The sequence below is a fragment of the Hippopotamus amphibius genome, chromosome 1, assembly GCF_030028045.1.
Source record: "Hippopotamus amphibius kiboko isolate mHipAmp2 chromosome 1, mHipAmp2.hap2, whole genome shotgun sequence".
Lineage (NCBI taxonomy): Eukaryota > Metazoa > Chordata > Mammalia > Artiodactyla > Hippopotamidae > Hippopotamus > Hippopotamus amphibius.
In genome coordinates, this window is record NC_080186.1 from 39,464,094 (window position 1) to 39,750,646 (window position 286,553).

At 51.8% G+C, this 286,553-nt stretch overlaps 1 protein-coding gene and 1 pseudogene across 1 annotated transcript; one reads left to right on the forward strand and one right to left on the reverse strand.

Moving 5' to 3' along the window:
• Nucleotides 1-15,470: 15,470 nt before the first annotated feature.
• On the reverse strand, nucleotides 15,471-225,076 carry TRABD2B (TraB domain containing 2B). The gene is made up of 7 exons (XM_057747975.1): nucleotides 224,891-225,076; nucleotides 222,229-222,789; nucleotides 49,773-49,919; nucleotides 43,025-43,199; nucleotides 27,974-28,064; nucleotides 24,504-24,773; nucleotides 15,471-16,096 (listed from the first exon to the last, which is right to left on the reverse strand). The coding sequence occupies exons 1-7, from the start codon at nucleotides 224,990-224,992 to the stop codon at nucleotides 15,877-15,879; spliced, it is 1,566 nt and encodes a 521-aa protein (XP_057603958.1). The 5' UTR covers nucleotides 224,993-225,076; the 3' UTR covers nucleotides 15,471-15,876.
• Nucleotides 225,077-256,825: 31,749 nt separating this feature from the next.
• Nucleotides 256,826-267,632, forward strand: LOC130858042 (nucleoside diphosphate kinase B-like; annotated as a pseudogene).
• Nucleotides 267,633-286,553: the final 18,921 nt, after the last annotated feature.

A 286,553-nucleotide genomic window follows, 5' to 3' on the forward strand; every position in this document is an offset into this window, starting at 1 on the left:
CTGGGACACATTGTCTTTAGCTTTGGTGCCCCAGCTATGACTCTGCAGATATCAGGAAAAGTTTCAAGTAACATTGTGTTATACTTTACTTTCTTTGTCTCAAATGTTCAAAGAGTGGATAAGTGTGCAGGTTCTGGAGTCTGACACTGGCGACCCATGGGCAAATCATCTAACTTCTTGGAGCCTTAGTTTCCTTATCTGTAAAGCAGGAACAATGGTTTTTACTCTCCAGGACATTGTGAGGACTGAATTGTTCTTTGTCTGTCAGGTGGCACATCGCAAGCCCTCAATCAATAGAAGAAAATACCTGCATTTCTGAGGAGTCTTCGCTTCCTCCAACCCAGCCTGGGTGTCCGTTCTTCTCGCTAACGCGGGGGCGGCTCCCTCCCGCCACCTGCCTGGTCTGCAGGGCTCTCTCTGATGAAACACTTAGCATATCTTGAGCATTGGTATCTTATTGACATCTCGTACAAAGCCTGCAGGACAGATACTACTATCATTCCCATCTACAGATAACGAAACTGAGGCTCAGAGAGATTGAGTCCCTTGCACAGGGTCAAACAGCTTGTAAACAGCAGAGCTGGGATTCCATTCCAGGCCGATCTGATTCCAAAGCCTGCAAGTGTTCTTCCACTCATTTTACCTCCCTAACCTCCTTGCTCTCTGTCCTGCCTCTTTGTTCCCTCTGCCAAGAGCTCTCCTTCATTCTATGCATATAACAGGGCTTCCCTGTGAATAAGGACACTTCCTGCCTGGAGTGCATCCTGGAAATAGATCCCTCACTGCTCAGTAGAATGACACTTCCTGTGTTGCATGGTAACAAATCCCCACGCAGCTGCTTAGAGGTAATATTAACATCATCCACTTCCTGTCTACTATTATTGAAGTTAAGTTACATTTTCATGAAAAGCGTCTAGTTAGCATAGAGTCAGCATCAACCTTGTGTTTAACCCTGGATTAGTCACAAAAGGAAAGGTGTTTCCTGATATTAAGCCTAGAATATATTTTGGGAGATTGGATATGTAGAAAAGCTGCCAGCCATGCCAAGATGTAGGCGGTAGACCCTGGTGAAGGGGTGCAGGGAGTCAGTACACCAGGAGCTCAAAGGCAGAGCATTCTGGCAGCTGGCTGGGTGGGGAGGTGTCAGGTCCGGGAGAGGAAGTCACAGAAGGTTGCCTGGGAACTCTGGGCTGGTCTGAGCCTTGAAAGAGGGGAGGATTTGGATGGGTGAGGGGAAGGAGGCATGGTTGGTCTGTTTGCGGCAAAAAGCGAGCACAAGCTCAGAGAGGCAGGAACCCAGCATGGGTGCTGGTACAGTTCTTCCAAAGGAGCCTCTCTTTTATAACCGTGAGCCTCTTTGCTCCCTGCTTGGAGGATTTTTATGACCTCATCCATCTGTTTGCAGTCAGCCTCAGGTTTGCTTTGAAATTCAAAAGCTGAAAGGGACGTGCTGCGCTGAGCCAGAGCAGTGGGCTGGGCAGATGTCTCTGAGGAGGGCGTGGCCTCATGGAGCATAAACCACAGCCGGCAAAGCACCTCTCCTGGTGGCCTGAGTCCCTGGGAAGCATGGGACCAGGAGTGCTCGGGGTGGGGGGGTATGCTGGATGATTTGTCGGCTGGAGGGACCTCTACTGTGGGTCTGCGCTGGCAGCCCGTGAGCCCACCGGCAGATGGCCCACAAGGGCGCTGAGGCTAAGGGTGAATCTTCCAGGGTCCCCCAGCAGGGCTTTGTGCCTGGCAGGGATCTGCTGGCCTGTGTGTGTTTCTCCGTCACGCTCTGGCAGGCGGGCCCAGGCCGGCTGTGAGAGCTGGCTCAGCTTCTGTGCCCCCCGAGTTCCCTGGCCCAGCTGCACCCCTGCATCCCTCAGGAGCCTCAGTATCCCAGAGAGACAAGATTTTTTCCATCTTCTCCAATAAAAGAACTTTAGTGACAGTCACTGATCAAATCCAGAATAATCCACTGCAGAGACTTCCACGTTGTGTCCCAGACCCTTAATTCCCTCAGCCCCATGCCCCCTAAGACCACCTCCTGCTCAAATCCTTTGCCCAGGCCCCAGACACCCCCTCTAGCATGTCTCTCCATGCCCTCCTTCCCTGTTATTTACACAGCCAGCCACCAGGGGGTTCATATCCACCTCTTGGGGAAAAATCCTCCTGAGTGGCTCCCTCTTGCCCGTCCAGTCCATATCTCACACTCCCATTGCTCTCCCCGCCTCCCATTCCAAACACCCGCTGAGTCTGTTCTCCACGCTACAACCAACCACCTTCGCTGGGTGTGCCTTTGGACCTGTGTAAAGATGGGCTCTGCTGGAATGTAGTTGCAGTTCTTCTAACGTGGAGCTAGAGCTTCTCGCCAAGCCCTAAAAAAGTCCAATGCCCCTTTAAAAGCCAGTCAAGCTGCTGAGCTGGGAGCGGCAAAATGTGGCATTGAGTTGGTGAACTTTAGCATTTGATGCAAACCAACTTTTTAGAGGGGGTGGTTTCAAAGCCTGGGAGCTGAGCTGAGAGGTTGGAAGCTGGAAAAGGATCCTGACATTCCAGCCTGTCAAAGCTAGAAGGTTCTCTAAAGCTCATCTGCTCTAATCCCTGCCTGCTTCAAATGGGGAAGCTGAACCTCAGAAAGGGAATGCCATTGGCCTGGTGTTATTTATGAAGTCAGTGGCCGGGCAGGCCTGGAACTCAGCTTGGGGCTTGAGTTAACCATAATCTCCCATTTACACTACTTGGGGTTCCTGAGTGAAGGTTGGGGGACTGTGAAAATTCAGGACACCTGCTTCTTTCCTCTTCCAGCAACCATAAAAACCTGCATTGCTGTGGTGGACTTTACATATGAAGCACTTCTGACCTGTTGTCTCAGGTAATCACCATTCCAAGATATAAAGTAGTTATCTTTATCCCGTTTCCCAGATGAGGCGAATCAGACTGAGGGTTAAGTCACATGCCCAAGGTAAGATAACCAGTAAGTAGCAGAGGAGTCTTCAGCCCAGGCCTGCTGCTCTTTGCAATATATCACACTACCTCCCTATCCTTTGAAAGGTGCTAATCTCTTGGCAAATCGTACAGAAAAGACTGGCGTAGAAAATAGGATAAAAGGTCTTTATCTCCAGATTCTAGAGACTGGTCCAACATCACAGGACTTTTCACTTCCCAGATTTGAAAGACACAGGTAGAACAGGAGTTCTCAACCAATGTCCCCTTTTATTACAAGTACCCTATAATGCTTCTTTCTCTACTGAAATATCTGGGTAATATCACACATCTACACATGTGATTTTAAAAATTTAGTTTAATGCCTTCACTGTAAGGAAAAAGAGAAACGAAAGGAAACCAGTTAATAATAAAACAATATGTAATTTGGTCTGTTAACGCTGGGCATAAGAACACTCACAGATGTAGTGCAATAGTCAAAAGTTCGCATCTGTTGACTGGAAAAAAAACGTACAAGCTAAAAGTTGAGAATTATGTTTTATTCAGCAGACAAACTGAGGACTTAAGCCTGGAGACAGCCTCTCAGCTCTGAGGGACTGTTCTGAAGACGTAAGTGGGGAGCCAGGATACGCAGGAGTTTTTGCAACAAAAACCAGGTAATCAGAACATCAAAAGATTACTGTTAATTAAGGAAAAACCAGACATCTCAAGTTAATGAATTTAGCACTTCTCTCTGTATGGGAAGATGCAAGCGTCTGGACTCATTCCTTTGATATGCACCTTAACTATGTAGGGCCAGTATCCTGCTTTTTTCCCATCCTGAGTCCCTACAGGGTGCACAGTTGGAGTGGCTGCAGTGACTGATGGCCTGAGGGTCAAAACATCCTTTGTTTACTGATATGGCAGGAGACAGTCTTTGTTCACACACCTCTTTGTTGAATCACCACGAATGTGCCAGCTAAAATACAGAGGAGTAGACAGGTGTATTGCTCGGGTACCTCAAATGCACAAGCAGTGTTGTCCATAAGGTGGCCTTCAGAAGTGAACAACTCTTGGTAAAGTTTGGAACAAAACAAAGTACATTTTTCTTTCAATGTACAGGGCAATTGCATTCCTGTAAGATGCAGTGTATATTAAAACTTTGCAAAAAAACCAAAAAAAAAACTTTATGTTTACATAAAAATGTTCTAGGCTCAGATAATATAAATGTTTTTTTCTCCCCCAACAAATGTCTGGCAAGATGTGCAAAAATTGTGCAGGATGGGGAATAATTCTTCCTGTGGGACCCTTTATAGGATACCAAGCGTCCGTGACCCGTGATCATAACCACTTCCCCAAAAATGTATACAAGCCCACATCCCCCCGCAGATTTTCAAAACACCCTGTGGGTGGTGATATTACCCCTGTTGAAAAACACTGACTTGGAGGATTTCTCTTAGAAACCATGCCTACAAGAGGGAAGGCTCAGACCTGTGTTGTACCCAGAGTTTTGTTTTTCTTTCAGTTTTGCTTTTGATGAACAAAATTCCATAGTAATCTTGGGTGGTGTTTAGTTTTCAGATATAAAGTTAACAAACTAGATATCAGTGACATGTCCTCTATTTTAAAGACTGTTCACTCAGGGAATGAAAGGATGAGTAAGGTCTCTGCATCGTGGGATTTTCCTTTTTTTTTTTTTTTTCCAGGTCAGTAAGACATAAGAAAACCATAATCTGAGGCTGCTTACATATGAAGCATGGCTTGGACTTCAGAAGAAGTGTGAAGCGTGAAGCTGGGGGACCCGGACAACTTCTATGAGGAGCTGGAATTAAACTAGGCCTTGGAGAGCAGGAAGGAAAATTTCAGGTAAAAATAGGGAGAGTGGGGAATTAGCTGTGGAGGGGACAGTGGGGGCTGATAGCTGGAGTTAGACAATTGGGGGTCTCTGCAGGGAACCCTGAGTAGTTCTGTGTGGCTGGAGTGTGGGTTTGTGGGGAGGGCAAAGGACATATGGCTGGAGAGATTGACTGGGTGAACTGGGCAGTAGGATTGATGGGGAGGGAGGGGGAAGGGAGGGATGGAAGCGGGAGGCCAGCGTGCTTCCAGACCCACTCTAAGTCTTGAGAATGGCCCCTGCCCTCAGGGTAACCATCACTGCTGTACTGTTACTCCCCGTGCCTGCCTTCTGCTAAACGGTGGGCTCTGGGACAACAAGGAGGACCAGCTCTCTAGTTGGGAGCTCAATGCACAACATAGTGTAGACGCTCAGTAATTCTTCATTGGGTGAATGAATACTTTTGACCAAATCTACACGTGTCCAATTCTGAGCATAGGGCCTGCTGCCCCTGCAGGTTCAAGTTTTTTGGGGGGAAGGTTTTGGAAGCTGAGGTGAACCAGCCTCCTTGGCCCAATGCCTTATATCCAGGTAAGCCTCCGTGTGCTGAGGCCAGAAGGGCACCTAAGAGTCTGGAGACCAGGGCTCTGCTTCCATCTTGAATGTGCCAACAGGACTTGGGCAAGTCTGCCCTTGGTGGTCCCCTTATCTGTTCCCAAGCCCAAAAGCAAGCTTGGTCCTCTCCAGCTTCCAAATTGAAGCCTTGCTCCTTCAGGTCACCTGTTCGGAGCCCGAGGTCCCAGCCCAAGTAGCACTGCCCCCTGGTGGCAGCTGTCAGATGGCAGGAGAGCCTCCAGCAACCAGCACCATGGAAGTCCAAATCCCTGCTGAGGTTGCCAGGGGAGGTTTCCGGTTCGGTGCCTTTGGGTTTGGCTCAGGTGGGCTGATCCAGAGAGGGTGGGGAAGGCGAGCTCCGCAGTCAGTCATTGTCAAGGTGCTTCCAGTAGAGCTGCCCATGCCCTCCCACACCGCTCCATCATCATGGAGGAAAGTCCCTGGAACCAGGAGATTTCATGTATCATTGTGTCGCTGGGACCTGGCACGGCCTTGGGGGAGATGGGGCTCAATAAATGCCCTTCTTCTTCATCACCTTCATCGTCCTCATTGACCACCACCACAAAGCCCCCAGAGCACTTAGGGTCTACAAGCACAGGCACTTTATCCTAAAGTCCTCATGGGAACTCTGGGGTTGGGGTTTTCCTCTCCCAGTTTGCTGATGGGAACACTGAGACTCAGCGGGAGGAAGCGATCTGGCCCAGGCCATCAGGCTTTACACCACATCTAGCCACTTTGTTCTAAAACGGCCCGTGGCTTCTGCTGCCCACAGGGCAAGGTCCCAGTGCCTCCCAGGTTGCAGCCCCTCACACCTCACCCTAGGGCCCGCCTGAACCCAGCCTCCTGCTGCAGCCTTCCCTGCATCCTCCTATTCCGAAGGCAGTTTTGTCTCCTCAGGTAGGCCCCCAAGGGCACTGATCCCTGTGGCAGTGGGCACATCTCCCACCCCACTCTGAGAGATTAGGGTCAGGGCCTGTCTCAGGCACAGGCTCCTTGGGATGCAAATAAACTCCTGAGGGTCAGCCTTGCCCCTCCTCCAACCTTGCCCTTCCTGCCCTCATCCAGGGCCCACCCACCCCTAAGGCTCCTGCACAGGACAGCCAGGGTGATTTGTAGAATCACAGACCCATCAACTGCCATAATGCCAGGGGAACAGAGAACTTGGGTGATGTGCTCAGGGACACACAGCCAGCCTCAGTGGCTCCCATTGCCTTCCTGACAAAGAACCAAGTCCTAAATGTGCGCAGGGAAGTGGTCCAGGCCGGCCCCTGCTCAGCACCTGGGGAGGCAGTCGCCATTGGCTGCGCCTGGAACCTGCCCTCCGAGGCTGAAACACTTGCCCGCCTCCAGCTGCGGGGGGTCTGCTCCCCTCCCCCCCACCTGGCTGCTGGTCTCTGCTCCCCCCAGGGACAGCAGTGACAGCTAACAGGTGTGTCGGGCCTTGGTTTCCAAAGCATTTGTACGTCCACTATCTCATTACAACCTTATTGTAACCTGTGCCAGGACGATTTTTATATTATCCCCATTATAGAGGCAAAGAAAGTGAGGCCAAGAGAGGAAGAGGACTACCTGGGGGCAAGTCCAGGACCAGGCCCCAGGACCCTGACGACAGCCCGTGACCGGCGCTGAGCCTGGAGAGCGTTTGTTAGAGGGTAAAGGGTAGAGGACTGCTCTACTTGATGTGGGAAGACAGGCAGGCAGTTCATGTTTTCGAGCTTCCCCCGGAGGAGGAGACAGCTTGCTCCCAGGAGTGTCCCCAGAGGCCTGGCCATCTTGGCTCCTGGTCCCAGGCGTCAGCCTGTGTTGGGACCCCATGCTGCGGCCGTCTTACTTTCCCCGAGACCCTGCAGTGTTCTGACTCCAGGCAGTCCTGTCCCTCCCTCTGGACCCTCTCTCATCTGCGTTTTTCTTTCTCTCCACCCAAGCCGCTTCAGACTACTCTTTCATTCTCCTCCTCATCGCTCTCCAGTACAGTCTGTCTGTCTCTCCCTCCTCGTTCTCTGTCTCTTTCTTTGTGGATCCCTCACCCGTTCTGGACGCTCATCCATCTTGCTGTACAGTTTTCTTTCTTGTTCACCTATCTCCTCCCGCATTCCTCTCCTCCATCCCTGTGACCATCCTGCTCAGCCCCCTTTCCATGCTTCCTGAGTCTCAGGGAAGAGGAGGCCGGTAGAAACTAGGGAGGGATCATCTGGGAAGCCTGTGAGTCTCCAATCTTTGTCTGGGGACTTGTGTCTTCAGGTTGGAAATTTTATCATTCCTTTTTTGTGACTGATCAGGGAAGAAGAAATGGAAAATACAAAGAGAGAAAGCACAGGAATGGTTTTGCAAGCCCAGAACTGACATAAAACAGGGTTTTACCAATATTTTCTGAAAATAATTTCTTTTTATGATGCCGTAACAGTGGCTGGCCGGCTTGCCTGGCTCCCTGGCTGCAGCAAGCTGCAGTTGGAGGCCCCTACGCTCTCGCCCCTCCCAGCCCCGCCCAGCCAGGAATTGGCTAGGCCAGGGAGCTTCCGCCCGCCCGAGGCAGCCCTGGAAAGTAATGATGAGGTGGGGGGTGGGGGTGGGATAGGGTGGTTCCTGGATGGCTCAGTGAGCCCTGGAACTACCCAGATCCTCAGCTCATGGGAGCCCAAGGCTGGCAGGTCTAAGCTTGTGATTTCTGTCTACTGGTAACCGAGCCACGGCCAGGGCATTCTGGCTCCAACACCCCTGGTTACGATGGTCCCTGACTCCAGCTCTGTGGCTGGAGTCCAAGCCCTCCCAGTATTGGTAGAGTCACTGGGGCTCACACTCGTGTGATCTCCTTGGCCTCCAGCTCCCTGTCATTGACCTTGCCACCGCTGCTTCACCCCATGTCAACTAGGCAGTGCAAATCAGCACCTCCATGGTATGCCCCCCTATCCCAAATCTTCACGAGCGACGGAGAATGTACTGGGGATCAGCACAGCAGATGGAGTTAGGGTTCTCCCTGCAGCCAGGAAATGACTATTATCTGCAGGTTTTCTCCCCACCCAGGAGGTGCTGTTCCCCTCTCCTTCAGTTTCTCTATCTTTCCAGCTCCTCACTTCCCTTCCTTCTCTTGATTCTTTCTTTCTCTTTCCTTTCCTTTCAGAAGCAAAATGACAGAAGTTCTCCCCTGGTCATAAAGATGATCTTCCCTCCACCTCCTTTGAAAGAGGAGAGGGCGGTGGTTTTCCTTCCTATCTCAGGTGTCCGCGGAGGCAGCCGTCCAAACGAAGATGGAGGTTGTTCTTTCTTAAAGGAATTTTAGTGACTACAATTGGCTCCATCTCCTTTCATGCAAATAAGGAGACAGGTCCAGAGAGGGGCAGAGTTTACCAGAGGCCACAAAGCCAGCAGAGATCACAGGGTCACAGGCCACAGCAGGGATCTTTACGCTATTGATATCAACCCTAAAGACCATCTGGGTGGGGTGGGGAGCAAGAGACTTCTCCTCTGAAGCTTCACCCAGAGTTGGTGGGTGGGACAGAGGTCTAGGCTGGCTTCGGGACATGGAAGAGGCTCATTGCATTGGGCCTCAGATGGGACCTAACCTCACCCACCTGGTCTGTGAAATGGGGATGCAGAACCCCCCTTGCCCACCTCACAGGCCATAACCCACATGTGATAGCACAGCATAGCTGAGTTAAGGTTAAGAGAATAGCCCTGGAGCTTAACCACTGGGGTTCCAATCTGGCCTCAGCATTTACAAGCTGTGTGATTGTGTACAAGTTACTTAACCTCTCTGTGTCTCAGTTACTTCATCTATAAAATAGAGATAAGGATGAATAGTTGTGAGAATAAAATAATTTAAGATATAAATGCTTAGAATGCTATCTGATGCATAATAGATGCTCAACAAATGTTAGCTCCCAGTTGCATCATCACCTTTATCTGGGGAGCAGGCCCTCCATATGCAGTCCACATTATTCTTCGCAGGAGCCAGCAAGGACTCATTAACTGTGGCCAATGAATCACCTCTGGTGAAGGCTCCAGGGTTTCAGAACAAGAGACCTCGCCCACTCCAAACCTTGCAGTGACCTGTGCCCCTTCCTCCACCAAGTCCCAGGGGCTATGTCTCTTCCCTGGTGGACCCTGCAGCACGGACACCTTGTGCAGATCCTAGCCAGCTAATACTTCAAGTGTGATGTCTGATATGATATAAAAGCTCCCTATTTTAACTGAAGTCTTCCCTCCCATTCTCATTTCTTTTCTTCTTCATTGACTTTGTCTTTCCTCCGTGGGCACCCACTAGATGTCAAATCCTGTGCTGACAATACGGAGATGACCAACCACGGTGCTGGCCCCAGGGAGCCAAGGAAGGACAGGCACATGAAGGTCATTTCTGCACAACCCAGATACACAACAGATGGGGTGCTGTGGGGACAGAGGGGAGGAGGGGCTAACTCGGCTTGAGGAGTTACGGAAGTCCATGGAGCAGATACTACTGCAGCTGGGTCGTGCAGGATGTGTAGGAGCAATGAGCGAGGGGTGGAGATGCAGAGAGACAAGGGGCGCCGGGGGAACAGCGTGTGCAAAGGCAGAGGATGGGGGCGAGCAGGACAAAATCGGAAAACACCAAGGCAGCCAGCAACCTGGGGTGTTGAAAACCGTGAGAGGAATGGGTAAGATGTGAATTTCATGCTGGGGACATTGGCAGGGGCCAGGTCTCAGAGCACCTTGTGTGACCTTGACCTTTGTCCTGGGAAAAATGGGGAGACATGGATGAGTTTTAAAAAGCCAGGGAGGTTCATGGTCATTGTTGTGGTTTACAGAGCTCGCTTTAGCTGCAGTGGGGAGAGTGGGCTGGAAGGGACACAGCCCTAGGTGGAAGGGAGGGTGAGGAGGCCTGGAGTAGGGTGGTGCAGTACGGGGAACAGATGTGGAGGGATTAATGAGGTTGAATCAGTAGGTGTCGGTGAGTGAAGACTGAGAGAGAGGAGGCCCCAAGGGAGAAGCCAAGTTCTAGGTTGATTGCTCAGGTGAACATGGCTGGAGAGGGCTCTCCGGACCCCACCTGGCATGAAGCCTCTGGACCCCTGCTCAAACCACCCTCCCAGAACCTGCCAGTGTTTTTGCGTGGAAAACAGGCCCGTGCCAATTCCTCTGCACCACCTCCTCAGGTCCTGGCCCTCCCGGCAAAGGTGATTTCCCACAAGTTCCCCAGTAGGAGGAGAGGAGACATTGGCACACAGAGACACCATCGTGTTGAAGTCATCACGTCTTTTATTAATATATTATGCTACAAAAATATTTTTGGCAAAATAACATTAATAGCATCTTTCTTTGTCTTCTATCATATTCTTAAAGAACTCTTCATGATAATTCACAGAGGTGAGGGGAAGAGGTGATGAAAAGGAGAACAACATGAATACCTTTCCAATACATTAAAATCTGAAGCTTGTGTCACACAGTGAGAGTCAGGCCGGGACATCCTGCAATCTTTTTGAGGCCCAGGAATGGGGCAGGGGCTCTGGCTTCCCCTGCTCTGGGCTAGAACATCTCTTGGCCAAGAATCAGCCCCTGCCACCCCAGCCACTGGGGGCCCAAGATATCTGAGAGCCCCGTTGGAAACTTCTTAGACTTGGGTCTTGCTCAAAGCCCACTTTCCCTGCAGTGGGACTTGGGGTGGAGGGGCCCTTCAAGGTGTGCTACCCTTCACCTTCCTTGCCTGCCACAGGATCCCCACCCCATGGCGGCCTGCTGGGCCTGGGAAGAAAGCCGAGCACTGGGCCTGGGGAGGGGCGGCACCTCACTTTTGTGGAGCTCCAAGATTGCACATGGCATTCCCCCAGACCCCTAGGACAGTCCAAGCAGGAAACAAAGTCCCCGTTTGACAGACGAGGAGATGAAGGCTCAGAGAGGTGCAGGGACTTGCCCAAGGTCACCCAGCAAAGTGAAGGCATATCTAGAGTATCTTTGGCAAGGAAGGACCCTCGTTTGGAGACAGAGCAGGGAGAGCGGAGGGTGTGCTGATGCTCCTGGGAAAGGGCCAGGCAGGGCTCCGTTGGTTCTCTCCCTGAGGTTCGGGGCGCAGGGACAGAAGGAGCTCTGGGCTGGGAGCAGGGGCCTGGGTTCCGGTCCAGCCCTCCCCCACCGCCTAGAAGTCCCCCTGCCTCAGGGCAGCAGGCAAGCCTGCCAGTTCTCATCAGGTCCAGATGGGATGTTGAAGAATGGGGGTGGGAGGCGGGAGGTAAGGGGGGGAAGGTTGAGCCTGGACTGATTTCTGAAACTTACTGGTTTAGACAGCCAGACCGGGTGATTTTTTTGGCTGCTAAGATGAATTTTTGGAAAAATAACAATGTTCAAAGAACCTGAGCACTAAAGAGCCAAGAGGGACCCTACCCGACTCCCTTGCCAAGATTTCAGCTCTCCTACCACATCTCCAGCCAGTGGGCCTACTGCCCCTGCTCACACACTGCTCCTGACGGGAAACTCACCACTTCTAGGGGCACCTGCCGTCTTCCAACAGCTTTGGCTTTGCAAAGACTATTCCACTAGCAGAGCTAAGGTCTGCCTCTCTCCTCCTTTCCCTCATTCCTTTCTTCCTCTGTCCCTCTCTACACATCTCTTGAGTACCATCTCTGTGTCTGATGAGGATACAAAGATGAATTCATGTGACCCTTGCCATCAAGAAGCGCACAGTATGATAGGAGAGCAGTGACACAGACGGTCTCAATGCAGAGAGCTTCCTGGAGGAGGTGCTATCTGAGTTGAGCAGTTAAGGCTAAGAGAAGGGCATTTCCAGGCCTAGGAAGCAGCATGTGTGAAGCATCCTGTCTATGCCGGAAATGACAAATATGCTTCAGTCCTGCCAGGCCCAGAGCGGGAGAGATGAGAGGCAAGGCTACATGGTCAGCAGCGCCTGATCGTGGAGGGTGTAGAAAGCCAGGCGGAGGAACACGTTACCAGCCCCAATTCTGTTCTCTGCCACACAGGGTACCAGCAAAGCTGCAATTCCTAGGTGGAACCTCTCTCGACCTTCACGGTATTTTCCTACACTTTCCTTTTGGTGGAGGACCTTTCTTTGGGATCCCTTGTGACCAGGGCCCCAGGCTGGAGACTGGGCAGGTGGGACAAGGCTCCTGAGTCCCTAGGCTTGCCCAAATCTAGCTGAGGCCAGGAATTGGATGACAGAACATTTAGTGTGAGGAAAATTCACTCACAGTCTTTCTGTGCAAAGGCAAATTTGCCAGTTGGCATAAGCTTCCACGCTTCGTAGACTCCAGATCTTTGACTCTCAGAGCTGGGGGCCCTTGGTGGCCCTTTGCAGCTCTCTGCATGTGATTCATACACCTTCACCATCCTTGCCTTCATCCGGCCGAGGGTGCTCAGGACGGCCCAGAGGGAGATTAGGAGACAGGGCCATGCTGACCTGACCCAGAAAGCCCCTTGGTCATTTAGTCAGCTGTCCTGAGAGACAGGACCCAGGGCCACCACTAACATGCTGGCTTTCAGTCTGTGATCTTCTCTGCCTACCTCAAGGTCAAATGTAAAAGTCCTAAGACATGGACACATTCTCAGAGCAACAGGGGCATTTTATGAGGCAAGACACATAGAATACGCTGGAAAACATGTCAGCAGTGGTGGACTCCCTTGCCAAGACTTCAGCTCTCCTACCATATCTCTAGCCAGTGGGCCCACATCATTCCAAAACACGTGAGTGGCTGTGGATGGGATGATGGTTCCCTGGCCTAGGAAAAGAGAATTAAGTGCCCCAGCCATGCAGATTTCCATCCATAGGTCTTTTGCGACGTAAGTCAGTAAGCTCAGTTCATTTCAAACCCTGGCCAGCGGGTGGTCCTCAGGGACCAGTGAACTCAGGCTGCAGACGTCTGTCTAACTTACACGGGCTCTGGTTGTCCCATCAGCACGTGTCTACCTGATCAGTCGGCCCATGCATCTGCTGCCCATGTGGCTTTCTTTAAACACTTGGAGTGCTTGGAGGAGGGAGAGTTTGGGATCTCCCAACCCGCCCAGAGGAGGGATTTGGGGCATCTGCCTGTGATCACGGGCCTGGACAGAATGACCTTTAAAGTTCCTTCTAAGAACCTAGGCTTAGGCTGCTTGTTGCATCTTGAGGATGAGTTCCTCTAGGCCAAGAAAGGTGGCTAGATTTGGCCCCAACACAGAGCCTGGCACTGTGTGTGTTTGATAATCACACACTGCATTCATTTACCTCTTTGGCCCTGTGCCTGGCACAGATCTGGGCATGCGGTCAGGTGCCTGGACTGTTTACCAAATGCTTCATCTTTAATTAACCTCAAGCTCCATCTCAATACATCTCATGCCACACTCTGCCCTGAACAGAGGGAAATCTGGCCTGTGTGTTTCTAATTCCTTTACACTTATCTCATCCAAATAGCTCTCTGCACGATCTATTTGATGTCCAACAGGCCTTCTGAGCCTGCTTTATAAGTCGGCTAAGCCCCTTCCTGCTCAGAAATAGGAAGTCACATTTCTGCCAAGGCTAAACGGACTCCAGCCTTGGCTGGGGTCAAACTCAGTTTACACTGTGGTACCCATGGGGCTGGCTGGACCCTCTGAAGCAGAGCTCAGGGCTCCTGCCAGATCTCAAGTTCAAACACATCCATCTGGGTCAGAGCTGAAAAGAATTCAGCTGCCCGCCAAGATGCCTGTGGGACTTCTGACCATCCAACGAGCTGCCCAGAATTCTGTCTGAGAAGGGAGACAGTGCCAAGCTGGGCACAATGGCACTGATTCTAATCAGACACTAGCAGGCCTTCCAGGGAAGCCCATGGTGCAGTGATGCTGGGGAGCACTGAGCTGGGGGTCAGCTGACCTGCCCAGCTGTCCAGCCTTCGGAAGTGCCTTGCCTCTCTGGGCTTTATTTTTACTCTCCCTGATATTATTTGTCAAATGAGGGGCCTTTTCTGCTCTTGGGTTCCAGGACTCTGTAACTGATGAGCTGCCAACCCAGTGAGGGTTTCGGGCTAGGAGGCAGCCGCCCTGGGTCCTCTGCCTTCTCGGCCACCACCTTGGGGACAGAGGAGCTGGTCAGTTTCTTTGAGTCTCAGTGGCCTACCTGCCCCCATTTGGCTGCTCTGCCTCTGCAGGCCCATCACAGCTATCCTCCAGCCTCTCTGATTTGGCGGGAAAGCCTCTCATTGGCTCCAAGATAAGACAAGTTGGGGCATGGGACACGTGGCAGAGCCTGTTGCCAGAGCCCTCTGGCCAGAGGAACCAACATGATACCTGTAGCCAAGCGGTCTCTTTGGCTGGAGTAAGAAGTGTGAGTTGGCCCATCTGGGTGAGATCTGCCTCCCTTGGAGATTCCTTGTGCAGAGAGAACACCACAGACGGTGGCCCAGGAGACAAGCATCGCTTTTGAATCACACTGATCTGGGGCTGTGTCCTGGCTGGGTGACATTGAACAAGTCCCTTTATCTCTTATGGGGACTCAGTTTCCTCATCTGTGAAATGGGGATGATTACTTCTCATAGAACTGGCGTCAGGATCCATGATAAAGTGAGTGTGCAAAATGCCTGCCACACAGCAGGCTTTGGACCGTTGGCAGCTCTCATTACGGGTATTTTTACCGTGGGATTCCTAGAGGCCCTGTCCCTAAAACTGCCCTTCTGTGCCCACTCTGTCCTTCAGCTCAGCTCACTCCATTTGGCTGTGACTTCAACAGCCTCTCCTATAAGCCAAGCTGGCTTAACGATACCAGAACAGGGAGGTCTGGACTCACGCCCGGATCTCCCATTTGCTTTGTGACCTTGGGCAACCCCCTTCCTCTCTTTGGTGAGGTTAACCACCTCAGTTTAACCATCTGTCACATGGGGCTGAGGGACCACCTCCCTCAGCACCAACATCCCTTCCCCCACCCCAGTGCTTTGGTCAGAACACTTCCCAAGAGCTCTGGAGGGCCAGTTCACAGACACTCAGGGTTTTCAAAATAGCAGCATTCTCTTTCCTAAAGTATCTTCCCAGCCCCAGGATGCATCCAGGGGAAGGAAGGACCGTCAGCGTTCACATCTCTGGCTCCCAAATCCAGCTTCACAAAAGCTAAGCCTGTCTGCCTGCCCCTCCCTCTGAGGTCCCCGTGGCGGGAGAAGCCAAACCCGGACGCTGGAGGCTTCCGCTGATCCAGGAGCCAGCCAGTTCAAAGCCACGGTCACCATGAGGTCCCAGATGTCCTGGCAACCTGGGTTCACCTCCTGGGTTGGCAAAGGGGCTAGTTACGGGGTTATCAACATTGGCCACATAAAAATAGTTTTATCGGTAGAATAAATACATTTTTCTTTTTTTAATATGGACACGTATTTTACAAAAAAGCCCCATAGCACTATGGGAAATTAAGATCCTTCTACAAAAAAGAAGATGTAACTCAGGTACAATAAAGCTCTAGTGTTCTAACGGATCCTGTCTGGACTGCCCGTGCGGTGTCAGGCACCCCTGGAGGTGGTGGCAGGGGCAGTGGGTGTGGCCGCAGACCCTCCCATTGGTTTCTCTGGCTTCTTTCTCTGCACTGGGCAGGCGGGGGGCCAAGGTCAGGAGGCCCCAAGGATGTGCAGCAGGAAAGGGGCTGTGATGCTGGCAGCGACGGCGGGGAGGAGGCCCAGGGCGGGCTGTGAGCGGCTGGGTGCTGAGCTGCTGGCCGGACCCAGCTCTTCCTGCTGCTGGAGCGGGTCGCAGAGCTGGAAGGGGGGCTTGGCAGTCCCAGAGCTGTGCGTGGTCTGGAAGGGCAGCGGGGGTGGCGAGGCGGTGGTGCTGGAAGGAGGAGAACACATGGAATGTGGGACGGCCGCTCAGTATCCTTGACCTGGGCTGTGGTCTTAGGGTTCAGAACCAGCTTTTCATTGAGTCTGTTTTTTCCCTCATAAAATGGAGACGGAAACAAAGCGCTCAGACAGGGAAAGGGAGCAGCCCAGAGCCACACAGCCAGCCTCAAGTGCGGCCACTCAAGAGAACTGGGCCCCGGGCAGAAAGAAATGAAGTGTTTCGGGGGAGATGCATCTGGGGTCACACTGCGGCAGGCAGTCCCCACACCTATGCACGCAGGTGCCCCCAGCCTCCTGCTGCCTTCCCCTCCCCAGTGTGAAACAAACAGAAAACAAAACACACAAACAACCACCCCATGTCCCTGTCATTGCCACGGCTACCGCTTACTGAACACCCACTGGGAGTCCACACTTTACAAGCAGCATCTCTGGTCCTCAAACAAACGTTCAGACAGGCCTCACCACCCCCTTTCACTAGATGGGAAAACAGAGGCCCCGCGAGGCTTCCTGGGGTCAAGTCATAGAGGGCGCAGGGCGGCACCTTTTGGGGCAGGGGCCCTGGGGGCCTCACTCTGTGTAATCTCAGGGAGTGTTGGTGAAGGGGGTTCCGCATGGACTTATAAAAGCAGAAGCCAGTTTGGGAGGTCATGGTGAGGTTCTTGGCTCAAGGAAGCCTATGAGAAAGAGGGAAGGACTGAGATGGGGAAATAAAAAGAGATGACATGCAGAAGGAACTGGCAGGCCGAGACTAGCACCTGGCGGCATCGGGAAGTGGAGGGGAGGGCAGGGGCCAGGACCAGATTACCAGCTCAGGTCCTGGAGAGACAGATTGGAAAGGAACACAGAGAAGGGCAGAGGGCAAGACAGGGACTGGGGAAGAGAGGGGACAATGATGGAGGTATAACAGAGAGAGCCCAAGGGGTAGAAGCCTCCGGGATGAAGGAGAGAGCTGGGCCCCAAAGCAACGGGCCCATGCCTGCCCCGTGTAGCCCCGGGCGGCGGGAGGCAGATGGAGACGCAGGCGGAGGATCCGACAAGCACATCACCCCAGAGGGGCAAGGCTGGGAGGGGAAGGCCAGGGCAGGGGACACACAGAGGGGCCCCAACCCCGTGTGGAGCCAGGATGGCCTGCTGGAAGAGGTGACACCACAGTCAGCTGTGAAGGCAGCGAGTCCAGCTTGCACACGGTTGAGGGCTCTCCTGGCGGCGAGAAGCGTACTTGGAGTAAGGGCACTCCTCCAGCTCTGTGACCAGTACGTAGGATACCTTAACCTCTAATCCTCATGACAACACTATGGGGCAGGTAAGACTATTGTCCCGTTTTACTTGTGAAGAAACCAAAGCAAAAAGAGGGTAACTTGCTCCAGGACACACGGCAGGGAAAGGATTTGAACCGGTACCCAGCGAATGCTCACCAGCAGCTGATGGCTGGGCAGGAAGCTCGCCCCTCCCTGCGTGTCTGCAGAGCGGGCAGCCTCCTCCATGTAGGACACTGCCCGCTCCCCAGCACTTACTCTCCCTCCCTGATGAGCTGTCCCTCCCCAGGCCAGCTGGGAGTCCCTGCCCCACCCTGGCCACATTTCCAACAACTGGCCGTATCTCCATGGTGAGCCCTGTAACCGCCACCCCTGCAGCCCATCCCCAGCACTGGCCTGGCCGGACCCTCTCACACAGGCTGGCTCAGCCTCGGTGGGGGGCTGGGGGTGGAAGTGGTGGTGTGGGCAGGGACGCCCGGGGGTCGCAAGCACATCCCTGCCTGCACACGGGCTGGGACCTCTGCTCTGCCATCGGTGTCCGTACGTCCTCAGAAAAGGAGGGGCTTGTCTCTCCCTGGCCTGTCCCTCCTTCTCTGCTCTATTCCTGGTCATGCTGTGGCCTCAGGAACCCACCACACCTTTGTGTGAGGTTCTCCTCACCCTGGGCTCTACAGTTGTGACGTGTGTGTTCCTCTGTCTTTAGAAATTCCCAGAGAAGTAATCAGGAGGGGGGGAGCAAATGCTTGTCACACCAGAGATGGCAGGAAGACATTCCTGAACAGAGATCGTGTGGGAGGCACCAGAAGGGAGGGGGTGGACCGGGGCTTGGAATGCCCCTTATGACCACCCCCCCCACACCCGGCATGTTCTGCCTCCCACCCCATGCCGGCCTCCCACATGACCTGTGCGGGCTGACCTCACCTTTGCAGGCTCTCCCGGCACACACCACCCTCCCCAGTCACCTCTCATATCCTGCTGTCATTTTCTGACTCACCTTTGAAGGCCCGATTCAATGTCTCCCCACCTGGAGGCCTCTTTGATCTGTCCTCCTGCCCCAAGGACGCCTGGCCGAGCCGGGCTCCCGTGAAGCCTCGCCCATTTCTCACTGACCACGCTGTCACTGGCTCCTATGTACGCACAAGAGGTTCGAATGGGTTTCATACGTAAGGTGCTTAGAACAGTGCCTGGCGCACCGGAAGTGCTGTATGGTGTTGGCTATCTTTAGCACCACTATTCATAGGCTTGTGTCCCCGTCTCTTTCACTAATAGCATCCTCCACTTATGGAGCATTGCCCGTGTGCCGGCAGACACTCTGCTTGATGCTATGCATGTCATCATGACTCCCATTTCCAAGATGAGGAAACCGAGTCTGAAGATGTGTACCAGGCTGTCTGCCTCCCCAGCCCCAGCTGGGCTGAGATGCCCTCCCTAACTGTGCAGACAGAGAGCCCACGAGCGAAGCATGCTGCTTCCTGCCGAGACCTTGCACCCCCGTGGGTGGAGGGTTGCCAGGGTCCCCTGTGGCCTCAGCCCCTGGAGGGGATCGTACCCACACCCCGTACGGTCACCACGACAGCCCCTTCCCTCCCTTTCTTTTCTAATGAAGAGTTCCTCCCAGCTGCTGCCCCATCTTTCCAGACTGAGCAACCGGGAGGCCAGGAAGGCTGGCCTCAGGAAAGGAGACTGGGCTGCCACGTGGGGTGCCCAGAGCGGGGGCTCAGGCTGGCCGCAGTCAGCCCCTGTCGTCAGAAGGAAGCCCAAGTAGGAATCATGAAAACTGTTCTCACAGGCGCCCGATGCATTTGCTTTCACACTTTGAAAACCAAAGATGCACACTCCCCATCGGAGGCTGAGTGGGGGTTTTATTGCTTGGAAGGAGTCCCAGGGAAATGGGATGAGGTTGCGGTGGGGATGGGGTGGGGACAGAAAGCCCCTCCAAATGCCCCCACCTCTGGGGCCCGCTCTGCTCACGAAGCCCTGTCCTCCGGTCCAGATCCCAGCCCCACCCCCGGGCCCACGCTGGGGAAAAGCGTCTCATGGCAAAGCGGCCTCGAAGCCAAATCAAACACTCTGAGTGTTCCCAGGCTCCACAGACGGCTGGCACCAACGGCCGAGAGCACGCGGAGCTGATGGGGCCCCTGTCGTGGGGAAGGGCCCTCTGCCTGGGTGGAAGGCAGAAGCCCGATGTCCCTGTTTGCTGTGTGACTTTGGGCGGGTCCTGCCCTCTAGGCCTCAGTTTCCCCATGTGTACAACAAAGGAGCAGGAGCAGACCCTTGGACTCTAAAATGTTTTCTAGCAGCAGAAGCCAGAAGTGAGATCATAGGCAGAAGCCCAAGGTATAAAGCACAGGAAAGCAGGGCTGGTGCCTGAGATGTGTCAGCTGGCTGCCCTTCGGCCCCTCAGTAGGGCTTCCTGGAGCAGGGCCCCAATCCCGGCACTAGAGGGTCTGTAAGAGCCATTCAGGGCTGGGGCTGGGGCGTCTTGGGGCTGTAGCTTTCTTGTAATACAAGGGTGGTGGGCTCCTCAGAGGGTTCCAAGGAGACAAAGTGGAGATGGAGCTGGCGGCATGAGGGCCTGGTTGACGGGTGGCCCTGATGGCTGGGGTGGAGCTCGTGATGTGATCCGGCGGGAACCATCTGGGCAGACGGGTCAGACTGTCTGGGCAGGCAGAGATCTAGTGACCAGCACACCCACAGCTCCCCATCCTGGCACTTAAGGCCCATGCCAGCCTCCAGGCCTTTGGCCACAGGGTCTTCTCTGCCGGGACTGCCTTCACCCTCCCCTTGCTGGGTGACTTCGACACTCAGGGCCCCCTGACCGTCCAGCCCTTGCTGGCTGGATCCTTTGCCGGGCACAGGCAGAGTGGCCATGGCTCCAGGGCTCTTTCAGCTGCACCGTAGCAGGGAGCCGTCCCTGTCCGGCCATGACCCCAGCCTCTTCTTGCTCTATCCCCACCTGCACTGGACGCGGGCTGGGCACCCTGCATGTGGCCAACTCACTCCTGTTTGATGGTTTGCTCACCCAGGGTCTCATTTAAGCCTAATATGCACTGAAGGCCCAGGAGCCGCTTCCTGTTGGGAGACGGGGCGTGTGGCATCCTAAACCAGACTCTGAGAGTCAGCCACCAGCACTGGGGACCACTGTTACAGAGTCTCACCAGTGGTGTGATGCCAACTCACCACTTTACAAGCACCACCTTTTTATTCTAAGGCTCAAAGCAAGTACAAGGCGAGGCTGGGGATTCTGCCTGAATTCATCTGTGCTTTTATCCACTGAGTGACCCTGCTCCCCACTTCTCCTGGGGGCATCATCCTCTAATCAGATGGGGGCCTGGCCTTATGAAGAGATGCTGAGCACGCCGTACGGTCCCAGGAGAAGGTCTGGCTGTGCAGAGAGACAGCTGGGCTGGAGAACCAGAGGGCAGAACGGCAGGTCAGTGGGAGGCATGCAGAGCTCTCCCAGGGGTCCCAGTTCTCTTTCCCTCTGCAGGGGCTCAGGCTGTCTGCTCAAACCTCTGGAGACACTGAGGCCCAGGAGGCCAATGACCCCCTGCACGTGTGTGTCCTGCCTGCACCCCCAACCCTGCATGGTGGCACCTACAGGGCTCTGTGACCACCACAGGTGGATGCCCACCTCTGCGCCTGGCTTTCGGCCACACCCAGAGCTCAGGAAACTCTCTTCCCTGCACCTGCCCCCTCGTGACTGTCCTTCCATCCCGATGGCGCAGTGCTCTGCTCCCTTGTTTATCCAACCCTCCACTCCCCCCTACACCCCAGCTGTGGGCTGGGAAAACAAAAGAGCAGGCATGATCCTCAGAGGCCAGTAAGGCCCTAGCTGTGCCAAAGGAGAGACTGAGGACTGTCACAGATCTGACTGCTTGGGGCGGCGCCCTGCAGACAGCCAGCGTGGGAATGGCCTCCACCCTGGCACGCCCCCTGCTCACACCCCTACCCTGCCGTCCCCTCCTGGCTCTCAGACGCGGAGTTTCCCTGAGCACACTCCATCTGCGACACACGCCCGGCCCCTTCTTCAGGTCCCCATAGATCATCCTGCCATGGGCTGCTGCTTCTCTACACCTCCTTCACTGTGTTTACACCTGGGGTAACGAGGGGCGAGGGGAGGCCAGCCTGTTTCAGGTGGCATCTTGGCCGGGCGCGTCAGCCCCCTCCCCACTCTCTCCCCTCGTCTCTCACTCATGCATGCAGTCAGCAAACCCTCAGCGAAGCCTCCAGTGACCCAGAGAAGTCCAGCCCAGCTCCGGTCCCCAGGGCCTCCTGGCCTGGAAACATAAGCGAGGAACGGCCACTTGTGTGACTGTGCCGGGACCGGAGCACCCAGGGGGCATCCATGACTGGCCGGGGGTGCTGCGGGGGAGGGGAGCACAGGGAACACACTGAGGGGAGGAGGGGGAGCAGGGAGGAGACGCTTGCCAGGCGAGGGCAGCAGGGGCATCTGTGTGGTGCTAGACGAATGTGACCCTCAGCATCAGACAGACCGGACTCTGCAGGTCCTGACCCCATGCCTGACTCGCCGCATGGTCTTGGGCGAGTTCCCTGACCTCGCTGAGTCTCAGTGTCCTCCTTGGTCAAGCGAAGCCTACTTCCTGACTCTTGGCAGGACTGGGGGATATGATAGATGTCAGTGGCTGGCACAGCTGGAGCTCAGCAAACATACACTCACAGCCCCCTCCCCTCCAAGAGAGGAGCAAGGACAAAGGTGGGGTGGGCCGTGCCTGGTCCACTGGGGGGCAGCACACAGCTCGGCCGGGACAGGGCTCAGGTATCCCGCAGGAGGAGGGCCAGCGGGTGAGGTGGGGAGGAGGCGGGACCTGCATCCAGGCTGAGCAGCAGGAAGTTGACCTGGCGGGGGTGGGGGTGGCCAGGGAAAGCACTGAGAATCTCAGGCGGAGAAGGGTGATGTGCTGGGGCACGACTGGGGGCCAGAGACCAGATAGGCCCCCACTGCAGGATCACAGGTGGAAGATGACCTGGGCCAGGGGATGGAGGGCATGGAATGGATCCAGTGGGATTCAGGGGGAAGCAAATGAGAAAACTCTGAATGGAATTAAAGCTCCAAGGAAAATGGTACTGTCAGAAGGGCTACGGCGGGCCCCAGGTGCCCCTCGGAGAGCGCCCCTCTGCTCCCTCTCAGAGACCCGGAAACTTGGGAACAGTAGGAAGATGGGTGAGGAGCGACAGAAGCTGCGCCCTGCACCAGGACCCCTCCGGGACCTCAGGGCCGGCTTTTCTGCGATGCAGAGAACCTTTCAACAGACAGTCTGCCAGTTGGTGGACATTTCCTTCTCCAACCCAACCAGATGGAAGAGAGTTATCCAACCACAGTTTACCTGTTGGGACTGAGAAGGGGTTCTCTCTTGCCAAAGAAAAGCTGTTTTCTTCTCCTGAAACCAGGCTCTGTGTTTCAGAGAAACGTGTTGTGAAAAGGAAACCGTTTGGAGTCATTTGCCGAAATTTACCTTTCAGACGTGGTTAGGGGCTGGGGGTCCGTGGCTGGATCTGACAGCCCAGCCTCCTGTCACCCTGTGGGCTGGACCCACTGCTGGCAGGGTCTGGTCGCCTGGCGGGTTGATCGGGGCCCTGGGTGAATGGCCTGATTGGAGTGCTTTATGGGCTGCCAGTGACTCCCTGGCAGCCTGCGAGCCCTCCCCAGGCTGAGAAGTGGCTCTCGGTAACTCTGTGCCCTTACTTCTGGTTGGAAGGAGGCATCGCATGCCGGGCACACGAGCCAAATATGTCGAGGCCAATATAGCTACAGCAGTGCCTCCACCTCGGGCAGGCCAGGCCGGTGGGGCCCCTGCAGAAGTGCGTTTCCCAGTAACCCAAGTCAGGTGCTTTGAAGCCAGCACAGAGCCAAAGGAGCAATGGACTCTTACTTGTTGGAAGTCTTTTTAAGACAGCACACACCTCACACTTGAAGACAGTGGATTGGGCTATGTTAGTTCTTTGTCTATGACTCAGAGACCTGGCTGAGGGAGGACCATGAAGGGGATTCCTGGGCAGCCCTGGACAAGCCCCCACCCCGGGCCTTGGCTCACCACCTATAAATGCAGAGCTGAGTCCACGTTTCCCAAAGGTGCTCAAAAGGTTCCAGTGCACCTTCAACACATGGCTTCCCAGGCCCCTGTGCTGCACATTCTGTTACATGAGGTCTACGGTGGGGCCTGGGATATTGTTTAACAAGTATCCAAAGTGATTCTTTCTGGGGATGCTGAGGAAAATCCCAGATGATGATCTTTAGGGTCCAGGTGGAGACCCTGAGTCTCCAAGGGCCCAGTGCTGGCACACAATGTCCAGGGCCGGACTACCACAGTGGGCAGAACTCTGCCCTTCCCTCACAGTCACTCCCTGGGATATCCCAGGTGCTCTGGTGACACTGTTCACCAGATGTGGAGATTTCTGCCCAAAAGTGGAATCAAGGGAGACCGCTCTGTGCTGAGCCTGCAGGTGGAGGTTGGAAGACGGCACCTTGGTTACAGCCGGAGCTTTGGTGACAGACAGGCCAAGGGAATGGTGCAGGAGGTCACCCAGGCAGAGGACAGAGATGTATCAGTACCATAGGATGATTTCTGCACCTGCCCATCTCCAACAAGGCTTTATCATGAACTCCCCAGCCCCTCCCAGGACAGAGCCCACGACCACCAAGTGCCACACGTCTCTTGCACACAGGATACCTCCCTCAGCCTCCCTGCCAGGGGGTCAGCCCCTCAGATGGTCCAGCCCCAGGGAGCTCACAGCCTTTGGACATAGTTGGCCTGTTCCACTTTCTCCTGCTTTCAGCTCTGGCCCACAGGACAAATGGGGCCCGCTGTCCACCCCATGTGCCTCCAGGAAAGCTAAGCGCACAGCAGGCTCTGTCCACTGCACCTGAAGGAAGCTTCTATTTCCTCACCTTTAAATGGCACAAACTGAACAGTCAGGTGGGCGCGTGCTCTACAGACCCTGAAGGACGAACAGGAGGACCCTCTGTGAACGGGGACAAGCCAGCTTCCAATCGAGTAGCCACCTGCCACGCTTCCTTAGGGCCGGGCTGGCGGATAACGGAGCGTGTCCGGCCCTGGGTGGGTCTGAGGTGACCAGAGAGAGGCCCAGCTCTGGGCAGACCTGTCCCTCCCAGCTCACCTGTCCTCGATGCGGACCCAGAGGTCATTGAACTGCCGCGGCCGCTGGTGTTTGTTCTGCCTCTTCTGCCACTTCTTCTGCCGCCCAAACTCCTCCAGCTGGCTGAGGCTGTCGGGGAGCAGGAGGTGTGGGGACAGGGCTGGGTCCTCCTCCTCAGGCAGCGCAGTGGGGGCTGCCGAGGGGGCCGCGGGGACGGCAGCAGCTGGGGTCGCTGGGGCGGGGCTCGCCGAGGTCCCCTCGGGTGGAGCGGCTGGGCTCTGGGCGACAGGGCTGGAGAGGGGGCAACAGCACGTGAGGCCTGCGCGTTGGAGCGTGTCATTCCTGTGCGGCGGGCACGCGATTCAGTGGGAAAGTCGTCACGGTGGGAGAAGATGCCCGGGTGCCTGGCTGAGAGTCCCCCAGGAAGACCATCGCCTCGTGTTGAGAGATAGGGTTTGGTTCATTCTTTCATTTATCGATTCAATAAATATTTACTGAGCATCTACCCTGCACCAGGAAGTTTTTAGGTAATGGGTGTTAGTGTTGACCAAAATAGACAGAGCCTCTGTCCTCTTAGCGCTTCTGTTCTGAGGCGGGACACAGCGAGTAAGAAGTGCAGGATGTCAGATGGTGATAACTGCTGAGGAGGAAGAGGCAGGAGGGAGAGCGCGGGCCACAGTGGGGCAGTGCGGGGGGGGGTTGTTGGCAGGGAGGACCGTCGGGTCCCTGTTGGTGACCTTGGAGCCCAGACTAGTAGGAGTGAGGGAGTGAGCCCTGGGTGGGTCTCTGGGAGCATATCTGATCTTGGTCAAGGTCTTGTTCATTCATCAAGCTCTGGCTGAGGGACTTGAGGTGAGTTACCTAACTTCCCTGTGCTGCGCCTCAAGTCTCCTGCTCTGGAAGATGGGGACATTACAGCCGGCACTTCATAGAGGCATCATGACGATTTTGTGCGTTAACACAGGCAAAGCACTCAGAATGGTGCCTGGCAAATAGCAGCTGAAACATTTCAGGAATTAACATTCTTAAATATGAAATACTAACATTGTTGCTATGTCATTCTCCAACCATCCACTCATGCGTTCAAAGTCTCCTGAGCACCTTTTCTGGGGAGGCAGAACAGTGCTGAGCGGGGTAGAGCTCAAGGTGGAGGCAGACAGACATGGGTTCACATCCTGGCTCTGCACCTTCCAGGCTGTGTAACTAAGGGCAGGGACACAAGCGTCCAAGCAGCAGCTGGCTGTGAACAGAGTTCATGCTACTCACTTCACAGGGTTGTCGTGAGGATGAAAGAGATGAGGTCTTAACACAGTGTCTGGCACAGAACCAGCTTCTCTTTAATGTCGCCCAAGAGCGAAGGGAGCTGGCTGCAGCAGGCACGGACGTGCGGCTAAGTGCGTGCCGTGGACCCCACAGTCCAGACAGCCGTGCACAGACACCCCTCAGCCTGGGAACACCCTCCACTCCTCTTCCTTTTATTCTTCTCTCTCTGCGGTCCAAATGGAATTCCTTCTGGGGACATCTGACCCTGGGGGAAGTTGAGCATGGTCCCAAGAATTGTAAAAGCAAGGTGGCACCCAGGAGAGCCCGTCCCCAGGCTCCACTCCCACGTGCACAGTGGGCTGAGGGGCTTCTCTCTCCTTGAAGGACAGAAGGCCATCCACTCGGTCTGTCCTCCCCCCGCCCCCACGGCAACCCCAGATTCCCAGGGTCCAGGAGATGCCGCAGCTGCTGGGAGATAATTCAAAACAGGCAGACAAAGAGATGGATCCAGGAAGCACCTGTGGCCCATGATGGCTTTTATTGTTGGGGCCTCCTAGGCATCCCCGCCCCTCACCCCTCCCGCAGGATTTCAGCCTACACTCGGAGACTCGGCTGAGAGCGGGGCCTGGGGGGCGTAGGGGGATCCCTGCTCTAATGCCTGGGCTCTGAGATGAATAGGGGCCGAGGCAGCCTCGCAGGCCTGCGCGCCCCGCTCCCCAACCCCGCCCTGTCGGGACAGACACAATGGCTTTGACGTGAAGGTCCTTGGGGCTGTGAGGGGAGCTTGAGGAAGGCCTTGTCCCCGAGGCTACCTTGGGTCCCCCACCCCTCACACTCACGCCTACCCTTGGCCCAGTACAAACGGATGTGTGCTGGGCTCACATGGTCAAGAAGAGCAGTCTGGTCAGGCTGACTCAGAAGATGAGAAGAGGGAGAGTCCAAGGTGAGAGCGTTTATAGGTTCCTCCAGAAGTGCCGTGGAGACGCGGACGGCATCGGCCCGGAGCTGGGAGGCCAGAGGCTCAAGGCCCCAGGCCTCGTCTTGCCGCGTGAAGAGTAAGGCCGCGGTCGTCTCGGAGCACCCCCGCCCCTGGGCCCCACCTCCAGCCCCCGAGGCAGTACAGGCTGTGGTGAGGACCTTGGGAAGGCCCTAGAGCTAGACTGCCATTGAGTTGAGCTGTGTGTCCTTCTGCAAGCGGTTTCACCACCCTGGGCCTGTTTCCTCAATTTTAAGGTGGGGATACTCATAGTTCCTGCCTCACGGGGTTGTTGTGAGGATTTAATGAGTTAAAAGTGCTTAGAGCCCAAGACACAGTGAGCAGTCAATAAACATTAGCTATGATTACTCAAGCTTCTTGTGGATCTGGGCTTTATAACATCACGGACAGGGGCTGAAATCACACTTTGGCCATTGCTTTGAGGAAGGGTCCTGCATAGGTTGCTGCACGAGCTGCACGGAACCCCCAGGTTTGAAGATTCTGTCTTTGTTGTCCAGGACCGCCCAGCACATGCCGACACCTCTCCATGCCCGGCCTAGTGCCGGCACTGTGGACCTCAGGTGGATCCAGGTGGCCCCTGCCCGCAGGCAGCTTCCAGCCTAGAAGGGGACAGGAAACCCCTACAGGAGGAGAGGATGGCCTCTATGTGGCTCTTTGGGCAGAGTGAGTATGCCCTGGCAAGAACGTCAGGGGTGACGGACCCAGCCAAGAGACAGCATTGAGGAGGTGAGGTCAGAGGAAGGTGAGGACCAGGTGTGGGCGGGGCTGGGACACAGGGAAGAGGCCTGGCCACTGCTTGTCCTAACCATGGCCCCCTCTCGATTCAGGGCCCGGGCACCCACTGGGTCCTCTAGGGAGCAGCCCAGGAGTCCTCCAGAGTCCTTGCCCCCCACCGATGACCAGTCTCCAAATCTTGAACAGCTCTCGACACTTAGCGCTCCTCCCAGTCCCACATCTACTACCTCCCTGCAGCCCCGACCTCCTGGCAGGATTGCACTCCAGCCTCCTTCCTAGTCTCCCCACCTCCAGCCTAGCCCCCACTCTTGGGTGGCTGGTGAAGGCCGGTCCCTAGGAGGGCCCATCTCACCAGAGGCTCCTTTCCGACTCTGCCCTACAGGTCTGAGTGGGAAGGCAGGGCACAGCCCGCCATGCAGCACGTGGTCAGGCATAGTCCGCGGACCAGCAGCAGCAGGCCAGGCAGGCCCGAGCCCCCAGAGGCCCAGCTGCTTACCTGTGGATGGTCTGCCCCGCGGGTGTGTGCTCCACCTCCAGCCCTGCCTGCCGAAGGACATCGATGACTGTGTTGTTCCCCAGAAAGTGACCTGGAACACAAGAGACATAGTGGGCTCAGCCACAGAGGCAGGTCACCAGCAACTGGGGACAGACTCAGGCCAACGACCTACACGAAAGTCAAGGGCCAGTATCCCTGAAAGGCAGTGTGGTATAGCTAGAAGATGGGCTGGTGCCGCTCTGCCCGGGTCCAAATCCTGGCTCTGCTGTTCATTGGTTGTACCGCCCTGTGCCTCAGTTTTCCCATCTGTAAAGTGGGAATGATTGTACTAGCAGCCTCTAGGGTTGCTGTGAAGACTCCGGGAACTGTGGCTGGCATGCAGTAAAGGCTCACAGTGTTTCCTATTGCATCACTGTGCCCCACACCATCAAGCTGACCCCAGCCCCGGACTGTCCAGGCAGAGATAGCCTCCAGTAGTCACACAACGTCCAGCTCTGAGAAAACCTCCTCCAAGAAGCCCTCAAGGGCCAACAAGTCTGTGGCTCATTTTTGTCAGTTCCACCGGCAACTCGAGTCTCCCTCCCTTAGTATGGGAACAGAGCTCTGCGTGTGCGTCTGTCTCCTCACCAGGCTCCATGGGGAGGAGACCGCGTGGCCACGGCGCCACCCACGCTCCGTATGTGTTGGTTGATCTAAGACTTTGAAGATTCATTTGTTACCATCTATCCAACATTTATCGACCACACACGATGACCCAGGGCCTGGGGTGGGCCCTGAGGACCCCTGAGGTGTAAGATTCTGGGGAAGGAGTGACTAATAGAACCCTGTGGGGGGGGGGCGGGGCAGGGAGCTGGTCTCCATCTCATCCTCTACCCACTAACCACTCATTCAACAGACATTTATAATCGCTCTGTGGCCAGCCCTGGGCTAGAAACTGAGAATAGAAAAATGAACCATTGGGTCCACAGCCCCAGGTGAGACCAGGCACAGCCCTCGGGCAGGATGTAGGCGTGAGGTCTGAGAACACGGAGGAGGCTCTCCATCCTCTCCAGGCTCCAGTTAGGGAGACTCCTCGGGAGGCCAGTCACTGCTGGGAGTCGCCCCCCGGGCAAGCCCCTCCTCCTCACTGGGCCTCAGTCTCCCCACTCTTCAACATGGGCAGAGTGGTGGTGGCCCCTGCGCCCTCCCGGCCCGTGTCCTGCCCTGCAGCCCCACTCCCACGGGCAGTTCACTCCCCTGCTGCTCTCCGCTCATCCCAGAACCTGGGGGGAAATGCCTGCACCATTACTCTAATTGCTTGTGACGGGTGGTGACAGGTGGGAAGCCGGAAGGTCAGCATGCTGACAGCCCCAGGGAGGTCTGAGCAGCACAGGCGGTGGACGAGCTGTTGGGGAGGGGAGAGGCTCAAGCACAGGGGAAGGGAGGCTGCGGCAGGGCGGTGACCCCCGCAGCCCCCTGCTGGCCAGCCGTGCACACCTCTGGGCTGGTTTCAGGAGTCCTCAACAAGTCCCCCATGCAGCAGTCTCTCTCTCGGTGGCCTGCCACAGTCCCTGAAATCCCACCTTTGGATCACTGCAAAAGATCACAGGTCTGGGAATGGAAGACTTGAACTAGAAGCCACCACACTCACTCGAAGACCTTGGGCAAGCCCCTTATGCCCGGATGCTCTTGGTGTCTGTCTGTGTACAGCGAGGTACTGGGCTGCACCATGGGGCTCCCCAGGCTCTCACATTCATGGGGAAGGCATTTGTTTGACTCCAGAGATGTTTATGAAATTGTACTCTCTCTCCCTCTCCTCCTCCCTCCTCCTCTCTCTCCTTTTCTCTACCTATTCATTGCATTTATCTGACGAACACTGAGTGAGTGCGTATCCAGTGCTAGATGGTGGTGAACAGGTAGGGGTTCATTTGAGGCACTCACAGTCTTGAGAGTCAAGGTCTTTTGATCCAGGGTAAGTACTATGCCAAGGGAAGCACGCGAGGTGGTGAGGGCGCACAGGAGGCCTCTAATCCCACCTGGGGGCAGGGTAGACTTCCTGGAGGAGGCATCCCTAGCTGGGGGATGGGATCAGAGTTAGCTGGGTGAGGATAAGAGTGGGGCGGCACTGCGGGTGGCGCGTTCCGGGTATTCCAGGTAGGGGGAATGGCAGTGCAAAGACTGGGAGGTCAGTGAGGCTCACCTGGGAAGCCAGCTGCACAAGACACACGGACAACGCCCTCCCAGCTCCAGCCCTGACCCAGTGCCACAGAGGACGGAGGACCCAGGCTTCTGCCAAGGCTGTGAGCCTCCCGACGTGATCTAGAGCAACCCGCTGCGCGGGTGCCAGCCTCAGTTTCCCTGTGTCAAACAGGCCTGGATCCCTGTGGCCGCCTCCCTGGGGAGACTGTAAAGTCCTAACAAGGCAGGAGTGAACGTCCTTTGGAAAAGCCCAGCATGCACTCCCGAGTGAGGGGCTGAGCCGTGCCTGGCTGGGCTGACCAAGTCAACCCCACTCTTGCCTGCCCCCGAGTGTGACTGGACTAGAGGGGCACCGGGCATGGTGGCCTCCAGTGCACAGGCTACAGCAACTCCCTGCCCACAGCTCTTGGAATACACTCCTGGCAGCAAAGGCAATTCCTACCCTGCCTCCACGGAGACCCGTTTAAAGACTGGGGCCTCTGGGCCCAGCAGTGGTCCGTGCAGATTTCAAGAATCTGAGGGAAAACAGGCCACCTCAGGCTGTACCAGAGCAACACGAATATTTACTGATGGCCGTGTGGCCGCTCTAAAAGGAGCATCCCTGGAGCTGGCAGAGGGGGCATTCGGAGGGGCCCAAGCCTCATGAGATGCTGGCTGGATTCTGAGCACTGCCTGGCAACGTTTCAGTGTCTGGTCTGTACTGAACCAACCTCAGCAGTTCCAGGCCCTTACTGGGTATTTTAAGACCCTAAACAGAAGACTTTAGATACTTTGAGAAGTAACAAGCAATCAGTGGGCTTCCTAGGTGGCTCAGTGGTTAAGAGTCTGCCTGCCAATGCAGGGGACACGGGTTCGATCCCTGCTCCAGGAAGATCCCACATGCTGTGGAGCAGCTAAGCCCGTGTGCCACAACTATTGAGCCCATGTGCCATAACTACTGAAGCTCACGCGCCTAGAGCCTGTGCTCTGCAACAAGAGAAACCGCAGCCATGAGGAGCCCATGCAGCACAATGAAGAGTAGCCCCTGCTTGCCACAACTAGAGAAGGCCCGTGTGCAACAACAAAGACCCAACACAGCCAATAAATACATAAATTTATAAAAAATAATAATAGCATACTTTAAAAAAAAAAGAAGCAATCAGCAATGATTTTCTCAAATTCCCAACCCCTCCTTCTCTAAGCCACACAGGCCTTCATCTCATTCCCTCCAGGGTGGGGAGGTGTCTGCTCCCTGCAAGGGGCAGCTCCTGCAGGAGGCTTTCTCACCTGAGGTTCCTGCCCCAGGACTGTCCAGAGCAGCTGCCACTCCCGAGCCCAGGTTCCCATCGTCACCCACCCCTCACCCTCTTTGGGGCTTGGTTTCATAGGACCCCACGACCCTGTTCTGTCCTGTTTTCTTTATAGTCCTCTCACTGCCCCCTCTCTGTCCTCCTGATGAGTTCCTCTTTCTCCTGACTAATAAATGTGGGTGCCCCTGGGAACCCTTCCCACAGCCTTCTTTTCTTCTCACTCGATTCACAGTCCATGGACTGTGAATCCATCCATTCACATGGTTTCAGCTGCCTCATACTGTTGAACACTCTGGACCCACTGCCCTAGCCCAGACTCATCTGCCTGGCAGCCTCCTGGGCTTCTCCACCCAACATCCTCCAGAGCCTCACCCTCCCCTCCTGGAAGTGTCTCAGAGGAGCTCCGCTATCCAAGTCAGAAGGGTCCATCTTCACTCTTCCTCCTCTCTCCTCATTCTCATCCAATCAGTCACCAGAGTCCCCGGATTTTACCTCCTAACCATGCTTGACCTTGGCCCAGGTCACCATCACCTTCTGCCGGAATCATGGCAGACAGCATCCTCCTTGCTCTCTCTGGTTCACCCTCTTCACCGCAGCTGGAATGAGCTCCCCACACCCCAGAGCTGCCTCTGTCAGAACCTGTCCCCAACAAGCCACTTGAGGGGAGACCAAGAGCTTTTCGAGGGCAGGGGCCATGCCTGATCCATCTTTGTTCCCAGGGCTAAGATCAAGTCTGGCGCAGGGTGGTGGCTTCATGAATGTTTGTTGAATGAATGCGTGAATGAATGACGGAATCGGTTACTCCCTATCCTTTGCATGATCTCATCTTATCCCCAGGAGACCTGAGCTCAAGGATCCCCTCCCCTCGTAGCCCCAGCTCAACCCCTTGGTGATGCTCCTACACCCATCTCGGGAGCTTGGCTGCCGGAGCAGCCCTGAGTCAGGGCCCAGCGCACGCCATCCCCAGGGGCTGGCAGACAGGGCTCAGGCTTGCCTCCAAGGTCACAAATCCTGAAAATGGCACCACACCTATCCTGGAACCTGCAGGGAAGGTGTGGAAAGCTTCCAAAGGGGCCCCTCAGTGTCGGAGCTCAGCCTGCGTGGCTTGCCCAGGCTCCCGGGGTCTCCTGGCCACCGCTCAGCAGTTCCTTCCAGGACTGACAGCTGCTCTCTGGCCAGCTCTCTGCAGGAAGGCACGTCCCATTTCATCTGCTGAGGCCGCGTGGACCAGGAGAGGAGGCAAGAGAGGGAGGACGGTGGGGGCAGGGCACACAGAGTCACAGAGACAGTGGAGGAGAGGGACACACGGAGAGAGGCAGAGAGAGGGGAGACCCTCAGAGACAGACAGGGAGGAGGAGAGAGCTCCAGAACACAGGGAGACAGAGAAAAGAAAGAAGAGGGGGCGAGAGGGGTTGGGAGACAGGCTGCAACAGACACAGAGACACAGAGACAGCGGTAGAGAGAGAGGAAAAAGGAGAGACGCCGGGACAGAGAGAAAGAGATACAAAGAGGCAGAGATAGAGAGGCAAGGAGAGGAGGGAGAAAGAGGAGAGAGGAGAAAGAGAACTCAGAAACAAACACAAAGGGCGTGGAGGAGAGATCGATACACCAAGGACATCAGGGAAGGCTTCCTGGAAGAGGGGCCCAGGAAGGGTGGATTCAAACAGATATATTGGGGGTGGGGATGAGAACCAGGCAAGGGGAAGAGGATTATAGGTTTGACAAATGGTAAGGCCAGTTTGGTGGCTGTGTCCCCTGACCCTGCAAGCCAGAGTATCACTTAAAGGCAGGGACAGTGTTCTCCTCTGACTGGGCAGAGCCCCGTAATGTTTTAGTGCAGAGACAAAAGCTCCTCTTCTTCCAGGCATGAGGCGGTCTGTGCCAGGGCACAAGGCACAGTTAGTAAAGCACAGGCTGGGTCTTGTCCCTACCCATCAGCTGGGTACAGCCCGGTAGCCCCCATTTATCCTCCGACATGAAAAGCAGGGTAGGACAGAGCTAAGAATCCTGTCCTGTGGTTAGCACAGAAAACCTGGCTCAACAGCCAACCAGCTGTGTGACCTCAGGCAGTTTCCTTCCCCTCTCTGAGTCTCAGTTTCCTTACAAAGGTCGCATGGGTCCTCCCACCTCTATGAGTCCATCATGTGATGACCTGAACATAAACTCCTTCTCAGTGAGTCTCCTGGGCACACGATGCTTTTTAAACGCTATTCATTTCATCCTTTCAGCAGCCTTTCCAGGTACCCCCAGTTTACAGATGAAGGAACTGCAGCTCAGCGAGGGGACAAGACTCGCTCGAGGTTACACAGCCGGTAAAAGGCAAAGCTTGGGCTTCCATCCAGAGATATCCTAGTTTGCTGCACGGCCGGTACACCCACTCTGAAGCACTGGCAGTTGCGAGGGATCCGGAGCTCATGTTTTGGGGTCAGGGCATCGTCAGAAACATGTGTCCCTTCCAGGATTCACCAGATCGGAGAGGGAAGTGTTCGAGGGTTCAGAGAGAAGAACACACCAGTTAACAGGGTCATTTCAAGACAGTGTTGGGGGGCCCGCTGGAAGGGAGGAGGGGGGAACCAGATGTTCCCACAAAGGCTCCAAAGTAACACGGGCTCCCCTCGGCCAGCACACATGTTTTCTCTCCAGAGAGTCCAACGGGTTTCCAGTTTTGTCTTCCTGGAAGAGGGAGTCCAAGCCCATATTTATGTTCCGTCTGAAATTAATGCAAGGGGGCCTTTCAAGTGCTAATCTTGCTGCCAGGATCAGCCGCCGGATATCAAGCAACAGCAGTGTTTGTTTACTGGAGGAAGTGTGACAGGAGGGCTAGACAGATGGACCCAGGGGTGGATGGACAATTGGGGGTACCTCGGGGCTTTGGATCTCCCAAGGAGGGTCTGCCTGGGAAACTGGTAGGGCCGAGTTTTCTTTCTCCTGCCCTGCCAGCCAGGCAGGGCTGGACCGGGGCCTTTTCAGTTCAGCAAGGACGGAGATGATGTCTCCCCTGTACCCAGTTTCGTGCCAGGAGCTGAGACACATGGTCCCCCGCCCGGAGGACATCACAGGGTGGAGGCGAGGCGGGCACGCAAACAATGACAGGACAGAGTGAGCTGTGGTTGAGGGAGCGCTGCCAGGGGCTACGAAGCCGAAGAGGAAGGGTCAGGACACAGACCAGGGGGTCAGCCTCGCCCTCGGGCCCCGCCCTTGTCGCACAATGAGGACATAAGCCCTGGGGAGTCTGATGAACCTGCACCCTAAGGGCCTGGAGCCGCGGAGCTTCCTCCACAAGCCTCCCCTGGGCCCTCCTACATGCCAGGCATGTGCCAGGCTGGGGTCGCTGAGATAGGTCAGGTGTGACGCCTTTCCCTCTCGGGGTCGGGCACCACCCCGGACCCAGGCAGTGACTGTGCAGAGGGACTCAAGGTCAGCGTGAGGCGCTGTGAGGACAGCCCTGGAGACGGAGCTTGTGACGGGTTCTGTGACCTGCAGGGAGCCCAGCGCAGGGTCCGCTGCAGTCATGGTTACCGCTCTTTACAATATTCGGAGGCTCCTCTCCTAGAATGTCAGCACCCAGGACCCCAGGAGAGCACCCTGTTGGCCAACCACTGTCCTGAGCCTCACTGTCCCTTGGGGCTGAGACCAGCCATGGGGGGGTCTCCCTGCAGGGTCCCAGCTGGGTTCTTAGAGGCCACCGAGCACTTCTGCCCTGTCCCCTGGACAGCCCTGCTCTTCCCTGCTTGGCAGTCCTGTTCTTGGAGGACCGTGGGCTCTGAAATAATAATGATGATGTAAGAGCTCACACGCACCAGGCCTGAGCTGCACGTGTGCCACCCACTGGCGCCAGGCTCCTCTGAGAGGGACTCTGAGGGCCAAGAGAAGCCAAGTACCTGGTCTGCCCAGGCTCCTTCCTGTGAGGAGAGGTGCTGGGCTGTCAGGCTCTGAGGCCCATGCTCTTCACCCAGGACACTCTATTCTCCCCAGCCTTCCCCACATGCCCAGTAAGAGTGCTGAGCCCGTGGATGACGTTCCGGACATCCTGACTCACAAACACAGGTCCAGCCTGGTCCAGAGGGCAGGGCTGGCTCTAGTTAGGGACAAGCTAACAGATGGGACGTTCCTCTGGCTGGCTGGATGTTCTGGGCTGAAACAGGAAGGGTGACTCTGGCCAAGGATCGCAGCCCGGAGCAGGCGTGCCAGCTGCCAGATGTGTACATGGTGGGGTGGCAGGGCTCTTTGAAATACCATCAGAAACTCTGAAACAATTCTGGACGCTGTGGCCTCATGTCCCAATGTGGGGAGAATGGCAGGCCATGGGCGTTTGCCCGGGAGAAGAGAAAGTCCTGGGTGCGTGCTATTTTCTGGGTCCCTCATTTCTAAGGTTACCAGGGCCCTACATGGGCTGTGGCTGCTCTTCTGTGCTCAGCCATGAGCTCTGAGGAGTTTTTGTTCTGATGCCCCAGAGTGGAGAAACGGAGGGGAAGGAGGTGGTTGTGGGTCTTGCCCTGAGGACTGTGGGGATGATGAGAGGAACTGGAAGGCAGCTGGACTTGCATCAGGGAAATTTCAACCAACCAGTTCTCACCTCCTCCAGGAAGCCTTCTCTGACTTACCCTCCTTCCTAGACTAGGAGGTGACAAATGTGCTCAGCATAAGCAGAACTGTGATAGGGAAATCCTATGGGACTGTGGAATCCCAGAGAGGAGGTCATGGAAGGCCCAGGCAAGAGAGGGGAAGGTCATTCTCAGGAGAACAGAGGACCCAAGTAGCAGCTGGATGGCTTTTTAGGGAGACTGGCATCAGAAAGAATGGCTTAGTCAGTGTTGACCTTTGGTCCACTCCAGTTCTAAGATTCTCTCACTTCTCATCTCCACCTTGATTTACCCATCTGCCAAATGGACTAATAAATACCACACTGTCTCCCTCCAAGAGGCGTTGAGGACGTGAAAGCCACATGAGCTGATGGATATGGTGTTCTTCAAGCAGGATGCTGCCCACAGTCCAAGGAGCAATTGCTGCTGTTATTAATTTTTGAATGTTACTGGCATTCGGTGTATTGGGCTTCCATCTCTCTCTTCTCTCAAGCCCGGGTTTTCACCATGAGTCAAACTCTGTGCCCCAGCCCCACAGGCATGTTCCTGATTGCGGGTCCATGGCACTTCAGCTGGGGTCCGAGAGAGGCTGGCGCAGCCTGCAGGCTGGGTGTGCTGGATGTGCAGGTGCTTGGGGCAACAGCTACAGCACCTCTGTCTCTGATGCTCACACAGCCTGGCTTTCAACTCTTCAAATCCTGCTTTATGCTTGGACTTCTGCTTCCTGTGTGTGTGGCGGGGTGGAGGGTGGGGTGCAGGGGCAGGTTGCAGCAGTCTTACGTGGAGGAATTTCCAGGCCCTAGAGGGCTTTTAGCACCATACTCCTCCCAAGGAATCCAAGAGTGATTGAAGCAAACTCTGCTAGAGGGTTGGAATGCTATGATGATGGAGCGTTGGGATATCAGAACCACACAATCTTAGAGTGACAGGCTGTTAGGGTTAAAAGACTTGGGAAGGTCAGAAGTTAGAATTATATTCAGATTGTAGCATGCTGGGGCTACAGACTATATAATAACCACTGGCTCTCAGAGTTCAAAATGAATGGGCCCTATAGTTAACTGGTCTACCCTTGAGCCTGGCTTGTGTCTCCAACCCAGCTCTGCCAGCCCCCACATTATGCATTTTGTTCCAGACTCCAGGATTGCTGAATAAGTAAATACAACTTAAGAAAGCCCCAGTTCCCTAGAGCTAGGGACAAAATTGCCATTTTCTTCTAGTCTCTGGGACAGAGACCCCCCTCTCCCTCCACGCCAGAGGCCTGGGATCCAAGAGATCTCATGTGACTGAATGGAAGGAACTTGTTTCTGGGTGATTTGGTCTAGTATGTCTTTAACGAACATCTCCTGGGTGCTGGCAATTCAGTGGAGACATGGGCCCTGCCCCGGAGTAGTTCCCGGTCAGTGGGGTGCTTACGGAGCGGGGAGTGCTAGAACAAAATCAGGAGAAGGCCTGGGGGACTGCATCTACATTTATACCCCAGACGTCCAGTGTTGCCGTAGGAAATCTTACAGCCTGTGACTTGGGACCACTGCAGGTTCACAGGCCCTCAGTCACCAATCAGCATGGTCTATGTTCCCAGCAATCAGAGCAGATGTGGGACAGGCATGTGGCCTAATCCAGGTCCAAAGCAGACATCACTAATCAGTCAGACCTCCTCTCTGGTGAGCTCCAATGTGGTCTTGTCATCCTTTATGTACCACACTCCAGGCAGCCATCCCAATCAATCACAGTTGGCTCATGATATGAAATTCATTTAAGAGCCTGTCCATGTCAGTTCTTATGGCCAGTCTCTCTTAGATTTATATCAAATGTTCTCCTGTCTTCAAACCAAGAACCAGTCCCCAGACCCGTCTTTCTCTGCACATGACTTCAACTTCCACTTTATAGAGTGGAGCTTTGATTAGAAGCCATCAGGTCCCCTTTCCACCACCAAATCATCTTCCTGCCAGCCATCTCCCTCCTCCGATTACAGGTGAGGAAGTGCCCTTTTCTATCCAAGCAAACCCTCTGCCTGAGCTCTGGCCCCCACTTTCCTGCCTTCGGATTAGTCCTTTTTTCCCACTTTCTCTCCTGTATCATCGCCTCACCCCTCCTATTGTACTCTTTCCATCATGTTTTAGGCTTGCTCAATTCTCTCCCACCTTAAGAAAAGGTGGGTGAGTGGGAGAAACAATACAGTTACCAACTTTTAATTTTGCCAAATAAGGGTTTTGAAAGCTCTGTCTCATATTACCATCCTTTTCTTTTTAAAGCAAAAGAGGTTTAACTTCAAACACAGTAGAAAGAAGATAGTTTCAGCATATAAGCCTGTAAATTGAATACATTTCATTAATAAAAAATTCACCAACTTGTGCTTACTTTTCTCAGTTATTTGTAGACCAGAGGAAATCCAAGGACACACTTAAGGTCTCTGAGTACCCTCAGGCTCAGCGTCTCAAATTGCATGGGCCTGGCAGTTGGGAAGCAGCCCTGCCCCCACCCTGGGCTGGCGCAACCCTCCATGGCAGTGGCCTGGCTCCTTCCAGAGCATCCCAGTTTGCACACTGGCCACAGTCACCTCCTGGGGGGGCGGGGCTTCCACCTGGGTCCCCAGCTGTCACCCAGGCCTGCTCAGAGTTGTCACACATGTCCACACCCCAACTATCCCAGAACCTGCTGGATAACCTCCAGAAGAGGCCAGACAGCACCTGGATACAGAAACATCACAGATGCTAAGAAGTGTACTCATCTGTGGGATTTACCAGCTGAAAAGATACTTTCCCACAAAATCGTCAATCTTTCTGGAAGTCTACAGCAAGGGCACCATGTATGGGGGGAAATGACCCAGACCAGGACCCAAGAGGCCAAGATTCAAGTTGAAGGGCTGCCTGTATGGCCTTGAAGAAGCCATTCATCCTTTCTGGGCCTTAGTTTTCATCTACAAAATGATTATAATAACCCCCAGGTTGTGGGGTTATTGTGAAGATCAGAGGTAATGTAATCTAAGAGCCTGCAGTGGTGGCTGGCCCACAGTAGGGTCTTTATGGTAAGGATCCCTCCACCATGATAGAGAGTTTAATGCTATTATCTAAAGTACAACTCGGGACTTCCCTGGTGGCGCAGTGGTTAAGAATCCACCTGCCGATGCAGGGGACACGGGTTCAATTCCTGGTCCGGGAAGATCCCACATGCCACAGAGCAACGAAGCCCATGCGCCACAACTACTGAGCCCACGTGCTGTAGCTACTGAAGCCCATGTGCCTAGAGCCCGTGCTCCACAACAAGAGAAACCACTGCAATGAGAAGCCCGCGCACCACAACAAAGAGTAGCCCCACTCTCTGCAACTAGAGAAAGCCCGTACGCAGCAGTGAAGACCCAACACAGCCAAATAATAATAATAATGATAATTTTAAAAAGTACATCTAGCACAATCCAAGGAGGCAGGTGTATTGTCCCCATTTTACAGATGAGAGACTAAGGTCCCTGAAGGTGAAGTGGCTTTCCCAGGCTCTCTTAGTTAAGAGTGGTGGAGCCCGGCTTTACACCCAGGCATCCTGACTCCAAAGCTCTGACCCTTTGCATAGAATCCCCCTGTAGAGCAGGACAGAGCAGTCAGCCTACAGCACCGGGAATCGCAGTCCGTGCTTGTGGGCTCTCAGGAGGGGTCCGGAGCAGGGGTGGGCTGGGGACGGATCTGGATAGGCATGGGGCAGCCAGGCAGGTGGAGGCACGTTCTCCTGCTCACTCCGGTGAACCTGAGCTGGCCCCTGAGGCTGGTCTGCTGTAGAATGGCAGACACTCAGGCTGTAGAATGACAGAACCGGCAAGGCCAGGCCGGGGGTGGCCGGGTGTCTCACGGTTATGTTCCTGTGTCCTAAGCTAGTTCATAGAGACACTCATGAAACTGGATCTGAGAGACTGCTGCGCAAGCAGACACCCGCTGCGGGATGGTGGAGAGTATTTCCAGGGGCACAGACCCTCCCTCCCTCCCTTCCACAGCCTCGGGAGCCTTGTGCCTTCCCTGGGGACTGGACAGGGGGTGGGCAAGGAGGCACCCCTCATGTACGTCCTCAGCCTGCCACAGGACGTGGCACGTGGGAGCCACGTGGCCATAAAGACACAACGAGGTAGGCGTGGACTTCCGTCTCCACGGGTTGTGTGTGGACCTGTCCCACGTCGACACACATTCCCTGCCACAGTTCCACTTGGCTGGCTTCCTGACTGCACGTGAGAACAGACCCGTGACCACAGCTCCGGGCCTGGGGACCAGTCCTGGCTCTGTCCCCAACTTGCCATGAGCGTCCCCCGTGTCCTGGTCTCTGTGGATCTCAGTCTGCCCGTGGCTATGATGAGGTGGGCAGGCTCGAGCTTGGAGGCTGTGTCCAGCTTTGACATTCTCAGGTTGAGGGTAGATTTGCAGCACGGAGCAGGCTATTTGCTCCAGGTGTGGCTGAGCCAGAAGTGGCAGCTGCCCACAACCCTGGGCCTGTTGCTATAGGACAGAGGGTCTCTAAGAGCCGTGGTGGGGCTCCCATTGCCCTGACTTTACTGGTGGCCTCTCCTAAGCTCTCCAGGTCCAGGAGACCAGGACTGGAGGATCTGGTCAACATTCATTCATCTGTTCCTGCCTTCACTTATTCATTCTTTCATACATTCACTGAGCTCAAAACCTATTACACATTAGTGAAAACACAGGGGTGATTAAGTGAAGCCTGCTCTCCTGGAGCTCAGAGTGCTGCTGGGAGACAGACCCAGCACCATCCACGGGCTCCACTGTGGGGAAGAGCCTGGAAGCAGGGAGAGGACCAGGAGACTGGAGCTGATGGACGCTTGGACCAAGACAGTGGCAGTGAGGATGGACGGAGTAGACAGGTGTGAGGCCTTTTTGGTGGTCTGTCAAAAGGATTTCAACTGGAATTCAGAGATGGGGAAGAAACTGGAGGTGGGTAGGAGGCCTGCGTGCTGGCCTGATGCCTGAGTGGACACGGGTGCCCCCATGGACTTGGGGTTTCAGTGTCAGGGGCTGCCAAGGCCTTTGTGATTTTCAGCTCTAGGCGCTCCTGTTTCCACACCCACAGGAAGCAGCTAGTGTTAGCTACCCCCAGCCCCTGGGTGACTAGTCCTGAGCCCTGGGGCAGGCGAGGCAGGTGGGACAGGTGGAGCATGCAGAATGCTGGACCTCTTACTGGCCTCCCTCCGTGACCGGGCTCTCTAGGGGCTCCTCTTAGGCTGGGGGAGGAGCCTGGGGGCAAGCTGAGCTCTGAGCGGCTCCCCTTCCGTGGTCAGCTATGGGCCATTCTAGCACAGGATGCACTGCCCAGATGCCCACAGGAGGGAGGACTGGGGAGGCTGCTGGGATGGTGAGTGAGGGAGAGGGTGTGTTGGGGAGCACTTACTTTCTTGCATGGTCCCCAAAGCTGTCCTGACTCATGCCAGGTCCCCAGCAGGTGTCCTGCAGACAAAGTCCTGCTTCTACTGTCTCCTTCAGGAAGCTTCTCCCACCCCTAAAGGAACCCCTCTCTTCTCAGAAATCTGTTTGAATAGCCCTTGGAATCGCAGATGGCCCAAGTGAGTCCTGGCTCTTTCTGCTCAGATGAGTGTACGGAGGCTGCCAGAGGGGAGGGAAGGGACTTGCCAGAGGCCACATCAGGCCGTGGCACAACTCCACCGCGAGCCCAGAACTCTCCGTCCAGCTGCAGGTGTGGTCTTCAAGAGGCTGTCCCAGAGGTCCTGCGTTTCCGAGGCCCTCCCACGTGCCTCTGCTGTGCTGAGGTTGCAGGGGAGGGAAGACAGGTGCAGACACACACAAACCCTGGATCTTGCCCTTGAAGTATCTGGGACTGAATAGTGGGGGGCGGGTGAGGCAGACCTCCAGCAGTGGACATGCCCCATTATGAACAAAGACGTCCATACAGGCCCTTCTGTGCTCAGCTGCTCAGCTTGATCCAACTCAGCATGATGCAGGCAGGCAGTGTGTGGGGAGCGAGGCAGGGAAGGGAGGGGAGAGAGGACAGCGTCAGCGAGCGCAGTGCCCACGAGGGCGACACCCACCCACCGTCTCATTTAATTCTCACGTAATAGGAGGTGAATTTGTTCAGCCCAAATTACAAGTAACATGAGCAAGAAATACGTTCGTTCATCATCGTAGCTCTGGAGGAAAAGCTGTTGAATAAAGGAGGCAAATGCAGCATCTCGGTCCCAACATGGACAGCACTGTCATCAGGAGAGACAGCCATGGAGAAAGGAAGAAAGAGTGAGGGAGAAGAAGCAGGAGAGAGAAGAGAGGAACAGGGAGAGAGATGCTGAGCAAGTCCCATGCCTGCATGTCTGGACTTCCCAGAGCCCCAGAAGGAGCATCAAGTTCATGGTCCTTCGAGTTAATGGTGATGATGAAATTTGTATTAATTATCATCATAATGATGCCGATAATTGTGGCTGCCACTTTGAGTTCCTATTACGTGGTGCTAATCTTTGCAACTATTCTACAAGGTAGGTCGTTTCAATTCATCACGTAATTATTCTATCACTGCCCATTCATAGAAGAGGGACTTGAGCCCTGGAGAAGGTCCCCCCCAAGGCCACGCAGCCCAGAGGGGGCTGGGCTGGGATCTGGAGCCTGGGCTGTGGGATGCCAGAGCTGCCTTCTCTCCATTGGACCACGTGGCTCTCACTGACCCGGCCTTGGCTCTGCGGGGTGGGCCCAAGGCTGGGCTGGACACTGGGCGCTGGCTTCAGTTCTGGGCTCTCCATATGGCCTCCTGGGGCATGAGGGGGCCACAGAAGTTGTCCTGGTTTTGGCAGGGATCACTGCGCTTGCCCACGGGAACTGTCACAAAAGAAGCCTTGACCAGAAGCAGGGCACTTGCTTTGGATCCCATCTCTGCTGAACACTGTGTGGCTTTTCCTGCTCATTCTGGGCCCCAACTCTTCCCTTTATGAAGTAGAGGTCAGGAGAGGGTCCAGCAAATCTCTCAGCTCTTAAGGATTCGGCCAATAATCCCTTCCCCACTCCGGCCCAAACCTGCTCCGAAGGCAAAGAAGCAGATCTTGTCCTCGTTCTCCTGCAGAAGCGTCATGACCCTCTTCCCCATCCGTTCATTTCTTTTGTAGATGAGCTCCTGGCGGAAGTAGCTGTCGATCTCCTGGGCCGTGACCTGCTCGTGCGGCGGGAGGGTGGTGTTGATAAAGTTGGGAAGCTGTAAAGGCAAGACAGAGACGGCCTTCAGTTCTCTCTGGAGCAGAGTGGGCTTCCAACAAACACACACAGCCCATTGTGGGGCCGGGTAACTTACCTTTATTAAGATAATTGATGTTTTTCATCAATTCCAAGATGCTTTGAGATGACTGTTGTTATCCCAGTTTTACAAATAGAGAAAGAAGAGCGAAAGATCCAGAGACAGGTGCAGAGTCACACAGCGAACTAAACGGCGGAGCCAGGCTGAGAGCCCTGGACACAAGTATCACTCCTGCGTCTCTGCCTTGTTGAACCTCAGCTTCCGGACACTGAGGTCTTGGGAGGCTCTTGCTGTAGCACTGACCCTGTCACTGGCACATACAGGGCATCTGGTTCTGCAGGCAGGTGTGGAGGGTCAGCTGAGCTGCCTGCCTGGTGTAGCAGAAAGGCTGAACCTGGGCCCTGTCCTGATACTGTGTGACTTTGGCCAAGTTACTTAACTGTTCTGAGTCCTGGCTTCCTCATCTGTAAGATGCGGTTGACAGGAGTGTAGGGGATTGCACGAGATGACGGGTGCTGTCGTGGACACCTTTCAGCCCATCCCACCCTACAGAGGTGAGAGGAGGGGTCATAACCTTTGGTTTTCCCAGTGTATGAGCCCTGGTTGGCCACTTTCTGTTGCCACCACTACCTCTCCATCCCCAGCTCTACCACTTCCCAGGACGTGACCCAAAGCCTCCATCCCTTCTTAAAAACTGTAGGGAATTTCCTGGCAGTCCAGTGGTTAGGACTCAGCACTCTCACTGTCAGGGGCCCAGGTTAGATCCCTGGCTGGGGAACTAAGAGCCCGCAAGCTGTGTGGTGTGGCCAAAAAACCCTAAAAAACCTTTCACTCCAGGACCAAGGCTTCCTCCCATGATGATGGCTGGTTCCACAACCTGGCTTGGAACTATCCATATTTCCTGGCTCTCAGCCCCATGTTGGCACCCAGCCACGTGGCCTGGGGCCAGCATCTCGGACGTGTGCTTGACCAAGGCAGACAGCTCCTTGAGTTCAGGGATAGCACCTGTGTCGTTCCTGGGCCCCTGCTGCCCGGCACAAAGTAGATGCCTAGCATAGGTTTCTGGAGCCTTGAACATAAAGATGTGCTGTCCTTCTTTACCACATCACCTCTTCCTGTTCTTCCATTCCCAACCTGTTGTCTCCCTAACCTGCTCCAGCACTGTGGCCTCCAGCACGTGGGTGGGGTGCAAGAGGAAGGCGTGGACCACTGAGGAACATAAGGCTGTGAGTCAGAACATACCCTCTATTTCCCCACAACCCACCAGTGTCATTCTAACCTCCAAGCCCTTGCTCACAGGATGTCTTCCACCTGGAGTGCCCCCTTCCATCACTCTGTTTTCACCAACCCAGGCCCAAAGCACAGGACAGAAGGCCTAGCTGACTGGTGGACTAGCCAGATGGAGACTCATTTCCTGCAGGTTTTAGCCCAGCCACATGGCTTCTAGAGCCGCTGACGAGTTGTCAGCCCTCTTTCTGAGGAAAATGGAGGTGTCAACAGAGGCTGAACCGGGAGGGACTCTGGGGAGGTTGGGACATCCGCCTATGCTATCTGTTGGCCAAGGGCCAGAGCATTCCCCAAGTGAGAGAGAGAGGCTCCTTTGCCAGAAAGGCCAGATATGCTGTTCTTGGAGGAACAAGACAATGATACGACAGATGGTCCCTAAACTTGAGCAGTGCACAACCTGGGTAGCTGTATGCAGCTGCTCTGCCAGTGTCCAATCAGGACCAGCACAGAGTCAGTGCTTGAGGACTGTTTGAAAAAGGGATATATGAAGGAATAGAGTTCTTACTTCCTCCCCCAACGGTGGAAGGAATGCTTGGCAGCCCTGATAAAACAGGTCACACTTGGACCTGATGCCGCTATAGGAAATACTGCAGGCTTCTGAGTAGGGGAGCACAAGAAAGGCTGCGACTCAGAGGAGTTATTTCTGGAAACATGGCCCTCACAGTCTTCTCTCCATTCCTTGGGTATGGAAGAGAATATGGGACGATGTTGTACCAACAAATAAATATTTGTTCAATGGGTGAATGAATGGCTGGATGGACGGGCTTGCAGGCAGTAGCTCTGGAGGTTATGAATGTAAGTCCTGAAGTCAGACAGCCTGGTCAGCTCGGGTTGGAATCCTTCTTTTGCTGCTTACTAGCTGGGTGGCCTCTGTAACTTGCAAGTTACTTGGCCTCTCTGAGACTCAGTTTCCAAATTGGTCATATAGGGGTTATATATATTACCGTAGGAATTAAACAAGATCAGTTTTGGGAAGTGCTTAGCATAGCACATGGCACAAAGGAAGTCTTGACTAAACATCAGCTTTGTACAGCTAGCCTGGAGGATGGAACTGCCTCTGTCATCTTTCCCCTACAATGGCAGAGGCTACAGGAAAGGGTGGCCTTGGACGGGGACAGAGATGGGGATAACAGAGAGATAGCCTTCAGAACCATCAGAGAGCCCTAAAGGCAGCATTCTGCTTCCTTTCCCTTCTTCCAAGCGTCCCGGCAGAGGCCTTCTCCCTGGGACCTCTGATGTGTCCAGCCCTCCCTCCTTGGTTCCCTGACCATGAGTGTGCATTTGTGGAAGATGAATCTCCATTCAATCCTTAGGGAGTATTAAAAAAAAAAAAAGGAAAAAAAAGAACCAGAAAGTTCAATGTCAAAGCTGCGAAGAAGCTGGGCTAGCCACTCAGTTCCCTGGGCTGCCCAGCAGCTGGCTGACATTCTCTGCATGTTTCATGCTGATGAGCCCTGGCTCCATGCCGAGGATGAGGCCTGGCTGGATGGAAGCAAATTAATGATGTCATTAGACTTGTTGGGAACTTTAAATCTGCTGTGACAAGTTCAAGTGCAGGACGTATGATAACATTTTAAAGAGGACACATTGGGTCCCCAGGGCCCTAGAGTGCTGGGTCCAAGATGGAGTGATGAGAAGATGGGCCAGGCAGAGCTGGGGCAGGCCTGTGAGGCTCCCCTGACCCCCAACCAAGACTGGGTCAGCTCTAGTGGTCAAGCGCTCAGGTCCGCTGATGTCACAACCTCAATGTCCTCACCTCTTCTCTTTACCCTGTCCATCCAACAGACACCTTCTGAAAACTTCCATGGGTCCAGCCCTGTGTCCAGCTAGGAGGCCACAGAGAACCCTCAGACTGGGTCTGCTGCCCTGGATAAGGTTCACGGCCAGTGGAGATCAGAACACTGGGGACCACGTGCTTTCAGAGGGCAGTGAGGGATGTGGGAGGCTGGATGAGGCCCCTAAGAGGGTGACCACGTGTCTTGGTTTGCCCAGGACAGTCCAGGTTCATGGCTAGGGTAGATTGCTGCATGCCTGTCAATTATTCTGACTCCATTATATTTGACCTTTCACTCGCAAAAGCATCTGAGTATGGACAATAAATATACATGGCTATTCTACACCTAACGCAGGTTGGGGGCTCAGAGAAGGCTTCCCAGGGGAGGGGCCTGTGGATCCCCCTGCTGATTTGAGGGCATTGACAGTGCTAGTGACCGGAGAGCTGCAGAAGGCCAGGGCCTCAGCCATTTCTGAAGGTGGGATGGGGTGGTAGGGTGGAGGGATGAGGCAAAGCAGACCACATGCCTGGCCCCTGTCTGCCAGTGTTATCCTCCTGGGCCCTGTATCTGTCCAGCCCCGGTCTCCAGAGGCTGTTCCAGCAGCCTCAGCATTGCAGCCCGAGGTATCTTTCTGACCACATCCCTCTCTGGCTTAAACACCCTGTGGTGTCAGCCTCAGCGAGCATTCGCACCCCACATGGTCTGCCCTCTGCTTTGCAGATCATTCCTCAGGACCTCCCACTTTCCTGCACCCCCAGGCACGTAGCTTGCTCTGCCTGCCTGTCCCTGCCTTGGTCCACATCTGGCCGACTCTACTCGCAAGCCTGGTCCAATACCACCTTCACCTGCAGCCCTCCCCAGCTGCAGCGGTGACTGCCCTCTCCAGCCCCTGTATCCTTCGAGGCCTCCGGCTGCAGACCCCTTCTCTGTTAGCACATGGGTACTGAATTTAGCCTTGCTACCCTGAAACTAGGCTTTTCTATGTCTGGGGGTGGGGCTGCCTAGTCCCTCCCTTGAGGGCTAGACTCTGCCTGTGCACCCCTGGTGCAGCTGGGTTGCTCTTTCAATCTGGGTGAGCCAACCTACCTGTGCTCTCTGCCCCACTTCAAGTATAGGCACTACCAGGAGACCCCCGATGTAGTTCACCTGCCAGAGTCACGTCAGTGGTTCTGGACACAGGAGCAAAGAAAATCTGAGCTTGTCATCCCCTGAGGTCACCCCATCCTTTCCTCTCTCAGCTTAGTGTCCCGCCCTCCACGGTCAGGGCCTTGTCCTGCACACCCTCGCCCCAGCCCGGCCATGCCATGGCCAGACCATCCCGAGTGGTGACTGGATCTCCCTTGGCCACACCGCTCCCTGGCCGCTCAGGGCTTGCCAGCCTCTTCCCAGCAGCGCCAGGCTCCATCACTTGGTGGATGGCTGGTGAAACACCTGTGAGCCTCGTGCTGCCAGGGTTCTCCTCTCTCTCTCCTTTACCAGTGAGACCGAGCACCCAGAATCCCAGCTTCCTGTGCGAGGCCTCGGAACCCTTCCTCCCTCACCCCCTGCACTGCACTGAGCACAGCGCACCTGCGCTTGCCCATGTGGCACTGCTCACTGCTACTCACTCTGTGCCACGCCCCACGCTGGGCCCTGGGACAAGAGTGGGCGACGCATCCTTGCTCTCGAGGAGCTTAGGGTCCAGCGGGGTCCCCGGCCATGCCTCCGGCCTAGACTTTCACCCTTCCTCCTGCTGCCTCTTGCCTCCAGCTCGTTCCCACCGTTTCCTCTGCTGGAACGTTCTTCTGCCTCCTGTCTGGGACCAATGCAGGTTCTTCTCTGACCTCTCATCTTGCAGGCACCTTTCCTTCTCTTCCCAGCCCTGCCCCACCCCTACCCCCAAGCCCTCCTAAATTCCCGCTCCTGCCACATGCTCCAAGGGCCTCCTCTGCTCTCCCTCGTAGCAAGGATCGTGCTTTGGTGCAATTGCTTGTTGAATCTCCCTTTTTCTCCTGTGAGACCCTCAGCCCCATGAGGGCAGCTCTCTGAGGCTCCCCCCCATATCCCTTTCCATAGCTCTGTGCCTGGCATTTATAAACTGTTTCCTTCATTCACCCAATGTATACGGAGTCGTGCTCTATGCTAGGTGCCGCTCCAGCCAATTATCAGTGAATAAAACAGACCCACATCCCTGCCCTTAGGGAGTTTATGCTGTAGTGGGAAAGGACAGACAATAAAGAATCACTGATCAGAATCAAGGGATAAACGTGTGCGAGAAGAGGGTAGAGGCCAAGAGGGGAAAGTGGAACATAACAAAGGGGACAGGTGCCAGGGGTGGGGGGTCGGGCTGCAGTTCTAGACCAGGAGGCTGGGGCCTGCCTCGCTGAGACGACGATATTTACGTCTTGAAGGCAGAGGGGGGGTGAGTCATGGTGACACCTGGGGAAAGGCCTTCCTGGAAGAGGGAACAGCCAGTGCAAAGGCGACACGTGTGGTGGGCTCACGGGTCAGCAGGGAGGCCCGTGGGGCTGAGCAGCCTGTGTGGGAGGAGGCAGAGGACACGGGCTGGAGGCTGGGGAAAGACCACGGGGCCACGCAGGCCGTCGTGGAGACCCCGGCTTTACCCTGAGAAACATGCAGAGCCGTTGCCGTGCCCTGAGCGGGGAGGTGGCCTGTTCTAATTCAGCTGCCTCTTGAATGGGTGGGTCATCAAGCACCAGACGTGGAAAGCACCAGGGGGCCTAGCGGTGCCCAGGAGAACATCTGACGCCTCCCAGGGCTTAAGAGGAGCCCGGAGGGAGGAGCCTGCACAAGGGCTGAGCAGTGGGCAAGGGCAAGGTGCGCGGGGGAGGTGCTGCAAGCGGCAGAGGCCAGCGGGACGAGGTCTGAGTGGCAGGGCACCTGGGCTGGGACAAGGTCTGTGGGGGGCGGGACATGCACGGGGGTGGGGGGGCTGGACTGCCTGCGAAGAATCTTGGAATTTATCCCGAGGGCACCAGGAAGCCTGGTGGGGCCATGCTCAGCTTGTTGGCTCCCATCCGCTGTCGGCCCAGCCTGCGGGTACTCTTTCCTCTAGGACTCGAACGGCGGCAGAGCGCCCTGCGCTGGACTCAAGCCCAAGCTCTGAGCAACTGTGGGCTTCCCCTTCCCCGGGGTCTAATCTCCCCAGATGCTGGTCTGAGCCTCAACGAGACCTCCCTGTTCGCACAGGCTAAGCTTCCACGGTCTAGGCCCCCGAGCCTGGCTCAACTGTTGCTCTTGACAACTTGATAACAGCCAACAAGTTGGTGGCCTTGGGCAAGTCTCTATCCCTCCCTGAGCCTCGGTTTCCCTATCTGTAAAACGGGGATGCCAACAGCTCCTGCTTACCATGGCTGGAGAGAAGATCACCTGCACCCGGCAAACAGGAGGTGTCTAATAAATGCCTTCCTATGGGCCTGGCCTTAGGACCTGGTGCCCCAGAGGCTGCCCGGGCGGGACAGGGGGGCCTCACCTGGGACGTGTCGTGGTTGAAGATGACGGCGTTGAGGTCGCCGCAGTTGTAGTGCTTGACGAGGTCCTCGGTGGTGTAGGGCGCCTGCAGGCTCCCGGCCCGCACGCTCTCGTGCTGCAGCAGCGTCTGGTTCAGGGCAAAGAGCACCTGCGGAGAGGGAGGAGAGGTGTCAAGGCTGCGTTCAGGGACCCTGCTGAGGTCCCTGACCCCTCCAGGACTGGCCCTCCTCCTGCTGGACTTTGGGGCAACAGGCCTGAAACAGGGTGTGTGAGAAAGATGTGGAGAGCCTGTCACCAGCCGGCGCCGCCTGAATGTTCCGTGTCTCTGCTCCTCCCTAACTGGCCTCTCATCACGTTCAGTGTGCTCTCATCTCCACTCCATTGCCCTCACAGTTCCCCAGTCCAGCTCTCGGTATCAACAACTTATCTAATAATGAGGCAAAGAGAGCCCTACTTGTGTCTGAGTATTGGCATAATGAATGAGTTTTTCTTTTGACTCCTTTCTTCTCCTGTGCTTAGAAAAGTTCTAGAAGGAGCACAGACTCATTTTGGAATCAAGAGCACCCCCAAACAAAGCAAAACAAACAAATGAACAAAAACCCCACAAAGCCCATTATATGTCAAGGCGCAACCCAAACACCACCTTCTCTGGAAGCCATCCTCACACCAGGCAAAGGCCTTAGGAGCTGGGCCCCAGAGTCAGATCCATTCTTCCATTCAGCGTGGGTTTCCTCCAGTGCCTCTGCGCTCTGGGCCGCTGCGCCAGGCTCTGGGGACACAGCTGTGCCCAGCCAGACCTGCCAGGCATCAGGATCACTTGGAGTGCTATACAAAAATATCAGAGAGTCCAGAATTGGAATCTCTGAGGTAGAGCCCAGGATGTGTATTTTTAACAGGCTCCCTGGGAACCTTCTTAAGCAGTCCAATTGCTTCTGGCATTTGAGGACCATGGCTCTAGTGGAACATGGCCAGACAAGGAACAAGGCCCTGAGAGATGATCTAAAACGTCCCATTTTAGATGGGGAAGCTGAAGCCCAGGAGGAGAAGGGATGTGGCCAATTCTGCATGGCTGGGACCGGTGCCAGCTTCACACAACTATGCATCCCAGACTCCCTTGGCCAACACAAGGGAGGAGCTTGACCATTAAGTGGGTTGTTTAGCAGAGACAGAGGGATAAACAACTGCAGTTCCTGTGTAAAATGTCAGGAGGTAGTCTCAGGCCACCTGTCTTTGCTGTTTCCCCAGCTCCAGCCTACCTGGCGTCCCTCAGGCCCTGCTCATCCTGTCTGTACACTGTCTTAGACAACATACCCCCAGCCTCTTAGTCCACACCAATTCAGGCCCAAGCATCTCTCTCTGGGTCCATTGCAACCCATGCTCCTCCCTGCAGACCCCCTCCCTTCCCACCTATCCCATATTCTTCTGCCACAGCAATCTTTTAAAAACACAAATCTGATGGACTTTTTCCTTTTTGCTCAAAACTTTCATGGACGCCTGCTGCCCCAAGGATAAGAGCCTAGCTCTTCACTGGAGCTGCAAGGCAGTGACCTGGCCACTGCTGTGGTCAGTGACCTCGTTTGCAGCCCTTGTGTCTCCAAATGCTCAACTACTCAGCAATCTTCTGTCACTGTGCTTCGTATATGCTGTTCCCTGTGCGTGAGAAACCTCCCGCCTCCATTCTGCACTTGAAAATCAAGACTTGGCCTTCCAGGCTCTGCTCAGATGTTTCCTCCATGAAGCTTCTCTGAGCACCTGGGGGCTGGGCGAGGCCCCTCTCCAGAGCTCCCGTGGTCTCCCTTTGTGGCAGACTGATACAGCAATGGCCCCAAACCTTAACCCCTCCCTGTAAACATATGTTTGGCCGTGGACCTCTGCAGCTCCCTCGCATTCTGACTCTGGACTTGCTGCGTTACAGGTGGAGGCCACCATTACGAGCCTCCATCGCCGAGTGGAGGGAGCGTTACACACGCTGCTCTTACACGTCCACATTGCCTTGAGAGCAGCCCAGCCTGGGCTCCTGGAGGGGGAGAGGTGTGCAGGGCAGAGCCCAGCTGCTTCCGTTGTCCCACCAGGGCTGTCCTGGTCCGGCCGACAGCCAGCCGGCTCCCAGACAAGCAAGGGAGCCCAGCTGAGCCCAGCTGAGCCTGCTTGCCTGCAGCTGGGCCCAGACATTGCAGCAAATGCTTCACAGCACAGCTGTGGAGAGAGATGAGTGACACACTCTGCTTCCCTCCAGCAGGGCATGAACATTAGATTATAACCGCAGTTTAGCTACCTGTCTGCTCCCTTAGGCCGTGAGCTGCTTGAAGACAGGAATTGCATCCTATTTATTTTTTCATCGGCAGCACTCAGCACTGTACTTGCTAGAGGATGTCACCCATCCTTCCTTTAGCACTTTTGACACCTGCTGTGGTCAATTCATAATCCAACGTTACTCAGTAAGCCCTTCAGACTCGCCCCTAGACCTCTGGCATTCTGTCTGCACTTGGGGCACGCTGCCACCACGTGGCAGAAGTTTCCACCAAGTAGCATTAGCCACGTGGTTCCAGAACACATAATCTGAACAGAAAAGCTCAGGCAATAGGTACACAAAGTCTGGCTAAAATACTGTCTTGGGCGACGGGGCCAAGCTTATGCTTGTGAGATCACCTCCACCCGTCCCCTCCCATTTTTGTTTCTGGCCAGGCAGGAGAGCCGGGTTGCACTGAGCTGTGGCAGCCCAGCCTGCTCCCCATAATGAGCTGGCAGGAGATGAGGTCAGACCCCACCGTCCCACCTCTGGGCCTTCTCCAGGCCTCCAGGTTCTGGCTGCCACCCCTGAAATCCGACCTGCAGCCACCTGGCGCAGGGTGTCGATGGCAGCAGGGTGGTTGGGGATGGATCACAGGAGGCAGCAGCTCTGTTGCCACGGACATCGCTACGGCAACAGGCACTTCCTCCCACGTGGCACATGCCTGGGATGAAAGTGTCTGTGGCGGGCTGGAGCGCTCTCCTCCTCTGGGGGCCGGGACACGCAGACTTCCTGTGACCACAGCCTGTGCTGCACACACCTGCCCTGCAGCTTCTCCGCACCGGCACCACCTGGCCTGTGCTGAGGTCATTGACTCAGGCGCCCAGAAGACCCGGCTGGAGGGGAAATGGCCCCCTGGACTCTCTTAGACACACGGAGTCACTTTCACAGTCATGTGGAGCTGGGAGGTGTTCTAGTGAATGAAGCACGTTACAGTCTGCAGGGCACTGAGAACAGTCCTGGCATGTAGTAATTGTGGAATAAATGCTTGTTGAATAAAACTTGGAAGAAAATAGTTAGACCTTAACCCTCTCGGATGGGAGCTGGAAGTGCCCTAGGGTGCAGTGGTTTTTCAAACCTTTTGTAGCCATGGAATCCTTTTCTTGGTTGTTACTCTTTTCCAAAGGAAAACAAAATGGAACTCAAAATGTATAGCAGATAGAAATGGAAACTTCCCTGACTGATGTAAAGGAGGCAGGCTCTCCGCCCGAAATCCCGCTGGCTTGACGCCCCTGCTGCGACAGGCTCCCAGTGCTTCCCTGCGGAACCCACAGGTGCCCTGGAGCGTAGTGTGAGAACCGCTGATCTCTTCCTATGCCCTCTTCACATGGAAGAGGAGAAAAGACAGGGGTCCAGAGAAGGCAGGATGAAACGTGCCCAAGGCCACACAGTGAGCCGGGTGCAGAGTGGGCTTCCTGTTCCCTGAGCCCCCAGCCTCAGCCCTTTTGTTGTGCTCTGGACCATGTCTGAGGCTGGATGGCTGGATGTCCATCGTCACAGTCCACATTCATCCCCTACACCTTGCCACGCCCTTTTCTTTCAGGAGCCTTGTGAAAGAGCCAGAAACAGCCAGGGAGAATTTATTATGAACACATGAGAGATAGAACACTGAGATCAGATTATTCAAGAAGCACCCCTAGTGTGGCACAGCTGGGGTGTGGTGGGCCAGGACTGAAACCCAAGCATGTCTTTCCAGACTCCCCTCAACCCCTCACCACAGAACCCCTGAGCTTCCCTTGGTTTTGGCACTTATCCCACTGAAGTGTCCATTTCCGGTAATTCCCTGTTCTTTGCCTGTCTAGACTGAGAGATTGGTGAGGGCAGGGAGCCTGCCTCTCTGGTCACTGCTGAATAGCAGACACTCAGGAACTACTTCAGAGGGAAAGATGTCGATCCTGAATCCTGTGACCTTTCCCCTCCACCTCCTGCCTTGTACCCATCCTTCGCAATTTGTGAAGCGGTCCTCATCATTCATTACTAGGGTGACTATGTTTATTGAGCACTTACTATGTGTCAGAAACCCTCTAAGCCCATATTAATTTAACCTTTACAGCAACTCTGAGGTAGGTCTAGTATTAGCTCCATTTAATAGATCAGGGGTGGGGGTGGGGAAACAGTTGCAGCAAAGAGATATTAAGTAACTCACTAGAGGTGACAAAGCTGGAGCGGGGCAGGATGTGCATTCAAACCTGGGCCATCCAGCCCTGGAATCCACCCTCTTAGTTCACCACTGCCCTCGGGGCTTCCCTCTGCTCTTCCCGGGAGAGACCCGGCAGGGATGTGTCCCTGTTCACAGATGGGAAAACAGAAGCTGAGGGGAAGGGGACCCAAGGTCACATAGCTTGTAAAGGACAGAGCCAGGCTATGAAATTACTTTTGTCTGGCTCCAACCAGGTTCCCACAGCCAGGACTTCAAAGTAATACGTGCTTCCTCACGAGCATTCTTGATGCTTCCGGCAGACATAGGGAAGTGACACTCATTCATTCAGCCATTCAACAAACATTTACTTTCTGTTGATTCTCTGCAGGCATCCGGGGTTGTTGGATTAATTGAACTTGGTTTCCAACCACACAGAACTCCTTTTAGGGGCAGATATGCCAACCGGCCGTTACAGTGAGGATGGTTGATAAGTGGGGCCTTCAAGGCCCAGTGCACAGGCGTGGATAAAGGCCTTGCTCTGATTCCTGCTTCCCTGTCATTCATCCTGAGTACTCAAGCCTGGCCCTGCTCAGACCCCCAGGCCTCAGTGCCTTCTGCTCCTCACCACTTCAGAATAATAAACCCTCCTCGCCCGTAGCCACGGTGGCCCACTCTAGGATAATGTTTATGATAAGGCTTTGACATGAAATAACAAACACATGGCGAAGGCGAGAGCCGCCTCACTCCCCCGGATGGCTGTGTGTGGAGGCCCGGCCACCAAGAGCCCCTGAGCATCCCGGCAGGCCCCGCTCACTGGTGCTTGCAGCCCAGGAGCTGGCCCGCAGCGTCCGCTGAGTGTAGGCCTGGAATTTAAACACATCTTCAAACACGGGCCTCGGGTGGAGGGAGGCAGGCGCCAGGAGGGTGGGGACAGGTTTATTGTTCCAGGTTAGTCTAGTAAACAGTCCTGGATGGGCTGGAAGGGTGAACACGGAGGCCTGTGTTCACTTGTCGGGCGAGCAGCATCGTCGTGAGGAGAAGGTAGGACCCGCTCTGCCAGGAAGCGTGTGTGAGACAGGCCTGGCTCTCGGGGCGGGGGGCTGTCACCTCTCACCCCCCCTGAAGCACAGGGGAATCACAGCAAAGGCCCCACCCCACTCAGTGGTGCTTACTGAGCACCCTGCATGGGCCACACACTGTTCTAGGTCAGGGGATTGAGTCAGGGACAGAACAGACCCAAATCATGCTCTCATTGAGTTCATCTGCTAAGGAGGAAACAGAGAATACATAAAATAATTAGTCAAATATGAATGTTTAGTGTGTTAAAGACACAACAATGGCTCCATTGAACTGGAAGTTCAGACTGCCCCCAGTCATTTTGGGCTCCCCACGCCTCTAAATCAACAGGCAAAGCAGGGAGTTACTGTGCTGGCCGGGGGACTGGTCCTGACGACCACGGGGGACCTGGACCGCTCCTCCACATGGGGGTGAGGAGCACGTCCACAGTGCAGGAGGTGCCTTAGGGCATCTCTTAGTACTACCAGGCCCTGTGGGTCACCAATGTCAATGCAGACTACAACGACCCAATGCAGGCAGGATGTCTAATGGCCCAGACCCTTCAGGAATGAAGGTTTAGGTCATCCTACAAGGTAAAGAACCACAACCAACTGAGGAGCCTGCAGAAGGCAAAGGATATACGTGGTGGTGGTAGTTATAGAAGAAAGTAGTTATAAAGACCAGTTCCGACCACATGACCAGTTACAGAAACAAGGACTCTCCTTGTCCAGAGTATTTTTTCCTTCACTTGTTAAGAATATGTGTGTGTGTGTGTGTGTGTGTGTGTGCGCAAAATCTTTGTTTTCGTCTCTCTCTCTTTTTTTTCTTCTCTCCCATCATGTACCATAAGACATGTTGACTTCATATCATAGTGTTTAAGTATCATTAACTCAAGTACTTTTAAGTATTGTATATTAAGGAGAAGAGTAAATAAGTACCACCCAAAGACTTTGCTTCTTCTTTTGGGGAAGGCATTTGTGCGTTTTGGTTGTACGCAGAATTGTTGTAATTGTTAGGCATACGTGTGGCCTCCGGATTACCTATTTGGAGATCAAGTATTGTTTAAGGAGATACTGTATGAGTGCCAACTTGACAAGGGGTGGACTTGTGATGGTTAGTTTTGCCAACTTGACTAGACCACGGTACCCAGACACTTGGTCAAACATTCTAGATCTTCCTGTGAAGATACTTTTTAGGTGAGATTCACATTTAAATCAGGAGACTTTGAATCAAGCAGATTATGCTGTATGATAACTGGATGAAGGTGGACCTTATCCAATAAGTTAAAGCCCTTAATAGACAAGACCAACCTCCTTGATGAAGGGAATTCTGCCAGCAGACTGACTTTGGATTTGAACAGCAACATCAACACTTCTTACCTGGATTTCCAGGCTGCCAGCCCACCCTATAGATTCTGGACGTGCCAGCCTCTGCTATGTGTGAGCCAATTCCTTAAAATAAATCAATCTGTATGTATGTGTGTATGCATGTGTATATGTGTCTATCTACCTACCCATGCTATTGGTTCTGCTTCTCTGGAGAACCCTAACAAATACAGTATGTGTTACAGGGAAAAAAGAAGCAGAAAAGAAGGGCAGGGAGTGATGAGACAAGTGGCAACAGCAGGTGCAAAGGCCCTGTGCATGTGCAAGGAGGAGCAGAGGCCCGGGTGGCTGGAACCGAGTAAATAAGGAGAATGATAGGGCAGAGCTGATTGGCATGGCAGGTCCCATGGGCTATGGTAGGGATGCTGAGAAACCCTCCCACACCTTTCAGAGAATGGATTGCTATTCCCACACGACATATGAAGAAACTGAAGCCTTGAGGATGGTGAAAGCACCTGCACAAGGTCTCACATTGAAGAATTGGAGCTGGCATTCAAACTCAGGTCCAGCTGACAGGTGCTGGGTTCTTTCTGCTGCCCCTGGGCTTGATCCGCCAAGCTGCCTCCAGCCAACCATTGGTAGGAAGAACAGACAAACAGACAAATAGCGGTCAGCATGTGAAGCCCAAACTCTGAGCAGTCAGCTGGGAAGGAGGAGGGGTGCTGGGACCTCAGCCATGGGGCCTGCTCAGAGCTGACATATGAGGAGAGGAAAGAGGTCACCTGGCCGAGGAACCCCACCTGGAACGTGGCCTCCTGCGCTGTTTCTACTCTTTGCCCTGCCTGATAGAACTTCGTTCTGCTCCTCCCTTGTGCTGAACTCATGCTCCCAGCCTCAGGACCTCCCGCCCTGCTCCCCCTTCTGCCTGGAACCCCCTTCCACCCACCAGCTCCCACTCCCCTTTCACTTGGTTGCAGAGCCTCCCTTCTTAGGAGGACTGTCCTGGGCCTGGGCCGGGCAGGTCCCCTGCTTAGTGCCCCCAAAGCATTGTCGTCTCCTGGACCATTGCTGCTTCATTGCCATTTAATGCTCGTTTTTCCTGCTTCATGGTGAACCCTCCAAGGGGAGGCAAGTTGCCTTTCTTGGTCATGGATGATTCTCTAGCAGAGGGCACAGAGCCTGACACTTACATAGTAGATGCTTAGAAAGTACTTGTACAATGAGTGAATGGATGGATGGATGAAAAGCTGGACCACTTATCCCAGGACCCCCATCCTGAGCAGCTCCCTGCTAGGACCCAATACCCCCAGGGCACAAAGGTGGCAGCTGAGCCCCCTAGACCCTGGACCTCATGTCTGTCAGCCCTGATGTGGGTTGGGGTGAACGGCAGCTCTGCTTCACAGGAAGGTTTCTCCAGCCTGGGGGAGATTTCCTCAAAGGTTAGAGCTTGCCAGGCTCTGGCTGAGGTTTATTTATTTATTCTCCTTGCTCCACTGATGGCACCAAAGCAGTGCTGATGACTTCCCTGCTTCCTTCTCAGTATGTTGAGCCCCCCGGTCCCCAGCACAGAATCCTGTCTCCGGACACTGCGCCACTGAGCAGAAGGCCACCAAATAAACACAAGGTTTCCTGGAGCCGGGGACTAGCTCTGGGCTGGCAGGTAGGACCAGAGCTCCCATCCCCATCTGAATCTCCACCATAAAGCCCCGGGCAAGCCATTTTCCTTCCCTGGGCCATTTACCCACCTGTGAAAAGGACCAACTCACACATTCATTGAATAAATACTTATTGAGAACTTATGTACCAGATGCTGTTCCACACCTTGGAGGGACAGCAGTAAACACAGCAAATAAAGATCCTTGTCCTAATGGAGCTTTCACTCTAGCAGGAGGGAGTGGACAATAAACAAAAACAGCCAGGAAAATATGTCAGAGAGTGATAGCTGTTAAGGAGAAAATAAGGCAGGAACATAGGAAGAGTGTGTGTGTGTGTGTGTGTGTGTGTGTGTGTGTGTGTTGGGGGTCGACATTTTAGATAAGATGCTCAGGAAAGGCACAATGAGAAGTGACATTTGAGAAGAGATCTGAAGGAGATGAGGGAGGTGGTCATGTGAATATCTGAGAGAAGGAAGGATGTTCTGGGCAGAGGCAACAGCAAGTGCAAAGGCCCTGAGGCAGAAGTGAGCCTGATGGGTGTGAGGAGCAGGAAAAAGGCCAGTGTGGCTGGAGAGGAGTGAGCTAAGGGGAACTCGTTGATGAGATCTGTCTCAGGCAGAGACCCAACAGAAAACAGATGGTGTACTGCCACAGTGCAGTGAGCTCCAATGAAGTAAGTTCAACTGAAAGGGTAATTGAAGCACATTGAGCAACGGGAATATTCACAGAGGTGTGGACAGGAGAGGGTGGAGCGCTGAGGAGCAGCGGCAGTGGGAGGCTTTCCTGCCCCTAAGCCTTAAAGAGAAAGGGGGGTCAGGGACCCGAACCCGGCCAGAGCCACAGCCATCAGAGGGGACCACAGCTACCGCGCCATGGCCTGGCCCACAGTGGCCAGCAGGGAGGAGGGCACGGGTGGGGGCAAGAAATATCCCAACTTCCTCCCCCTCCTGCCTGGTCATCCCCTGCCAGGGCTTCCCACTGAAACCAGGGTAAGGGAGGCAAGGTGATGCTGTGTCAGCCCAGGGCTCAGAGCTGGGAGGGCAGAGGGTCGACTGGAAAGGCAAGGGGGATTTCCAGGACGTGGTCAGAAAAGTAGTGGGGTTGGTGGGGAGCACATCCCGTGGCGCCTGTGGGCCTTGAAGGCCTCTGGTTTCCCCGGAGGAGGACGGAAAGTCCCAGAGAGGCTGAGCAGAGGTAGCTGCGGTAGCTGTGTTGATATGGAATCCGCGGAGGCAGGCGTGAAGTCAGGAGATGAGGCTGAAGGTGAAGGCAGCGCTCTTCCTCCTGAAGAGGAAACTCTGAGCATGCGCCTCCCTCCCCTCCCCGTACCCTGTCCCAAAGCCCAGCCACAGCCCAAGAACTTGGACTTGGCTTCTAGCACAGACGTTCCCTGCTCCATGGACGCCCACCGGTTGGACCTCGGCGGTGTGGCCACATCCTCCAGCTGCCCTGCAGTGTGGGCTGGCTGAGCCTTCTTTACTTTCCTGGGCAGGCAGCAGAGGCTGACTCACCCTAGCTTTCTTTGCTTCTTTTCTCTGAATGCCTAGTTTCTCCACCCAAAGACCACCCTTAAAGATCCCAGCATTCCTCTTCTGTCCTTCAAGTCATGCCAGGAAATGCTCATAAATCCGGAGCCACCCACAGGAGGAGATTAGCATTCTGCTGGGTAGAGAGGCTGATAGCCGGGCTGGGGCTGGGGCTGGGAAGGGAGTTTGTATGGGGGTCTGCCCTGTTGGATGGCAAAGGGGCTCCTTGGTTTTCAGTTTTAGGCACAGATAAGCCCAAGGGAGGCTGAAGACCTAGATTCCGGTGCTGCAGGCTCTGACCCCAGACCAGTTGTGGGCCCACTTTCTGGTCACAGGGTCCCCATCTGAAACACGAGGATGTGGGAGCACTTCTCAGCTTTGCTTGTCATGTTCCGTAAGTCCAACATTTTAGGACAGTGACACCCCACTATCTCGTGATTTAAACTGTCTGTGGTTCTAGGCACTTGGCATATGGAAGCTCATTTATTCATTACAACAGCCCTGTGAGGCCAACATTATTGACCCCATTTTACAGACAGGGAAACCAAGGCGCAGAGAAGTAAGTGATATCACATGCTCCCCCACTGTGAGGGCTTCGTGGTCCCAGCCTTAGCTGTGCCCAGGTTTAGTGTGCCAAGTCCTCCCTAACTCTGGCGTCGACTCTCTGCCATGATTTTTCTTTTGCTCCCCAATAACCCCTTCTCACTACACACTGTGAATAGAGGAAAAAGCCAAAATGTATCTGAAGGTCCCAGAGAATCATGTAGGCTGGCCTATTTTCAGTTATAAAGCTTCAAGGAACTTCAAGGTGGTGGAGGAATTGGACAGACAAACAGGTAATTACAAAACCCAGGGATAAGTTAATGATAAAAGGGAAAAACAGAGGCCTTTGAGGTCTCAGAAGGGGTTTGTGATGCAACCTGGGAGTTGGTGAAGGAATCAGGCTTTAAGCTGGGCTGTGCAAGATGAGCGGGGTTGAGAGAAAAGTGTGTTCAAGGTAGAGGGGCTCAGAAGTGCAGAATGTGTTTGAAGATGCGTCAGGAGTTAGGCCCAGAGGGGACCCAGTGGCAAAGGGCCTTCAGTCTCAGGCCACAGTCTCTGTGCTCCGTGCTCCACTCAGCCCTTCCCTGCTGGACGTTTTTTTTTTGTTTTTTTGTTTTTTCCTGCTGGATGTTCTGACAGTGGGCTGGTCACCCGTGGAGGTGGAAATGGCTGGGGAGCCACAGATGAGCAGATTGAGACTCTCCGAGGGACAACGGTCTACACGGCAGGCGATCAGTTGGCGGTGGCCATGGTTACCTTCACCATCACCATCACTGCAAGCAGCTGCATCCATTGGGTGGAAGTATGTAGTTTCTATTTTTCCTGCTGTCTCAGACCTGCCTGCTGACACAGCTGCCTAGACTTCAAAAGACACGTCTCCATTTTCATGTGCAAAATCAGTATGAAATTCCTAGAGGGCTTGTCTAATTCCTTCTGGTCTGACCACACAGCAATTACCAGTTTGCAAGGAGGAGGGGGGAGCCTCACGAGCCCTCCAGCAGGGAAGGGACCTCTGTTCTGCCTCGGGCCTGGGCAGTGGCCAGGGAGGATGGGTTTGGGGCAGGCAGTTCCAGGTGGCCCGGGGTGGGAGGTGGGGGGCTGGCTCTGTGAGCCCTCGGTGCTGATGAGTGAAATCGTTTCTCTACTAAGTCACAGGCTATAAGTGCTTCAGAGACCAACCACCTAGAGCAGCAGAAGGGGCAGGGCTCTGACCCTGTCTCAAATCTGGGTTCAGTTACCTACAGGCTGTGTGACGTTCCTGTTCTGGCTCCTTCGGTGATGTACTGCCATAGGAACATGGGTCAGGCCCTTCTCCTCTCTGGGCCTCAGTTCACCCATCTGCCAAGTGAGGAGAACTGTACTTGTCCTCCCTGCCTAGGGAGCTAGCACTCTAAAAACCTTGGGAAGCATTCCTGTCCTTCCTTAGGGCATGTTAAGAACCTTCTGTTCCCTAAGCAGCAGTGAGGTGGCTCTGTGGGGGGGGCAGGAGCTATGTAAATGGAATGATTCCTATCCACCCCTCAGTGATCAGTACGGATTTGTGCCAGGCCTGGTGCTGGGTGCTGGGGCTGTAGAACCCCATCAGCACCATTTTTATCCTCAAGGAGCTCAAGGTCAAGGGTGGGGTGGAACCAGGCAGGATGCACCCAAGGAAGGCTTGCAACCGGATGCTAACATCACTTGTGAAGCGGGGCACAGGGATGGACACAGTGCTGTGGGAGCCAGAGGAAGGGGGGATCATCTAGTTGGGGGAGGATCGCACACGGGACTCACAGAGGGGGCGTTCCACAGTGATACCTTTTTGGGAGCACATGTCTGCCACACAGAAGAGAAAGAAGAGGAATTCCATGCAGTGTCAATGCCCATGCGAAGTCTGGGTGAAGCTGGCCAGTTCAAGAAGGCGCTGATGATCCCCTGGGCTGAGTGCAGTGTGTGTGTGAAGGGCGTGAGCTGGGACTGGAGCTGGGAGCCGGGGTGAAATCCAGAGCTTAGACTTTATCCGAGGGACTACAGGAAGCCCCAGAAGTTGTAAAGCAGGGAACAACCAGTCAGACTTTGAATTTCCAAGCTGCACTCTGGCTGCTTCACCGAGAAAGGATCAGAGGAGCACAGGTTGCAGGCAGGAGACAGTCTTAGCCCTCTTTGGGCTGGGAGAGGTGAGGAGGTCCCCCCTGGGCCTGGGGGGCTTTGGGGATGCACAGAGGAAGTGAAGTCAGGCTAGAATTCCAACTTCTTCTTGGCTTGGATGTTCTAGAAGCCTACAGCTCAGGGCTCTGAGTCTCTCCCCTTGCCCAACACTGGCCCCTCTCCCCTGCCCTGAATTGCAGGGCTAGGTCCTCACCCTCTCCTCTTCCACTTCAGGAAGGCTTGAGTCCCACATTGGGGAGCAGCTGGATGGAAGAGGAGCAGACCCAGAATGGCAGGAAGGAAAGAAGACAGTGGGACTGGCATGGGACCCGTGGCCTTGACAGCCCAGGGGGGATGGACACTCTTGCTAGAATACATCAAAGGCGACAGCTGCATAGAACTTGGCCTCACATACAAAACTAAAATATAGTCCCAACCTCTCTTGCTTTTTGCCTGTTTAGTCACAGGAGACACTTCTTGGCAGCAGGATGGGAGAGCTGGAGACTCTGGCTCTGCCAAGAGAATGTCAGGTGAGGGAGGGTCCTTAGATCCTGTGAGGGATCTCACTGTCTAGAGAAGACGCTGTGGCCCAGAGAGGGCAGGAAGGTCCCCAAGGCCACACAGCAAGCAGGCGGATACAGACTAAGACAGGAATGAGGCTTTACTTGGGCAGCTCGGGTCTCCTATGCCCCCTTATCCCTTCCTTCCCCCCACTACAGAAAAGGAAAATGTTTTTAGATTCGAGGCAAAAGAATGTGAGCCTGAAATCTGAGCCTTGGGTCTTGGGAAAAGAATACAGAGAAGTCAGACGTATTCTGGATGAGCCGAGATCTGCTTACCCTGCAGACGGGAAATACTCACGGCTGTCCAGGGCCTCCTTGTGCGCAGGTCTGACCCGGGAGGACAGGCCGAGTGTGAGCAATGGGAACAGAGAAGGACCGCCCAAAGTGCGAGGTAAAGGGCCAGTCCACCATGGGCAGAGGGAGGAGTGCTCAGCCTCTTAGCTCCCTGCTTGTAACCTTCTCCTGGGGCCTCAGGTCCACGCTGGCATATTCCACTGCCTGGCCTAGACCTGCCACCAGGGCCCTGCCAGATCAAGGGCAGGGGTCCTTGCTGGCCCCCACCTGTCCACGCTCACACTCTTCCTGCCCCGCCTAGAAGCTCATCTCCGCTAAGAAGGCCTCCCTTCAGCTCCAATCTTTGTCTGTCTCCTCCTTTTGGGAGCTTCTGCAATTGAGAAGGGAAGAAGCAGGCCAGAGTTTCTTTCTGCCTTGCGGTGCCCAGGGTTCTAAGAGAGTGTGGGCTGTGTAAGAATGTGTGTGTGTGTGTATGTATGTGTGAAAGGGAAAGATGAGATGGAGACAGAGATAGACAGATGATGGAGAGATTCAGGAGAGGAGCAGGGCCTGCCCCGTGCACTATACATGCCATCAAGAGCCTAACCAGACTTAGGTTCACACATGTAACAAGCACACCCTCTAGGACTTCCCTGGTGGCGCAGTGGTTAAGAATCTGCCTCCTAATGCTGGGCACATGGGTTTGAGCTCTGGTCCGGGAAGATCCCACATGCCACGGAGCAACTATGCCCGTGCGCCACAACTACTGAGCCTGTACTCTACAGCCTGTGAGCCACAACTACTGAGCCTGCATGCTGCAACTACTGAAGCCCACATGCCTAGAGCCTGTGCTCTGCAGCAAGAGGAGCCACTGCAATGAGAAGCCCGCGCACTGCAATGAAGAGTAGCCCTTGCTCTCCACAACTAGAGAAAGACTGTGCACAGCAACGAAGACCCAATGCAGCCAAAAAATTTTTTTTAAATTAAAAAAATTAAAACAAACAAACAAATATCCCCTCTAGACCAGGCACTGGAAGGGGAGTCGCAGGAAGATTCAAACTAACATGATTGAGCTCTGCCCCTTCCTGACACCAAGGGGCGCCATTGATCATTCTCTGCGGTTTAGTCTTCAGCTAGCCCGCCCAGGCTCTCTGTGATCTGGCCCCTGCCATGTTTGGGTCTGCACCCTCATCCTTCTCCAGTCTCTCTCTGTCACTTTTATTTCCACTTGCTGTCAGAGGGCACTGCACAGGATGATCTCGGACCTTGAGGCCCAGGGTCCAGGCTGCACCCAGTACCCTGAGCATCCCTGACCTGATGCATGCCCACTGATTCTGGGCTTAACAGGGAAAGGGAAGCTGTGTATGGGCGTGATCTTTAAAAACTATAAATGAGGCCACAGCACTCCCAGGCTTAAATCTTTCATGGCTCTGCTCTGCTCCAGGAATAACCTTGGACACCTTCAACATCACCTCGCTTCCTGCCCTCCTTGCTCTGTGTTTTCAACATGCTGCCTTGTCAGGTTTTATGTGATTGTGTTCTTTTGTTCCCGGGGCCTTTGCACATGCTGGTCTCTCTGGCAGGTGTGCCATGCCATCACTCCTTTCTTTTTTCTCCACATTAACTCCTACTTATATTTTAGATAGTAGCTCAAGCTACTCTTTGAACTACTTGATGAACAAGTAGTTCATCACCTCCTGAAAACATCTTCCCTGATGCCCAGATCAGTTCAGGGGCCCCCGTTCAAGCCTCTGCTATACCCTGTACTCTTTCTCCAGCATGCTCATAATAGTCTGTCTTCATATATTGACACATATAATCATTTGTTTAATGTTTGCTTATCTTAATAATAATTTTAACTACCACTGATGAGCCATTTGTTCAATGCCAGACACTGTACAAAGCTCTTTACAAATATGATTTCATTTAAGCCCCCAACAACCCTCCGAAGTAGTTACCATTTTTATCACATTTTACAGATGAGGCAAAGGAGGCACAGAGTTGCTAAGTGACTTGCCTGAGGTCACACAGCCAGTAAGCAGTGGATGAATCAAGATAGTCTGGCCATTTTAGCCACAGACCAAACAGTCTTCTGCCCGCTGCTATGGAGACACGACGAGGGTGGCGACCACGTCTGCCACGCTCATTCTCACATCCTCGGTCAGTACCTAGTTTGGGACCCGCCACTCATAGCCACCCATGAAAGGGAAGGAAGGAAGGAGAGGCTGGGGTGCCAGGTGTTGGAAAGACATCCAGAAGCAGCCTCCAGAGGCCACGTCTTCCCTGCCTCCTGGCTCCTGAATTGGGGAGAGTTAGTGTTCAAAACCAGGAAGTGTGCTTTTGCTAAAGAGATGGAGCCCGCAGAGAAAGCAGACGTGGAGCCAGAGCTGGGCAAAAGCCCAAACGTGGACCAGAGCTTCGGGGTTTGGAGGGACCTCAGAAATCATGCAGTCCAAGTCTTCTCAGCTGCAGGGTTTCTTTCCAAAGTCTGCTCACTCCAGGCGCCTGCCACATTTCCCTGGAGACATGCCGCAGGTCTGGGAGGAGGGCTTGTCGGTGTAGTAGCAGTGGCTCATCTCCTGTCCACAGGCAAGCTCATCGCAGGACACGGATGTGGACCGTGGAAAGGGCCTTCCTTCTACAGTCCTGATGTCTGCCTCCTGGAGGCTTTGCCTCCCACTGGAGGAGCCGACCTGCTTCTGAGACTGGCGTCTTTTCTGGAGATGAGGGCCCAGTCCCTTCATGGGACATGAAGGGGGCCCCTCACCGCCCTCCCCCTCAGCTGCACCCAGTCCCAGCAGCCTGTGGCCCAGGAGCAGGCCTGGGAGGTCAGTAAGCCTGGGAGGCTTCCCCTAGCTCCCCGGCCCCCCTTTGAAGGGGATCAGGTTCCCCCACAAACATAATTGAACAAAAATATGAGAGAGAAAAGGTCTTTGTTCTCCCATTTACAGCGTCAGAAAATATGTAACAAATTAGCCGTTTATGAGGTAAGAACGGGCTGTGCGCTGCAGCCAGGAGGCTCAGCCACCGCACAAGGGGGCCTTTCAGCGCACCGCGCGCGGGGGGCAGCCGGGCCGGGCAGGGCGGCTCACCGGGCCTGGCACCCGCGGAACAGACGGAGGCCCCACCTGACCCCTGGTTCGGACGGGGTGAAGCCTGGAGAGTAGGCACAGGGCGCCAACCAGTCAACGATGAATGCAGCCCTCGGAAGGGCCAGGCAGCCGGCGGAGGGCAGCGGGGAGCTCGGGAGGCCTGGCTTCCCAACCCGCCTCTGACCAGCTCCCCTGGTGACCCTGATGACTTCCTCCCTTGCTGGGGACCTGCTTCTCCACCCCTAGCAGGAGGGCCTGTCCGATGCTCTTGGGGCACACGTCTACCTGCAGAAAAGCCTAGTGATGGCTTCCCTGCCGGTTCCTTGGAACCTTAGGAGTGGGGAGGTGGCTCTTGGCAAAGTGCAGGAATCAAAAAATCAAAATATCTTTGATTTTCTTTCAGGGTTTGATCAAAAATACCAGCTGAAGCACCAAACAGAGGATGTTGTTAAGACCAAGGGGAACCAGTGAGGGAGTGACGGGCTGAGCAGTCCCCTCAGCGGGGAGAGGGGAGAGTGCTTTTTCCTGCGACCTTGCCTTGGTCGTTGTTTGCTTCAGCAGTGTGTCCAGAAGAGCAAGGGGTGAGCTGAGAGCATTTGGAAAGAGCTTCTTGGGGCTATCCTGCTTGGTGATTCTCAGAGTTGGGATTTCACACGCCTTACTTTTCGCGCTGTGGTCCCAATGCCCTGTGACCTTGACAGTTCACTTGTGTTCATCACATGTGTTCTACGGCTTTGGCATCTCATGATTTGGGATTACTGATTCTGTAGTTACCATGTGTTCTCGGGGCCTGTGCTTCCCCCTGTCCTTCACGCTGCCACAGGGCTAGCCACAGGGCAGGCCAGTAAATGCCCTGCAGGCCTGCGGGGCTGGAGTCTCCCCTGCCGCAAGCCGGGTCTGGGATTCTTGGAGTCACACTGTCTGTGCTCACACTGGCCTGCACTTTCCTCTCCAGTCACAGAGGCAGGAGGCTCACGACAGCCCCAAGTGTCTAAGAGCACATGCTAGTGAGATCACGGGTCCATGCCAGTCTGGTGTAAGGAATCCCCGCGAAAAGCGGGGTGCTGAGCTTCGGCATGAATATCCTGAGTGTTTCGTCTGCAGTCACAAACACATCGCTTTCCTGGATCTGATTTTATTTATTTTGATTGGATCTTAACAGTTCTTTACAAGGCTGAAACCGAAGCCGCCTGCGGTCCCTGGGAGACTTGCTAAAACTTCAACTGCACCCAGTTTAGCAGAGCAACTTGAAAGTCAATCAGTGGTGAGGGACAATTTGCCTCATTATTTCCAGCCCTGGAATTTGGCAGCGGACGGAATTCTGGGCCTGGTGTGGACTCAGCGCAGGGCGATGAACACAGCAGGGTCTGTCGCCCTGGGCTATGTCTGTGCAGGGTCTGGGGCTGGCTGGGCTGATGTTCCCTCTGAGGGCGGGTGGTGCCAGGAAGGGTTTCCCACTTGGGGAAACAAGGGCAACAAGCCCTCCAGACCCCGGCTCAAGGCTGCTGCTCCAGACCTGTGTGGATCAATCCTGTAGATACAGGATTCCGAGCACCTATGTGGTCTGAGCCCTGGCTGGGTTCTGAAGAAGCACAGACGGAATAGGACAAAGTTGCTATCCTCCAGGAAGCAGCCAGGAGACACTGGGGCAAATTCTTACAGGAGGGAGTCAAGGGCCCTGAGAGCACCCAGGAGGGAACACCTGGGGCTGACGCCTTCTCCATTAGGCCTCAATTTCTCTGTGAGGTCCACGCCAACCCCCCAACTTAAAGTGGTCACCCCCCTTCCCAGGCACTACCATTTTCTCCACTCACCACCTTCTAACACACAATGCTACTCACTCACTCATCACATCTCCTCCCACTAGAAAATAAGACGCTCAGTAAATGCTTGGCATATGAATGAATGAATGAATGAACCTGGTGGCATTTTAATGCCAGTGACCATTCCCAGGGCCTCCTGTGCAAGTCCAGTGCCCCAGGCCTCCATCCTTTCAGCAGCAGGGTGCCAGTGTTGGGGAGAAGCAAAGGTGGGGCTTATACACCATCACATCCATCTGCTCAGAGAGAGGCAGGGGCCTGTCCAAGGTCACACAGCGCAGGAGCAGCTGTTTGGACCGATCTTAGTGTGTGTCTGTGTATCCTTCTGCTCCCTTGCTGATCAGTGAGGGCCTGGCTCACTCCACGCTCACCAGGGTACCAGGAGAGAGCCCGTGCAGGGAAGGAGGACCAGAAGCTCTTGGCAAGGTCAGCAGCAGTGGGTCCCACCTTGCTTCCCACCCATCCTGCCCTGCCCATCTCACTTCCTGCCCTCCCTCCCAGCATGGGAATGACAGTAAGTCAATGGATACCATTTGTTACACACTGAGACCTTTGTACATGCACACACATAGGAAATCTCAATTAATCCTTTCCCCAATCCTGCAATGATGGAATTTCAGTTTGAAAAATAATAAAACTAAGGCTCAGGGAGGTTGAACAACTTGCCAAAGTCACACAGGGAGTGCGCGAAGCTTTGAGCTGAGTGTTCTTTCCTTGCTCCTGGGTCCCTCCACCCCAGGTGTTTGCGGTGCCCCTCCTGGCATCCCTTCCCCCCTCACCCTGCAGGAAGCCCCCGTGATGAGCACAGGTTCTCCCCCTCGGCCGACAGGGGTCCGTGTGTGAGAAGATCCAGGGCATCACTTCCACACAACGGTGCTAATCTCAGGCAGGAAGGGAGGCAGACGCTACCCGGCAAGTGCCGTCCTATGTGAGGCTCTGCGCTGTGAAGCCTTGGCAGGCAGAGAATCACAGCAGTCAGAGGCTCTGGGTTTGAGTTATGGCAAATCAATTCACCTCTCTGAGTCATCCACGTCCTCCTCTGGAAAACGGGTAGAGGAAAGAGACTTGGGGGACTCATGGGAGCCTGAATCCACACAGGACTCGGCTTTGGGAGCAGGAACCACGGCTCCAGCTCTTGGGACTGGAAGGAGCCCGCCTGTCTCCCAGGCCTGGAGGTCCTGGCAGTGCTGCCACCTGGCAGGCATGGCGAGGGGTGGGGGGGAGGGACTGTGTGTCACACCTCTGCGCAAGAGTGAGAGCTCCCGAGCAGCTGCACGCCACCCCAGACCACTGCAACGTCTAGAAAGTGCTTTTCACACTGAACCCGACCCTGCCCACCCACCTCCGTCCAGCCTACCGGCCCCCAGAACCAGCGTGTGCTCTGTGACCTTGGAAAGGCAGCTGAGGTTTGGGGCGGCCACCACCCCCTGTGCGGTCAGCCTCCTCTAGATAGACGCCTGGCCTGTATAGCCTGTCCCCTCCAGGCCTGCACGGACTGCAGACCTCCCAACCCCGGGCGCCCTCTCTGTACACCCTCCAGGCTGTCAGCATCCCCTCCAAAAGCAGAGGCAGACACCTGAGGAAGAGAACATTCTGCAGGGGTTGCAACAATGAGGCGCTGCTGATTAACTCTCAGCCAACCAGAAAACGTAACTAACCTCACTGCCCAACCCCAGCGCTGGGCAACGTGCTCTCTCTCTCTCTCTCAGGCCTTCGCACGGAGACGTACGTGCACACGCACACACACATGCACACACACGCACACACACGGGAGTGCACATGCACACTCCCACTCACGTCCACACTCCAAAGCACACCACAAGATCCTGCATAAAGTCCCCGTAGACACACACCTAGATGGACACAGGTCGCCAGGCACACAGACACACAGTCACACACACACAGACATGCAGTCACACAAAGTTATACACACACACATTGTCACACTCACATGCAGTCTCACACACATGGTCACAAAACACACACCGTCATACACATACACTTACAGTCACACACACATTCATACTGTCACTCATAGACACAGTCACACACACACACACACACACACACACACACACTCCCTGGGGGAGATCCTGCGTGACCCTAGGCCTGACCCATCTACTCTGCATTTCTCTGGCTCTTCCTCCCTCCCACACAACTGTGGGCCTGCCCGGGGGAGAAATCGCTCTCTCTCTCTCTCTCTCTGCTCTGGGCATCTGTGACCCCTCAAACGAGGCCACTGCTTAGGTGTGCAGCTTCTGGTGTGAAGTGCAGATCCCACCTCAGCTATCTTGGGCTCAGATAGTCCCCTTCTGGTACACCCCCCGCTGAGCTTCCTCGGCACAGGCAGGGTGGGGGAGAGGACGCACAGACAGACTCCGACTCACTCAGTGACCTTGGGCGGGCCCCAGGATCTCTCCAGGGCATTTCCTCATTTGTTAAATGGGGACATCTTTCTTGCAGCGTTGCTGTGAAAGTTAGAGATAATGTACAGACTACACTTTTCATTTAATTCTTTTAATTCCCTTAACACCTTTATGAGAGGGGTGCTGTTATTATTGCCACTTTAAGATGAGGAAACTGAGGCACACAGACCTTAACTAGCAGACACGCTTGTGATTATTATTGCAGCATACCCGTCCCTGAGGTGCCTTTATGATTTTGTTCTGGTGCTGAGGGTCAGGAAACCAATAAGAACACACTAGTGGGCACTGTTTACCTCTGACCCAGGTGGTCCTGCAGGAGGAGGCTGTGGCCCCTTCAAGCACATCAGACAGAGAGCGTGCCACCCTGGGCCACACCCTTTGGTCCTGGAGTTGGTCCCCTGGGCCCCTGGTTTCCCTGGTGTGGATCCCAGCCTCACTCCCCTATGCTGCTGTCAGGGCCATGTGAGGGCCCAGGGTGGGTCTGGTGGTGGAGGAGCAACCCTGATGAGGTCACCAGAGGCTGTGCTGTCAGCATCTCAGCAGAGACAGTCCTGGGGCGCAGGGTCTGGGGACACCTGTGACTTCAGAGCCTGGGGCTGGGACACTTGGCCCTCCCTCAGTATCTCCAGGGTGTCATCTGCCCTCAAGGCCTTCATCTCAGGGGTGGAGTCCTCCATCCTGAGGGAACAGTGATCGTCGGGACACAATGCTGGGGAGGCTTTCAAGAGTGAAGTGGAAGCTGGGACTGGCCAGGCAGAGCCATCACCGTGATTGTCTTGCGCTGTTCTCGCAACCCCTGGGGTACTGGGTTCTCCCTGGGGCCTGCTCTCTGGTGCAAGCCAGGCAGGCAGAAGTCCTGGACGTGACGCTGCACAGAGGAAGCAGGTGGTGGAAAGCTGGCCAAGTTGGTGTAGCGTCAGCACATTCTTGGACCAAAGGCACTGAAAAGCGCATGCTCCGACTTCACTTCCGAGTGGGAACGGATGCCTCACTGCCCCGGTAGGGTCGTGCCCAGTCACTACTCGGGGGTGGAGGCTTTGGAGGGTAGGGGAGAGGCCTCAGAAGCCCCCCAGACCTCCCCGACCCGGAGCGCCGGCCTCTGCATGCATTCTCCTTGTGACGGGGGGCTTGCTAAGGCCCAGGGCTTCAGGGAGGATGGGTCTCTGGTGGTGGGTGTACTTGGTTCTTGGAACGAAAGTATGTGTTTTCTGGTACAGAGGGAGCAGGGGTGCTGCTGGTCTGGGAGGAGAGAAGGAGGCCTTGCCACAGCCTGAGAACAGAGTGGCGGGAGAGGCCTTCAGCCCAGCTGGACCAGGAAGAACAGCATCAAAGCTGCAGAGGCCTGTGAAGATCTTCCTTCTGGTCCAGTCCTCTGGATTTCTGCAGCAGTGGGATGTAGGCCCAGAACCGAAGCCACTGAGTTCCTCTTCAGAACTCCCTCTGCTGGGAAGCCATGTAAAGGGTGAGATCAGAAGGGCTCCAGGAATCACCCCCACCTGCAGGAGGGCTCCCCAGAGCCGACTGAAACGGCACGCTCCTCCGCCTTGGGAGGGTGGCTGGTGTAATGCAGGCAGCTCCCTGGGCTGCCCCCCTGGGTGGCCAAGTCCTGTCCTGGAGGTCTGGTCCCTGCGCTGGCCCTGGGCAGGATGTTGGCAACTCTCTCATCCTTCCTGCGCCTGGATTTCCTCATCCGTAAAGTGGAGGCTGTTAAACTGCCTCGCAGGGTCACCGTGAGGGTCAGCGACACACAGGAAATCAGCCGGCCCGGGGCCCGACGTGCACGACTGGCTATGGGGTCAAGGACCGAGAGGAAGAGGGCAGCCCCCCAGGGTTTGCTGTAACTGGGAGAGGAGGGGCTCCGAGCCTGGCCATTCTTGGTCCTCTTCCCTCACTGCTCCTGTCCACTTGTCCAGGCAGGCGACCTCCTTAGGCAACACAGATCTGTTAGGTCCAAATCTCTCCAATGCCACAGAGGCAGGGCTGGGGTGGAATCCTCCAGCAATGAGGGTTATCAGCTCCCCCTGAACATTCCACAAATTCAGTCCTGGACTCTGGTGACCACCTACTGACCACCCACTTTGTGGGGTGTGTGCTCTCCAGCCCACGATCTCGCTGGTCATCACTGGATCCTATGGGGGCACAGGGTTGTCTCCCCACTTCTCAGATGATGAAACTGAGGCCCAAAGAAGTGTAGCAATGCGCTCAGACATAGCACACCTAATAGGTGGGGGAAGTGGCACTTAAACTCACGTCCAAAGTCCATGCCCTATTCACTCCCTCCTCAAACTTGCTGGAGGCAAGGACGAAGGTAAAGGGCTGTGTGGCAGAGAGGTCCCTGAAACTAAGAGGGACAGCACAGGTGCAAGTGATGGGATGAATTCCTGGGGGAGATATTTGAGGCTCCTGGACCTTTAATAGTTTCTTCCCTTCCACTATGTTCCATCGTTCCCAGCCCCGGAGCTGCCTGTGGAGTGGCTAATCGTGGGCAGTTACCGCAACGGCACATCATAAACAGTCTGTAAAAGGCCCGGGAGCTCAGCTCACACCACACACAGCCAGAGAGCACCACCCCCCCACCCCGCCAACACACACATACACACGGCTGCCCACGGGAAGAGGCAAGCCTGGCCAGCACCGGCCCCAGGCTTGCTGTGTCCTCACTTTGGAACAAGGCCCCATGAGGAAGATGGATGGCCAGCCCAAGTTTTCCCCCGAGGGCTCTCAGGCTCAGAGAAAGTGGGTAACTTTTCCAAGGTTACAGAGTGGGCTATGGGCAGAGCCGGACTAGATGTCTTTGTTTCAAAACATGGGAGCAGGAATAAAGGCTGACCCCATTGGTACTGCGTTTCCAAGGCACTTCCAAACCTGGGTTCTCATGAAGTCCCACAACAGCTGTCTTGAACATGCAGAAAGTGAGGCTCAGAGAAGGAAAGCCATAGTCCATCCCCAGCCCAGTCACTGGAGTGGCCTTTCCACAGCACAGGTCTGGCCACACTACCTCCCTCCAGAGCCCACCATGGCTCCCCACTGCCCCCTCACCCACACACCAGACACCTCCTTCTTTAGATTCACCTCCCACTCACCCACATTATGGTTCTGAAGAGTCAACTAACTATTCATGAGTCCCCATGACACCATTGTCTTTCACACCTCCACACCCTTGCTTAAGCTATGCCCTTTGCCTGGAAAATCCTCCTGCTACTCCTGCAGCTGGCTGACTGCACCTGGATTGAGCATCTATTCCTTATGAGTCTCCACTGAAGAATTCTTGCATCTCTGGGATTGGACGCTGAGCTCTGCAAGGTCAGGAATGCCCAGCCTGGTACAGAGCAGTTGAACAGAAAGGGAGCTCCTTTCTGGGAGCACCATCTATCCTATGGAAGACCAGGAAGGACCCAGCCCCTCAGCCCCTATGAGAGGACTCCTGATGGGCTCAGGGAACCCCCTGGGGGCACTAAGTAGGAGGAAGCTGCAGAGTTCCCAGCATGTAGCTCCACCCCTGCAAGGGAAGCCCAGTCTCTGAGGCTGTCATGGTGGGCGGGGCTGTGGGCTGGGAGACAGGAGCCTCGTTCATGTTCCGCCTCCACCACTGACTTGCTGTGTGGCACTGGGCCTTGATTTTCTTGTCTGTTCCTTGGGGAGAGGTCTGAGGCTCCAAGATAACAGAGACCAGGTCTGTGTGCCCCTCAGCCTAAGTTTGGTGCCCGGCAGGTGGTAGAGCTCAGCAAACACCTGGTAACCTACCAGCTGGAATTCTCAGTGGGGTGGGCGGGGTTTCAGACGCTTGCTGCGGGTTGGGTGGAAGGTCACAAGTGCTTAGAATGTTAAACAGCCCGCCTGGCTTCAAGCGGCCTCTGGTGGGCTCCCTCCATCACACACAGGCCAGGGCAGAAGGGCAGCAGAGCTGAGCCCACAGACTTCACTGTGGTTGACGGAAGAATACTTGTCTTTCTAGGTGAAAAGATATTCTTAATTTTACCATTGCTTTTGGTTGTGGTTGAACTCATGATATATAATCTAATATAAAATGTATTTAACTCATGATATAGAATGTATTTTACATATGTCATTTATTTCAAAATATATATATTGGGTTGACCAAAAAGTGCCTTCGGTTTTTACATAAAAATAAAAGGCACATTTTTCATTTTTACCAAGGCCTTTATTGAACAACGTATTCACCCTTTTGTTCCACTACCTTCTGCCATTTTCCAGGCAACTTCATAATTCCATCTTCCCAAAACTTTTCATCTTTTTGAGCAAAGAACTGTTCCAGGTGCCTTTTACACTCTTTCAGGGAATCGAAATTTTTTCCATTACGAGAATTTTGTAAAGATCTAAATAAATGGAAATCCAAAAGTGCAATGTCTGGTGAATACAGCGGATGAATCAGAACTTCCCAGCCAAGCTGTAACAGTTTTTGCCTGGTCGTCAAAGAAACATGTGGTCTTGCGTTATCCTGATGGAAGATTATGCATTTTCTGTTGACTAATTCTAGACACTTTTTGTTGAGTGCTGCTTTCAGTTGGTCTAACTGGAAGCAGTTCTTGTTGGAATTAATCATTTGGTTTTCTGGAAGGAGCTCATAATAGAAGACTCCCTTCCAATCCCACATTATACACATCACCTTCTTTGGATGAAGACCGGCCTTTGGCGTGGCTGGTGGTCGTTCATTTCACTTGCCCTATGATCTCTTCCATTCCACATTGTTGTACAGTATCCACTTTTCATCGCCCATCACAATTTGTTTTAAAAACAGAACATTTTAAATACATTTCAGTAGAGAACTGCATGCGGAAATATGATCAAGAAGGTTTTTTTCACTTAACTTATGTGGAACCCAAACATCCAAGTGATTAACATAACCAATCTGGTGCAAATGATTTTCAACGCGTGATCTGGACATTTTGAGTATATCGCCTGTCTCCCCATGTGGTATAACGTTGATTGTTCTCAGTACCACAATTTGATCACTGTCAATTTCAACTGGTCTACCTGACCGTGAGCATTGTCCAGCGAGAAATCTCCAGCATTAAACTTTGCAAGCCACTTTTGACATGTTCAACCAGTCACAGCATCTTCTCCATACAGTGCACAAATCTTTGTGCGTTTCAGTTGTGTTTTTATCTTTCTTGAAATAATAAGGCATAATATGCTGAAAATGATGCTTTTTTCTTCCATCTTCAATATTAAAATGGCTACACAAAAATTCACCAATTTTGATAAGTCTTTTTTTAAATGCACGCTGATATGACAGCTGTCACAGACAATCTAACAAAATTGTTTCAAATGAAGTTAAGGACAACTAAGTGCTACTAGAGCCATCTCACGGAAAAAACTGAACGAACCTATTGGGCCAACCCAATATTTATTTTGAATAAATAAAAGAGGGTCTGAAATGTTCATGTTGAGTTAGAAGGAGCCATGGTATTCAAAATACAAAGAGTTGAGAGACACTGTCCTGAGTCAAGGGATGGCTCTAGGAGGACATTCTAGTAAAGTGCGCTCAGGAAGCCAGCAGGAAGCATTTGGGCAGGGTGCCTGAGTTCTGTCTCTGGAGTGCCCTCACATGCTGGGAGTCCCTGGGCAAAGCTGGGAAAACCTTGGGGCCTCGTTGTCCCACTCAGTCACGGGTCCAAGCTCCAGGCAAGACCAGGCGGGGTGGGTGTGTGACTACAGGGTGCGGAGGGAGAGGGTGGGGCTGCCCAGGGTGCCGCCCGGGCGTCTTGTCCCCCTTTACCACCATCCATCCCAACAGGCTCCCCAAAGTCAGCCTCTAACCTCTGAGAACCAGGAGGCATGTGACGGGGGAGGCAGCCAGTGAATTCCTCGATCTGCTAGCGCGGGACTCAGGAAACATGAACTGATCAGGGAAATCGGCAAGCGGGCTGCTTGATTTCTCAAATCAGCAGGCAAATTTAGAACATCTGGACATGCCGCACAGCCAGACCCCTGCGTCTGAACGCTCACGTCGCCGCCTCTGTCTCTGTGGCCTCTGGCAAGTCCCTTGGGCTCTCTGTTCTGTACACATGGCCCTTCAATTGCCAGGACAAGAAGCACAGGGGGTTGGAGAAGGCTGAGGGCACTCCCAGAGGGTCCGGAGCCTGGAGGAGGCATTTCCCACTCCTCAGATTCCTGAGGCACCTGACTCGTCCTGTGGTGGGGAGGTCAAGGCTCTCGCAGCCCAGAGGAGGCAAAGGGCAGAGGCAGAAGGGGCCTATTAGGGAAAAATCATCCCAACAGCCACTGATCACTGCTCAGAATGGGAGCTGAGGCCCCAGCAGGGGGACAACCACCAGCACTTTGGCCCACAGAGTGGTCCCCACCTTTTTAAGTAGGAGGGATTTAAATCAGCGATTTACTAAAGCTGGGGCCACACTACCTCACCACAGCCACTCCAAAGGTGCCACTTCAAGGCTTCATCAAGAGAGCTGGGAGGCTGGGGCTTAAGGAGGTGGAGTCCCAGCAGGGTCAGACAGGCTGTGTCCTCAGGCCAGGTCCCCTGGCCCGGAGCCTCTTTTTCTGTGTGTTAGCTCGGGGACAGTGAGCCCTCCCTCACAGGCTTGCATCTCACAGGAGGTGCCCCAAAGGGTAGATGCTCCCTCCTTCTTGCTAGGGCTCCAGGGCTCAGCTCCCATCCCCTGCTTCCCCACTCCAGTGGGGCAACACTTCCCCCCTTGCTGGCTGGTCCCCTGGAATTCTGAAGTCTTCCAAACTTCATCTGCCAAATAGGCCCCTGAATTGAAAATCCCTCCCCAAGGCTGGATGGGCATCTCTTATTCTCTAATTTGGCCCCCACAGCAAGGGAGAGACAGTGCGCACAGGAGCGTGGGCACAACCATATCAGCATCCCTCCTGCCCTCTCACCCCCTCTCCTGCTTGGGAGAGGGTCGCTGTGAGTGGAAGGTGCGCTCAGGCCAGCCGCTGTTGCCGCCTCTGAGGGGATAGACGGCCTCAGTTCACAGAAGAGACATGAAGAAAGTACAGTCGACGAATGGTGCCCTTTAGTGTCTGAGCTTGCAGAGGCCAGAGGCGCGAGCCCCCTTCACCAGGGCCTCTGTCTGAGCGGCTCCTTGCCAGGGGGTGGGCTGGGCTCCCAGAGGAGCTCTCTGTGCTCAGGCCTCTCCCCAAAGCCGCCCGTGGTCTTTGCGATTCTAGATGGACTGAATATAACGCAATGACAACGTGAACCCCAGCACCAAGAGCCTACATCCTAGAAAGGGGGGCCCTTTGAAGGTCAGGGAGCTTCAGCCCCTCACGGGACAGATGCCATCTAGAGAGGTCTTGCAGCAAGTGGGCAGCAGAGGCAGGGCCAGAACTCAGCCCCCTTCCTCCCTGGGCCCTCGGCAACAATAGGCTGCTTCCATCCTGCGCCTGCCTGCTGCGGTCTCGTCAGGTGACACACTATGGACATGACAGCAGTGCTGGTGGGGACTGTGGTTGGAAGGTGGTGTTCTCATCTGACCCAATGCCACCCTGAGCCCGTGACATGGGCAGGACAGGGAGGGTCATTACTGCTGAGGAAGCCGGGCCCTAGAGAGAATGACCGGCTCAGGTGACCCAGCGAGGCCCTGTGCCAGCCTGGTCCCTTATGCTCGGACATCAGGACTGACCTGGCCTTGACTTTCCAAATTCTTATAAGAAGCTAATTTTAAATATCCCAGGGGGGCAAAACACAAGGAATGTGCTGGCTTCTCAGACCTCGAAGCTACCCACAGAGCCCTATTTGGCCTCGAGGAGAAGTGTCCCGTTCCTGGGGGAGCTCTAGGGGTTACGCTCTCCCTCCCTGGGAGAGGGGCCCAGCCTGGGCAAGATGGGAAGGGGGTGGGAGGAACTCAGGGGCCGCGGCTCCAGGGACGGGGGGCTGCAGCTCAGCTCCTGCCCCGACGCGTAGGTGGCTGCTGGAGTACACCTCCTCTGTGCCTGCACGTCCTCAGCTGTCACACGGGGCTCACCATCCAAGTCCACCTGCAGGAGCAGATGCCCTGGTCTGGGGGTCATGGCCACCCCCCCCCACGGGATCCCCAGGTCCACCTTCCAACTCTTCAATCCACCACTCCTCTCAGCCTCTGCTCTCCTGTTCAGGTCCATCTTTCGGGTCCTCCCTCCCTCATCCCTGTCCCCGTCACTTCATTCTCCATCGGTTCTGAGTTCCTAATCAGAACACAAACACTGGCGGTAGAGTCAATGAATATTCCATGAATGAAATCATACATGACATTTAAGACACTCCTAAAACACACTGACAACAAAAAGTCCTTTGCTGTACCCCAACTTTCTTAGGACAAGTCACGTTGTCACCCAGCATCAGGGACCCTGACCTCTCCCTTCTCTTCTCTCACCACTGCCCATCCCATGGTTACGCTCTGCTGCTCTTTTAAAACGTAGGGCCCTCTCTGGCCTCTGGCCCGTGAACCTGCTTTTCTCTTCTCTGCCCTAACTTCTGTCCATCTTTAGACATCCCAGCTGAGCGTCACACCTGAGGCCTTTCCCTGCCTGGTCAGAAGTCCTCCTGCGCACCCCGCGCTCTGACTGGGCTTTCCGGGATCTCACTAGCCCACCCCGGGCTGGCCCTCTCCCTAGACTGGACCCTAAGGGCAGCAGCGTGCCTTCCTCATTCACCCCTGACCTTGTTCCCAGCCTCAGGGACAGACTTGGCCCAGAGGTTGCCCTGGATGCATCTCTGAGGAACAAATGAAAAACAGATCTCTTCAATGACATCACATGTGACACCCTTGGTGGACATCCGGGACGAGGGAGCTCAGGGGTCACACACGCCAGGCATTTGCTTTGCTACTGGGAAATGAAGCGGCTTAATACACTCTCTTAGGTGAGAAAAGCCTCCAGGCTGGTGATAAGAAGGAGGTGGGTTCGAGTCCCATATCTGCCTCAAAGCCAAATCACCTCCCTTCTCCAGGGCCTCAGTTTCCCCTCCTAACAAAAAGGACATGACCCCACTTTGCACTTTTTTGAAGATCAGACAAGATAATGGTGGTGAAAGAGGCTTTGACAGGTACAAAGCTCTAGCTAGACGTATAGGGTGACGGATATTATTCAGGCACAAAGAGAGGTTTCTCTGAAGCCTGTTATCTCATCTTGTTTTTCTTTCAAGGAAATCAGACCAGCCCGCCTGCATTATTGTTGGCACTGTGCGCCATGGGGAGAGGGAGGCAGAGAGGGAGAAGGAGTCTTTAAGAGAGACTCTCTGGGGGACACTAATATTTTTAATAGTTTGTGGGTTATGAAGCAAATCTCTGTTCTCTGTATTATATATCTCGGCCGAGCCTGAAGAATGTTTCCAGAGTCTTTAATGAAACTGAAGCAGTAACCCAGCAGAGAGAGAGAAAGGAAGAAAGAGGAGATTTATTTGCAGAGATGTTTGCTCAGAGAGAGGAGCAAGCAGCCGGAGGCAGGGGGCTCGACTCAGCCACATTCCCCCGCCACCGAGTGCCCAGATCCTGTCCCTGGTCACCGCCAGACCACCTGTCCTCACCTTTGAAGAGCATAGGTGGCGGCCGAGCGAGCGCAGGGCCTCCTCTCTCCAGGGCTGGGGGGGCGGGCTTGCTTTCCCCTCTAATCATCTGGAGAGGAGGGCGAGCTTGCCAGCACTGGGGGGACTGGCTTTTACTGCACGTAAGGGAGCCGGCTGCAGCCCAGAGCCTTGGTGGGAGAGCGGAATTATTAATAGGTCCTACCGAGGCCTCGGGAAAAATGTAGGACTGCGAGGAGTTTAAAAGGTCAGCGTGAATAACAAAAACAGACTTTCTGGGGAGTCAGAATGGATTTAAAATACACTCAGAGGAGCCCGGGGCTCCTTTGCCACGGCGGGCGCAGCATGACCGGCTTTGTGTGTTCACGGGCGTGTGTGCACACCTCCGGGTTCTGGAGACATTTGTCAGCTCCCAGGGTGCTTGCTGGAGATTCCTGCCTCACAGGGTGTGTGCTCTAGGCAACTTCTGAGTGCCAAGAATGGCAGCCCGGAGGCTGAGCTGCTGTGCGCTGGGGCGACCACTCACCTCTCTCTCTCTATAAAGCAAGGAGAGTGGATTAGCTGGGCCTAAGAGCATGCCCCACGTGGATAGTCCAAGCTGTGGAGGATGGGGAGGCCCTGGCCCTGGCACTGCATGGACCAGGGTTCAAATCATCAGCTGTCACCTGACTGGTTAGAGGACTCTGGGCAAGTTTGTCCCTTCGCTTCAGCCTGTGTGTGTCCTTCCCCGCCACAGGGTGCTGCAAGCCTGAAGTGAGCAGAGTGTGGGATGCACCTGGCACTCTGAGGTGTTCAAGACACGTGGTTTTGTGGTTCTTTCTCTTCATGCCAGGCCTCTTTCAGTCTGTCATCACTTGTCCTCCTCCTGCTTTTTAGAAGCTTCATTCATTCGATTAGACCAGTATTTATTGAACACCTCGTATGCTGCAGGTGCCATTTGAGGCCCTGGAATATGGTCAAAACCTCCTGTGCCCTGGAGCACACTATATGATCCCTGGTGTCCGCCTGTCCTGGGTTGAGGGAGTCAGACTCTTACAGAAGGGGCTGGAGGTGGGAGCAGAGACCGGGAATCCCAGGACTTGGGTCCATCAGATTTACCTCATCGTGGTCCCAGATCAGCAGGGAAGAGGACACATTACAGATGAGAAGATGGTGCTAGGTTTTAAGATAAAGTCTCAGGTCCTACCTGGCTGAGCAAGTCAAAAGCTAAAGCGTAGGAGAGAGGTTGAAACTGTAAAACCAAAAATGATTTCCCCAGGTGCAGCAGTGGCCTTTGGTTGTGTTCGGATACCAAAGACCCGAGCCAAAGGTCTGGGCAGTCAATGAGCACTGGCAGAAGAGGTTGTCAGGTGACAGAAGATGCTGGGATGGGTGAAGGCACCTTCCCTCTTGGTAGTCATAGCAACCCAGCATCTCAGCTCCTCCAGTGACATTTACTTGTAATTCAGTCTACCTCCATCATACCTTTCTGAGGACTCCTATGACCCTCATTACAAACATGCCTTTTGGCACCGGGTATTGTCTTCTGTGTTCTCCTAAAGCCAACTCTCGCCTTCATGCCCATGGATCTTTCCTCCAGGCATACATGCAAGGAGTTGGATATCAGTGAGCCACGTGGTGGAGTAAGGACCTCTCAAAATTCTCTCTTCCACAAAAGTAACAAGAATACTAGAAAAAATGATCAGAATCAACTTTTACAGAACTCTGGGAATTAACCAAAGGCTTGCAGCAATCCAGGGAGCATTTATTCAAGAAAAGCAGCTTAATTTTGGTAGAATACACACTTTCTGGCATTTTAACTTTCCCTATTCCCATCCCTTACACTCTCTTGGTGGTCACCTTGAAAACTAACACCTGCAATCAGAGTGAAAACTAGCAGCTTGGCAGCCTCTGGAGGGTACAAAACAGCATCGAGGGAGCTCCTTTATGGGCCTCATTGCTTCCTTTATTTTTTTTATGTATTGGTATTTATTGGAAAGAAACATGCTCCTCTCACACACCTGAGGGCAGGAATCAAAGGCAGGTTCTCAGGAGGATGGGGACAGGGCTATAAGCCTCATTTCTAGAGAACTGCCACTCTATGACTTGCCTGGTAATTCCTTGGAAGGCCCCACTCTCAGGGCTGTCTGTATTCAACCTGACTTGGAGTACTGCTAGTGCTAACAGCCTTTTCCCCAGGGATGTTTACTGAAAAAAATCAGAGGCAATTGCTTAACATCAAAGCAGCCTGAGGCAGTGGATAATAGTTGCGGCAAATAAGAGCTTACCAGCTGACCATTACAGCTATCTTGAGCAAGGACTTCTGTTGACCACACGTGACAAAGAATACACACTTTACATAATTGGCTCAGAAAAGCCTCTAGGGAAACAGTAATAACAAACAGCAAAGACATGCCCTGAGGAAGGCAAGAATCTGATTTCCAGAGTTGTCATCTTCCATTATTTTAAATGCACAGTTTTCAACAAAAAAATTACAAGACATGCATAGAAACAAGAAAGTATGGCCGATAAACAGAGGAAAAAAGTGATCAGTAGAAAGTATCCCTGAGGAAGTGCAGTAGTTGTACTTACTATACAAAGACTTTAAATCAGCTGTTTAAAATATGTCTAAAGAACTAAAGGGAAGTATGGGAATCATGTCTCATCAAATATAAATTATCAACAAAAAGACAGAATTATTTTCTGAAAAAAGAAACAAAAAGACATTCACATACTGTATAGCTGAAAAATGCAATAAATGAAATGAAAAGTTCACTAGAGGGACTCAGCAGTAAATTTGAGCATGTAGAAAAAAGAATCTGCAGCCCTGAAGGTATATCAACTGAAGATATATCAATTGAGATTATTCAGTCTGAGGAACAGAAAGAAAAAAGAATTTAAAATGAACAGAGACATGCGGAACACCATCAAGGTACCAACACAGGCATCATGGAAGAGTCCCAGAAGGTGAGGGGGTAGAGAAAGGGGCAGAAAGAATATCCAAGAAATAATAGTTGACGACTTCCCAAATCTGATGAAAAACATTAATCTACACATCTAAGAAGCTTAATGAACTCCAAGTAGTATAAATTCAAAAAGATGCACACTAGACATATCATAACCAAATTCTTTAAAGCCAAAAATAGAGAATCTTGAAAGCAGCAAGAGAGAAATGACTCATCATATATCCGAATAAAATTAATAGTTGATTTCTACTAGAAATCACAAAGGCCAGAAGGAGTTAGATGACATATTTAAAGTCCTGAAAAGTAATGAATGTCAATGAAGAATTTTATATCCAGCAAAACTATCCTTCAAAAAGAAAGAAGAAATTAAGACATTTGTAACAAGATAAACAAAAACAAAGAGAATTTGTTGCCAGCAGACCTGCCCTACAAGAAATACTAAAGGGAGTCCTTCAGGCTGAAATAAAAGGACACTAGACAGTAACTTTAATCCACATGAAGAAATAGAGAAGTGGTAGATAACTGTACAGGTAAATATAAAAGATAGCATACATTATTCTTTGTAACTTTTTCCCTACTGTCTGATTTGAAAGGCAACTGTGTAAAACAATAATTATAAATCTGTGTTGATGAGCTTTATAATGCCTAAGGATAAAATGTGTAACACAGTAATGGCATAAAGGAGGAGAGAAAGAAGCTATACAGAACAAAGTTTCATATATGATTGTAATTTAAGTTGATATTAATCTGAGCTAGGTTGTTATAAATTAAGATGTTAATTATAATCCCCAGGGAAAACACTAAGAAAATAACTCAACATGCAAGTAGTTTTAGACCTAGGTTGTGTGATCAGGCCACATAAGATGGCTGTTCTCTTGCTCTCCATACAGCCCCTGCTTGACCGGTCCCTGTTTCACCTGCACCCTTACTCACATGACTGACCTTCCCTGTTAATCATAGAGCCTGATCAGGAAATGCCTACATACTTGCCCTGGCCCCAGCTAGAGACTGTTCTAATTATTAGATCAGAAATATCTCCACGATAGTTTATCAAAGGGGCGATGAGGGACGTGCCCCTCTGCTGGTTTCCCTGGTACCAATGAGCCAACCTGACATCAATTCTCTCTATAACTGGTAACATCCCTCTCCTCCCCTGACCTCCCTCCCCTGGTAGGGAAGACTGCTGCCGTGTCCTGCTTGCTCTCTGCTGCACAGGGTGGGCCATCACTCCAGAACCTTGCTTCAGTCACGTAAGATCCCGCCCCCCCTGCCCCCCCCCCCCCATATTAAGCCATTGATGTTTCTGTCACTGACTCCAGGCTCTTTCTTCCATCTTGAGGCTGAGCAAGTACAGGGCTTGCCGGCCTGTGGGGTGCAGTCCAACATGGGTTCACACAACAGGGCTGTCACTTTATTGCTGGATGACCTTGGGCAAGCTGCTTCCCATTTTAGAGTCTTAGTTTCCTCAATGGCTGTAGTTAATCCACAGGTTTATCCATTCCCCCAAGACAACAGATGTGCTGTGCATAGTGAGGGGAAGAGGCTGATCCCTTCCAGCGGATCGCGGGGCCACACTGGTAGCCTGGCTGTGAACTTGCTCCTTAGCCTTCTTAGCTGTATGACTTTGCACAAGTTATTTAACTTCTGAGAGCCTTAGTTTCTTCTTGTGTACAGTGGAGACACAACAGTCTATATGGAATTAAATGGGGCTGTGTGCACTGTCCTTATTTGGCAGAGTGCCTGGCATATAGCGTTATAGGTAACCAATAATTGTTGGCGACTATCCTGAACGGTGAGCAATCTAAGGGTAGGGATGCTCCTTAATCATCTTTGGGTCCCTGAAGCCTGGCATAGAGCAGCTGCCCGGTAGATGGAGTATTCATTCAACGGAACTGAAATTCGCTGTCCCTTTTGTCAACCAGACAGAAGTCTAAGATCCTGTGAAAGTTCACACCATAGGGAAGAGGCCTGGGGTTCACGAGGCCAGGGTTGAAATTAGGAGAGAAAAGTCACTGGTGGGATCCATTTCTGTCCCCTGCTGGGCTCTGGGAGTCCAGGGCCAGGCTTAGCAGGAAATGTCATAACCTCGGCACCAAGAGGGGGCGGATTTGCGTTTTTCCCACGTTAGGACATCTTGCTAAGAATGGGTTCCTGGCCCTGAAAGATATTTGGGATTCAAGGGTGACCAGACCCATTTAAAATTTCTTAAAGGGACCACATCCTCCCTCCTTCACAGCCGCCCTTCCTGACAGTCTCCACTTGCTTCCTCCCCTTCTCTGCCCGTGTCACTCAGTCTTCCTCCCCAGGTCCCCAAGAACCTCCTCATGACTGAGTCCAAGCCAAGTGCCTGGAACCCACCTCCTGCCCTGCTGTATCACCTGTACCATCAGGCCTCTGCGGGGCGTGGAGGGAGGTTAATTGGGCTTCCGGAGAGCTCACCTTCCATGGGTCGAGAGTCCCCCTGGAAGCTCTGAGTCACGAGTTGAAAAGCATCCCTGGGGCAACAGTGCCCAAGCCGCACACCGTGGGCAAGGGAGCAGGACAGCAGGAATCACCTGGCTCCTTATGAGCCCCTTCCAGGCCCTTCCCATGGGCATCCTCACTTCATACTCAGTGGCCCCATAAGGCTTACAATCCCTTGAGGAAACTGAAGCCCAGAGAGGTTCAATACCGTGCCCAGGTCGCAGAGGGAGGGAGTGGATCCGGGACTAGCATCCACGCGGTCTGAGGGCAAAGGTCACACTCTCAACCAGAACCCACGTGGCAGCCAGAGGTAAGACATCTGCCCCGCGCAGGCCAGGGAGGGCAGCAGGGCCCATGCTTTTGCTTAACTGAGGGCTAATTCACAACTTGGGGTTGAGTTTCAGGAAAATGATCAGTTTCAAAGAAAGCAGCAGCAGGAGAAGCAGAATGAGAGAGGAGGAGAGGATGTAATTTTGTTTGCAACTGGCTTTGTCTTCCTTTCCCACCCTGCCAGGACTGGCTTCCCTTTCTAGAAGGCATTCGCCCAGGGACCTGGAGATGTCTTAGCAAGAAAGAATGTAACTGTCCCACTTGGATGATGGGACATGTGCAGGGAAGGCTGAGGCCTCTGAGGGAATCATGCAGCATCTCTGAAGAAGGGGCAGCCGTCTGTACCCCTGAGCAGTGAGGCCACAGATCGCTGGCTGAGACTCTGAGTGCCTGCAGCTTACTGGGCATCCTCGGGCACTTCATTCACCTCTCTGCAGCAACCATTTCCTGGTTGGTAACATGAGGGTGTTGAAAGATGCTTTCTAGGGTCAGTTACAGCTCACAGGGTTAGATATTCGCCCCCAAGTCATCCCCCAGAGAAAGACAATCCCTTGGTAGCCCTTTAAAGAGACACAGTGTAACACACAAACCAGCAGCACTGGAAGGGACCTGACTATCCGCTGCTGCGACCCCACAGCAGACAGATGGGAACAGAGGCCCAGGGGACAAAGGAGTAAAAGAGGGCCACACAGCAGACTCGGCACGTTGGCACCTTAACTGAATGTGGGGGAAGGAGATGGAGGAAAGAGTGACTCAATCAGAGAGTCAAGACGGACCCCCAAGTGCTCCCCAAAGGGGAGCAGGGAGGAGAGCAAACTAGGGGCTCCAGCAGGAAGGGCATGTGGCCTGTTGCCCGAGGTGGGTCTCTGTCGACCCCCGATAGCCTCTGAGAGCCTCATGGGGTGGGGCGCTGGCCAGGCATGGAGGCGGTCTGTCAGTCCTGCTTCACCCTCTGCCTTGAGCGGGTCACCCCAGACTTCAGGCCTTGGGAACTGGCTGGGCTCACGGGCCAGTGTGAGATCACAGATGTGAAATGCTCTGGTGACAGGACGTGCCACACAACGGAGTAGGTGTTACCTGAGAGGCCTCAGCCCCACCAGAGTCTGTTTTCAAACAAGAGCCCACTGCATAAAGGGCAGGGCTCTGACAGGCACACCCGTGACCAAGTGCAGGGGTGGCAGGGGACATGGGGGTCCTCCCTACTCAGACCATCCTCCACTTCACGTGCCAGGAGCCTGGCCTCTCCTTTAATCCTGTGCCCCTACACACACACACACACACACACACACACACATACATACTCACTCACACACGCATACAGACGTGCACACACACTCACTCGCCTAACCAGTTTCCTAGTCGGGCTAAGCTGACCTCTTGACTGTTTCTGGATGCCAAAGCCGACACCGCCCGGTGCCAGATTTCCTCACCGGGTCCCTGCAGCCCATGCTCCATCCAACCTGCCGCCAGAGGGAACGTGACAGAATGCAAAGCAACACCTCTGAGGGGAAGGGAAGGGAAGGAAAGGAAAGGACGAAGGACGTTCGCGCCCAACAGCTCGGGAACAGGCCCAGCTCCTGCGTGAAGTGCTGGGTGACTCAGCGAGGCGGCCAGTGTCCCCCCACCCCCATGACTCCGACTGCCAGCAGCGCGACGACTTTCTGAGCACGGTCGAAGGGCCACGTGCTCAGCAGCTGTGGCACGACTGAACCCCTGGCAGGCTCTGCGCAGCTGCGGAGCGGAGGCCCTGTCTGCCTGGTGGTATAAAGGTGAGGATGGTGAGCCGACAGGTGGGCCGTGTGGCGTGCGGAGTCCAGCCCTCCATCCACGGCCAAGCTTGTTTCTGTCACTGCCATCACCCTTCCTGTAAGTCTCGGTGTGTGTGGGCTTCTCCACTGTGGACTGTGAGTTCCAGGCGGGGGGTTACCTCCTCAGATTCAGCTCTGGGCCCCGGCTTGCAGTTTGAGCCTGGCCAGAGACCAAGTCTGCTGAATGAGCAAGTCAGCTCATCAGAGCTCAAAGGGGCAGAAAGAGACCAGAGGGCAGGGTTGGCGAGTCCATTTCACAGATAAGCAAAGTGAGGCTCAGAGATATTTCAGGATGGATGTGCGCTTCCCCTAGCAGTTTTTCCTTATAGGGAGGGCCTGCTTTATCCTTTTACACATGGGTGCTCCCATGCCGGGAATGAGGAGGTGGGGCAGGCCTGCTCAGGGCCGTCCTGTCATTCACCGTGGGCACCCACTGTGCGCTGAGCCCTTTCATGAACATTCTCTCCATTAGTCCTCAGTACATCCTCTCCATTTTCAGAAGCACCGACTCAGAGGCTCTTGAGTGTTTCAATAAGGTGCTCAAGAGCACATGAGTCAGGCTGGACGTGGTAAGAGCCATGACTCAAACCCAGATCCCCCCCGAGCCTACCCTTCTTTTCTTCTGCTAATACAGAGCCTACCTCCCAGCTCCTAGGCCCTCCTGGAGACGAGACGGGGTCTCGAGCCGGCCCCAGACTCGGTCCGCAGCATCCCCCAGAGCACTCGTGTTTGAAACAGAATCTGGCAGACCCACTGGGATTCATGAATTACAGGCCTATCTCCAGGGTGGCCCTGTCGGCTCTGGCGGCTGCCGCATACCTGTTGATTGCCCGATCCATAAAGACGCTTGACGTCTTTAATTGGAATCAGGCCCCCCGGCCCTGCCCGCAGTTGAGTTACGAGCTCCAAACTCCCTGTTGGCAGCCTTGAGCTTCTGCCTGAATCCGGGCCCAGGGAGGAGGAATCCACGTGGGCCCTGATGACATTTCTCCAGGATTAGGAAGCAGAGAAAAAACTCCCTGCTCTGGAGTAAGGAAGGGGATCTTCCTCAAGCTCTGCGGCTGCGGGTCACCTCCAACCCCATCTCCCCGCACCCCGGGCCTTCCGCACCCTGGGCTGCTGGCCCCACGTGGTAGTAGAACAACCATAGTGGGTTTGACGTGTGGGCTTTCGGGGCCTTCTTGCTGGAGCCCCACAGTGGGCGGCTTACCCATCTCATCTCCCAAGGCAGGCCCAGCCCCTGCCCAGCCCCACACACAGATGCTGCAGCCACCAGGGGAGATGCCCTGCTTGCCCAGACACTGCAGGGGCGCCCAGGCTCGTCTGATCCTTGAACTGTCACCCATCTGCACAAGTGACACAACCCATAATGGTTTCTTGCACTCATTCATTCCCTCCCTCACTCAGTGTCACTGAACGTCTACCGCCTGCCAGGCTGTCTGAGGGGTGTGACACCCGGGTGGAGGGGAGCTGTACTTGCTGAGCAGAGTGCTGTCTGGAGGAGTCTACAGACCAGAGGGCAGAGTATGGACAGAGGGGCTGGGTGACGCAAGGCTGGGGCGACCGCCTCAACTTGGGGAGTGCTGGGTGGAGGAAGAGAGGTTCCCCAGAGCCGGGGACCCAAGCTGAGCTGGTCTTCTTGGACAGATCCTACAGGGCCTACCCCACTGTCTCCTCTGCCTTGCTATCTTGATAACAAAGTGGTTGTTGTGCAGATTTAAACAAAACGCTTGTAGAAAGTTCCTGCTACAATATAGCTGGATTGACATTGGGTTCCAAGCTTTTCCCATGTCATGTGGAAAATGACAATATTGGGCACACGAGGATAAAAGGAAGGTGCTCTGGTCACCCCAGACCTTACAGGACCACCCAGAGGGCTTACCTGCTGGGACGCTCTGCCCCAGGGCATGGGATTCACACCCCCCTAGTCCGCCTCTAGGAGTTGACCATCCTCCCTAGAGCATTGCCTAAGCTCCCGCCTTGCTTTCTCACACTGCCTGGTCCCCCACTGGGGCTAGGACCTCCCAGAGGGAGGGGACTGGTCCTACAGACACCATCTCCTCCTCTCCCTCAGCACCAGCTGCTGCAGAAAGCTTCCAGGTGACGTGGTATGGAAGCCCAAACACCGGGAAAGCGAAGGTGTGTTCCACGACGGGGCACAAGGGCAGCGGGGGCTGGATGGACTTCCTACCATGGTTGTGTGCTTGCTGTCTGAACTCTGGCAGTGGTTTACTTCTCTGAGCTTCCTTTTCTCCTCTACAACCTTTACTTAATGGTTAACCGGGTGACTCATTCCTAGGAATGTGTCTACTCCATTCAGAAACTGTTTTAGATCCTGGGGACATGGCAGTGAACAAAACAAATGCTTCAGCAGCTGAAATTACATTCTCGTGGAAGAGGCAGGAATTAAGAAACAAGTAAATATTTTGGATGGTGGGTGGTGATAACCACCGGGAGAACACGAGGCGGGGGAAGGGAGATCAGGAGGGTGTGTGTGGGGGGGGGCTGGTTAGTGAGTGTGGTCAGGCAAGGCTTCACCGAGAAGGGGACGTTTGAGCAGAGATCTGAACGTGGTGTGGAAGCAGCCATACGGGATATCTGAAGAACATTCTAGACAGAGGGAGTCTCCAACATGAGGACGGAGCACTTGCTGGCCTGTCTGAGGAACAGCAAGCAGGCCTGCGTGGCTGAAGCACAGTGAAAGGGGGTGGGGGAGGAGACGTGTTAGGTGCAGTAAGCTTGGAAACATGGGGTGATTATAGAAGTAGGACCTCAGGCCCTCATGAGGACCTTGGCTCTTCCTCAGAGTGAGCGGGGAGACACTGGCAGGTTTTAAGTCAGGGGTGGTGAGACTTGACTTGCATTTTAGAAGCTGGCTGACTGCTGTGTGGAGAACAAAATGCAAGGGGACAAGGACAGAGAAGGGAGCCCAGGAAAGAGGTGACCTCACGATGGGGGTGGGGATGGGGTGGGTTCAGGGCCAGGGAGGTAGAGGACAGACGGCAATTGCTGGGTGCTCTAGACCCACCATGGCGGTGGAGCCAATAGGATGTGCTGACCAATTGGACATGGGATGTCAGGGGAAAAGGTGAGTCGAGAATGAGGCCAGTTGTTTGGGCCTGAACACCCACTGGAAGGGATGCTCCATTTCCTGGGATGCAGAAGGATGTGGGAGGAGCAGGTGTGCGAGGGAGGGGAAGACTCAGTGTTTGGGTGGTTAATTTGGGCGCGCTTGCCAGACAACCAGATGGACGCGTCAGCACACAGCTGAACACGCAGCTCTGAGGTTGAGGAGGGAAGTCTAGGATGGAGATAGACAACTGGGAGATGACTTCAAAATCGAATGGAGATGGAGAAGAGGTTTGAAGATGAGCCCCGCCCGGAGCCCTCGATGTGCAGAGGTCAGAGCCGTGAGGAGGAGCCAGGCCACTGGGAAGGAGCACCAGTCGGGCAGGAGGCGAAGATGGGGCTGCCCAAAATTCAAGCAGACACTGCTTCAGAAAGAAGAAATTATCAACAGAGTCAAGGCTGCTGACAATTAGACACCCTCGCAGGAGGAGACGGATGAGGCGTGTGTGGAGCCCGAGAAGCAGAGGGACCCGAACACCAGGTCCTTCACCTCCCTCCCAGGATGCACGCTCAGAATGGGGCTTTTTGGAAATGGAATGGCAAGGCTGTTGAATCTCCCTCGATGGACTCCCAGCCCTGGACCCATAGCCGTGGAAGAAAGCCCCAATAGAGGCCAGTGTGAGCCCTAACTTCTGGAATGTCTTTGAACCCCACAAGGAAAAGAGGGAGCTCGGAAGCAGGTAATTTTAGCCAAGTGCACAGTGTTTGCTTAGAGTTTGGGTGCAGCAACAGGTTAATTACGCAAGTAAATCATGTCACGTCCCTGCAGCCACCGTGCAATTACACCGTGCTGACCACACTTTCAAGGGTGATAGAAGCCTCTGAGTGCGAGCTAAGAGGTTTTATAGGCCACCCTTGAATGGGCCTCTTTTTCACAGAGCCCACAGGAGTCGTGTGTGTCCACGCCTGCTCAGCGGTGGCGCTGGAAGGTGGCTCTTGGGGGCCACCTTCTTAGACAAGGTCTACAGGGCTTGGGACCAGTCCAGGGCTGGTTGGTAGCCCAGCAAGGAGGTGAAGAAGTCCATCTCGTGTGTCCTCTGCTTACGTCATTGTGACGTGTTTCCCCCACTGCCCAGACTCTGCCCAACACTCCAACTCAAATCCCTATCAGGTCAACAAACACTGCAGGGCCTGGCCCTGTGCTGAGCGCTTAGAAGCCAGGAGCCGAGGTATGTCCTCACCTCTAGGTAAATGCAAGAGGTGGGCAGAAACTCTGCTCCGAGGGGATAGCAGGATGACGTCGGTGCTTCACAAGAGGCAAAAGCATAATGCGATGTGAGCACCCAGGTGGAGGTGATGGATTCGGGCACATCTGTTCCTACAAGGCCCTGAACAATAAGATTTCAACAGGCAGGATTCGGGGATAAAGGACTTGCAGGCGGGAAAGCAGCGTGAGCAAAGGCCCAGGGACAAGCTCAGGGCCCTTGACTCAGACACTCAGAATTAAAGACTCTCAGGTTGCTCCACAAGTCACAGATTGATGGGACCCCAGAATGCAAGAATTTCAGCTCTTTGAGGAAGACAGAGGCACACCTGGTCAGATCTCTCCCCCCAAGGCAGGAGATCCCTCCCCCAGTCACCAGCAGGTGACACCTTCCCAGATGGGTGGACACACGGGTCAGTGTTCCATCCTGCACAGGCATCTGCTTAGCATCTTTGTCCCCATCCATCAATCTCCAGACATTGACCAGGTGCGGGCTTATGACCACCTTTGTCCCATGGTGTTCTAACATCTCTGTTCCGACCCTTCCTCCCGAACGCATAACTCCCCTTCCCACCAGGGCTGGCGTTTCTGTTGCAGGTCAGGGAAAGGGCTGAGTCCATTAGTGTGCTAGTAACTGATAATAGTCTAGGACCTCCGTTGGGAGCTTGGTCTCTGGTCTAACAGAATCTGGTCTAGACATATTTGACCTCCTTTTCCTTAATATTAGGATAATAGTGGGCAATTATTTTGCTCTAAGTGTTTGGCACTGACAAGCGCTTTGCAGGCATGATCTCTGCTAACCAACCTGTGACATGGTCACTATTGTGCTCTTCTTTCATACTGAGAGACAAAGGCAAAGAAAGGTAAAGTAATTTGCCCATGGTCACCCAGCTAGTAAATGGTGGAGTTGGGATATAGACCATGGAAGTCTAACTCCAAATGATAATAATAATAATAATAACAACAATAATATTAATAATAATACCCTTTCGCAGGAATACGAGTGAGTGTTTGAAGTCTTTTTAGGGGCTTTAGATATAAAGTATATGAGCATATGGCCTGAGACAGTGTGACTGCTGAGAAATTATTTTTTTTGTCGTGAGAAATATATTTTTATAGTCTGAGTAATCTCCTTTTAATGTGTTTAGTCCCCATTAAACTGTGGGCTTCTTTGGGGAAATAAACATGCGATAGTCAACTTGAAATCCCCAAAACAATGCCCATCACACAGTAGGTGCTTAGTAGATGCTTGCCAAATGAACGGAACTTCCTCCCAGACTCGCAATGGGTTTCCTTTCTCTGGTGCTGACCTGCAGGCCAGGCACGTCAAGGGGCGGAGAGAGTGCGTCTGTCCTTACGCATTTGCACCGGGGTTCTGGGTGCATGGCCAGGCGTATGAAGCTCCCATGTCTGGCTTTATGGCAATACTTTAATAGCTGCTGTGCAAAGACTCCTCAACCTCTCAGGGCAGGAGTTAAAAAAAAGACCCAACATACAGCTAAGATGTGGTTAATATATTGAGCATGCCTCCCCTTCCAGTTAATTAGACAACTTGATTACAGGAACGTGGAAGTGGCTTTTCTTTCCAAGGGAAATGTACCAACTTCTGAGAAGCAGGAAAGAGGGATACCAAGAGCTGCTCTGTCATCATTTCCATCCCCCGCTCCTCTGGGTCTGCTGATGCTCACCCAACCACCTGTCCAGTCTGGCTCATCTGTGAAATGGGCTCAGCTCCGCACCTGGACCATAAGATGGAGCAACCTGGTAAAAATGATGTATGCCCATCCAGGAGTCAGAAAGCCTGAGTTCTGATCTTATTTCTCCAATTTGCTGCATGGCCACAGCAGGGGGTACAACTGTTCTGGGCGTGGATTCTTCACCTGTTGAAGGGACCGCACCTTTGAGATGCCTGGGAGGTTGAGTAAGACAATGAGAGAGGCGCATGAAATACAGAGGCTGGGTCTCAGGAATGCCAGCATATCTGGTCACTTGAGGGAACAAAAGAATAAACTCCCTGCAGGGGCTCATTATGTCCTATAGACTAAGCATATAGGGACTCACTGGGTTTTTCACAGTTCAGACCACCGTTGAGCTGGTACACAGGCAAGGGGTGACCAGAGATGGCTGTAACACCCACCTAGACTGGGAGTGATTCCCATCCTGTAAGACATTCTGGCTTCACATAATGCAGGCTAGGTTAGGTTAAAGCACACACACTCACTCAAAAATGAGGGCTGGGTGCCCTCTGACCCTCAGTTCAATAGCTACCTCCCGGGCAGTGATCTTCGGGAGATAGGAGTGTCCACATCAAAGGATGGAGATGGGCGGATTTATGGGTGTGCAGAGGCTTCTCCCAGGTGTTTCTGCTCCAAACCCTTCCCCACTGGAGCATCTGGAGAAGAGGCGTTGGTCTTGGGATGGGAGACAGAAAAGGCCTTTTCCTGGAGCCAGCTCCTTCTCCGGAGTGTCACCGGGGACCCTGGAGGTGGTCCTGCACGCGGGGAAGCTGGGCCTGCTGCCAAGGGGACATCACCTCAACTGAGAAAGCCTGAAGTGTGTCCTTCTTGGCCAGGCAAAATGCCTCCCTTTCATTGCTGCTCTTTGCAGGCACCTCCCCCATGAAGCCTTCCCTGGTTCCCCGCAGAAAGGACCAGTCACCTCCATGTCCTCGAAACATGCAGCTCCTTTCACAGCGCTCCTCTTGGAGGGAGGCCCGTATTTCATTCATCCTCATGTCTGCAATGCCCAGCACAGCGTCTGACACGGGGCAATTATGCACGAAATAAGTATGGAGCTTCAATGAATGCGACTATTCTTGACACTACTCTGGAGGCTGATCTAAATAGTGCCTTCTCACTGGAAAGATGGGGAAACTAAGACCCAGAGGGAGGAAACCACTGCCCAAGGCGGTTACCAGCAGTTAGCAACTGATGCGGGACAGAACTCAGGACTCCCTCATGCCTGCTGCAGCGCTGGGCAGCACCTGCGCTGATCTGGGTTTCAGAGGAGACTTCTCCCTCCTTGCTCTGCCTTAATCCGCTCCACTAGGCTGTGCACAGCCCAGCCAGAAGGGGGAAACGTCCGCATTACAAAAATCATACGAAAGAAATTATGGATGGAAAAATCATTACCTTATAAATCGGCCGAGCTGTTCAGAACGTGCAGGAAACAGGGCATATAAAATTCACGTGGCACGGTGGGGCTTTGATAGCGCCTCATGACAGCCCTCCGACTCCAGTGAAATATGTCCTCACCCAGAGAGGGCTAATTTTCCTTTCTTAATGACACAGGGCGGGGCTGACACCGTAAATTCCAGCTACCTGAGGGCCCTGGAGCTTGGGACACACTCTTTTGAGTCACGTATCTCTCAAGGCTGTACTGCCCCCACCACACCCCTTGACTCTGCCACACCCACAGGAAACAAGACGGGGGAGACGGCCTCCCACTGCCCTAGGTCCCCAGCCCGCGGATCACAGAAAGACAGTGGAGACAGATGGAGGTTGGAGGCTATCTTTTCTCTGATGAGGGCCCGACCTGAAATCTTAAATAAATCAGCCCCTTAATGGGAGATGGAGTCCTGAGAAGGGGATCCACATATTACCCCCAATTTTAGGTGTGATTCTTGTAATGGGAGCGGCATGCCTTCTGCACCCCTCATGGCTGGTCAGTCTCAGGCTGTGACCAGGGTCAGCACTCAGGCTGTTCCAAGTGGGCCCACAGAGGATCCAAGAATGTAGAGTCCTAGACATAAGATTAGAGAACAGTCAGCCAAGCCTGGTCTGTGGAAGCAAACTTGGCCCCTAGCCTGTGGTTTTGCCTTTGTTATAGCTGTGGTCAGCACCCAGGGTTACACAACTGAGAAATCTTCTAGGTTAAATTCTCCCTTTGCTCATGATACAAACGAGGAAATGGAGGGCCCACCAATATTCCCTGAATGCACAGTGGCCTGCAGGGCCAGAGAGAGGGAGCCCTAACCCCCCAACCCAGTGTGGTTTCCTGGCCGCCCACACTCCCTCTCTAGCAGAGAATGATGGTAAATGCAGTCACAGCCTGGCCCACAGTCCTGGCTCCTGGCTCTTCTTGACCCTGTGCCCCTGGGTCAGAAGGAAAGGGAGAGTTTGTCTTCCCATGTAATCAATCATATGTCCCAAAACATCTCCTCTACGGCCACGGCTTCCTGAAATGCCCCAGCTGCCTCTGTCCCTTTGGGTCCACAATTAGCGACCTTCACACCTGTATGTGGTGGTCACAGCTTGCCTAGTCTGAGCTCTAGAGCAGTCTTAGACCTGGGTTACAGGTGGGAAATTTGAGGAGCAGAGCAACTGGGTGGTTGTTATGGGGTGAAGGGGGGTCCCCCCTACTTCGTGTTGAAGCTCTGACCCCAGTACCACAGAATGCGACTGTATTTGGAGATGGGGCCTTTAAAGCAGTAGTTAAGTTAAAATGAGGTCTTTAGGGTGGGCCCTAATTCAATCTGACTGGTGTCCTAATAGGAAGAGGAGATTAGGACACACGAGAGGCAGCACATGTGCGTGAGCATGGCGCACACGCGTGCACAGAGGGACGGCCATGTCCAGAGGCAGCAAGAGGGCAGATGCCTGCAAGCCCAAGGAGGGAGGTCTCGGAGGAAGCCCCCCTGCCAGCACCCTGTGACCTCTGGCTCCATGAGAAAATAGACGTCTGCCGTGGAAGCCCACGGTCTGTGATATCTGTTACGGCAGCCCAAGCTCACCAAGAGTGGTTTTCCCAAGGTTTACCAAGATGAGAGCGGAACCGAAGGCTTCTGACTGCCGATTCTGATTCCTCCCTATTGACAAGTAGGCACCTCACGACGCCCCAAGTAGCGAGAATGTGAGTTCTGAGATGACAGAACTTGGATCTTTGCCTTGATCTCTCTAGCACCTGGCAGCGGGCCTGGCAGGCAGCGGGAGCTCTGTGAGTCTTTGCTGCTTTGCCGAACCATTTGTGAGCCTGTGAGGTTGATTTGCTGGATGAGGAGATGGACGGGGCTGCCCTGGGAGCTGCAGGAGGGGAGGAAGGGCAGGGCATGCCCGGCCCCTGAAGGCAAACTTGGCCCCCACCCGGTGCTTTTGCCTTTGTTACAGTTGTGGTCGGCACCCGGGGTTACACAACCGCCTTCTCGCTCAGTCCCCACCCCCGCAGCAGAAAGCGGAATCCCTTGATGGGACATTTGGCACAACGTGGGGTTTCACAGGCCTGTTCCTTCCAGAAGGAGCTGCAGACCAGGCCAACGCTGGCCCACAGACTCACAGGAGAATTGCAAAACCAAGGCGTTCACCCCAGATCAAATTCCCTGGCCTTGGGTCTCTGAGCTACTTGTTTATACAGAAGAAAATCTATTTCCCACCCTCAGCAGAGAGGCAGCTGGACACACACAGTTGTGTCATTGGGCCACGGCAGAGGAGGCACAGCTTCTCAGGGAAACTTCTGCCATTGCAAGTCCTCAGAGGATGCTGCAGGCTTCTCCCCAGAGCTGGCCCAGGGCCCTTGGCTGGGGCAAGGGCCAAAGGCCTGGACACAGAGTCCGTGGACACAAATGACAGTGATGAAGGACTTCCTCGCAGCCTGAACTGTCTCATGATGGAGCAGGCTGCCCCTGGCAGTGCTGAGATTGCAGGAAAGGTGGTATGAAAGCTGCTACTGGAAGTAGAGGAAAGGACCAAACATCACATGGCAGGTTGGCCAAATGACCCCAAAGGCCTCTTTCTGCCTTGAGAGAGTAGAAGTCCAACAATCTAGATTCATCTGTTCAATGAACATTCATCCAGTACCAAAGTCCTGCATTGTGACAAATGAGATTCTGCCCCAAGGAGCTGGTGGGAGACAGGGAAGTGGATGACCACAGTCCAGAATCATGTGTGCAGTAGTGGACATCCAGGACACGTCCGTGGTAGACACTGCCCATGCCCCACCATATCCCCTCAACCTTTAACACTTTGGGCTAACTTCCAACCTCCAGCTCCTGTATTTCTTTGCCTGAAGCCTTCTTTAACCACCCGATCTGCCTCCCCTTGAGACGGTCAGTGCTGGGGAACGAATGCTGCCTCATGGGTGAATAATTGTGAGATGCGTGTCCTATGCCATTCCCAGGGTATCTCAGCATATTGGGTTCCCTCTGCCAAGCTCACTTCCCCATGCTTCTGGGTCCAATCTCAAAAAAATGACTCGTATTCAAATACTTCACTCAGGGTCTGCTCAGAGTTTAGACTCACAGACTGGGGGCAAGGCAGGAAGGGAGGGGAAGAAAGAGAGAGAGGGAGAAGTGACTTTTTGACATTATGCTCAGCAAGAAATGTAGGTCTTCTTCTGAGTGACACTTAAGCTGAAGAAACGTCAGATAGTTTTCTAGAGCACAGATTCTGGAGCTTCTGGTCAAGTCCTTCTCTGTTACTTGCCGGGTGAGTGACCTTAGGTGATGATACTCAGTATCCCCAACCGTAACGGGAGTGATACTTCCAACTTCACAGGCACACAGAGAGAATTAAATGAGAGGAGCACGTGTGTGTGGATCTCACGGATGCTGGCTTACTAAGCACCAAATGTGAGCAAATTACTCCACAAGCATTGCTTTCCTAATTCCTCTCATTGACCCTACAAGGCAGGGACTATTATTATCACTATTTTACTGATGAGGAAGCTGAGGCTCAGAGAAATCAAGTGACTAACCCAAGATAGTTCAGCTAATACATGCTGGAGGTGGGGTGGGAACCCAGGCCAGGTGCCTCCAGAATCTGTGCTCTTAATCAACGTGATTAACACTGCCGGTCCTTGAAATGACAGAAGAACAACCAGAAGCTGGCCTGAGCCAAAGCAGGGCAAGTTATCAAGAGCCGTTTCAGAGCTCTGTGCTAAGGGCTGAGCTAGGAAGGCTAAACAGAGAGATGGAAACCGTCTAAAAAATAACCCCAAATCCAAACATCCACAAAGCCACAGTGGTGGTCCCTGGCATGGCTGGGCTCCTAAGAAAGCTCGGGGGCTCTGCAACTAGAGCTGGGCCCAGCCTGTGGCCCGAGTCAGATGGAGGAGGGAGGGCAGTGGGGTCCAGGGCAGAGCTGCTTAAAGAGGCCTGAGGGGCTCTCTGCTCCAAGAAGCCCCACTCATTAGGACTGGAAGGCCATTTTGTTGCTGTTGGAGACCAGGAATTCCAGGCCAAAGCAGGCTAACCAACCATGAACAGAATTGAGTTTCTGTCTCCCCACACCTCCTGACCCACCATGGAATTCATTTTCACCATCCCCTTGGAATGATGTGAGCTGGAGAGAGCTGGAAATGGGGCCCCAGGGGGCACACAGCACTAGGAATCAGAACTGTCGCTGTGGCCCACCAGGGCCTCCACTGCCAGACAAGTCGGGCCAGACATGCCGGGAACCTGAGCTCTACACGGAAGCAGCAAACTCTCCAAGCACACTGTGATGGCCCTTACTCGCCCTGGTTATCAAGCACCAGCTATGTTCCAGGCACTTATATATTATTTCACTTAATCTCAGAGGAGATGACTATTGTTATCTCCACTCTGCAGATGAGGAGATCGGGTGGGAGGTGATGATGTTAAAGTTAAGTAATTCGTCCAATGTCACTTTCCCAAGTGTCTTTGACTCAAAGGCTCTTAACAACCATAATACCTGTCCCAAAGCTGAGAGACTCAAAGTGTATTGGTCATCTTTAAGATGGGAATGATGGGACTGAGACCTCTCTGAGGGCCTGGCTGACTTGTCATATTCTCTTTGATGTTTAAGGGTTTTACTTCCATGGCTTCGCAAAGGCAGCCAGAACCGGGTGGGGCAGGCAAGGGGGGTCGGGTGGGAAAGCCCCCGTACACCCTGGAAACACGCCAAGCAGAGAAAAGCCTCTTCTAATGAACAGAGGCTAAGCAGTGGGCCCCTGTGCAAATACCCTGCATGGGGGCTTGCTTGGTGCTGGGACCGAGGGCCACTCACTGGGGGTGGTCGAGCCAGGGATGTCAAGCTCTGGGGAATGAGCAAACAGATTCCTGCAGAGTCCACATTCCTCAGCCTGCAGCCTAGGGCCCAGACCCACCAGTGCGCCCTGGCATTGTCTGGCAGTGGCCCGGTTTGGGCAAAGGGGCAGGATCAATATTTGCTGGTACATATTGGGTCCCACCTTCAGCAGCATCTGTGTTTGGACAGCCCTGCCTCCCACTGCCCAGCATCTCCTTCTTCACGCACTCTGGGCCCAGCAGGTCCCCACAGGAGGGTGGAGGGTGGGCATTAGACTTGGAGCCTGTGGGTTGGGAAAACTCTGGTGGGATTTCCTACAGTGTCTGACCTCTAACCTTTCACATATTTCAGAACAAGGAAAGTCATGCAAGGAAGAGTCTAAAAGGATCTTGGGGCACCCGGCTCAGGGCCTGCTGGCAGACCTTGTTATTTAATATGTTATTCCTCTTCTCTCCTTCCAAACCCTTCCATCTCTCCATCCATCTGTTGGTCCATCCATCCATCCATCCATCCACCCTTCCAATATCTATTAAGCTCTAAATAGCTTTGAAAGTTTGTTTCTTCTCAACAGTCATTGAGCCCTTCTTGCCTTGGTAACTAACCACCTCCTACCTAGACTCCCTGCTTGCCTCCTACCTAGACTCCCTGCTTGCCTCCTACCTAGACTCCCTGCTTGCCTCCTACCTAGACTCCCTGCTTGCCTCCTACCTAGACTCCCTGCTTGCCTCCTACCTAGACTCCCTGCTTGCCTCCTACCTAGACTCCCTGCTTGCCTCCTACCTAGACTCCCTGCTTCCCTCCTACCTAGACTCCCTGCTTGCCGCCTCCCACCCTGCAATTTATGCTTCATGCACCCGGAGTGGACTTCTGAGCCACCAGGACCATCACATCTCTCCCTGCCTAATCCCTGTAATGGTTCCCATGCCTGCAGGACAAAACCCTGCTCCTCAGTTGGCTTACAGAGACCTTCATGCTTTCATTACTACTTCCTTCCTCTGGCCTCATTCTGGCCTCCTCTCCACAATAATATGATGTAATAGGACTTTGGAATCAGAAAGACATGGCTTTCTACTCTGCCACCTAGCCATGTCCTTTTGGGCAAGTCGCCTAAATTTCTGAGCCCCTGTATAATGGGGATGGACTCTTGGTATTTCAAATTCTTAGCACAATGCCTACCACCTACAGAGCTGGCTACCAGCCAGAGAACAGCACCTCACCATCTCCTGGGCTCTCTCTGTGAAAGGAGACCTGCACAGCCTGGTTCTCTTCCTTCTTCTGATCTCTCCACTCCAGAGATTCTGGTTCAGTTTTGATTAGGGAAGGAAATCATCAGGGATGATGCTTGGGTGTCTGAACTAAGATTTCCTTCCTTTGAAGTTGCATAATCAATATGCAACCAGAGCAGAAATGTTTTATCCAGCCAGCGAAATGGAATCATTTTGCTAATTGTTTAGAATGAGCCACAGTCCTACACGAATTGATGGTGAGGCTCTTAGCTTTGAATGTCAGGCACCACAAGCAAACACTTTAACGCATTTTAACAACATGGACAGGGCAGGTTAGGTCCTGCTAGGGAAGCCATGGCATAATTTGCATTTTGCCCCAAGGGCAAGTGAAGCTCCAAGGGGAGAGTAGTTCTCAAAGGTCACAGCCAGCAGGTAACAGAGGCAAGGTTCAAGGTCAGGCTCTGAGCTGGTTTTCATTTTGTTTGGTGTTTGTTTGTTTGAGCTGATTTTATTTTATTAAGAAAGGCAGCTGTATAAGTGGTGAGAGGTGGAGGAGAGAGCATGGCTTTGGGGTCACATCACCAGAGTCTGATGCTCAGATCTTCCACCTAATAGCTGTGTGACGTTGGACAAGTTACTTGCCCCCCCTGAACCTGTTTCCTTATTTGTGAAATGAGGATAACAAGCCCCCTTCTTGGAATGATGGGCAGATGAAATGTAAAAAGGTTTAATGGAGCACCTTGCACAGGGCTGGCACTTCAGAGGCCCTTAGACTGTGGTTCACGAGGATTTCTGAGTCAGACTGTCTGGGTTTTGTTTAAACATCTTTATTTAAAATGAAATATTTCAAACCAAAAGAAAAGAACAGAGAACCTAACAAATACCTATGTATTTGCCACTGAGATTTAATACACATTGATCTTCTACAATCTTTGCTTCAAGATGTTTTAAAATAAATAAAATTATAGCTTCAGAAGTCCCCTTGCCCCCTCCTTGATCCCCTTCCCCTCTCTTCCCCCTCAGAGGTAATCACTTCTGTCTGCAGGTATCCTTTCTGTCTGCATTTTCATTCATTTATTACATGCACATGTGTGCATAAACAATATGGAATATTGTTCTGTTTTTAGATTTGCATAAGTGGTATAAGACTGCACATATTGTTCTCTGATTTCCCTTTTTAACCCGATATTATGTAAGTGAGATTTACCCGTGTTGACACATGTAGGTCATTCCTTCTAACTGCCACGTACTGCTCCATCACATGGATAGAGTATGCTTCATTTATCCACTTGATGGACAGCTCCGCAGCCCCCTGCCCATACTGTTTTCACTAAACTATCACAAGGAAGAAAGACGGGAGAAGGGCAACCACCTTCCCTGAAGAATGGACAAGCCACTTTTTGAATGTGCGGTGGACGTAAAGTTCCCTTAAATGCTGACCAGTCTGGGTGAGGGTTACCAAGGCAGCACAATTTCTCCTTCCACTGTTAACACAGGCTGTGGCATTCTCCACTGGGGGAGGGAGGGAGAGAAGAACAGACAGGACGCCTGTCCCCTCTGTTCACACCCCCTCCACACGCCTTGCCCCTGCTCTGAGGTCTTTCCCTTGCTCCCCATGGAGTCAGGTCCACCCTCTGCCGCCCTGCTGCAGGTTCCATGCTGGGCACACAGTAGGTGCACAGTAACTATTAGTGATGGATGCAGAAGAGAGTGAAGTAAAAATGAATAAATGTGTGAATGATGAAAGGACTAAGTGGAGAAGCGCCATTAGTTCCTGTGTTTAATTTTGGGCTTAGGGAGCTGTCTCTATCGACCTTGAGAAGGCAAACTGGAGCGGGCTGAGATTCCATTGTTGGTTCCAGGCCCAGCTCTGCCGCCGATGGCCAGAGCTCTCCGCACAGCACGGCACCCAGCTGTGATGTCCAGGGCTCTGAGCCGATGCCCTGCTCCTGCACACCCACCCTCATGCCTGGTTGCACTGTCCTGTGTGCAGTCTCTGTTTTCAAGAGCACAGTCTGGGATGAATTCCTTGTTCACCACCGACGGTAAAGGAGATTTATTACCCGGCAAACTCTTTTTATGCGCCTCCTCCCCAGAGACTTTGATGGATTTTATCTAGATAAATGATGAGGCCTGGGCCCTGTGGGTGGGGACAGAGGTGGACGGGGAGCTGTGAACCTGGAAAGGAGAAGGGAAAGTAAAAAGTACTGGAGGCCTTCGCTGTTGATGTGCAGGAGGCGCCATCACTCAGAGCTCCTCCAAGGAGCTGAAGAGAGTTTTGGACACTTCTGGCAAAGTTCCAACAACTTGCTGGGTGACCACCATGGTACTGTCTTCCTTGTCGGCAGCTTTTGTGCTTGAGACTTGAATGTCATAAAGGCACCTTCTGCATCTAAGTGGTCAGTCTTGGTGCAAAGCAAGGATTTGCCTCAAGTGGCCTCTCCTCCTATCAGGCCTGGGCCTGATTCTGAGCTTGAGGCCAGACCACAGTTGTAGCTTTGGTCCTGCCCTACTGTGTGCATCCACCCAGCACCTGCCTTTCCATGCTTCTAGGCGCAGGGCCACAGACCCCTCCTCAGTACCTACCCCGGGTATCCCTCCAGCTCCCTCCTGACCAGTCTGCTTGAGGGCTGACCGTTCACCTGTCTGTCTCCTTGAGTAACCTCCTGGGGCATCAGGGCTGATCCATGTCAGTGTCCCAGGGCCCAGCACAGGCAGTGCACAGAGAAGGCCTCCAAGAACACATCAAGGAGGGGAGGGTGTGAGAGAACTCTCCCTGTGATCCTGCCCCTACCTCTGAAGGCTCAGCTCCCTGGACGTGGGGACCGTCTCTACTTCTCCCAGCGTCACGTTCGCCACGTAGCTGGTGCTCAGTCAATGGTCACTGCTGCTAACAGTGTCTGTGCGCCAGGCGCCACGCCAAGCACTTTATTTCTCATTTAACACTCTAATAGCCTGCAAATTAATATTTCTCCTCCCCAGTGTCAGTCAATGAGGGTGAGCCTGAGCAGGGGGGAGCGACTTCAAAAGTTCACACAGCTCGGAAGTGCAGAGTCAGATTCAAACCACCCCAGCCCTGAGGCCTCTGGGCTCTCCACTCTGCCTCATCCTGCACTGGCGGACAGTGAGTGCTGCGGCCTTTCCAGAAGCCTGCCAGGAACGAAGGGATTGCCTTTCCAAGGTACCCTGGAGAAGGGCCTCAGGCTGGTGGCTTGGTGGGGACTAGAAGGGTGACGGGGCACAGTGGGGAGCTCCTGACTGGGCACGGGGACCACAGTGGCCCTGTCTGCTCCCTTAAATGCAGCCACAACTACCCACCCCTTGCTCTCCGTCCACATACATATACTGTGCCCCCCAACCCCAACACACACAGCATCTCGATCCTGCTGGGAGGAGGTCTTTGCAGCCAAGCAAGCTCAGTGAGGAGCCGTGGGGCTCCTGCTGGGAGTTCACCATTTTCTCAGACACGAGGCTGCCCGTCCCTCCATTCCAGCAGACCCAGCTTTGCGGGCCTGACCCTTTTGCTTTCCATCCTTCTTTCCTTTCTTCTCCTCCTGCCCTCTCTTCCCCATCTTGCCTGCCCCTCCTACCTCTGGATGCCCCCCTACTGCCAGCGCTGTGGTCCAGCTGCTTACCCAGAGCCAGCCACACCCGGCCGGGAAATGGATGTGGTGACCAGGGGCCCACCTTGCCCAGTCAGCCCATGTGAACTCTCGTCGGGCCCCAGGCCCTGCAACCAGAATCAGCCCTGCAGCCCCGTCTGCCCCCCACCCTCCATTTATAATACCTCCTCCCACTCCTCCCAACGACGGTGTCTGAGAACAGCCTCCCGGGCTCCCAGGCATTACCTGCCTAGGTTTTGACTTGTAAAGCTCTGGCCATGGAATTCAGAAGCCTGCCTGCAGCAGCCCCTTTCTGGCCTGGCCCTGGGGTCACGGAGGCTTTTGCATGCACCAGCAGGGACTTGGGCAGGGCCCAGGCAGGGGTAGAAGAGCCGTCCCGTAGGTGGAGAAGCAGGGATCACGCCACCTGGCCCAGAGTGGCGGGTTCCACATCACCCCCACCTGCCCGGGTGGGACAAGGCTCCACTCAGCTGCCCCCTGGGACGGGGGGTGGGGTGGGGTGAAATCCTCAGTCCTTCCAGTGCTGGCACCTCTGTCTCAGTGCTGCTCTCATCCCACGCGGGGTGATGATCATTCCTCACGCAGGGCAGCTCTTCGTGGTTAACCAAACCCTCAAGGGCTCCTGAGCTCACTCAGCCCCTGCACGACCCTGCCAGGGGGATGGGGGGCGGTTGTTGACAGGCGGAAACGCAGCTCGGGGAGGCGTGGCCCAGCTGGGGGTGTAGTGGAATGAAGACGTGAATCCGCCTGGTCATACGGCATCCCCGTGAGCACCTGCTGTGTCCCGGCTGGGGCCGTGATGCCGCGTGAGACAGGCCCCGGTCCTTGGTGTCCGGCGGCTCCCACTCTCCCGGAGAGCTAAATGCTGGGGGAATCGAGCTAACTCAAATCGCTGCCTCCACTCCTTCGTTCTCGCTGTTTCCCTCTCCTTAAACTCTCCTTCCTCTTCCCACAGGCGTAGCTTAAGTCTCCTTTCTCCAAGAATTCTTTTCCGCTGAGACCCATGGCCCCTCCAGGCCTGCACAGCCGCACAAGCGTGCAGCCAGCCTGTGACTGGTGCTGAGCTGACCCTCCTGGAACAGCCCTGTTTCCTCCTGTCTCTTAGCCAGCACCTCCCGGCACCTGGCACAGGGCTGGGCACTCAGAAAGAATGCCTGATAGACTAGCCAGGCACCTGAGTCTGTGAGGGAAGTGATTCCAGCGGCTGAATCCTTGTTACAAATGATACGGCGAACGGATGAGTCCTGGACTCCTGGGTGACGGCAGGCACCCTCCTTCTCTCCTCTGGGCCCCAGCATCTTCTTAGTAAACTGAGCGTCTCATAGTCCAATGGAATGCTTGCCATTGAGTATCTCTTTCAACCCTCCCGTGCTACAGCGGGTCTGACCTAGGTGACCCCAATAATCCCTTCCAGGTTTAAATTCTTCGATTATCTACAGCCGTGGTTCTCAATCTGAGGGCATTTTTCTGCTTCCAAGCCCCTAGGAGACATTCAGCAATGTCTGGGGACATTTTTGGTTGTCACAAATGTGGGAAGGAGTGCTACCGGCATCAAGTGGGTAAACGCCAGGGATGCTGTACAACATGGTACACTGCACAGGACAGCGCCCACAACAAAGAATGATTCAGCCCAAAGCACCAATAGCGCTGGAGCGGAGAAGTCCTGGCCTATGCTAAACAAAATTACATGATTTTCTCAAAATTTTCTCCCTCTTGTCTGTGGCTTTTTCCCAGAGTGGTTTGAAGCAGTCTCTGTTATTTTCTTAGGAACAGATGGTACCTTACTGGATTTTTTTCTTCCCAGGAACCTCGTTCAAAACCCACGTGGCAGCGTCTCCTGGCGATGTGGTGAGGTGGCCCAGACAGAGACACAGCAGCGGGGAGAGGCCCTGCTGCCTGAGAATCAGTTTCCAGCTGAGAGGGGGCAGGACTGGAGGTTTTGATGGGGGTACTTCACGAAGGCAGTGAGGAGCCAGACCTCCAACCCCTGTCCTCACCCCACTCAACACTCCCACCCTACCCCTGCATTTCTTACTGAGTAAAGAATTTGCAAAAAGGCAGTGACCGAGGCATCACCTTCACCTCTTCCCTCTCTTCCTGGTCTCCAGCCAGTTCACTGGTAGGTTCTGAGGGTTTATTTTTCTCAGAAACGCTGTGTGAGGTCGATCTCTCCTCTGCTGTCCCATTGCTACTGTCCTGTCCAGGCCCGTGTCGCTCTGCCCCCGGCTGTGAGTCCCAGATTCTCCCTCCCAGTTAACTCGCAGGCCTTCCTCCCCACTCCTACCATCAGGCTACACTCTGAAGGTCCATTCTTCTTTCCTGAGAAGAGCTCCCACTCTGCTCAAGAGCCTCTGCTGGCCGGCCCCTCGGTGCCCGCAGGACAAGGTCCAAGTGCTCTGCTTGAATCCGAGGCTCTGCCCTCCTCCTTCGGGTCTCATCGGCCCAGCCCGAAATGCGTGTGGACAGCCCTGCTGCATGTGCCGGCAACTCCCCAGACATCCTTCACATCTCCCAGCACTGTCAACAGGCAGCACCCCTGCCCGGAGCACCCGCCCCCACTGCCCACGGTCAGGCTCCGGCTCACCCTGCAGCATCCACTCCAATGTCAAGGATGCTGTCAGCCCCCAGCCCTCTCAGGCCCACAAGGAGATACCACTGTCACAACGACCACCCCGTGTCCTGAAGGGTCTAGACTGTGAACTTTCCCAGGGCATGCGCTGTGCCTTGGGTGTGCCCAGGAACCATGGAGAACATGACATAGTGCAGGCTGGAAAATGTCTGTAACAGTGGCATGAGTGTGGACATGAACCACAAGTTACATGCTCCACCACGTAGCAAAACCACCTTCCACCTATTCTCTTTGACCCTCACAAGAGTCCTGTGCTGGGCGTTTGTTATAGAAACTACACCAAGGGGAAGAATCAGGAACTGTTTCCAGTGATCAGAAGTGATGCTTCTTTTTTGTATCAAACATAGCTCTCCAACAAAAGCCACCCAGGAGGCCAAGGTGGCACTGAGACCTGGCATTGAGTGACCAATAACAGCAGCAGCAGGCAGGAGCCCACTTCCTGAGCCAGACATCCTGCGTCTTCTCATCAGCTCATGTGATGGCCCTAGCAGCTAGGCAGCACTGTCTCCATTTTGCAAATAAAGAAGCAGAGGCTCAGAGAGGGAAAGAGATGTGCCTGGGGTGACACAGCACATGGAGCTGAAGGGTCGAGGGGAGTTGCCCTTCCCACTTGATACCTTGACCCCAGAGTGGCAAGTCTGCCAACTCCAAGCAGAGGATGTCACAGACTTGTCCCAAGTGGCCTTTGCCAGAGCAAAGCGTGCTGCTGAGGAGGAATCTGTCCATGAAATCTGCCCAGAAGGCCTGCTCTTCTCCTCCCTCTCCATGGGTTGGGCAGATAAGTGAGGTGCCCCAGAAGCCTCCAGGCCTCCCCTTTCCTGTCCAGCAGCCACTCTTGAACTCCACCTCCATGCCTGATGAACACTGCCTGAAGATGGACACCTGGCCTCGGCCTCGATGCTCTCAGATCATGGGGGCAGGCCGGGTCTGCAGGAAGGCCCCACTGCTGTGGGAGAGGAGATTGCAGGGGGGCCTGGGCACAAAGCTTAGCAATCTGCTCCATTCCCCAGAAGCGCCTCTCCTGAGCAACACTCCTCTGTGCGGTCCCAGCCTGCCCTCAGCATCACACTCTGACCCAGGCCTCCTCTCTGACAGGTCATCCCCTTGGCCTGCAGCGGGGACCAGGAAGCCAGGAGGCGGAAAAAGGAGGCCCAGCCTCTTCCTCACTGGTGGGCTTCCCACCACTTCCAGGCCTCCCTGGCTCACTACCTCTCTTTCTGTGAACTGACCTAAGGGCCTCTCTCTCTGAAGTTCAAGTTTATAGGGACTGAAGTCCACCCAATCACTGGCACTCAGGGCCTGCTGGTAGACTCTCTATTTACTAATGCTCACATCAAAGTTTCACCCAAGGTTTAATGATTAAATGGAATTTCGTTAGACATTTGATGGTTCACCTTTATGGGAAAGAATAAAATTTTATGGCATGGGCAGTGTCCCAGAGTCCAGGAAACATGACTGTGGAAATTCAGAAGAGAAGTCAGGACACTGGTTCCAGCTCCAGTCCCTGCTCCCTCTCTGAGCCTCATCTTCTCACTGGTGAAGGGACAAGTTTGCACCAGTTGGTTTCTAATGGCCCCCCAGCATCCTGGGCCCCTGTCACTTCCTTCGCATGGTGGTGATAATTCTGGCCAGACCACCACTCTGAGATAAACATGCAAACCAGTGAGAGAGGCTGATGCTCCTGGGAGGTGGAAGCACGTTACTGTGCACACAGCAGATTAGGAAGCTGTCAGGACTGGGGCTCAGATCTCGACTTGCCACTTACCTATGCAGGTCTCTTCATTCCTTCAGTCTCCTTGTCTGTAATAGGAGGTGCTAAAGACTGTGTAGGGACTAAAAGTGAAATGAGGTCTGGACATAAAGGGCCTGGCGCAGTGCATGAGTGATTATCACCATGGTAATTGTTAATCCTCATCACAGGTCAGGGTACTCGTTCGCATCAGCCCTGTTCTGGGCCCTGTGTGCAAGCTGGAAGGTGAGCCCTGCCTGTGTACTTGGGAGCATCTAGCCCCGCAGGAGATCAGCCTTGAACAGAGAAAACATCAGGGCACGGGCAGGACTGTGCAGATCCAGTTCTGACTTTAGCGTCTGAAGTGCTCTGTCCCTCTGAAGTCAGTCTGAGGGAGGCAGACACAGGCCAGTTAGCTCAGCTCAGGGCTGGCTAAGAGTGTCAAAAGCAGAGAAAACCAATTTCTAGGTCAGTCCCAAAAGGGAGCTTTAATTCCTCGAGGATCAGAGAAGGCTCAAGAGACATAATTTGACTCTGGGGGTCTTGACCGTTTCTCTATACCTTACTTCCTTCAGGGGTGCTGTGAGGCAAAGGGGGCCCATGCTGCCTGCTTCCCAGAGAGGAGGGCTCCTGCTCTGGGAGAGGGACGCTGGTTCAGTTTCCATGAGACTTCTGAACCAGGGAGCAGCCCAGCCAGGAGAGCCAATCTCACTATCACCAGCACAGACCTCCCAAACCCTTTCTAGTCCAGGAGAATTCTGGAAAATTCCCAAGGCACGTGCTGGATGAGGGTGAAGGATAAGCCAGAGGAGGCCCCTTGGCTGTGTTCCGCCTATGCTTTAGAACTTGGCTGCGCCTGTGATGCAATTCAGTGGACCCCTCTCCACCCCACCCTTTCCGTCCAAGCCTGTTCCTCCCTGACTTTCTAACAAGCGCCCAAATGAAGGCAGGCTGAAAGGCCCCGGGGGCCTCGACGTCCAGGAATGGGCTATTAGTGGATTTCAAAGGCCCAGATCTGACTGCAATGCTGCAGCCAGCTAGACCCTCACTCTCAGGCCCTGTCATAGCCAATCGGCCCCTCACCCGCTGGTAAGAGGTTTCCCTACACTCAGCTCTCCCGTCAGACTTCAGAGCCACCTGCCTGTCTCCTGCAAGGAAATAAAATGTGTAATGACAACTGCATTTACGGAGCTGCCCTGGATCGTGGGCCCAGATGCTCTGAAATCATTCTTGGCTGTAATGTCTGCAGTGGCACATCCGCTGACAAATGAGAAAACAGCATCTTTGGCCGAGAGGGAACGAGAAAATGTCAGTCCTTTCCTGGCTTACACCAACATCCTTTTCTACAAAATGGAAAAAAATGGTGTGGCATTGGGGTGTAAAACTAGCAGTCACTGGTGGTGGTGAGGGAGCCACACGATAAAGTTGCAGCAAAATGAAGGCTGCATCTGGTGTTTCCAAGCTGGGCAACCTGGGTCAAGTTCATCAGCTTGTCTGAGCTTCAGAAGAGGCTGTTGGGGGGATTAAATAAGATCATGTTTGTAAAGCACTTAGCATTACATACATTGGCTTCCTTCCATTTTTCTGGAAGGAAGCGGGAAGGATGGAGGGAGTGAAGAAAGCAAATGGTGATCCCTTCCAAGGACAGGCAAACATGCCCAGTGGACATCAGAAGTGTAAAACTGTGTTTTTGCAGGCTCCAGAATAACTTTCCTGTTACATTTTGGGTTTTAATGGATTCCAGAAATCTGAAAATTTTTCTACAGTCAGAACAGGATGTTTAACTTTCGTCCTTCATGAAAAAAAAAAAAAAAAAAAAAAAGCCTGATGCACTCTCTAATCTCTCCATTCACTGGAAATATGTGGGAAACAACAAGAAATTGGGCTTAAAAAAAAAAAAGCCAACGTGAAATGTTCTGTTTTTAAATACGAGCAAACAAGAGTGTTGCAAAACGTGGCTGGAATCAATAACAAAACTTTTGGAGATGAACCATTGAAAGTGATGCTTTATTAGGGGCAAAATGCTTGGGAGGCTCCAATTCTGGAGGCTTTAAATGGAGTTTGACTTCCTTTAGTACCTCAAGGGCAGAGAGAGGAAATGCTTTTATCAGAAAGGGATCGGAGGTGGACTGGCTCCCCAAGAAAACACCATCTCCTTGCTCCTTTCTCTCGAATTCTTTCCTCATGTGAAGTGGGGATAAGGAAACTATGTCACAGAAAATGTCAGTGTGGAGAAATTCAGCCATCCCCAAGCACCGGTGGCATTTGATACCTAGAGGGATAGTATCATTGTTTAATTTAAAATAATGTAAATTCCTGACCCAGACGCTTTGTGAAGCCTAGACCTGTTGACCATGCGCATCACTGTTCCCAGAATCTAACAGCACTGGACACAGGGCTGGTGCTAAGGAGACCCTTCTGAATGAAGGACAGAGGGAAGAGGACCTCACTGAGATCACAGGTGGGACAATGCTTTGTAAACTCGAAAACATGATCCCAACTGGGGGACACGACTCTGCTCAGCTGCCGTCGGCCTGGAAACAGATGGGGATTTAGAACGGTGGGGCCTCACCTTCCCCAGCTTGGCAGAGGTCCTCGGTCATTTGTGTATAAATCCAAGTGCCCAGTCTCATTTGTTGGTAACCGGGTGACGCGTGGTCCCAATCACTCCCGGTCTCTGGGGTCTCGCTCTGGACTCTGCCCGTGAGCATCATACAGTGGTCAGGGAAAGGTTCCACGCCTCTGGGAAGATTCCTGATCGGTCCCCCTTCCTCGTCCTTCCTTCTCTACCTCCCCCGAATGGGCTAGGCTCATCCTCTTTCTGTGCCTCCCCCAAAAGAACTCCACATTGTGGAACTGTCTCTTAAAGCATCCATTTCTCCCACCTCGAGGACAGGAACTGTTTTATATATACCCATATCTCACTGCCCAGAATTTAGTTGGTTCTCAATAAAAGTTCACTAAATAAATAGACAGATACTGCTATGATCAGCAGAAGAAAGAAAAGGAAAACTCTCAAGATTTGTCAAACATAAAACACATCAAAATATTTTCTCATTTTGAGCTATATACCTACCATGCCCTGGAGCATGAATTGGTCATAACCACCAGAACAATCAGCCAAGACAGGTGTGTTCAGTGTGTCTCCAAGAGAAAGTGATGCTGCCCTGGTGTCACCCTGGCCTCTCTCCTGGATGTCCACAGCCTCCTAGGCTCAGAGATGCAGCCAGGGGCTGTTTTGCCAACTCTTGGGGCTGTGGAGTTGACCAATTCTTGGCCAGGGCTGCTTCCTCTTTGTCAAGGGAGAAGGCAGGGAGAGGGCAGGAAAAGAAGGCTTAAAGAACATATTTCTGAATCTCAAAGGCCATCAGATATCTCTTCAAATCACACTGCCTTTGAGCACAGGGGAGCTGTATCAGAAACACATGGCACACATTCCCTCCCAGTCACATACAGTTTGAGAAATCAAGGCAAACCAAAGAGCACTTGGAGGCCACGGAGGCAACCAGAGCTGGGTCCCGGTGGCTGTTCTAGGGAAGGCGGGCAGGGTGTGGAGGCGGATGTTCCCTTTAGACCTGACCCATCAGACCAACAAGAAATGGGGCCCCAGTATAGCAGTTAGGATCCAATCCGGAGACAAATAAGGTATAGACTGAATGTTTATGACCCTCCCCCAAATTCATATGTTAAAACCTAATCCCCCGTATGATGGTGTTTGGAGGTGGGGCCTTTGGAGGTGATTAGGTCATTAGGCAGAGCCTTTAGGAATAGGACTGGAGCCCAGAGAGCTCCCTCACCCCTTCCACCAAGTGAGGACACAGTGAAATGACAGCAGACGCCGACCCAGGAAGCAAGTCCTCGCCAGACACTGAATGTGCCGGTGCCTTGATCTTGGACTTTCAGAAATGTGAAAAATGCATTTCTGTTGTTTAAAAGCCCCCAACCTATAGCAGTTTGTTGTAGCAGCTCAAACTGACTAAGAGAGAAACCACAGAGAAATCTGAGCAGGTGTAACCGGCACACAGATGAAAAGTCTGTACTAGTATCTGTAGAACAATTTACACTTTTAAAGCATAAATAGCTGAGAGCCCACAACCTCACCTCATCCTCTCAGTTTCCTACCTCCGCCCTCCCCACCACCAATCAGGATGAGTCCCTCTCGTGAGTCCCCAGCTCTGTCCGCCCTCACTGTGCTCCTTGCTGCCATGCGTTAGAATCACATGTGCACGTTGCCTCCTGTCTTCCGGCACACACTTAAGGAAAGAAACAAACGTTGCTCACATCCCCTGCCCCAGGTCTTGTGCTTATGTAGGAGACACAGAGGTAGGTGAATCACTATGGAGACAGGCAGGTGAGGAGGTAATGTACAAGCCCGCATGATAGACACCCAGTGCAAGCCAGGTGCAGCAGGCATCACCATCAGGACTTGGTCAATGGGTCCACTTAGGGTGTCAGAGAGGATGGACCAGCCTGAGCTGAATCTTGAAGGGTGAGTAGGGGTCTTCTAGGCAGATCAGATAAGGAAGGGCATTTAGACAGAGAGGACAGCATGGATTTCACCAAGTATCAGGACAGCAGGGGGATGTCCCTTGGGGTTGGAGCACACAGCATGTGATAAGCATAATCACGGTGGTAATGATGGCTGCACTCAGATATTTTGTATTGTGTTTTCTATGAACCAGACAGGATTCTAAGTGCCTTACATGTGTTAACTCTTAATCCTCACAAACAAGTCTACAAGGTAGGTACTATTATTTCCATTTTACAGTTGAGGAAACTGAGGCACAGTTGCTCACCCGAGGGGACACCAGCAGTAAGGGGCTGAAGTTACCAGGGCCAGAGCTAGAGAGGTGTGCAGGAGCAGGGGGGTGGGGTGGGGGTGAAACCTGAAGGACCCAGGAAGTCCCCGCACACCAGCCGATCAGAGAAGCCCCTCCCAGCCCCTCCCCTGCCAGCTCTCCCTGCTCTAACCAGGACCAGACCTGGATGAGGTTTGAAATCTGATAAGAGGCAAGATGGCTTGGAGTCAGCAAGGAAATAATTCACTTCCAAGAAAATTACAGTGTTGTTAGGAAAGGGAAGGGAAGGGAAGAGAAGGCCCCCCCCCCCCCCCCACCCAACACACACACACTGATATGGCTGAAGGGAACGACTCGGATCCTGGGATGAACTTGCCGGCCCCCAGGTGAGGCCACTTCACCCTAGTTGGGCTGCTTCCTGCAAGCCTCACACAAACTGCTCTCACACTGGGAGGGGAGGTGGGCAGGGCAGGTGGGAAGATGTGCCAGAGGGGGCTGGTCCTGCACCCTTGCTGCTGCTTCACAGGTGGGGAGAGTGAGGCCTGGAGAAGGCGGTGGCCCCCTTCTATGAACTATGAGCAGATTCACAGTACAGCCTGCTCCAGGGGCCTGGTCCTCCGACCTTATTCCAGGCTCTTTCTTCACCTTGTTCATCCATTCCCTCCTGGCCCCTGGAAGTCAGCTCTCAGCACCAGCAATCCTGGATCTTGGTGCAAATGAAAGTGAAATGCCCCTGCAGTGGTCAGGGCTTCTCTGGGGCGGGGGGTGGGGTGGGGAATCGAGGGAGCCGAGAGGTGCTGGTGCCGCGTGCACCACTGTGCCCTCAGGGATGCCACGTCCACCTCTGGGAGAACCAGTGTCTCTTCAAGACCCTCCAGACTGTGGGCTCCTGGGAGGCAAGGCAGCTCCGTGTTCAGGGCATGTTATACCTGTGATACGTGGACGCTACGTACCACAGGGAGGAGAGCAGCGCACAGGGGCCACAGCAGTGCTCTTCCTATGCTTTCAGGGGAAGCTTGTCTCCGCTGGCTCCTGTCTGTTTCACCATACGCTACCTACCTCCCTCCAGCCCCGCTAGGCCTGCCTCTGGCCTCCTGGGGTGACTCAGGCTCTTCTAGTTCCTGATGACCCCGACCGGGCTGCTGCTTCCCTTGAGCTCATAGACCCCACCGGCGGCCACCCCCCTCCACCCCCGTCACCCTAGGGAGATTTGGAAAAAAAAAGATAAGGGATGGAGGATAAAGAATGGATAAAGAGATCAATGGCAGGTCCAAGGCCCCACAGGAGCGGGGCAGGCAGCCGAAGGCCCCGGCTCCCGGCCTGGGCACCTGCCTCTACTCCCCGTGTGTGCTCCAGGGGGAGCAGAGGGGGCGGGTGGTCAGTGTGGCTGGCGCGAGAGAATGGAAGGGGGGCTGAGGGAGGGATTAGGCCGCAGGACGAGCCAGGGGAGAGCTGGAGAAGGACGGAGGTGTCTGCTACGCATAGTCTTGTAAAGCATTCGGCCTGGTGTTTGTATCGGCCTCAGCGGCCAAGCTGCCCAGGTTCGCGTACCAGCCAGCGCTTAGCAAGTTATCTGACCTCTCAGTGTCTCCATTTCTTCCTTTCTAGGTTGGGGATAATGTTGTTGCCTACCTTGTGGAGCTTTATGAGGTCAAATACACTGATATATTTTAAGGAACTAAGACAAAGCCTGGCACCTGCGCCCCACGGGCGCGCACTCTTGTGATGAGCGAGGTGGCGTGGAGCACCCGTGCCGAGTCTCTGAGAGGCGCTAGAGGGTGCGCATGAAGGTCTCAGCCCACACCTGTGGTCCTCCTGTGCTGAGTCGATCCCTCTGCCATCCCAGCCCTGCGGACTGCCCTTGGAAGGCCACACTGGCTCTGGGACCATCCCGAGCATGCCTCGCTGGCGCTGGGATGGGCTGCGTGGATGCCGGGCCGCCCACTCCGACATCACTGGTAACCGCAGGCATTCACACACTTCCCTCCATTGGTTTCCCAACAAGTCCGTGAGGAGGGCAGGGCATCGTGCCATCTACACAAGAAGAATGTGAGGCTCTAGAAGGTCAGACAGCTTGTTCAAGCGCAGCAGCACTGTAAAAGCCCAGTACAGAGTGAAGTTTTAGTGCAGTTTTGAAGGGCCCAGGAAGGCATCACAGAAGTCTCATGTGAACGGATTCTTAAAAGCTGTTTTCCTGACCTCAGAGGAGAAGATGAGGCTTGCAGAGAATCTGGCTCCCTCAGGGGATAGAAATCCTTGAGTAGCCTGAAGACTGGAGGAAGGAAGGTCAAGGGAGGGGCGCGGAGGGTTGGGGGCCTCAGGGCTCCCGTGCCTGCCAGATCACACTGCCGCCTAGGTTTCAGCCCAGCACCCGGGACGGGGAAGAGGGTGGTGTGCACCTTGTCTGAACTCCACGCAGGAAGCTTTCCCGAGTGTCCGCGACGCTGATGCCAGGCTCCTAGTCTTCACGTGCCACTCTTCACTGGATTCACTGTCTAAAGAGCTCCAAACACATATCCTTTACAACCGAAAGGGGCAGGAGCAGCAGCGGGCACGTGGCCGGAGAGAGGGGACCGTGCTGTGGGAGCAGGTGTGCAAGGGGAGCGGGAGGCCAGCTGTGATTCGACACATAGCATCGTGTTCCAGATGTGTCTAAACTACCAGATTTTCCTGTCTAGACCATGCGACTGCTTTCCCACTCCCGGTGGGAAACTATGAGAAGATCTGAATGCGTGTTGAACAGCGCAGGGCCTCCATGGCCCAGGGGCTCCTGAGAGAGCACCACACCAAACCCCTACTGTGCACCAGGTCCTGGGACTCAAACGTTCCCCAGCACGGGATTTCTCGAGGTCAGACCCTGCGGGAAGGAATGCAAAGGACAGGACCCTGGCGCTGTGCTTGGGAGCCACTGTGACACTAACTAAGGTTTGTCTTTGCTTTTTTCCCTTTTAAAGATAAAAGCCTGAATTTCTACGTAAGAACATTGGCTATGAGAGGATGCTGATGCTGGGGAAAGGGTGATGGGGAGCGTGCTGTCACATGTCTCAGAGCAGGCCATGGCCAGACTGTGACCCTGTCTTAGAGAAAGAAGGCTGCCTGCCTAGTAAAGGTCAAGACAGAGTTCACAACTTGTAAAACTGGAAACTCGCCAAGATAGAGTCCTTGTCTAGTGTGGGGCAGGGGGTGCGGGGCGGGGGGCGAATTCCCAATGGGCAAACTGGATAATGAATGAGCAACTCAGCAACTCATCGGGCAAAAGAGGTCAGAGGAAGTGGACCTGTGAACTGGACTTTACAAGACAAAGAATCTACCAGCAGATAATGAGGTGGACTGGGGTCTAGGCCATTTGCAAATCAGGGTGCACTTGAACGAGAACCCTCGCAGGCTTAATGCTTGGCTGGATTGAGACAAAACCACAGATTCTCTCAGCTGGGGTTTTGCCTCTGGATGCTTCAGATGGGTATTTAGGTAGCCTGACAGTACAGAGGGCAGGGATGGTCAGGAAGACTGGCGCCAAGCCTAGCTTCTGTCCTAGGAGCTGTTCCAGTGCAGAACCTCAGTTTTCCCAACCACAAAATGGGAATACAGTTCTGTCCCTTATACCTCATCCTCACTACAGGGTAAACACAGCTCATTAGGATCTTCTGCCCCCAAAATTAAAAGAATAAACACTACGATGGGAGATCTTTGCAACACTTACACTTGCTATTCAGTCTAGTGAGACATGGAGTAGTTGAAACCAGAGCTGCAAGGAACCCCAGAGGTAAAATATTGGTAGTTCAATCCTCCTCACCTTCCATTTCAGAGATGAGAAGACTGAGGTCCAGAAAGGAAAGTGGTTATTCTTGTCTCTTCATCACTGCTTCTGAACCCAGGAACTCCTCACACAGCTGCTCATAGTGATTTCTGTACTGAGGGGAGGTCAGTGCTGAGGGCTCAGGGCTCAGGGCTCAGACAGAGAGGTTTGCAATGTGTCTCTAGGGTGGGCTGAGCCTTAGGTGTTAAAAGGAGATCAGCTCCTCCCAGATAAGAAATAGTCTCTGCTGCAAGTTGTTAAAAGCCTGTAAGCACTCCATGGAGACCTCTTCCTAAGTCCAGAAACGCCTAACATTTTCCTACTACGGTGAGGGCTGCAAGCACTCTTTCCTATTCTCCCTCTCTCTCTCTCTGTCTCTCTCTGTCTCTGTCTCTGTCTCTGTCATACACACACACACACACACACACACACACACACACAGCCCTGAATACATGGCCCTAAAGCGTAAAGCTTATAGCTTAGATGTTGCCAGGCTTTCTCTTCAGCTAAGAAGCACAGTGTGACTGATTCTGTCCCTGGGGAGGTCACCATACTTCCTCAAGGTTCCAAGCCCCCTAAAAGTTCTGACATGACCCCCAGCTGAGATGTGCACCTAGTCACAAACTAGCAGTGACCCTGGCCACAGTCTTGGCCTCTACATGCATTCACATCTAGCCATGTTTGTGTTTCCCACTGAACTTCCTACCACGCTTTGCACGGCATAGGCACTCAGTGTATATATTTACAAAATGACATGTTGAAAGCCTAATCCCACAAATCAAATCCAAGACACATGGACATGATGTATGGAAGACGTACGGAACACCCAAAGGAAGCGGTGTTCCCTGCAGCCAGAGAGAGCTGCAGGAACTGACTCCATCCCCTCACTGCCCCTACAGTACCAGTCACGATGAGACGAGTCTGCATCGGACAAGCCCTATTTTGTCAGTTCATAGCTGTGTAACCTTGGACAAGCTAGCCACCCTCTCTGAGCCTCAAGTGGGGAGAATAGCCCTGAGATCGTAGGACTGCTGGAAAAAAACTCAAAATGACCCACGGGGAGCCGTTCGAACCCTCACTCAGAACAATGTGATGTCATTACTTCCATGAGCATGCGCGCACAAAGCAGAGATCCAGCACGGGGCACCCCAGCCCAGGTGACCTCGGAATTGTAACGATTCCTGCCTCCTGGCCCAGGACACAGGCTCTCGTGTGGCCATCGGGTCCTATCTCTAGCGCACTCAATCATTAAGTCAGAGGCTCAGGAGGCCATGTGTGGGGTGAAGTGAGGCGGTCGACAATGCCTGGATCCCCAGGGGTCAGACCACCCTGCAGAAGGAGCCACATGAAGCTGTAGTCCTGTTCCCCAGAAAGACCCCTAACCCAGCACTGGCTCATGGCATCCAGCAGGGCTGGGAGGGTCGTGGGGGTCAGCGAGTGTTGCGTCCCCTCAGAGAAGGCTGATGGGGGCACTAGGGCCTTTTTTCTGTTTCCTCATTGCACACGCACACATGAAGCATCAGCTATGTGTCGGGCACTGGGCTACATGCTCGGCCATCCTTCACCCATTCGTTCATCTACCATTCCTTCAATAACAAGCCTCTGTTGAGTCCCAACTGTGTGGCAGGTATCCAGCCAGGCTCCGGGGATCTGGTAGTGGATAAATTCTGCACGGCCTCGGTTCACACGAGGATCACAGCCAGTAAACTACATGGTGATGAATGCAAACGTGCATGGTGACTATAGTTAATACTGTACTGTATATTTGAAAGTGGCTAAGAAAGTAGATCTTAAAAGTTCTCATGACTAGAAAAAAAGGTATAACTATGGTGCTAATGGACAGTAACTAGATTTATTGTGATGGTCATTTCACAATATATACATATAACAAATCATTATGTTGTACACCTGAAACTAATAACTGTTACATGTAAATTATATGGCAATAAAAACTCCAAGTTAACTTGGGGAAAAAAACTTATATGGTGATGTATGTCAATTATTTCATAATAAAAATGGAAAAAAATTTTAAAAGATTATAGTTGGGGGGAAGGGAGACAAAATATATGTTATAAATTGTGATAAGTATTGAAAAAAGAGAGCTTATCAAAAAATACACATACATATAAATATATATCCATTGGAAATGGATAGAAAAGCAATACATCAAAATGGTAATAATTATTTCAGAACAATTTTATAGGATCTGTATTTTTCTACTTCCACAATAAATTTATATTTTGTAACTAGATTTAAAGAGAGATGGCCAATCCAAACACTATAACTTCTCAGGGAGCCCAACAAGGGCCAGGCATGGGAGTGGGAGACCAACTCCGTAGCCCAGAAGGTTGATGAGGGTGGGGGCGGATATTGTGGATGCAGAGTCACAGGGAGGCACCCCTCCTCCAGGCTGAACTTCCCTCTTGCACTTTTTACCTCCCATTTCAGGTATTGGTGTCTGTCTCACACCTTTCCCTCCCCTCAGCCTCTAGAGAAAAGGAGGTTCCTTCAAGATGTGAAGTGAATAAAGAAACAAAGAGATTTACCAACCCATGAATCAATCAGGAAATCCCTTTTGGGTGAAAGTTTTCATTTTTATTTTTAAATTGGGAAATAATACAGGCATACCTCATTTTACTGCACTTTACTGTGTTCTGCAGATACTGCATTTTTTTTTTTCAACAAATTGAAGGTTTGTGGCAACCTCGTGTTGAACAAATCTACCAGCACCATTTCCCCAACACCTTTGCTCATTAGGTGTCTGCGTGTCACATTTTGGTAATTCCTGCAAATATGTTTGTTATGGTGATCTGTGATCAGTGATCTTTGATGTTACTATTGTAACTGTTTTGGGGCACCACCAGCTGTACCCATATATGATGGCAAACTTAATCCATAAATGTGTGTGTTTTGACTTCTCCACTGTCTGGCTGTTCCCCCTTCTCTTTCCCCTTTTCCTCGGGCCTCCTTGTTCCCTGAGACATCATGATACTGAAATTAGGCCAGTTAATAATCCAACAATGGCCTCCAAGTGTCCCAGTGACCGGGATAGTTGCATGTCTCTCACTTTAAACCCAAAGCTAGAAATGATTAAATTTAGCAAGGAAGGTATGTCAAAAGCCAAGACAGGCAGAAATCAAGGCCTCTTGTGCCAAACAGTTCGCCAAGCTGTGAATGCAAAGGAAAAGTGCTTGAAGGAAATGAAAAGTGCTGCTTGTGAACACACGAATAATAAGAAAGCAAACTGGCCTTCTTGCTGATGTGGAGAAAGTTTTAGTGGTCTCTGGATAGATGACCAAATCTCCTACAACACTCCCTTAAAGCCAAAGCCCGATCCAGGGCAAGGCCCTAACTCTTCAATTCTGTGAAGGCTGAGAGAGGTAAGGAAGCTGTAGAAGAAAAGTTTGAGCCTATCAGAGTCTGGTTCAGGAGGTTTAAGGAATGACGCTGTCTCTATAATGCCAAAATGCGAGGGGAAGCAGCAAGTGTTGGCGTAGAAGCTGCAGCAAGTTATCCAGAAGATCTAGCTGAGATAATTAATGAAAGTGGCTACACTAAACAACAGATTCTCAATGTAGACAGAACAGCCTTGTATTGGAGGAAGATGCCATGTAGGACTTTCATAGCAAGAGAGGAGAAGTCAATGCCTGGCTTCAAAGCTTCAAAGGACAGGCTGACTCTCTTGTTAGGGGCTAATGCAGCTGGTGATTTTAAGTTGAAGCCAATGCTCATTTACCATTCTGAAAATCCTAGGGTCCTCAAGAATTCAGATTTAAATCTACTCAACCTGTGCTCTATAAATGGAACAACAAAGCCTGGATGACAGCACATCTGTTTACAACATGGTTTGCTGAATATTTTAAGCCCACTGTTGAGACCTACTGCTCAGAAAAAAAAGATTCTTTTCAAAATATTACTACTCATTGACAATGCACCTGGTCATCCAAGAGCTCTGATGGAGATGTACAGTGAGATTAATGTTGTTTTCATGTCTGCTAACACAACATCTCTTCTGCAGCCCATGGATCAAGAAGTCATTTCGACTTTCAAGTCTTATTTTTTTAAGAAATATACTTCATAAGGCTAAAGCTGCCATAGATAGTGATTCCTCTGATGGATCTGAGCAAAGTAAATTCAAAACATTCTGGAAAGGATTCACTCTTCTAGATGCCATTAAGAACATTCATGATTCATGGGAAGAGGTCAAAGTGATAGCATTAACAGGAGTTTGGAAGAAGCTGACTAATCCTCATGGATGACTTTGAAGGGTTCAAGACTTCAGTGGAGGAAGTAACTGCAGATGTGGTGTAAATACCAATAGAACTAGAATTAGAAGTGGAGCCTGAAGATGTGACTGAATTGCTGCGATCTCATGATAAAACTTTAACAGATGAGGAGTTGCTTCTTAGGGGTGAGCAAAGAGAGTGGTTTCTGGAGATGGAATCTACTGCTGGTGAAGATGCTGTGAAGATCATTGAAATGTCAACAAACATTATATAAACTTAGTTAATAAAGCAGCAACAAGTTCTGGGAGGATTGACTCCAATTTTGAAAGAAGTTCTAATGTGGGTAAAATGCCATCAAATATAGTGCATACTACAGAAAAATAATTCACGAAAGGACGAAACCATCGAAGCAGCAAACTTCACAACTGTCTTATTTTAAGAAATGACCACAGCCACCCCAACCTTCAGCAACCACCACCCTGATGAGTCAGCAGCGACCAACATGGAGGCAAGACTCTCCACCAGCAGAAGGATTACCACATGCTGAAGGCTCAGAGGATGGTTAGCATTGTTCAACAATATGTATAAATTAAGGTACGTATGTTGTTTCTTCAGATATAATGCTATTGCACACATAATACAGTGTAGTGTAAACTTAACTTTCATAGGCACTGGGCAACCAAAATATTCGTGTGACTCGCTTTATTGCAACACTCGCTTTATTGTGATGGGTGTTCTGGAATCGAACCTGCGATATCTCCAAGGTGTGCCTGTACTCACACGGACACTGTGAGAGAATCGGTGTTGGGTTCCGTCACGAAGCTGTGGCGTACTGTTACACAGCCTGGGACACGGATGCAAGGTCAGAACTGGGGCCAAGGAAGGACAGAGCAGGGCCAGTGCATGGGGAAGGGGTCCGGGGAAACGGCACGTGCACAGGCTCCCTGCACCTCCACGCCCTCCACATGGGGGGCCTGTCCCCCTTTAGCCCTGTCTCCAACTGTGTGGGACCCATTCTGCCCCATGCTGGGACCCAGTTAGGAGGCCTCTTTGCCTCTCACAATAAGCTGTGAGCTTCAACCTGAACTTTCTCAGCATCGAGATTCTCTTTGGCCCCCATCTGCCATCATTCTCAACGGTTCACAGCTCGAAGGGCACCGTGGAGAGGGAGGCAGAGGCAGAGCATGGAAGTCGTGAATTTCAGGCTCAGGAGGGGAGACTGGACTTGGCCTGAAGGTCGTGGGGAGCCATGGAAGAGTCTATGTTCTAGCAGCTAGCAACCACACCCGCACCCTGTGGCCCCTCAGCCGGGAAGGGCTCTGGCTGGCTCAGCCCTGCACGGCGGTCACGTGCTGCCCTGAGCTGGGGCTGGGCGGGTGGCGGTGGGAGATGAGAGAGTGTATGAGCACAGGGCTGCACGGGTCAGGTTCAGGCAGGTTTATTTGTGAGCCCCAGGGGATGCCTCTGTGGTCTCTCTGTGTTCCCACGTGTCACTTGGTCCATTTGTGCTTTTGTGTGTCTGAATACACACATGCCCACGATTCCAGTGAGCCCAGGCCTGGGAGGGTGTGGAGAGAGACTCCTTTCAGCTCGTGTCTGTCGAGGGCTTCGCGAGTACCAGGAGCTCTGCTGAGAGCTTCTGTTCATTTCCTCTCCTTTATCCTCACAATGACACCATGAGATTGCTACCATTGTTATCTCACTTGACAGCTGAGGAAACAGAGGCACAAACAGATGAAAAAACAAACCTCAGGTCACCATCACGCTTCTAGCAAAAGGTAGATCCGGGAGCAGACTGAGGGTTTCTGATTTGGAAGCCATGTCCACGTGTGTCCCCGTGGGTGTGGGTGTGTGACCATGAGCCATGGGTCCCGAGTGGCACACGTGCCAGGTTTATCTGAACGTAAGTGCCAGGCCGTGCTTGCTCCAGCGAGTGCCCGTGAGCACCCACGGGTCCGTGCGCACTTCACTGCGTGTGGCTCGCTGGGGCGAGGCTGCCTGTCAGGAACCAGCGTGTTCCCGTGTGCCTCTGGCCATCTGGACGTGCCCATGTGTCTGCACACATCTGGACGTGCCCACGTGTCTGCACACATCTGGCTCTGACACGCTGCCTGTGGGAAGAGTGGCAGCCGCACTAATCCCGCAGTGTTTGCCTGCGAAGCCGGGAGAAATCTGACAGACGCAGGCAGGCGGCGCGCTGCTGGGGGCCTGGCTGGGTTTATTTTCAGCAATCGAGGAGGCCCTGCGGCACTGAATTAATTCCACTCCCTGTGTAAACACCAGCAAACACAGGGTTCCAAAGGCAGAAGCGTGTCCCGCCTCGCACCCCCCGCGGCTGCCACTGCTCAGGGACGTCGCTGTGGGGACCGCATGTGTGTGCCTGAGCGCCTGCCGAGAGGGTCTCGGTGCTTCTGCCGCTGCATCTCCTTAGGATCTGCTCCCGAGTCTGTCTCCTCAGCCTGTCTTCCCGCCTTGGCTCAGGACTCACAGCTCTGGCCTGAACGCCTGCAAAATCTGGGGTTGGGCAGGGTGCTCTTCTTCTCAGCTCCTTCCCGTGGTCTACCCTCCTCACAGGAACCAAGAAGGGACCAAGCTTTTAAAATGCACATTCGTCCAGTGTTTGGTTCAAATGGAACAGTCTGTTGACCTTGACATGCGTGTGGGGTGTCTGCAAGTGAGTGAGAGTCACCTTGTGTGTCACACAGAGCACCACCGGAGACGCGGACAGGGCCCCACCACAGCCCCAGGGCTCCGGGTCCCAGGGCTGGCTTCACCCCGACGAGCTCTGTGAACGCTGAAATACTGTGCAGTATAGGAAAGCAGGGTCGCACAGGTCTCTAAACCTTCAGGGAACACAAGTCATTGGGTAGCAGTGGGGACATTTTTCTTTTGAGGAGTGAGGAAGGCGAGAGTGAAGCAAGGGGCACCTGGGGAGCCAAAGCACAGGTGGATATCGGGGAAGAGGCGGGTAAGGGGTCCCTGGAGGGAGTCAGGGACCCAGGGATGGAGAGGAACATCTCAGGGAAGAAGCTGCTCTTTCTCAGCGCTCCCGGGAGGTCCTGCCCCATCGCGAGCCAACAGTATGACCTTGGGCGAGTCGCTTAGTAACCTGGCATCTTCCCCCAAGTGTGGGTGCGTCTTACAAACATATAGATGACGACAGTCGCTCTAGTAGCACTCACTTCCTAAGACATGGAGCCAGTGCTTTCTACGCCTCATCTCACTCACTCCTCACAGCATCCCTATCAGCTCTCTGTCTCCATCCTCCGGGACGCAGATGAGGACATGGAAGTTCAGGGATGTCAACTCTCTAATCCAAGGCCACACCCCATTTAGGCAACAGATTTAATCCCAAACCAGGCTTCTCCTAGAGCCCCTGCTCTCACACGGCCTCAGATCTCTAGCTCAAAATATGAGTATCCCAGACTTGAGGCTCATGTTCGTGTTCAATCACCTTGGGAACTTTAATTCCACTGATTCGGAGATCTACTGGCAACAAGACAGAGACCTCAGTAGAGGGAAGGGAGCAGCAAAGGAAGGCTGAGAAAGGACAGAGATGGGAGAAAGTGTGGCTCGAGAGGGAGGTGTCTTTGGGCTGCTTCTCTGAGATCCTGGAGGGACCAGGAGCCCGAAGGCCTTGGCTGTGTCACAAAATCAGGACTTCAGGTTGGTCAGCCAGACCTAGAATAAATGAAATGCCCCAGGGCATATGTAGTATCTACACCAAAGCAAGGCATTTAACAATTATTTCGTTCCAACTACAGGGAGGCCGAATGCTCAAACTTCTCTGACAAAGGGCTGCAAGTGAAAACCCACTGTTCAGTCTCCCCAGTGTCTCACATAGATGTGCAAATGCCATCGGCTTTCTCTTTACTTAGTAAGTTGCTTTTATTGCTCATTTTAGTGAAAGTAAAACATATGCAAGAAACATTTGGGAGGGCCACACCCATCCCAACTGTCCCAAGAAGCTCTGAAGTCCCCAACCCATTCATTCTCTCTCTGGGGATTTTAGGGAGCTGAGCCTGGTGACTTGGAAGGGATGACTGTGCGTGCCTCCCAGGACCGGTGGGAGCATGAAATGTGACCAGCTACATGGAAATAAATTCTAGAAACAGCAGACCATTGTTTGTGACGTTATATAATGGGAAAGCCGCAGAGTCACCACCTTCACAGTGCTGGTCGTTAGGGCCACCCATAAATTGTCTGGTTCTCCCAGAGTGGGTGGCACTTTCCTTCCTTCTTTGAAAACAGAAGTGGCCATTGGTTTGGCCAGTGAAATGTGAATGGAAATGGTATGTGTCACTTGTAGGCAGCAGCTTGAAAACCAAGTGAAATCTGCCTGTTCTCATCCTCTCTCCACGGTCCACACAGTGGCTGCTCTGAGGCTCCCGGCTGATTTGTGACAGTCACACAGTAAGGTGAGAAATAAGCCTGTGTTGTTTGAAGCCACTCAGAGCTTCAGGGCTTCTCGTTGTGGCAGCAAAACCTAGCTATCCTGACTCTGACCTCCTGCAGCCCACACACCTGCTGGTGGTCCCCAGGCATGGTGTGAAAGGCATCTCGTTCACCCCAGTCCCTCTGATGGTGTCAACTCTCAGCCCTACTGTCCATTATCCATACAGCAGCCAGGGCCACCCCTACTCTCCAGGCCACTCAAAACCCCCAAACAGGATAAGGTTCAAGGACTTTACAGAAGTAGCCCCAGCTCACCTCTCCAGCCTCAGTTCCTGCCACCACTTGCTTCTCACTCTACGCCTCATTCAGCCCACAATTATTTCCATCATTCAAAGGGCCATGCTTTCTCTCCCCTCCACAACTTTGCACACGCTGTTCCCCACACCTATAACACTCTTCTCTGTCCTCAATCAATTCTTACACATTCTTCAGGCTTCAGCTTAGCTTTCACCTCCTCCAGGAAGCCCTCCCTGACTTCCAGGCCAGGCTAGGTGCCTCCTTGTTGCCTCCACTCTCACAGTTTGGACCACTGCATACTCTCTACTTACTTGTGGTCCCCTCATTTCGGGCTGTGGACTCCTTGAAGGCAAGGGTTGTGTCTGTTTTGTTCCCCACGGTATCCCTACCACCGGCACAGTGCTGGCCACTTGGTATCAAGCAATATTAAACGCATGGACCATGAGTCCCCCCATGTGCACGTCCTCTGACTGTGGGAGGGGGCAGCCATCTAATGATGCAGGGGAAGCGTCCGTGTGCACCCTGCCTCCTCTCCCTTCCCTCCTCCCCACCCCCCTGCCCCCAGCTGGCTTGAAGGGGAAGGCAAGGAATCCATGTGATAAACGGAGGCCTTCCAAGTGGCTCAGTGGCTGGAACACTTAGAGGGTAGCAGCCTGGGGAGTGATGGCTTTCAGGAGCAGTTTAGAAACAAGTCCCACAAACAGCCAAAACAAAATATAACCTCTCCAGACCCCCTCTGTCCTGTGTGCTCAGCTCAGAGAGTGCTCAAAGGGGCTTCATGAATTATTATGTCCACATTTCTTGCTGACAAATGACAGTCTCATGCTCCATTACCAATTGCTGGTTGTAATATTTAATCAAAGTCTAGTTTCATGCATCAGTTGGTTTTGGAAATAATATTTATGGTTCTGGAACGCCTTCAACTTTCAGGCATACAGCCGAAAAGAATCATTGTGTTGTAGCTACTGGTCAAGAATATAAGGAGTGAGATAAAGAAACTTCTAAAGATCACTGTTGCCTGCTCAATGCCAGCTCCTCTACTGGATGTCAGAGATGCCAGGATGGAGACAAACTAGTTCCTTCCCACCCAGGACCCATCCTCAGATCCAAGCCTTTGCCCCTAGGTGCTTCCATCCTCTTCCAAACCTGATTCTTCATCTAACCCATCAATTCAAGTCCCCCTCCTCCAGGGAACCCTCTATGAGCAGCCCAGCCCCCAGGGAGCTCCCGTCCTCTCAGCTCTGTCTCCTCTGCTAGCCACACAGGCACGTGCGCTGTTCTGCACCCTGGACGAAGTTTACCCCCGGAAGTCCTGGCCATCCCACTGGACTGCGGGCTCCCCCAGGGCAGGCAGGTTTGCTTCTGGTCCCTCTCTACCTCTCTTCACGTTGGACACCTATTGATGTTAGTGAAAGTCCACTTGATTGGACAGATTGAATTTATAGCCTCTGGACCTTGCATGCAAAGGAAGTTTAAAAGTTATCTGATTCTATTATAAATCACTCTCTGAATCTTGCTCTTTTCCCTGTGCTCCCTATTTCAGTGACTACGCCAAGCCAGACACCTGGAAGTCATCTGTGAGTCCTCCTTCTGTCACTTTTAATCATTCATTCATTCATTCATTCATCCATTCACTCATTCCTTCAGTGATTACAAAAGAAAAAAATGTAATATCTGCTTACTCGCTGTCAGGCCATGTGCTAGGGGCTGGGGACCAACTATGGTGAATTAGCCAGAACTGGTCTAGTGGGGATTTCACCTTCTAAAGAGCTATTCAAGTCATTTTTCTCTTCTACATCCCCAAGGCCATTGATGTGGTCTAGTTCTCTTCATGCCTAACAGACTTCTAACTGGTCCTCTGCCTCCTGCCTCCAGCCTTCTCCATCTCCACACCATCATCGTCATACCTGGTCAGAGTTTCAAGAACATGAATGTGGAAGTAGGGTGGAGTAAAGAAAGCACTGAGTGAGGGCCCAGGAGGGCTGGCTTCTAGCTCCCTATGTGAACCTGGATAAGCCTTTCCCTTCAGTTTCCTCCAATGCAATGTGGACAAATAATCTACATCTTAGTGTGGACCTACCTTGGAGGCAGGTCTGGATCATAGGAACTCTTTACTGAAACAGCCAAGTACATGACGAATATTAACTCAATCCTCCCAACAAGCAGAGGTGAGCAGCAGTTCCTATTATTGCTCTTCCCATTTTGCAACAAAGAAACTGAGGCTCAGAAGGGTTAAGTGGCTTACCCCAGGTCACACAGCTCTAAGTGCTTAGAATTGAGATTTCATAAACAAGACTGAGCCCGAGCCCCAGATCTTAACCTGGACATTTTACTAGCTCTCTGAGTCCGTGAGGCTGTGAGGGTGTACTTACTATGGCTAAAGGCTTTATCTGCGGCTTTCAGTGGAGTGGGTTTTGGGAGTCATGACTCAGTTTCCCCTGACTAGAGAACTAGAGATATCCTGTCTTAGGAGGTAATCACACTGAAATCTACGACGTGTCAAAATAATTTTGGATTCTTCACCATTAAGTGAAAGGTGGGAAAGCCCCAGGGGGTGATTATGTGATAAAGCCAATAAAACAGCCTTAACCTGAGCAAAGCCTGTGGTTCTTGCCAAGGTCACGAAGGGCCAAATTGTATCACTGCAGATGGAGGCTGCAGAGTGGTGCAGAAAGGGTCAATCTTGGCGGGGGGCGGGGGGGGGGAGTTCCCATCTCCCAGAATTGCCTTTAGGCTCCTCCCCTCAAGCCAGCTCAGGGTGCTCCCCGCCACCCCACCCCAGCCCAGCAGCTTCCTCTCTCATTAGGATTTCTCTGACAACCCCCAGGATTTACAACGTGAAATGTTTCCATTTCCCTGACATGATGTCTCCGCTTCAAAGCGCCCGCGCCTGCCCTCTGGAGCCCGGGATGGAGGTGATTTTGAGAGGGAGACAAATGAATCAAGGGGCTGACACCCATCCCTTTCTTTTCCCCCCATAATACATCTGTTTATTATTGAATGGGGGCTTGCACGGTCCGTGATGAATCATCTTCTCCTCCGTAGCCATGTCCCCAGACGGCTGGGCAGGCTGAAGTGTCTTCCAGGAGCATCTGCTTTTGATCTCTGGTCCTTTTAAATCTCGGGTTAAAATCTTTAGCCTGACGGGTCTGAAAGGCAGCTTCTCGCGGCAAAGAAGCTTTAAAACCCTCAGAGAGGATCATCTGGGTTCTCTCCAGAGAGAGCCCTACAGGATTCCCTCCAACAGGCTGAAAATAGAGTGAGGGGCCTTTCTGCTAGGAGGGAAGCCCCCACTTTGGGCTCAAAGGCACAGCTCTTGGCTGCAGGCGCCATGCCCCCTGGGGCCCCAGGAGGAGGGGGGACTCAGGATGCTCTCCCACCTGGGCTGTGTGCTGCCTAGAGATAGCCTGAGCCTGGTCCCTGGATGCCTCTGAAATGCCACTTCTTTGGGGAAATTGCTCTCGACCGCCTCCAACTGGACACCTGCCCACCAAATCATGCCCTCTCTGCCGGGCACCAGCTAGACTGCCATTTCAGCCTCCCCTGCAGGTAGGCGGGGCCGTGTGGCTGGCACTGGCCAATGGAACTTGGGCCACTTGCAGGCCTGGCCCTAAAACCCTCCCCTGTGTCATCCCAACTTCTCTTCCCACAAACGCTGCCTGGGTGTCCCCGCCCAGGGTAGAGCCTCTGTCCACCTGGGTCCCCTGACTTTTCCCTCAGCCCACCGCAAATACCCACACTGAGGCTGTGAAAGCCACTGAAATCTGGGTTTTGTGGTCACAGTGGTCAGTGTCGCCCCAGGTTTGGTCCATGTGGTACCCTGCCCCCCTGTCCCCTGTGCTTCCTGGTTGTACCTGGCACTCTTGATACCATTTCATTCTCTGGAGGAGTTTGTGTGATGTCTGTCTCTCCCATAAGCCAGTGTCCTCTCCCAGGTGGAGACAGTGTCTCTCCTTCACCACTGAAGATGCGGGCCTAACACAGCACCTGGCACACGGCGAGAACCCAGGAGGCTGCTGTAGGACAATGACTGACTGGGTGACGGTAATCCTTCCGACAACCACGAAGCTCCTTGGTGTCAAAGCAGAGGTATCTGCTGTCGGAATGTGAAGCCAGGGGCCCTGGTTTAGACCCCAGCTCTGTCCCGCAGGAGCTGAGTATCTTTGGTCCTTTCATGTCACTTCCCTAAGCCTCAATTTTCCTTATCTGTTAATTGGGAACAGGCAATATTCTCACCTCCTAAGGTTTTGGGGAGAATAAAGGATGGAGTGTATATGACAAGTCACATCAGCACAGGTACCTGAATCTTAGAATGCCAGGGGGTGGATGGGACCTTGGAGGTAACCTGGTCCAGTGTTAGTTCTCCCTAACAAACAGTACAGAAGGTAAGGCAGGTGTTTTCAGGAGATGGTCAAAATAAGACCCAGAGAGGCAGAGCTACTAGGTCAAAGGTCCGCAGCTGCTGAGAACTGGTGACCAAGGATTCTGTGGGAGAATTACTATCAAGGTCTCCAGAATTCTGGACCAGGGCAATTTCACATCAACACACCTTCCCTGAGCCCTGAGTCATGGGCTTTGGAGCCAGGCAGTGCCCTGCCTCTGACCAGCTGGGCAACCTTGGGCATGACCTCTGTGCTCTCTGAGCCTCAGCTTCCCTGTGTGAGGAATGTGGGAGATGATAGTTACATCTTAAAGACATCATGTGGATTAGAGGGGTTAAAATTCATGTATTCGCCCAGCACAGTATCTGATCTGGAGGAAGCCCTCCGTAAACTCAGTTATTCACTAGCTTTGATCTCTGGGTTTTTTATGACCTGGACGTCATTGTCTGAGTTTGCTCAAAGTCTCTGCCTGAGTCTCCTTTCCCTTATCAATACAAGATGCCCTGCCTACCTCACCTGCTGTGACGGTCAGAGGAAGCATGATGTCACTGTTTATGAACTGCATGGTATCCTACATGTGTTAGCTGTTGAGAACAACAATAACTACGCGTAGTGGGGATAATGCTCTCAGGAGCTGGGGCTAGAATGGCAGAAGTAATTGTACCGGAGTTGCGTTACAACATCAGAAGTTGGGCTGGTACCAACAGCAGTGGTTGCGATAGATGGAACAGCAGTGAGGGTGACAAACAAGGGCTGGAGCAATGAAAGTCCTGGAAGGAAGTGGCAGTGGTAGTGGTGGGTGTGCCATGGGCAGTGGAGGTGATGGGGGTGGCAGTTCCAGCAGGAGTGGCTGCAGTGACAGGCTGGTCACTGTGCCCAAGCCACACTGGCCTCCTTTATATTACCAAGCCCCTGGCAGCCTGCTCTCCCAGGAGATGCCCGTGTCCCTGTGGCCCCTCCTGAGGGTCGTTGCTCTACAGTGTGACTGGGTGATGAGAGAGCATTCCTTCAGGCTCCAGCTGCCAGGGGACCCCAGGTGCCCTCAGGTGACTAAGCACGGGCAGGTGGGCCAAGAGGTCCACGGGTCTGATGCTCCAGGTCTCTGGTCTGCCAAATGCCTCCACACGTGCTCAGCCACAGGGACCTCCTCTAGGAAGCTTCGAGAATCCCCCAAGCAAATTTACATGTTCTGTCCTCCACTGTCCCTTAACACTCATGGATTTATTCAATAATTATTCACTGGGGCCCTACCATGGGCCCTGGAGAAGAACAAGGTGGTTGTAGGCAGCTTTAAACAGGCCACAGTCTAGTGAGGCATCTCTGGTGCACTCAGGTCCAGGAAGTGGGTCGCTGCATTAGGGATGCTTACAAGGCTGTCCTCAGTATTCTCAGAGTCTGGTACACAGCAGACCCTCGGCGGCTGGTCTTCTTTCATCCAACAGATATTTTTGGAGCAGCTACCATGAAGAGGCATAGGGTTTAGTGGTTACGAGCCATTGCTAGGTCCCGATCTTGGCTCTGTTTGACCTTGGGCAAGTCTCTTAATTTCTGCCTCACTTTCTTCAACTGTAAAATGCAGATAATTAGAGTACCTAATCCACAGGTTTGTTGTGAGGACTAAATGAGTTATTCTTACAAATAAAGTATTCGGAATAGTGCTTAGTGCACATGGTGATGCTGTAGGAGTGTTAGCTGTAAAAAGGTGCCAGGGATCATGCTGGGGCACTGGTCACAGACCAATGGGCAAAACCAAGTCCCAGCTCTCATGGAGCTTACAATTTAGTGGTGGAACAGATGAGAAACACACATATATGTATAAGTCAGGTGGTAAAAGGCGCACTAAACAATGAAGCGGAGTGTAGAGATGGAAAGTAACGGGGGCTGCTGTGTAGGCAGGGACAGCTTCTCTGAGGGTGTGACACTTGAGCAGAGGCTTGGGTAGGGTATAAGCCATGTGACTACCTGGGGAGAAAGGGTTCAGGGCAGAGGGCACAACAAGTGCAAAGGTCCTGAGGTAGAAATATGCTTTGTGCGTTCAAGGAAGAGCAGGGACCAGTGTGGCTGGAGTGAGGGGGGTTGGAGATAAAGTCATTGGGACAGCTGGCCAGATTAGGCAGAAGGTTTCAGGCCATGCTAAGGATCTGGATTTTACTAGGAGTAAAACTGGGAGCCAGAGGAGAATTTGGAACAAAGAAGTGTGAATTGATCACATTTAAGTTTTCAAAGCATAACTCCAGCTGCTGTGTGAAGTGTAGACTCTGGGGTAGGAGAAGGGCAACAGGAAGGGACCAGTTAAGATGCTACTTACTACACGTGACCGGGCTTGGTGGTTTGGCCATGGGTCTGGGCGGAACAGGCGGTGGGAAGCAGTGGGATCCAGGACATATTTAGAATGTGGAGACGACAGAATCTGCTGATTGGTCGGATGTAGGGTGTGGAACAAAGGGAGCATTCAAGGAGGACTCTAAGACTTTGGGCCTGAACACCTGACAGAATGAAGCTGCCCCCTGCTGAGCTAAGACGCCCAGATGAGAATCAGGACTGGGATATAATGACGGAGAATCCACTGTTGGTTTTAAAGCTGTTAAGTCTGAGATGTGTGCTTGCCATCCGAATGGAGATCTGTCAGATAGTTGGATATCTGAGTCCAGGGAATGCAGATGAAGGGAGAATTCAGGCTGAAGATATAAAGGTAGACCTTCTCCGGACAGACATAAGAATGGGGACGTGCAGATAAAGAAGAGAAGAGGGCTAAGGATTGAGCCCTGGGACCCTGGGAAGTTCAGAGGTCAGAGAGAGGAGGAGGAAACAGTAAAGGAGATGAGAAGGAGTGGCTGGTGAGGAAGGAAAAGATCCAAGGAGGGTGAAGTTCTGGAAAGTAAGAGAAGGAAGTGGTTCAGGCGTGCTGATAGGTTGAGTAAGATAAGGGTTGAAAAACCACCTCAGGATCTATCAATGCCAATGAATGGGCAGGAGGTGATAACAGCTGGGGGAGATATCACATAACCTGGAGGACATAGAAGCCGTGATCGGGGCGCAGGCCATCTCGGTGGCTCCTGGAAGGCCAGTGCACTGGAACAGCAGATATGAACCACATCTCCAGCTTTAGGACCCTGAGAAGCACAGTCTGACATGCAAACCGTTTAAAATTTTATGAGGGCATTCCGAGGAATAGGAAGGAGAGAAAAGGCAAGCTGGTGGGGATTGATTTACGCTCACTGCAAAGCTACATAAAACACGCTGGGGTCCTGGGCACCCTGCACCAGCCACCTCGAGGTCAGCGGCAGAGAGTCCCATGGAGCCCGCATGGAGTGGCGTCTGGCCAGACGGCTCCTGGGTCGGGGCATGCGTTTCATCTCCCCAGGGTTACCAAGAGGAGGGGATAAAGTTACTGACTTCTTTAATATTTTCTGTTTCACGATTGATTCAGTTGTTTGTATATACAATTTTCAAATACCTAAGAAAACTTGCTTTCTAGGAATTGTCCTCCTCATGCCAGCTCCTGGCTTTACACAGGACAAGAATGCTTCCACGTGGCCGGCCGGAGGGAGTGGCCGGCAACAGGTATTTTCTGAGCACCCGACAGTTGTCTAAGACTGCCAGGGCTGGTGGGGCCTCCGGGGAGCAGGACGACAGGGGTCTCTGTCACATCCCCAGCAGAAAAGGCAGGACTCCAGGGTCTTGGATTTGAATTCCAGCTCCACCACTTCCTCGGTGTGAGCTACTGTGTGAGACAGCTTCCTTCTTTGGGCCTCAGTGTTCCCATCTGGAAAATGGAAGCAATGATAATTCCTGCCTCAAGGAATGGAGGGCTGATGAAAATAATGATGAGAGTGACACTACCTGTCCATATCTGCCACAAGTGTGACAGCCTTGTGTAAACTTCACAGGCCATCGGACCAGAGGTTTATTACTGCGTACAATGACTCTGGGGACAGAGACCTCAGTTCCAGATCCAGCCCTACCACCTGCTAGCTGTGTGTTCTTGGTTTGATCACACGTTATCTTTGAGTCTGAATTTTAGCATCTATAACGCGGGCTCTTGGGGCTGCTGGAAAGATTGAGAACCGAGTGCGAAGTGCTTCTTCCTGAGCCAAGAAAAGCCTCACATGTTAGCGGCTATTATTATTGTAGCGGATCATCTGACATAATTGACAAGAACGGCTAATGGGGCTGCTCCCTCTGCCAGGGGATGGATGCTGAGACACCAAAGCGCCACCAACACAGCACAGTGCCTGTGGGATGTAGGCACTTCCCTCATTTAGGAATTAGGCTCCGGGGCAGGGGTTGGGGGGGTACCCGGCACTAGGAATATTTGAAGTTCTATATCATGCTGGCTTTGCATGAGATACACGACAAATTCTGTCCCTGCAGACAAGAAGCACCACGGGTGCACAGAAGGAGCTTATGCAGAAGGGAAGGTAGGATGTAGAGAATTAGAAAAAGAAGTGTGTCTTTCTAGTTGGTCAGCAGATATTTCTTAGTACCAGCTAGGAGGAGACAATGTGAATGCCATAGGTGGAGGTTTGGTCTGCCTTGCTTTGGGTTCCCCCAAAACAGACCCTGAGATAAGGACTCAAGGAGTTAATCTGGGACATGAAACCAGGAACGCTGGCAGAAAAGTAAAGAATTGAGACGGCGGAAGTGAAGAGCCAATAGAGAGTCCATTATGCAGCAAGTTACCAGAGTGGGGAGAACTTTAATCCCACTGGGAACTCGGGGAGCCCGTGGAGAAAGTGAGTCTCCAAGGTATCTTACTCTTGGGGCCAGGGGGCGGGGGTTCTCACTTGCCAACCCCCCTCAGTCACTGCATGAGGGCATTCCCGGGGGCCTCTTCCTCGGACACCCCCAGCCTGCAGCAGCATGTGGCAAAGCAGACTCTCGTGGCACAAAAAGCGCTCAAGTGAAGAAATGCAGGTGGAACAGTTGGACATCAGGTCAGAATGCATGACAGGTGAGGACAGGGCTGCCCCACTGTCTTCAAGGCGCATACCGCCTACACAAGTTAGAGACACAAAGCCGTGATGGAAGACTGCAGGCCCTTGACCATGGAATCAAACGTACCGCAGTAATCCAGCCTAGTTTCAGGGTAAGGGCAAACTCAGATGCCATGTATTTATTAGTTGTGGTTTCTCTCTTAAATCTATCATTTTTAAAACACTGTATTGACATAGAACATACATAAGAAATATGCAGAAATTACAGCTGGATGACGATATTAAACCAGTACCAAGATCAAGAAACAAAACATTAGTCCACCAAAATCGTTTCCCCAAGCATAACCACTATCCTAACTTCTAAAGCCAATGATTAATGTTTCCTGTTTTTAAACTTTATATGAATGGAACTGGAGAGTGTATATTCTTTTGTACTTAGCTTCTTGAAAAAAAAAACCTCAATATTCTCTTTGTGATTCATTCATATTACTGTGTGTAGCTGTGGTTCACTTGCTGTCACTGCTGTATCACATCCATTGTGAGAATCCACTCTACTACTGATGAGCATTTGGGTAGTTTTTAGCTATTAAGAACAGAGGTGTTAACAACATTCCTGTATGATCTTTTGGTGAATATATGTAAGTTTTTCATTCTGAGTGGACATCCCAGGCTGAAGGGGACACTCAGCTTGCCTTTGGTAGACCCTGCCAGTTCTCCAAAGCAGTTGTAAGAGTTTGCACCCAACCTCAGCATGTAAGAGTTCCAGCTGGGAAGGAGGACACTACCAGTAGGAGAAAGAACAGAACGGGAACAAGGTATGTGGATATGGAAGTAAACATGGCATGTCCCTCCTTCAGCAAAACATTGGGGGCTTCGCCTTGATGATGCCCTTTGACATGTGCTAAGGGCACAGATACAGTTCACATGAGACTCTTGAGCTCAAGGCCATGGCCAGACATGACCACAAAGAAGCAGAACATCAGGTAGGAAGACCTCAGGGCAAAGGGCTGGGTCCATGGAAATATAGGAACAAGGCTCTTGACCTCCTGCATTCTCATCCACCAGCTGGGTCTAGCTCAGGTTCTTCCTATCTTAGGAGGCACCTAAAAGTGCACCTTAAAGATGCTGGCAGATAAAGAGCCCTCAGACAAAATCAGCTCCTGTAGCCCCTGCCCCATCCCAAGGTTGGCGATTTGACACTCTCCAGGGAATTCCCAGGAGAGGGAGACTTGAGTTTCAGTGGATAATCCTCATCACAGCTTGAACCCTGCGCCTGGACACAGAGGATGAGCCTGGGGAGAGCAGATGGCTTCATGCAGTCCACTCACCCCACCCCAGCCTGGAGGCCCAGCCCCACATCCGCTTCTCACCGGAGTTACCATAAAGCCGCGCCCGGACCTGGTCACTCCATGCGAGTGCTACAGGGAGCTGTGGGTTGCTCTGTTGAGCCGAGGGAAGCACACGTATTTCCAAGTTCAACAACCTTGCTGCCTGGCAGTGGGTGCCCTGGGACTGCCTGGTCCTGGACCCCACTGGCCCCTCCCGCCACAGCCAGAGAAAGGCTCCTTGTTAAGGAGAGGAGCTGGTAAGGCTGCCTCCACGTCTCGCTCCCCCAAGGACCAGGTGTTTAGCTCGGCAGCAAACCAGACCTGTCCTAGAATCAAACCTTTCCAGACTTTGTCACCCCGTCCATCACCCAGGCTTGGCTGCAGGACTAAAGGTGCCAGAAGACAAGAGTTCTCTCCTCATTTATTTTCAGCACTCCCCCCTGGGGAGGTTGGAGGAAAAGTCTCTTGCGATGACAGTGCCAGAAAGCCCTTGGGTGATCCTCTCTGCTGATGGGGACCCAGAGGTCAAAGACCTCCACAGGTCCCAGGGCTGGGGAGGGGACGAGGATGGAGCTGGAGAAGAACCTGTGCTCCCCCTACCTTCCAGCCCTGCCCCCTCCTACCATGTGTGCCTTTCTCCAGGGCCTGCCCATATTCCCCATCACTGGGCCTTGCCGCGCCAGTGGAGGGAGAAAAGTTACCTGGTGCCTCGGCCCCAGGCCGGACTCATTCCAGCGATGGCATTTGGGGCCCAGCGCCCAGCACTGGGACGCAGAGGCACACATCGTGATCTCCAGCCCCAAACCGCAGGCCGTCCCTGCATCTGTCAAGTGCGATCTCTCCTGGGCTGCTGCTGGCCCCTCCAAACAAGCTATCTTTATGAAATGAAATGACTGCCCTTCATATATTAAAATAACACCTCCCCAGGAAGGACCTCGCGTCAGGGCTGTGCACAAAGGGACATTCACAGGCTGGCAGAGGGAAGCCGGTGGAGGCTTGGCCCAGGGCCCAGCGGGAAGAGAGGATGGGGAGTCGGGGCTCTGGGGTTACAGACAGGAGGGTGGGTTAAGGGGAGGCAGGGCTGGGGACTGTGGAGACTCAAGGGTAACAAAGAGACTCTGGGTTCAGCCAGACGGCGCAGCCCACTCCGGGCCAATGGGCAGGGCAGGGCTCCCTCTGAGTGTGGCCCCGGGTACCACCCTTTCCAGACTCGTCCCTAATGCCACGGTCTACACTGCCTACACCGTCCCCAGGAATGCACGCAGAGACCCTGGCAGAGAGATTGGGGTTGACGAGGTCTCAGATGCCAGGACTTGCTTCCCAAAGATGTTGCAGCGGGAGTGGGCACAGAGGCCAGCCTGTGGGACCACAGAAACCAGGCGGGCTTGTCTGCATTCTGCCCTTGGGCTGGTTTGCTGTCTCTGAGGTGCCTCCACCTCTCAGCCTGGGAATGCAGCTCTAGATTCAGACTGATCTGGGTTTAGGTCTTGCTACTGCCTCTTTTTGGGCAAGAAGTTCCACCTGCCTTGGCATCAGTTTCCTCATCTGGAAAATAGGGATCATGGCAACTAATTGAAAAGATTGGTCATGAAAGTTAAGCAAGAGAGTGCGTGCCATGAGAGCACTGCATGCAGTAGGCACTCAATACTGGTTTTCTTTCCTTACGCTCCCCCATGGATCAGGATTTTTAAATAAGCTGAGATATTTAATTCAGCTCCCAGAGCTCCCACCCTAGAGCTAGTTAGCAAGGTTGAAAATTTAAGATACACACACACACACACACACACACACAGCATTAAAAACACAGAGGAGGAAGGCACTAGGTAAAGATCCTGAGACATCAGAAGAGGTATCATGCATGAATCTGACAATATTTAGAGTCCCTACTGAGCCCTCTTCCAGGTATTGGGATAGTCAAGTACAACAGACTCAAATCCCTGCTCTCCTGGCTCTTCCAGTTTATTGTGTGTCAGGGGGTGAGGCAGTGAAGAAAAGACATAAGTCAATTACATACCATGTGAGAAGTGGGAAGTCCTATAGACAAAGGGAAAGGTGGAGGAGGAAGAGCAGGATTAGAGCACTGGGGCTACAGTTTTCAGTAGTGTGGTCGTTGAGAAGGTGACATTTGAATAAAGGCAGGTAGGAGATGAGGGAGTTGGCCGTGCCACTTTCTGAAGGCAGTGTGTTTGAGCAAAGGCCCCAAGGCAAGACCATGCCCACATATTCAAGAAACAGCAAGAAAGCCAGTGCAGCTGGAGCGCAGCCTGCAGTGGCAAGAGGAGACCATCAGAGAGTAAAAGACAGCTGGGGGCAGCTGAGCGTTTTGGGCCTTGAAGACCACAGTACAGCTTCTCACATCCCATTAGAAGGATGCAGAATGGCCTCTGATGGATGAGGAGGGATTCACTGGGCCAGGAGGCAGGGAAGCTCAGAAGTGTGTCCAGAAAATACTCTTCCACGGGTGCGAGTCCCAGGAGGGAGGCTGGAGAGATAGAAGTTTTTTGATATGTTTTAACAAATGTCAATTTGCGTCTGAGGAGGAAACAGCTCTTTGTCTTTTAGAGGAGGTGGCCCACCACATCTCAGACGCTGCATTCACTACTTTGCTTCCCAAGTACACCCCTGCCCTCACCTTCGTCACAGGCTTGTTGGTAAGGATTAAAGTGACACTTGCAAACCACAGCATCCTATACAAACAAAAGTGTTAGATGTTGACCTGACACAAGAAAAAAAATAACTGAAATGTACCTTTCTCCAAAAAGGGTTTTCCTTCAGTATCTACACTGCCTCAATTCACTGAATACTCTCAATACCCAGTCGTGTGAGCACATAGTACGTGCTCAGACATTTTTTGTTGAGTAAACGAATGGGTAAAAGAAGGAAGGAAAGAATCCACGTATGGAATCGCACAGTCTCCTACCCTGGGCAGGTATACTGGTGAGTGGTGTGGAGGAGGGGCTATGATAGTTCTGAAGCCCTGAACCCTGACCACAGCTTGAAAATCAGGCACAGCCGCCCCCAACCCCTGAGCCCAGGCTGCTCCGGCTGCCCTCTGATAAAAGCCACCGCCCTCTCACTTAGCAGGTGCCATTAGAATGCTAATGATATGTGGCTAGACCTGGCCTGAGACTCCTTTCTCACTGACCTCAGGATGGCAGAGATTTGCCCTGGAGGCAGAGAAGAAAAAAAAAACACAGAAAGAGGAAATAGGCAAGAAACTGGGGCCCTGCTCAGGGTCTGAGGGGAGCCAGGGAGGCACGGGGAAGGGCAGTCAGGGGTGGGGTTGGTGCTCTGCATCTTCAGGAGGCCTTTTTTGAAGCCAGGAAGAACCTTGCTGGTTAACACAGCCCTCATTCCCTTCTTGGCAGTTTTGGAATCCAAGAAGCTCTGAAGAACCACAGGTCTTTGGCAACCTGGCCTGAACCCACATGAGGCTATAGAGAATCTTGATCTATCCCACTTTTCATGAATTTTCATGTTTTTCTGGACAATTATTAATGCATTTGATCACGGATGCTGTTTCAGGCCCCAAATGAGGTGTTAAATGATAGATGGATATGTACCATCTTTTGCCCTCTAAAACCCCAAAAATATGGACTTCTGAAACAAATATAGGTTCTAGGGTTTTGCATCAGGGGTTGGGAACCTACTCAGTTGCTTTCATTAATGGAATTGCTTGTCCATTCATTCACTCACTTTTTCACTCATTCATTCAGCAAGTCTTCACTGTCTTCACCACACACGTCTATCCCTTTGCTGCTGGAGACGGAGGCCCTGACCATCCACTCTCTCAAGCACACACTGAACCAGCTCGGGGTGAGCCCCTGAGAGTGGCCCCGAGGAGCTCATCTTGCACTTCTTTCTGTTGTTGAACTTGCCCCACTGAGCTACAGTCCTGTTTCCATCTGACCTGCATTCTAGGCCAGGGTTCCTATGCTCACAGGGCTGAATCTTCTTCTGCTTTGCCCACCAGAGCATGGCATGCACCCAGATCTCAGCAAATCAAGTGCCCTCGAGGGCCCCCCATAGAAACGAAGAAGGCTCAGGCTCTGCTCTGTAAGGCTCATGAACACCTGGGGAAGCAGGTCACCTGGAGCAGAACCTGGAGAAATCACAGAGCAGCAGAACAGGGAGGACCTGCCAAGGCCACTTGGACACTGCTGAGGCCCACTCCATCACACACGAGACTGGTCACAAAATGCTCTGCTACCTGGTAGAAGGAAATCCACCTTCCTGGCATTCTCCCCATGAACCTCAGGAGTAATGATAGATGCACGTTGTTCCAGTGGGTGGGGGGAAGGACAGAAACCAAGAAAGACTTTCTGGAGGGGGCAGTATTAGAGCATTTTGAAGATAGAAAGGATTTTGATAAGCCTAATGTGTTTGTGCGATGGAGGTCCTGTGTTGTGTGTGTGTGTACGTGTGCGTCTACGTGCCGGGTAGGTACAGTATTCTAAGGGAAGCACGTGGGGGTAATCACGAGTCCTGGTCATGGAGGACAAGCGTGATGCAGCCCCCAGGCCCCACCTCAGTGAAGGACTTGCTGCCCAGCTGCTGGCATGGCTGCTGGACGGCAGCCTTCAGCCGTCAGCCCCTTCAGGGCTTGCCTCGGCCGCAAAGTCCCCTCATTCAAGGTCCTGCACTTCTAGGAGCACTCACGCTCAATGACGGATCGAGGGACGTGTATAAAGCCCCAGGCAGCTATTTTAGATCCAAGCTTTCCCTTGGGAAGTCGTTCAGACCTGCATCTTCTATGCCCAACTTTCTTCCTCCCCTGACCCCTTTCCCAGACAAAGCTTGATCCCAAGGGCCTCCTTAATTAACACGGGGCACACGAAACTGTCTGAGTCTGCTTCCTGGTGACCTCACCTGTGACCCTGTGGGGCTCAAAAGAGGGTGCATGAGGGGACTGTTGGAACCTAAGGCTGGAGAGGCAGGCAAAAGGACCCTGCCCTTCCAGTGACAGGACCCAGACAGCCCGGAATGCCCCCATCTCCAAGCAAGCTTAGGGTTCTTAGCAGAGAGCCAGCCTGCTCTAGGGGCTGCCTCACCCTGTGAATTGGCACTAGCCAAGCACTTTGCCAGGCACTGCACACCTGTTATTTAAGGGGATCTTCATAATGGCTCTGCTGGTAGGTATTATAACTTCTTATTCTTTTTTTTTCCTTTTTTGGCCACATCGCGCAGCATGTGGGATCTTAGTTCCCTGACCAGGGATCGAACCCACGTCCCCTGCAGTGGGAGTGTGACGTCTTAACCACTGGACTGCCAGGGACATCCCAATAACTCCTTATTCTTAATAGATGAAGAACCTGAACACGAAGTTCAATAACTAGCCAAATGATACAGCTATAAAGTGGTGGAGCCTGGACTTGAATGCAAGTCTATTCCAAAGCCTGTGTATTTCCCCAAAGGTGACCTCCACCCCTCTGCAGAGCAAAAGCCCTGTGATCTCGAAGGTCCAAACCTGTTCTAACAGTCTGTGTTCTCTAAACTGAGGGAATGGAAACCTAGTTTTCTTCTCTCAGTTCTAAGAGCTCAGACTATGGCCAGGGTCAAGGCTGAGGCTGCGGCTGGTCAGGGCTCGGTCCCTGACCTGGGGCTGAGCCCAAGTGTGTGTAGGAGTTCAGGTTCAATCTAAGACCATTGGACAACATTTCTGTCTCTGTAAAGTTAACAAACCGTGACTCTACTGGAGCCATCCTGCTCTCTCATCCCAAACACTATCTTTTAAGAGCTGAAGAAAGCAGAAAAGGGTGGGAGTGGGCACCGGAGAGTAAGGAGACAGGTTCGAAGGGGCTCTATTCAACCTTTCATTCACCATTAAAACCCTCCATCATTAGGATGGCTGCGCCCGTCTGTCCCATAACATTTACAGACAATCATAAAAGGGGGGGTAATGACTGCAATTACAGCTGAAGGACTGGCTTAATGAATATTAAACAGCTTTGAACATCAAAGTATCGGCTGAAGTGGAAACCTGATCTCTCTCCTTCCAGCCCCTTCCGCCCCGCGAGAGGGCAAGGCAGATGGCCTGGCCTTCTGCGGGGCTGTCAGGAACAATTTGCGAGAGTCACCAAGTGGCACTTTGAACAAGCCTTTCTACCTAGGGGCCGGCCCAAGACATAAAGGGATCTGCCATTATCTTCTCTGCAGCAGTCAAGCAGCAGGGCAGGAGGGGGCCCATCTCACAGAGGCAACCTGGAGCCCAGGAAGCGGACGGGGTGTCCCCTCCCAGGGGAGGCCGCTCAGGTGGGTCCAGGGGCCCCAGCAGCAGGGAGCGGGGGCCATGTGCCTGGCCAGCCTCCTCTCTCCTCTCCCTGCACCCCCAGGCCCCTTCCCGGTTCTGTCTGCCCGCAAGTCCTCTGCCTCCAGGCAGGGCTGCCACAGAACCGCCTCCATCCTCCTGCTTTCGCTCACTCGTTCAGGCAATTAGGGAGCTAAACTAGTCAGATGGCCCCTGCGCTCAAGGAGCTCATAATCTAATGGTGGATACAGAGGTACAAACAGGTAATTCTGATGCAGAGGGATAGCAGTGGTGGCAGATTCATGGGGAAGAAGCACGGTCAGGCCAGCGAAAGAGCACAGTTAAGGCAGGTCTGAGTCCTCAAAGCACCCAAGGTTGAGTTAAGGTGGCGGAAACGTCAGTAGTCTGTCGGTGAATCAGTCACGAGTGCAATGTGGAAATCTAGAAGGAGGGCTAGTTGGGGCTCTTTAACCAATCAGGGAAGGCTTCTTAGATGAGGTGACCTTGGAGCTGAGCATAGAAGAGGCAGAAACTGATCTGTGGGAAAGGAGGTATACAGCACCCCAGGAACAGGCAGCCACTCTCCCGTGCTAAGTCCTCCCCTGATCACTTTCACTCACTCCAACACCCCCAACACATTCTGCATTTGGCTGGCTCCCCATGGGGGCCCTGGTATTTGTTGTTCATTAACTGCCATGAACTTTAACCCAGCCTCCCACAAGCTGCATCTTCTGGTGTTGGTCCTGACCAGCCTCTACTGAGAGTTTCTTGCCAGGGCTGGTGTAATGGACAGGTGCTGTGCTCACTGCTTTCTCATAGACACTGGCAATCTCATAGCCTTGACATCACTGAGGAAGCATCTGATCCTTCTCCAGAGGCCAGGTTCCTAGGTATATGCCTCTCTTGTAAATGAGGGATACAGGGCACAGAATAAGACTTCATAAAAGATTGTGGAACGAAGGGGCAGCCTCTGTGTTCCAGCACACAGAGGTCCAGGGAAGAGCTGACACTCTCCCTCCCCTAGGAAGGAGCCTGGAGTCCTTCGCTGTTCACTCAAGGCTCCTCGCAGTATGACCCCAGTGACCCCGCAGGCTCGTCTCTGTGGATCCCTGGCTACTCTACACTAGAGCCAGATCTGGAAAATCCAACGTTCTCTGATGATGGAAATTCTTTAATACATGGGCACCACTGGCCACACCTGGCTGTTGAGCACTTGAAACGTAGCTGGTGTGACTTGAAGGTTGAATTTTAATTTTGTCTGATTGTAATGAATTTAAATTTAAACAGCCACATGCTGCAGGTGGTTACCATATTGGAAAGCACCAGTCTAGCCACAAATGCATCATCGTCTCTCCACGTGCCAGATTTTTTTCCGTGCCTCTGGACCTTGGTATATATCATTCCTGCCTGCCTAAAAGGTCACGTCCCTCTTCTCTGTCTGGTTTCACAATGCAGCTCGGATCGCCTTCTTGGAGAAGCCTTCCCAGGCTGAGTGAGGGGCCCCTTCGATTTCCCACGGCCCCTGGGCTTCCTCTGATCACAGCACCCACAGTACCCACTTCCTCTGTGTGTAGTGTTCCTATTTATTTGTCCACCTCAGCTTCTAGCTTTGTGATGTCTGCAGAAGGGTGCCCTCTGAGGGTGTGCATCAAATGACCTGGAGGATCCTGCACCCCTACACCTGGGGGTTCCACACACCCCTGTGCCCTGCCCTTCCGCAGAGACCTGGATGTGCCTCTCCTCCTCCCCAGTTGAGCCCCAAGGCCTTGATGACTAGCTGTGAAGTGCTGGGCAAGAAAAAGGGCTGGGAATCATTTCTCAGGTTAGCAATGAAAAGTGAGGGGGCTCCTTGTGGGGAAGGAGCTGCGTCTGCTCAGGTCTGTCCCCATTGCCCAGCACAGAGGCAGGCACAGTGATAGGGTGAGGATTCGGTGAGGAGGGAGGGACTAGGGTAGAATCCATACATGAGGGCCCAAGAAAATAATTAGAAGCTGAAGCTCCACCTCCAGGAGGTTTCTGGGGCTTCCTGGTTGGAGCAGTTGAGTCTGGTAGGGGGTGGGGCTCTGAAACTTGTCTGAAGGCAGGTGGAGGGAGTTCCCTCCCCAAATCCTCCAGGGTAGCACATGCCTCCTATTACCATAAATGAGAATGGCTGCTAAATCCTGCATTAGGCTAAAAACTTAACACCCAGTAAATATTTATTGGTCACATGTACCCCTGATTAACCCCTGCTGCACCAGAGGCTGCAGCAGGCCAGGCTACAGGGTAGGCCCGCCTCCTGGGGCTGCTCTCCCTCACCCACACTCACTGTGCACACCCTCTGGCCCAGGCCCTCCGTGATGAACCCATGACTCAGAGCTCCCTTGAGGAGCTCACTCTGGGGAAGGAGAGGGATGGGTTCAATCCCCTCAAACCTAACTTAAGCATAAACAGCACGAGACATGCAGAAGAAGCTGCAACGGAGCACTGAAGTGAGGTTGGGTGTTTGCAGTGGGGAAATGAGGGAAGGCTTCCTGGAGGAGGAGGGATCTGAGTCTGACCTTTAAGGATGGGGAGGACGGATGTGGTAACGGGTCAGGGTCAGGGAGGCCATTACAAGAGATAGGAACAGGGTGACCCAAGGCTGGGATGGGGGAGGCACAGGGTTGGCGGGGGGAGGCAGGAGGAAATGAGGGTGCAGTGGTCGGCAGGGTCCAGAGGAGTTTAGACTTAATTCTGTAGGTGAAGACACCTCTGTGACGAGTCCTTTCCCATTCAGGGCAAATTCTTATGGGGCAAATCCCCACCCCCAGCAGGAAGCCTTGTCACTGTGGTCACAGCATTAGAGCAGGAAACCACTGCTGCACAAAAAGTCCCCCATTCAAGTGCCTAGGATGTGTTGTCACCTCTCTCTCCTCCAGGATGTCCACCCACACCCCAGTGGACGATTCTCTCCCAACACATGTCCCTGCCCTTCCCTCTGAAAGAACGCACCCCCCATCTCCCCATCACACCTGCCTCGTGCCAGAGGTCCCACCGTCAGTGCCAATCTTCCACTTGTGTAAGCGTTGCCTTCCATATATCATATATTCCGCTTTCAAGATAGGATTTCCTCCCTCCTCTCTCTCAACAGAGCTGACTCTTAACTCTGCAAATCACATAAATTAAATTCAGTAAGCTTCCCTTCAGATTAATCAGATTTAACTCAACATAATTTAATTCAACAGAAACCCGTCCACATGCCGAAGCTGGAGCCTGGGGCTTGGAGGACACAAGGGGGACGGGGGCTGAGCCTGTCCTCGAGCAGCTCACAGTCGATGGGGAGGGGAGGGGACAGGGCGCCAATAACCGCAGATCTAAGGAGAAACCGTGAGTGCCAGGTGGAGATTCATGGGGCAAGGGAGCTGGAAAGATCCAATTAAGTGAGACAAGGTATGTGGAAATGCCTGGCGCATTCATGCCTGGAGAGGGTGAGGTTCTCAGTAAATGGCTGCAAAGTTTAACTTTTTTTTTTTTTTTGGCCAAATGGCATGTGGGATCTTAGTTCCCCAGCCAGGGACTGAATCCCAGCCCCCTGCATTGGAGCATGGAGTCTTAACCACTGGACTGCCAGGGAAGTCCCAGTGGCTAAGTTTAAACTCCAACCTTCATTTTTCAAAGGGTCCACGTGTTAGAGGAACATTATGGCGGGAGGAGCAATGAGAACCAACTTCCCAGAGGAGCAGGCCTGGCCAGGGCCTTGGCAGCTGGCGACAGGGAAGGCGCTAGCTAGATGTCGGAAACAGGAAGAGGTCTGAAGAGTCCCCCAGCTCAGCCTGCCTCTTTGGGCCTGCTTCCTGTCGGAGTTCTCTGGGGAGTAAGTGCCATTGCCTCCCCATCCCAGGCAGCAGAATGAATCAGCACCCTGCACCTACATGGTTTCCCCAGCCTCCCGTGGCTCTCTCTGCCACGTGTGTGTGAGGGCATCAGACAGCCACATCAGGGAGGCACACATCACATGTCTCCAACACTGAGCCAGTTTCAGGGGTTAAGAGAGGGGGTCAAGGAAAGGCTTTAATTCTGAGGAAGCCCTACCTACCGGCCGTCCAATCCTACCTGGAATCCTGCCAGCCCCTGCCCCTGCATCTGCCACTCTTAGATCCAGACACTCCCGGCTACTCCTGGGCTTAGAGGTCATCACGGCACTACTGCTCTCTCTCAATTTTCCGTGGCTAGAAGAGAGTTAACAACGGCTCAGACAGTGACCCAGACTTGCCTGAGGTCACATGAGGGACTGTGTCAGAGGTAGGATCAGAAGCCAGGCGTCCTGACTCCCAGCTCTGAGTGCTCCCGACCCTCGAGGCCCTGCCTGCAGCACTAAGACCCCATGAAAGAAACATCTGCGTGGTGCTCTGTCACCGTGGACCAGGCACCAGCTCAGTGCTTTGCATCAAAGAAGTTCATAAATCAGTTCATCTTGAAAATGACCCTATGAGGTGCATACTGTACTCGGATTTCCCCCATTTCACAGATGAGGAAACAGGCTCAGCAAGGTGAAGGAATTTGCTAAAGGTCAAGAGCAAGTACGTGGTAGAGCTGGATTCGGCACGGGCACCTAGCACCATGCTCCATGCCCTTGGCCATGGGGCACTAATTCCTTTCTGATGGTGGTCTTGAGCTGCCCTTCTTCCCCAGCTCTCAGCTCTATTCTCCCTGATGGCGTTTGAGCGCAGAGGGCTCCATCAAACCTCCCCGTGGGACAGGACCGATTCCCCAAGTCTGGACCTGCTTCGCTGCAACCCCACTCGGTAGTGGCCTGGCTGGGGGCTGTCAGCCAGCTGTCACCCACCCTGAAGGGAACGCGGGATTTCTCCACAGCTGCCCCTGCAGTTCAAAGGAACAGGGGCCCAGAATCTTGGCTAGGATGGCCTGTATTATGACAGGTCCCGGAACCTTCAGAGCAAAAAACAGCTTAATAACACAGCAAAGAAAACAGGTCTCTTGGCCTGGCTCTCGAGGGCAGCCAGGAGCCTGGGAGGTAGGTGTTGGCGGAGGCTGCCAGTGCCAATCCCTTGCGCAGTCGGTCCCCCTCTGGCAACAGGCGCGACTGCCCTAGGAACACAACACACAGTGGCCTGCCTCGTTTCAGCCCCTGGCATAGGCTTGCAAGGCTCTGGCCTCCACAGGGACAGGTCACTAATGTGAGCACAGGCCAGTGCTGGTGTGGGGAGGAGGTGGGCGAAGTCTGGCTCCAATAATACACATGTTCCAGGCACAAAAGTGTGGCTCTTCAGGCAAAGATGCCATAACCTCCAACAGCTGAGGCTGCAGGGCCCAGGCTGCCTTGGCAAATACGCTTTCCTGCTTATTGGAAACACTTTCTTTCCTGATGGGGGATTTGTTCATTAGATGGGCTGGGAAACTATGGTCACCAGATTCTGATTTCTAAGCTCTCCTTAGCCACTGAATAAAGGGGATATTTAACCAAGAACAGGTGGCCCCACTTCTCGTAGAGAAAATTCTCTGATAGAAACATATATGTGATTTCAAAAATTATCTGTTGAGCACCATTCTATTCAATGTCATATGCCCACCAACCACCCTTCACGTTCCCTGTATCCCTCGCACTTAAAAGATGAGGAAACTGAGGCTCAGGCATGAACTGGGGCTGGAAGGTGCCCCGCAAATATGGAGGGAAGCGATCTGAACCTGGTTCATCTGACTCTGGGGCCATTACATCATGTCAGGGAGGGAGCAGCTGGCGCCGCGGTGCCCTCGTGTTTGTTCTTGCTCCTTATCCACCTGCGACAGGAGGGTCACAGGCCCCGGGAGACCATAAGAAAAGCAGAGGAAGGAGTCCTTATCACAGAAAGCAAGTTAGGAGGAAAAAACTCACAGTGTTTCCTTTGAACTTGTTTGCCTTCTCTGTAATAACTGATTGAAAGAAATGAGCTTTAAGCAATAAAGTTAAGTAATTGCAGGATTCACTGGAGACACCCTGCCTGAGAACACACCCAGTAAGTCTGGTCGGGGTGAAAGGGAGCTGGGTGCGTGCGGGAAAAGGAAAGAGGGACTGGGTAGAGTTTTTGCTTCTTCTTTCGTTCCAAATTTTCTGGATTTCTTTTCCTTTCTCATTAAAAAGTCACCTTGATGGGTGCTCTCTCCTAGGTGACCGTGGAAATGTGGGAACGATCTAAATGTGTTCTGTGGCCATGAAAAGGATACCATGGATATATTCTGACTGCAGTAGGAAGATGTTCATGACATATGATGAAATGAATTAAGGAGGTTTCCACACAGGAAGTGTAGTAATGATCCCGTTTTTATAAACGTATTCATCTACGTGCACATACATGGAGATGCAGGTGGCATGGGGAAACGTCTGGAAGGATCTAATGTTAGTAACAACAGCTACCCCACCAGATGGTAGAATTTTATAATTTTTTGTGTATGCCTTTTATAAAGATTACATACTCTGTAATAATACATACTGCTATGATTTCTTTTTTTAAGAGCAGAAAAAGAAAAAAAAACCTTTGGAATCAGATCACTGATTGGGTGAACTTAGGCAAGTCACAAAGTTCTCTGAGCCTCAGCTTCCTCATCTGTCAGTGGGGCTCGTACCGCCTACCGCCACTGTGGCTTCTGTCCTGAGGATGGACTGCTCAGAGTGTCCTGGCTCCTGTTCTCCGGCTCCGGCCCCTCCCTCTCTTCCATTCCCAGGCTCCTCCCTCCCCTGCTCTGGCTCCCCCTTCATCCTGTCTGCAGCCTTCTCTCCTCCGCGCCTCTCTGGCCTTCACTCCAACTGCTGCCATCCTCCCTTCTGTGACAGTCTTGGGGAGGCAGTCCCAGCATTCTGGAACACTGCCCCTTGCTGCCCTTTTCTGTGCCTGCTCTGCAAGGAGGTCATCTCTCGGCCGACTCCATCCTGAACTGCAGCTTCCAGACGGGAGGAGCAGTCTCACTTCACTGCAGGCTGAGGGTGAGGGTGCAAGCCGAGGCGGCAGAGAGGGGCTGGATGTGAGCGAGGTCTTCCTGACCCCTCTGCCGCCTCTCCTGCCCGCCCCCCCCCACATCCCATCTTCCAGTCCAGCCTCCCGAGGGGACTGTGCGTTGGTCACCACTCTGCCTTTGCTCCAGACATTCCTTCTGCTGGGTGTGCAGTGGGTAATAATTAACATCTGTTAAATACTTACGGATACTTGTTATAATCCCCATTTTAATGTGCGAGGTGGGTACTCTAACCACCCCCATTTTACACATGAGAAAACTGAGATTCACAAGCGAAAGGGTTAGGAAATAACTCCAATTCATCCACCAAGATTGACGTCCCAAAAGCATGACTCCTCAGAAGGCCTCTCCTGAACTGCTCTCAGCGCCCACAGCTCTGTCCAGTGCCCACAGCTCAGTATTTGCAGAACCCGCAGTAGTAATTAAGAACAACACCGTTCTAGAATGGCCATGGGAAGCAGAGAGCATCCTGTCACTCAGAGAGCACAAGGATAGTTAGCAACCCTCCGTCACAGCTTTGCATGGAAGCACACGGGTGGATGTACCTCCCCCTCCCGAGCCCAGGAGCCTCCTTCCTGAAGCCCAAACCCCAGGAGCAGGACAGTCCTCTGGTGCACAGAAAACACCCACCCGCAGGCCGCACGACCTGGGCAGAGCCAGTTCTCTCTCTGAGCCTGTGTCCTCCTCCGCCGAATCGAGATAAAAAATACCCACCTCATATGGCATAGACAGCTCTTTCAACCCTAATACCTATCCTTTGACTTTTTTCAACAGTAATATAGCTCCTGTCCATTTCCCAGGATCCCTTGCAGTGAGGTGTGGCCGAGGTTCCAAGTTGAGGTTGATGGGATGTGACAGCACGGACAGGTCTAATTCCGTGCCCTGCCCTTCTCCTTACCCAGAGGATCTGGAACGCCAGCGGCAGGAGTGTTGCGCCACCATGACCCAAGGCAGTGCCTCATGCTGGTGGAGCAGCAGAAGGAGGCCGGGCCCTTTGCAGCCTCCTGGAGCAGAGTGCCCACCGGCTCGGACTCTACACGAGAGAAGATGCAGCTAACAAACAGTGACTACGCTAAGGTTGACTCCACACGGCTTCTAACAGCCTTATACGCTCATCGTGAGGACTCAACGAGACGATGGGCATCAAGGGACACCTCAGTGGGGTGCAACGCGTAGGCGGCACTCTGATGGTTAAGATGAACTTTCTCCACTGCAATGACCCCCGGAGACCCCCCCGCGCAAGCTTGGGAGGGACACCCACCAACATGAGTCTTCTCAGAAATTAACGTACCCGTTACCCTTTACATCTCTGGGCCATTTTAGGATAGAAAGATACAGACACTGGGGGGCAAGTGTCTTTTATTCTTAGGTGAAGAAAAGGCCAAAGAATCCTCTGGAATCACACAGGACAATGCACCATCACTTCTCTATGGACAAACATCCATTTGACAAACACCAGCCACATGTGGGCAAAGCCCTGGTCTTGTGTCCAACACGGCCCCTGCCTCAGGAAGAGATCAGGATTTCTTGTGAGTGCCATGTGTCCCCTACAAGGCCACACACTCCCAGAGGGCAGGCCCTCACCCCCTCTATCCCTCATCTCTCCTCCAGGACCAGCTCCCCAGTTTGCAGCGCCCGGTGCAAAATGAACATGTAGGGCCCCTCGTTCATAAACTATGAAGAATTTCAAAACAGTGACAGCAGAGCATTTAAACAAGCACCGAGGGTCTCATGCCTGTGGAGCTGGCCTGCCCACTCAGTGCCCAGGCCCCTGCCCTGCACAGAGCAGGCCGTCAGCATGCAAACGTCCATGGAAATGAATGGAATCTGTGTGGCTTGTGTAAGCCCAGAGCACTCTGGCTTCCTTATCAAGGCAGTTGGGCTGGAAGTGGTTTGGATTTTCTTGTTTCCAGTCTCAATTCTTCACATCTCTTGGAGGAGGGGGTTGAGGGAGGCACAGGGTTCAGGGGCTACAGTTCACACAGAAAACACACTTCCCTGGATGAGCGAGGGGGCAGGAGGGGGCAACAGGCATTTCTGAGCCATGCTCCTTCTTGTTTCTTGCCACAAGATATAAACTAATCTATTTAGTTAGAAAAACATGGTTTATTGCAATCTAAGTAATTTGTATTTCTTTTTCTACCACAAGATGTAAACTAATCTAGTTAGCTAGAGCAAGTTGGTTTAACTGAATTCAGAGTAATTACACTGCAAAGTAAAGCGATGTGTGTGTTTTTTTGGTTTGCCGGGCTTTTTTTTTTTTCCCCCTCCTTTCCAGTTTTCAAAGGTTGGGACATACATGCACTTATGATTAAATAAAACCCAGCCGTCTTTTGGTTTGCCGGGGCCTTGGCCTTTCTGGAGGGTCTCAGCCCCCATCACCACCACCTGGGATTTCCCGAAAATGTGCTGGAGGTGGTATGGAAAATCTAGTATGTGCTCTGGTGGAAAAACAATTTGTAACAACATTTCCTGGAGCAGTTGAGTTCCAACTCATTGGGAGGGTATTTACCATACGCTGGGAGGGCTGCCGGGGCAGCTCAAGGCTGGGGAGAAGGGACACTGGGCTTTGTCCTGGTCACTTCGGGGGGGGCGGTGCTCCAAGGCAGCCCCTCTGGGTGCTGGGCCCTGAACTCCACCTTCCCAGGCCTGCCACGTCCTGGGGCTGCCACGCTCCCTAACCATCACCCCCCACCATGGGGCAGGGAGAGGATGGAGGCTCACAGCTAAAAAATGACCTGTCAGAGCCCACGAAGCTGGGAATAACACAGGCCAACCAGGCAGCATTGCTAATCCCAGAACCCCCCACCCTCCTATCAGGCCAGGCAACCCACGCCCACCATGGCACCCGCTGTGGCAGGTTGCTGACCAATGCCCCGAGGGGCTGGGCAGCTTGACTGTGAGAAGTTCTTCCTTGCTTCCATTCTGCTTCCCCACCAGGCCAGCTCCGGCTTTTGCGACCTGGTCTTTCCCTGCTGCTGCAGGACAGCCTTGCGGGTATCTGGGGAAAGCGACTTAGTCCTCCCCAAGCATCTCTTCTCTGTGCTAACTCCAGGTTCTTTCAGTTCCCCGTAGCTCCCCTGCTTCACTCCCACCACCTCCTCTAGACACGGATGCCCTCTCTCCTCAGCACCCACAAGCGCTGGGAGGGCACAACTTTGTCTCCAAACTACCCTGTGGACTAGAAACAGGATGTGGCTGGGATAAGCCAAAAAAGTTTCCAGTGGTTATCCCATAGGAAGAGGGGCACTTGGGAGTGACCTAAGTGATGCTCTTATGGTAGAGAGACGCTTAATAAAGTCACTCTGGTTCTGGCAGATCCAGCTAACGGCTTACCTGGCATTACTATGCCTGTCATCTCAGACCAGGTGACCCCTTCCCACTGGACTTTAAACAGATGACATTCTAAGTGGCTGCTTTTTGTCCCCTGAGGCCCTAGCACAGACCCAGGTGGGAACACACAGGGTGGCCAGCACCCCATAGATGTGAACCCTTATCAAAGCAAGTGGTTCAGGGCAGAGTTCCCACTTCCCTCTCCCCTTCCTGTCCTCCATCATGCTGCCCCATCACCTGGCTTCAGGAACAGAGCAGATATGTCCTTTCTGGTTGAAAACCTCTGGAGAAGAACAGTACACAGGTAAGTAAAGGAACCAGGGAGAGAAGGGGAAAGAACCTACTCTGTGCCTGCACAGGCCAATGTTCTCTCTTAATCATCACATCATCCTTGCTGCCACTTTATAGACGAGGAAACTGAGACATGGTCCACCAATTTGCCCAAGTTCAGCACGTGCATGAATGGCAAGGCCAGGCTGGAACCCAGCCCTGCCTGTCTCTATATCCTGTGTCATCTCCACAGCCCCATGAGGCCTCCTTCTTCGGGACAGAACTCCTGACTGTTTCCAGGCTTCTAGATTGTTTTGTATATTTCCAGTGCTCCCAACACACTCTACAGCAGGGTCTGGATAATTGGAAATGAGGGGAAAGTCACCCACATTTTGAAAAACTTCCAGCACCTGGCAGGTGAGGCTGAGCCCCAACCCCTGCCCATATCCCTGGAGGCCTGCCAGCGATCGCAAATACCTTCCTTTGCAGTCACCTTGACAAAATGACTCCTGGGCCAGGCCTCTGAAGGCCAGAACTAGCCCCAAGAATGCAGGCGTGAGGCTGACATCAGAGCATCAGGAAGGGGAGGGATCTGACCCGAGACGTCTCACAATCACAAAGGCTTTTCTTATGGCATTTCCTGCCCTTCTCTCGGGTTCCTGTCCTGGTGACCTGGACAGACTCTGCTGAGCCGGCCGTGGGAGGGGAGCAGCCTCCTCGGGGATGGCGAGGGTGCTGGGTGCAGTGTGATGGACGGTTGGAATTAATGAAGGAAGAGGCCCGGAGCCAGCTCGTTTGCCTGTGGGCAATTCTAGCAGCAGTGTGCAATTGGATAATTGAAATCAGGGGTGAGCGCTGGTATGCAAGGCGTCGGCTTCCAATACAAATATCGACGACCGCTCCAGCACCCACCCGGCCTCTCTCCCGCCATCGCCAAACGTGCCGGGGTGTCTGGCCCGGTTCCTGCCGTGGAGAGAAAGTACTCATGTGTTGTCGCTGATGAGGAGGCCGAGTCGGAGGAAGACGAAAGTGGCCTTGGAGGGAGGATGGAGATGGAGTTATCCCTCCAGCGAGGGCCGTCGGGAAGCCGAGCCTGCTGGGAGCAAATAGGCACTGGCTGGGCTTGAGCCTACCAAGCCCTTGGCTGGATGCTGGGTGCTGGGGGGGGGGGGGGGGGCCTGTTGTGACCCAGACAGTCGTGGCCCTCTGTGCCCCGTGCTGAGGGTACAGATCTGGTTAGACATGGTCCCTGCCCTCCAGGAGCTCGGTCATGGGAGAACAGACTCTCAAACAGCCCATGCCCCCCAGTACCGTGAGATAAACCACAAGGCAGAACAGGGGTGCCTCAGGCAGACGGGGCCTGTACAGCCGTGTATTCTGAGTCCTAGAACGCTTTCCCGTGCAGAGCAGCTGCTCAGTAAGCATGTGTTGGGACTGAGAGGAGTGAGACACTGGGAGAGCATTCCAGGCAGAGGAACATCTCACACAGAGGCTGGGAGGTGCCAGAGACCTGGTGACCTGTGCTGGAGACTAGGAGCGACTCCCTAGAATCAGGCTGCAGGAGGTCAGGGAAGGGGACGGAGGCTACAGTAAGTCCCCTACGTACAAAGGAGTTCCATTCCGAGAGCATGTTTGTAAGTCCAGTTTGTTCGTGAGTCTAACAAAGTTAGCCTAGGTACCCAACTAACACAATCGGCTATATAGTTCTGTACTGTAATAGGTTTATAATAGTTTTCAAACAAATAATACATAAAAACCAAACAAAAAATAAACATTTTTAATCTTACAGTACAGTGCCTTGAGAAGCACAGTAGTACAGTACAACAGCTGGCATCCAGGGGCTGGCATCGAGTGAACAGGCAAGAAGAGTTACTGACTGGAGGAGGGAGGGGAGGTGGGAGATGGTAGAGCTGAAGGATCGTCAGCAATAGGAGACGGAGGGCAAGCTGCAATGTCACTCACACCTGACACTGATGGCACAGGTTCTGGTTCCTTGCTGGATTCAGTTCTATCTACCCTTTCGCTTCTAGACATCCTGCGCTTGAAATAAAGATACTGTACTACACGCTACTCTATACAATACTATACAGTAAAGTATACAAAAGCACAACCACTTGTAGAGGATGCAAGCACGTGACAATGTATGCCAGACACGTGAACTAACTTACATGACTGGACATGCAAATGCATGTTCACATCTTTGAAAGTTCGCAACCTGAAGGTTCGTTTGTAGGGGACTATGGTACAGACAATTCTTCAAGGCCCCGGGAAATTGAAAATGCCCTGCCCAAGTTCAGACAGTCCCTTAGGGATGGATTTGGAGCCAGAGGCGTGGGGCTTACTTTTAATCAATGTGTATCATACTCCAGGCCCTGCACTGGGTCACCTGAACATGTGCATGTACAAGCCACCTCCCCCTGCCCATTCCCAACCCACTGAGGGAATCTTTACTGACCCATTTTACAGGTGAGTCAAGTAAGACTCCAAGAGGAAAAATAAGGTCCCTGGGCTCACAAAGCTTGGAAGAGGCTAAGCAGGGATTAAGGCCAGGTGATTAGACACCAGCGCTCTTTCACTCCCTGGAGTGGAGCTGAAGTTGAGACAGTGCAGAGGGAATGAGGGCCAGGCCTTCGTTCACACCTAGCTGTCCTCTCCGGGCTGGCCCATGTGGAACTGGAGCTCCCTGGCTCTGCTTGCTTGGGAGGGGGAGGTCCCGGCAGTTACAGTCTCTTGGGAAAGGGGCATGAGACGGCCACTGTGCCCTCTGCCGGGCCCTGGGAGCTGAACACTCGGGGGAGCCCTGCGGAGCCCCCACCCCTCCCCTGACCCTGAGCTGCTGCACAGCCATGGCTAACAGGTCTCTGGGAGACACCTGTTTTTCATTGCAGCCCCTGTGGCTCTCTGGCAATGACTGTGTTTGTTTTGGCCGGGGGTGGGGGAGTGGGGAGTGCGGGGTGGGGGAGTGGGGAGTGCAGGGTGGGAGGGGAGAGCTGTTTCTGCAGGTCTGCAAGGCCCTGGGGTTGCTGGGGAAGCCACAACCGGCCCTAAGGAAAACGAGCGTGGGGAAGGCATCCCCAGTGCGGCACAGACCCTGGCCTTGCTAGCAGAGGGGCTTGCTGACCTGGCAGGAGGTGGGCGGCAGTCCGCAGCCACAGGGAGGGCGGGAGGGAGACAAGACCATGGAGGCCAGACCCTTAAAGCTGCCTCCCCTGCCTCCCTGCCTCCCTGCCTCCCCTCACAGTCATCCACTCATCCGTCCATTCAACACTGGAACATTCACTGAGCCTTCACAAGGAGCCCACGACTGTTTGGAGCCCTGAGTCAGAGGCCACTGGCCTCAAGGGGCTCACGGTCTGCCTGATGGGGGGACAGCTAAGCAAACAGACCAGCTGTGTGATGAATGCTGTGAAAAGGGCAGCAACCCAGGGGGCTGGGAGAGGCTTGCAGGACGGAGGGGTCAGGGACAGGGTCAGTCAAGGAGGGCTTTCAGGAGGAGGGGGCACTGTACAGAGCCTGGAAGATCAAAGTACAGGGGAAATGACATCTCACACAGGGTGAGGAGCAATGGCTGAGGGAATGGAAATGGAAGAAAATTTTGCATGAACAACAAGAAATTCCACATGGCTGGAGAAGAGCCAGGACTCAGGGATGGAAGGAGAAAGAGGGCAGGTTGGAGGGCTTTTTAGTCCCTCCTTTAATGCCCTTCCATCTGCCCCCTCTCGTCCCTTAGTCAAATCCACTTCCCTTTTTTCTTCTGTTTTCCTTTCCATTCTCACTTTTCAATCCTCTCCTTTGCCCCATCCCAGCAGTGATAATCAGTCACATCTTGAAAGCCTCTACTGTGTCTCAGGCACTGGCTGAAGCACTTTACAGAGTTTAATGTTTGCACTAAAACTTTTATGGATGAGGACAAAGGCTCTAAGAGGTTAAGTAACTTAACCAAGATCACCTCGCAGCTTCTGCAGAGCAGAGTCAGGGTAGCACCCAGAAGCCACGGCTCAGGTGTCACAGACTAAGTATAGCCCACAGAGGACCAACCCCAAAACTCACCTGGAAGACTGTGGGCCAGGATGGTGAGAAGAGAGAGTTCCACAGGCCCTGGGCCTGATCCCGTGATGAGCACATGGGCCACACGGGAGAAGACCCAGCACCAAAGCTCCCCAAGTGCAGCCCATTCACTGGAAAGGAGCAAGGGTCCTGAAACAGTGCCCAGCCAGGGTGGGGCCACCTGGGTGAGGCAGGTTGGAGCCTGAGCCTTCATGTAGAATCTCCAAGTAGGGGCTGGGGAGGTCAAGGAGGGCTTCCAGGAGGCAGGGGCACTGGCCCCAGACTTTGCAGAGCCCAGATGGTGAGCCTGAGACGCTAGATGCCTATGTCCAAGACGGTCCTCTGAGCCTTCCTTTCCTGCCACAATGAGAATCCATTCCCTCATGTCAGGGAAGCAGCAGGGAGAGAAGCCATTACCTCCATCACTCATGGAACATTCCACCCAAGCTCGAATGGGGGAGAAACATCACTGCCTCCCTCCTGGCCTTTCCTGGGCAGATCCTCCTGAACTCCTGTTAGGATGTGTGACATGCGTGTTGGCATGCACGTGTACGCTGTGGGGAAGAACTTCAGGGTCTGGATGAATAGGTTTTGTCTGGTCGGTGTGTTCATGAAGAGTAGCTCTTCCCCACTACAAAGCCTGTTAACACGCATTGTCCTGTCTTGTTCTCACAGCAGTTATTATCATTCCCCTTCTGCAGTGAGAAGAACTGAGAGTCAGAATAAAATAACTTAATAGTCAGAGGTGCTGCCTGGACCCAGAAAAGAAACCTCCTACTTAACTCAGCTTTCAAGTCCCAGTTAGAATGTTACCTTCTCTCTAGAGCCTCCTGTGGACTTGAGACCTAGGCTCTATTGCCCTGCATGGAAAGCACAGGTTTGGGGGTCTCTCCCAATGGCTGGGCCGTGAATACTTTCTTTTTTTAAATTTATTTATTTATTTTATTCATTTATTTATTGGCTGCATTGGGTCTTCGTTGCTGTACACGGGCTTTTTTCTAGTTGCAGTGAGCGGGGGCTACTCATCATTGTGGTGCGCGGGCTCCTCACTGCGGTGGCTTCTCTTGTTGCAGAGCACGGGCTCTAGGCACACAGGCTTCAGTAGCTGCAGCACATGGGCTCAATAGTTGTGGCGCATGGGCTTAGTTGCTCCATGGCATGTGGGATCTTTCTGGAGCAGGGATCGAACCCATGTCCCCTGCATTGGCAGGTGGATTCTTAACCACTGCGCCACCAGGGAAGTCCCTGTGAATACTTTCTTTAACTGGATCCCCAGCACCTTTCAGGCAATTGAACACACAGAAAGGGCTCGATCAATATGTACCAAGTAGATTCACTGTAAGACATTAGCCACTATATTTTGAGAACCTACAGTGAGTTACGATGGGCATATAAATGCTACCATCAATCCTACAAGTTAGATGCTATTACATTTTACAGAGAAGGAAACGGGCTCAGAGGAACCCATCCAAGGTCACATAACTAGCAGGTCGAGCAGAATTTGAAACCAGGTCTGTCTGATTCCAAGCTTGGCGGCCTTGATTGCTCTCCTCCTGGATGAAACACTGCTGTCGACTTCACTAATCCTCCCTCCTCTCTCCCCTTCCTTTCCAGCGGCAGAGGAGGCCACGTGGAAGTATGCACCCCAGATAATCATCTGGAAGATGGGCCATAACCAAGATGGGGCCGAAAAGAGAGAAGATCAAGCTCTTCACACCCAACCAGACTCACCGCCTCCTGCATCCCCACAGCCTGGGGAAAACCGGTGACCACAACCACAGAGTCGGGCCCAAAGGCGAGCAGATCCAGGAGCTTGAGTTCCTTGTGCCCAGCCTGCCCAGGGCAGAGGGGTTTGGGCAGCTCCAGATCTAAGCGGCTCCTCGTCAGGAGCTAAGGGACAGTCCTTCCTCCTCTCTCACCTGCAGATCTCCTGCTTATCAGTCAGGGGCTGCCTGGATGCCCTCCGCTGGGGGGGTCTCCTCGGAGCCCATGCTCCCTGAGCCAGTCACTCCCTCCAGGCTGCGCACTGTATTTAACAATCACTTTGTGTTTGGCTCCAGTTGTAATATCAATCTGATTATCAGTTCCCCTGTGAGCCCAGACTTACTGCTCCGTGTTTGCTTGTGAAATGAATGAATGGGTTAGTGAGCAAATATGGGGGCCTGTGAGTAAGTGGATGAATAAGTGATTAAATGAACAAGTGAAAATGAAGTAAATAAGAGATGAATGAGAGATGAAAGGGTGACTGAAGGTGTAAGTGGCTAGCTGGGTCCTGAGTGAATGGCATGCACTCGGTCCTCCCCATGGCAAACTCTTCTAGGAGACTGGAAAAGCTCTCTGCCATAGAGAAACTATGGCGAGCCACACAGCAAAGTCTTTCCTGAGGCTTCCTGAGACTGTAGTCCTGTCCCAGGGAGGGAGCAGGAGGCAGAGAGTAGCTTCCTAAAGACCCTTCCAGGGAAGCTGGGGAAAGTAGCTCGGCTGCTAGTTCAGCTCTGCTGTTACCTGCCAGGTGACCTCAAGGAAATCAATGCCTGTCTCTGGGCTTCAGACTCCCCACCTGTAAGATGAGAGGACTGGACTGGACAGTTTCTAAGGGCCTTTGCACATGGCAAAAATTCTAGGGAGGATGCCACTCACATCTCTGTATCAGCCCCTGTGCCCAAGCTGGGTTACTTCTCCAATTAGCTCGTGTAATCAGACCTTCCAACATGTACACCTAGTGCACAGCACACGTCACCACATGTAACTGACTCTCAAGAACTGGGGGAACTCAGAAGGTGGGATATCAAGGAGGGCTTCCTAGAGGAGGTGATGCCAGTGCTGGGCCAGGAAGGTTGGGAGGATTTAAATGGGTGGAGAGGTGCTAAGAGGGCTCCTGGGTGTGGTGAAGAGCACAAACAATGCCCGGAGGAAGAAGGCTTCCTTAGGTAATGGGAGATGGAAAGGGAGCTAAGAACAGACAGGTCTCAGCCTCCTGAACAGCCCTTTCACAGAAAGCTCAAATACCTTTGAGACCCTGGTGTGCTACCTTCTAGTTATGTGTAAGACTTTGGTATTTTTACACTAAAATGGGAATAATTATGGTACCTGTATTTCTAGGGTTTTCCTGAGGATTAGGTGAGGTAATGCATACCCAGAACCTGGTATAGTAAGAGCTCAGCCTCCCTTGGAGGCAGGTAAGGCAGTGTTACTATCTTTCTTGCACAGTGAAGGCAGTGAGGTTCAGAGGGGAAGCAACGTCCTCAGGGCCACAGAACACGCCAACCCTAGGTCTCTGGATTTTCTGCCCCCAGACCTAATCCCCAGAAAAATCAAAGGTCAAAGGTGCCATAGGTTTAAGACACTAGCCTCCCCTGTCCTCAAAATGATGCATGACCTAGACCTTGTGACTCAGAGTCTGGGCATTTTCCTCCAAAAAGAGAGCTGCCCATTCAAGGTGGCCCCTGGGGAAGTGGGGTTATTCCCCTACGAGGCTGCCACCCACCCTGCTCTGGAGGCTGCTGCCCCTTTGGAGGCCTCTCTGGAAGCAGAAAAGCATCCTCGGACTCCAAGTGCAGTGCTCCCTCCACGGCACAGCCACGCTGACCAGGGAGGCTCCTCATTTTATTACAGGAATCTAGCGATGCTGCTGAGGTTTGCATCCCTAGCACATTGCACTGCACTCGGCTGGCCACACACTTGCTGAGTGCTTGCCAAACTGGACTTCAGCATTTCATCTGTGCTTGGAGCTTATGAGATCTCTGCCTTGTGGTGTCTCCCCCCATCTCTGGACTCCTCAGGTATGATAGGTCAGGCAGGACTGATGCCAGTGCCAGGCTGACCTATGAACTTCTAGAAATGGAGGCATTTCAGGGCTGTAGGTGATGACCTCGAAAGATACAAAAACACAAGTTCCCTCTGCCTCCAGGGCTGGCAGCCCAGGAAGACAAACCCAGGTAGGACTGGTGGGATGAGCAGAAGCCTGCTAAGCCCTTCCTGGACTCCTCCCAGCATGTGCCAGACTGACATACACAGCATGCATCACGAGAGAGAAGATACAGAGTCACCGTCTCCCTCCTGGTGTCCCAGACCGAGTCTCTGTGATGGTGCTGTGTCCATTCCATTTTTTTTTTTATTACTTTATTTATTTGGCTGTGCTGGGTCTTTAGTTATGGTACACAGGATCTTTAGTTGTGGCATGCCGGATCTAGTTCCCTGACCAGGGATTGAACCCAGGCCCCCAGCATTGGGAGCGCGGAGTCTTAACCGCTGGACCCAGGGGGTCCCTCCACTCCATTTTAAAACTGGCTGGGTGTTATATGTTGGATGCGTCCACTTGATGTTAAAACTGACTGGATGATGTATGCTGCATGTTGCAAAGATGCTTCTGAGAACCTGACAGTATGGGGCTCAGGAAAGCCAACTCTCTGTGAACCCCTCTTTGGTTCCATGACCTTCATTTACAAAGCACCTACTTTGTACAAGGGAATGTGCTGGAAATTTTGATGCAATGCCAGGAGACGCTGGCTGTCACCTCTGTATCCCCAGCATCTAGTAAAGGATATCATATCTATAGACATAGTAGTTGCTGAAGAAATGACTGTAACAGAAGATAAAGTAGCTGTCATTTACTGAGTACCTAATATAGGCTGGATTCTATAGAAACAATATCTCTAATCCACACCTCAATTAGAAAAGTAGGGCCTGGGATCCCCAGTTAACAGGGAGGAAATAGTGTTCAGAGAGGCAAGGTAAGCAGCCCATGGCCACACAGCTAATAGAGCTGGGTTCAGACCCAGGGCAAAGCCACGCTCTCCCTGCTGTCTGTGCTGCTGCAGCCCCCAGCTCTCGGTTTAGCCAGCGGGGTGATGAGCATCTACGCTTTCTCTTCTGGCTCCCTGGATAAACAGCCGTGTGAGCTGGCCCCAGGGCTCGGGCTGGTGTGTGCCTAGCCTAGTGCTGGGCACAGAGCAGCTGCTCGCTATCTGTCTGGAGGATGACAGAATCAAGAGGCTCTGGGCAGGACTGAGTGGGTAGCTGGGGTCATGGTCTGGTCTGGGGCCAGGTGGGAATTGCTCAGTTCATGGCCAGGGCCAGAGCTTCATCCCAGGGTTAGGGTTGAAGCCTGTGGTCAAGGACTTGGAATGGACAAGATGGATCACAAAACAGAACCTAAGCCTTGGCTTTTTTAGCACCAGAAAGAACCCAGCTGCCGGGAAGAAAATGAGGCAGAAATGTGCCAGGGATGGAGTGCAACAGGCCTGGGCTGCAAGGCTCTGCAGGGTGCTGGTCGGGAAGCTTGGGCAAATCGCTGCTCCCTGAACCTGGGTCCCCTGTTTATAAAATGGGGATAATTGCACGCATCTTTGATTGCTCCCTGCTCCTCACCTCTCAGATCCACACAAGTATGATGTTTTGTGGATTCTACCTCCTAGATGTTCCTCAAATCTATCCTCTTCTGTCCGTCCGCATGGTACTTCTTTGGCTTAAGTCACTATGGTCTCCCCTCTGGAAGTCGAGAATCACCTTCTAAGGTCTCCCCACATCCACTCTGACCTCCCTTCAGTCTTTTCTCTGCAGTCCACTGATGGTCACTTTTTCAAAAGGACCAATCTGCTCATGTGACTCTCTGGCTTCAAACCTTTCAGGGGCGCCCTGTAAAGGTAGAGATCCGAAAGGGCCTACAAAGCTTGAGGTCCAGCCTTTGCTTCCCCTGAAGCCTCAAACAGGACCTCCCTCCCTGGCACAGTGCACAACCTGTATACACTACCAGCTTCCCTCCAAGGCTTAAATGTTCCAAACTCTTTCCCACCTCATGGGCTTCACATACGTGGCCCCTCATTCTGAAACCTTCTCCTCCACCATGGTCCCCGCCCATGCTTCAGGTCTCAGCTTGAACCTTGAAGTCTTCTCCTCAGAGGAGCCTCCTCCAACCCTGACCCTGTGCCAGGTCCCCACATGCCCCATCCTACTTCTCCTCTATGGGACTCACCACCTGGAAACTAAATAATGATGGATTTGGGTAACTATACATTCAATGTCTGTCTTCACCACTGGATTTTCAGGAGGGAGAGGATTAGAGGTGACTTTTGGACCTAACCTAGTGCCTCGTACAAAGTCGGAGTTCAATGCAGCACGTTTACAGGATGAATCAACGAATCCTGGTCATTCTGACTATTCCACGAGGCTGTCTGTCAGAGGATCGCATGAAAGGATGGCTGAGAAAGGGGTTTTTCATTGTCACTGATTCTTCAGATCTGAAGTGGTGTGATGCTTAATATGTGTTAATTTTGGCTGGATACTCAGATATTTGGTCAAACATTATTTTATATATTTCTGCAAAGGTACTTTTTAGATGAGATTAACACCTAAATTAGCGGACTTTGAATAAAGCAGATTACCCTTGATAAAGTGGGGGGAGGGAGGACTCATCCAGTCAGCTGAAGGCCTTAATGTAAAAAACCCTGACCTCCCTAGAAGAAAGAATTCTGCCAGCAGACTGCCTTTGGACTCAAACTGCAGCTCTTCCCTGGGTCTGCAGCCTGCTGGCCCACCTGCAGATTCTGGATTTGCACCTCCAATTCTGTCAAATAAACCTCTCTTTCTGTCTCCAGACATACATGTGTATATGTGTTTCTCCAGAGAAACAGAACCAATAGGGTTCTGTTGAACCTAGGTTCTGGAGAACCCTGACTAATGCAAGTGGTACCTGGGATTTATGGCCTAGAATGTCCCTGAACTTTACTCAGTCCTCAGACACCCCCTCAGAGGGGCAGCTGCACGGACTGTGGTCCGAGGACTTGTGGTGAAGTTATCACTGTGCCACTGAATGCACGGGTGGCCTCGCCTGCACCAGAGCTCCGCCTAGGTTCTCACCGATAAAAGGGGCTCCAGTGACACCGGCCTTGCTTACTCACTCCCCAGTGACCGGGAACCAGGATCAAAGCAGGAGAGGCCACAGTGGTGTTTTGTGAGCTAAGAGGTTCTGCACCTCAGCTGACACCCCACATTCAGAACGTGGACTCCTGCCCCGGAACATGGTCTGCTAAGGAACTCGAGCCAAGCAGCTTTCTCAGAGAGCAAGGGGAGCAGTGCTACTGATGAAAGACAATCCCACCCACCAGGACAGATGCCCCCGGCACATCCATCCCCTGTTCAGTTCCTTCTCCTCCTTGACTCCCAGCTGGGGTGGCTGCTATTGGAACCCGAGATGGACTGCCAGGCGAATGGTGTCTTCAAAGCAGTAATCTTGCCTGCACTTTTGCAGAAAGAGAAAGGGAAGTAACCAAGTACAGAACACATAAATTCAAAACCTCCTCCCACCGTCCTGCTTGCACAGCTGCCTCTTTCAATGAAAGAAGGTTCTTCTGGGTCGTGGCAGAGGACTGGTGCTCCCCTGCCTGGCTTTGGGAAGGAGGAGGGCAGCCATCCCTCTCATTGTTAGTCATGGTCCCTCAGTGACTAAGAACCTTCAGTGGTGAAAAGGGCAAGGCTCTGCCTGTGACCAGAGGCAGGACTTGGGCTCAAATTGGGGCCAGGGTCAAGTGTCAGGTTGTGACCCCCGACAGCTTTGATTCCTGAGAAGTCATCCAGTCCAGAAAGTAACTGAATCATTGCCTAAATATTTCCCGCAAACTGACCTAGACTTTCTGAAACCCAGTCTAGAAATGTCAGCCTCTCTACATCATAAAATACGACAGAAACCTCTTGATTCCAGTTTTTATTGGTCTCACCTCCAGTTCCTTCTTACTTTCCCTCAAAACATCCCTGTCCCATCCTCTGGTCTCCTCACACATTCCATGAGAGCAGTATTGAAACAGATTTCAAAGACATGTCAGCACTTCACAGCCATTTTTCCTCTTTATTGAAAAAGAATTGAAAAAACACTGGGATTAAACTGAAAAAGGAATGAGCAAGAACAGGGGTTTGAAAGAAGAATTTTAGTATTTTATACTGAGAATAATCCTGGTCAATATTTCACTTCATGAGATTCAGCATCGATTTTGGAGTGAATGGGGAAAATACCTGCACTGTAACAGCAGCAGCAGCGACTACCATTCACAGCGAGCTAACAGCTTCCTAAACTCTTATGTTACGTGAGTGCCTTCATTTAATCCTCACTGAACACAGCCCAGAGACGTAGTTACCACCATTGTCCGCAGTGGAGAGGAGGCTGGAGCCTCACGACCTGGTTTGGTTTAGATTAGATCTCAGAGGGCACAGGAGGTCTCAGAGCCCCTCGGTTTGTTCTATTGCGTCAAGTCTTCTCTGGGGGTGCAGGAGGTGGCCTTGATGTTTCTTCGAGTATTTACTACATGCCGAGCACACGCTGAACTGCTGGCAAGCATTACTTTGTCAAATTCTCAGATCGAGTTATGAGGCAAGTATCACCCGAGGCGCAGACCAAAGAGGGTGGCTCACCTCACCGTATCCCAGAGCAAAAGGTACCCAGGCCCTGAGGACAATGGGGAAGCAGCATCTGATGCCACCCCAGCTGCTCGGTGCTGAGAGTGCCTGTGCTCTCCTTCTCTGTGACTCTGCCCTGGCCAAGGCACGGTGCCTCGGCTGTAGGAGCCAGGAAGAGGTGTGCCCATCTCTGGAGAAGAACAAAGGCTCCCAGGGACTCTGGCTCCCAGTACTGAGTGCCTGGACCCTGCCTGATCTGCCAGGGTGCTCCCGCTCGGCAGGACGGCTGGTCCTGGCAGCCTGAGGCCAGCCTGTCCTTCTATGACCTCCCTCCGGCACACCACCCACACCGCCTAGGATCCTGCCACTGTGCTAAGAAGGTGTTGACTGTGCTCAGAGCGGGGTGGCAGGTCCCTTTTGGGTTGAGAGGTGCAGCCATCACTACCCCATGGCCGTATGCACAGGGGGATTGCGGGGCGTGGGAGGGTGGAGGGTGAGCCACAGCTTCCAAACATTTTTATGGAGGAAGGAGGCCAAGGTGACTTCCCTGGGGCGTGCAGCACCACGGGCCGCTGGTGCAGACTCTCAGCCCCACTCCCTCCCGCCTCTCGCCCCCTGTGCTTCAGAGAGCCCATCCTAACAGCCTTTTCTAAGTGCTGGCTGTGTGCTCAGTTGAGAGACACAGAAGCAGTAGGAATGTGAGCTCCTAGGTTCAGGAAGTGGATGGAAACCAAGATCCACCCACAAGCAAGTCCACACAGCCCATATACACACAAGGTACAGCAGCGGGCAAGTGCTGGACTGCATGGTGCAGGCCGAGTTCACGAGAAGAAAGGTGGAGGTGGGGGGAAGCCTCCTGGAAGGACGTCAGAGGGCCTGGAAGGACAACGGTTGAGAAGAGCAAGAAGGTGAGAGGGCATTCCTGGAAGGGGACGAGCATGGGCTGCAGTGGCGGCAGAGGCTGAGCTGGCCTTGGCGGAGGCCTGGAGCCTGGGAGCAGTGGCCCCCGAGGGCTGGGTGGGCTCAGACCACCTGAGGTGCCAGGTGCAGCCTTCCTGCTCTGGGTGACTCAGTCCTGCAGCCCCGTTTCCCCGACGATACGGGTAAATACGAGGCCTGTAAATCCATTCGTAAACATCCACTCTTCAGGCACCTTCTATCTTCCAAGTCAACAAGCCCAAAGCCAAGGCAGGGAGTGCGAGCAGGGCAGTGCCCGGCTGGCATGAGAACAGGCTTCCTGGGAGGAAGCTGACTCCTCCCTTTGAGCCCCTCCCTCCAGAGAGCCCATGCCCTTCTCAGGCCCAGCAGGCGGCAGGCGGGGAGCAGGCTGAAGACCCAGAAGGCACTTAGGATGCTGCTTCTTTGCCAGGAGGGCCCTCCTCCCCATTAGGGGAAAGGTGGGGCTGTCCCTGTTGGGAAGTGCCTGGAAGAAAATGCCACCAAAGGGAGAAAGCCCCCGGAAGAGAGCTGGGAAGTATGGGGAAGAGCACTGGTCAGGCATCTCCAGGAGTAGGCAAGCTCAGTGCCCTCTCTGAGCCTCTGGTTCTTCTTCCATAAAGGAGGAGACATTCTCCTTGTCCTGATCTCTGCCCGGAAGCTGAATGGAATGGAAAGAAACTGCAAGAATGATCTTGGCTTGAGAAGTGCCACCACTCCTCTCCCCAGCAGGAGTCAGTCTTGGTGGATAGGTGGGTCCTTGGCAGCGGTCCCAGCGCTTGGTTCTCCAAGGGTGGACCATGGACAAGAAGCATTAGCATCACCTGGGAGCTTGTCAGAAAGGCTGCCTCTTGGGCCCCACCTCAGACCTTCTGAATTAGAATCTGCATTTTACCAAGATCCCCAGGGATTCACGGGTACAGTAAAGTTTGAGAAGTGTTGTTGTAGTTCATTGAGTCCAGCCCCTTCATGTTACCAGGGAAAAAACTGCCGCTCAGTGGGAACAAGTCACTTGCAGGAGGTCACACAGTTACTAAGTGCAGACAAGGGCGCCAGCAGCCGTGTGGTGCAAGGGAGGGCTATGGGACCTGAAATCAGGGCAACGTGGGTTCGAATCCTGCCTCTGCCATAATATGCTCTGTGACCTGGGAGAAAGCTAGCAAATTTCTCTGAGCTTTAGTTTTATCAGCTGTAAAACGGGTATAATAACAGCTACCTTTAATGAATATGGGGAGGATTAAAATGAGATGATGTATCAGGTGTCTCACACCTGGCATTCACAGTTTCGCCTTTCCTGTACTCCACTACCTGCAAATCCCATACCCCATGACTACCAGGCCCACGAGTCGGTGAAAAGACTGCCTTTCTACCTCCAACAACACAGACACAGTTGCTGAACTGATAAGAGGGGAAAGGACAGGCAGGGGGGGCAGCAAGGCTCTTCAAGTTTAGATCCCCTTATCCTTTAAATTCTGAAATGTTCCCAATAAATCCTCTAGCAAAAAGCCAATGTGTAGACAGGCGCCCTCTGCTTGGCAAGAGCGCCCAGCACACAGCACTGGCTGTCAGTTAGGTGACCAGGTGGCTGAGCCATCCCTCAGGCCCTCACTCTGAGCTCAGGAATTCTCACCTCCCCCATTCTCATCTGCCTGGGCTCTGCTCGCCCAAACATCATCGGCCCCAGGAAGTTCGCGCTGATGCCCCTGTGAAACCATCTCCCTAGGAAAACCTGAACTGCTTTAACGTAATTTACGAGGCCCTGGCTGCCCCTCGGCCTCACTCTCTGACCCTATGGCTAGTAGACCAGGTGACTGGCAGGTCCCTGAGTGCAGGTGCCTCTTGTCTCAGGGTCTTTGCACATGCTGTTCCCCTTACCAGGAACGCTCTTTCCACAAAACCTCCTCGCCATCGAATTCCTACCCAACCTTTATGTTTCAGCCTATATGTTAGTTTAGATACAAATATTTCCCTATTGGGTCAGGACTAGGGTGAGGCAAACAAGGCACCCAGAGCACAAAATTTACAGAGGCCTTGGCTCTCAGGTGCCGACCTGCACTTGCACGACCCTGAGAGAATGCATCTCCTTACACTGGGAGTCCCAGGTGCCCCCCTCGCCTCACTCGAGTCCCCTCCCTGTGACCCTGAATCTCTGGCTATGGCCACACCCCTGCTCTGTGCTCTCCCCTCATCACACCCTTTCCTGAAGGGTACTATCCTTGCCTGGGTGTTTATCAGCCTCCCCGCTGAACTGGAAGATCAGACCAAAACCCCTTCGACTTGCTCATCTTTTTATTCTTAGAGCGAGGCACCGACCGCGTGCTTGCTCAGCGGACAGAAAAGTTTCGTCTCCCACCTGTCCTCTCGAATCCCACTGAAGCACCAGGGTCACGGCACCTGTGGCCACACCCTGCCTCTTGCTCCATAAAGCTGCCCTCCTCTGGCTGGATGCACACCTGAAGGCCAGCCCTCACCTTCGCATGCCCAGGACCCAGTGCAGGGCCTGCCTCGCGGGTACCCACGTGTGGGCTGGACACGGTCATGCCACTGGAATGATGCTGAGTTGGCACTCCAGGCACTGTGAGTGGCTAGGGCTGGATTGGCCTGGGCAACACCAACACCTCACCTGTCTCCTCACCTCCAGTCTCTCCTTGTCCAGCTCTTCTCCAGCCAGAGGAGCCCATTGGAAATACACATATGTCTGTAGCTCCCCGTTGCTTAACATTTTGCAACAAATTTCCAGGTCTTGTCTTTTTAAACTTTTATTGGAGTATAGCTGATTGACAATGTTGTGTTAGTTTCAGGTGTACAGCAAAGTGAATCAGCTATACATATACACATATCCACTCTTTTTTAGATTCTTTTCCCATATAGGCCATTATAGAGTATTGCGTAGAGTTGCCTGTGCTATACAGTAGGTCCTTATTAGCTGTCTATTTTATATACAGTAGCGTGTATATGTCAATCTCTCAATTTATCGCTGCCTCACCTTACCCCCTGGTGACCATAAGTTTGTTTTCTACATCTGTAACTCTATCTCTGTTTTGCAGATAAGTTCATCTGCACTCCTTTTTTAGATTCCACATATAAGTGATATCATATTTGTGTCTGACTTACTTCACTCAGTATGACAATCTCTAGGTGCACCCATGCTGCTGCAGCTGGCGTTATTTCATCCTTTTTTATGGCTGAGTAATATTCCATTGTGTTGACTATCCATGAAAGTAGAACTCAAGCACAGCACGCCAGGCCCTCCGTGAGGCCTGTCTCTCCACACTTCCTGATGGGCCTCTTCCCCACTAGCTCACCAATCCCGAATTGCTGGCCCTTTCCACCCCTCGCCTGCCACACAAACACACCTGTGGCATTTCACACACCTGGGCCCTCGCCCACTTCAATCCTTCTGGCTGCAATCCCTCTCCCCAGGCCTCCCTTTCAGACTCCAAGTGGGTACCTTCTCTTCCAGGGAGCCTTGCCCGGCACTCCTCTTTTGCCTCTGAACCTTGGCATATGCTATTCCCTCTCCTTGTACACTCTTCCTGCTGCTTTCCATCTGCCAAATTGCTTCCCGTCCTTTAGCTCCCTTGAGCCAAAAGTCCATCTCACTGCACTGACTGCAGTCTGAAAATAGCTGGGTACTGTGCAGACCTCACTCTCCACTCCCCCCAGCCCCCCACTGACTCACTGCCTCTGTTAGACTGCAGGGCCCAGTGGGACCAATCCTCCCCCACCTCCAACCCCCAACACCAGCCAGGTGGGCACTCGGGTGTGGAGCCCAGGCTGGCTGAGCTGCAGACCTCCCAGTTCCTGGAAGTCACACCACGACCTTCCCCTCCTTCCTGCTGTAAGGTGGATCCTGAGCCACGGTCAGCCGAAGCTGAGGGTCCAATTTCCTGAGTGCCTTTTGGTGTCTGACAGAAGACGCCAAAGAAGAGAAAGACCAGGAGGCCAGTGATTTATGAGGGAAGTGTTGGCTCTGACAAAGTTTGAGCCCCTGAGATTAGGACAGGCAGGAGCAAAGTGCGCGGCCCCTTCCTGGGCCGGGGTGGGATTTCTCTGGGTATCTGCACCTTGATCCCTCCAGATCAGCGCCTAGCTCCTCACTGCCTCTGGCACCACCCCGGCTCCCCGTGCCGAGACAGAACGAGGGCCCTGGCCGTTTGGGAGGTCGGGAGGGAAGGGAGCCGTGGTCTCGGCGATGGTTACCCAGGCCTGCTTTGTGCCCCCCCCCCCCCATTCTGCTCTCAGAGGCTGGTGGACAGAGGAGACGCGCAGCTAGCGGTGTTAACAGGAGATAGACACAAACCTCTGCTTGAAAGTTGGTGGAATACAGATGGAGGCTAATGTCCCTTTGCCCCTTGGTCCCCCTCCCAGTGTCTCTTATCCTGAGAAAAAACATCTTGAGGCTTCAAGTCACCCACGTCCTTCTCCCTCATGGCAGCCCTCATCTCCAAGGCCCAAGGCAGTTAGAATGTGATCTAGGGCCAAGTCTGTCACTTTACAAACAGGAGCACGGAGGCTCAGAGAGGGAAAGGAACTGACCCAGGGTCCCACAGCACCTTTTGAGCACAGTTGGGACCAGATACCACGTCTAATGACTCAGGTGCTCCCACAGACCACACCCCATGGGTCTTCTCAGCACACCTGTCCCTGTAGAAAACATAGGTGGGGTGCGGCCACTGGTGAGGGGAAGAGAAAGATCTGGCCTTCAGTGGGGCTGAGTTGGAGGCCCTTTAAAGTCCTCCCTGCTCTAAAACACTCTCGGACTGCCAAAAAGAAGGCAGGGCAAGAAAAACCATCTCCACTTTTTCAAATAAGGAATCAAAACTTACATAAGTGGCTTGTTCTGCACATAACCATCAAACCATCCACTCATTCATTCACTTATCCATTGTTCAGATCCCTCCTACGTGCCAGGCACTGTTTTAAATGCTGGGGATAAAGCAGTGAATAAAAGAGAAAAGGTCTCAGCCCTCACAAAGCCTGCCTTCTGGTGACTGACACAGGATACAGAAGAGTAACAGCTGATACACACTGGGATGTCAACACAGCCAACTGAGGGTGGCCCCAAAGCCTTCATCATCCCTCCAGTCAACAGGTGGGTCCACATCCCCACTCTGTGGGTCTGGGGCTGCTCTAAGACACAATGTGGAAGTGCTGTTGCCCCTCTGCCGCTCCTCCCAGAATGTCACTCTCCGCCGTACGTCCTTTACCTTTCAGCTCAGGCATTCTCCAGTGATCCTTCTCTGACTCCCTTGTGGTCCATTTAGATGCCCTTCCTCTGGCCCAGCCTCTTGGCATTTCTCACACTGTCTGCCCGTCTCTGCTGATAGACTACGTGCTCCTTGAGGGCCAGGACAGAGTCTCCATCATCTTTGTAACCCCGGTGAGTGGCTGCTGGACCACACTCCTCCCAGGTAGCAGATCATAGGCAGCACTGTCCAGCAGAACTTTCTGCGGCAATGCTCTGTACCTGTGCCACCCTCTACAGTGACCGCTCACTTGAAATGAGCTGGTACAACTGAAAAACTGTTTTCATTCAATTGTTTAAATTAAAGTCACAGACGGCTAATGACGGCTATATGGATGGCACCTACAGAGGGTGGAAGGAAGGAATGGGGGGAGGACTGACGTTATGAAGCACTTAGTACGTGCCAGGCTTTTGACTCTGCTTAACACGTTAATCTTCACTATTATCCTGTGAGATGGGGAATATTATTATTACCATTTTACAGGCAAGAAAATTGAGTCTTAGAGAGAGGGAGGGACTCACTGTGGTCCCTAAGCAGGTCTTCTGATTCCCAAATCTGTGGTTCTTCCCACCACCCCAGGCTGACCCCAAACCTCTCCAGGACCTGGCCCTGAAGGTGCTTTAGTGGAAGACCCCTCTCACCCTGCTGGCCCTCCCACAGTCCTGCAGCGCACATGCAGCAGGCAGCACCACTGCAGCCCACCTACTTGCAGACGTCTGGGGACACAGCCTGAGCACGGTGCGGCAGGCGGGCCCCGGGCCTGCCAGAATTCTGCTCTTGGATTCCCGCTCTCGGGAGCAGCTTTGGGGAGTTCTCTCGGTGCTGTTGTAATTTATTGTTTCTGCTCTAATGATTGCTCCATGTCTGATTATAAATGCCTTCTGGCTGGGGGCCCAGATTCAGAAAATTCCCATGATCTACTTCCAAAGTTGATGGAGCCACAGACGGGACGCGAGTCTCCGCTTTGTCATTGGCCATATTTCCAAGGTGGGTGGGGGTGGGGGGAGATCAGGGCCAGACACAGGGCTCAAAGTGGAGTTGCAGGGAGGCATCTGGTGGCCTGGAATTCCAATAAGAGTCCCGGCGAGGCATCGCCTGCATCCTGAAGAACCTTCGGGATGGCACTCAGATAAGCCCACTGCCCTTCTCTCAAAATAGAAGGTAGAGTCCGAATCAAAAGCAGCAGATGACACAGCTCATAGTGAGAGGGGCCACTGCCAACGCCCTTCCTTAGCCAGCTGGCAAATCCCCACTTATCCCTCAGGAGGCAGCTTTGGTGTCACCTCCTCAGACACCCCATCCCCCTGCAGGTAGTGAGTTACACGCTGCCCCCAAGCACAACACACATAATCATCATCACACCTGCTATTTATTCAGGCTCTTCTCTTTGCCTACGGCTGTGCCGAGTGCAGTACGTAACTTATCTCATCTAATCCTCATGCCATCCTTGTGGGGCAGGCACTGGCTTTATCCACACTTTACAGATGAGGACACAAAAGCTCAGAGGTTAAGTGACTTGCCTAAGGTCAAATAATGGAGTTGGACTTGAAGTCAGAAGATTCCAACTCAAAACTTTAAACTTACAGCATGTGCTTTCATACCTGTCATCACTACACTGCAATGAGCTGTTCATCTCTCTTTGCTGGAACAGAGATTCCAGGGGGCCGGGGGCAGGTCTGACCCTACAATGTGAGGCTCAGCATTGACCGCTGAGTGAACATCATGTGGAGAGTCCTGCTGTACAAAGTAGGTGATAAAATTAGGGTAGGCATCTATTACTGGCAGCACATTTAAGTAGATTCCAAAAGCAGTGGACTAATGCTAAATGAGGATGCAGGACATGGCTGCAGAGACAAATCCTACATCTCAATGGGGACTGAAGGACTCGCGTGTTCTGGGTTAGTCCTCATTTCAAATGTCACATCCCATGAGCCACTTATCTCAGTGGAATGGCCTAGAAACCCCAATATCTAGGGATCTAAACTGTATCTTTTAAACAATTTCTCATGTCCAGAAGAGGCATCCCAAAGGGCCCACCAAGTCTTATAATTTTTGATTTGGGACAGAAAGCCACAGAAGGAAAGACCTCAATGTTAGAGGCAGGCAGACCCGTGCTCAAATTCCACTTCTGCCACTTATTAGCTATGCAATCTTGGACAAAGTACTTCCCTTCTCTGAGCCTCAAATGCAAAAATGGGGCTAAGAGTTGCTGCCCTGCAGGGCTATTAGGAGCAGTAACAGGAGAACATATGGGAAAGCACCCAGCAGGGGCTTGGAAATTACGAGGTCTCTCCCTCTCTCTCACAGGAGGTTAGGAAAGTCATTCTCAGCAATAGACTCAGCTGAAAGCAGATGATGTGATGCTCTTGTAGACCAAGGGGCACAGAGAGAAGACTGGTTTATCTGGAGCTGAGATCGTGCATTGGATGCTTCATCATTTACAGATGCACAAAGAGTGTGGGTCAGACAATAGTCTACCCTAACACCAGCCCTAAGCAGGGCAGAGGGAGAGAGAGACGGGCAAAATCCTGCCTCTAGCTACGAGCTCACATGTGCTGGAGTGGAAAGGAGAACAGAGGACCCAGCAGGTGTAAGGGTGAAGGACAGGCAGACAATGTGGGGACCCAGATGCTGTCAAGGAGCTCCACCAGGCCTGGAGAAGTCAGGGGAGGCTCACGGAAAGGCCGAGTCTTAAAGAATGGGTGGGACTCGTATGAAAGCGGATCACCAGTGACAGAGGGACAGCACATAGACAAAAGAGAAGGCATGAAAAAGATAAATTTTTAAAGTTAGATTGCCATTACATTTTAGACTTGGGAGGAAGCTAAAAAAATCCACTGCACTGTCCTTGTTGTCAAAGGTATTCTGCTCCTCTCATTTATGAGCTGTGTGATCCTGCCATGTTAATCATTCAATGTCTCAGTTTTCTCATCTGTAGAATGGAGGTAATAATGGTACTCACCACATTGGAATAAGTACGTGAAAACCATTTACAATATATTGATCGATAAACAAAGATCACCATCATCAGCACTACCACCCTCACTATCATTACACCATCATCATCATTACAGATGAGGAAACTGAGGCCCCGAGAGGAAAGGGATTTGTCCAGGGTGACTCAGAGGGTTAGACGCAGGCCAAACACTTTTATTTATCTAAGAGCAATAATTTTAAAATCAAGCTTCGTATAACAAATGGAAGCCCAGAGGTCCCCAACAAAGGAGCAGGGGTCATGGAGATTGGGCCAATGTTAACGCAAAGGCATCGTCTCTCAAGATTGATCTCTCTGCCGCCTGCCCTACTGGTGCAAACTGTCCTTCATCCAGGCTCACACCATCTCCAGTTGATGGCCGAGGGCAACACCCCAAACCCAGATTCCGGGGAGAGGAAGCAAACGCCCCAGACTTGATGAAGGGCTATTGGTGGGGGCACACAGCTGTTGTGACTTCCTCGTTCCAAGAGGAAACGGGAAAAACCCCCAGCTCCCACCCCAATCCCACAGCGGTCTCCAACAATATCATCACTCTCCGGTTCTACCGCTCATTATATATTTTGCCAGCCGCAAATGGGGCCTAAATTACATATCATAGCCACCAAACCTCGGGCGTGGGCCTGCAGAGCACGGCTGGAGGGAAATTAGGTGAGGCCAAAGGGAACTCAGGCCTGGAAGAGGCCGGAAGCCAACAGAAAGGGACGTATGGTCCACTCCCAGGATCCTTCTCTCCCTGGGGTGTTATGTATACGATGGGGTTCTGGCTAAAGGAGTGGAGAGGGCAGGGCAGGAGAGGGAGAGCGCAGAGGGGACAACAAGAGAGGAAGAACTCAGAGTTACAGAGTCACAAAACCTCCGGGCCACCCTAGTCCCACTTCTACCCCTCCCTGGAATATGGCCTTCTGCAAACTTTTCCCCCTTCCCACTGCTTTTCTTGTTTTATTTGTTTGTTTGTTTGTTTGTTTGTTTTTGGCTACATTGGGTCTTTGTTGCTGCACGCAGGCTTTCTCTACTTGTGGTGAGCGGGGGGCTACTCTTTGTTGCAGTGTACGGGCTTCTCATTGTGGTGGCTTCTCTTGTTGCAGAGCACAGGCTCTAGGCACGCGGGCTTCAGCAGTTGTGGCGCACGGGCTTAGTTGCTCCGCGGCATGTGGAATCTTCCCAGACCAGGGATCGAACCCGTGTCCCTTGCATTGGCAAGAGGATTCTTAACCACCGTGCCACCAGGGAAGTCCCCCCACCCCTTCCCATTGTTTCTGAAAACTATGGTCCCTTCTGTCCTGAATCCTGGGTAAACATGAATGGCAGGTGGGGGGCGGGGGGGGCATGCATGAAGACACCTGGTTCAGTCTGTCTTCTTTCTGGCACCATTGCTCCCCGGGAATGGCGGGGTCTCCCACCCTCCTTTCAGTGGAACCCTGTGTCCCTATCTGTAAAACAGTGGAGTTGGGCTGGATTCAACTCAAGTCAAGCATGAAGCACACAGCGCTCGGGACACGCAAGGTGGAGGGGATGCACACAGCTGCAGAGAAGGCCTGGCTACTCCATGTAGCAGTACTTGTAACAGACAAACAGTGCTCTGTGAGAGTGCCAAGGACAAGAGTCACTCCATCTGGAAGCAGAGATCTGAGAAGGCTTCTTGGAATAAGTAGTGTAAGAGGTTGACGTTGGTGGAGTCAGAATCCCACACAGATAGAAGAGTAAGAGTGTGTGCCTTTGTGCCTGTGTGTGTGCGTGCACATGTGTGTGTGTGAGAGAGAGAGAGAGGCAGGGTGTTGGGTGAAACCACTTAGGGAAGGATTGGGAGGTGGGAAAGAGCTTCCCAGCCTCGATGCCCAGGGTACCAGCATGGAGGAAGAGAACCAGGACCAAGACCCCTGAGATCACACTGTGAGAGCCTTGAATTCCTAATGCCCCCCAAGATTCTCTAACTACTGTTAATTAACCATTTCCACTTTGAACTGGGTTTGGCTTAGGAAGATGGGATAGAAAGACCAGGCAGAGACTTTTTTAAAGTTTTGCGAGTCCAATAAAAGCCAATACAACAATGAAGAGCAGATACTCCAGGAGCGGCTTAGAGCACAGTGGACAGGATGCAAAGACAGATACTGTGATCTAAGTTGGGGAAGTTCTATTTAAACATTTCATTACCATGGAATGGTAGAAGATTCTAAACGATGCTGCCGCCGCTGCTGCTGCTAGTTAGCCATAAGCAACAACGAGGAGAGCATCCGGTTACGTAGTTTGCTGTCTGCCAGGCATTGAGCTGTATTCTGTCTGGATTCTCTCTTCTAACCTGCTCATCAACCCACGGAGACAGCTACTGCCGTTAACCCCTTTTGTGGATAAAAATCCCAGTGGCTTTGAAAAGGTTAAGTAAATCACCTAGTGAGAAACCAGGCTGGGAGTATAACTCTGGTATTAATCAGGAGAGTACTTCAGTGTCTTTGTTTCAGACAGAAAAATTGAAGTCCCCAGAGAGTGAGTGACTTACTCAGGGTTACACAGAGTCTGTCTCCTCCTTTCCGAGTCATTCATCCAAATTTCTATTCAGAAGCAGCTTAGGTATCAAGGCCTGCCTAGCTCAGGCCTTCGGAACACCTCTTCTGGACTATTCCACAGCCTCCTCCCTGGCCTCCCTGCTTCCATCCTCTCCTTTCTGCTCCATCTTCTACACTGCACCCAGAGTGGTCCTTCCAAGATCCAAGCAAAGTTTAAAAATCTTGCAGGGGGCTTCGACGCCCCAGGAAAATTCTGTCATTGAAGGCCCATCACAATCTGGTCCTCGTTTTCCGGCCTGTTCTCCCACCCAACCCTGATGCCCCCTTTATCCCAGCAACAGCAGGCTTCCCCCTGCCCCAAGCGCCATGCACTCCCCGGGTGACTGTGCTTGCACTCTCTGCTCCTCTGTTTACAATGTTGTTAGGCCTCTCCTCTGTCCTGTCAACTCTGACTCTTCAAGGAGCAGCCTTGGAAAAGCTCCCCCAGCTCCCAGGAGGAACAAATGGTGCTTGCAGCCCCTGGCGCCCTACAGGACTCTAGCGCAGAAGTATGCCACTCGCCTTGTTGCACACGGAGCGGAGCGGGTGGTTCCCTGCTCCACCATCAGGCTGAGAGCATCTCAAAAACAAGAAGGCTGATGGGATATGTTGGGAGTTGCTGTGGACATTCTATGGTCTCATTAACATCTCATTACTGTTCTTATTATCATTTTCATTACTATTATTATCTCACTTCTCATTCATAAGAAAACGGAGGCACAGAGAGATAGAGGAGCCTGCCCAGCTTTGCACACCTGGAAAGAACTGAGCTGGGTCTGACCACGTCTATCTGCAGCACAGGCCACATGCCAACCACCGTGTCACCGCTGTCTCCCAGGGTGACAGTCACTACCTGTTTCCTCTAGTAAACTGGAGAGCAGCAGTGCCAGCCCCAGAAGCTTCCTGTCCCCCGCTCCTGTGCCCTGTCCCCATCTGCCACAGGCTGGCTCCCGAGGCTGCTGCCTAGCCGTGAACCGAGTCACATCACCCCAGTCACGTGCCCCCAACAGAGACAGCAACAAGACCTGAGCCAGCTCGTCCGTGCACAGTCAAGGGACGGAGCTGACACTCAGGAATAAAAAGAGACAGGCTTCGTCAGAGAGAAATAAAGTGAGCAGTGTGGGAGGGGAGCTTGAGGGGCACGGCGGTCCAGGAATTTGGAGGAGAAAAATGCCCATAATGGCATATTTTCCAGCAGTGAAAAACATTAAGACCCACTTTAAAAATGTAGTTCTCACCACAGCTATTCCTGGACTCCAGCCCAGGAGAGCAGTCGGGCGTCTGAATGACACTCCCCGCCCACACTTCCCCACTCCGGCTGTCTGTCTCAGTCCCAACATCTTGTTCTTGGGGCACCTCCTCGGTACAGCCTCCCCGGGCCCACCTCCTCCCTGCTCACCATGGCCTCGCAGCAGCAGAGAGCGCCAGAGAAGGGCAGAACCTCTGAGACCCACCTTGCCATCACTCAGCCTAACTCTGAGGCTGGGGAGAGGGGAAGGGACCTGCACGGTCCCAGGACCCCAGTGGTAGAGCCAGGATGCACATCGAGGTCTTCAGGTGAGAATCCGTCAGAGGTTCCATCAACCACCCACCCCCTCCTAAAACAGATACACACCTGCACGCACACACACCCATGCATATGTGTGCATGCACACACATGCACGCAGAGAAACACGTGTGCCTGTGAGCACACACAAGCACACAGGTACATACCTGCAGACACCTGCGATCCCACACAAACACCCAGGTACACACACAGGCTGCCCAGCGCAGGAAAAAATAAACCACTTTAAAAGCCAGGAAACCTGAGTTCCAATTTAATCCGACCGCAGACTAGGTACGTGAACCTGGCCACGTCATTTCACAGCTCGGGTCACCCCATTTATAAACTAGGCCAACGATCCTTGCCTACCTCTCAGGGCTGGCGGGAGGCTGAAAGAAGGCATGAGACAGAGTTGATGAACTGGCCTGCCTTCATCTCCTGCGAGACCAATGGCGTGGCAGCCCTGAAGCCCAACTACTTGGATTTGAGTCCCTTCTCTGCCATGCACCATCTGTGTGCCCCGGGTGAGTTATTTCACCTCTCTGTTTTCCTCATCTACAAAATACAGAAAATCCTAGAATTTATCCACTGGGTTTTAGTATGAGGATTAAATGAATTCACAATTAGGAAGTTTTTAGAACAGCACCTGGAATATTATGTGTTCAATGTCAGTCAATAGTATACCACTGTCAAAGTAATACTTATTAACTTGGTTTGGCCTGGTGCAACACAGGAGCTCAGGAAACGTTTGTCCAATGAAGGAAGGAATACTATGGGGGATGGAGATGATGCAACCAGATTTAGTCCCACCTGTGCTGGAGAACTTGTCTGAAATGACTTCTTCTGGCCCCTTTTGGCCTCAGACTCCCCGATTCACTGGGGGTGCCAAGAGCCTCTGCTATGCCATTCGCGTGTGACGCTCTCCATCTCTGGCTGAGCAAAACCCCTTGCTTTCCTGGAGAATAAGCAGGGCATTTCCTGGGCTCAGCAGCCTGGAGCACTTAAGCACTTAAGACAGAGCAGGGCCAGGGTTGGGAGGGGATGGACTGGGGTGAAGGGGCCAGAGCAGGGGAGGTAGTGTCTCCACAGCTGGGGTGTTTATACATTTTCAGGGTCCTGCTCCAGCAACCATCAAGCACTTCTCCAGGAAATTCTCATCTCCCAGGCCAAGCAGGGCTCAGGTGCTGCGTTGCTCCTCTCCATAAGTCACGTGGGCTGGACGGCAGCCTAGCAGCTACAATGACACTCTCCAGAAGGACATCCTTTGCCACCCACCTAGCGCCCTCCAGAGAAGAGCCAGCAGAAATCTGCCGGATCCCAGGCTTGGATCGAAATAACTCTGACAACAATAACAATAATGATAATAATTCCTAGCGCTTATTGCATATTTACCAGCTGCCAGGCAGGCACTACTACAAGATCTCTATGCAAATTATAGCAACCTAGGAGCTAATTACTACTGTTCTACCCATTTTACAGATGAAGAGACGGAAGCAGAGGAGGTTGAAGAACTTGCCCAAGACAGGAAGGCTACTAGGGTCACAGGTGGGATTGAAACTAGGCGGGCTACATGCTTCTTACTTTCTAAGCCCAAGCATTCACTGACTTGTCGTTTCTAAGTATTTTAGACTTTTTACTGGGTTTTTGTTTTCTTTTTTGAAATCCTGAAGGCAAAATCAATTGACCTCAAAAGAAGAGCATAAGCTTTGGAGCCAGGGAGCAGTGGGTTCAAAAATCCCATCATCTGGCCTTTCTGAGCCTTTGGGAAAGTTTCTTCCTTTCTCTTAGTCTTGGTTTCCAAGTCAAAAACATGAGGATAACACTGGCTACCCCGGAATGGGGGTCTGAAAGTTCATTGTGGACATGCACACAAAATCTCCATACTAGGACACTGGCACACAGCCAACAACTACTGCTTGTTAGTTTTCTTCCCCCACTTTTGACAAGAAAGTTCAAATATGGGTGAAAGATACCTGTGTTCCTCCACAGGTAAATTATAAAATGTAATTAATATCAAGTTCTAAGGTGTTTATTGAGCATCTGCTTTCTGCTATTACAAGTTGATCTGATGAACGCTCAGCTTTCCTGGAGAAAGGAGGTGGGAAGCGGAAAAAGCAAAAATAATCTCAAAACAAAAAGCAAATCCAAGTTAATTTCTATTGGTTCTGGACCTTATTGCAGAATCTTAGTTCTGTAAGGGTTGTGGAAACCAGAGCCTGACTCTCTACTACAGATGGTGAAACTGAGGCCCAGAGAAGGACAGGACCACATATCAAGCTATTGGCAAAGCTCCCAGCTAGCACTTAGGTCTCGTGACTCCAGACCCACGTGCTACCACCCCCACAAGGCCTGCAGATTTGTGTCTTGTGTCTCAGGAAAGACATAACACAGTGCAGGCTTGACCATCTCTCTCTCTTTCCCAGCTATATGCGTGATACATCGAGGGAAAACAAAGCTGCAGATACAACAGAAGGAAACATCAGCTCCAATTTGTGAGATACACCATCAGTTGGAATTTACCGAAATCAACCACGCTCTTTTACCACGCACCTACTGCCTGACAGGCCGCATGCTTATTGCTTTACACACATTACCTCTTCTAATCAATCCTGACAAGTCACGTGAAAGTCACTCAGACACTCAGCTCATAATTTCTGCATCCTAACATATGCTATGCACTGTCGTGAGCTGTCGCCGGGGCCAGGGGCCATCACCTCAGACTTGCAGAAGCACCAAACGGAGGACACTACCTAGGGAGTACGAGATGGCACTGCAAGACCCAGGGAGGCATGTGTCGGGCGTGGAGGGGCCACAGGACAGGGAATGGCTTGTGTGTGGTTGGAGGGGGGGTCATGGCAGAGGCAGATAAGGAAGATGCAGCTGGGTGCAGCGGGAAGAGCAGCCCTGCCCCGGCACTGAACTGTGGATGAGGTGGGGGAGCAACACGATGAATACTGGGCCTTAGGAAATATATGTGGAACGAATGAATAAATGCACGAATTAAAAACCAGCGGAGGAAGAAGAAAAGAACAACAGGAGAAAAAGGAATAACCAAGGAGAAGTCCTTTGGGAAACAGAAGCCAAGTCAGAGATAGGTGCTCCATCCAAGCACAAAGGCGGTGCTCTGCTGCTGGGGCCGCCTGGGAAGAGCACAGACTCAGCTCCACAGGGAAGATGCCCAAGGCGCTGCTGCTGGAGGCCTGGAGGCCGTTAGAGCTCTGTGCTCCCTGGCAGCAGGGCCTCCCCTGAAGGTGGATGTGAGCGGCGCGCGGCCATGGCCCCCACAGTCAGAGATGTGACAAGTGGCCTGACTTGGGAACACTAAGGAGAAAGTGTGCAGTCTGTCCCGGGAGGGCTCCTCAGGAGGGAGCAACTCAGGGGAGCCTCGGAGGTTGAGAAGACAGAAAAAAGGGGGCTGAATTCCTGGAACAGGGGACAGCCCCCCAAAGGCACCGAGGTGGGACCAAGTCTGCCTTGGGCCGCAAATACAAAGTAGTTCAGTGTTCTGGAGCTTAGGAAGGGCTGGGGGAGTCGGGGGTTGGGGGGAGCTGATCGGGGAGGGCCCTGTGGACTATGGGATGGATTCAGACCTCACAGCATGGGCCAGGGGGAGCCTTTGAAAGGAGGGGTTGTGCGTGCCCTTCCATTTTAGAACCTGGGGCAGCACGTGGAAGGCGGGAAGGCAGGGAGGGCAACAAGGAGGCTGCTGCCCTGCTCCAGGGAGATGATGAAACTCCGGAGCAAAATCTTGGATTGAACAGGGATGTAGTCTGAGAGAAAGAGGGTTTGGGGAAAAACCTGGAAAAGGCAGGATTTACCAGGTCCAACAAATATCTTAAGACCTGAGGCTGTAACTAACCTGCTCTTGGGGCTTTAATTTTTTCATTATTAAGACAGTTTACATACAGTAAAATGCACCCTTTTAAGTGTATAGTGTATGTGTTTTGACAAACACATACAGTCACAGAGCTACCCAAATTGAGATACAAAACAGTTCCGACACTCCAAAGAATTCTCCTGTGTAGTAAACCCACCCCCACACCTGAGCTGCTGCTGTTTCCTGTCCCTCTGGTTTTCCCCTTTCCAGAATGTCACAGAAATGCATCACACAGTCTGCAGCCTTTTGAGTCTGACTTCTCTCACTCAGCATAACGCACTCGAGCTCATCTGTGTTGTCTGAATCCGGAGTCCTCAGCTCTTCATTACCGAGCAGTACTCCATCGTGCGGACATACCACAGCTTGTGTATCATTTCCTCGGTTTAGGGACATTTGGGTTGTTCCCACTTTGGGGGTTATTCCAGATAAAGCCACTATAAATATTCGTGTACAGTTTCTATGTGAACAGAGATTTTGATTTCATTTGGATAAATACTTAGCAGTGGGATTTCCAGGTGTGGCAAGTGTTTAACTTTATAAGAAACTGCAAAACTGTTTTACAGAGCAGTTGTACCACTTTGTATTCCCAGCAGCAACATAGGAGCACTGTAGTTGTTCCAGAAACTCATCAACACTTGGTATTGTCGGTTTTACCTGTAACCATTCTAATCAGCATGTAGTAGTCCCTCACTGTAGTTTTAATTAGCATTTTCCTAATGATTAAAACCATTAAGCATTTCTTCCATGTGCTTATTTGCCATCTGTGTATCTTAAGTATTCAAATATTTTGCTCAATATTAAATTGTATTTGTTTTCCTATTATTGAGTTTTGAATGTTCTTTACATATTCTGTATACAAGTCTTTTTTTAGATATATGATTTGACTAGTTCCTGATCTTAATGTGATTTGACTAGTTCCTTATCCTTTTTTAGATATGTGATTTGACTAGTTCCTGATATTTGATGTTAGCTGTAGGTTTTCTGTAGATGTCCTTTATCGGATCAAGAAAGCTCCCTTCTAATCCCAGTTTACTGAGAGTTCTTATGAACAGTGCTGAATTTTGACAAAGTCTTTTTCTGAATCTATTGAGATGATCATCCTGGGGTTTCCAGTTTAGTCTGCTGATGTGGTAAATTACATTGATTGACTTTTGAACACTGAACCAGCCTTGTAATCCCAGGATAACCCCCACTTAGTCATGATGTATTACCCTTTTTATATATGCTGGATCTGACTGGCTGATATTTTGACACTTTTTGCATCCGTCCACATTCATGACACGAGAATGATTCCTCTGTAGTTTTCTTGTCATGTTTTTGTCTGATGTTGGTATCAGCATAATGCTGGCCTAGGTTAGGACGTACGTTGGGAAGTGTTTCCTCCTCCATACTCTCAATGCTTTATATTTTCCCTTTCATTCCTCTTTGTCGTCTCTTCCATCTGAGTTACCAGTTTTGCTAATTTGATTCACTTCAGAGGCTACATTGTGCTGTACACATCAGCCCAAGGGGGTGCAAAAAAAGTAAGACTAGGTTTCTTCCCTAAGGAGATAAAGAGAGACATAATAATAGGTACCATTTATGGAGCGCCTGTTCTTTTCCGTGCGTTTTACTAGTATTAGCACAAGACGTTGCTGCAATCCTATTATGCCAGTTTGAAGCATGAGGAAGTTGAGGCCTGGGAGAGTTAAGTAGCCTGCCTGAAGTCACACAACGCTCAAGGGGCACAGCTGTGGTTTGAACCCATGTTCAAAGTTTACGTTCATCTCACCTTGTTCTGTCATCTCTGCTAATATTTATGAGCACCTACTAAGCACCAGCTACTTTAAATGCTTTAAGCCTAGTATTCTGCTCACTGCTAATCACTGCGACTCTGAGATGTGTTCCTTTCCCCATGTGAACAGTGAGCAATTAAGATTGAGAAAGGCCAGCAGCCTGGTTGGAGGTCAGTCAATGCTGTTAGACACCAAAGACCCATGTGTGACAGGGGACAGGAGGCAATCAGCAAAATAACATAGTTAACACGTAGAGTATAAACTGCATACAGAGCAGCTGTGGAGAGTACCAGGATACAGGCATGAATGGAGGGGGAGAAAACAGCGGGGGATTAATCCTGACTTGGGCACACTTGGAAAATGCACAGGAAAGCGAGGAAACAGTGAAACCAGGAGAGAGGGCTGGAGGAGCTGGAGAGTGGACTGAGTTAAAAATCTGGGTAAACGCAGCTCACGGAGCAAATGAAAGCCAAGACCAGCAGGGCACGTAGCTGGATTTTCCAGTGTCACCATGCTGATGCTGAGAAGGGCTGACAGGCACTGAAACAGGAATAGCTCACATCTGTGAAGAACTTTCCTTTCCAACACGTTATCTTCCCAGTCCTCACAAGCACCCTCTGAGCTTGTTTGTTCCCCGAATTTTATAGGTGAGGAAACCAAGGCTCAGCCAGGTGAACAGCTTGTTGGTGACTAAGCCCAGCTGACCAGAAGCCCCAGGACCAGACCTAATTCCTTGCCCAGCATTCTGCCAGTGGCAGGAAGGTGGGACTGGGCAGACCAGACAGTATGGATATGAAGTTAGACAGGCACCTAAAAGGCTCTGGGACTTTGGTGACATGGGCTCTAAAAACTGAGGCAACCAAAATTCTGGAATTTGAGGGCCATGGGCTTTGGAATCTTGAGGTCAAAAGTTCCGAAATCCTGATGACACAGGCTCTATAGTCTTGGGGTCAAAGACTACGAATGTTGGGGTGGGCTCCGGGATAGTGGGGACAAGGACTCAGGCACCTGGAGCAAAGGTTATCCTAAAAGCCTTCCCCGGGTGACAGCCTGCCAGGGACGTCCTTCAGGGGGAGCAGATAAACCAGCTGAGGGCCCGTAGCAAAATGGTGTCGTGAAAGGTAACAGGGGTTGAGTCCAACCTTAAGCTTCCAAAGCTGTCACCCCAGGCAACCTGCACTCCCTGGAGCACCAGGTGGTGAATTCGCTTCTCACAGGTCATCACCCTTTCATCTCCTGATGCCCCTGACCAAAGGGCAAGGGGACAGGAGTCAGGTGTAGAGGACAGCCTTCAGATTTAAACCCCAAATATGTAGACCTCCCTGACTCTCTCTCTACTCCTTGGATTTGAAAAAGAGAACCATATTTGGATTTTCAGGAGGGTGACAGAGAGGAAGCCCAGCTCAAAGACCTCACCCCAAATTGTTTGCACTTGGTTTGCTGGGAAGAGGAAAGTAAAATTCCTATCCCTCTGTAAGACTCCAAGGGCCCCACAAAATGACAGAATAAGACAGCCTCTCTCCCTTCCCTCTTTTTGGCTCCTTAATCTCTGTATTCCTCCCTCGAAATTTCATGATGTTCTCCTTCTTCTCGGTTACGTATGCTCCCCGTGTCCCTGCCTCTAAATCACCCCCTCTTTTTGGGCCCACCCCACCTCCGGCCAAGCCTCCCCACCTCTCTCTCTTACCCCCTGAGTCTCCCTCCTTCTGGCCTTTTAAGTGTCCAGTGCCCATGACTTGACCAAGCATTTGATGTGCATTTCTTCATTACATCCTCATGACAAATCTACGAGGCTACCAGACTACCATTAACCTAATTTTATAAGTGAGAAAACTGAGGCTTAGGGAGGTTAGGTGATTAACATAATGATACACAAGTTGTAAATGTCAGAGCTGAGTTCAAATAATAACTCTACTACTTCTACCACCACCACCACCACCACCAGTAAAAATAGCTAATAAATACTAGCAACAACAGTAATAGTTGATAATATTAATATAACACTTACTATGAGTCAGGCATTATTCTAAGTGCTTTTTATATATTAACCCATTTACTCCTCAAAACAGTCCTTGAGGGTAGTACTATCACAAGTCTCATTTTACAGATAAGGAAACTGAGGCAAAGTGCCCACAGTCCCACAGCCTGTTTGACTCTGAAGCCTGGTCTCCTAACTTCTCTGCCCATCTCTGCTGCCTCTCCCCAGCAGTCTCCACTATGACTGTACCTTTCCAAGTCATGGTTCTTCAGATCTGTGTCCTCAAGGTCCTAGAAATGTACTAGAGGGAACAGTAAAATATCAAGACACAACATTTTGGATTTCATTCATTCATTCAAAAAATACATATATGTGGGGAGTTCCCTGGTGGTCCAGTAGTTAAGACTTTGCCTTTTTTTTTTTTTTTTTAAATTTATTTATTTATTATTTTTTGGGGGGTACACCAAGTTCAATCATCTGTTTTTTCTTTTTTTTTTTTCTAGTGTAATCTTTTTTTTTTTTTTTTATTATTATTATTATTTTTTTTGGGGGGGTACACCAAGTTCAATCATCTGTTTTTATACACATATCCCCGTATTTCCTCCCTTCCTTGACTCCCCCCTCCTCGAGTCCCCCCCACCCTCCCCGCCCCAGTCCTCTAAGGCATCTTCCATCCTCGAGTTGGACTCCCTTTGTTATACAACGACTTCCCACTGACTATCTATTTTACAGTTGGTAGTATATATATGTCTGTGCTACTCTCTCGCTTCGCCTCAGCTTCCCCTTCACCCCCCACCCCCTCCCAAACCTCGAGTCCTCCAGTCCATTCTCTGAAGACTTTGCTTTCTAATGCAGAGGTTGTGAGTTCAATCCCTGGTTGGAGAGCTCGTATGCCTTGAGGCCAGAAAAACAAAACATAAAAACAGAAGCAATATTGTAAGAAATTCAATAAAGACTTTAAAAATGGTCCACATCAAAAAAAATCTTAAAAAAAAATACATATATTTACCAGTTCCTGGAATGGGCCAGGCATGGGGCTTTACATCCTGGAACTTCAATAAGCAAGCATGTACACACTAGGATTTCAGGAAGGGGCAAATGAGACAAAGGAAAGGAGAGGAAGGTAAGCAGTTAAGGAATGTGGGTGCAGGGAGACCATTTAAACCCAGGGGCCCCCTTACATGTCAAGGACCAGCCACACCAACACCAGAGGAGACAGCTCTAGGCAGATGAGCCGCAAGTGCAAAGGCCCTGAGACAGAAATGAGTTTGGGGAGCTGAAGAAACAGCAGACACAGACTGAGACCTGAGAGGGGAAAGCACTTGGTGAAGCTGGAGAGGCAGACAGGAAGTAAATCACACAGGGGCCTGGCTAGACTCTGGTTCTATTCTGTGTGTGGTGAGAGGCTTCACCAGGTTACAAGAGGGGCAAGAAGAGAAGGCTGCAGACAAGCAGGCAGGAGACTGAGGTCACCTGCAGAGGCTGCCTTGGTCACTCCCAGCCTCTGCGGACCCACCCAGAGTGGCAGAAAGGCACCCCCCTCCAAATCTCAGCCACCAATACCACCTGGATGTGAGAACTTGGCAAGTCGTCTACCCCGTTACAGCCTCCCTTTCCCCATCTTCAAGATGGCAGTGGTGCGAGGGGCACTGGGGCTTACCTGAGACCTGAACCTCAGGCCTCGCTCCAGGAAGGAGGAGGGCATCACTTCTGTGGGCACAGTGCCTGGCACAGAGCATGCCCTCAAAACACACCAATGGACTAGGGCTCCAAGCAGAGAGACCTGGGGGATTACAGGGGCATGGCAGCCCCAGGAGGCCTGCAGGGCCCGCTAGGCTAGGTGAGACTGATCAGCCAGGGCCCCAGGCGTCTCCTTCCCTTCCTTCCCAGCAGCCAAGTCAAGCGGGCAGCGGCAGGCCCACTGGACCAAGGGCAGACAGGCGGGCGGGCAGGCCGGGGCGAGCCGTCGGGCACAGGGAGAAAGGAGGGCATTGTCTGCCGAAACCCAACCAAAGGACCAGGGCCACAATGAGAGGGATTCTTTCGGGAGAAACAGACATGCCTTTCTTTCCACCAACTGCTGCTAAAACAACCTATTGGATTTGATTCTCTCCCATTTGGCCCCAAACAAATGATAAATAAATAAACTTCGGTGAGCTCAGAGCGCCAGAGCCAGGACCCTGGGCCCAGATCAGACTGGCCACGGTCCTCCCAGGGTCAGCATCTCCCGTGCCAGGTGGGCCCGCCTGTGTTCCCGCTGCCAGGCGTGTGGACCAGTCTGCAGGGGGCAGGCTCTGGGCAGTGGCCTGGGGAAGTCCCTCCAGATGTGGGGCAGAGCTGGCGGTCTGTGCTGTCCTCAAATCCGAGGTGGCCAGTGGTAGAGAGGACAGGGAAACACATCACAGGAGGAAGTGGGGCCTGGCTGCAAGAAAGCAGATGGGCAGTCCCTGGTGGGACCAAGTCAGAAAAGGTCCCAGCATCTCCTGACCCTCACATCTGTGGGAGGTTTGCTCTGGAGTGATTTCACTGGCACCTCTGCACCGTCCTCCCAGATGCTCAGCGAGGTGACAGAGCCACAGAGAGCTCCATTTCCCCCACTTGACAAACCAGGCAGCTGAGTCCCAGAAGTGACGTGTCCCGCTTAAGGTCACGAGGCAAGGTAATCACAGGATGCCAGAGGTCGCCCCAGCATCCTTGTTTTCCAGGTGGTCCGACTGTGGCATGGAGTGGTCACCCCGACTCAAACACTCAGCTCAACAGAGCCCTCTCTTGACCCCAGGATTCCTCCCCTGTACTCACTGCCCCTCTGAGAAGTGAGCTACAGCCTCACCTGAAGGTGCTGGACATTGTGCCACGTGCCACCACGAGGCCCACCCCAGTCTGAGGCCCCACCACGTCTCTGTTCCCATCTGGCCCTGGTTCTATGCTCCTATCAGGTGTTCACCTTGCTTTCCTTCCTCCTTGTCCAAGCCATCACCTTCATTGAAGCCCCAGGTATACCTCCTCCTCTAGGAAGCCTCCCAGCTCACTCCCACCTCCACAAACCTAGCCCTCCTTGTAGTCTCTGATGCCCGTCCTGACAGCTGGGCTCTACTGAGATCCTGGGCAAAGACATGAGGCACCCCTCAGGTGGGGTGCAGATGGCAGCCACACCTACACTCACCCCACACCAGAGTACATCAGGCAGCTCCAGGCCTCTGGTCCCACCCATTGGCTATTTTTCCCTGTATTTAAGACACTGTCCCCTCTACTCCTTAAGTCAAACTCCTCCTCCTCTAGCACTCCTTTCCAACACTCAAGGCCCTTGGGTGCACCTTTTATGTCCATACCCATCACCCACCCCAGGACTCTCTCTCCCACTGCATGGTGAGCGCCTGCAGGGCGGAATGCAGAGCCATCCCTGGGGCTCCTGCAATCGGGCGCCTGTCTCTGCTCATTCAGATGTGCTGAGATCCTGATGAGTCTTAAGACCCTATTCTTATATTTATATAACTGCTCTCCCGCACAACTTGTCTCCTGCCGGGGGAGAACACCGTGACCTCCCGAAGCGCAGGTCTGGTCTTTGTCTTCTGGGTCTTTTCTACTGTTAGCTCCGAGGGGGACGGTCTGCGTCTCCTCTCATTCGGCAGGGACAACAAAGGGACTCTGCCTGCTCTGCATTCCCTACCCCAGGCTCCTGCTCAAGCCACAGGCCACTCAGCAATCCCCTGCTATCGCTCAAGGCTGGGGCAATGTTTGCTTTGCTCTAATTTTCTTAGCTCCTGACCGTGTGTGATTGAAAAACGCCGCAGAGGACAGCCCTAACAGCCCAGGGAAAAAATGGGACAAAAGGAGCCGGGCACGCAGGACTTGTCGCAGTGCAGATGAAGCACAGAGGGGCCTGGAACAACTCCAAGGAAGAACCAGCGGCTCTTTGAGAGGAATCAGGACAGCTGAAAATTGAATACATACGTACGTGCAAAAGCCTAATTCCTCCCTTGGAGTTTTGGAGAGACACGTTCATAGCTTTTCATGACATCATGTCAAATGTTTCCAGGCATCCAAGACCAAGTTTGGCCCTAAATACTGTGTATTCAAGTCACACAGTCCTTTGCTCTTAGAATCCTAGGGCTCAACAGGACACAGGACACTCCTCCCCACTCTAGACCTTCGCAAAGCCTCACTCTTGCCTCTTTTCAGACAAAAGCGAACCTCTTCTAGTTCCAGGGGCCTCCGGGGCTGTGAGATGGCCAGATAGCTGACGCGGCTCTGCACTTAGCCGAGAATCAGTCTTGGTGACATACAAGAAACATAGAAGCAGGCAACCTGTAACCTACCAGCTTGCACCAGCTACTTCACCTCTGTAAGCTGCAAGATATTATTAAATAAAATAAAGTTGATGACTCAGGGTATGAGTCAGTATCCCAAGGTTGCTCTGTGGATTAATGAAACAAAATGCTGTTTGTGAAAGTGCCAAGCCTTATGCTTGGCTTCAGAAGACACTTAGAAAACTGAGCTTCTTCTTCCCTTACTTAGCGTGGGGACAGTGGCTGAGTATGGCTACAGCCCTGACTCCAGTGCTCTTTCCAGTCAATGGCTCAGCCTCCCTTTAGGTGTTCAAATGACTTCAGACACTCGGATCATCTGAGTTCCACTGAAGGAACTCTGAGCAGCGGTCAGTTTCTCCTCTTTCAACAGTCCTCAGTTCACAGATGGCTACCATCCATTCAAACAAGCATTTTCCGAGACTTAACCAGTTACAGGAGAAGTTCAGGTCACAGCTTCAAGAGATTGCAGAAACCAAGTTAGAAGGAACGTTGGGTGAGGGTGGCAGCCTGGGTACAGGTGGACAGTGGGCAACTTGGAGAGGAGGGGGAGGTTCCAGCAGCTGGAGCCATGGGGGTGTGCCCCCCATCACACTTTCTCTCCTACCACCTCCCACACAGCCTGCAGGCCTGAAGGTCACAGCCAGACACCCGGGTGTCTGTTCAGGCCTCTGTGTGCCCCAGCTGCCTTCTCGTGGGCACGCCCCTCAACCAGCTGACACCAGCTCGGTGGCCCTGTGCGCTGTCCAGGGCTGCGGCACCACTGAGGGGACAGGCCTGCAGAGCTCCCATCCTGGGGGGGCGGGGGGGGGGGGAGGGGAAGGACTCCCCAAGCACAATGCAGGTATTTGCTTATCATCGGGGAGGGGCTGCTGTGGGGATGCAGAGGAAGGCGGGACTGAAACGGTGCTTGGGGCGGGAGCTGCCAGAGAGTTTCCCAGAGGAGATAATACCTGAGCTGGCAGCTGACGAAGGTCATGGGGTTGCACTGTGGTGCTTGCGTGTGTGTGTGTGTGTGTGTGTGTGTGTGTGTGTGTGTGTGTGAGTTGGGGACAAGGAATGTAGCAGAGGGGCTGGCCTGGGCTAAGCTGCAGAAGCTCTGCAGGCCGGGCACAGGGGGAAGCTGAGCTCTCCTGTGTGCCTCTGACGACATCTCTGGCCGCGATGAACCTGCCCTCTGAGGTGCTGCATCGCCTCTGCCTCCTCTTGGCCCCAAGGATGGCTGCTGTCCCAACTTCTGTCACGGGTCCCCTCTTTCTTTCTCTGCTCCATCTCTTCCCCGCCTGTGGCTTCAGCTCTGCCCCAAGGCCTCCTGAGTCCTCCTCTCCAGCCCAGGCCCCACTCCCCAGGGCCCCTGCCTGACAGCCTGTCCACTGGCGCCCTTCACACTCACCTTGAGTCCTATTCGATTGAACTAGAACTCATTTCTGCCCGCAGCTGGCCTCCCCTCCTAAGCGGGACCCACCCCCATACACATGCCTTCTGCGTCTCATCAGCCACCAGGCCCTCGGGCTTGTTGCTTCACAGTGTTTCTCCCATCTCATCTTTCCTCATCACCCCTGCTGCCTCCACCCAGGCCTCCGCACTGTCCAGGCTACTCACCACAAGGGCTCAGTTAAGAAATCTTCTCCCCCAACCTCGTGCTCCTTGTACCACCCCTCCCGAGCCTCTCCTTATGGTCCAGTTGTCTACAATACAGACATACAGAGACTCTAGCTGCGTCGGATTCACGGTGACAGTGCTCACAAAATGGCCAATGCTCTTCATCACCAGCTCAGTTCCAAGGCTCCCCTGCCCTGGCCTTGGCTCCTGAGTCTCCTCCCAGGCTTCTCCCCTCTGCACACAGCCTCCACTCTGTTCCAGGCCCTCACGTATACTCAAATTCCTGGATCTCCTCATGCACAACCCCACCTGCATCTTCACTCCATTCTCCCCCTCTGCCCGGAATGCTTCAGTCCTGATCATCCAGGTCCTGGCCATCCTCGCAGGCCCCATCTCAACTTAAGGCCTTCATCAAGCCCCTCTTCACCTCCCTCCTTTACGGCATGTGGGCCACTGCTGACCCTGCTCCTGTGGCCCTCAGACCAAGCCCTGCCAGGCCAGGTGTCTGCTGATCAGCAATCCAGTAGCAGGGGCTTATGGTCTGGCTGTCAGAGATCTGATTTCAGGTATGTCTGCCAGGAACTCTGGGCATCTTGTAACTACTAGGCTTCTGCCTCAGTTTCCCTACTATTATGCACTCAGATAAATCCCTGAACCCTGGAAGGCTCTGGACCACCCTACCTGATCCTGCCTGTTTCCTGGATGCTGTTTGCTAAACTCCCACCCATTCAGTAAGGGTTTGTGTGCGTGCACGTGTGTGTGTGTGTGTGTGTGTGTGTTGGGATGGTAGGTGTTGCTTAGAACCAGAACCAGGAGGAAGCTGCTAGCCATCCAATTTCACCTATGACCTCCTGCCTCTACTTGTGTAGAAACCCACCCACCAGATAAGACCTGAGGGCTACAGAGAGCCACAGCTTCAGAAGCCCACTCTAACTGACCGCAGCCCTCTAACAATCTACTTCCAACATCAGCTGCCCCGCCTCCCACCCTTAACCCCTCTAGAAACTGAGCAGTCCTACAGCTCCTGCTACCTACCCCTCTCCAAAATAATAACAACACCAAAAAGAGCTCATATTTCATTAGTACTCACTCCGTGCCAGGCCTGGTTCTAAACACTTTACATGTATTGATTCACTTAGGCCTCAGAGCAACCCTTTGAAGTAGGTACTATTCTTCGTCCACTTCATAGACAAGGAGATGAAGAGGTGACACTAGCACAGGAGCCTAAGCACACCAGCTTCAGAGTGTGTGCTCTTTACCCCTGTTTCTCCCCATATCCCATCCCACCCAAGCAGGGCCACCGCACACACGGGTCCAGTCTGACTCCCGCCCAAAAGCTCCCAGCCAGGATGAGCCGTGCATCCTGCAAGGGGCTCCATGCACGCAGGGGAGGGGCTGGCTGCGTCTATGTCATACAAAGACACCATGCAGGTGGGCCTGCTGCCTGGCTGTAAAACAAGGCAAGCCAGGCTGCTGCCTTACGTCTGAGTTAGAAATGAATTTCTGTAATTCCAGTATCCATTCATTCATTCATTCATTCACTGAATAAATACTGATTACATGCCTGCCACTGCTTGGTACTAGCTGTGTCTGTCTCAGGGCAGTGAGCACAGCACAGACTGACTGAAACATTCGTATGCATTGACCTGATGGACTCTCTCCAAACAGGGATTAACAGGATCCTGAGAGAAGGGGCCGCTTCACAGACAGGTGCCTGGCAATATGCATTCACTGGGTGTTCAAGACATGCTTGTTGAGGACATGGACAGACAGCAGGTGACACTTGGGTGAGGCTTGGATGGTCTCTACTGCCTCTGTCCCCAGATGACAAGTGGTAAACAGAGACACCAGAAGGCTGGGGACCAGAACCCATCCCTTCTGACTCCCCACTCCCTGCGCTTTGGGGAAAAGGAAAGTTATCACCCCACCAAAGCACTTAAGAGAAAAAGAGCAGGTCAGTCCTTTAAACAAGGGCATGAAGAGTCGTGAGAGCAACTTCAATTAATCCCAAATGTGGGAAGAATTCTGAAGGTCAGAGGAATGGAAAAGGTAAGTCAAGAAAAAAAAAAGTTGGCATTTAGCAGCAGAGATAAACTGAGCTGATAAACGGCCTTTGAACACTTGGGTTATTTATTTATTTGCTTCCAGTTCTTATGCGGTTGTTAATTCCAGCTAAAATTCCCCAGTGCCCTGCTCACATGTGTGGTACATTATGTACCCATCTGGCAGCAAAACAGACACCTCCCCTGGCAACGGCGCTCTGAAGTTTCAAACACACTTACATGTTTGTGTCACAACAACAACAATGCAGAAAAGAACACCCTGGAGTAGACTGCACTCACTCTCAGGCAGGGCTGCTACTTAACAGTGTCTTGTCTGCAGTAGGAGTTCAACAAACTAGAAGCAAACTGGGACCAGGCCCCAAGCTGTGTGAACTGAGACACTGTGCGAAGTGAAAGGGACAAGGCAGAGTCCGGGAGAAACGCGGCCGGGGTACCCGTGAGGCTGGTGGGGCTGGTTGAGGCTGCCTTCTGAGGGCCCGTTTGCAAGATGAAGGTAATTTGTTCTGGAGGGTTTTTTTTCACATTCCCTCTGCTTGAACAAACCCTGCTGAAAAGAACTCCTGCTCTGATTGTCCATGGAAAGGTTCCCTGGAATGTTGGATCAAGTCTCTGGAATGTATAGATTTAACGAGCCAATTTGGAAATTAACAGAGACGGAAAGGGAGCGTTCTGGTTACATTACACACAGAACTACTACCTGAGGGAGTGCAAGGGGGCCAAAGGTACCTTGGAGCTTCCTGGGAGTGGGCTTAGCACTTTCCAGACCCGAATCTTGGCCACTTTGCAAGTTTAGGGTTGGAAGAGTCAGCAAAGATCACCCACAGTGTTGTTAAGGGAAGGACACAAACTTCATTAGGAATTCTGAAATGCTGGGACCATGGTTTCCATATTTTTTACTGAGCAAAGACCCTCCCTTCCCACCCAAAGCCTGTTGAGCATCATGTTTTGCAACATTTCCCCTACTGAACAAATAGCATCCCTGTCCCAAATGATTTCGTCAAAATGCTGGTCCAGTCTTCTGATCAGGAAAGAGATAACAGAGTTTGAGCCAAGGATAGGGATGTATTTGGGAGTTAAGGACTTGACATTTATCTTTGCAGTTTTGCTTCCAATAAATATTCCTTCAGTTTTTTGTTTGTTTAATATTGAACAGCCTTGGGATTTCAACCAGCACCTTCTACACAGCTGGGGAACTCAGGGCCAGGCTGGGCTTGGTCACTTTATCCGGTTTCTCTCATGTGGCAGATGAGGCGATGGGAGTGCCGGGAAGGGAGACAACACACCCACCAAGTACAGCACAAGAGGGGCCCCTTGGAAGCCCTGCCCGGCTTCAGTGGGGGGCTGCGGCCCCCGACCACAGGCATCTCTCTTCATCCCAGGGTTCTACCTAACTCTTCAGAGCTTTTCCCTCCATGCAGGGCACCAAGCCATCTGACTTAGTCTTCAAAGAACAAGTCTTTTTGTGTAGAGATGTATTCAGGCCTATAAGTACTTCACGTGATTCTTCCTCAATAGCCTTTGATTTTTCTTCCAGGACTTAATCAAGCGGGTTCAACTCAAGCATCAAGGCCAGGTTGCGGTTTCAACCCAAAGTCCTTGGGAGGGAGGAGGATGCCCCTGTCAGATGGGAGTGGGGATGGTGAAAGGGGTTCCAATGACTTCTGGGAGCTTGAGGGCTATACCTCTGCATTACCAAGTAACGGGACTATCTGGCAGGGCCCACGACCAGGTTGCAGATCCTGATTTGCAATTAAGCATCCCCCTCCTCGCAAAAAGATCCCCTTTGAGACCAGAAGGTCTAGCGAATGCCTGTGGAGGATCCTGGAGCAGAGCGAGGGCCAGCCTCATCTGATATCTGACTGCACCCTCCCCTCCTGTGTCCTGAGGATGGCTGCCCAGCTGACCCTGGTCCTGCCCCTTCCCCAGTCCAGACCTCTGTTTCAGCAGGGCTTCTGACAAGTTACTTGATACCTAAATGTGACATCACACCCTCTTACTCTTTCAGTACATGGGAAACTGGGATCCCACCTTCCTTCCTGACATGATGTGATCTGGGCTTGGCTTGAGTCAGCCTGAGTCCCTCCCACCTCTAACTGCTCAGAACTTGAGGTCACTGAGAGCTGGGGTTCTCAAAATGGCTTTTGTGGACTTCCCAGGTGGCATCGTGGTTAAGGATCCGTCTGCCAATGCAGGGGATACGGGTTCGATCCCTGGTCCGGGAAGATCCCACATGTCTCGGAGCAACTAAGCCCATGCGCCACAACTGCTGAGCCTGTGCTCTACAGCCAGAGAGCCACAACTACTGAGCCTGTGAGCCACAACTGCTGAAGCCCGTGCACCTAGAGCCCATGCTCCACAACAAGGGAAGCCACTGCAATGAGAGGCCCGCACATCGCAACGAAGAGTAGCCCCTGCTCTCCGCAATTAGAGAAAGCCTGAGAGCAGTGACGAAGACCCAACACGGCCAAAAATAAAAATAAATAAACTTATAAAAAAAAAGAAGGCTTTTGGAAACATGTGGCCCCCGAGCCACGAAGAACAGAGCAGGGAAGGAAGAATTTCCCTCTCTCTACTCTTCCCATCCTGCCAAGAAGACAATTTTGCAGGCAGACACTCCTCTCTGTTTATAAAGGGGAGAAGAACCCAAATAAATAAAAAGTCCCAGCTGCACTCAGCATCACAGCCACGTGGAGCTCTATGTGTCACTTGAACAATTGTTTGGCGCTGTTTACAAAGAGACCTATTAAATCCCTTTGAACGCCAGTACAGGGTCCTAGGGTCTGAGTCCCATGTAGTGACTTGGCCGTAAACAGTAGTGAGGTGGCAGGGCTGCACATGTGACATCTGGCAGCACCATCCAGGCCATGGGAACCCAGGCAGCTGCTCCCCAGCGCAGACACATGCAGCCCAGAGCCTTGAACATGCCTTCTGGAAGGCGGTGGCCTATATTCATCAGTATTTATAGCCTTACCGCTGGGCTCTTGACTTGCCCGGCTGTCATCTGACACCAAAGGAAATGTCACCCATTTCTAGTTGTTTAAGATGAAGATCTCCCTTTGGGAGCCAGGGAGGGACACATGACACTTGGCTGTCAGTGTGAATGACAGAAGGAGGTGCTTCCCAGACTGCCTGGTAAACTCGTGGCAGAGAGCTCGGTAATTCAGACCCACCTGGGACGAGGGTGGCTTTCTTAGTCAGCTTGGGCTGCCAAAACAAAACACTGTAGACTAGGTAGTTCCAACAGCAGCAATATTTCCTCCCAGTGCTGGAGGCTAGAAGTCCAAGATCAAGGGGCCAGCATGGTTGAGTTCTGGTGAGGCCTCTCTCCCTGGCTTGCAGACGGCCACCTGCTGGCTATGTCCTTCCATGGTAGAGCAAGAGACAGAGCAAGGTCTCTGGTGTTTCTTCTTAACAGGACACTCATACCATCACAAGGGCTCCATCTTATAATCTCATCTACACTTAATTACCCCCCAAATGCCCCATCTCCACATATCATCACACTGCGGGCTTACAACATACAATCAACATACAAATTTTGGGAGGATACAAACATTTAGTCCTCAACAGTCACTAAGCTGAATTGCAGGATACAGCGATGCGTATACTTATATTTGGATAACATAGCCCTGCCCAACCTTAAAAACAGATTTTAAAAATCAACCATGTCAACCTTCAAATATATACAGTTCAGTATATATTGATTATACTTCAATAAAGTTGAAAAAAGTTTTTAATTTAAAAACCAGGTCAATCACTTGACGGACATTTAGATCCCCTCAACCATGTCCTTAGATGTGTAGCTACCTGGCCTTCATTAGAACAGTTCCTGCAATAGGAACTCACAGCCCCCAAGGCAGGCATCTCATGACTGAATTTCTCTACTAGCAAATTCTTCCTTTACTGAGCTGAAACCAGCTCCCTAAAAGCTTTTATCCACTAATCAGGGCCATAAAGAACACATTGGATCCCTGTGTCGAAAAAGAGTCCTTCAGAAATTGAATTAACTACCCTACCCCACCCCATGGCTCATGAGTATATGTGAACACACACACACACACACACACACACACACACACACACATACTTCATGTATCTATGAGTCCCATATCTAGTAACTTCCCATGTCCAGAACACATGTTCAAACAACAAAATTGGCACCACATCGCATTCGTGCACTTGACTCCTAGAAGAATGCCTCAACATCTTCATCTGAAATTAGTTTAGCTTTGGACTCACTTTTAATAAATCTGGTTCTCTGGCTTCCTAGCCCATGAAAGATTAAAAGCAGCCAAAAAGTTGCAAAGGATGTTGGCTCCTGGAAGCAAGTCAAAACCTTCAGTCTGACTCTAATGGGAGAGATAGAGAAATGGTCAGCAAGACTCCCAGAAAGTAGAGAATGACAGCAGCCAAGGGTCATCCAGAGAAAAGGCAGCTGCCAGTACGCGTCATCCAGGCCGCCGGAGATGACCCTGAGTCTCCAAGCAAAAGGCGGGCCAATGGAAGAGTCTGCTCTTGTGTGCGACAAACATACTTTTAAAAGCTTCCCATCCAAAGTGGCTATGCCAGCTAACATCATGATACCTAAGAGGTATAATTTTATTATCTAGATAATTACCTATGGAAACAGTTATCTAGATAACTCATTTTTGGTGAAAGAGATCACAAAACTGATGTTGCCTAAAGGAGGTGTCACTGTGTGTTATCTCACAGTGTACAATGTGGTTTTCAAGGACAAACAGTACTGATGATTATAATGCAGAGTCAGTGATGGGCACGTGGTGGGAACCACCCTGGCTGACTGGTTCCCATGGTAACTGGAACTAAGCAAGAAAGCACTGCCTAGTAGAGATGCTGAGGCTACCTTCTTTCACAGAGATAAGAACTGTTGAAATTAGCATATTAATATTTGATTCAAAACAAATAACGTTCCTGCCTTGTAATAACTGCGTGTTCACGACCCATATACATATTTCCTCATGAATATTTATTTTTAATTCTAATTTGCTCAGTAAATCAAGCCCAAGAAGGTAAACCACAGGCTGATCCTATGACAATAACTGTGGTTTTACTCCCTCTACCACCCTAGTCCTCAAGCCCCCAAACCAGCTGCCAGAAGGCCAGGACCTTGGGCATGAGTGGCCACAAAGGGACAATAACTTAGTTGTCTGGGCAGCTAGAGGAAGTGCAGCTAATGCCAAACAATGGTTAATCCAAAGTCATTCATCTCGGGGTCACGAACACAAGATCCCATCCAGGTGTACACACTCATGTACACACACACACTCTAAGACAATAACACCCCTTGGAATCACCTCAACCGCTCAGCATCTATGAGTCCCAGGGGCAGAAGCATCAGCCACAGTTAGGGGTCACATGCTGCTCTGAGGGTGTGCAACAAGACTGTCTCTGGGGAACGGGGTGGCGGGTGCATCAGAGCCTCGTAACCCTGTCTTAGTCCTATTTTTGCAGCACACATAACCTTCCAGCCTACTGTTATATTTACTTACGCTATTTATCATTTGCCACCTGCCTGTCCCCTCTGGAATGTAACATGCACAAGGGTCCTGCAGGTTGTTTCGTTTGGAGCTGTGGTCTCAGCACACTCCCCGACACAGGGCAGGGATTCAGTAAGAATTTGTTGAATGAGTGATAAACGAATGGGTGATCCCGCAGCCTAAAGAAAGGGGTCAGCACTTGGCACACTTGCCGCCCACAGTTTCTCCTGTGAACATCATTAGTTCCTCATAGCCTGTGTCCCAGGAAGTCCAATGGCGCCTCGGAGGCACTCTCAATCCAAGACTTCAGGAGGCCACTACCACAAGCTCCTCAGGCTCTGGACCATTCCCGGCCCAGGGTATTCTCACTGAAGGCTGGGGGTTCTGTTTGCTTGTTTTTCTTCCCCTAGTGGATCCACGGGTAGGGGTTGATGTCTCTTGACCTGGGGCAGTGCAAATAAAGGCTCCTGGGGTGAGTCTGCTCACACAAGCAGGATGCAGCCCTGGACTGGGGGCTTATCTTCATCTCAGCCAGCCTTGGGCACGTACTAAAAGGCCGTTGTTCTCTGAGATTTTACCTTGGCCTCTCTCCCACGTGCCATCCCACAGGATCCTCCCATCTTGCAGGAAAGGAACGAGACCACCTTTCAGAGCCTCGGTCAAGCAGTGACTTGTTTAAGGCCACACAGCTAGCAAGGTGCAGACTTGGGATTTGAACCTAGGCCTCTCAGTGACCATTTTACAGATCAGGATACAGACAGGCAGAGGGCCAAGATTTGCCGAAAGTCATGCTTTAGAGACTTATGAACCACTGAACTATGTGTTCCTCTAAGTAAGGGACTGCCTCTTAGTCTTCAATGCCTCCCCGCCACTCAGCCCTGGGCTGGCCCAGAGCAGATGAGTGAATAAAAGTGTGGACACAAAGCCTAAAAAATTGGATAGCCTGGTCTAAAAGAGGAAGTCAAATATAATTGAAATTGCCAAACCTAGGAACCCCTGCAGAACCAGCCATGGGTTTCACTGAGAGGACGAGGGGAACAGCCCTGGTTCCAGGTGAAGCCAGCAGAGATGACACTCATCGCCACTGTGTCCTCATGACCAGGAGAGGGGCACATGCCCTCCCTCGAGCACCTCCCCCGGCCCCCTGTTCCCACGCCTGACTGCCACGTCCCTCACATCCTCATCCTTTCAGCCCTACCGGCTGGTCAGCCCTGACCCCTTCTCCAAAAGGTATGAGAAGGGTCCCTCCTTAGGCTCTGTCCAGCCCTGTCCCAGATTCAAGTACTTATCCATTTCAAGGGCTCAACAAACACAGGCAAACAACTAAATGGGTAAATAAGTGGATTATCAGAGACTTCCATTGTCTAAATCTTCATTACCAACCCCCTGGGAAATTCTGGTATACATTTATTCATTCAACAAATATTTATTAAGCACCTGCTGTATAAAGGGCACAGTGCTAGGTTCTGGGATCCACTGGAGAACAAATAATAGCAGCTTTCCCACAGGTCTTTTGACCTCTGTCTCCTTCCTTCTCCATTTTAACCATTCTGCACTTATTTTCAAGTTTATCTGCTATAACTGGTTTGGATCTCATCCCTCTAAGCTCAACAACTTTCAGCATCTCCCACTGCCTATTGGAAAATGATCAAATTCCTTACACTGACATTCAAGACCTGAGATTTAGTTGGAACCTCTACTCCCAGCCTCACCTCCTACCCCTTACTCCCTCTTTCCCTCCATTACCTATGTTATGGGCCAGCTCCTGCCTGGGATGCCCTTCTCATCTGTACATGTCAGCTACTGCTGTGTTACACACCACCCCAAGGCTCTGTGGCTGAAAGCAACAATCCCTTTTTTTCACTGTGGATCAGCTAGGGGGTGGCTGATCTGGGTTGAGGGAAAGTTGTGTGTCCATCTGGGCTTGGCTCTTCATTGCAGGCTGGGTTCAGGTCTGTGAACCTGTGTTCACTGTGGGATCCAAGTCAAGGGGCCAGCAGCCACACGGGGACTCTCTTCTCATGGTGGTGACAGATGCATGAGAGCCCCACTAAGCAAGCACTTTAAGGTCCTGCTCGCTTCAAGTCTGCTAATGTCTCATTGGCCAAAGCAAGTCACATGACAGAGCCCAAAGTCAAGGAGCCAGGAAGTACATTCTGCCCAACACACCAAAGCAAGTCACATGGCCCAATCCTGCATCACTGGAGGCTGGCAGAAAGGGGAGGCTGAGAGTGCATATTTCTGAACAACAATCTAACACACGGTATCTGCCTAATGAAACTGGGCAGTATGGTGAAAGCAATCAGGCTTTGGAAATGGGAGGTCTGGGTTTGCATCATGGCTACACATCCTACTTTCTGAAGCCCTCCAACACAGTACGTTCCCAGAAGATTTTACTAATTCAATGCACACGCCCCAGGACCCTACTGTGTGTAAGTGTACCACCCGGACCCTGAGCCAGACTGGTGAATAAGGAGGCCCGCGCTTACTCTCCTGGTGGTGTGAATGAAACTCTTAGCCCTCTGAGTGTGGCTCCTTCATCCACAAAGTGGAAAGAAACGAGCTCGAAATACATGAGAAAACTGTGGGAAGCTGGTCGGCTTTGCAGTTACAAATAGAGAAAAGCCTGTATCAGACATCACTTCTTCCATCATGCCTGGGCTAGTGAGTCTTGTTGGAAGTGATCTCTCATCCGTCTGAATCCTTAAAACAATTAACTACCGTGTGGTTTAAGGCTCATCCAATCAACGAGAATTTATTGAGGTCCACCTTGTGCCAGGTAGGCCTGCCCAGCCCAAACCCCCACCCTCGCCACAGACGCTACCTCCTGATGGGAAGACAGGTGCCCTCTTCCTGCGTCCCGACAGCACCAGCCCAGCACCAGAGCCACGATCGGTGTTCCATCCCTTCTGCTGACCAAGGCTCCGGAACCTCCTCAATCACTTTTCTCACTCTCCCCTGGAAACAGCCTCTAAGACTGAGATTTCCACCAAAGCCTTCCCATTCACCCAGAAAGAAAAATGCAGTTAATCAAAGCAATCTGGACTTCTCTTTCCATTCCCACCACCCCTCCACCCCCACCCCAGAGCGAAACCTCCCTAAGTGATTAAATGTTATAATAAGGATTTGGCATATTTACCTTGTGGAAGATTGTGCTTTTGTGGTATCTCATGGAACACAACCAGATTAAAGAGCCAACCGTGAGATGGACTTTCAGCAGAGACCGATGAGGAAAGAAAACAACAAAACCTCTAGATAAAAAAACCCCTCTTGGTCTCAGTCAATAACCTCTAATCACACACAGACAGGGCCAAGCACGTAACTAACAGTGCCTTTCCGGTAAAAATAACGCTAATTAAGTAGTTATAAAAATTATTGTTATTATTAGCAGTATCATTGTTATTATAAACAATTAAATACTGGCTAGAAATTCAAAAGTCTTTCTTCAGGATCTGGTTCCTTCCAGTTTTCTTAGACAGTGGCTCCCCACGGCCCATAGGAGACAATGGACTCCTTCATCCTCCCATCAGAGGCCCTCCAGGCAGTGTTATCCACCTACTTTCCAATCACTCGCCCATCCAACAAATAGTTTTCAGCACCTATTCTGACCCCCACCTGGTAGATGGGCCATAATTTTACCTCTCCAACCTTTTCTACCTCCAATTCCCTAACAGAAACCCTGGCCTTGTGGGCCAATCCCCTCAATGCCCTTTCAATTTACAGCTGTTTCCATTTCCTCCAGGGAGCCCTCCCTGATACCTCCAGGCACCCTTGGAGACTTGAGCTTTCTCTCCTGTACATGGATGGTGGTACACTTTTTGCCGAATATGCTACCCACACTCAATCCCTTTATTGCATTTATGTCTTATCTTCCCACCGAGGCAGGGACCGGGGCCCATGCCTGAGACAGCACCATATAGTAACTGGTGTTGAATCAATACTTGTTGACTGACTTGACTGGACATAATTCAACACAAACCAACATATGCTTACTTAGTGGCAGCAGGAATAGGAAAAAATAACTTCCCATGGGCTGGGCACACGGAGAGGCAGGAAGGCGTCCTGCTCAGTGCCTGGCACAGGCCCAGCAGGGAGTGGTGGGCAGTCAAACCCCTTGGTAACTGATCTGCCCTCCACATCCAGATCGCCTGCCAGGGACATCTGCCCTTTGCACTCGCCCCTCAGTAGTAGGGACTGCCGAGGAGAAAGAGGGTGACTGAATCAGCAAACAGAAGCATCCCAGTCCCTCCAGGTATGTGGTGTAACCCAAAGGTGCCGCTAACAACGATGCTAACAGCTGGGATTCTGGGGGAGCTACTCTAACGCACCAGAGTATTTGCACTTTTACCTCCTTAACGTGGTCCTCCTCAGCCTCCCCTAATTTCAGTTAACGGCACCAGCAGGGACCAAAGTGTGCAAGCATGCACCAGTTTCTTGATCTCTCCACAAGCGACTCAACAGATGCACTCTCGACTCCACCTCCAAAACGGAGCCAAACCCACCTCCACCTGCTCCCCCCAGATCCAAGCCACCATCATCTACGCTGGTCTCCCACTTCCTCCGCTCTTGGCTCCAAGACAGCCCATTCTGCACACCACACCCAAAGCCATCGTTTATATATAAAAGCAAATCTGATCTCCCCTGCTTCAAACCAATGGCTTCCGTGGCTGGAATAAAATCCAAATGCCTTCCTGTGATCTGTAGGTCTCATGAGAATCTCACCCCACCTCCTTTCTGCTCCATCTCCTGACACTGTCCAGTGCACACAGGGCTCTGATCAGGACATCCTTTCTGCTTCTTAAACAGGCCTCAGTGTTTGGCATCTGCTGCTCCTTCTGCCCAGAAAGCGCAAATTACTGGAGTCTGTTAAGTACTGGGGCTGCTCTGTTTACAGCATTAGTTTGTTAACAACACACTCAGAAACACTATAAAGGCAGACTTCAGCCCTCTCCTAACTGGACTTCCAGTGGTTCAAAATGAGGAGAGTTTAGGTCAATGACTAGAACAACAAATCCTGCCTTCTTTGAAGATGAACCACATTTTTCCAGTGCTCTCAAGTCCATCCAGCCACAAGCACTGTTGAGGATCTACTGTGTACCTAAGCCAAAGTTCAGCTTAGTAGCCAGCTCCCGCCCCAGATGGAGGGTCAAGTCGCACCCACAGTGAAGCTGGTCCCCTCTCTCCTAAGAGGTCAAACGATGCGATACAGATTACAAATGGCACAGATGTTCAGAGACAACAGATAGTGGGAACTAGGGCAATCAAGGAAGCCTTCCTGCAGGAAGAGCCAAGCTGGATCTGGAAGGGGAAGGAGGATTTAGAGACAAAGGGAAGGAAAGAGGCAGCAGTGGCTGCAGCATCAGCAGAGCCGAGGCATCCAGAACCAGCTACAGGGAGCAGCATGATTAGAGGTGCTGGGGCCCCTGGGAGCCTTGGAAGAGGTTCCCTGAGCTGGGGCTGGACCAGAAAAGGCCTGGAGATCCTCCCAGACTTTTAAGGCCAGGAATCAGCACCTCCTCCACGGAGCCTTCCCCAAGCACCTTAACCACAGTGAGCCCTGCCCCTCCCCCAGCACGTCTGCTTGGCTCACACCAGCTTCTTTCTCCCTTGTCATGTGTGGTTTACCTTCCTGCCCCATCTCTTCTTCCCATCTGTAGGCCTCCTGGGGGCAAGATCCTTTTCTGCCTACTCTCAGCCTGCTCTAGAGGGCCCTGCACATAGTAATGGACCAAAAAAAAAAAAAAATCTGGTAAATGAGTAAAAAGAAGAATGAATTAATGAGTAGGTAACAATCTAAGAAGCCAGGACTTTACCCCTCACACAACAGGGAGACCTGCAAGATGTGCAGAAAAATACATGATCAAAATGACATTTCCTCCACCATCTCACCAGGTTCTTCTCTGCTTTCTTTGCCTTGAGCACTTATCCCATCCTGACTTGTTTCTTATCTGTCACCTCTCGGTCATTCAACAAACTTTAGCTGAGGGCCTACTACATGCCAGGCATGTTCTAGGTGCCAAGGATACAGATAACATGGACAGAATTCTCTACTCTCATGGAGCTGACATTCTAGAGTAAACAAAATAAGTGAAATATATAGAATGCCAATTGATGACAAGTATTACAGAGGAAAAAAGCAGGGAAGAAGGACAGGGAGCTCAAGGGAGTGATTTGCAATCTTAAATAGGGTGTCACAGGGAAACCACCTTTGAGCAAAGGCCTGAAGGAGGTGTGAGGGGGGATTTTTTTTCTTTCATGTCCACCGACACATGTCTAGTACCTGGAGCAGTACCTGGCCTGCAACAGGCACAGAAGAATGAATGTATTAGCAAGGTTAATTCATTTTTTTTCATTAAACTTTCTATTTTGAGATAATTGTAGATTTACATGCAGTTGTGAGAAACAATACCCTTCACCCAGCTTCCCCTATGGTGACACCTCACATAACTGGAATTTAATTTCAAAACCAGGAATGTGACATTGACACAATCTACTGACGTGATTCAGACTTCACCAGTTTTACATGTACTCACTTGTGGATGTGTCCATGGTATATTTAGCTGTATGCAATTTTAAGGCTCAATACCTTTCTAAGTTAGGGGGCCACTTGAAGAGTCCAGAGTTGAAGGAAGGTGGGATGGAGCAGGCTGAGCATTTCCACACATGGGAGCTCCATTTCATCCTCACAGTCATCTAAGAGGGTAGGTGTTCTTATCCCCATTTTACAGACGTGAAAACTGACAACTGTGGGGAACTTGTCGGAAGCCACACAGTTGACAGGTGAGGAAACCAGAACCCCCAACCTGTGACTGTCTGGTTCCTTCCCCGGGTCAGTTTCCTGAACCAAGAATGGCCTGAATTTTAAAAAATAATAAAATTAAAAAAAAAAAAAAAAAAAGCAGAAGAAGCAGGGAGCCAGAGGAGGGTCAGGTTCCAGGAAGGGAGAGGAAACAAGGGAGGAGTTGATGAGGATGTCACTGGGATTCTGAGTGAGGAAGAACAGAAGTACCATTCATGAGAAAGGATGGAGAGCTAGAGGGTCCTCAGGGAGGAGAGAAGGGGTGTCCTGGCTCAGCCAGACCTGATGTGCAATCTTGGGCAAGTTGATTTACGTTTACATCTCTGGGCTTCATGTTCCTCAACAAGACGAGGGTGAGAATGGCTACCCAACCCATTTGCTCTAAGGCCAAAGAGAGATGAAAAGGTAGCCCTCTGCAAAGCCAAAGTGCTAGGGCAGCTGCCAAAGCCAGGCAGAAGGCGACCCAACCCAACAGCCCAGACTGCCTGCGGTCTCCCGACTAGAATGACTGGCTGGCTTTCCCAAAGACGAAAATGCAGAATTTAGGTCAGCATGCAGAGAGAATCTCGCTTTGTTTACAAGAGACAGAGAGCATGTGTTCCTATTAAATGTCTTTGAATCCCAGCGATGATGAGAGACCCAGGGCTGTTTACCACTTGGGATATTTACTTTTCTCATATACAAATCAGCTCGGGTGCCGTCAGAGCTGACGCCACCTCACACTGCGGCCCTCTGACGTCCCTGTGCTTCCCCAGTGCCCACACATGGTTTGAATTTATCGGTTTTAGCAGCTTTCATTTATATTGTATGAGGATCACGGAATGACCAGCAAACAGAAGCTCTGATCCGTGTCCTGGAAAAAACACAGAAGCGTGAGGAAGGAGGTGGGGGGAGGGCTGGGAAGACGCCTTTGATCCCAGGAGGAGCCCTTAGGCCCCCGTGGAAATGAAGCCTCAGCGGGAAACCACGGCCCCACCTGGGACGGTCAGAGTCCGCGGGTGAGAGGGGCTCAGTGGGCACAGCCACCAAAGTCGAACACCTAGGTGCTGCAACGGGACACACAGGCCGCTGCCTAGATGTCTGACCTCCTGGAACCAAACATCTGGAAACCTGGGAACAAAGAGGGGGCAGTTGGGGACTTTCTTTTTTCCACTTGGATACTCAGGCGATGATGTGTAGATACAGCTGGTAATTTTACAGCCACCCCCAACATCCCTGAGTGTGTACGTGGAGCCAGGCCTAACTCAGACGCAGGTCATTAAATGAGGTTCCTGCCCTCAAAGAACTTCAGTCTATGGAGGAGACAGACATGTAAACACATAAAAGACAATAAAATAAAAAATGCCCTTTTCCAGTGGGGTCAGAGCCAGCTGAGACAGTGGCTGTGCAGCAGTAAGGTGCTGTTTATGGTTTACCAAGTACTCACACCCATGGAGAGGGCTCAGCCGGGGGGACCTGCCCGGGCTCATTCTGCTGGACTCCTGATCCAGTGCTCTCACAATTTATGGGCCATTTACGAGCTGCAGATTCTCCCATCCCCCAGCTGCGCTTGGCGAGCATCCCGGAACCATGTGCCTCACCCCACTCCCACTTCTAACAGGCGGAATCCCCCCAAATCCGCCATCAAATGGGCTACACAGAATGCAAGGCCATGTCATCCCATGGTAGCTGTTTTAGAAATGGTGATCAGGGATCAGCTCCCTCACAAAAAGCTGATCTTTAACTACGGCTGGTCTCATTCAGCCACCAGACCACTTTTATGATCTAGTTTCTAAGGGAAAACACACCCGCGTTCCTGTTCCAGACGCTGAGAGTCCTTTTCCTCTGGCCCAGCAGTGAGAGCATCCTGGATCTGATGAGGGAAAAGACCTTCACATGGCACCTCCTTCCTCAAGCTAAGGGGCTTGAGAATTTCCAAGCAAGCCTCGGGGAGGTGCTCCAGCTTGACCAATGGGTGAGTTACAGGACACGGGAGTGGGGAACAATGCCCCCCGGGGCACCCAGGATCGAGCCCACGCGTCTTAACGTGGCTTATGAGCCCTCCACCATGTGGCCCATGACCCTCTCTGGCCAGTTCCCTGGTCTCCTGTTCCTCCAGCAAGCACTCTCCATGAGTAAGTAGGATCGTAAGGACGGTCCCTCAGTCTGAATCAACACCATCATCAGCCCCAGCCCCCACACTGGTGCTCCTCCTGAACCCTGGGAACACCCGTTTGTCCTCCAATACTGAGCTCAGGTGGCACGGTACTGCCAAGTATAGTATGAGTGCAGGTATGAGTACCCAGCCCACCAGGTACTCATAAGGAGGAGAGGTCTACTGTATACAAGGAGCATCTTCACCAGCAAAGAAAACTCCTGGACAGCAAGGATGCAGTCTCATCCATCTTGGTAGCACCTGTAGGGCCTCCAGAGGACCCAAGGGCCTGCACAGCCCCGGTCACCATGGGGCGGGGGCTCAGGGTCAGTGCTCAACCACAAGAGGCAGGTGGCAATCGCTACCCTCTCCAGCAGGGACTCCTCAGACTGGGGGTTTGGGAGTGGCCCTCTGTCACACTTCCCTACTCCTGCGCCCACCCTAGAGAGCTACACAAAGAAGCATCCCAGCTGTCCAGACTGGTGCCATTACAAACTCACAACCTCCACTTCTGCTGGGCCCTCAGCCCGCCGTGTCATTCCTTCACCTGCCAAGGTCAGCTCCTGCTCTCAACCCCTGCCTCCCTCCTCACACCCCTTCCTCACCATAGGTCCTGGCCAGTAGACCACCTCACTCTCTCCCTCCCAAAGTGTCAGCCTTCCTCAGGAGGGAACATCAGAAGTCTATTAACTCCTTGTCGCTCCCACTCTTTCATGCTTCCAGTCCCAGAAGAAGAGCTATTCCTCCTATTTGCCCCCTCCACTATCAGATTTCAGTCCCTTTTCATAGATTCAGGGAGGGTGGGAGCACAGGCTCTGCGGCCAGATTTCTTGGGTTTGAATTCTGGATCCTCCCCTCATTGGCTGTGTGACCTCAGGTAAATGAAATAACCTATCTGTGCCTCAGTTGCCTCACCTGTAAAACGGGGTTAAATAATAGTACGTACCTGAGAGACTGTGGTGAGGATGCAGTGGGGCAGTGTATATAAAAGACTCAGACCCATTCCTGGCACTCTGCTGTGAAGCACCTCTCTCTGGGGTCTCTTCAACCCCTCCCTTCCTTACCAGCCCCATATTCATGACCTGCAACTAAGCCTGGTACAGCATACCTCCCCGTAGTGCTTGGTAAACAGTTGAAGGAAGGAATGGATGAGTGAACAGTTTCATAATAACTAATTCAATTCACTAAATGTGTACAGGGTATTTCTCTTTGGGAGAAAGAGAAGAGGAACGACACTCACACACTGAGTACCCACAAACAGCACGGTGCACTCCAGGGCTACTGAAACCCTTGCCAGGCTTTATCCCCAATTCTCCTCATCACTCTGAGTCACTGCTATTAACATCCCACTCACCTGTGCAACAGAGAGGGAATCGCCGCAGGTCACCTCCCACGGCAGAGCTGATTCTGGCATGGGGGTCTTCAGCCTAACCTTTCTTTCCCTCCTTTGGATGTGTCTGCACTCCAGGGAGCAGTGGGAGATTGTACGGAAGCTGAACTAGAATGAGTATGGCCAGATGGTCAGAAAAAAATAACGATGGTCCGGGTGGTTGGGCTGCATGGTTCCAATCAGGCCAACCCCCTCCCCTGCTCTGCATGATGTTCTGTGCATGAGAGACTAGAGGATCAAGAACCACCTTCCCTATGGATGGGCTTCACCTCAAGACACGGTGTGAAAATGGACCAATAACATAATTAAAATGACCACAACTTAAACCACCACAATTAACATTCATTACCTCTGAGTGTGTGCCAGGCAGGCGGCTATGTGGTTGACAGGCATTACCTCACTGACTCCTCACGGCACCCCAGGAAGTGAATGCTATTATGAGCCCCAGTTTTTCAGATGTGGAAACAGACCCTCAGTCATCCAGCCCGAGTGGGGAACCTGGAGTTCCACCTCCAGTCCAGTCTTTTTCTTAAAGTATCAAAATATCTAAGCAGAAATCCTGGCTCCATCATTTTGCACAAAGTACGTAGTCTCAATTTCCAAAAACGGGCAAAATAATACTTACCTTTCAGGATTATTTTAGGAATTTACTGTGATAAACCTGAGGCCCAGCACATAATAGGCACTAAATAACAATGGCTGTCTTGGGAACTGGAGAGGAAAAGGAGAGAGTACAGTCAATGGAGGGAGCGGTAGAAAGACTTTTCTTTGCAACCTTCTGCATTTCGCATCCCAGCACTTTTGCCTAACAGTCTCCTTCCTCCTGGAAAGGTCTTTTCCACTCCCATCTCCATGGGCTCTGGTCCTGTTCAACCTGCAAGGTCTCCATCAAGAATCCTGCATTCCTTTCTCGCCACCCTCTCCACAAAACTATACTGATGGGAGCAGAATAATATAAAAACCACTTGCAAGACCACCAAGCAGACCTTGGCATGGGGGTTATGTAGTGCTGGGTCAACTAAACATGCCAGTCAAGGTCAAGCACAGTGACGGTTGCATTACTGTCACTGAGGGCCCAACATGACTCAGTTCACCCATTCACCGCCCAGCCGTAGCTCTTCAAGCCACATCTCAGCCCCAACAGAGGGTCTGGAGCTCAAAAATACCCTATTATCCAGCAGACTCTACAGCCACCCACCTGCGGTTCTCCCAGGGGGGCTGTGTGTGTGGTGGGGGCGGGCAGGAAACTGGTCTAGCTCCCTTCTTGTGGTGTCCTCCTGGGGGGTCAGGAGGAAGAGCTAGCTAGCGATACCGCATGTGAAAGACTAAGGAAACTGCAAACCCAGATATAAATGGTTGGAATTATCATTGCCCATTAGGCTTTTTGTCTCTCCTCAAACTCAAAGCAGAGCAGTTCAAGAAAGGGAAACCATAGGAACTAGGGCTAAAAGATGAGCCGGAGAGATATCCGAAAGGCTTTCCCCGCCCACATCTTCCTTTCTGCAAAGGGGTTTCAAATGGGGCCCGAGGCTTAAATTACAAACCGCCTAAGTCCCCAGGAGATGAAACTGGTCAGGAAACCTTACAGAACCTTCACAGGGAGGAAGCAGGTAAGTCCTTTCAACAGAAGAGGAAGTGGGAAAGGCCTGACCTTTTATCTTTGTACTTTGGCTTCCCAGGGCAGGGCTGGGCAGGGGAAGCGGGCGTGGCTCGCCGGTGTCGCCTGTGCAGTCGCCAAGGCTGGCTGAGGGGGCAGGCGGGGCCTCCGCGCTTCTAGGAAACGTGCACTTTCGCTCTCGGAATCCCGTCCATTGAGGCGGCGGGAGGAAAGCAGACCGCGCTCGGAGCAGCGCGCTGACCCGGGCTGGGGCGGAGGTAGACAGGACTGGGAAGCCCGCATCTTCCGTGCTCCCACAACACACCGCGCGTTACCTGCCACGGCCACCCCCTGCCCCCTACCTCCCCAGCAGTGCAAGGCATTTCTGCTCCTTCCCCTCCCCACCCCGGAAGGGAGGACCAGAGAAGAGCATCATCGTCTTTGCCCACTTTTCTATCTCCAGCACAAATCCCAGTATCTGGCACACAGAGGGAACCGAAAAGCATTTCTTGAAAAATTACATGATGATGCTAATTTAAAAATGCAATAATAACTATGTGTGTCTGGCACTCGAATCAGTTAATCCTCACAGCAATCAGATGAAATTAACAGATGGGAAACGAAGGTGCAGGAAGGTTTTGCAGCCAGCCTCCAGTGACCTGCATGCCCAACGAGCGCAATGATGCTGGACCCTGAAGGAGCACCAGCGTGTCCGGGGCCAGTGCCCGGAGGTGTCCTAAGGGGCTTCTGAGCTGAGTCTGTGCTACGCTGTGTCAATAAAGACTAATTCTTGGTTCTGAAGGTTAAATCACACCAGGATGTTCCTCAGAATGAGGGAGGTAGGGAGGAAGTTTTATGCAGAGAAATAGGCTCACAAAGTAAGAGCCAGTGAGAAGTAAAATTGAGTGCTTTCCCCTGCTCTTCCTGACCGGGTGGGGAGAAAAGGGAGAATCCCAAGAATAAAAGATGACAGGGTCTCAGCACTCAGGGCAGGAGAATATACACACTGCCTACCGGGGAGACGGATGGCGGTCAGGGACTGATCTGAAAGCCTGAAGGTTCCCCCAGGGAAACCACCTTGCCTAGTCATAGGAGGGGCACAGGCTAGCAGCAGGTGCCACTAAAGAGACACTGCACAGGACCTAGGCCATCACCCAGAGATGGTCCCAGGGCCCTGACTTGTGTGGGCCAAGTCTGACGACCTTCTGGATCTTTTCAAGGGGAGCCAAGCATTCAGAGCAGCCCCAGTACAACTAACCCACTGTTAGGGACTGCATGTTTGTGCCACTCCATCCATATATTGAAGCCCCAAACTCCATCCTGATACTATTTGGAGATGGAAACTTTATGAGGGAGTTAGGTTTACAAGAGGTCATGAAGAGGTCCTCATGATGGGATTAGTGCCCACCACCAGAGAGCTAGCTCTCTCTCAGTCTCGAACTAATATAATGTTATGTCAAGCCTCTATTTAAAAAAAATCAAAAAAGAAAAGGAAAAAAACCACAATGCTCAAAACCAATCACATCATTGCATATCTAAACTCAAACTGCTGAGTTACGATCAAGTGATATCAGCCCAGAGGGGACAGTCCAATCTGGTGACCATGGATGAATGTCTGGATATAAAGGATCATTTGCTTGAAGAGTCCAGGCTTTTCAGGAACCCTTATAGCCAGACAATAAAAGCTGGGAAGGGCTCTCAGGTAGAAGGAACAGCATAAGCAAATGCATGGATTGCTGACCATGGATTGTGCGACAGAGAGAGGAAGGGACAGAGAATAGAACAGGTCAGCAGCACTGGAGCCCCAAGCAAAGTAGCAAGTAATGGGTAAAACTAAACATTTGTAAATGAAAATAAAGTAGGGGATGGAGTGAACCTGGAGAAGGTCACGTGAACTCCAGATAGAGGAGAAAAAAAAGAGGCCTTTGTGTGCAAGGGACAGATGAAGAAGAGAAAACAACCAAGTGTTCTAGGATGGCGAGAGAGAGAAATCCAACAGTGACCTGTAGATGTTACAAAGTCCTCACCAAATGGACCAGCGACAGCACTGAATTGTCTCTGTGGCTCAGGTGAGCAGTCTGAGGCTTTCTGTGAATACAGAGGCCAAGACGCAGCCCCTTGCTAGCCTCCAGAGCTGCCAACACCTCAACCACAGGATATACCACAGGGCCCCAACTTCAGAACTGGAACACATCCAGTCTCATTTTGTAATCAATTGTGAGCATATTTTGAGCTAGGTTTTGAAGCTGGGTTGATTAGGAAAGAAAAGACTGCCTTAATTATAATCATAATAGAATGTAAAATATGTAAGTGCTGAAAGAATATCATAAAAAGCCATAAAAAATTCCACAGAGGGAAAGAATAGATGTGGCTGGGTCATCACAGGAAGTTTTGCATCAAGTCTTCCCAAGCAGATGAGATTTAGGAGCATTCTGAGAAGACTTCCTGGAGGAGGTATAGCATTGAGCTGAGCCTTGGATATCTCATAGGATTCAGGAATAGAAGAGAAAAGGAGGAAATTCCTGCAGAGGGAGGGGGCCCAGCACAAGAAACAGCATTTCCAAGCTTGGGGCAACGTTGCAGATATTCTGTGCAGATTTAAAAGCCTGCGGATCCTGGAGGAGCTGCTCGGCCAGACGGCTTGGCAGCCACTGAACAGAACTGAAGGCTGGGCCACCGGCTGCCTGTGGATTAAGTGGGCGGACAGAGAGCCAGTGATGGGAGATAAAAGGGAGTGAAGTGGATAATATTTAGAAGCAAACTCAAGGGGGAAAGAACGCGGCAGCCCGGCTGGCAGGCTGCAGGCTCGTCCCATTCTTCAGTTTCCTCCCTCGGAAAGCTGCATTACCAGGCGACCTCTTCCTGGCTTTGAGAGATGTCCAAATGGGAACTATTAACAAAGGCACGCTCCCATTTTTATCTCCGTCACAAAGTGCTTTGCCGCTCAGGCATTTCTCTCTTTGGCCTGGAATTGGCTGGGTGAGTTGTGGGAAGGAGATCACTGTGTTTTGTGGATGGGACTTCTTGGAATTCTTGAGAACTGGTCCCTTCCAATTCTAAGATTTTAGAAGTCTGTGTGTATGAGCTGAAAAGTCTTCAAAGCTAAGGGGCTAGGATTTCACGATGTGAAGATTCTTTGAGTCCAAAAAATGCCTCTGAGCCTAGTGTTCTAAGATTTCACCATTCTTAAATTCCCTCAGCCTACAAGTCCCAGCTCAGGATTCGGAGATTCTGTAAATCAGGAAGACTTCACGCTGTGAACTTCTGATTCTGAGACTAGAATATTTCATGACATTCTTGGTCACCTCTAGCTTTACGGCCTCACTCTCCTTTGATGGAGATACCGAAGCCATTCTGTGCATCTGCTCCTGAGTTTGGTTTTTCCCCGCCATGTTGGGATAATATATTAAATGATAAAGTCTGAGTTAACCAAGTCAGGAAAAAGAAAAAAAAAAAGGACAGAGCCTGTTGTGCTGGCAGGGGCTCTTTGCAAACAGCTCTCCAGGCACACAAAGAATCTGAGAGTACTCATGCTTAAGGGTCAGTGCTAGGGGGTCCCCCAAGTGACTTCCACACCATGTGACAGATATTTGCTGAGCAGCTCCCAACCACAGGGCTCAGTGTGGGAGCCACAGTGGGTGTGGCAGGCTGCAGAAGCACAGCGTGGAGGTGGGGCCAGAAGCAGCCTGCTCCCAGGCCAGGATCTGGAGTTACACGTGCAGACTAGGCCAGCCTGTGCTTGGCGCCAACACTGGCCCAGGGGCTGTCACTCTGTGGGTGACTTCCGGGGAGAAGAGGGCTCAGCACGGTCGGAGGTCTTTAAGGGTGCCCAGCAGTCTTATGGGAGGGGTCTGCCCCTTCACTCTGTGGAGGGCATACAGATCTGATGGGAAGCCACAAGTAGGGACGAGTGCTGCTGCAGCTGCCATGGAGGCTCGGGGGGGCGGGGCGTGTAGGACTCAGGAATAGCCATTCTTGGAGGATGGGACGTGAGAGGTGGGTTCTGCAAGATGGGAATGGATGACAGCAACAGAAAGCAAGAACAGGCTCTCCGTGTGACATGTGGAGACAGGACCCAGGGGAGACCTGTGCACAGGCACTCCGTGTCTCAGTTTCCACGGCTGTAAGAATGGACTAATAACGCCTACTCTCCCTGGCCTGGCAATGAGCTCTCCAGGGGAAAAATCTAGGCTGTTCCCCAGTCTGTTTCCAGCATTGTCCTGGCTGACACTCAGGTGTTCTGGCTGCATGACGGAGGCAGCCAGTGAGGGAGAGGAGTCCTGATGAAGGGCAGGCCGCGAGGCTGGGCGGCTGTCCACCAGACTGTGCCAAGATGGGCTGGGGCTCTGTCTGCTCTGCAGGCTGGCAGCAAGAGGCAGCAGGTCACCCATGGAACCAGCAGGCTTCCGGACAAGTAGGTATCGGCAGCAGCCCCCCACAGACAAGCCTGCCAGTCCCTCCCAATTGCAGAGAACTCATGCCTGAAATCTCACAGTGGCCCAGGGCCTCCAAGACACAAGGACTGATGATGAGCGCCACAGAAGTCAGAACTGGGCCAGCCCTGGAAATCATGGGACAGAGCGGGCAACCCAGGCTCCGAGAGGGCCAGGACGAGCCCAAAGTCACAGCCAAGGTAGGGACGGGGTAGGGCTAGAGCCTACTTTGTATTCAACTACCCACTTCATGATTTCCACTTTGTGTTCTTGTAGGATGGTGTGGAACTGTTAAAGTTCAAGGAGGGGGCTCTTCACTGTGGCTTGTGCCGTCTTTCTTCATTCATTCATTCATTCATTCATTCTCTCTCTAAATACTAACTGAGCACCCGATAATATGTGCTGTCCCCTCTGGTGTAGATATAGGACTTCTGACTATAACCAAAGAGACCCCTCATTCAACTGTGCTGCCTAGCATGTGTTAGGGGTGCCGTCTTCACAACGGCCCCTTGGAAAGCTGGGCATGCCTTTGGGAACTCCTATTTTAGAATCAGATCCAACTTCTAAGCCAGGGAGAAAATCAGCTTCAGCACTTTTCAATGATCTCTTTCTATACATTTTTTATATTCGATTTTATTTTTTAGCAAGATATGATGATCTCCCTCCACTCCGATACACACACATGTCACCAGATAATGCCATTTGATTACTAAAAACAAAATTACATCAGCTCTCAGAATCTTGAAAAACATGGACTCTGGCTTCAGACGCACTCAAGTTTGAATCCTGAGTCGGTCCAACCTGGCTATATAATCACAGCCAAATGATTTAACCTTTTTAAGCCTTAATTTATTGTCTGTAAAAGAGGTAAAATGATATGCCTTGTCGCATCTCTGTGAGGATTAGAGATGATGTACTTACGAGGTCTAATACAGCCATCTGTACAGAGACACAGTTCAATAAATGACTTTGGGTTTCTTACTCCCTAGAGGTGGGGGCTGTAGAATTTTACAAACATTTTGGACACCCTTGGCAGCCACGCCCAAGTGTTCAGGCTCTATACACACTGGATGGATAGCGTTGGCATGTTAGTTAAATCACAGCCAAGTACAGGACGGCAGTGTCCTCGTTTCCTTATTTTGCTTTGGAGAACCACATAACTTAGAGGTCTCCTCATCCAGTGCCTCTACTGTACTGAGTCGGGCGGGGGGGCGGGGACCGAGGCCCCCTAGAGGGAGAAGGAGGTCTCCTAATCAGCCCAGTGTGTTCGTGGCAGCTGCTACCAGTCCCCAGAGGCAGCCGGCAGAGCCGATTGAAATCTGCAGGTCCCAAGATTGTCACAAGATCTGGACTCAAGGCTCGGGCATCCCCAGGCCCCTCCCTGAGGGCAGGGGCTGCCACCCCCCCATTACTCCAGCTTTACTTCATTCAGCAAAGCATGGGCAGTGGATAGGGCTGCTGGGAGAAGGTGCCAACAGGGCAGCGATGATGCTTCCCATGCAACCTTCTCTCTTCCTTGTCCTGAAGCCTCCCGGACTCTTTTCCAAGCACAGGCCTTATATCTTATTTTACCCTCTCGACAACCTCCCACAGGTAGTGTCTTCCCACATCCTTACAAAACCAGTTCAGCTGTGAAAGGCGGGTCACTACTGCCCTATTCGATAGATAAAAAAGAACACCAGAGTTATACACAAGTCATTGGCTTTAGAGCCAGAGCTTGGACTGAAACCTAGAAGCTAGTCTCCCATCTCTCGGCCCTCTATGCCGAGCTGTTTGTAACCCATCCGAGAAATCTTTAGAGGGCCTGCCTTTACCATCCCTGCTCCAGCCACAAAGCCAAAGGAAATAATTTCTCTAGAAGTATAAACTCTCCAAGAAGTAAAAAGTTAAGCCCTTAAGCCCTAAAGGAAAAAAGAAAACAGAAGAAAGAACTGAAAGAAGACTAGCAGGACACGAACCACGTACATGGAGGAAGTCTAGAGAGTCTGTATGGGGAAGCAGGAGGAGTGCATCCTTCCTTTAGAATCGGGCAGACCAACTCTGTTCCTTATTAGCCACGTGACCTTGGGCAAGTCATCCAGCCTTTCTGAGTGCCCACCTCAGAAAGTTACAGGGTTGTGAGACTCCAGCAAGATGAAAAAGCGTGCGGAGCCTCCTGCAGGCTGCCTCGCACATGGAGTTGATTATAATCCTTGCGTGGAATGCCGGGGCTGGAGTGGCTTGAACGAGGACCTAATCCCGATGTCTCATTTCACAGATGGGAAAAACAAGGCCCAGAGAGGAGACGTGACTCGCTCAAGGCTACAGAGCAAACTTACGGTGATGCTGGGTCTACTACCCTCAGTTCATATTAAAATCAGAGACCAGGGCCAAGAAGCCTGCTCTTTCAAGCTGTGCGACGATAGGAGAAACTTCTTCAGTCGTTCCTCTAGCCCATGTAGCTTTCTTTCTCCATTTAGCAAGGGGAAACGTAGTACTTCTGACCAGAAGAAAATATAAAATTTTGAGAAATACTAAAATTAAAACTAAAATCCCAGGTCTGAACAAAAAGGCGCTCTCTTTTAAAGCTTTTCTCCCCCGCCTTCCTTCCTCACTGCTCCCCCTCCCCAAATATTTTGCAATAACAGTAATGCTGGGAGGAAAGAAAAAATAAAATCTGATGCACTTAACAGATATTTCAGTACAATAATGCATCACAGATGTTCATATCAAACTGTGCACGCGTGCATACAATTTTACTGAGAAGGCCGCTGCATTTCTGACTTTGGGGCTGGGGATCGCTAACAACCCCATCTGCCCAGGCTCTGGAATCCCTCCCTCCTCAGTTAGTCCACGGCTGCCCATGGGGCTGGAGGAGAGATTTCATCACCTTGCTCCAAAATGATAACAGAACAAATTGGCGGGGTCAGGCACTCTGGCAGGTGGTGAAGGGTGTGCAGATTAGGGAACCGAGAGGAGTCCTGTTTTCTTTTGTTCGGGACTTGCCTCCTGCAGCCCTCTCAAGGAGCTGGACCCAGGAACAATTTTAAGAGCGGGCCCAGGCTGGTGATGGGTGGGTGCACTTTTGAAACCAGAGATCTGAGTCTGTTTGATCTTCAAACGTGGGCTTTGGAGACTGTCAGCGGGCTCCTCGCTGGCCGAAGAATGGCTCTCAGGAACTTTTCCTAAAACATAACCTCACACACTTTGCAGCAAATGTTTTCAACCTACCAAAGCCGTCCTTTGGTTGAACAGCACTGTTTCCAGACCTCGAAGAACGATAGTTTTGTTGTTTTAAAAGAGACAGAGTAAAGCCGGGGGCTGTTTAACCAGAAGGTCTGTGTGCTCCCTTTGGTTCTGATCGGATTCCTCTGTGGTTGGTACAAAGAGGGTGTTGAGAGTGACGGTGGATCCCCCACCTTCCCAGCCTAAAAAAAGATATCGAGGCCAGACGTGAGGCCTCTGAACAGAGAGGCCTCCCACAAGCCTGCCTCTAAAATGAGATGGGCGGTGAGCTCTGGGGAGCCCGATGTAGATAACATCAGCTCCCGAGGCTGGCAAGGGAAGAGTCACTTCAGAGGGAGAAAGCCGGTACGTTCAGAGGCATCAGCGCTGGGCTAGAGAATGCACAGGATTTTTCCCCACGGAGAAGGAGGCAGGCGTAGTCAGAACCCTGCGGGGCGTGACTAACTGCCCCAATATTCCTGCCACTGGGGCCCTCTGGGTAAGGACTCCACAATTATGGGAGAGCCAGCAGGAGAACCAACAAACCCGCCTTTCATTTGGCCGGCAGATCAATCTGGCTTCTTACCTCCCCAGGGACAATATTGCATTTCCCCTGGAAAAACAAAAGCCTGAGATCTCCGAAGGGGGATCAGTTTCTGCCCCTGTTCCCCTGGTGAGAAGCTTGCAACATCTCGGGAGCAGCAAGCAGGTCTGGTTCCAGTGGCAGAGTTTCTAGTCCGGCCAATTTATGGGGCTGTCTCCTTACTGGAGGAGTACGTCTTGGGGACCACACCTCACTTGCAGGAACCCCCAGCCCCTATTCGGAGCCCCCAGCCCTGATTCGGAGCCCCCATTCCAGGGCTGACAGCCCGTTCTCAAGGCGCAGATGTGAACTCATTGTTCCCAGGGCCTCAGAGTTGAGTTTGGGGCCAGTGAGTTGTGAGTGACCTCTGCCCATGGAGACGGGGCTTTTAATGACATTTTGCTGGGTCAGGTCTCTGGCAGCCAGAGACTTTAAACCTCCTAAGCTCCACCCTTCTCCCTGCCCCCATGCCTGAGGTTCAGAAATCACAACTGTCAACCTTTAAGTGAACGCATTTCTCTGAAATTATTAACCCCAAACCTATCCTTGCTGACTTTCTCCCCGCCTAGGGAGGCAGTCCGAGGGTCGCCTGCAGCTTTGCAGAGGCCTGGGAAACCTGGCAGCACTTACCCTCAAACAGCAAGGCAGGGCCGCTAGAGACCAGGTCCACTGCACCTCTCCTACACGCCCCCCGCAGCCGCAGGAAGCACATCTCCCTCTATGCGTTCTCCGCGCATACACACAGCTGCCCAGATGCGCCCACGCAACAGCCTCAGGACGCCTCCTGCTCTGGAGACCGCCGGGGCCTCAGGGAAAGTCAGGCACAAACTGGCAACTCTTTTTGTTTTTCATCACTGTGAAGCTCCTGAGGGAAATTCTTTCTGCTCGAGTGAGCACAGCAGGTGGGGAGCGCGTATCCCCAACAGGTAGCACCACGGAGATAGAAGCAAACACCCGAACTCTCACCCCCAATTCCAGCACATGTCCATTTGCCCTCATACAACCACAGAGGCAGCTCAAGAGTTGCCCCACAGCCCCAAAGAGCCTCTCCCTTAGGGTAAGGACAAGGCTCTGGCTGCCAGAGGAAGACAGAGAAGAGAACCAAGGTGCATGGGGGCTGCCGGGCTCTGGGGCGGGGGGCCACATGCCTACCTGGGAGAAGTTGAGCCCATTGAGCGGATGGCACTGCTCCTCCACGCGCTCCACGGCCCCGGTGCTCTTCTTCATCTTCTCGGCCTGCTGGGCCAGGTAGAGGTCAAGCACGGGCACACCCCGGGAGCGCACATCCGTCTCCGTGAGAGAGTTCACCATGAGCATCACCCACACCGGCCTCTTGCGCTCCCAGTTGCCAGCGATGGCGTTGAACAGGTAGTCGGCATAGAGCCCCTTGCCCCGCTGCGCAGGTGTCATCCACGATGGCATCATCAGCTTCACGTAGTCCAGGTGGCGCTTCAGGCGCCAGTAGAGCTCGCGGGGCAGCACATCCTGCAGGTTCTCCCCGTGCGGCAGCAGCTGGCAGCTGGCCAGTGCCGAGATGGTGTAGGGGTCTGTCAGGTCCAGCTCAAAGTAGACGCGGGCGCTGGCCTGGAAGGCTGCCTTGGAGTTGTCCGGGATGAAGTCCCAGACTCGGGTGTAGGGGACGTGGATGGTGCCAAACAGGTAGGCCGGGGGGTCGCGCCGAATGGTCCACAGGAAGGAGTTCAGGTCCCTCTGCTGCAGGGGGAGAGGGAAAGGAAGGCGGTGAGGCCGAAGGCAGCAGAATTAAGCCAGGGTTAGAACAGAGGGGGCAGGTGGAGGTAGGGATGGAAGGCAGAGACCTACAGGGGGCCATGGGAAGGAGCAAGGGCTTTGAAAGCTGCAAGACCCACATTCAAATCCTGGCTTTGCCCTGTCTTAGCTGTATGATCTTAAGCACACTGTCTCACTTCCCACAGACTCAGTTTCCCCATCTGTAAGATGAGAACTGAGAGCAGCCACCTCAGGGATTATTGGGAAAATGAAAAGACACAATCTATGTAAATAAGCCCTAAGAGCAGTGCCAGGCACAGAGCGGGGAGGCAGTGAAGGAAGCTCTCGTTATGATTGGCTCTCACTGTGAGTGCCAAGGACTGCCACCACCTGAGAATATTCATGCTTGGCCAAGCCAAACCTTCACCGGTGGATTTTCGTGTGGAGGGTGGGGAGAGGGGACCTTTTGGCAAGAAAGGAGGAAGTCATATAACTTTTAAATCCAACCATTAGAAGATACATGCCAAGAGCACTTTGAAAGCAGAACACCTATTAAAAATAGCACACCTATTTAAACAGCTACTTCCCATTCAGCAGGGCGGATACAGTTTTCTTTTTGGAGGGCAGGTCTGGGGTGTCAGCTACTCTGCTCCATCAGCTGAAACCACAGATGAGAAAGTGCTTTAAAACCTGCCGGCTAAGTAAAGTCTCAAGGCCCTGGATTGGGAGGGAAAGATTCCACAGAATCAGTCCCAAGAAATGTACATGCTTTCCAGGCTCCTCCCCTAAAAAGGTGTACCTGGTCCGATCCTCTGCTATCACCGAAGTTCTGAAGAGGGATGTGTGTGTGTGTGTGTGTGTAGAGGTGAAGGAGAGGCATGAAGACATGGGTCATTTCTCCGGATCTAGTTTAGGTCCTGGGGTTAAGGGGCATGAGAAAGTGGCTATCGTTTCTCTCAGGCAAAGTCATTTTCCATCCAGAACACCCCCTGGACTGTCCACTGCCATCTGCAACCTGCAAGCATTTGGTCAACTCATGACAATTTTACGCCTGACTCCAGCACAAATGAAAAGTATCTGTCGGGGTGGGTAAAGGGAACAGTACCTTACTTTACTAACAACCAAAAACTGTAGATCACGGCACACTGGAGAGAGACCAGCTCTGAGCACCCTGCCTGTCGAGGAACTCCCAGTTTCCACGCAAGTCACAACGCTGGAGGTGCACCTTGCCCAAGGTCAACTAACTGGGCTGCCAGTGAGGACCCTACGCAACCTTTTCTTGGTCTGTGGCCTCTATTTTCAATGCATTAGTTTACACTTTGAGGGAGAGAGGCTGAGGGGAATCAAGGGATTCCTTAGTTTAGAAGGAAAATTAGGAGAACTAGTAATTACTCAACCCCCAAGGAAATATTAGGCCAGCATGTCCTGGCACTGTCTTTTCCTCTCCTCTGGAATCTTCCCCCTTTTTGCGAAATAGGGGCACTTGGGAGAGTGGGTGCTGGAGCCTGGGCTGGAGAGGGAGAGGGGAGAGTGGGTGCTGGAGCCTGGGCTGGAGAGGGAGAGGGGAGAGTGGATGCTGGAGCCTGGGCTGGAGAGGGAGAGAGGTGTGGGAACCAGCCCCAGGGAGAAAGTTTGCCTTAGGTCAGGGGTGGGGGCAAGAGGAGAGAGGGAAGCCTGCGAGGGGTCCGAGCATGTGAATGAGAGGTAGGGGCAGAGAAGGGAAGGACTAGGAATGGTAGGAACGGAGTCAGAAGTGGGGAGAGAGGAACCAGAGGGTAAAGACAGGATAAAAGTAAGAAAGGGCACAGAGAGGAAAGGTCCAAGCAGGACCGAAAGTCGAGGAGAGCCCGAGAGCGTCAGCGTGCGGAGAAGGCGCTGGAGAGGGAGCGCCGCAACTCGGCTCCCCGGACGGAGCTGGAGCCCGGGCGGCAGAAGGCAGGGAAGGGCGCCCGAGGCAGCGCCCGGCTGGCGGAGGTGGAGCGGGAGGGCGGAGGTGGGTGCGGAAGGCAGGACCCCCAAACCATCGTCCCCGCGGGGCTGCAGTGGCCGGGCGGCCGGGAGAGTGGCCGGGCGGGCGCTCGCTCACCGATCCGGGCGGCCGGCACTGTCCTCCGTCCGGGGGCTGCGGGCGGGCGCGGGCGCTGGCGAGGAGGGCGGCGAGCAGCGTCCCCGCCAGGGCGGCGTGCATCCTGCCGGGGCCCGCGGGGCGCGGGGGACCCTCCTAGGCGGCGCCCCCTCACCGCGGCGGGCAGCCCCCGGCTGGGCACGGAGGTTCCTCTGGAGCGCGGGGCCCCAGACGCGGGATGCCGAGAGCCCTCTGGGGCGTGGCTGGATGTCCCTGCCGGACCTGGGGGTCCCTCTGGGGCGGGGCTCCGTCTGTTGCAAGAGGGGGATCCTCCGGGGCGGGGCGGGGCCCCCTCACCGGGGCGCTCAGCCGGCTTGGCGGAGCCCCGGGGTTGTGAGAGCGCGCGGAGGTCCCGGAGCTGCGTCGCGGTCCAGGGGCGCGCGGGGTTCCCGGGGCAGTACCGGGACGGCGGGCGCGCGGGGTCCCGGGCTTATGCTGGGGACCCGGGGCGCGCAACGGTCCCAGGGGTGCGCGGCGCCCCGGGGGGCGCGCGGTGGGACAAGTGCGGCGGCGGGCGCGGCGGGGGCGGGGGGCGGTCTGGGGCGCCCGGAGGCCCCCGGGCGGGACTCAGAGGGGCGGCGGGCGGCCGCGCGGCCGCTGCCCGGGCTCCGCCATGCTGCTCCGCGGCCGGGAGGGAGGGAGAGAGGAGGGCGGGAGAGCGGCGCGGAGCCGGGCCGGGCGGGGGGCTGGGGCCGCCGGGGCGGGGGGAGGGGAGGACCCGGCGCGGGGGCGGGGGGCCGGGGCCGCTCCGGGCCGGGCCGGGCCGGGCCGCAGGGAGTCGGGGCGAGCTCCGGGCGCGGCGAGGCGGGGTCTGATGGGCATGGCAGGCGCTCGCTCGCTCCTCTCCCGCTCCCTCGCGCGCTCCCTCACACACGCGCGGAGGGAGGCGAAGCCCGCAGCAGCCACTTCCCAACTTTCCAAACTTCCCAGCGCAACTTTTTCCTCTCCTCCCCTGCCCGCGCCTCCTCCTCCCCCTCCCTCTCTCCCTCCCTCCCCCTTCCCCTCGCCTGCTCCCCGCCGGGCCGCAGCCTCTGCGCGCGGCCGCCAGAGGGCGCGCGGGCCGAGGCCCGAAGGGCAACTTCAGTTCGCTCCGCGTCGGACGCGGGCTGGCCTGGCAGCGGCACACGTGGGGAGATGGACCAGACAGGTCCTGGAGGAGTGGACGGCAAGAGATGAGAGGGGCAGGAGTGCGCAGGCAGTCCCAGACGGGATGGAAGGCAACACTCAAAGGAAACCCCGGAAAGCTGGTATTTACAACTTTGTATCACTCCCCTTTTCCCAACGCCGGCGTGCGTTAGTAGGTGTTCTGCAGACACTAGTTGCCTTAAAACAAAACAACAAAATAATCTTCCTCAAAATTCCTTGGGACTTACCATTTAAACAGTCCTCTAGCGTCTATTTCCTTGGACCACACAGGATCCTGGTGAGGGGTCCTGGAAGGGTAAGGATTCATATCTTAGTTCCTTAGACTATAAGAATTGAAAGAGCCCTTAAAACCAGATTCCTTCTGTTCTGGAGAGGCCAATGAAACTTAGAGAAGGCCGAGAGGCAAGACCCAGGCTTCTGGACTATTTCCAGTCAATGGGGAAACTGAGCCATGGGCATCGCTGCTTACTTGTGTTAAGGAGAGTTCACTGACTGTTCCCATCCTGACGGTAGAGACTGAAGGGTGAATGAGGTAGAACTGTCAGAGCCCATAGACTAGAGAGGGGGATAGACAGGGACAAACCTGCAAAGAGGTGATTAAAATACGGATGATGAGTGCCAGGAGAGACAGAAACACAGAGAAATGGGCACAGAGAGGAAAGGCTCCTCACACAGCCCCAGGGCTCAGGGAAGACTCCTGGGAGAGGTCTTCAAGGATTAGTCAGCCGTCGTTGAATAAAGGAATAGATGCCACGGTGGAGGGGTGGGAGAGTGCGGATGCCTGCAGGGGACTGCTAGCAGTTAGGCATGACTGGGGCAAAAACCCTGCAGCAGGAGCTTCTGGCCAGGCTGGAGTGTTTGTACTTCATATGTACTAGGTGATGGGGAATCATCGCAAGATTTGAAGTAGAGGGTGGCTGGAACCGATCTGTGCTTTTAGGACAGGGGGACTAGAGGGGGCAAACTGGAGGCAGAGAGACCAGTGAGGAGACAGGCAGTGAGTGGAGAGGTCTGGGACTTCCAGCTCTCCCACTCCTCCCGCTCATGTCTTCAGGCAGCAGATGGAGCAGCTGGGGAATGGCCACTCCAGAAGTTGGACAGGCAAGACCAGCTGGGCTGCAGGAGCCAAAAGGCTTCCAGAGTGCTGGACCTGGGTCTTTGGAGGGAGCACGGAAGGAAAGGAGGGGATACCAGAGACTTTCCGGCTGACCCACCTGAGATCGCCATTTCTGGAGGTCAGAAATAATGACTGTGGGCGATTTCATCTGGTTCCACCTGCTGGGTGTCAGAGCCACCCCGGTTCTTTGCTGTGCACACATCTGGTGACAGATGCAGATGAGGCCAGAGGGCCCGGATGGTGTGAGAGAACAGTGCGGCTCCGTGCCTCCCACACACAGAGCTCTGAGAACTGCAGCTGTGACAAAAGAGAAGTTCTTTAAAGAGCCTCCACTCCTCAAGGCTCCAGAACTCCCTACAAAGCCACCACTCCCCATGGGGAGGATGAGGTGAAAAGCCCGGGAGGTGGGAGGAGAATTTAATTCCACTGGGAGGAAGTGCGATGGTCTTCACGGGGAACTAAACTAAAAACTAATTCATATAATTAAAGTGATGGTGCACGTGACTATGTGTATGATTTTTAAAATGTTCCAGAGCTTTTTTCCTAAAATTATAAATGTTTCGTTGGCTAATTGTCACTAGTGGCAGCTGTGACTTCCTCCTCCATGGTCCTTTCCTGTGGCTGTGTGACCCAGGTCAAAACAGTTAACCTCTCTGTGCCTCTCTTGCTTCATCCAGCTTCCTGTCCTCACTATTTTTCTGAGTCAATGTGTGCAGTAATGCTTTAGGATCTCCACTGATATGGTTACTGATAGTGTTAATGAGATGCAAGAACAAATAGGGTTTTCCGCTCTCAGGTATGCAGCCAAGAAAACTGAAAGCATGCATCCACACAAAAACTTGTACACAGATGTTGATAGTAGTACTATTCAAAATAGCTAAAGGGAAGAACCAACCCATGTGGACATCAATGGATGAATGGATATATAAAATGTGGTGCATTCATACATGGAATACTATTTGGCCATAAAAAAGAATGACGTGCTGATACATGCCACAATATGGCTCAGTCTTGAAAAGATTATGCTAAATAGAAGAAGCAGGTTACAAAAGGACATATATAATCTGATTCCATTTATATGACATGGCCAGAACAGGCAAATGTGTTGAGACAGAGGGTTGTTAGGTGGTTGTTTAGGGCCAGAAAGAATGGAGAGATTGGGGCACCGTGGCTAAAAGGGACTGCATTTCTTTGGGGAATAATGAAGATATTCTAAAATTGATTGTAGTGATTGTTGCACAACTCTGTGAATATACTAAAAAAAAAAAAAATTGAATTTAATCATTTAAACGGGTGAATTGTATAGTATGTGAATTATATTTCCATAAAATTGTTACCTTCAAAAAAGAACAAACAAGTTTGAGGCCCCAGGAGAGGGTGCGCCCGAAGAACAAGGGTTTCCGTGTTTTCAAACAAGTTTTTCTCCTACCTGGTGTATAGAGAGCAGCCCTGGATGAGCAGTTTTAAAGTCTTAGAGGTTGCATGTGCTTCTGCTAACATCTCCCTGAGCGGCTTCAGGTAATGGAGCTGTCCTGGCTGGGCCTCAGTTGCCCTGTCGTCAGGATGAATAACTCAGGGAGCAGACACCATTAAGGGTCTTCTGTGCCCAGCACTAGAGTTCAGAGTTCCATGGCCACTGCCTGCCCAGGGGCCTGTAGGCAGGATGGGAAGGGGCACAAGGCTCAGGAGGCAGGCAATGGACTCAGATGCCTACCTCCTCTCCCGGGTCACATCCGGCTCACTTTCCTTTTATTGCATTTTAATTAAGTTGTTCAATCAGATGGGTACCAGAATCTGTAGGCTGTAACAGCCAGGGCAGGAACGGAAGCCTTGTAGCGGAACTAAACCAACAAAGTCTGCCTCTTGAGCAGATCCAGGTCCTGCCAAAGGGCGTCTCTCAGGCGGGGAGATGAGGGGCTCCCCTGCTCAGCTGGACCAAAGGAGAAGCTTTGCTCTGGGCCTGAGGGCTGCCCTTTCAACCAGCCATAGCCTGGGTTGTGAGCCACACTGGTGTTTTCCAGTGGACCTGACCTGGCCTGGCCTGACTCCCAGCTCCAACTCTTATCCCAGATGTGCCCAACTCCCACCCACCCCCAGGCTCTGTCTTCCCCACCCGAGTCTTAGTGGGTTAGAAGTTAAACCTTGGGTCTTCCGTGGTGGGGCAGTGTTTAAGAATCAGCCTGCCAATGCAGAGGACACAGGTCCTGGAAGTTCCCACATGCTGTAGAGCAACTAAGCCTGTGTGCCATAACTACAGAAGCCCATGGGCCAGAGCCCGTGCTCTGCAGCAAGAGAAGCCACCACAGTGAGAAGCCTGTGCACCACAACGAAGACCCAATGCAGCCAATAAATAAATAAATAAATAAATAAATAAATAAATAAATGAAAAGTTAAATCTTGATGGTTGAAGGTCATGATGTCCTCAGGGGGTGGGAAAGAAGGGAAGAGGCTTCTAGGACTATGCAGAGGCCAGCCGTGCTTAACACAGACTAGAGTGATGGAGAGAACCAGAACAAAGGCAGACGCTGGGATGATTCCAAAAAGGGCATTACCTCACAGGAGTGGGGAAATACACGCAGCATCATAGAAGTGCAACAGAGGATGAGACTTTCTGTGCAAGATGGTATTCGTTTAAAACAGAAAGTTCCACTAGATCTGACCCAGTGGGGGAGGAGGACACAGAGGAATCAGCCCAGGGTTCTGTCATCAGGGAGCTTGCCACCCAGGGAGGGAGACAGAGGTACCCATATTTACGGTGCTTTGGGAAACAGGTAGGGGTGGGGGAGAGTAGCAACCTTAGGAGAGAAGAGAGTCAGGCTTAGGAGAGACGAGGTCCGCAAAGGTCTTTGCTGAGAAGATGATGTTTGAGTTGATCTCTAAGGATGAGCAGGATTTGGACAGGGAGTGTGAGGAAAGGAAGGTTATTACAGACAGTGGGAACAGTGTGTGCACAGGCAGGGAGGTGTAAGTGTTTAGCCTACTGGGAGCGCTGTGACAATGATGGGGGAGCTAAAACGTGAGAACTGTTGGGGAGGGTCAGAAATAAGACTGCACCGGGAAGGGCCATACATGACCTTGGAAAGCCCTTCATCTTGCCCTTCAGAGGATATAATTGTCTTAGCTAGCTCTCCATAAGTTATGCTGGTTGAGGGTAGCTAACGTGTCAGGTTCCAGATGAGATGTGTTCACAGCCTGATGTGTGCAGCCATCAGTGATAGAAGAACAATGATATGCGTTGACTCTGTTAACCCACAAATACTTATGGAGTCCCATGTGTACTGTTGTGTGCAGGTGTGAAGGAATACAGTCCTGACCTCTGGCTACTTGCAGCTGTCGAACAAGACAAAACACATTCAACTGACTAGTTAAAATGCATTTCAGTGCCAGGTGAGTCATGCAGTAATTGTAAAAGTCCAGGAAAAGCCAGTGAGAACTCAAAGGTCAAGGGCATTAATCTGGGAGAAATAGGATTTGAATTCAACTGTGAAAGAAAGTAGGATTTAAATAGGTAGAAAGAGCCTTGCTTGCATCCCAGTTAAGGGGGATGATGAAAGCCAAGGGGTAGAGGTGGGTCAGGGCCTAGGACATTCAGGCTGTAGAAGAGGGGTGATGTTAAAAATGGGGGGGGGGAGGGGTGGGGTGGCATGGTCCGGATGTTGGCAAGTGAAGGATGAATGGGAGTTGGGGATTAGACCAATTCTGTGCCAGACCATTCATCTAAAGGCTCTCAGCAACACTGTGGCACAGATATTTTTACCCCCATTTTAAAAATGAGGAAATTGAGTCTCAGAGAAGACACACGGCGTACTCAAGCCACACAGCTAGTGTTTAGAAGGCCTGGGCTGTCCAGTTCTCTAAACCACTTGCTTCCTTTAAGACACTAGTGGGAAGGCAGAGCAGGTTGTACGGGCCAGACTGGGTGCATCTTGGGAACACACGCACACAGCACACACAATCACTGGGGGACACATTCACATGCATGTAGCATGTCCTGGGCTGTCTCTCCCAATCTAATTAGGACAGTGGGACATTTGTCATTTTGGGGACTTTTGCCTTTCACTTTAGCCCAAGCTGTGTGAGGCTCTATTCCTCTATTTAGGCATTAGTAGACGTACAGAAAGGGAAAAAAGAAATGTGATGCTTGAAACAAAATACCCCATCGAGCTGACCACTAAATAGCACTTAGACCCCAAGTATACACACAGCTGCTTTATGTAATGAAGGCTGTGGACCATGTTCCTGGATATAAAATAACAAACCACATATAACGTTTTACATGGCTGTGTAATTAGCACGGATCTGTGAGTGTATGAGCTGAGCAGGGTGAGGGAAGGGGGGCTCGAGCCTCTAGCGCAGCGAGCTGGAGGGAAGAGCATGTGCTGTTGGGCCAGGAAGAAGGGAGTTTGAATCCTTGCTTCCCACTTGGTAGCCCTAAGATCTTGGGCAGCTTATTTAAACTCTGCAAACTTCCAATTTCATATGTGTCAATAGGAGTAAAAGTATATGCCTTATAGCAAATAGTTTGGCCCTTCCTGCCTCCACAGGAACAGTTGGCAATATCTGGACACATTTTTGGTTATCATAATTGGGAAGGTGCTACTGGCATAGCACCTAAGGGCCTAGTGGGCAGAGGCTGGGATGCCGTTAAACATCCTACAATGCACATGACAGTTCATACAATAAAGAATGATTCTACCCGAAATACCAATCATACTGAGATTGAGAAATCCTGTCCTGCAGAGTTGCTGTTCCGAGGATATAATCATTACTAACTTTTATTAAGCATTTACTGTGTGCTCAGCACTCTTCTATCACTTTATTTAAATGTGCTGCCTCTTACCTGTTCATAGTAAATCAATGAGGGCAGTACTATCATTAACCTCACTTTACAGATGAGGAAACTGAGGTCCCAAATTTGCCCAAAGGCCCCCAGCCAGTCAGTGGTGGAGCCAGGTTTGAACCAAGGCAGGGTGGCCCCAGAGGGTGCTACATGCTGAACAGAACTCATGTGACTACTTCAGTGCCTGGCACGTGGCAGTGATGGCGACTTCTGTAAAGAGGGTGAGAGGACTCGCTCATTCGTTAATGTGACACGTATGTGTTGAGAGTCAAATCGATGCTAAAGAATTGGTGAACAAGATAGGCAGGGATCTGTCCACACAGACCTTACTTTCTATTTCATGAAGAAAAATATTAAAGAAGTAACCCAGACCAGTGGAGATAATGGACATGTTAGAGAGTGTCTGGTGGTTGCTGAGGAGTCTGCCAGGAGAGGATCTGGGGGAAGAACATTCCCAGCAGAGGGACCAGCCTGGGCAAAGACTGGAGGGAGGGACCACCTTGGTGTGTTCAGGAAAGAGAGAAAATTCCAGCAATGCCTGCCTTGTAAGGCATGAGGGGGAAATTCTTTGAGATCACATTAGAGAGATTGGAAGGGGCCAGGTGAAGTAAGGGTGTGAAGGTCAAAATAAGGAGTTGGAATTCCAGCTTTACTAAGAAGCCATGGGAGCAGTTTAAAGAAAAGTAACACCATCTTATTTACATTTGCAAAAGCTGGTGCAGACTTTGGTGTGGAGATTAGTGAGGTGGCAAGTGAGGACTTACAGGAGCCCAGTAAAGGCACTAGGGCAGTAGTCAGGGTGGGGATGGTGGTGGCTCTGTCCAGTGTGCTTGCAGTAAAACTAGAGGAAAGTGAGCAGATTTGGGTTGAGGACAGAGAGGGAGGAGAGGAGGTGGACAAGGCTAATTCAGGCAACTCTTTCTCGGGTTATTGTGGGAAAGAAATAGAGTAGTGTAAGAACATGGATCAATGGAGGGATGTAAAATCGCAGTCATGTATGTCTGTATGCTGATGTGAAGGATCCGGCAGAGAGGAAGGAGCTTATAATCCCAGAGTGAGAGGGGCTCCATGAAAGAGCCATCGAGAAGTACTAGAGAAAGCAAGAGGCTTGCAATCCAAAGACGATGGAGGGGCTCATCCTTGTTAGGACTTTTCATCGGTTATTACAGGAGCGCCAGCAGCAAGTATGTGAATGTTGTAAGTAGTGGAGAAAGCTGTTCTGAAATCCTTATTTCTACTTTCTCAGAGAGAAACATCAGTGCCCTGACCTGGGCCGCTGGTCAGCCCCAGCCCTGACCACCAGTCCAGACTAAGCTCTGGTCCATAGACTGGATATCTAATCCACCCAACCATCTCCCTTTGTTCATAAAGGAGACCCTGGGAATGACCATGGATGACTCGATGTAACCCATCTCTACAGCTGAAAAGGCAACTTGAAGCAAAGTGAGGTTCCGCAGCACCAGGACGGATCAAGAGATGAGGGCTGCCTTCAAGACGGTATCCAGAGGGGAGTCACCAGGACCTGTGCGAGGAGAGGCTTGTTAAGAGTAGAATCATTTGTGGGGAATGTCTTAATGGGAGGACAGCCAAGAGGCCATCAAAATGGGTCAGAAGTGAGTCCCTCCCATCAGGAAGCACGCATGAGCCTCCTAGGTAGCTTCCTCCACAAGAGGGCAGACAGCAGGATCAAGCAGTATCAGCAGTATTTCGTCTTGCGGAACTGAAAACCACAGCCACAGAAAGATAGAGAAAATGAAAAAGCAGAGGACTTTGTACCAGATGAAGGGACAGGATAAAAACTCAGAAAAACAACTAAATGAAGAGGAGATAGGCACCCTTCCAGAAAAAGAATTCAGAATAATGATGGTGAAGATGATCCAGGACTTTGAAAAAAGACTGGATGCAAAGATCGAAAAGTTTACCAAAGACCTAGAAGAATTAAAGAGCAAACAAACAGAGATATGCAACACAATAACTGAAATGAAAGATACACTAGAAGGAACCAACAGCAGATTAACTGAGGCAGAAGGGCGAATAAGTGACCTGGAAGACAGAATGGTGAAAATCACTGATGTGGAAAAGAATAAGGAAAAAAGAATGAAAAGAACTGAAGACAGCCTAAGAGGCCTCTGGGACATCGTTAAACGCACCAACATTCGCATTATAGGGGTCCCAGAAGGAGAAGAGAGAGAGAAAGGACCTGAGAAAATATTGGAAGAGGTTCTAGTTGAAAACTTCCCTAACATGGGAAAGGAAATAGCTACCCAAGTGCAGGAAGCACAGAGAGTCCCAGGCAGGATAAACCCAAGGAGAAACATGCCAAGACATATAGTAGTCAAATTGACAAAAATTAAAGACAGAGAAATGTTATTAAAAGCATCAAGGGAAAAACGACAAATAACATACAAGGGAACTCCCATCAGGGTAACAGCTGATTTCTCAGCAGAAACTCTGCAAGCCAGAAGGGAGTGGCATGATATATTTCAAGTGATGAAAGGGAAGAACCTACAACCAAGAGTACTCTACCCAGCAAGGATCTCATTCAGATTCAACAGAGAAATCAAAAGCTTTACAAACAAGCAACAGCTAAGAGAACTCAGCACCACCCAACCAGCCCTACAATAAAGGCTAAAGGAACTTCTCTAAGCGGGAAACAAGAGAAGATAAGGACCTACAAAAACAAAAACAAAACAATTAAGAAAATGGTAATAGGAACATACATATCCATAATTACCTTGAATGTAAATGGACTAAATGCACCAACGAAAAGACACAGACTGGCTGAATGGATACAAAAACAAGACCCATATATATGCTGCCTACAAAAGACCCACTTCAGACCTAGGGACACATACAGACGGAAAGTGAGGGGATGGAAAAAGATATTCCATGCAAATGAAAATCAAAAGAAAGCTGGAGTAGCAATAGTCACATCAGATAAAATAGACTTTAAAATAAAAACTGTTACAAGAGACAAGAAAGGACATTACATAAAGATCAAGGGATCCATCCAAGAAGAGGAGATAACAATTATAAATATATATGCACCCAATGTAGGAGCACCTCAATACACAAGGCAAATGCTAACAACTATGAAAGAGGAAATGCAAGGCAGAAATAGAGACACAGATGTAGAGAACAAACACATGGACACCAAGTGGGGAACGTGGGGAGGATTGGGGGGGGATGAATTGGGAGATTGGGATACGAAATTGTACACTCTAAATATATGCTGTTTATTGCCTGTTAACTGTATCTCAATAAAAGTTCTTAAAAAAAAAAATGACAAGGGACGTCTACCTAATTCCCACCCACTCTCTCCACTCTTTTCTTATTTGACCCTGATGCTCCCAGGGGGATTATTGACCAACATTCTTATTTAGAATTCAGAATGCAGTTCCTATAACATTCATTGTAAGTGGTGGTTGCACAATGGGTGAATTATACTGAGTATGATACTTCATATACATTCTAGAATAAGTGAATTTTTGTCTTCTGTCCTCAAACTTAATTACCATTTCTAACATAGTTTTTATGGGAAAAAACATCCAGATTTTCCAATGACTGACAAATAATTAGAATATAGTCTACTGATAAATACAGAGAGCTTGTATAAAAAATACAATTTAGCTTTGCTTATCATCCCTAAGAAACTTAAATTTATGTGAAAATAATTTTATTAATTTTACATGCACATTTGCTACAAAAATCATACTCATTGATGTGTAACCACAACTCTGGACTTTGGAGGTCCCAATAATTAAAGTTTAAGACACAGCTGTAAACTTAACAGAGAAAAAACTTTACAGATTTTTAGTGTATTATTTTCTTACCAATAGTAAAAAAAAAAAAAAAAAAAATGGGTCAGAAGTTGGGCTTCATTAGGATGAGAGGCCCAGACTGACATAGGATGGTGAAATACTGAGACTGTCAACAAGAACTCAGCAGAGTGAAGAGTAAGTGGGTTAAGTGGGGTTACTGATGATTCAACTAAATCTGGGAATACTGAGTGCTTTGCAGCCTTTCCCTTTTATATGGGTCCTGGTAAGACCAATGTCATTTAGACCTATACATTTATATGTAATTAAGAGTTTAGAACCTTAAAATATATGCTGTATAAGAAAAGGCTTTACAACTCCTAGCTTAATCCCTGAGACCTCAGTTTCCTCATCTGTGAAGTAAGAACAATAGTAACGCATAGCTCACAAGCGTGTTGTGGGGTAAAGCTGGCAGATGTGAAGGCACTTTGTATACTGTTAAGGGCATGAATAGTACTTTCATGATCATTATTAATGACATCGATGAAAAGAGGCCTCAAAAGTATTTACTCTTCTTTGAGAAACAGTTTCTCACTCTTCTAAGAAGTTATGAAAGAACACAATTCATCTGCAACACAGATGCCTTATGGAAGAGGTCATGAGTGTTCAGGGCGTAGTGGTACCCAGGGCCACTGCTCTGAGCATTTGAGCAGGTTGTGCCTTGCACAAGGGCACTCTGCTGAGGAGGTCAGTGGGCAGTGAAATCCAGGGGCAAGGGGCTGAGTCTATGTTCGATTCCACAAGGCATGGTACAGGCTGGAAATGGCTCTGACGGCACCACCTGCATGCTTCCTTAAATATTTAGGCTTGCTTGGCCTTAACTTACCAAATTCAGTGATGGGGAAGCCATTGACTTTCTGCCTTCAGCTACTGACATTTTCATGATGGCTTTCCAATCTGTATCTCCAGATACAGAGGGTCTCTCCTCTACTTGAGTGCCCTGCTTTTCTCTCAAACTCACCATATCCAAATTCAAACCTCCATTTTTCTCAATTCAGAATTTAGTATGGATTCTCTGCTTCTCACATTTTATGTTTGAAAGCCCTTACCATTAATCTTATTTGAATACTGCTTGTGACCTTTAGTGACAAGAAGCTTACTGCCTTCTGAAATAGCCAACTCCACTTTTAAGCATCTCTTAACATTTGGAAACCTCTATGTATTGAGCCTGCATCTGCCTGCCTGCACCTTCTACTCACTAGTTGCTGGTCCCCACCCTTGGGATCACACAGAGCAAGTCTTCTCCATTTTCTTCATGACAGCTATTTATAGATTCACGGGGACTGTTACCCTGTGTCTTATTGTTCTTTCTTCCATTCCTCCTAGAAAAGGTTTTGCTTCTTTCTATTCTCCTGATCTTCATTTGTAAGATTCCTGTGTCTAATGGAAGCAACCTAAATGTCCATCAACAGATGAATGGAAAAAGAAGATGTGGTACATATATACAATGGAATATTAGCCATAAAAAAAGGATGAAATAGTGCCATTTGCAGCAACATGGAAGGACCTAGAGATTATCACACTAAGTGAAGTAAGCCAAACAGAACAATACAAATATGATATCACTTATATGTGGAATCTAAAAAAAAATACAAATAAATTTATTTACAAAACAGAAATAAACCCGAAGACAGAGAAAACAAACTTATGTTTACCAAAGGGGAAAGGAGGGGAAAGGGATAAATTAGGAGTTTGGGATAAACAGATACACACTACTATGTATAAAATAGAAAACCAACAAGGAGCTACCATATAGCACAGGGAACTATACTCAATATTTCGTAATAACCTATAAGGGAAAAGAATCTGAAAATATATATATGATATATATGAATATGTATATGTATATATAAAAAACTGAATCACTGAGCTATATACCTGAAACTAAGCCAACATTGTAAATCAACTATACTGCAATTAAAAAAAAATTCCTGTGTCTAGAAATGGTACCAACATTCTACAATTTTTCATTTGTTGATTTACTGACTCATTAATGCAACAGTTATGTGCCCAGGGATCAGAGGCTAAGAGAGAGGAAATGATTTGTCCAGGATCTTACAGCCACTAAGCTCTTCTTGGACTCTAGATTGTGTTCTTTCACTATTCCTACAGCTGCCTCTATATAGGAGCGGTGGCCTTGGAATCTAGTTCACACCTAAAGTGGCAGAAACTCCTCCGCGTCGTCAAACTTTTTGCCTTGCAGCTTTTCCTTAATCTGTGCGGAGTGTTTGGCAGTTTGAGTTTTGAGTTCAAGTTTCGAAAACCTCAAAAAATTGCCCCCCATCTCTCTCTCCCCTGCTCATATCAGCAGCTTGTGCTCAGGGTCTAGCCGATTCAATGTCAACAATTTCCTCACACACACTTCTAGATCCTTTTTCCTCACGTGCTGGAGTAATCACTATTTCTAGTGATTACATACAGCATTAGCCCAGGACTAGGAAAACATAAGTTCTTAAGAGAGTCAGTTCCAAGGAATATTACATATACAGGGAAAGGGTATGCTTAAACAGAAACTTCATGAGGGTGGAGACTGTGGCAATGTTTTTCATTTAATGTTGTGCATCACTTATATTCATAATAGCTGCTCCTACTAGCTGCTGTGTCTCAGTGATGACATTGGAGCACTTTCTCTGTGCTGGGCATTTAGCCATGTGTAGTTAGGAGAGTTCCAGTTATTCTGCCTCCTTACCAACACTTGGCCTTGTCCATTTTCATAATTATAGTCATAGTCATGGTAGTGGGTGTGAAGTGGTATCTCATTGTGGTTTCAATTTGCATCTCTCTAATGACTAATGATGTTAAGCATCTTTTCCTGAGGTCATTTGACATTCTAATACCTTCTTCAGTGGATCATTTGTTGAAATGCTTTGCTTGTTTATACCAGCCTGTTTGGCTTTTTACTGAGATGTGTTAGTTCTTTAAATATTCTGCTTTCAAGTCTTTTGTCAAACATAGTTTTGCAAATATTTGCTCTTAGTACATGGCCTGTATTTTCATTTTCTTAAGTGTCTTTTGAAGAGCAAATTTTGAAGAAATCCAATTTATCATTTTTTTCATTTTGTACTTTGTGGTTTTAGCGTCTTATTTAAGAAATCTTGGCCTAACCCAAGGTCATTAAGATTTTTCTCTCCTTTGTTTTCTTCTATATGTTTTAGAGTTTTAGGTTTTACACTTAGGTCAGTGATCCAGTTTTAGTTGAATTTGTATGAAGTGTGAGTCAAAATCAAGGCCTTCTTTTTCTTCTTTTCTTTTTTCTTCTTTTTAAAAATGGATATCCATCGGTCCAGCACCACTTGGCTATATTGAATCACCTTGGCACCTTTATCAAAAATCGTTGGTTATTTACGCATGGACCTATATTTGGACTCTGTTCTGTTCCGTTGATACAGATGTCTATATTTACAGGAACACCGTACTGTCTTTATTTCTATAGCTTTATAATTAGTCATGAAACCAGGCAGCATAAGTCTTTGGTCTTCATTTTCATATCTGTTTGCTACCTTAAATCATTTGCGTTTTCATACAAATTTTAGAATAAATTTGTCAATTTTTGCATAAAAGCTTACTGAGATTTTGATTGCGATTGCACTGATTCTTTAGATTTACACCTTAATGATATTGTCTTGTGATCCAAGCATGGCTAATCTCTCTTTAATTTTTCTTTAACTTCCCCTCAGCAATCTTTTGAGGTTTTCAATGTATACAACATGCATATCTTTTGTAAACATTTTCCCCTAAGTATTTCATAATTTTTGATGCTCTTATAAATAGCCTTTAAAATTTTTCAGTTTATGACTGTACTTTCCAAGTGTATAACATACGATTGTACTTTGTATATTGTTTTTATTTCCCATAACGTTGCATTTTCTATATCTATTGAAATGATCATACGGATCTGTGATGACATACCCTCTCAATGGCCAAACTCATCTGGGAATCACAGGGCAAGGGAGTATGGTTAATGTAATGCAGGGAAGTCAGCCTCTCAGAGCAACAGTAGAATAGAGAAGGGTGGGAAAAGGATCTGGAAGGGCAAACAGAATATCCAGCACAACACATGTGCGTGTGTGAATAGATGTGTCTCTGAGCTATCTATTTTATACCAATGGCGTATTTGTTCATCTGTTCTTATGCCAGTACTAAAAAGCATCTATATCATAATTTTGTGCCACGTCAATATCTGGAAAGGTAAGTTTCTCTCTCTTCATTTTTCTTTTTTCAGTGTCTAAAACTTCTAGGTTAAATGCATTTGTATTCCTCCATGTACGTTTTAGAGTAAGTAGATTGAGTTCTCAAAAAAATCATCTGGAATGTTGATTGGCCTTGTATTAAATGTTTATATTGGTTTCAGAGAAGAGACATGTTTTTAATATTGTCAGCCTGTCTAAGAGCGGTAATGTGTCTCCGCTTATGCAGCTACTCCTCTGTGTCCTGTATTAGTGTTATACTCTTTTGCATAGCAGTCTGTTGTTTTCTTGGTTAAATTAATTCCTGGGTACTTCCTCTGTTGCCACTACAGTGAATGGTGCAAATATTTAGTGAGTGCCTTCTATGTGCAGGTCCTGTGTTGGAATGCTAGGGATACAGTAGTGAACATGACCTTGTCCCTGGTCTCATGAAGATGACACTGCAAAGACAGACATCCCACGTGTAAACAGACAAATATATGGCCACACATTGTGAAGAGTGTGCTGCTGCAAAGGCCCAGCTTTCCACCATGGCCCTCTGCCCTCCCAGTGTCATTTCTCAGTGCTTTGTGTCACTCCTCTTACAAGATCCCAGCCAGATGTCAAGAAAGCAGGATTTCCAGTTCCAGATCTGATTCTATCCAGCCAGTTTGTTCATCTTTACAATGAAGAGTTAGACTACACAATCTTTTTGGACTCTGCCAGCTCCATCCATCTTCTTTTGTTTCTTCATTCTTTCCCTCTCTTTTTCTTTCTCTCTCTCTTTCTCTTTTTCTGTTCCTCCCTCCCTCCATCTTTCCTTCTTTCTTTCTTTCCTTCTTTCTTCCATGATTGAATGTGAAGGAAAGAATAGTATTACCTTGGAAACAGAAATGGCTTAGTTTTCTTAAAACTGTCTAGTTTTAAGTGCTGTTGAGATGCTCAGACCAAATGCCCACAGTAGAATATGCAGGTGTGACTCTTAGGAGTAGAATCCATGCTAGAGATGGACAGTCGAGAAATATGCTGAAAGTCATTATGTGAGTAAGACCACTTAGAAAGAGTGTGTAAAATAAAAAAAGAGGAGAATTAGAATAGAAACCATGGACTGAACCATTTAAAGTAAAATTAGAGAGGAGAAAGGTCTTTCAGAGGAAAATTGCCACAGGTTTATTTTTATAATGCAAAGGTTTTTAATCTCCTGTGAAGACACTTTGGAAGGAAGTTTGATGATTCATAATCTTTAGGAATCCTTTTTACGTCATCCTCACTCTGGAATAAAACTGGTCAAATTGATGGCCTTCTGTGATTCAAAAGTATAGCACTGACATCTAATGAATTTGCTAACAAGGTGTTAGAGCAAGCCACTTCATTGCTCATTGCCTCAGTTTCCTCATCTAAAAAATGGGCATGATAAGACTTATTTGATGAGGCTGTGGTGAATGTGAAATTTGAGTCTAGGAAAGTAAGAAATCTCTGTAGAATTAGGAAATATTAGTGTAATCATTCTCTATGATAACACCAAGGGTTAAATTTGTTTTCTGTCTTTGACCTTTTGTTTCCCCATCCAGTGACGAGCATTTTTGTAAACTAGTGTTCATTCCATTCTCACACATCTTTTCCTTCTGTCTCAGCTCCTCTGGGCTCCCCACGCCCAGCAGTTGGGAGATCAGAAAGACACCATCTGCTGGTTAATAAACAGATATGTATTTGTTTATAAGCTGATTGGATCAGGGTGTCTTGATGTCCGTGTTCTGAATGTTCATACATTCCACCACTTATCTGAGGTCACACCCAGAGGCTCTGTGGCTGGGATGAATCACAGCTGAGCTGACCATCCTTTCTGGAATCCATGGGCTGCAATGGATGTGAGTTTAGCCAAAGTGGACAACTGGCTCCTGGTGAGCACATCTTTACAGAGTCGTCTTGGGCCTCTGATCAGCAAGGGCTGAGGATCGTGGATGGAGCTCCTATTGAGTGCCTTCTGCATGCTCAGTACTGGGGTGGGGCCTGCTTAGGGGGTGGAGTTAGAATAAATCAAGAGACACGGAGCTCCTCAGAAGGAAAGAGGGTAGCAGGGGATGGCGACAGGTTTGGAACGAAAACTTAAGGCATTTCATGGGCAGCTTGCAATTTATCTAGACCTGATTGGGATCTAGCAACCTGTAACTTCCCCCAAATGAACTAATGCTCTGTCTAAAGATCCAAAAACCTCTAGTCCCTCTGAACTTATTGACTTCCGTTGGCTCCCCTCTTGCCCTGAAGCGTGTTTACTTCTCTGGGAGTTGCAGGCTCTCGTGTTCACAGGGCTTGGCGAGGGCCCTGGTCTGTCCTCCTCCAAGTGGAGATGAAGAGCTGCAGATTTATCTGGGCTCCACAGCCATGTTCCTTGCATTCTTTATCCCCCAGCTGGATATCCCAGACACATTAATAGTTGAAGGGGGATTGTTTGCTTTTCTTAAAAGAAGAGATGTTGGAGAAACAGAATGAAGAACAAAGCCCAGAAGAACAAAGAACAAATCCCACCGTCCAAAAGTTTATAAGAACAAAACAATTGTGAGAAAGGCACCCACACCCATCACTTTGCATGGTATTGCCATTTTTCAGAAAGGTGCTCAGACCCCCAAAGTTAAAAGCGCTTACCCAAAGTCTTGTAAAAGTCAATGGCAGAATTGAGATTAAAATCCATGTGTCTTTTCCCCAGTCTGAGCTTCCACTGTGTACCACAGGGAGGATTTAGGACAGCCTAAGAAAAAGGCTGTCACAAGAGTGGCCCAGTGTGGCCGGGTTAGTGTGTGGGCAGTCCAGGACAGAGCCCAGAGCCCATGGTCACTGTGCCAGGGCCTGCATGTCCCTCACAGGGCACTCAGGCCAGTCCTGCTTTGCTTGCTTTCTATCTTAGTCTCTTCTCCTAGAAGACTGGGCTTTTCAGAAGTGCTGCCCTCAACACAACTGGGCTGATCTGGTGGTGGTGTGGGGGGTGGGGCAGGTGGGGAGCACCCAGGGCTGTGTCTGTTCAGACGTCTGACCTCTCCATGCCAGCTCTGAGCTGCACACCTACCACCAAAAGCAGGGTCTGAAAGCTAGTAGGTGGTGAGTGGATAATGGTACTAGAGATGGAGCGTGGACTCCCAGTCAGGTGGAAATTCAGAACCCAAATCTACAGATTCTTAGTTGTACCAACTTACACAAGCTACTTTCTGAGCCTCAGTTTCTGAACTTGATTTTCACACTAACCCAGGTGAAGAAGGCATATTAGAAAACCAAGCATCAGAGAGGTAGAATGGCAGCCCTGATGCAATACTGATCATACAAGGGAGTAGGTGCTGGCCGAGTTAGCCTATATCTGTGCCAAGCCCTGCGTATTAATCCTCACTCCAGCTCTGGGAGGGAGGTACCATGCTTATCCCATTTTATGGATGAGGAAACTGAGGCTTAAAGAGAGCGGGCACTCTTTCGACATCCCATATGTTCCTCACATGTTCCCTGAGGCTGGCAAGGAAATCTTTCCCACTTTGTAGGGGAGGAGCTGAGGCACAGAAAGGAAGATAAACAGTGTGCCTGGGTCACCCAGTAAGGAGTTGGTGGAGGAGCTGAGTCTGAGTCCAGGTCTTCTGGCTCCCAGCTCAGGGCTCTCTCGCCGCCCACACTTGCTGGGCCCCGCCAAGCCCCAGGGAAGACATCCCGCCCTGGCGTGTGCTCTCCTCAGCAAGCTTCGCCCCTCTTGCCTGGGAAGCACTGCCCTCATCCCGTGCCAGATGGCCTTGTTGCCCAACTTGTGGGCAGGAGCCAAGCCTGGCAGCCTTTGGTGGTCATCCAAGTCGAGCTGCTCTTTCCTGTGTCGAGTTTAGCACGCAGCATGGCTTCATCATCCAAATATGTCCTGCCAGACAGGCCTCAGCTGCTGGCCGGCGGGGCACTTGGCGGCCCGAGAGAGTTTGGTGCTAATTGGGCCCAGCCGACATAAATAAGGGCTCTCATCAAGAGGAAGTCCAGCCATTCCCTGGCAGGCGAGGGGTGAGAAGTGGGAAGAATGGCGGGGTGAGAACCTCCCACTGAAAGGGGTTGAGTCCCACAAGGGCCCAGGTGACCTTACCAAGTGTCCTCTGATGTCTCCATCCATCTGAAGTTAAGAGGTTGTACCCAACAATCTCTGATAGTTCCCACCAAACTATAGAGCTGTCCTGTTGCGTGTGTGTGTGTGTGTTTGTGTATGCGTGTGTGTGCATGTGCGTGTGTGTGTGTGTGTGTGTGTGTGTGATGTCTTTCCTTTCTGCTTGGAGCACCATCAGGGATAAATCTCATTGTATCCTGTGGTGTGGAGGGCTGAGTGCCTTCACCTGACTTGGGGGGAGGTAAGAGAAAGTCCATCCCAGGAACGCAAGATCTTTCAAGGGCTGCTTCCTTGTCTGGAGCCTTTTGTGGCAGAAGGCTTGGATTCCCCTGGAAATAGAGCAAGGCCCTCTAAGAAGGGAAAGCTTCCCAGCTAAGCTGGGCAGCTCACCTACAAGTGGGTAGGAGGTTGCTTCTCAGGGTCTGTGCTAAGTGCAGACTTGAGCTGGAAGCCACCCACAGGCAGCTGTGCTGAGATGAAGCCAGCAAATGGTGGGTCAGTTTGAAGACAAATTATATCAACTCTACAACCTGTGACTTTGCCAAGCACACATGTGCTTAACCAGCCATGCAGTCACTAGTGCATCTACTCACACGCTCAGTGTTTAGGAAGCACCCGCCGTGTGCCGGGGACTGTGCTGGGCACTGGCAATGTCAACAAATCGGGTTCCATTGTTGCCTCTTCAAAGTCACGGTCTACAGGGAAGGATGCACATTGGAAAAACTGACAAGATAGTGTGATGAGTCCTTTACCAAAGGTATGTGCACCCTATTCTGAGTGTAGAGGAGGGTGTTATGGACTCTGACTTGGCAGGGGTGGGGGTGGTAGAGGAGGCAGACAGGCTGCCCAAGAGACAGTGGCATCAGCAGCGACTTGGAGAGTAAGTTCAAAGCCCTGGAGAGGAGAGTTAGAGGAGGGGAGAGAGCATGGTCAAAGCTGAAGAGGAATACCAAAGGGATGCCATGATCAGAGACCAGCAGAGTTCTGTGCAGCGTGAGGGAGAATGGATGCTTGGTGGAAGGCAGAGATGGAATAAAGGCCAGAGTTGAGGCTGAGGCTTGGTCAGCTCAAACCATGTCCCAGCTGGGGAGGAGGGACCTTAGTTTGTTCCAGTGCTGTTTTTTCTTTTACAGCTGTTCCCAACCCTGACTGTGCATCAGAAATACCTGGAGAGATTTAATACAATACAAATGGTCCCCACCCTTGAGATCTAGACTTAGCTGGCCTGGTAATTCTGAGGTAGCTAGCTAAGCAGCCTAACATTTCTTAAAAATGTAAGACACTGATGAACACAATGGAGAAAAAGAAAGCAGAAGGGGGAGTCAAAGAATGCTGAGGGAGGAAGGTTGCACAACTTTAAATAGTGTTTTAAAGAAAAGACCTGAAGGAGGAAGCTGTGGGGAAATCTGGAGAAAGACCCCTCCAGGTGGAGAAAACAGCAGGTGCAAAGGCCCTGAGGCAGGGATGACCATTGTCATGAAGGAGGAACAAGGAGGTCTGTGCTGCTGGAACATAGGAGATAAGGTCAGAGAGGCAATGGGGCAGGTGGGTTGTGTAGGGTTTATACCCTGCCCTTTTTGAATCATTGATTTAGTCCAACTCATCCAGCATCTAGTGAGGAAACTGGTGTGGAGAGGGGACGCTTTACTAGATACATCGTCTCTGTGTCCCTCTTTTGCACAAGACTCTGAACTAGGCTGTGTGGCTGGGTGGTGTAGAGGAGCATATTGCTGAATAGTATACAGGCTCTGTTTCCCCAAAGATTCCAACCTGGTAGGAGAGGCCTGGGCTCATGCAACCCTTTCCAGCAGAAGGCAGATTTCAACCCGTGCTGCTCACCTGATTCCAACTATAGCAGAAATAGCGTCACAGTTCAAGGTGGTCTTGGAGAGAGGGGGCATGTGACCAAGCAACTGTAACTGAGCAAACAGCACCTTGAAGGGTGGGTAGGGCTTTAGCAGACACAGCAGGACGCACTTGCCCAACAAAACAGGACACGTGCATGGTTGAGAAGTAGCCAGAATGGATGTCTGTGGTTTGGGGGAGGCTGCGCGAGAGTGTGGGGTCAGTAAGTCCCGGGTTTCAAGTCCGGCTCAGCCTTGCAATTTGAGACCAACTGGTTGCAACCCTTTTGGCTTTATGTCTTTATGTCTCCCTGGTCTCAATTTTCACATCTTTTCCATGCAGTTATTCCCATTTCTGAAGATTGGCTGTGAAAACTGATGAAGTAATGCATGTACATGTGTCTACCAGCCTAGGGCTTGGCAGGAAGTGAGTCTTACATGGTCCCTGTTAATGGTGAGAGCCCCGTCCCTCTCTTTTGCTGCACCAGGCTGCTTCCATCAACTGCAGGAGGAAGAAGAAAGCCATGTGGTGAGGACAGGAGAGCACAGTTTGGTCTGTTTTCCTCTCCACATCCAATACCTCTTTCTGGCTTTGTGGAAGACATTATGGGTCAGGCGCCACCCAACAGTACCCATAACGATTCCCATTGGCCATCCATTGGCCATGGTGCTCTATATCTCAATCACACCCCAGAGCTGGCATCCTTATTATTGCCTTATTTCATGGGGTGGGGCCATGTAGAGGGGACAGCAACATCAGGGAAGGAGCCAGGGCTTCTCTGTGTGTGTTTCCCCTCTGCCACGCTGACCTCCGTGGCCGAGCCAAAGACATATACAGACCTCGGAGGCAACTAGCGTACCAAGGTGAGCTGTGAGCTGCTGAGCAGGTGGGGGACCTGGGGACATGCCCCCCACCCCGTCCATGTGGACCGTGGTTATTTGGACCACCCCCCACCTGCCCTGCCAGGGCTCCCAGCTTGGCCCTGCCCCGGCTCTACCCTCTGACCTAGGCCTCCTTCTAATTTGATTCAGCTTTGGGGTGGGGGCGGGGCGGGGCGGGGTGAGGGCCTGGCCTGGTTAGCACATACAGGTTAACCCTCTCTCTGGCAAGGAAGGAATTCTTCTGAGGCAATTTATTTAGATGCGAGTTCTTTGTTCTCTTGATCATTCATTCTTTCAATAAGCCCTTTCTTACATCTCTCAGGCACCGTTCCGATGCTGTAGCCCCAGCGTTGAGGATAAAGAGGCAAGTCTGCCCTGGATACGCTTACCGCTTCTTGGGGGGCAGAAATGGAGACCTATAATCACTGGCTGTGCTGAAGGGCTTGAGGAAGATACTAAGCCCTGGGGGATACAGGGAGCAAGAGATAAATATTAGCCCAAGAAATAAGACATTCCGTCTTCAACAGAATGGTCATTCATTCATTCACTGAGCCTGGGCCCCCTTGGGGCCCTCAGAACCGGTGTGGGGCTAGGCATGGGCAGGCCCACATTTAACCTTGAGACAGGCCATTGAAGAGAGGGTGGCAGGGAACCCCTTCAGGAGAAGAGGGTTGCGGGGCGCAAGGGGCGGCTCCCTGGAGGAGGGGGAATTGACTTCAGCCTTGGAGAAGGGAAAGCCTTTGGCTTCTTGGAGATACAAAGATGGGCTCCTGGGGAACCACATTTACCACCTGCTGGGTGTCCTGGGATGGTTCTTATTTAAACTACCTGGGTCTTATTTGAACTGAAATATCAATTTGGGACTGGCTTTTGCACTCATATTTATGTAATAGTGTTTTCACTGAAGGCTATATGTGCTCACAGACTTTCTATGATTTGATTGCTTTGATCAAGCTTTTCAGAGAAATAAATTAATCAAATACGAATAGGCCATTCTCTACATCACATGTCTTGATTTCTGGTTCAGAAATATCGGCTCTGTGGGGTCTAGTTTGACTTGTTAAACCAACCACAAGGTGTCCTCAGGAAAGGTTCTGCCCCCAGTCAGCTGCTCTGAAGTGGAGGGGATGGTGGGAAGAAGGAGATGAAGGGATGAGGGGTCCCAGTTCCCCTCATCAGGTGGAAGGTGGGGTAGCATTAGCATTCCCAACTTGAAATGACCTCAAGCCCCCAAAAGGGAAGTTCAAGGGTAGAGAAGTTTTGGTTATCTTACTGGTTAAGAACAAGGGACTTTGAATCAGCTCTGTCTTTGGGCAAGTCAATTACCTAAGATACCTGTGCCTAGTGTATCTTCTGCAGGATTACAGAAGGCATCATATGAGATCATGTAAAATACTCAGCTTGTATCTGGCACTTAGTAAGGACTCGAGGAAAGGTGGCTGATCAAGTAGTCATAGTTATAGCACTGGGAGCCTGTCATGGATATGACTTTCGGGACCAGAACTTTCACAGCCCCTGAGATCCTGTTACCACCAGGACTGTCACCTAGCCCTCCCTCACCACTTCCAATTCACATGCACCTGAGCAGGTGTGATCAGAGGCCAGAGGTTGAAATGCTCAAAAATCATAAAACAAAAGAATGAAGACAATGACAGACCTAGGGTTGTCACTATGGGAATCGGAGACCCCCCCTCCCGACCCCCAAAACCAGCAGTTTCTCTTTGGACACGAACTTCAGAAGAGAGCCCAGGGGCTCCGTGCCTTTACAAGGCCCTTTCTTCTCCTCTGCATTCTGCTGGTTCTATCCATTACCCCTGAATGGAAATGGAAGCTTAATTTTTCTCGCTTGAAGCCATTAACACTCTGTGCTCTTGACAGGAAACACAGCTCAGCTTTAATTAGCCACAGCAAGCTCCCTGCATGAGCTCCTATCACAGCCCAGGGACTTCAAAGATAAAGGCTTCTCCATTCTCTCTAATCACAGCTATTAATGAGCCAATTAAGGCTTTCTCTGGGACTGAGGCAAGCAGCTCCCTTAGTACCTTGGGCACACAGCTCTGCCCTGCTGCCAGGAAGCTTGAAAATGCCTGTGACTGGAAGCCCCAGTTCTGCAGCTTATCCGCTGTGGGTCCCTGGATGAAACAAATGTCCTTTAGGAGCCACTTTCCACAACAAAGGAGAATAACACTATTTCTCCCAAATAGCAATTCTTGTAACAGGAATAATTGCCAGTCAGTGGTTCTCAAAATTTCATGTGCTTCAGAATCACCAGGAGGCTTTATTAAGCCTCTTGACTGGACTCCATTCTGAGCTCCTGACTCAGTCGGTCCAGGAGGGGTGGTGTGGAAGAATGTGCATTTCTAACTTATTCCCAAGTGATGCTGCCGGTCTGGGGACACATTTGGAGAAGCGCTGCTCGAGACAAGTGTGAGGTATTATTTGAAGATTTTGATTGCACTCCACCTATATTGTCCCCCAACCTCTTTCCTTCACCTGCGCCTCACCTGACAGTTCCCAGGAGCCTCCCACCTGGGCGATCAACATGTGGACACACCAGCATTTACGGCTGTGAGGTGGCCAGCTGGTAGAGAGCGCTCCAGGTGCTATCAGTTCTGGGCAGAATTCAGCAGGACCACTTCTTTGCCTGATCTTGGTACTAAGATTCCAGGTTCTGGTGTTGATCACAAGTCTCTGAAGTCTCCAGCATCTCCTTCAGGAGGGGAAATACATCGGGACTTCCTGATTCCGGAGAAGGCAGAGAGCATGGAGTCTTCAACGTCTTCTTGACAGATGCGCTGCCTGGTGGACACTGGCAAGATGGAGATGAACAGGAAGTCGGGCGTCTCAGCATGAGGAGCATGAGCGAAGCAGTGTGGCAGGATCGTGCACGTAATTTTAGAGGACTGGTTAGATCTTCTACTCATGACCTGACTGAAGTTTAACTGAAGTCTCTCGGGCTGCATTTTGCCTGTTCCCTTAGGAGACAGAGACAGACTCTTATTCACTTCAACTACTGCCTCCTGCCTTCAATGTCTGAGAGTGTGACTGGTGTCACCCTGTGCTTCCGGCTTTAAAGACAGACTTTTGTGGTCAAAGACGTTACCAGTTCAGGTACTTAGGATGCTGGGTTTCAGCTAAGGCTGTGGCCTCCCTGTCCAGACCCTCGTGATGCTCACTCCCATCAGCGATGCCATGCTTCATCCCCTACCCTCACGCCAGGTCTAATTCAGCCTTTGCCGCGCACCTTGAGTTCCTCAGAGAGCTTGCTCCTGAGCACGCCTGCTTTTGTGGTCTTTGCTTTCTAGACAGCATGTCCCAAAGTGTGTGCCCAGAGGCCTTGGGGGATGTTAGCAGCTATAATGTGACTGAAGTGTCCCTTGGGGAGTGTTGGACCAGGTGAAGTAAGTCAGGTATCTTCTCTGCAGGACCTCTCAGAGCCTTCAATATAGACTGGCAGTTGGGAGACCCAAGAGTGATGCTTAACAAGCAGTATTTCCCAAATTCCTCTCACTGCAGAGTGTATACTTTCCCCATAGAGGACCTTGCTTTGATATAGAAAAGTTAAATAAGCTTCAGGGTCCAGTGGACTTGGGTTCCCCATCCTGGGCCTTATACCTCTCTGAGCCTCAGTCTCTTCATCTGTAAAATGGAGAGTGATCCTTACATTGGAGGGCTGTTGCACCATTTTAGAGGGGTGACATATGAAAGATGCACAGCCCATGGTGAGGTATAGAGTAGGGGCTCAATAAATGTGAATTTTCTCATCTCCATTTTGCTTTTCTGGTGGAAGCTTACACTCTGAGTCAAATATGAACTGTATCAAATGGGTTGTGTGGCAAGTACTCAGCTTATGAGGGTGAAACCACACTCAAATTCACAAGGTCGGAGGAGTAAGATCTCAGAAGCAACTGGGCCATCCAAGAAGGTTTCCTGGAGGAAGCAGTCTTTGTTGGGCCAGATTCTGAAGCTAGTTCTCCAGCAAAGGCCTGGGCCAGGGGAGGCAGGAGGGGGAAGCTTTAGAACTGCATCTCTCTGCAAGCAAGCTCCAGCAGGAATCCTTTTCTTTATTTTTCTTTTCCACCCTGGAGGCCCATTTCCCCACCAAATCCAGCCGACACAGCACTTGCCTTCCCCTCCCACAGCCTGAACTTGGCCAACATCTCAAGTTCCAGAGGTGTGAGCCTCAGAGTGGGGCCCTCCTGGCTTGTGGAAATTCACTGGGCCGGTAGAAGCCTGTTATACTGACACCCTCAGGAAGCTCGGGGCAAGCAGGCCACCAGGACCCGGGGCTGGCCTGGAGCCTACCTATCCTGACCTTGGCCACAGGATTGGGTGGGAGGAGTCCACTCAAAGCTGAGTTGGAAGCAGTACTGGAGATTTTCTCCCCCAGACTTGGTATCACCCCCGATCCCTGACCTCCACCAACCAACCAGTTCAGGAGACACCACTTTGAACCTGGCATATTTTCTCCCTAACTCATTTAATCTCCTAAACTATCATTATGGTTCCTACTTTACCGATAAGACAACAAAGGCTCAGAGAGTCAACTTGAAACCAGGTCCATTTGTTTCAAAAGTCCAAGCTTTTTCCACTAGTGCTGTGGAGCTATTATTTCCCTTTGTGCCTTTCCTAGTTTGTCTAGCATGTCACCACCTCCAGAAAGCCTTCCTGGTCATCACCCGAGGCCATGCTTATCTCCCATTCTGAGTGTCTACAGATGGAACCACAAGGCACATCTCCCGTCATTCCATCTTTCTGGGCAGGGAAGGACTGGGTGGATGTCCTACACTGTACCCCTAGTGCCTGACGCAGCACACATTGTAATCTCTGTTGAGAGAAGGGGTGAAGAAGTATAATTTTCAGGAGTACACAGACCTATCAGATGCTTTGCATCCCTGTCCAGTCCTGAGTTGCTCAGCATCTTCTAATCCCACCACAGTCCTCCACCCTTCTTTACACCCGATGGGCTGGCCTGACAGATACTTGCTGACTCAGCTTTCCAGGGCATCAGCCGCTCCACCTCCTGTGACTCAGCTTGCTTCCTGGACTTCAGCAGGACCCCGAGATATTCACAGGACCCCTGCCTCTGGACACCCTCAGAAGGGCCCTGTAAGATCTCGGCTCCAGTTCTCTTCCTCCAAACCAGCTGTGGTCTGGCACATCTGTGTCAGACCTGGAGATCACCCTCCGCCCACCAACACCCGCTTCAATGATTAGCGAAGGTGCCAGGGAAATTATGAAAACCATGTGACAGGTAAATGGCTGTTCCTGCAACTTTCTTAGGTTTCAAAGATGGGATGGCTTGCTCCAGCATGTGGGCTGGGAATTCAGGCTTTTCAAGTGCTTTCCAGAAGGCATGGGCACGGCAGACCTTACAGGATTCTGCTTTCCCTTCAGTGGAATCCAACTGGGCCCCTTGGCCCCTGGGACTGAGACCAACCGTGGACCAGGCTCCATCCAAACACTGTGGCTTTGTTCCCTGCATGAAGAGCAGACATGCAAATGGGTTGTGAGCAGGAAGGGAGCACAGTACACAGAGGATGCCAGAGCTGGAGAACACCTTGGTTCACGGAGTCCAATCTTTTCACTTTCAGGACAGGGAAACTGAGGCCCAGAGCAAGGTGCTGGCCTGGTGTCAAACAGCTTCTTGGGGAGTGAGCCGTGGCTGCGGGGAACACATTGGTGTGTCTCTAAAATCTTGGGAAAGCTGGAGTGATATAGGAACACCTGTGAGGAGTTGTGTCCAGAAGCTTCTCTTTGTACTGGCTGGTAAAAATGCCACAGGCACATGGAGTGGGCTTGTCCTCACTGTGGGTAATTCTGGGCATGGGCTGCTGAGGTACACGAGGATGGTGAAGACTGGTCGGGATGCACAGCCAGATGCCTGTCTTCCAGCCTCTGGCCACCTGGCTCTGTCCCCTAGGTATCTGGATGCCCATAGAGCTGCCAGGCAGACTACATCCTGGAACAGAGCTCAACCTGGGCACAAGTCGCCTTTGGCATGGGGAGACAAGAATCTACAGTTGCCAAACGCCACACCATTTCTACAGGGTCTCATGAAATACCTTTGAAAGCATCTTCCATACATCAATACTGGGGTTCCTACGGGTGGTCCTTATGTAAACATACATTGAGCAACTCGTACAAGCTAGCGCCTTCTATTACCTGTAAGAAACAGAGCCTAAACCCTTCCCATGATGCTCAAGACCCTTATGGACTTATCTGTCCTTTTTGTCGCATGTCATCTTTGAAAACTCAGTACATACTGTTCACAGCCATCATTCTGAAAGCATCATCCACTTTTTTTGCCCCTGAATCTTTTAAAAGTACTGCCTGGAGTGTTCTTTTTCTTTATCTGGAGGACTCCTTATCCTTCTCTCTAACCCAGCAACCTGACAAAGAAGGTGACACTTTCCGTCAGGTCTTCCCTCTCCCAATCCCCAGGCAGTTGTACCTTCAAGACAGATCTCAGACCTGACTCTTTTCACCATCTGCACTGCCAGCTCCCAGCTCCAAGCCACCCTCATCCCTTGCCTGGTCTCCTCCAGTAGGCTCCTAACTGGTCTCCCTGCTTCCAATGTTTTCCCACCACAAGCTGTTCTCTCTGCAGCAGCCACGGTGATCTTTCACACATCATTAATCAGATCTGGTCACTTCTGTGCTCCAGACCCTCCACGGCTCCCTGTTGCAATCTGTACCATGGTTGACATCCTCTTCCCTGCTCATCTCTCTACAGTCACGTCATCCACTCTCCACCTTTTCTCCACGTTCCAGCCACAGTGACCACCTTCTTGTTCCTTGAACAAACCAAGATTATTCAGGAAGCTTTGCCTTCATATGTTCCTGGAAGGCTCCCTGACACCAGCTCCTCTTTCATGGTGGGCTCTTTTCATAACTTGGGTCTTGGCTCAAATAGCGCTTCCGAGAGAGGTCTTCCTTGACCATTCTATCCAAAGCAGCCCATCTTAGATCCCCTGTTTATTGTCTTTGCCGCAATCATCCCCGTATCAAGTAACTTCATGTATTTCTGTGTTTATTTTCTGTGTCTCCTGCTGCACTAGAAGGCTCAATGGTAGCAGAGTTGTTCTTGTCCTTAGTGATGTATCCCCAGCATATAAAACAGTTCGGATGCCGAGTGGGTGCTTACCAACACCTTCATAGATGTTTACCACCTTAAGCAGCACCCTGGCAGACAGAGCCTTATGGAAGAAGATCTTTGTGGGCTTCCTTTAAAAAAAAATATTATTTTTTATTTATTTATTTATTTGCCTGCACCAGGTCTTAGTTGCAGCATGTGGAATCTTCGTGGCTGCGTACAGGATCTTTGTTGCGGTGTGTGGGATCTTTTCAGTTGCAGCATGTGGGATCTTTAGTTGTGGCATGCAGGCTCTTAGTTAAGGCATGCAGGATCTAGTTCCCTGACCAGGGATCTAATCTGGGCCCCCTGCATTGGGAGTGCGGAGTCTTAACCACTGGACCACCAGGAAAGTCCCTGTGGGCTTTCTATAGGAGGGGAAAACTGGATGAGCCGTAAAAAGATGGCAGGATTTGTGTAGGTAGAGAGATTCAGAGATGGTGTCCCAGGAAGTGGGTCTAACAAGGAGCATAAGCTGAATGGTTGGAAGCAGAGAAGAGGGCAGGGGAGAGCATGACTGGGGCAGGAAGGCTGAGTGATGAGCAGAGAAGGAGGTAAGGTTAGCTCTGTGTCCAGGCGAGAGGCTGGGGGCAGGGAAGCGGGGCACACTCTGGAGGCTCTTGAAGGCCAGAGAGGAGAACCTGTTTCCCTTGCTCACCTTTGCACTGTTTCTCTGCAGCCTTGCTTTGCGTGCACACAGTATTATTTCTAATTGAAAACTTAGACAGGAGCCACGGAAACTTAGGAACTTAGGGCGTCACATAACACCCTCATTGGCGAATGGAAATGAAGCTCACCCCTGCTGGGACTGAGCAATGTCTGTGCCAATACGGAGCCTCAGAGAGGCTGGGGCAGAACTCTCTGGTTGGGAAGGAATAGCAAGTTACAGAGACTTTGCCTGCAAATGGGCTCAAATGGAATCCAGCCACAGACTTTCAAAATCACAGACGTTCCAAACACACTGCTCTATAGTCTCACAGTGGCTCTCAGCCCGACCTCCAAAGCCCTTCAGCCTCCTGTTCAAAAGGACCTCAGTGGCTCCTTGAACACCTCCAGGGATGGAGAGCTCCCCACTCACGTGCTGGAAAGCTCTGACTCTTGGAAAGCCTTCCTCATATTGAGATGGAGCTAGTCTCCCTGGAACACCTTAGCTGGACTTCACTCTGCCCCCAGGTAGCATGGTGGACACACAACGGCAGCCGTCACACCTCCAGGGACTTCTCACCAGACCCCACACTCTGGGCCTTTCCACCCCTTCTCCTCTGTGTAGCTTCAGTTCCCTTCACACTCGAAGCACCTGCTCTGGGCTTGCCCCAGTTTGTCACCACTCTGCTTCCATTGCTTTGAGGAAAGTCTCCACAGGAGGGTGCCAGGTACCCTGGGAGTCCATCTCACACCCTTTTAACTCTTCCTTCAAAACCATATGGCGTTGCTGGTGGAAATGTAGAATGGTACAGCTGCTGTGAAAAACAGTATGGTGATTCTTCAAAAAATTAAATGTACAATAACTGTGTGATCCAGCAATTCCACTTGTCAGAATAGAGCCAAAGGAATGAAAGTAAGGTCTTGAACCCTTGTATAACAATGCTCATTGCAGCACTATTCACAATAGCCAAAAGGTGGAAGCAACCCAAATGTCCATCAGCAGATGAATGGATAAACAAAATATGATATGTAGTACAACGGGATATTATTTAACCTTAAAAAGGAACAAAATTCCGACACATGCTACAACATTATGAACCTGGAAAACAATATGCTAAGTGAAATAAGCCAGATGCAAAAGGACAAATACTGTATGATTCCACTTACATGAGGTACCTAAACTAGGTGAATTCATAGAGACAGAAAGTAGAACAGAGGCTACTATGAGTTGGTGGGAAGGCAGAAAAGGGAAGTTTCTGCTGGGGATGATTAAAAAGCTCTAAAGATGGATATTCGTGATGGTTGCACAACATTGTGAATGTACCTAATGCCACAGAATTGTACACTTAAAAACAGGTGATGTGGCAAATTTAGTGTTATGTATATTTCACCACATTTTAAAAGGCCACATATATCTACCCTCCATTATCTGCCAAAGAACAGTTAAGGATCAGGCATTTGCAAGGGACTCTCTGACACTAAGTGCAGGGACTCTCTGACACTCTGTGGGCCATTGGGACTGGTAGTAGAGACTATCCTTGTTCTTAATGACACTAACAGCCAAGCCCTAGCTTAAGCAATTACCATGAATGACTTTATTTAATTCACACAGCCTTCTCAAGTAACTATTGTACAAATTTGACCAGTAGAACTGAGGCTCAAAGAGGACGAGTAGCTTGCTCAAGATTACATGGGGATGGACTCAGGATTCCAGTGTGAATGTCTGATTCAGAGGCTAGGTTCTTAATCATGCTACTTTTTGAAAGGGACTTGGGAAATGCCTAAGAGCAAGATAAAACACACACACACACACACACACACCCCCTCAAGCTTCCTTGTTATGGTTCACTGTTTACTGCTCGACCAGATGGGTGCTCCCAGTGGCCAGGCCCCCCATCTAACCCCGTCTGTGCCCAGTGCCCAGTAAGGAGCTGGCCTGGAGCTGATGCTCTGGGCTTTCTCACTGGAGGCATGGGTGAGGGGAGAGCGCTGGAGAAACCCGACAGAAGAGTTCAACCTTGAGGAGCTCTTGTTCAATTCTCCTTATTTCCCTATAATTAGAACAAATTCCCTGTTAGCTCAGTTTCCATTCCTGAAGGTGGAAGGAATTCAGGAAAACTTCTCCCAAGATGCCAAGCCCCATTCTCAGTCTGACTGTCTAGACGTATGACCCGCAGGCTGCCCCCAGCATGATCTCGGAGAACTGGTGGCGGCTGCAACGGCAGCTGGCGCACATTACCTCTGGGGCTGGCAAGGCCTCCGTTCTGGGCCCAGGAGTCCTTACCCTGAGAACAGCAGCCCGGGCTGTATGGCGGAGGCCCACACCTTGCCGACAGTCCACAGTGCAGGTGAGGGCTGGCTGCTGCTGCGTTGCACAGTGTTGGGGGCACCCTTCACATAGAGGCAAAGCAAATGGGCTTCCCTGGAGATGCGCAGCATGGTCTCCAGTGTGTGAACCTGCTGCCCTCAGAGCTGGCCTGCCCGGACCCCTCTGCCCTGGGACCCAGACCCCCTGCTGCCAGCAAAGCATGTTACTTGGACTTAACCTCTCTCACCTCTAACCGAGCAACACAGAGTAGGAGAAGGAGTACAGGACAGACCTGGGTTCAACCTAAAGTAGTCACATTTTAGTAGTTCTGAGACCCTGGAAAAGTTATTTCATCTATTGGTGTTTCAGCCTTCACATTTATAAATTGGGGATAGTAAAACCTACCTTCAGGGTTCTTAGGAGGATTAAATGAGATCATATTTATAAAGTGCTTAGAACAGTGGCTGGCACATAGTTCGTTTCATATAAGTGTTTGTTGAATGAATACAAATTTATCTCAGTATTCCAAGCATCTTGCCTTGGAACTTGGGAGATGGTTTAAAAAAAAAATGATTCTGGAGATAAATGAATCTGAGTCCTCACCTCACCACAAACATGTGTGTAACTTTGGTAAGTGCTCTGCCCTCTCTAAGCCTCACTTTTCAGTTTGTACAATGGGGGCGCATGACATGTTATCCTGACGGTCTCTTTGGGCTTGAACATGCTAGCACCCAAAAGCTTGAGGCACAGGACCCTGTCATCCATCCTCAATTGGCTCTAGTCTTGGCCTACTTTATCCTCAGCTATCCTCTGATCTTTGGAGGATCCAGGCTTTCTGAACTGCAGAACTCCACCCCTTGGAAGCGCCAGGTCCAGGGATTGTCAGCATGGATTATTTTGGGGAAACACGACAGCCAGCAGAATGTCCCCAGAGAGGGCGCTTATCCTGTCTGGCCATGGAGGGGGTGAGCTGGACATTCCAATCAGCCAAGTGGCCTCAGGGGAGCATTAGAGACAAGGCCAGTGGGAAGCTGGTGTTGGAGATCTCTTAATCCTGGGGAATTTAGAGTCGCCGCAAAGTGGACTCCTAAATGAGTAGGGATTTGCTGCTTCTCCCAGCCTCAACAGATTGCTTCTGCACAGGGAGAGGTTTTAAATAGCAAAGGTGACTTGGCTTGATTTGGCCAAGCTCACAGCTGGACACATTCCTCCTTTGGTTCCCAGGGTTCAAAAATAGTCTGGTGGGGCCTTGGAGGTGCCCTGGGAGAAAGGAGATGTGGTCTTCTCAGATGTCCCTGAGCGGGGACATAGCTGTGCCAAATAAACATGGAGGGGGTGTCCTGAACTATCATGGGGCATTTGATGGCTTAGTGGGTCTTGGAGTTGTCTTGCATGGTCCTCCAAGATGGAGACATTGAGTCCTATGGAAGAAAAAAGACCTGCCCAAGGTCCCCCTTGAGCAAAAGGGCTCATGGCAGAGCCAAGGGTATTACCTGGGCCTCCCGACCTTGAAGTTGGCTGACTCCTACTCCTTAGATACACAGTTTCTGCACCAGCTACAACCAGCACAAACCAATACAATGTTTTATTCAGTGCATATTTAGCAAGACTTTGCCATGTGCAGGTCCTGGGCAAGGCACAGGGACAGGTGGGGCTGGGGTGGGACAGAGATGAACCAGGCTCCACCCTTGTCCTCCAGCTGTTAAGGCAGGGACTTTAGCAGCCTGAGAATGGATGCTTTAGGAAGGAGGAGCTGAGCCAGGGGAGCACATCTGGCTGGAAGGAGGAAGGGGCCGGGAGCTGGAAAGCTGCTCCTGTTCTCTGTTCTCTCATTTTCACTGGTCTTCTCTCCCCTGTTAGTCCGAGAGAGGGATTAAGGCTCGGCCGCTCCCTCTGGCTAGTCTGCTAAATCAGACTCTTTTCTCCCAAAGCCCAGAACGACTCCCCTGGAGTCTCTCTTCCAGTGGTCGTCTGTTTGTCCCAGCCTGGCTCCGGCCGGCCTGAGGTGAATCACCTCTCACCTGGCACGTTCCTGGGCTCCTGGGCTCCAGCCCACACTTGTCTCACGTGCCCTGCTCATTGCTGCTTGAGTGGCCTTCCTGCAGCAAAACGATCTTTAGGAACTGAGCTTTGTGGGAGCCTGACGTTGCCTCCAGTTCTCTCCAGGGCTGTCCTGGGACAGGTGCAGCCGGAGAGGTTCTGGCAGCCCCAGAGGTCAGAGTCAGGACCAGTGGGAGAAGTGCAGGGGCAGGTTTCAGCTCCGAGGGAGGAAGCACGGTCTGTTAGCCAGAGGCTCTGGTGTTCTAAGAGGGGTGCGGCTCTGACGGCGGGGAGGAACAGAGCGAGGAGGGGAAAATGGTTTCTACCGCCTTGGGAGGTGCATGAGCAGGGGCTTGAGACCTCTTTCCTGGCTCTGATGTTGTAGAGGGTGTTTAAGCAGCAAATACAGGCACCACATTCCAGACCAGGACCTAGGGTTGTGAGCACTCCAGTGCACTGGAGTTCTGTGTCTGCATCCCTTCTTGGGAGGGGAGCAATTTGAGAGCATTAGTGGTTGCAAATAAGCATGTGGATGTGATTCATCTCAGCTTCCTTAGCCTCTAGCACAGAGCCCAATGCTTGCTAGGGTCAGAAGTGCTTGCTGAGTGAATGAATGATTTGTGAGTGCTGAGATCCCAGAATTACTCCAGGACCGGCCCAGCCTCTCCAGCTGAGGGATGGTGGGGACTTGGGTGTGGAGCAAAGGCTCCCCTCTGGCTGCCAGTCTCTGAGAGCTCCCCCACTTCAAAGGACTTATAGATAAGAAGGGCTTTCTGGGCTAAGTGAGATCCGGCCCTCCCCCAGCCTCCCCTCCCCGCAGCCCCACACCAAATGTGCACATGAAAATCTAGCTTTCTTATCTGCCTGGGCTCAGATTTGGCACCCTGGGGCTTGAAAGGCTGACAGAGCAACTGATGGTACATCTAGATGTCCTTAAAGACCTCCAGCTGTGGACCATGGGACATTGCTCCTTCTGAGGTGCCAGCCCCAACTTCCACCTGCATGAAGGTGTGAGGCCCTGCTTGGGTAGGAATGGAAGAGGCTGCACTAGGAAGGCAGAGGATCCTGGTGAGAGTGATGGACCTGGCTGGAAGGATCCCAGAAGAGGAAAGAATGCTAGAGGACAAAGAAATCGGAGGATGAAAGCCTCCAATTGGAGGGGGAATTCCCTACATTAGACAGAGTCCTTAATTCACATTTGAAGAGTGGATGATTGGACAGCTGGAAGGATGGCTGGCTGAAGTGGATGGTGGTCCATTCAAAGATTTGTTGGATGCTTCCTTAGACTCCGTGCAATGAATCAGACCCAGCCTTTGTCCCCAAGGAGCTCACAATGCAAAGACGATGACACCATAGTTGTAATTCAACTTGGAGATGGGCCTTGAAAAGTGGAGGGGGTTGTGGCTACAGGCTGAAGACAAGATTGAGCAGAATTCTCAGCGAGTTTCAGGCGTCACTCCCCTGGGATTTGAGATGCTCGGAACACGTCACGAACCACTTTGAGATGAAATTCAAAATAAGCAATATCTTGGTTGAAGTTTGTACCTTGTTAAGGTGGATTTCACTGTGGTTAAGATATAGTGGGCATAAAGTTCATGAAAAGCTTATGGAAAAAAATTAAAAATTGAGAAAACTGTATCTCTTCATGTAGTTTGTGTGTGAATTGAAAACTTGAAGGGAAGATTACTCTCTCTACAGGCTTTAATTTAATACAATTCAGATGAGGATTATGACACACACTTTTCAGATAAGAACACTTGGGTTCAGGGAGGCTAAGTAGCTCATTCAAGGTCACACAACCCAAGTGGCAGAGCTGGGATGCAGTGCTGTATCTCTGACTTGAAAACCAGCTGATCTTTCTTATTTCACTGGATCTTAAGCTTTCCCTCAGCAGAAAGGCCCCTGGTACAAGTCCTGGGACTCCAGAGCCTACGGAAACAAGATGGAAAGTCTTAGTTCTGCGCAAAGCCCTGGAAGCAGGGGAACGGGGACAGCTCAGTGGAGAAGTGGTTATTGTTCAGTGTGACTGAGGAGAGCCTTTGCTCAAGAGAGAAGAGGGAGATGGGTGAGGGAGGGAGCGCAGGCTCCTTTACAGGGGACTTTGAACACCAGACCTGGAGCTGCCCTTATATAGAGCTGATGCCCAGGAGCTATCTGTTGGAGATCTTTATAAACCACAAAATGCAAAAGAGGCTTGGTATGGTAGGGGAAATAATAAGGTTTGAGTTGCTTGAATTCAATTTCTGCTGCTCTTTTGAACAGAATTTATGAAAGGACGTCAGCTATTAGTAACATTTATTAGCTACTTACTTTGTGCCAGGCCTGGTTCTAAGAAAACTACATAAATTAACTCATTTATCCTCACCATACCTCTGTGAGGTGGGTATGGCTACGAACCCATTTTACATATGAGCATCTAGAGGCAGTGGTTGTGCACCCTGGACAAGTGACCCATCCTCTAGGTCCCAAATTACACACTTATAGCATAGAGAATTGAGCAGAATGAGATACTTCCTGTGAACATGGCCACGCACAATCGGTATGCAAGAAACATTTGATGAATCGTAGTCTGACAAGTGTTTTCTGACTCCAGGCTCTTTGATCCCTTTGCCACTCCATCCCCCATCCCAAGGGTCTAGCATGTAGTAGGTGAGCATTCAATGTCCCAGAAGTGGTTGATGAAATCTTTGTGAATTCCAGGCTCTGCCTTGGACCAGCTGCTTCCCTGCACTCCACCCATGGAAGGGGTGGGTATGTTTTCTTGAGGTGGAAATTCCCCCCACAGACACAGTTTCCCTGACTCACAGGCCTGATCTCAAAGGAGAGAATCTGTAGGCGGCCTCAGGGGAGAGGTGGTGGGGATCCCCTGACGAGGTGAGGTTGTTTCCTTTTCTGCTGGTGTCAGCCCTTGGGCAGGGTGGATCCCGACTCTCTGGGTGGTACATCCAAGACTGTGTCGGCTTGTCTGAGAGCCAAGGGCAGATGGGAGCGTGTGTGCCTCCCGCTGCCGGGTGTATGTGTGGCAGCCCGTGTTTGTCTTAGTGTGAAACAATCAATCTTCATGCCCGTTGCCTTCAAAAAGTGGATTATCTGCTCCTTCGGAAACAAAATCACTCAACTAAGGAAACGAGCGCTCGGCAGTGTCAGGCTGGAAATTCTGACTGTGGGTGTCAGACGGTGGGTGTCCTGCCCTTGCTCTTTGCAGGGAGGTCTCGCTGCCTGCCTAGGGTTGCTGCAGAACTGATGACAGGGCCCTTGGGACGACATCTGCTCTTGCACGGGCCCTGGAGGGAGGAAAGTGGGAGAAGCTAATGTGAAAGGTAAGACTCTGAAGCAGACAGGCTAGAGAGAGAGGTGCAGTGGGCAGCAGGACAAGCCTGCAGGGTTCCCTCCAGCTTCTGTCCCTCCAGTGGCTCCAGTGCAGTGGGAGGCAGGTGACCTCCGATGTCATGTGCACCTGGGGCTTGTTGCAAGACCTGGGGATTTGCCTGGAGTCCAGTCAGTGCAGAGCTGACCAGGGAGGGTCCCCATTGCACTTGGAGCAGGGAGGTGGATGGAGTTATTTTTAGAGTCTGCCTGTGGGCTGAGATCACAACACCTGGAGTCAGCCAGCCAGGCTTGCCCCTCCCCCGAGGCTGCAGGAGGATGCATTCTAGGCCACCTTGGCTTTCTCAGGAAAGCCCAGCTCACAGTGACCTGTCAGACCTGCCGCACCCTCCCCCCAGCCCTCCTTGGAACCTTCCAGCTGGAGTCTGTTTGCACAGCTGGGGTGGGGGTAGAGGATGGGTGGGGAGGGGCTGCCCTCTGGGTCCTGAGGCTCTGGCCAAATATCCTTAGGCCACTTGGAAGTAGCCCAGAAGGATGAAAAGGGGCCTGCAGACCCGGGAATAGGACGGGGAGTCCTGGGCTGCTACATTCCTGCTGCCTGATCTCTAGCGAGTCCCAGGGCCTCTACGAGACTTCATTTCCTTATCTGTAAAATGGAGAGAATAAAGTACACAGCAGTCTTTTGGGAGAACTAAAACTGATCACACACGTGGGTAACAAGCCTGACACATAGTGGGGGCTAAAAATGCTAGTTTCCTTCCATTTCTTCTCTATCCTTCCCTCCTGTTTTCTCACTCTGCAGAGTCATTCGTTATTATTCTCCTATGTCCTCACTGAGTGCCACTGGCAGCAGGCACTGTGGATGCCACGGTGAGTGAGGCCAACCTTAGCTGTTGAACAAATTACAGCATCAAGGCAGGGACAGACCGACAAGAGCAATGCCACAGAGCAAGTAGAAATAGGGCTGCCTTTTCAGAAGAGGTGTTGCCTGGACAGATCCTAAAGTCTCCTCAGACTTTCCTGAGTGGTCAGATGCCTTCCTGCTTCTCTTCATCCTTTAAGCACTGCCTCCTCCATAAAGCCATCCAGGCTTTCACCTGATCTCCCACAAGGCATTGTACTAAGCACTTTACCACCCAATGCTTAGAACAATGCCATGAGATGGGTAATGTTATTGCCTCAGTTTATAGATAAATCACTGGGACTAGGAGAAGTCAGGTACAATGGCAAGATGTTGTCTGAATTCAGCCCTGAGTCCAGGGTCCAAGCTCTTTCCACAAAGCTAATTTGTCTCTTCCTCAGGCCTTCCTTCCACCCTGGGCTCCCTCAAGGCCTCTCAGAGCAGTTATCACTGGCTTCTAATGATTTGTTGACTGAGCTCTTGTCCTCACAGTCTAGAAACCCTTCAGGAGCTGGACCATATCTGATGCTGTCTGTGACCAGGGGCCCAGCATCTGTCTGGCACAGAGCAGGCATCAGTGCGCATTGGTTGAGTTGGAACCAGGTCAGAAGCGCATCATGACTGCCTCCCCGTTTCCATCAGGCAGAGTCCGTGATTGGAACAGTCACTCTCCTCTCTGCATGCCACCCGGCAGCCTGACCCCACGCTGCTGGCCCTTCCTCCCTCCTTTCTTCCTGTCCCCAGGTGCTGTGGGGCCGGCAGGATGTAACAGGACAGGATGTGTGGTGGCCACACATGTCCAGCCAAGCAGGCTGACCCAGGAGGCGAGGCCGAGAGCTCCTGACACACGCTGCGGTGCGGGTGAAGGCCGGGGGTGGGAGACACGCCTGACAAGAAGTCACACCTCATCAGCCCAGTAAACCTCAGCAAGGCCTTGCTAAGGAGCTTGAGGAATTGAGGGTTAGGACAAAGGGCTCCGAGAATCAGCCCCCAGAGCAGGAAGCAGCTCTGGCCGACTCCTCAGACGCAGGTCCCTCTGTTGTTGGAGTCCCAGCGGCTGCTCCTCTTGCCCACCAGACCCCAGCTATGCCTGGCCCATTTGCTTGGGTCCCAGCAGGCGCCGAGGCCGAGGGGAAACTGGGAAGGCCCTCACCTGGGGGGAGTGCCTGACAGGTTGTCAGGCGGCCGACTTTTGGATGGGAACTTGGGCAGATCAGACAGCAGCTGAGATCCCAGGGGGAGCTGGCCCTGGTGATGGATGCTCTGAGCCTCTCCCGTCCGCCTCTGCTCTGTCTCCCTTGCCGCCCCCCCCCCCCCCCCCGACTCCCATCCCGCCTTCTTGTGCTCTCCTTGGTCACTGGCCAGCCGTGCTGGGGGTGGAAGAGCCAGCAGTTCCACCAGGCAGGGGCTGCAGGGAGGCTGGAGCCATCAGTTCATGAATCAACCCAGCTCTGGCTCTCCTGTCAGTGGGAGACAACACAGCGGCATCCGGAGTATGTGCCCCTGGGCCACGGTACACGCAGGGCAGAAAGAGGCCTCTGGGACCAGACGGAGCTGGCCTCACACCCTGGCACCACCAATCACCAGCTCTGTGACCTCAGGCAAGCCACTTGACTTCTCCAGGCCTCAGGGTCCTCCTCCGTAAAACAGGGCTACTAGAACCTGCCTTGCCTAACTCACAGCTTGTTGAGAAGATCAAATGAGAGAAAGCCTTTCCAAATTGCTACCAACGGACATTCCCATTATTGCTAAGTACACAGTGGGCTGGTGGCAGAATTCAGCTGGCCCCCACCACTCTGCCTCCCAGACTTTTGTTCTCAGCCTGTACGAGCCTAGGTTTCAGCCTGGTCTACAGGCAGAAGACTAGACCTGATGACCTCGAGAGTTGAGCCCCTCTGGGTCTGCCTGATTCAGTTCCAGGGGTTGAGAGCACGTAGGAATTGGTCCATTGCTGTGTTTGTTGAACTGATTAAATGACTGATTCGTGCACGCGGCTGATGAAATTGTGCCTTCCCGTGTAGAGACTCGTTGTGAAGGGTGTGTTTTGGGGAGGAAGCAGGTAGAAGCTTCAGCCCTGGAGGGACTTGCAACTCTTTGGGGAGGCGGGGCACACATTTACGAGCTATTAGCTAAAAATACAGGGCAGAGCATCCAAGATACCAGGTCTGGTCTGTTAATAACGGCAACCCCAGTGCCTAAAGCACACCATCAGCAGTCAATAAATCCGTGTCAAATGAGGGAATAAAGAACAACGGGCACAGAAAATCTCTGTATGTTATCCCAAGCCACATGGCACATCCATGCTCCTGGGAGATTTGGTGAAAACTTGTTCCGAACCTCAGACTGGTCGGCTGTTCCACAGTTGTTTGTCACGCTTCTCTGCCCCTGCTCACCAGAGGGCAACCTCCTCCACATTGCGTCCAACCACTAGACCCACACACAACATTTTGCCCTTCTCCCTTTTCTACAAGAATGTAACCGTCCTGGGAATTTTGCCACCACTTTACTGAAGATTTGAGGGTGTCACAAGGGAGGGACTGCTGGTTTTGCCAACTTTTTTTTTTTTTTTGGCACACGGGCTTAGTTGCTCCGCGGCATGTGGGATCTTTCTGGAGCTAGGATCGAACCCGTGACCTCTGCATTGGCAGGCGGATTCTTAACCACTGCGCCACCTAGGAAGCCCCCTTGCCAACGTTTACGAGTTGCCCTGTAGTACTCCCTACCTTCCAAACTCTGAGCTCCTGACCTGTGGTCCCCTCCCCAGGCTTCTGGGAACTGTAGATCAGGGGTTATCCCCATCTGCTTCCTGCCCCAACCCACAGCTTTTCTTGCAAGAGGGAGGGCTGCCAGTCTGCTTCCCCAGTCCCAGAAATTCCAAAGAATACAATATTCTCTTTTTTCCCCTTCTACGTGAATCTCCCAGGCCCTGTGAGTCCCCAGAGGACCACGAGGCGGGTTCGCACTCAGGACAGAGAAGGCCTTTCTAACACTGAGCGCTGTCTAGGCTGCCGAGCTCCCTGCCGTGGGAGGTGAGCCAGCGCAGGGAGGCTGCAGCAGCTGCCCTGGGGTGCAGATGTAAGTTCTCAGGTATTTAGTCAACTTGGGGGTTGCAAAAGATACAGCTGAGAAGCAGGAGATCTGGGTTTATGGCCCCAGCTCTCTTACTGACTTTCAGTGTGGGCCTGCTCAGATCTGCCTCCATCTGTGTGCCTCAGTTTCCCCATTTGCACAATGCATGGGGAGCAGAGAATGGGGACTGGGTACTCTCTTAGGGTCCTTGCAGCTCTGAGACACTATGATTTCCTGGTATCTCAAGAGTGGAAGGTGATATGTTTTTTCTGCAACAGGAACTGAGTGTCAAGTTTGTGGGAAATTGAGAGTGACTACATTTTCTTGTCGCTCTGGCTCCGGGCCCAGTTGGGGCTCTGTCTGGTTGCCGCAGAAGGGGAAGGGGCGCCCAAGACCCTCCTCTGGTCTGTGGAGAAGGTGAAGCCGGCCCTTGGTGTCCTGCATGGAGTGGGCCCAGCCAGGCTGCTGGCCTCCGCAGCCTGTGCAGGCAGAGGACGGCAGCAGCACAGAGCGTGGTGGCCTCTGTACGGGGTGCATCTCTCTGCATCTCTGTGCTGCTGGGGTCAGGAAGGAGAGCTCTGCTCTTGGCATGGGACTGGGATCATGGAGGCTGCTGCTGTCTGTCTTCCTCTTGCAAGGCAGCCTCCATGGGAGGATATGGGAAAGCATGGCTCTCTCTGACTCTCATTGAGATTGGTCCAAATATTCCAAAAATTTTCCTATCTAAGTTCTCCAAAGATCTTTTTAACTGTTAGTAACATTAAAAAAAAAATCAGCTCCCACATGCCAGGTTCTGTGCTAGGCACTGAGGTATAGCAGCTAATAAGAAAGACATGGCCTTCGGCTCTGGCCCCGCAGTGCACCCACCACCCGCCTCTGCCAGCTTCTGGGACCCCAGCCAACTTGGAGCACACCTTCACTGCCATCAAGCCAGAGCACAGGGAGCTTAGTCAGGTGAGGCGAGATCATCAAGTGCTTTGAGCAGAAGGGATTCTGCCTTGTGGCCAGAATTTCCTTCAGGCCTCTGAGGAACATCTAAAGCAGCATAACATTGGTCTGAAAGACCACCCACTTTTCCCAGAGCTGGAGAAATGCATGAACTCAGGGCTGGTTGTGGCCCCGGTCTGAAGGGGCTAAATGCAATAAAGACAGGGCGAGTGATGCCTGGGGAAACCAATCCAGTGGAATCCAAGTTGAGCACAGTACAAGGGGACTTCTGCATTCAAGCTGGAAGGAACATCACTCATAGCAGTGATTCAGTAAAAAGTGCTGAAAAAGAAATCAGCCTGTGGTTTAAGACTGAAGAATTGGTGACTACAAGTCTTGTGCTTTTGACTGGGTCTATGAATAACAGAGAAGCAAAACAGCGGTCTCCTTCAGCACCACTTGATGTGTCCCTGGGCACCGGTCTGCATTCTGCAGACTTGGAAACAGAAGAATTAATCTTTCCTTCTTAAAATACTTGCCAATAAAGGTGTTGGAAACTGGGAGAAAGAAAAGAAAGATAGGTGAAAGGAACGAAAGAAAAAGAAAGAAAGAAAAGAAAGAAAGAAAGAAAGAAAGAAAGAGGGGAAGGAAGGAAGGAAGGAAGGAAAGAAAGAAAGAAAGAAAGAAAGAAAGAAAGAAAGAAAGAAAGAAAGAAAGAAAAGAAAAGAAAGAAAAAGAAAGAAGGGAAGAGAAGAAGGAAGGAAGAAGGAAGGAAGGAAAGAGAAAAAGAAGGAAGGAGCGGAGGGAGGGAGAGAAGGAGGAAGGACGGTCCCCTGTCTCACCTGGGGAGAAAGAGACAAGTATTATGGTACAAGGCAGTCATTCTCTGACAGGAGCCCACTAAGGGCTATGGGAGCATGGTGGGACTGAGGTGGCTGGTACCCAGATGTGGTATGGCCAGACAAAAATTCTGAAGTCTAAGCAAGAATTTGCTAGACTAAGGGAATGTAAGGAGGAAACTGGACTGTTCCAGGGAGAAGGAGCAATGCCTGCAGAAGCCTATTGTAGGGAAAGAGCAAGGTTCATTCTGAGCCCTGCAGGTTCTTGCATGTGAATGACTCATGAAGGGCAAGGGGTAGGAGTTGGGGAGAGGGGTGTAGGGCATGCGAAGGAACAGAAGCTGGAAAGAAAGGACCAGGATCAGACAGGGGCTGGAGCCATGAACATGGAGGAGGCTGAACATTATCCTGGAGGCAGTGGGAGCCAGTGAGGGCTTTTAGCCAGAACGACATGGTTGCATATGTAATTAGAGATGTCAGCAATGCTGTGAAAGACGGACAGGAGGGAGAGGAGCCTGGAGACGAGTTGGGAGACGTGTTCAGTGAACCAGATTCGGGATGATGATGGATGGGCTGTGGTAGTAGAAATAGGACTGGAGATAAATGGATAGATTTGTGAGACTGAGGAGCCAGAATCAACAGGACCTTGGTTCCCATGAACTCAGAATTCTGAATCATTTTGTCTTCCAAATCCACTGTATCTTTTAAGCAGTTCCAGTATCACATCCATAATAAAGGAACTAATATGGAATTCTATGGGCTTTATTTGCGAAACTTTGGAAATGGGTCTTAGCCACCTACCACCTATCATGACATAATAGGAAATCAGAACTTTGGACCACCAGGAGCTGAATGACTTTGCCTCACTTCGTCAATATAATCATAGTCTAAAGCAGAGAAACCTGATGTTTTAGTTACCTGAGTGGCAGCTGGTCACCACGATCTGGTTTCTCTTGTGTCTGCCATCACCCTGCACATGGTTGTCTACACTACAGTCAGAAAGATCTTCTAAAATGAAGATTAAATCTTGCCTTTAAATTCCATGGTAGTGCTAGTGTTCCTCTCTCCTCTCTCAACACCCTCTCCCTCAGTGGTCCTTGTCCACCTCCAAGGATACCACCTAAAGGCTATTTATTCTCAAGTACATCTCATGGTCAGAACGCTATTCTGATTTACAGACTTCAAGTCCTACTGGACAACCCGAACTTGGTCTTCCATCAGACTCCCATCTCCCAACCCCCACCTCTCCTAATCCTTCCCAGTGTTGTAAATGCTTCCACCAGCCGCGTGGCAATCATCCCTGGTCATCATCTTTCCTTTCTCTGACCCTCACACTCAAATCATTCTGATTTACCTGCTTCTTTCCAACTCTGCTGCCAAGGCCCCCACCCCTGAATCTAACCCCTCATGTTCTCTTGCTGGGATCCCTTCAGGAACTTTCTATCTGGAATTCCTGCTACCATCTTGCTTCCAAGTCATTCTTCATATAGCAACCACAGCGACCTTTTAAGACATAAAATGGATCATGTTATCCTCCACCCCTCTGCTTAAAATCAAGTAGCACGTCCCACTTTTCTTAAAATACCATCCAAACTTGACAGGGCCCAGTATGATCTGGCCCCTGCCTACCTGTGTTGAATTTGTAGCACGTCAAAGTTAGCTATGCTGGAACTACAATTCCCCGCATTCCCTTTGCTACGTATCCCAGGTGTGTAAGGGGCACCAGAGAGGGTTTGCGGGAGATTTGGAAGGAGGAAGCAGAACAGCAGTAAAAAAATATGTTCTTTTACACTCAAAGTGCAGGGTCCCAGGCGATGACTGGTGCAGCCGCCCATGTGGTGTGGGGCAGGGCCGGCCTCCCGTTCCTCCATCTCCTGCCACACCGTCCTTTGACTTCTTCCTCTTGGGCCCACAGGAGTGTTCAGCTCTGTGATGAAGGGCCACGCTTCTCCTGCAGGCCACTGGCAAATCCCAAGGAGGAGTTTTGGAGGCCTGAGACCTTTAGGATTCTATCTTCACTTCTTTCCTCTTCGACTGTCTGCCGCGGTGACTTCAGGCCCCAGCATCAGACACAAAGACGACAGGCTCAGATAGACGGTTACACCACCTGTCACAACTGCAGAAGGTCAGCTCCCTGTAATGAACCCCTTGTTCTTACTCCTGGCAGTCCTGTTTCTGGGACTGCACCCTGACCCATGTGCTGCCTCTCCCGGATCAGCCTGGGTGACCCCGCCTCCTGCTCAGCGCAGGCCAGCATTCCTGGCCTGCAGTTTATTTTCTGTTTTCTTCAACATGTGATGCGCCTCCCACTTCTGAGCCTTTATGCACATGCCCTTCTTGCCTCACGTGGGTGCTCTGCTTCACCCTCTCTGCCTGGCCGACCCCTGCTCTTCCCGCGGATCTCAGGCCTGTTACATGTTCTCATGACACGAAGTACCTCTTTTTTTTTAAGAGCCCTTAACGGTTTGTGGGAGGTTTTGTGCATGTATTCATGGTGTGACCATTTCTATTATGTCTGTCTCCCCAGCAGACCATGACCTTCATGTAGTCAGGGGCCACACCTGATCGCTTCACCTCGTGTAGCCCTGCCTAGCGGAGCGTGTGCTCCATAGTAGTTGTTTGTGGTGATTTATTTAATAACTGAATGAAACAAAGAATGAGCAGACAATGGGAGGAAAAGGAAGGAAGAAGGAAAAAGATAAAGGATGAAAGAAAGTGAGAAAGAGAGAGAGAGGAAGGAAGGAAGGATGAAAGGAAGAAAGGAAGGAAGGAAGCAAAGAAGGGAGGGAGGGAGGACAGAAGGAAAGAAAGAGAAGGGAATAAAATGAGGTCTTATTTGTTGCGCAATTTTCAGCTAAGTACCGCTTCCCCAGGAGGCTGGCTTAAAGGCCCCTCTGGCTTCTCCGCTACCATATCCCTCCTCACACGGGATCCTGAGTGTCTCCTACTTTCTCCTCCCCTCCACCAGACTGTAAGCTCTTTGGGGTAGGGGGCTGGACTCATGAGAAGCCCGAGATTCTCAACCTGGCATTCCTTCCAGATCTTTTACCATAAAGCCCCACTCACACCCGGGCTCAGCTCTTCCTCTCCCCAAAGTCTTCACTGTTCCGGAGCAGTCATGGTCCCCTGGCCTCCAAGCCTTTGCATATGCAGCTCCTCGCTTGGGCTGGCCTCTCCTTCTCCATTGAGCAACATCTAGATGCTCTTTCCACCAGCCTTGCAGAGCAGGCTCCACCTGGCCAGCGAGAGAACGGGCCCCCAGGCTGGTGAAGGCTCACTCAGGCTGCAGGACTGACTAATTTTTTCCAAGGGTTTTCTTCCTCCCAAATGCTTCCCCAGTGATTGAAAGGTTTGCCTGAAGTAACAAAGGTCACAGGACCAAAAAACCCACCAAAACCGAAGGGAGGGCTCAGGTCCATCCTGGACGTTGTTTCCTGGGTTCTGGGGACCACAACTGCCTCTGCTGCCAACACGCTCAGCTCTGCCCCTGCTGGGGGATCCTACAGCACACCTTGCCCTCCACCTCCTCCCAACTCAGTGCCCTTCCCCACCCCCACACAGGCCCCAGAGTTAGCTTGAGATCAGTAGCGTGGCTGCCCGGGGTCCAGAGTCCCAGTCCTTACACTTCATTCCTTCCTTCATTCATCCACTCACTCACACGTATTCCTTTTGGGCTTGGCACTTGGGGTACAAAACTAACAGTCTCTGACTAGGTGAGAAGCATGTAAACAGTCACAGCCTCCTATGACAGATGGGATCACAGGGGGCCAAAGAAGAGAAGACACAGGGTGGGGTGGGGGACAAGGGAGACTTTTCTAAGGAAGTGACACCTAGCGGACATCTGAAGGATTATAGGATTTGGCCAGGCAGAGGGGCAGGTGTTCCAGACAGAGAGAACAGTAAGTCAGGCCCTTGAGCAGAAGTGAGGGCGGAGAGGCTGACTGGGACCACATCACTGTGCCCACATCACAGTGACAAACTTGAACTTTTCCCAGGGGGCAACGGAGACCCACCTATAGGTCTTTGTCTTTCCAACTGTGAAACGGAACAAACCACCCTGCACTTGATTCCGCTGTGGAGGGTGGCCTTCTAGTGCCTCCTCTGCTCTTAGCTCACTGTGGGGCCTGGGCCTGTCCTTCCCTCCCCGTATCCCAACCTCCTCCGCACCCCGGCCTCTTCATCTAGAAAATGAGGCACTGGGACTAAAGGCTCTGCCAGCTCTGAGATACTCCTATGCTAGGATATTCTCTTTCATTAGTTAACTAAACAATTAAATAACATTTACGGAGCACAAATTTGATGCCAGGCCGAGTCTGATTTCGTGAGACGATGGGGATCCCCAGGAGCTGACAGCGTCCTGCATGGGCTCCCAGTGTGCTGGGGAGGCAGGTACACAGCGCTGCACACACAGCACCAAGCAGAATAAGTTCAGAGCTTGGGAGCAGAGTGGGAGCAAGCGATTCACTCTCCCCCAGGGATCGGGGGTGGCTTCAGAGAGGAGGTGGCAGATGATCTGGGCCTTCAAGGTTGCACTGGGGAACCAAGATAGGGCCTGCTTTGTTCAGGGAGAATGAGTCACTTGGGGGGGAGGGGGGGCAGGAAATGAGGCCTGGAGACGGGTAGCCAGCAGGCCCCTGGAGGCCCTGAATGCTGGGCTCAGAGGGAGCTCCACCCCCTGCAGGGCGAGGGGAGCCCCGAGGAGCCCTGAGGAGCGGGGCGAGCTCATCCGTATTGTCCGGAGCTGACTTTGCTTCAGTGACTGGAGTCAAGTTCATGTTGTGCAAATGGGAAAGGCAGGGTCATTTCGGAGCCCCAGCTATTGGCCAGGCTGTGAGCCAGGTGACTGAAATACACAATTCCCTGTTTTAACCCTGAGGAGAGCTCTCTAAGATAGAAATGCTAATTCGGCTCTCACGGGAGGAAACTGAGGCTCAGAGCGGAAGCACCCTGTGTGAGGTCACACAGTGAGAAGGTGGGGGAGCGCCTGACCCCAGAGCTCTGCCCTTCCCCTGGCTGCCCCTGACTGCTTGGTACCAGCCCTGGGCTCCGACTGTGACTTTCTTCCAGACCCAGTGCCTGTGTGCAAGGCTCTGTCCGAGATGCTTCCTGCTAGCCTCTGGGATGGAGGGGTGTGGAGGGGCGTGGGTGTTGGAGGGGATGGGAAGGAAGTGCCCCCCATCTATCCTGTCACTGCACACCCTCCAAGAATGGGCACAGGCTCCCCCCTGCCCTGGGTGGGAATAAACTCTTGAACTTTCCACAGAGATAAAAAGTGCTATCTCTTCCCAGGCCTGAGTGTCGGCAGATGGGGCCTCTCCGGCCAACCTCCGGCTGCCTCTACTCGCAGCTGTGAGGAAAAGCTGTCTGAAGATGGTGGGAGGGGGGCCCCTCAGGTTCTGCCCTCCCCTGGAGATGCCCCATCACTTGCTTTCTTAGGGTCCATTCAGCACAGCCCCTGACCTGTGGGAACTAGAGTGAGTGTGCAAGACCCAAGGGAGCTGTGGGGTCACATCCCAGCTCTGCTACTCCCCTAAAATGGGGTTGTGAGCAGACTACTTCCTTGTGCCTCAGCTTCTTCATCTGTAAATGGGGATGATAGCCCTTCCCAGGGGCCAAGTGAAACTGGTACCTGGAACACAGCAAGCTCTTTGCAAACAGATGATCATTACAAAGCAGAGATAAAAGGGAGACAGACTGCCTGGGTTCAAATGCGAGGATGACACTGGTTACTTCAGGCAAAGCACCCAGGACAGTGCCTGGCACAGTGACAGGTGCTATGTAAGTATCGGTTATTTATTATTAGTGTTTCTCTCTACTCCACCCTCTGATCGCTGATCTTCCTGGGTCCACCCTGCTCTGGGAGGTGCCGGTGTCTCTCACTCCCCTTTTCTCCCCCTGGCAAACGTCTCTCACACACCCTCGGACTCTGTCTCAGGGGGAGGGAGGCTCTGCGATCCCTTTCCAGCATGCGTGGAGGGACTGAGGCTGATCGGGACATGTGCCTTGTGGTCCAGCTTGGAGTGAGTAGGCTACATCACTCCATCTCCCACAGTGCCTGCCCAGTGCCGGAGAACAGACCATCCTTTTCCTGATCCCACAGACCATATGTCACTGTGGTAATTCACACACTCAGGATCCCAGGAAGCCAGGATGGAAAGGGGCCCCAGAGGGTATCCTGCCTGTTCCGCATCCCTGCCCCTTGCCCCTGATCTCCCAATAGAAGGCACCAGACCTCCAGTATAATCTCGGGGTAGCAAGACTAATCCAGTCTCCCCTGGTGCTGGGACTAATGCCCAAGGACCACTAGGTCCGGGTCTCCCAGGCCTGGGTGAGCCTGCGTGTCCCTTGGCCGTCACAGCTGGGCAGACCGGCTCTGAGCCTTTGCTATTTGAGGGCTGTTTTGATAACCTCTTACCATTCCTCCCCCTCCTGCAAAGCCCCACCTGATCACCCCACACCCTGGGCCTCCTCTTATCTCCTTGCTCTAAGCTCCCCATCCATTACTGTGCAGGAGTTTTATCTGAGTCTCCACGGAATGAGATTGATTTCTATGAATAATTGGAATAGCTGGCTGCTGACCCAGTGTTGCTGCCACCAGGGTGGCTGGGGCTTCAAAGCTCACATCCAGCTCTTCCCCTCTCTCCATTCCCAGGGCTGTTATCTGGTCCAGGCCACCCTGACCTTTGGCTTGGATCATGGTTACAGCTTTCTGACTGCTCTCTCTGCCTGGCTTACTCCTTCCCTCCCACCCCCGTCCTCCACTCCCACCCATCCTCTCTAGAGCAGCCAGATCCCTCTGTAAAAGCTCAAATGCTTCCCTTGGCTTGTCATTTAGGGCCTTTCTGATCCAATCCCAATTTAACTTTTTGGCCTTATGGTAATGATTCACCCTCATTTTCCCTAAGCACCATCAAAGAAGGTCTTCTCCCAAGCTGCTCCCTCTGGGAGTGTTCATTTATTCATTCATCAATCACTGCTGAGCACCTACCTTATCTAGGCCTTCCACAGGCATTAAGGATGCAGACAGGAATAAGGCACAGACCTGTCCTTAGAGAGCTCGTGGGCTAGTGGGAGAGGCAGATGCATAAACAGATAATCTGTGGTGGAGTGAAATAGGTGAGGTGTCTAGGGAAGCACAGGGTTGGAAGGGGTGGAGGAGTGGAGCTGTGAGAGCCTAGAGAGTCCGGACCCAGCCTGGAGTTAGCAGGGAAGGCTTCCTGGAGGAGGAGGCATTGACTGGGCTCTTGAAGCATGAGAAAACTGGCCAGATAGACAAAGGAAATTTTCCTGTTAAACAAAGCTGACCTTTTGAACCAGACCAATTCAAATACTGCACCTTCTAAGAATTCTTCCTTAATTGGCAAGACCCACTGTGTCCTCCATCCAGGGCTGGCTTCATGAGTGTGCAGCTCATGGAGTGCCTTAGAAGAGCCAACACTTAGAAGAGCCCCACATCTGGTTTAATCTTCTGCTGTTGCTGTCTGAAATTATTCAGAATTTCGATAATTCGCATTTTCACTAGACCGCTCCAAATTACATACTGGTCCTGCCTGCCTTAGTTCTTGTCACTTTCAACCTTGTATTATGTTTGTTACCCGCCCCCCCCCCCCCACCAAATGCCTTATCCTTTCCCTGGGGAGCATCTACAATTCTGGGTGGGACTGACTCATCCCTGTTCTCAGGGTTCAGCAAAGAGCTAGGTACCAAAGAGCCTCTGTGAAGATTTTGGTGAATGCAGTGAGATCCCACTGAAACACAGCTGTTTCATTGGGGCCAGGAAGGTATCCCATGGGAGGGGGCGTAGTCCAGCTTGCACACGCTCCAGGAATTCAGATACAGGAGAGACGGCTGTGGCTGGAGGACGCAAGAAGTGCTCCCCGGAGGACCCACCACTGCTCTCCGGTCAAACGTCCCTTCTCAGCCGTCCCCGAGGTCTAGTCTCAGTTCTTGCCGCACTGATCCCCTCCCTGCTCTGGGCCTCTCCCTGGGCCTCTGGGCGTAGCAGAGAGAAGCTGGGAGGTAGGATGACAGCATCTTAATTTCCCTGCTAATTACAAGTGCTGGGAAGAGAGGTGCTAAATGCCAGATAATTACCCAGGAGGAGACACGTGCCAGACTCCTGGCTGCTCTCAGCCCCAGGAATTTCACTTTAATGGTTTTCTTTTCTTCTTTCTTTAAAAAAAAAAAGAAAAGATAAAAAGAGTTAAGTCCTGGCTTTCTCTCTCCTTAGGCTTAGGAGTTAAAGAAAACAGTCCCTTTTTTAAAGCCCTGTCTTTATCAGGGACCTAGATCCAGACCCTCTGCATTGGATCTGAGGAGAAGGTCTGAGGATCACAAGGATGTTTGTACTTGAATTAGCCTGTGGGTGTGGAATGGGGTGGGTGGAAGGAGGAACCCCAGCCTTCTCCTCCTTGCTTGCCACCTGGAGACACATACCACCACCACCACCACGGCTCCACTTTTGAGAGTGGGAAACCTGAGCTGCAGTCTTGTTCAGGGTTGCAGGCATGAGGAGGCAGGGAGGGGTCCCCTGTGGCCCCCTGCTTGGGCTCCGCCACTCATCCAGAGGGCAGGGGGCGGGGGTGGGGGGGGTTGTGCAGTGTCACCCAGTAGCTTGGCCTCACTCCCGTGCCCTGATGCCTGCCAGCTTCAGGCGTAGCTTGAAAGGCTCGCAACAGGAAACTCTTAAGCTGATGAGCATTCTTGTGGTCCTGGATGGATACAGCGACGCTCTGTTTCCTAAAGCTGTTGTGATTTCCATAATAACATTTTCATCTTCTTAAATAAACTTGGACCCCAGCCCGAAGAATGTGGCTGGCTTTGCCTGGAGGATTCAGGACCTGAGATGGTGGAGGAACACTCCCTGCAAAGGTGGGAAGGGGATGGGAAAGCCACAGCTCCCTCAGCCGAAGGGCTGAGACTCAGAGGGGCCGGTGGAGTCCAGCTGAGCAGAACCTCCTGAAGACTCCTAATGCAGCCTGGGCTGAGCCGGGGCCCCTCCATCCTCCAAGGTGTATTCCTTTTATGACACAGGGAGGCAGCCTAGGGCAGTGGTCAAGAATGTGGACTCCAGGTTTTGATGATACGACCACTATATACTACTTGTGCGGTCTTGGGTAAGTCACTTAACCTCTCTGTGCCTCCGTTTCCTCATCTGAAAGAAAGGGATAATAAATGTACGTAACTTACAGGTACATTGTGAGGATTAAATAAGATAATATATGTCAAGTGCCCCAAAGAGTACCTGGTGCAAAGCATGTGCTCAACACATCTTTCAAAGAAATCCGTGCAAATGACTGTGTCTCATAGGTAGTCTTATAATTCTAAATTTCTCTGGCTCTGGAAACAGGGAATAATAAAATCTTGGTATTTTTGAGTCACTGAGTTTAAAAAGTCTTAAGATCATGTAATAATGGAATCAAATAATAATTAGCAATGTGAAGTCTTAGATTACAGAGTACTGGACTAGGAAACAAAATAATATTTCACATCTTAAGGTCTTCAAGGTCAGCCCAGCACTAGCCATCCAGTGTCTGCTCCCACATCCCCATGACCGTGCGTTCACTACCTCCAAAGTTTGCCCCCTGGGAAGTTAATACTGAATACAGATCTGCCTAGTTTGTCAGCCCCTGTTGGTCCTAATTCTCTCTGGGCCACCAGAGCACATCTGCTTCTGCCCTCCAGGAGAGCCCTGAGAGACAGGGAGAGATGGAGACATCAGGTTTACCCAATGCCTACTCTTCTCCAAGTTGCTTTCTTTTAGAACAGGCTCTCCATCGAGTCACTGGTAGGCTGCCTTGGTCTGACCAAGCTCTGCCACCTAAGGTCCCAGAGTGAACATGAGGTGAACTTGACCATGGCAGGGCTCAGAAGGACTTCTGTCACCCTCCATTATCTTTTTTTTTTTTTTGGTAAATATTTCTTTCTTCCTGCTTTATTGAGATATAATTTTTTTCCAGCTTTTAAAACATTTAATATTGTTTTTCAGACAATATATTCATTTATTTCCTCCAACACTTTATTAAGAAAAATTTATAACTTAAAAATTGAAAGGATTATATAGTGAACACTTATACATCACCTACTAGATGCACAAATGTTAATATTTTGCTAGATTTGCTCTATCAGGCATCTGTCCACTCATTCATGCTTCTATCCATCCCTTAAGACAACTTGTTGTGTGTCTAAAGTTTATTAATGATACATATTCTTCCAAGCTATTTTAAAAATCTACTTCCATCATTCTATTATTTTATGTCCCTTTTCAAAAAATGGAAGTATAGTTGATTTATAACATTATATTAGTTTCAGGTGTACAACAGTGATTCAATATTTTTATAGATTGTACTCCATGAGATATAATTGACATATAGCACTGTATAAGTTTAAGGTGTACAACATAATGATTTGACTTATATATACATCATGAAACGATTACCTCAAGGTTAACATTCATCATTTCATAGATACAACATTAATGAAATAAATTAAAAATATCCTTTCCTTGTGTTGAGAACTCAGATTTACTGTCTTAACTTTCATTTATAACATACAGCAGTGTGTTATCTTTACCATGTTGTGCATTACATCTCTAGTACTTATTTATCATATGACTGGAATTTTATAACTTTTGACTGCCTTCATCTAATTCCCCCTCCCCCAACCCCCCCAACACTTCTGGTAGCCACAAATCTGATCTCTTTTTCTACGAGTCGGTTTGTTTGTTTTTGAGGTAGAACTGACCTACAAAATTATGTTAGTTTCTGGTGCAAAACATAGTGATTCGATATTTCTATACATTTCAAAATGACCCTTCATCGTCTTTTGACTTGGGCCAGGATCATGAGCTTTCTGTCAGGTGAGCTTCTCTGGAGCTCAACTCTTAGAGCCCAGTTCAGTGAATAATTACAGGAGTGAGCATGTGTGTGTGTGGGTGTGTGCACGTGGGTGCCTTTGTGGGTGCAAACGTATAGAAGGTGGGGAAGGGAGCTTTGAGGCTGGATGGATCTCAGAAGCTGAGAACATGAAGACTAAAGAGGGAAACGAAAGAAAGCGAGATGACGAAAAGTCCTTCCAATGGGACACTGACCCAGCCCTCACCAGAAGCAGCGCCTACTCAACTGGTGGCACGTGCTGCAGGCTGGACAGGCCCCTGTCTTACACACCTTCCAACCAGACCGTTATTGTTTCAAAATTTCCCCACACCAAGTAGTCTGCTGGCGGGAGGCCCTTTAGTCCCTGATGTTAGTGTGACTTCGAATTGAGGGTATTTCCCCAAATATAGCTGGCAGGGTGTCTTGCTGGGGGTTGGGAATGAATATGACTTTCTGGATGTGTCCCACACAAAGAGACCTGAACAAGCAGCAATTGGGATCTAGATCTAGCCAGTGCTCTGCTCATAAGACACAAACCTTGGCAAGCGGCTTCATCCAACCAGAGGAAACGGCATCTTTTTCTAACACACACACAGGTGTCCTAAGATCTAGCAGCAAGCAAAGGGGTGGTGGAGAGGTAATGAAATAATGAAAAATGTCGACCCAGGGGTAAAGGAACTGGGAAGGGGGACCGATTTATTTTCCTGTGAGAGACACAGGACTGATTCAAATTCCTTTCCTTGTTGAGCTACAGTCTAATCAAGAAACAGGCAAACAGACCATGATGAGAGGCCGTGGGAGGCTGGAGGAGGGTGGGGATGGAGGCTCCTGCTCTGGGTCCTGGAGATAAACAAGGGTACGCAGGTACACAGGTACACAGAGAGGCTGCAGGGGAGGCCTAGGCAGCGTGCAGATGTTGGAGAATGGGGAATGTGACACTGTGATTTACAAGAAATCTTCATCTGCTCTTCTTGGCTCACAGCTCTCCAAATCCTTGGGATTTTCTGAGGGATAAGAGCAATCTTTGGTCATAATGTATGGTTTCTTTTTTTTTTTTTTTCATAATGTATGGTTTCTTATCCTCAGTTCCTGAAACCAAACATTTTGGAGCCATCAAGGTGAAATGGGTGTCCTGTTATTCAAGATGTCTTGTTCCACAGTAACTGGGTTTCTGCTAATAAGACAATTTTCAGAAAGTACCTAAGGGTGGCGGCTGGTGGCCAGGGGAAGAAACCATGTGATTATAGGGTTGGAACTTTCAGTCCCCACCCCGATTTCTGGGGAGGGGAGGGGGCTGGAGGTTGACTCTATCTCCAGTGGCCAGTGCTTTAATCAATCTTGCCTAATGAAGCTTCCATAAAGACCCAAAAGGACTGGGTTCCTAGAGCTCCCTGGTTGGTGAACCAGAACATTTCCATGCATCCCTGTGCTGGCTCCCAAACTCCACGCAGGCAGAGAAGCTGCTTTGTTCCAGACCTTGCCCTACGTATCTCTTCATATGGCCATTGATTCACATCCTTTAATATCCTTTGTAATAAACTGGTACTCTAGTGAGTAAACAGGTCTCCTGCTACCATTCTAGCAAGTTAATTGAACTCGAGGAATGAGGTGTGGGAAGCTCTGCTTTATAGCCGGATGGTTGAAGCACAGGAGAAAAGCTGGGCTTGCGATTAGCCTCTGAAGTGGAGGGCAGTCCTGTGGGACTGAGCCCTTACCCTGTGGAATCTGCTGCTATCTCCAGGCAGGTATTGTCAGAACTGAGTATGATTGTAGGACACCCAGCTGGTGTTGGCAAATTGCTTGGTGCTCTGGGAAGCCACCTGCCCCCCAGCCCCATGTTGGAATTGGGTGTTAGAATCATTTCAGGAGTGATTTCTAGCACCCAACATAGGGGTTAGCATGAAGAAGGCCTTCAACACATATTGGATGAATGAATAAGTGATTGAAGGTACCTGGGTGATAGTGAGGAGACTGGAGGGAGGTAAAGCTAGGGAGGTAGGCAGAGCCTGGATCTGGAGGCCCCTGCAGCTATATGTGAAGATGCTCAAATGTTCCTCTTGTCGGTGATGGGGAGTGATTGAGTGATTTGATTGGTTAGAATGATCCTTCTGGCGAAAGTGTGGAGGTGGCCCAGAGGGCTGAGATTGGAGCAGGGTTGCCATCAGCCATGGGTTGTCAGCACTCTGTCCCTGAGCTGGGAGTGGGTGAGTGGGACTGGGGCAGAATGGGTGCAGGCACTTACTTCTGAGGGTTGAGGAAGGCAGAGCTAGGTACACGGCTGAGTTGCCCATGCAGCAGGAGGAGGTGCAGGAGGCAGAGGCACCATTGGGTCCTCCTCAAGCCTGGCCCTCGTGGGTGTGGGGCCCCTTCTCCACCAGCAAGAGTGTTACCTGCCCAACCTGAGCCTGCAGGTCAGAAGCAGCATCTGGAGATTCTTCCAGGATAGACACGAGACAACCTCCCTCCCAGTTCCAGAGCTTGGAATCCAATGACTGCCTAAGTTGCCAAGTCAGCAGCTCTGGACCCTCAGGAACTTCCTCTGGGAAAGCAATGTCATGGTGCTGGGCTCCGGGAACAAGGAGCTGGAGGTGACGGGAGCACCTAGAACAGGCTCACATGGGCAAGATTGGCAGTGGTGGGAAGCAGGGATGGGCACTGAGGGTCTGAGAAACAAGCAAAGCCTGAGAGAAGACGATGCGCCCCAGCTCTGCAAAGCGACCCTGGCCAGGATACCACCCCACCCCACCCAAATCTGGAGAACACATATAGCATGGGTCTCAGCAAGGAGCAGGGAGCTCTGCAGCCCTTCACTCCTCTGATGGGGGCATGAGGCCCAGGGCTTTCTAGCTGCTTTGGAACAGGCTGGGGGAGAGAAGTTATGTTTGGAAAAGGAGAGAATCTGAAGCTCATTGAGGGCTGTGGGGTGACTGTGTCCCAAGAATGAGGAGCGGACACTGAGCATGTGAGGGAGGCAAGTGGGCAGAGGCTACCCAGCTGCTCCTTCTTCCTTACTTCCTGCAGCCCAGCATTTCTGACCTCCTGGATCAGCAATCAGCCCTCCCCTGTGTCTGTGGCCACATCTGTAACTCTGACTCCAGCTCCCGCCCTTCTCACCTCCCTCTTTCCCTGCCTGCACCTATCTGCTCGCCCCCGTTCCCTCCTGGGTGACTTTCCCATCTGCCTTTAGAATGTCCTCAGCCCTCAGCTTGCATGCCTTCCCTGCCCCCTCTGCCCTGCAGCTCTTTTCCTTTGCTGCCCTCCGTCCCCACTTCACCTTCAAGCCTGGAGCCATGTCTCTCCCTTCTCCTCTTAGGAAACATTCTCTTTCACCTTAAACCTTTTTTGTGCCCAGGTGATTGGAGTCAGAGGGCCTGGTTTGAACCCCTGCTCTTAAGAGGGATGTAAATGTGGACATAGTCCCTATTTATTTCCTCATTTCTAAAATAAGGATCTATTGGGAGTTCCCTGGTTGGCTAGTGGTTAGGTTTCTGGGCTTTCAGTGCCGTGGCCCGGGATCAATCCCTGGTCGGAGAACTGAGATCCTGCAAGCTGTGCAGCGTGGCCAAAATAAACTAAAAAAAAGAAAAAAAAAGATAAGTACCTTGGTGACAGGGCATCCCTCTGTTCTGACATGCCTGGCATGCCCCGGGTTACGCCTATTGTCCCATATAGTCATTAATAGGGTTCCCCTCACTCCCAGAAGTGTCTCAGTTTGTGCGATAAAGTACACGTTTGCCCTACTCCTGAAGCTTTTATGCAGATCAAATTAGATAATCCCAAGAGATAATCTGGGAACAGTTTCTGAGCAGAGTGACTGGCATAGAGTAAGTACTCGTTAAATTCACTTTCGTTATTTTCTTCCCCACAGACTGAGCTCTTTGAGGGAGAGACTGTCGGATTCACTTACACTTACCAAGTGAGAATGGCCAATTACCTGAGAATTTAGAGCACAACCACGTCCAATAAATGCCAGAGTGATGCTGAGGGTGACCTCGTCTCTCTCTCACACCTCAAAAGCCTGTCAGCAGGGTCATTAGAACCTGCTTTGGGCACCACGCTGCGGCCTGGGGGGGGAGGGGAGAGCCACGCTTCCCGTGCACCTACTCTGTGCGCTTTCTTTGTGGTGTCATTGCTTCCTCACGTTCATTGGAAAGGTGGGTCTGATGCTCCAGGACTGTGGCCAGAAGAGCAGCTTGGTTTTAGGATGATAAGAAACAGGGCCCGGAGTGGGGGGTGCTGAAACGGACGCGTTGGCAGAGGAGGGATGGCTCGGGGTTCATAAGCCCCAGGGAAGGAGTTTGTGGGGTGAAGGCTGCCGTGGGTCTTAATCTGACTAGAGACGTGGGCACAGTCGAGTCCGTGTTTTGGCAGCATCCCTGGCCCTTTTGTGGGGGAAGAACTGGAGGGATGCGAGACGAGATGGGAGATAAGGAAGGCAGGGCCAGAGAACTGGAGAAACATGTGAGGATGTCCAGGGTAGGGGATGTCCCAGTGCTCAGCACAGTGCCTGACCCCCGCTTGTTAATAGTGATTAGTAACAGCACCATTCATTACCAGCACAGTCATGGGGAGACGACGAATGGCCCCTGTTTATCGAACATCACGACACGGGATGTAAAGGGCTGTACCCACACTGTGTCCCTTAATCCTCATAAGCGTCCCATCAGGTAGGTGCTGTGATGAACCCCAGCTTACAGATGAGACAGAGGCCCAGAGAATTTGGATATTTGGCCCAACATAACTGAAAAACAAATCCAGGGTGTCGCGGCACACCTGTTCGACTTCAGAGCGTATGCTTTCTTAAGCCTCCACACCAACTGCCTTGGAGGAATTTCTCAATTGTTCTGGGCACTGAGGAGAGAGACACAGCAGAAGCCCGCGTCAGCTGACCCTGGAGGAGAGAGGGAGGGTGGTTTATCATGTCACAGAGTCGCTGAGGGAGACAAGTTCTGAGGGAAGTGCCCCGGCAGCTTCTGCCCCCGAAGTCGCCTTCCACTGACACAAGCCGAGGCTGACCCAGAAACAGAGGGGGAGGGAAAGATCCCTCTCTCCCCTCCCCACCCCCAGGCTTTGGTTCCCTGCTGCCTCCAGGATCATCTGCCTTCCCGTCCCAGCTCCCTGCGGGGGACCCTTCCAGCTTCCTCCAGAGACCACCATCTCTCTTCTAACTGGTGGAACATTGGTGGCTACCTGTCAGGAAATCACCGATTTTCCATCCATTGCTGGGGGACCACGGCTGTGTAGCTGTGGGGGGCTCCGGGTGGGAAGCAGATGCTGATTAGGCCTTGCAGTTAACGATCAGGTTCGTGGACCTCCTCAGGCAGCCCTCCCAGACTGCTTATTAACTCCCTGTGGAGACCCATCGGCTAGGAGATGTTGGTTAGATGGAACGCAGGGCCACAAAAGAGTTACTATTCATTAGGCTTTGGGTGCAGGGTTGGGGGGGGAGGAGATGGGAAAAAAACTGTGGCCTCAATCCAGGAATGTTAAACAACCCCATAAGTTGGCAGAGAACTTTATAATTGCTGCTATTAAAATATATATATTTATATAGGTGATTTGTTGGGGGAAAGAATTTCGGCATTCAGAGGAGATCCCTGCTATGATCTCACCCAGGATTAAGTTGTTAGGGACTAGATATTAATTAAGGCTGAGGGCCCCAATCCCTTCCTAATTAGCTCATGGAATATAATTTGCCTACAAATGCTACTGTTATAATCACCTTGAATTTGTCTGGAGCTTTCCTCCGGCTGGATGGGGTAAGTTTTACCCCGTCATGTGAGCCGAGGGGAGTGGAGGGGCAGGAGGTCTGGGTTCCACTCCCACCCCTGTCCCTGACTTGTGAGGAAGGGGCTTCTTTCTCCAGTTTCCTCACCTGCATTAAGGGTAGACAGGGAAAGGGATCGCTCAGGGATATGTTTGAGAAGCCCTTCTCACCGGGGACGTTCTGAGACCCGCAGTGTCGGTAAAGATGTACTGCTGGCCTGAGGGTGAGGTTACACGGATGCCCAGCTTCTGCAATCTCCACAACGCAAGCCATGCAAAGGCCTTACCTAAGGGAAGTCAGGGAGTTCTCCTGTGGGGCCAGAACTTTAATCGTCAATACGGCTCTTTTCTGAAGACCAGGAAATGAGGGCATTTGTCAGTCTAGGTGACAGGCGGCACTGTACACCCAGCCTTCTCACCAAGGTGGAACCCTCTATGCTCCGTCTGACCATTTCTATTCCCTGAACACTGTGTTCATGTGTTCCCTGCTCCAGACATTCTTCCCTTCTGCGTACCACCTTCCCTACCTGGCAAACTCCTGTTCATTCTTTAGCACCGAGTTCAAGTGTCCCTTCTTTATTAAACCTTTCCTGATTGTCCCAGGCAGAGCTGGGAAGGCCCTCCCCTAAGCTGTTTTTTCTTGAACCCTCTAGTCAAATTCAGTTAACCTTGCCTTGCAAGAGATCATTGTCTGTGCCTTGGTCTCACTTGTCAGACTGTGAACTTCTTGTGGCTAAGACCACACCATGTCTGATTTGATTTGAAACCTGTGTAGCTCATCCCAGAGTAGGTATCAGAGTTGGCTGAGCTTGATTTATGTTTCTGGCTTGTGCAGTGTCTCTGAGAAAGGATTTCCAGTCCTTTGCCTCTGGTGTGAAGAGGAAAATGGGCTTTGAGAGCAGGTGGGGCCCTGGTCCTTGGATGGTCTCTGAGGCTGTGGGATCTGGACCTTGTTCTCAGCTCAAGTACAGACACTTAAGAGGGTGTCCTATGTTCCTACCCTACCGGGGACTTCTGGGCTTACAGGGGATGATTTGAGAATGCTGGACCTATATCTTCCTCTCTTTCTTCCTGAGATCCCTAACACAGATCTCGGTATACTAATGGGATTTGGGGGAGGAAGTGAGGCAGTATTGCACTGAATTCAGTTGGTGGTGAAGGAACCCACAAAAGAGACTGAGAGAGGCCGTTCAAGCCAGGGCCCCTAGGCAGAGGACTTTGCCTGTGGCTCCGTGGGTTGGGAGCTGAGGATCAAAAGCAAGGGAGATGCTGCTGACTAGAAATATAAACAGGTTCAAGAAGGGCTTAAAGGAATTCCTGGATGACAGATTCCTAGCAGGTAACAGGTCATTAATGACTGAGAAAGATGACAATAACAATTAATAATAATCCGTCTAGGGGAGTGTCCGCACTTTTAAAAGCTTTCTTTTCGTGCCACTATCTCGTTAGATACTCACCACCTGCTTGGGGGAAGCTGTGGATGCTCAGAAAGGTGAAGCGACTTGCTTGAGGCCACACAGCTCGTTTGGGGCAGAGCTGGCACTGGATCTGAGGGGCGTTCCTGACTCCAGCCCCAGGATGTTCTTAGTGCAGGGACCACTATTCAGAAGAGGTGTGGGATGTGTCCTGAGTCCAGAGCCCCATTCCTGTCCCCCTCCCCCCATTTCAATGGCTCTGGTCCTGCCTCGTCACACTGCTTTGATAAGCTCTGCACTACAGGGTGTACTCAGGGTCCTGTCCTGCTCCTTCAGTGACCTACCATGTGACACTGGACAGGCGTCTCCCACTCACTCGGTTTCTCCATTTGTGCAAGTGATGGTTAACTGCTTGGATCTACTGTTTTCTCTTTGTAAACTGAGTGGCAGG

Bases quoted from the DNA above. Each gene is read 5' to 3' on its own strand.
- TRABD2B (XM_057747975.1), bottom strand. From the start codon at position 224,992: ATGCACGCCGCCCTGGCGGGGACGCTGCTCGCCGCCCTCCTCGCCAGC. The intron at 49,920-222,228 runs GTAGGCATGTGG...CCCTCTCCGCAG, and splicing joins ATGGGCTCAACTTCTCCCAG to GTGCTCTTTGCCCTGAACCA. The intron at 43,200-49,772 runs GTGAGGCCCCCC...TTGCCTTTACAG, and splicing joins TCAACCACGACACGTCCCAG to CTTCCCAACTTTATCAACAC.